The sequence below is a fragment of the Harmonia axyridis genome, chromosome 1, assembly GCF_914767665.1.
Source record: "Harmonia axyridis chromosome 1, icHarAxyr1.1, whole genome shotgun sequence".
NCBI lineage: Eukaryota > Metazoa > Arthropoda > Insecta > Coleoptera > Coccinellidae > Harmonia > Harmonia axyridis.
This window is the reverse complement of record NC_059501.1, coordinates 32,609,225-32,897,582: the sequence shown is the minus strand read 5'-3', so window position 1 is coordinate 32,897,582 and position 288,358 is coordinate 32,609,225. Positions and strand designations below refer to the sequence as shown.

The 288,358-nt window shown below is 34.3% G+C and overlaps 5 protein-coding genes across 7 annotated transcripts in view; 2 read left to right on the top strand and 3 right to left on the bottom strand.

Annotated features, from left to right (window-relative positions):
* LOC123685387 (ITG-like peptide) overlaps window positions 1–70,858 on the top strand; it is an 85,915-nt gene extending 15,057 nt beyond the window's left edge. Inside the window, exons 2-5 of one of the 2 annotated variants that reach the window (XM_045625052.1) lie at window positions 32,341–32,488; window positions 46,362–46,494; window positions 68,498–68,736; window positions 69,938–70,858. In XM_045625052.1, coding sequence (XP_045481008.1) covers window positions 32,351–32,488; window positions 46,362–46,494; window positions 68,498–68,736; window positions 69,938–70,078 — 651 coding nt within the window. In that variant the 5' untranslated portion in view covers window positions 32,341–32,350 and the 3' untranslated portion in view covers window positions 70,079–70,858. Of the gene's footprint in view, window positions 1–32,340; window positions 32,489–46,361; window positions 46,495–68,494; window positions 68,737–69,937 lie in introns of both variants that reach the window. The other variant, XM_045625046.1, reaches the window with a different exon arrangement.
* LOC123684919 lies at window positions 11,761–24,889 on the top strand. The gene is made up of 6 exons (XM_045624475.1): window positions 11,761–11,814; window positions 12,292–12,452; window positions 12,749–12,991; window positions 19,699–19,826; window positions 22,399–24,843; window positions 24,885–24,889. Exons 1-6 carry the CDS (start codon window positions 11,761–11,763, stop codon window positions 24,887–24,889), a joined length of 3,036 nt encoding a protein of 1,011 aa, XP_045480431.1.
* Window positions 70,859–73,469: 2,611 nt separating the features above from the next.
* On the bottom strand, window positions 73,470–75,542 carry LOC123681216 (THAP domain-containing protein 1-like). The gene is made up of 3 exons (XM_045619474.1): window positions 75,132–75,542; window positions 74,633–74,822; window positions 73,470–74,562 (listed from the first exon to the last, which is right to left on the bottom strand). The coding sequence occupies exons 1-3, from the start codon at window positions 75,200–75,202 to the stop codon at window positions 74,236–74,238; spliced, it is 588 nt and encodes a 195-aa protein (XP_045475430.1). The 5' UTR covers window positions 75,203–75,542; the 3' UTR covers window positions 73,470–74,235.
* A 1,195-nt stretch (window positions 75,543–76,737) lies between these two features.
* Window positions 76,738–82,579, bottom strand: LOC123681209. The gene is made up of 7 exons (XM_045619464.1): window positions 82,314–82,579; window positions 80,891–81,938; window positions 78,231–79,577; window positions 77,831–78,154; window positions 77,341–77,598; window positions 77,018–77,200; window positions 76,738–76,963 (listed from the first exon to the last, which is right to left on the bottom strand). The coding sequence occupies exons 1-7, from the start codon at window positions 82,442–82,444 to the stop codon at window positions 76,868–76,870; spliced, it is 3,387 nt and encodes a 1,128-aa protein (XP_045475420.1). The 5' UTR covers window positions 82,445–82,579; the 3' UTR covers window positions 76,738–76,867.
* An 8,184-nt stretch (window positions 82,580–90,763) lies between these two features.
* Window positions 90,764–264,594, bottom strand: LOC123670549 (protein jagged-1b). 2 transcript variants are annotated; one of them, XM_045604037.1, is made up of 17 exons: window positions 264,367–264,594; window positions 246,345–246,641; window positions 132,892–132,946; window positions 127,381–127,635; window positions 126,705–126,765; window positions 118,716–118,849; window positions 110,131–110,364; window positions 100,680–100,793; window positions 100,024–100,230; window positions 97,828–97,955; window positions 95,531–95,687; window positions 95,290–95,403; window positions 95,122–95,235; window positions 93,930–94,139; window positions 93,498–93,857; window positions 92,887–93,416; window positions 90,764–92,800 (listed from the first exon to the last, which is right to left on the bottom strand). In XM_045604037.1, exons 1-17 carry the CDS (start codon window positions 264,454–264,456, stop codon window positions 92,003–92,005), a joined length of 3,858 nt encoding a protein of 1,285 aa, XP_045459993.1. In that variant the 5' UTR covers window positions 264,457–264,594; the 3' UTR covers window positions 90,764–92,002. The 2 variants fall into 2 exon arrangements, with proteins under 2 accessions (XP_045459993.1, XP_045459994.1); XM_045604038.1 differs by having other exon boundaries at window positions 95,290–95,397.
* Window positions 264,595–288,358: the final 23,764 nt, after the last annotated feature.

Here is a 288,358-nt window from a genome sequence, read left to right as displayed (position 1 = left end):
CTGTTCAAAGAAATAATTCACAATTTGTGATTACAATCTGCAAACAGACCATTATTCTTTTTTTTATTATTATCAAAGGTAATCCACGAATCCATGGACTGTTAATGTCAAAAGCAGGTCACCCTATACTTTTTCAATTTACGCTCCACATTCTTCTACTGTTTTTTCAAATAGGAATTTATGGATTGTGATATATCAAATTCCCCTTCGATCATACGGTAACTTGAAACACCCTGTATATCTTATGATTTGTCTGTACAGTCTGCCCTTTTTACTAGTGAAAGAGATTCATCTGTAGTTTTCGCACTTTCGTTAGTCTCCTTTCTTATAGATTGAATGTATATGTGCTTCTTTCCATTCAATGGGCACTGGATTTCCATTGAGATAATGATTAACGACAGTTGTGATTATTCTGTAAAGTTTCTGGGTTCCATTCTTCAAAAGTTTCATATTTATTCCTTTGAGTTCACTTGCTTTCCAGATAGGTTCTGAAACACTACACTTCACAATACTCGAATTCAAATATTCAACAGCTCCAAAAACAAAACCTCTATCGAAATAAAATTGATGAATGGCTTCTGATATTTGGAACACAAAATTCGCCCATAATCATTCCCAGTTGAATTGAATCGAAATATTAACATTTGATGCGTCAAGCGCAAAATGAATTATGACCAAAAAGTCATATTCAATTCGAGGAAATTGCGTCTATCAATAAATGAATTTTCAGAGTTGAATTTTGGCAAACAGTAATTCAGCATAGAATTCCCAACTGCAATTCAATTTTCAATGCGAAAATTAAATACCTTTTATCAATAAACTTTGTACGTGAGGCAAATTTTCGAACTGAATTCAAATTCTGCCTATGCGTTGAAGGAATTGAGTGGTGCGAGGTCTGAATCAAGCATGCAAATCCCATTTCAGAGTAGTTATGAAATTTCTAATTCTCATTGAATAGAGGCGTAGAGATTTGATGAATAATTTATTGAAGCGTTATTCCATGAAATTATAAATGAATTGTTTTGTCACTCGGAGGGTAATAATAATTAAAGACCCCTTTCATTTTTTTCTTCGATGACATTTAATGTGTGTAAGTATTGTGCACAAAGCCTGAATATAATTTTACTGTACGAGGTTATTTTCTATTCTATCGATTTCTTCAGCTATCATTCCTTAGTTGTACAGGGTGGGCAAATTTCGATGTTTAAGCACTACAACTTTCAAACCAGGGGAGAACGACAAAATCTGATACCCCATTCTCGGTCTCTTTCTCTGAGAAACTAACAAGGGTAGTATTCATTTTTGTCCACCTTCTTTTGTTTTCGAGTTATAAGCGAAAATTGGAAAAATGGCGATATCGAAAAACATTTATATCTCTGTTAAAACTGATGATAGAGCTCTGAAATTAAAACATTATACAGGCACTTTTTTAAGTAGAATCCAGTGGCGTGCTCGTATTTTCAAAAGGGTTTTTAATTACGAAGCGATGACCCAAAGTTATGTTTTTTTAAATGGGAACAATAGATTTTTGTGTCATTTTTTCAAAGCTTAATTTTTCCCGATATCAAATATATATATATAACATCGTATGATTCGTTATAAACAATAGAAAATGGTCAAAAACCTTTGTTCACCTAAGAGTCTCAATATTTCTATGGTTTTAACTGTTGATGAACACAGAAAAATTGAGCTTTCTATAACAAGAGCAGTATCCTTCCGTCAATATGATTATTTCTATGCTTTTTACTAATTTCCACAGAATTCGAATCTAGATTTATTTTTCAAAAATAGTTTCGAAAATATAAATGAACTCGGAAAAAAATTCCTAGGTAGCTTGAACACAGTTTCAAATATTCATCTATTGAATTCAGTGCGAAATATCGAGAAGATGTGTCGACTGTGCAATTGTTGTCATTATTGGGTAAAATATTATTTCTTGTTTGTTCCCTTCGTAATTAAATCGTTGAGTTCAATCGTATATGCGTTGTTTCATATGCTATTTAATCATTCTGGAGACCTATGTAAATAATCTTCTGATACATCCATCTCATTAGAACTCTTTCGATTGAAACATACGATCTTGTGGATCTTTTCGTTGTTTCCATTTCAATTTTTAGATGAAAAATTTATAAAACATATAAATATTCGAATTTTGAAGAAATTAGTGAAAATACGAGCACGCCACTGGATTCTACGTAAAAAAGTGCCTGTATAATGTTTTAATTTCAGAGCTCTATCATCAGTATTAGCGGAGATATAAATGTTTTCGATATCGCCATTTTTCCAATTTTCGCTTATAACTCGAAAACAAAAGAAGGTGGACGAAAATGAATACTACCCTTGTTAGTTTCTCAGAAAAAGAGACCGAGAATGGGGTATCAGATTTTGTCTATCTCCTCTGGTTTAAAAGTTGTAGTGCTAAAACATCGAAATTTGCCCACCCTGTACAACCAACTTCTAGATAGTAAAAAATTGTTGATATTTCAGGATATAACGTACAAAAAGAACTCTTTTTCCTATTGTTTCTGGTTCCTATTATCTTTCTAGTCGTCGTCCTCGTGATCCTGCCGATTTTTGGGATATTTAGTCTCCTCCTAGGTATTTTCTCAACATCCTTGCTGTACAGGGTGGGCAAATTCCAATGTTTTAGCACTACAACTTTTGAAGCAGACGAGATAGATAAAATCTGATACCCCATTCTCATTCCCTTTTTCTGAGGAATCAACAAGAGTAGTATTCATTTTTGGCCACCTTCTTTTGTTTTCGAGATACATGCACAAATTGGAAGAATGGCGATACGCCTTCTATATTATATTGCATGTTCGTAGTTCCTTACTTTTGAGGTTTTCAATAGTCTATTCCCATTTGTTGCTTCTGTGGGGTTTTCTAATGTTTATTTACATGATGTTGTCTTGTTATTCTTGTTGTTATATTATGTGTGAATAAACGATGATGATGATGATGATGATGATGGTTGATATGATCATTGAGATATATCTTACTGAAAGCGTTCCTTCATTTTGATCTGAATTTCCTTATATTTTGGAATTCTCCCGACTTCATTTTGTTGTTTTTATTTCGCATTTCCACGTCAATGCTCATTCTGATGTTTATCGATTAATACTCGTAATTTATCAGGTCTCTTGTGAGGATCTGTTTTGACGGAGACATCCGCACGATCCTAGTATAGTTTATAGCGTTCATTTCACAGGATAGTTTTCGCTTAGTATTTGCAGTATGACATTTTTCAAAATTTACTATATTTTTGTTATCGTATAAGAAATAATCCTTATACAGCTAACAATTCTTGGTTATGTATCTTATAAGAGCTCAAGGATTCTCTGCGAAAAATTCTTCTCCTGATCACAATTTGCCTAGTAGCTATTAATATTCATTCTGAGAAATCCTTATAATCATGATTCAAATGTTGAGGTGAACTTTTAAAGCATGATCAAGCGTGAGAGCTCTAGGCAGAGCGGATAGATTTCAACGTTATGAGTGCTTCGAAGGCAATGCATCATAACTTCAATAACAATGCTGTGAATGAATATTTTAGATCAGTATAATGATCATGACAATAGTAATTGACAAGCTCATTCGATAGTTGATTTGATTAATACCTAATTTCGAAATAGCTCAAGGCTATCCCCCATCCGAAATGTTGAACTGATACGAGAAAATATCCAGAAAATTATATTTTGTACAATATTATACGTTCATGTTAGGGGTTGGGAAAAAAATCAAAGTGAAAATTTCGATTATGCACGTATGATGGTACTATGATGAAAAAACCAATAAATTTTCTTTTCAAATAATGAAATCCAATTCAATCAATCATCATACATTTATGATTGTTTTTAAACCTGGTGGTACTTGGCGGCCAGCTCCAGTTTGATTGAGCGCCAAACGGAAGTGATATTGGCATAGATGGTCTCGAAATCTCTTTGTATTATATAATTATAAATTCAATTGGAAATAGAAACGTGATACAAATGTGAAGGAATAAAAGCAGTAAAATTATATTTCTTATAAAAATTTTAAGTTAAAATAACCCGCTATATGAATAAAGAAGTTCAAAATGAACCATTCAAATAAGGAAAGAGCAAAAATACTAGCGAAGCTACATACAATAATACGTAATAAACCTTTTTATACCAGGGATACAAATACTTATTAATGAAATCCAAGCACTCTTTGGGCTTCAATCTTATGCCATAGTTTTGAAAATGCCTGTAGAATTTACCAAGGAACTTCTAAATAAAGTCACAGAAATACTTTCATTTCATGCAACCATGACTTTAGTTTTTGATAAACTGTCTTCGCTTCGACGATAAGTAATCTAGGGCTCATAGAAAATAAATAAATAAGCTTTCTGCTCTTCGAGATGTATTCGAGAGATCAACCAATAAAGTGTTAGCGCTATATGTATGTTCCTTCAGACAATATAACAATCGATGAAGAATTGGTTGCTTTCAAAGGCAGATACACTTTCAAAATATATATGTCTTCATTCGATAAATATGGGATCAAGAATATTATGACTCATGGTACTAGAACAGCATTCGCACTAGATACTGAAATTTATATAGGCAAAGGTTCAAGAACATTTAATATTCCAGTCGCGCAGTATCACTATGCTAGACTAACCAGTTCTATTCAGAGAACATACACATTGGATAATTGGTTTACTTGGGTGGAGACCAAATAAACATTTTTTCCAGAAAATACCCACCATTAAGGGTAATATGAAAACGAATCAAAGAAGAAAAGTCTCCTTCATTTTTATGATCAGAGACAGAAGAATAAATTCTGCTATGATTTGTGCTGACCCAACTTTCATATTGATTTCATTATTTTTGCTACAATTCAGAAAGAGGAGGATGAACCATTCAAGACCAATAAACCAGAAATTATTGAATTTCATAATTCTACGAAAGGAGGGGGAGACACTTTGGACTAACTGTGTCCCACCTACACCTACTGCTAGACATTTTGGGATGTAATTCAATGATTTTGTTGCTTGACTCTAACGAAGGTATAGATAAAAAATTATAAGCAGCAGGAGAGAATTTCTGAAGAAACCTGCTCAAGTTCTTGCCAGATTGCACCTGATGAGTCATTTGGAATCTCCAATTGCGTGAAACTATATGCTGGGTGCTCAAGATACCTGGTTCGGAAGAATATCCTTCAGCAACCCCAGGAAGGTTCACCTTCTCTTTGCCTTAGAGAAAAAACGTAAATTATTCTATTGAAGTACAGAGATTTCATTAGGAATAGCTCACTACCTCGGCTACTGTAATCTTATGACAATCGACAAGTAAAAACTACGCCCCAAAAACGCATTGAAATTCATTACAAAACTGTTAGAAATTTTGCAGTCTGTTCGCAAAACTGAAGCAAATTTGGGTCGTCGTGAAGCACCTTCTCAGCCGGCAATAAAGAAACTGGTGTTCGTCGCTCAACCAAAACTGAGCATATGGCTGTTGTCAGGCGCGGATCCAGGGGGGGGGGGAACTGGGGGAACGTTCCCCCCCCCAAATGGCCCGGGGACCTCTAAAATTTTGCCGGCACTCCTAGAATTTGACATACTAAGGCTCAAATAATTACAAGATCAGAAAAAATTTTACCTTCAATACATTTTGGGAAAACCCATATTAATGAACGGCAAAAAAATGACGTCCCAAAATGGCGGAAGCATTGTCAGTATTTTGAGAATCTGAAAGTTCCCCACCCAAAAGAGGGGCCTGGATCCGCGCTTGGCTGTTGTAGCCCATAGTGTTGACGAAAACTCAGTATCTTGGCTTTAAGGCTTTTTCAACAAGACATATCTACGTGCCACACAAGCAACGAAGTAATCCAAATTTGTCCAGAACAGTTGAGACTTTTTTTGCGAACCAACGAGGAAGATAAGGTCCATGACAATGCTCCACAATCGATTCAAGGTCTTACTGATGAAGTTCCTCAAATTGTCGAAGAATACAGCCGCAAATGTGCGAAATGATAGCGGAAATTATATGAAATAGAATTGGGACTGTAACCGTAGCCGTGGTAGTCATTTGGCTGTTATCGTTTTCCATTCGTGATGGCATACCTTCTTTTTCTCAATGAAATAAATTTCTCACAGAATATACTTCGTTCTTATATCAGAATGAATTAGGTATCCCATTGGAAAACCCTATATTTAAATAGATTTTGTTCCAGTTTTTTTTTGGTCAAAATGAACGAATTTTTTTATGATAACACAAGGTGTTAAATTTGTGGTAGGCCTTTACCCAACTGTACCAAATCTCAATAGTCAATTAGGTATAGCTTTCCACAGGGCTTAATGATGAATTATATCCAAAAGAATCGAGAAATATGTTCCACCTAGTGACAGGTATGTATATCATGTACCCAAAGGAAATAAATACGAACGTCAGTAGGAAGAGTAATAGATGATATTCAAAGCACATAAAATTGGGTTGGATCTGTTGCTTTCATACGTTTTAAATATAAAAGCTCTCCGTCACTTTTCATGAAGAAAACCCCCTTTCATGTCGACTAATCCTGAAATGAATCCATAACTTGTCCATTAATTCAGTAATAGGATTCCATCACGCAGGTATTTAATCATTTCATTCTATCTTTGGAAAATTAAATGGAAGAGTGAATAGATCCTTGTAGAACCTCATTTGAATAATTTTGAACATTCTTTGTCAAATGGTTAGAAGGAAGTATTTACAATTATAGGTGATTGTAACGTCGTAGTGGCCTTTGAAATATTTTTAATTTGGTCATCACGAAACAGAGCGTTCACAAAATGTTAATAAGAACTGATAGTGTTAAACTTATGATTGTCAATTTCGAAATGTTATCATAGAATGGTTTGTAGTAATAGCGAAAGGCAGTAAAATGTCATATGACATAACGATATTACAATATTTTTTGAAGATCCTTCATGAATCTTATGTTCGTCAGGTCGTTGTTTACCTACAAGTTAACTATACCGGAAACTAGAAACTCAAAATATCAATATCATGTTCATTTTATGGATAGAATCTGTTATATGGGTTATCCAATTATCGATAAAATACCCTACCAATAGAACTGAAATTTAAAAATTAGTTGCCACAGACTGTATGGAATGCTCATGCAATATGTCGTGAGAATCATAAATAAGGTGTGGTAAAAAGAAATCCATTATTTTTGCATGAAAAATAAAGACTTTAATTACCATAGTTAGAATAATCCGATTTAGGTGAAATATGCGCCGTTTCGTTCGATAACTTGTTGCCATTTTGAAGGTAATATCATTAGGCCTCTCTCATAGAAGCCCTCGTTTCTATTAGCAAAAAATTGGGACAGTCGGTTTTCACAGGCACTTGTTGAATTTTTGACCAGCAAAATTTTCCGCCATGGACAGGAACAGATGGTTATCACTTGGTGCCAGGTTCGGACTATGAGGTGGATACATAAGAACCTCCCAACCAATCTCCCGGAGCTTCTGTCGAGTCACTATCGATGTTTGTTGCCTGGCATTGGCCTGATGGAACACAATTCCTTTCCTATTAGCCAAAGCTGGCCGCTTCTGGGCGATTGCTTCTTTCAGACGTCGAATTGTTGCCATTACAGTTCCGAGTTAACAGTTGTGGTGTAGGAGAGCAGCTCATAGAAGATAATTCCTGGCCAATCCCGCCAAAAACACAGCAAAACCTAACTGTCCACCGTTTGCACCGTTACACCGCGTTTCGACCACGACAGTTTTGCTTGACGTTGTCGTAGCCTAATTGATCCACTTTTCATCACTAGTCACCAACTGATTTAAAAATGCGATTCTAAGATGGAAATTCGGACCAAGAGGTTTTTGTACGTTAACTCGTGGGTTACCCATACATCAAGCATCTTCTTGAAATCAGCTTTATGCAAATTCTTCAAACGGTTTTTGTGCAATCTTTAGGTGTTGGGCAAGCAAAACAGTACTCACATGACGATCGGACTCGTCCAAGATTTTATCAACATTTTCGACAATTGGCCTTTCAGTGCGTCTCAAGTCCATTCAGAACCAAACAATCGATCTTTCTAAGGACAACCACCCTGAAGACGGCAGGCGAATGCTTGTCGAAACGTCGGAAACATCCAACCGCACAGATGATGGAAATAGCCCAATAAACTATCTTACAAATATTCCATTGTCAATATCTAGACAACAATTATCTACAGGATGTACCCAAATTGGAGGTACAAATGAAAATGACAGATTTGTCGGATCATTTGAAAATGAGTTCTTCTCTCATAGCACCTTCCCTTCTCAAGATATTCAACTTGAATTAGCATAGATAGTTTTCATCATGTGATATGCTGATTTTGAATGCAAATCTACAGGGTGATTTTTTTCTGGAAGGTTGCCCGCTTCTTTCCTCCACTATTTTTTGATGAACTACTAGTAGTTTTAAATTTTAAAGAAACTCTAGTTCATTACTACAATTTGTTGTTTGTTGTTTGTTGTAGTTTTATCGTATCTGCTATCGATTTCGAGAAAAATTTCAAACAGCTCTTTATAGTAATCCAAAATTCCAAATTATTAGAAAGATCTAGCTAGGTAGCTGTGATAAATAAATAAATTATAAGTTTTGGTACTTATCTACTAACCCTGTAGGCCCTGTAGCTTATATTAATAAAGATTCGATACACTGGTTGAGCATCACAAAAAAGTAGGACTACAAGAAACATCTTGTATCTCGAAGACAAAGCGTTTGCTGGATCATATAAATTGGACATTTTATTCTTGAAATTATCGAAGGAATCTCATTTTCCTTCGTAACTCCAATTCAGGAACACCTAGTATAAGATAAAAGCAATCGAATTGATAATGAAAAATTATTTCCAGTAATTTGTTTCAAACTTCATTATCAAACCCCTTTTTCCCACATTACAAATTTGAGTAAATTTTTTTTCGATTTCCAAAATTTTTTTTCGGCCAAACCTGATAATTGATGAGATTATTCAATGATGCTAGACGTATATACTTGTATACGAAATTGATTCAAATCTCAATAAATAACTTTTATTATAATATCTGATGAATAGTTCCTTAGACAAAGGTCAGCATGATGCAGGTTATTTAGTTTTCTCAAATCCATATCCACCTTTCAATCATATTCGTCTAGTCTCAGTCTATTTCCGTGAAATTCCAAATGTAGCTGCTTATTTTGGAGTATATCGATTTACCCGTGCTATTTTTACTGAAGCACGATCGAATACGTCGCTGTAACGTAATTATCTGCATACTATAGGAATTCTACTACATGAAATGGAATATGATATGCAATTATCAACCTACCTCGAAGTAGAATGTAAATAAATATATTGTTGATCGCAAATATTGTTTGTTGTTTATTGCTGCAACATAATTTCAATCAGGGTGTTCGGAGTTCGCCAATGGATGAAGAAATTCAGTAATAATCGATTTAACGTTTTATTTCTAGAAGAATTCCAAATAAGGTAAATGAATTCAATAAAAATCAACATACCTAAAATAATGACCAGAATCCAACCTCAATAAAAAATTGATAATTGGTGATTCCCATTGGTTCGCTCTCAAGGAATATATCCTAGTTCCAGCAGGAGATCTTATAAAAAAAAACTTAAACAGCCTCCAGGTATCTGATAGTATAGGCCCTAGTGGTAGGCTACACAACTGATTGTATGGACTACAATTTTTTGAATTAATACACAGAGATCAACTTCTGAAATATTACTAGGACTTTGCCGGTTAAATAGGTGATTTTCAGCATCCTGATGAGCCGAAATCACTGCACAAGCATTATTAGGAAATGAATAGGCATTATTTGTTGATACATTCCCAAATATTTTTCTAGGAATCGGCTGATGATGTGAATTCAGAATGTGGATAGATTTCGGCGTAAGATTGTCAGGAAATATGTGCATTTTATGATTTCGGTGTTGAAATAACACCTCCATAAGCTACTATTTCAGCTCTTTCAGCACTTGCTTTTGCACATTTATCAGTGACTTTTGGAATGTGCCTACCTTCATAATGAGTGTTATCTTCCAAAATTAGTTTCAACCCATTTTCAGGAGATGTTTTCAACCTGTCTTTTATGACAACTTCATTGCTGCTGCTGGATCTTAAATTGTAATTTATTTCTTCCATTATTTAGCCCCACGTTGGGCGCCAAGTTGTAACGTTATTTCAATCAGGATTGTCGGAGTTTGCCAAATGGATAAGAGATCCAATAATAATTCGCTTTAACGATTAATTTCTGAAAAAATGACAAATAAGGTAAATAAATTCCTGAATTCAAATTTAGAAATTTATAAATAATATAAATAATAACAGTTGTGCCGTAGAGGAGCAGCTCATATATATAATTTCCTGCCAATCCCACTTGAAACACAGCAAAACTTTTCCTGGCCGTTTCGACCACGACCGTTTTCGCTAGGCGCTGTCGTAATTCATCCACTCTACATCATCAGTCACCAACCGTTTCATACACAAATAGAAATTCGATCCATGAGGTTTTTTGCGTTAACTCGTGTGGTACCCATACATCGAGCTTCTTCTTGATTCCAGCCTTATACAAATGGTTCCAATCGGTTTTTGTGCAATCTTTAAGAACGGAACGAAATATATCATGGGATAATAAAAACTATTTACATTTTCAGCCACCTGCCTTGCATTTTCGCCTTTATCGAAAGAAAATAGTTAGTACAATATAGCGTATTTTCTCTTTGATCACACAACTGCTAAGAAAATCTCAAAAGCCAATGTTAATTCATAGCGACTAACAAACTGAAAAAATTTTAGAGTATTGTAGTTACGCACCTAAATTCTCTGCATCAAACCCGAGGTCAAACCCCAACTCCCTACCACTAAGTCAAGCAGCCATCAAGTTATAATACGGTGATTTCATCGAAAAAAAGCTCAGGATGGTAGATGGTAGAAGGTTGATTTTTCCAAAGGATAAAGAGTGTCTACCATATGCCTTGTTTACTTGATTCCAACGATACATCATTGTGTGTATTCATCCGAAACTGAGGTTTCTCAGCCTGAATGGAGAAAATACTGCTGAAATGTATGAACAGGTTATTCAAAGACCGTCATGTTTGGGTTTCCTGTGTATCCAAAACGACAACTTCCGATTAAAGTGACCTTTTCAAACATCCTTTCCCATCTAATTGGATGGGCGTGGTTCAATAAAGCGATAATTCAGCTCAAAAAAAGACAGAAAACGGAATACACAGAGACACGCAATCAGATAATCTCAGGTAATTATTGGAGTGGAATATGAAATGCTGGAATACATCATCGTTACCAATTCCTTTCTGTGTTATATCGTATTATCCAGTCACGTACATGAAAATAAACGCAGGTGAAGCTTCTCGGTTGGAATTATCATCTAATGAGACTGTATTTTGCACCTCAAACGAATATATACGTTCTGCGCTTGTTCATGAAATGTTTGTTTTGAATGAGTGGAAACCTGAAGTGCTTTTCTATATAATTACTAAGGTTAGCTCTTAGTGAGATGCAGTCATTCCAATTTATGGCTTTAGCTCTCCGTACTATTTCAGAATTATAGCTGTTTGTGTGGAGATAACCGAGAATAATCTGATCACATCGTTTAGAATGCCGAACACGTCTTAAATTCAATTTAAGTTAGAACTCGTGCATATTTCATCGTTTGATGGCTCCTAGTGAAGTTGATTGGATTATATTCCGAAAACAGATTAATGATTATAAAGTTTCTCCTTGCTACAATGGTTCTTCATTACCCTAAACTTTCTTACTCCCCAATAGAGACTAGAGGTTCGGTTAGAATAATAAATAATTTGGATTGAGTAATTTTGGTTCGACCAACGGTTCTCAACCTATTGGGCACAGATTCTGATCGAAAGTCTGACTGAGATTTTCACAAAACTTGGATCAAATCTTCAAATTTCTAGAAACTTTCAGTTTGGGATGAATGTCAGGTTCAGAAATGAACTGCAACTAAACACTCTTCCAGAAGCTCCGATCTTGAAGAATTTAGTAAAACTGGCTATATTTCTTGGCCATCTTAGAGTACCTACTGATATACTGGCAGTCTTTCGATTTGATCTAATAATAAAAATCTGAATATGCATATACAAAACGAATGAACAATTCATTCTGAACAGAACTGAATGACCAATCGACCGATCCATTCTTGATGATTTTCAAAAGTAACCTTTATTCGCCATTATAAGTGAGATGTTCACTTTACAGCATCATTCAAATTTCCTACTAATATTATTGTAAGTGCTTTCCAGTCACCGTTTGGAGCTCCTCGATATAGCTCCGAACCGTACCAGTCCGTATTCTTCGTCAAGCCCTTGGTTAAGGGCGTAATAGAACCTCATTCCCTCGCTATGACTGGAACACGCCATAACCAAATTGTTAAATTAAACGTAAACAAACCAGCATTCAAGAGGTGTTTCGTACCATAAGTGCTTTCCAATCACCTCCTGGAGCTCCTCGGTACAGCTTCGAACCGCGCCAGACCTCATTTTTACGCTTCCAGTAAACAGAGCGTCAAGCCCTCGTGTTACTTTTCCCTTTCCCCTGACGATCCCCCGAATTTTCGGGGCTTCAAGCACTGACAGCTGTGAAAGGGAAAGAAAACGTGCTTTCCAGTCAGGTGCGTGTTTCTTCGGGGCTCGGCGCACTAGAGCCTGCTATAATTGGAACACGCCAAATTGACTATCAAATTGAACTTAAACAAACCAGCGTCCAACAGCTGTCTGGTACTTCATGCAAAGTAATGGTCTTCTTTCTCTCTCACACTTGTCAGGACACGACGCCCTACAAATTCGGTGAGTACATCAGGGGAAAGGAGAAAATAACAAGAGGGCTTGACGCTCTGTTTACTGGAAGAGTAAAAATGCAGACTGGTACGGTTCAAAGCTGTACCGAGGAGCTTCAGGAGTTGACTGGAAAGCATTTATGGTACGAGACAGCTCCTGATCACTGGTTTGTTTACGTTTAATTCGACAGCTTGGTCATGGCGTGTTCCAGTCATAGCGAGGGCTTGAGGTTCTATTACGCCAAGCCACGGAATGACAAACACCTGACTGGAAAGCACATTCTATTAGAGTGACAATTGTCCCTGTGTTCTCTTTCTATCCTATTGTTGATAGTGAAATAGGCAGAGCCGACCAGAGGGCATTGGGAACCTAACCCTTCACCTGGCTGTCAGCAAACTTATGACAAGGTTCTTGGCTGTTTCAATGATACTCCTCAAATGCTCAATATGATGCGAAAACGCAACCAGCAACATTGAACAGCTTGGACTGAGCTGCCTTTGAGCATGACTCATTTATCGAGATACGAAATGCTTGTCTCAAACAGTTTAACGTTCATGGCTCATAGCCAATGAAAATGCGCACTAACGTATTTTTATGTATGCACCTTATAGCTTATAGCCTTTTTTGTTGAAATTTTTGATTCAAGCAATGTGCTTGTCGGTAAAATGGTCATACTCAAAGCGTACTTTCACAAACATCAATTTTGGAAGGAAGGTATTTCATTGGTAGCAGGTACTTTCACACAAACTGTATTTTTACCGGTCAAACAAAAAGTTGCTTTGTAAACGTAACACAAGATTATTGAATATTAATAATAATATTGAATAATGAATCATATACAGTAGATCATTAAGGAATGATGATTAGATAAATCTTCCAGTTGAAAAAATGTCTGATCCAATTCGTGTTACTATTGCTTCTGGAAATCGGTAGAGGACTTTTACCGAACTTCTGGTTTCCTCAACTTTTTGCTGTTTTCTCTGAATAAGATCTGTACCGTTGAAAAAATCTCTCATATAAAAATATATGAGGTTAAATGCAAAATTGAGAGTGCGAGAAGTCTGCTTTCAAACGAAATTTTTAATATGTCTGCATCGCTGGTAAGATTAGTATCTTTAAATGTCTCTGAAGTTTTATCTCAGAAAATGGGTCTTGCCTACACCAAGGAAATAAGGACATCATTATCAATATCAATAATTGTTTTCGCGGTAACTATAAGCACGTACTGCCAAAACTGCAACTTCATCTAGCAATAAAATGATATGGTCAGCCGTCTAAAATTGGTGTGAGTGGAAGCGTGTATTTAGTCATGTACGCCACTATTGCACGGTAATGCTGGCGATCCAGTGACAGTGCCAGCAGCTCACCAGCATTTTACCGGTACCGATCAGCGGTCGGCTTGTGTGAAAGGTCCCTATCCCACATGTAATCCACTATTGGAATTTAGACGTCCGGTAAAATATCAGCCGTCCAATATCGGTGAGTGTGTGAGAAACTACCCAAAGGCGCTTCTCTTCGAGCCGATGGTTGTTTGAAGACAAGTTTTTGTTGAAATCTATGCGTTGTTTCTGATTATTCCTCAGCTCGATTTGAGCGTTCGTGGTTATTATCAAAGGTTATACCAAATGTTTTTCAAATATTATCAATAATTTTTTCTTTTCCACAAAAATTTGTTTATTTGGCAAAAACATGAAAACAAACCGATTGATAAAATCACGAGTCCGTTGGGAGGAGTGTGATTTTTTTATATTCGGTTTGTTTGAATGTTTTTGCCCCAAATGAACAAGTTTGAGTGATGAAAATAAAAAATTATGTGATAAAATTTGAAGAACAAGTTGTATTTGAGAGGATTATTTTTTCAACAATTTGAATGTTCAATATTTTATTGGGTGATGTCACTGAATCGGTTTTTGATCATTTCTCAATAATGCACTTTGAGCTGTCAATAATGAACAATTCAAAGTAAAATTTAGGGATTATAATAGGCATTCACGGCTTGGCTTGATTTTCAAGCTACTTAGCTTGAGCTTGATTTGATTTCAAGTCAAGTTCAAGCAAGTTGTAGTTTTTCAATCTCAAGTCAAGTATTTATTGATCAAGTACTTAAATCATATCAAGCTACTCAATTTTTAGCAGTTTTATTGTGTAGTAGTTTCACATCAATAAAAAAAATCATGAAATGAAAAGGAACCTTGCAAAAAACACTTATATTCATCAAACTTATTGATGAAAGAACCAAAAATATCAACTTTTTTGAAATAGAAACATAAATTGAATCACTATAAATCATAACGAAATATAAAAAAATAAAGTTCATTAATATTGACAAACCTCCAGGCTTTTTTTAATTTCAATCCAGGATCTAAGACACATGAGGCATCTTATAGATTTGTCGCCTAACCTCTTGCGGGTTTTTGTATAACTGTAAGAGCAGCTCTGGAAAATTGTCTTTCGACAGAAGCTAAAAAATCCTTGGAAAAATATTTCTGAAACTACCAAAATCTACCAATAGATTTCATAGGAATGTGAGAAAACTACTAATAAAGTCACTTGGCATGGCCATTCATGTGATTATTCATACATATACGAACTAAATTACATCCTATTCCGATGTTGTTAAGAAACTAGATCGTACGAGACTATTCAAGGAACAAAATTTCAAAATAAATAAGCAAAAGATATTGGATATTCTCCCAATTCATGATGAACAAAATTAGATTTACACTTAATATGTGCTATAAATAGATATTGTAAATACTAGCCATGGTTATCAGCTGAGCATTCATGCTCCGCCCACCTACGAAATTGCTAGAATTCCGATTGGTCGTGATAAAGTCCACAGAACGTGACGGTCGACGGAGTGTCCGAGTTCGAGGAAACCGTACCTTCGCGTGGCCTACCTTGGATGCAGCATCTGCAGCCTCCCACTATGTTCTCTGTTGCAATTTCATTGAATAGTGTCTAGACCATCGAGACCAAAAATGCTGAGCAAGCTATTGATCACACTTAAAATCAGATAATATATTGGTATTATTGTTTCTAATACAGGGCCGGATTAAACTCTTTTCCGCCCCTAGGCCAAAAACAATTTGCCGCCCCTATGAGTAAAGAGAATTTTAAAAATTCAAATTTTTTAAATACGTGATTTTCGCAGAAGTTGATAAAGACAATTTTCTATCTGGAAATAAAACAATCTAATGTTTCAGAGTTATATTTCATAGTAAAAAATAGGTTTTCCACGTTCTCTTTGATGCGCTTAACCGCCGACAGTGCCGACTGCTGTTCGGTTTTAGGGCGGCTCCTTTGATTTTCAGATTACCGAGGGGTGTGAAAAATGCAACAATATTTCTATCTTCCATTCAAAAGAATTATACATCGGTAATGAAAAAATGTGCGAAATTTTCGAAGATGGCTATTTCTACATTTTCGTAGAGGAGTTAAAGAATTTTTTTTTATTCACCGAAAAATTTGCCGCCCCTAAAATTGTGCCGCCCCTAGGCCATGGCCTATGTTGGCCTAGGCGGTAATAGGGCACTGTTCTAATATCCTTCTGTGGGGAGAGGCTAAAAAGACGCCAATTTGAAATTTGCTGAGGTGAGAGGTAGATAATTTTCCGGTTCAGATGACAAGAAGAATACTTATCTTGAGTCATTTCTTTATACATATATCAGACAAATGATTCGTTTTAAATGATTATTCGTCGAATTTGCTTCTGCTTAAGAAAACTGTTCATGAATAGAGTTCAATATAAGAGGATCGTGTTGAGAAGCATACAAAATACAAATGAACGCCTTCATTCCTTAATTAATATGGAACCTGCATAATCATACTTGAAGAGGCCGAATAGGATTGACTCTAGCGCTCAGCGCAATTCTCCCAAGAGGAATTTGGGATTACTTCTGAAGACCTTAACACTCTCTTCACTAAATCCTTAATGAATTCTTCACTAAATTCTTGCCTTCAATTGGCTGATTAGAGCTAGCAAATTCTGGATTGTGTAAATACGTGTTCTGATTTTAAGATTAACCTATAGTTTTTGTGGTTTGGGAAAAATAATTTTTTTTTTCTTTAACGACTTTATTCTTCAATTAGATAAAACAAGGCAACATTTAGCTTGAAGCTACTCTTACATGTAACCTCAATTGGCTGTTTTTGTAAAAATGCAACGCTTGAATGTTTCAATCTGCTTCCAATTTTGATGATACCATGCTCATAATAGTCGAAAACATCCCTTTTAAAAAAATGTTCATTCATATCTGCAGGTAATAATTTGTCCCAAAAAAATTTTAAATGATTAATACTCCTTAAAAATTTAACGAACCTAAACAATAAATGAAGAATAGCCCTTTTAGCTGCAAAGCAGTCAAAAAATATTCAATTAAGTTCTCTGACTCAAATGTTATGATAATATTACATTTGTGGCTTTCATCTCTAAATCTACTTTGAACATCCTATAGCTTGGGAACTGATCACACTATTCCAATCATCTTTTCGTAATAAGGGCATGAAGGTTTACAAAAACAATACTAACATTTCAATTAACCGGTAACCATTGAGTACCTTGTTTAACCTAACAGACTTTTGTCAACGTTTCATCCTACATTTTGTTTGTTATCATTCAAAGATCGCAAAATCGAAAAAAGATCGCAATCGACTAAGCACTCGCGCTCGCATCTACAACGGACTTTCAATGTTTCTGGCGAGATGTAGAATCCATTAAAACTGTACGGCTATTTGAGACATTTTTTATAGTGCTCCTAGTATCTTCTACTCAAACATTACCATGAATGTTCGATATTTTAGTGAACTGTTTTTTTTTTATTATTACCAAAAGTTTTCTAAATCTGCCTTTGGTCCAAAGAAACCCCTTCAAGGTCCGATTGATCATGCACTTGGAACAGCAACACTAATGTTGCAGTTGCATGAATATTCATTGAAATTTAACGCAGCATTCAAATTTTGATCCTCAATCAAACAGAGAAGGTATCCGGTAGGCTTCTCCTACTATAGAATCAAAATTTTAATGACGGCATTAAATTTGCATTAAAATTACCGTCCTTCAACTGGGACTAGGTTCCTCAATTCCTTACTTTCATAACTAATGAAAAATCCTTATTAATTATACAATATACAACCGTAGAAAGGACAAACCCTTGTCTCATAAAGCGGATGAAAATTACCTATAAGCGGGCATATGAGGTATGAGTTATAGGGTCTTAATTTCTTATTTCAATATACTTTTGTTCTGTCTGCAGATTTTGCGTGAAATTCTAATTTCGGGAATGAAATGAAGTTAACCCGCCAAGTAGGTTGTGGTTGATTCCAATTTCAATAGCTGTGACGTCATTTCATGCTTAAGTGAATAGACTATAACATGTCTTGTGTGATATCATATTGCTACCTTTCATATTCACACTTCTAAAGACAATATATGAATCCCTCTCTATTCCATCCCTTTAGAGATGAATATAGATTTTTTGTAGATTCAAACTATAAAATTTTTATATCGAATAATATTGTGCATTAACCCTGATAATTTCAGTGTTGAAAATGTTTCGGTCCTCATAACTGGCCTCTTCTATAAAAATTAATTGCATCAATGGATGTTAGCTGAGCCAATTCCAATAAATTGACCATGTCATTGTAACGATTAACTTGTTTCCATCGATTATTTGTATCCGTGTCCCAGGTTATTATGATGCAATGTAATTCAATTAAATGGAAAGGTATTGCTCCTTCTACTTGATTTAATCGGTAAAGTTGATGACTTTATTGTTTATTCTCTTCATGGGTGGATACTCTTCTGTAACTGATGATGATTGGAGTCATATATTGATATATTATTGGATAATAATATATCAATATCAATATCTTGATATATTATAGGATAATAATATAACAATATCTGATGCCAGTCATCATCAGTTCTGTAATGAATAATATTAAAAAAGTGTGGTTTCAATAGAAGTAGAACTAAAAAAATTGCCTGGATTTCATAGATGTTATTTGGCTAGTCTTTCTCGAGTCAAGTTACGAGGTGCGTCCTCTCCCAGGGGTTTGATGTTTCATCCTGAGACACACCCTCTCACACCATCGTGAGAGGTGACCCTGTTGCATTGCAACGACCCCATTAAATTGGCTGGGGCTGAAGTAGTGTGGCGCGAACTACCATAGCGCCATCTGTGGGCAGACCGAGTCACTACACTTTAAAAACTTTGCATTTTTGTTTGTTCTAACACAAAAAGTCAATTTATCATTTTTCTGCTATGGCAACTAGGAGGCTGTAAATTTTCAATGCCCTACCTGTGGGGTGTCATTGGACTCAAATTTATTTGAATCATATATTAGGTTCTCTAATAGAATTGGTCGGTTCAACGTGAATCCGTGCACTCAGATATTGTTATTCTGATTCATTTCTTCATAGGAAACAGATTTTTTCGAATTGATATTTCATCTAATGCAGAATATGATTGAATGTTTATATAAAAGAGATTGTCCAGGTGATAATAATTCGGGGCGATAATAATTCAATTACGTCTCTCACTCTTCCTAATTTTTTGCTACTATGTCGAATATTGAACAAAACAAAACCTGCGTGTTGGATGTTTTATGACCATGATTCATAAACTGTAAGTATCTATGAAATCAAGTCCTAAATATTCGATAGACTCAAAAAAATAACAAAATAAGTTAGTCCATCGTCAATCATCCTCAATCAAAAATGTCAACGAGTTCATTCATACATCTTCTTCCAAAGATACAAAATTAAATTTGACACCATCTTTCATCGCTCTCTGCTTTCATATATTCCCTTTCACTCTATGGAAACATTTTCATCTTTTATGCTACCAGGTATGAATCAAATCTTCGCAGGACCCATATCAGAAGCTCCCTCATACTTATGGCACACATAAATGGAAGATGTCGCACATGTCTGATGGAGCATTACGTGCTATTCAACTCCTCAGCTGCTGACAAATTACGTGCTTCGAGCCTTCCAGGTTAGATCTGTAGAACTGTTCCACTTGAACAATTCCATCTGAGCAATTTATGCTGACAGTTTCGGGAAATACGCGAGACCTATCTCAGGGTTGAATATATCGAATTTCCACCCTTCTGAAAATAGATCGCGATATATCTCTTGGATATTTTACTTGGTCACGAAATTGTTCTTACACTTCCCTGTTGTAATGGCAGAAAATTATACTAAATGCTTTGTTCATTTCTGGTCCAGAATCCAGTCTAACGACAGAATCTCGGGAACTACTGCAAAGAAGTATAACAGTGTGAAGCTTCATGCGACATTTAATGTTGAACTGATACCAGAATTGGGGTGAATTGAAGAAGGTCATCATAAAAAATACCCAATATCCCTGTGACAACAGATTGGATTGTGTACAGATTTTGTATATGAATATTATTGCAATTTCAAACTTCATTCGAAATTTTGTGTAGATCAGAACTGCCTATCGAAAATTCAGGTAGAATATTAAAAAAATAAACAGATATTTCATTGTCAGTGTTATTTTGGATACAAACTATTCGCAATTTCGCGAATGAATATAACAATACCTACAGTAAACCTTCGTTAAGATGCTTTCCCGCATAATACGATCTTTCTCGTAAAATTTTCCTATGCTAATACAGTGAAATACTCGGTAGGACACTCTTTCTGTTGGATAAGACGCTCATTTTTCATCGATGATAGGCTGTGAAAACAATTTCAAAAGTTGATCACATACGACCGTGTGGACAGTAGGAGAAAAGAAAATGACTCCGAAGAAGAGGACGCACCATCTACAGTTTCTACTTTCTTGAATTACGTGGGCAATCTCAGAAAAGCTATTACCACCCTGGAAAATGCAGGCTTACATTGTCTGAATTGACAACTTCCTCTCCACAAACTGACAAACAAAAGTACCCTCGACAGGTTTCACTCTACTCAGAGAGTAAGCAGTATACACATACATATTATTCATGTGTTTATTCATCACATTCCAGAACTAATTTTATGCATTTCAATAAATTTCACATTCAAATTTCGCAATCATTTTTTTTTTAAGCATTTTGAGTTTTTTTTTACTTTCCCGTGTAAGACCCTTTTTCTGCTGAGGATGTCTTTTGAAGAGCATCTTAACGAAGTATTGCTGTTCACAATTTCAAGTTTTTTCCAAAATTTCATATCAAAAAATTTGAAAGCAGAGTATCGAAACAATGCCCAATAATTCCATAACTACGGATCGGATTAGGTTGAAATTAAATTTACTTTTTATATGTATAAAATGTAAAATTATCACTAGAATATTTCATACCAAATGACAACAGGAGAACAACAATTACATCACATCAAATCACATCTCAAGTATTATATTCAAACAGTTCTGTAGTTTTCAATAGACGATTGAATGAACGAACAGATTCAGTACTTTTCTCGAATTTTTCTCTTACTTCTGTAATTTCGGAGACTTTATCATTAGATATCTTATGTGGACCACCCCTTGTAACAGTATCAATCGCTTTTTTCGTCCTCAACTGCTCTTTAATAATAAATAAAAATAAATAAACAAATAAACTATCAAGATGTTGGAGAGTGCGGATGTATGTAAGAAGTGCTCTGATAATTTTGTGGTTAATACCAAATTAGTAAAGTGTTCATTATGTGCGATGAAACTACATGTAGTGTGTGCATCTCTAAAGGATGCATGGTTGAGAATTTTCTCGGAAAATAAAAATGTAAAATGGTTTTGCGATTCATGTTGTGAAAAACTGAAAACATTGGATAAATCGTCTGTAATTCCACATGATGATAATGAAATACTTAAAAAGGAGATAATATGTTTAAACCGTGAAAAAGTATTAATGCAAAAGTCCAGAAATGATTTGGATTATACAATTAATTTGCAGAAATTGATAATAAATAAAAATGAAATACCGACACAACAAAAACAGATTTGTTTTCCGACTGCAACAACTTATAATACGGAAAAACAACCTATCAGTTCTACATCTGGGTCCAAGAACGTATCTAATCTGCAATTAATTAGCGAAGCATTTGTGTTAAACTCGAAGATAGGTAACGAAGGTGGCTATGTGAGGAATACCAGAAGTTCTAAAAATGTGGGAGCAACTATGAATAAAACTAATAAGGGTCAAGATAGTTCAAATGTCAAAACTGTAATCAATGAGGTTGACCATAGCCATGCTGAACAGCCATATTCTGACAAAAAGACAAATGAATGGAAAGTAGTACCTGGGAAACGAAAAGTCAAAACAGCAACAGTGTGTACTGGAATCAATGCCCCTGAACAAGATAACATTAAGGGTGCACCAAAAAAGCGGTGGATATATCTTGGAAGAATTGAAGGTGATATTTCAGAGGCAGCAGTTAAAAAGTATATGAGTAATTTAAAGACATCAGAAAATATTATAGTTAAGAAATTGAACACTGTAGGATCCAATTCTGCGTTCAGTATAGGCACTCCTAATGACGATACTCATAAATTGTTAAATAATAAAGATTTTTGGCCTAGTGGTGCAATTATAGGAGCTTTTAATTTTCAGAATTTTTTTCAGAAGGGGGGGAGAAGGGACAGCGTAGTCTAAGGCTGAGGCTTCTTCATATAAATGTCCAATGTCTTCGTAATAAGATTGAACAAATAGAGGCTTTATGTTTAGATCACGATATTGTTTTGTTCAGTGAACATTGGATGTGTGTGAGGGAGCTGGAGCAAGTAAAGTTGCATGATTTTACAGTTCTTTCTTCCTATTCTCGTAGGCATCGTGGTCATGGTGGTGTGGCGGCCGCACTTAGAAATTTTCATATTGATAAATTTGTACCCAGAAATGATATAAACTTAAAATCAGTTGAAGTGGAAAGTGAGGTTTGTGCAATCCAGTCCACTCAATTGAAGACCTTGATTATAGCTGTTTATCGATCTCCACTGGGTAACTTCAATGTTTTTCTGGATGTAATTGCAAGTATTCTAGAATTAATAAATTGTTGTGACTTTCATGTTTTCGTCCTGGGGGATTTTAACATTAATTTTCTCAGAGATAGCACTAATAAATCTGCGATCGTGGATCTTTTCTCTTCATATGGTCTCCATGGTATTGTGTCGTCTGCTACTAGAGGAAGTGCATGTTTGGATAACATTTTCACAAATGTTGATGATTGTAGGGGTTGCGTGATTGATCTGGGTTTCTCTGATCATTTGGGCATAGAGACTGAATTTGTTTGTGATGTAGGAACACGAGGAGTTGGTGAAGTGACTGTGTGTAGACCACTTACTAGGGTGGGAATGGATACTCTCAAATATCTGGTTAGGGATATTTGTTGGGATTTTATATGGGATACTAATATTGGTACAGAGAGCAAGTTTGATATGTTTGTGACATTTATAAAGAATTGTGTGGATTTATCATTTCCCCCAAAAACATATAAGCATTCTGTTAACTCCTTGCCTATTTCTTGGTTCAGTAATGATCTGAAAAATATGCGCGAGAGATTAATTTTTTATAGAGATCTTGTTGAAGTTTATAAGACACCCAATGCGAAGAAAATAGTAAGTGACTATCAAAAATTATATCGACGTGAAATTAAGATTGCAAAAAAGCAATATAATGACAACTATATCCGGAAACACAATTATAATCCAAGATCAGTATGGAACGTTATCAAAAGTAGTACCAATCTGTTGAAGAAAAAAATAACAAGTAAAAATAATATCACTGCTAATAGATTCAACCAATTTTTCGTTGATTCACCCAAAGAGATCATCATGAATATACCACCATCTAGAAGGACATCGGCGGAATTTATGAATAACTACGGTAGTTCGATAGGGTCCAGATTACATGATATTCGATTTAAGTTCTCTCTTGTATCTGAGGCTTCTGTTAGAGATATCATTATGAAACTAAATAATAAGAGTAGTCGAGACTATTATGGATTCAATATCAAAATACTCAAGAGTCTAGTAAATGAATTAATTGGTCCACTCACCAAATTGATGAATCTATGCTTAAAAGATAACATCTTCCCGAAAATACTTAAGGTAGCAAGAGTTGTTCCTGTTCATAAAAAAGGTTCAGTGCAATTGGTCAACAACTATAGACCAATATCGATTATACCATTGTTCTCAAAGGTCTTGGAAAGGGTTATGCAGCTACAGTTAACCTCCTATTTTGAGAGCAACTGCCTCTTTAATAGCTCCCAATTCGGATTCAGAAGCGGCCTCTCTACAACAGCTGCCATCACAGAGCTTATGAAAATTATTAATGAAGGATATAGTGATGGTTTATACGTGGGTGGACTTTTCTGTGACTTGGGCAAGGCTTTTGATTGCGTGTCTAGAGAGCATCTTCTTTATAAGTTAAAGAGGTATCAGTTCGATCAGGGTGCAATTGAACTTTTGGGCTCCTATTTGTCTGATAGGGTGCAGTGTGTTGATGTCGGGGGAGATCTGTCTGACTTGTCAAGTGTTGATTGCGGTGTGCCACAGGGATCGGTTCTCGGACCGCTTCTCTTCCTCATCTACGTCAACGATCTTGTGAGCTGCGACCCTGATGCGGACTTTGTTCTTTTTGCTGATGACACAACTGTGCTCAAAAAGGCTCAGTCTAGGGAGCTTATAGTTCACATTTTGGGAGAGTTGTCCTCCGTTGTTTCAGAATGGTTCAATAGCAACCAGCTCAGCTTGAATGAAACGAAGACAGAGTATATGTATTTTTCAATGAGAGATCTAGGAGGGATGAATTCACTTGAACCAATCAAATTTTTAGGTGTACATATGGAGGGTAATTTGTCTTGGAATGCTCACATCGATAAAGTCTGTAGTTCAATTACTTCAGGTGTTTTTGCATTGCGGTCATTAACTGATGTTGTGTCGGATTCTGTGTTATTGTCTGTGTATCGTGGATTCATAGAATCTAGGATAACATATGGTATTTTGTGCTGGGGTCATGATGCTGGTGTGAAACGACTCTTTGGATTGCAAAGAAAGGCTATCAGAGTTTTGGGTAGACTTAATTACAGAGATGAATGCAAACATGTCTTTCAGGATAAAAAAATACTTACTGTCCCGTGTCTGTTCATTTTTCAGTGTTTGTTGTTTGTAAAGTCGTATGAGGAGGAATATAGAACACACCAGGATATTCATGAATATAACACACGAAAAAGAGATCTAATTTATCCTGATTTCCACAGAATCAATAAGGTAAAGTGCGGTGTAACTTACTATGGGCCTAAGCTCTTCAACAGCCTGCCACCCACTGTGAGGGCGATGCCTACTAAACAATTCAAACTTTGTTTGAAAAAATACTTGTTGAATAAATGTTTTTTCTCATTGAATGAATACTATTTGAATAATTTTCAGGATTTTTCATGAGTATATATTTTCTTTTTGTATTTGACGTATGTAAACATTGTGAAATGTAATAGCATGAATAAATATTATTATTATTATTATTATTATTTAACTGGAATGAGATCATCGGATACGGTCAGTGAAATATCTTCCAACCCATTATTGAATGCCACTACGATTACGTTTCTTATCTTAATTTTATAGACGATAATCTAACCCGATTTTCTTAATCATCTAACTTCGTTCCGCATCTTTTTCAATGGTCTCATATCCTGCATACCTTCCAAAGCCACATTTATATAATTGAATGGTAGCAAAAAATGTGCCATTAACCAAACTGTATCCAGTTTTATTGATAGATTAACCTTCCAACACTGGGCTCTCAAAGGAAAACCTGAAAGTTCGGTATTAAAATGGTAAAGATACTATTAACTGGGTCACCGGTGAACTCTAAATTATGAATTTATCGATAATATTTTTCAGTTCAATCGAGAATCCATACCCGGATATTTTCAATCAGAAGAGTGGGAGATATAATTGTTAGCGTTTTTCGGTTTATAATTCACGTTGAAAACTTCTCCCTGGTACTTTATCTGAAATTTATTATCTGAAAACACCTTCTTTTGGAATCCTTTCAGCTTGTTAAATGTGGAATTTTCATACCCATTATTGTGAAGTACATGAGAAGGAACTTTATAAAACCTCTAAAATTCTAAGAAAAAATGTTCATGTCATGTTTTCCAGCGGTGAGTCTACAGTAAGACACAAAACTTTTTCCTTCCAATTATTTTGTTCCTCCTGTCATGAAATGCACTTAAATTCTATTCTGTCTATGCGGCCAACAATAAACCTGGCTGCATATTACCATGAAGCCAAATGCCAGATAGTGCACTTGAGCAGTGGACAACTCGGACAGTTTGTTCGCATATTGGAGGAGTAGTTTCGGTATTCTTTCTATTGAGGTACAGAATGGTGCATCAGTCGTTTCAGGTTTATGACCAGAACTAGATTTCATATCTGGATGGAAACTGGATAGGAGTTTAGTTGTTTTGAATCAATTTGTTTACTTGCGTTCTTGTGTTAAAATGTTGGAATACCTCAGCAAAGAGAAGAATAATTCAAGAACGAGACAGAAACATTGGTTCAGAAATCCGAATGGAAATTTCAACAATTTATATCGCAGAACTGTAAGAAACATTTGATACAGTATAATCGTAGAAATTCAGATACAAGGTGTAACATGAGTGGTTGGCCATAGCCTAGTAGTGAATTTAGGTCATCCAGGACTTTCAGAAAAGATGCTTGTTATGTATCTTGAGACTTTAAGTTTCGGAGATACAGGGTGAATCATCAAAATGGACCTAAATTTCTGGTATCGATAACTTGAAAATCAGTAGTCCGATTTTATTTAAATTTTGAGGGTTGTTCACGTCATACAACAATTCAAAGCGTATCGAGTAATTTTAATGGTTTCAGGGCAGTACCCAGATTATTGATTCGACTTCGAAATCTATATTTTTCACACGTTCTAGAGAAATGGCGTGATTGCCATGAAAAAATACATAATTCAGTCTAATGAATTCAATTTCACTTCGAATGGCACACTTCTTTCGAAAGAGTAGCAAACGAAAGCATTCATGTTTTATGTACAACTTTTTTAAAGTACGGTCCTGTTTTTATTTGTTTCTTTCGTGATAATACTTGATGTTATCAGCTTAGAGTTTGGATTTTTTAGCTTTCTATTCAACTTTTTTTTCATTCTAAAACCCTCAGCACCTACATGCTGCGTGAAATATCAATAAAAAAAAAGTATGCGTAAGTCATTTTTTTTCTCAAATGATAATGTATTCTTCCATATACATGTAGGATCCAGTTATTATTCCCTGTAACGAATTGAGATGGTCAACCACATGCTTGGAGACCTATTAGTTTCTTCAAGTGCCAAGGGCATGACAAATTCAATGAATTTACAGGGAACGAATTGTTATTGTACATAATGTAAAAAGGATGTGTAATTCTTCGGGGTGTCGAAGAATGTGTCATGTTGGTTGTAAAACTTAAGAGATTTACTGGGGTTGGAAAACAAGACGGTTGTACCAGATGTGTTACATATGTTTCTCAGGTTTTAGTCCTTCTTGAATATTCGATTTCCAGGAATCCGCGAAGATCTTTGGGGGCGGTACGGCAAAAGCCCTTATTGGACTAGGAGATGGTACTTTCCCCTAAGGGTGTGGCCAAAACGAAAAGAAGGGAGGTCGATGTTCGAGACACGGTTGTTCCAATTGGCAGAGAGTTCAAATCAAACCGAAGACGGGTACAGACGGTACAGTTTAACTTAAGTCGAAAACGAGTCAAGTTCGGGCGATCAACTTAAGACGTAAGACGAAAAGACGTTTCGCGGACTAAATTAAGACGAGTCGCGAACAAGTTAAAGACGAGACGACCGAAAACTTGAAGTACGACGAAGACGTGATAATCCAAGACGTTTCGAGTAATCGACAAACGAGTTAAAGACGAAATTGAGTACCGTAGTGAGAAACTTGTAATTAAGACGTAATTAAGATCTTCTCAATAACAAGTTTGTACTGTATAATTGTGGCTTTGTAGATGTAAATAATTCAAAAGAGTTTAATTATTACAAATCCAACAAAGTCACGGAGAAAAAGACGAAAGGCCAGGTAATCGAATCATACCTCTAGACGATCGATTAACCAAGCCTGCATACATATGATAAAATCGTTTTCCATAAGTTATACACATATCGAAAAAGAATCTAGGGATTTTGGTACCAAGTCATACAAGCCTCAAAAGGAACTTTTATATCGTTCTAACTGTACTTCTAACGTAGTGTTCAGTTCATTTGCTTCGTTCAAATACGCCTTTTGTTCGGGAAACATGTGAAAAATACAATGAAAAAAATTGACGAACGCGATAGATGGCAAACATTAATCCTATAAGTACTCAGTATTTAGATTTAACTCAGTCAAAAGTGTTCTTCAATAGTGGTTGCATTGAAAATATTGTGTTTCATGATGAAACAACGACATTTGTCTTTAGACGAGATGAATCGAGCAGTAGGCCTTCTTCAGTAGGCTGACTTGAGACAAATCAAAGTAGATGACCGGATTAGTGTTCCCAAAAGTGTTATAAGGTTTATGGAGGCGTTTCAAGGGAACTGGAAGTCCGGCTGAACAACACCTAGGGCGTGGACGGCAAGTCAGGACAAATTTTTATTGCTAAGTGTATGGAATTGCAGCGAATACATAACATAACCATTGGCCGAGAGACTGTGAGAAATCGTCTCCAAGAAGCCAATCTTCATAGTCGGCGGCTGCCAGATTAGACTGCTGCGAAAATTATCTGAATTAGAATGCAGATGAATAGGCAACAATTTTCTTCACTGGTGATTCCAGATTTGGATTTCATCTAAATTCTCGCAGATACGAGTATGAAGATGATCAAGGAATGTGGAACATTTAAAAAATGTTCAGAAAGTTGACGCATGCAGAGGCGGTACAATATTGGTATAGGGAGGAATAATTATAGTCGGCAGAACCTACCTCATTTTTCCAAATGGGTCAGCAGTTTGTGGACGATATTTTTCAACGCATTGTGACTCAGCTGGTGCTGTTAGTGCAAACTTTCGCCTAATAATGGTCGTGTCCATACCGCTGCCTTTATGACGAACTGGTAAGAAAACGAGGGAATTGAAGTATTGCCATGGCTCGCACAATCCCCCGACCTCAATCCGATTGAGCATGTATATATATAAACGTAGAATTACGCCCCTAATGGACAATATCCAAAGTGTTTTTCAATTACGAGAGCTTTTAACCACAGAATGGTTATGGTGACCTCAACCGGACATTGACAACGTCATTTTGACCATGAACAATAGGTGTAGAGCTGTGCTAAACCCACATGGGTGACATACTCTTTATCAGTAATTTTTTTGCATATATTATCATTTTTTGTATATCTCGAAAAATTCCTTCATTCTTTTTTTTTATTATTGTGTTCGTTTCAATTTATGATATATTAAAGATTTACTCAATAGATACACAATAAATCACTAATACACAATAGTTTTCACTAAATTTACTGAGAAAAATTAAGAACGCCAATTCCTAAAAAGAACCCTAGGCTTTTCCAATGTGTGTATTTGTGGTATTTTCCAAATATCTGTCAAGGTCGTTTTGTAGCAATTAAAAATTTGCGTAGCCTTACAACACGCTATCGTTTCATAATCGGTTGAAAAATCTAACTCCAACTCGTTGTCAAATAATAGCATCTGCGAATCGGTGAAGTGGGTTCGTTACCCCAAAATAACCACATTCCGTTGGAAAAAACACCATGTCGTCCTATGTTCGCTCTCGTAAAGATGTGGACGTAGATAATAAAAATAAACACTTAATAACTATATTCAGTTCCGATCGATCGTGTAATACGACTGCGAATGTTTGACGTAACACAAGAATGATTGTTGGCGAGGGGAAATGGGAAAATGTTTTGCTATCTCAGGAAATCATTATTTTCCATTTAGAAGGGAATTTCTTCGATTCCCTAGAGTTTCCAGAAGTGTAAAGGGGAGCGGGACAAAGTTCCTTCCGGAAAAAATGTGTGCACCTGTTTCCACCGGCTGAAATAGAACTGTTAGAATGGAAAGCGGAAACTGTAACTCGATTCAAGGGTTCATTCGTCAACTTCAGTATGAAAGCGCTTGGACTTGTTTTGCAGCGTTTCCTCTAAGAATTGAAAACTTTTGTTTCGCTCCTGGATTTCTTGAAGTAATCTTGAACAAACTTTTACTTGGCAACAGTCTATATTTTAATTACTTTCGAGCCCGATCCCATAATTTTCACTTAATTGAACCTCGTACAGAGCAAAGTTGAAATTCCTTCATCATAGAAATACGAGTAGAAATCCCAAAGGCGGAAAACCTAGCAATTTCGCTTGATGGCTTATTATATATATTATCATCCAACAAAATATCTCAGAACAGCTCAGAATATGTCAAATCATTTTTTCATCCTCCGAAAAAAATTATTTCCAAATCTAATAAGGCAAGACCATAATTGAAAATTTATCATGACCGTTAAATACTTTTGATAGAGAATTTTGTGCTCCTCCATATAAATGCTAGAAACTCAAAATACAACAGTTCCAATGTATTATTAATAAAGTATTAATGAGCCTACTTCATGAAGGATATTAAATTTAACTATCAAAAAATTGACAACTTTGTGTCTATTCCTTCACAAAAATATATCTTTATAATATAATTGGTTTATTTTTGTCTTGTAATATAATTCCAATTCTTCTTCTTCTTCAGGTGCCAATTCCAATTCTAAAAATGACAAAATTTATTACCAACCAGAAAAAAATTCAAAATAACTAAAACTGTACAAATTGAGTAAACTGTTAACAAATCGAATAACTAAATTTACATAAAGACAGACGTACTTTTCGGGATTTTTGTAGGCACTGATGAGGAGAAAAAAAAATGTTATTATTAAATACAAAAATTCCGAAACGTACGTCTGTCTTTATGTATTTCTGCGTAGATAAAACATATTAATAATAATAACGTTTATTCTATATGAAACCCTTATCTAGAAAACTTGATTTCATTGTATCCCTATCGCTACCATCCTATATAGCAATGCACCCTGTATTCGATTTAATATCAATGTAGAAGGATATGTTATTGGTCCCTCTTTTAAAAGAATAGAAGATACTCGAGGTAGAATTACTTGAGAAAATTACGTCACACAGTATGATCAAGTTCAAGTTGTTGGTGGTATTGGTTCTTAGAGATTCAGCTTTTTCCTTTTCAAGAACACATTGCAGAATTCATTTGGATAGAAAGAATTGCTATTTTATAAAATATCTGTGTAGCATTTATGCAGGATTAAATAGAAAATTTGATTTCAATTCAATAAAAAATTTGGGTTTGTAGGCATCGATAGAATTCTCAATATTTTACAGCTATATGATTAATCCTTACATTTTCGACAAAAAAACCTAAGAAAACTATGATAAAAAATTCTTCTGAAGTTTGTATGGGGTTAAGTTTTGAGATACGATAGTAAGTCAACAAGATTTCTCGTATAATCTTGTTTACTACAGAAATAATTTCACATACCTCGATTATGTCCAAACGAGAAAGGTCAAATGAAAAAACTGGGTTTACTCTAAATATAGTTTGGTCTGGGCACGCATTTTGATAAGGAAGTATATAATTATTTGCATGCTTTACAAAACTCTACGTGATAATTTCTAGTTTCTATTAACTATGTTATTTGATATTCAATGCATTCATTCAATTTGTTGAAGTCGAATTAAAAGTAAATTATCCAATAATATGGTTCTCAATTTACTCTAGATTTTCTTGCCTTCTAGTATGCATCGAGCGTATAAAAATGTCCTAGAAAGATGCGATTAGTAATTTTTCCATGTTCTGTCCTCTTCCGAATTGGCTCGAATAAATTTACTGACCAGCGTTTAATTAATCATTGATTCGATCGATTGTCACAATTATAGACAGTTATCACCATATTGCGTGATTCATGAACCCTTAACAATTAGAATCAATATGTAGTTGGTAGATGAATGAAAAAAATTCAACAATAACGCTTCCAATCAGTCAGATGAAGCTTCATAAACCTCATTCGTGCTGAAAATATCGACTTTTATCAAAAGTCGTTTCACAAGTGATTTAATCGCTTTTTTATGAACGATCATTACAATGTGAATTAAAATTCCCTTTTTCATTCAAACGAAAATTATCAGAACGTAAAACATCAGCACCAGAAAGAATGAAAAATTCAATTGAATCCCATGCAAACTCTGTACCTTAAGGATTTCCCCAATCCATCAGAATAATTTTCTCTTGACCTGCGACGATTTCATGGAGAATTGAGACAGCATGAACATTTTAACTTTTCATACTGTATATTTTCTTCATAGCGGTCCAATTTTAATTGATAATGTTTCATTATTGATATTGCTTTCAACGTATACATATATCTGAGAAAAAAATTTATACCTTCAGATATTGAAAACTGGAAGGAATTTTTCGATCATATTTTTTGTATTTATCGTATAATATTTTTGAGATGGTTTTTAATAATTTCATTTTTTATTTCAGGTTCAAAAGAATGAAATCCTTAATAACCCTACTGGCATTATGTCTAGTAGGGCAGCAAACAGCATATGCTTGGGGAGGTTTATTCAATAGGTTCTCTCCTGAAATGTTAGCAAACATGGGATATGGTGGACATGGAGGGTACATGCAGGTTCGTAGATAACAAATCTTGGAAGAATTTTCCATCATTACTCAATTTCATGATATATCTTGGATTGTTTGACTGTCCATAAGGCAGAAACATATCTACTTAGTCGACGCAGAGCAGACCGACGTTACGCACGAAAATCTGGAGCACTGGCTTCACTATAAGCGAACATACTAGCACGACTTGACTCTAGTTGACGGCGACCAACGGCTATCTATCTGAACGATCCAGATTTTATTCGATTCGTCAAGGTTATTCACACGTTGGTTTCGAAGCATGCACATGAAATACATGAAAAGCCTATCGGCATTCTGTATTTTGCGTAATAATATGACAAGAGTATGGGGGCCATGGCCTTCCCTTTAGATTTTGATTGTTCCATTTTTCAGCACAAGACCCTCGTCACCCTCAATATTATTTCCTCAATCCAAAGGGAAAAAAGGAAAGTAATGGATTGACAACAATTTTCCGGTTTTCAATGTAATTACATACTATACATATAACAATAATCGGCAGAGGTATTTTTTTAATCGAAAACTTTTTTGGGCGCGTTGAGCACTTTTTGGGTGAGGAAAAATCATGGAACCGAAAGCACTCCATGCGTGTCAATTTGTTTATATATTCATATTATATATATGCGTGTCGGCAATCGGCATTTTTTTTGAACGTCACCACATGATCGTTTTATGGGCGGCTTCTTTTTAGGCGCCTTCTTTTTAGGCGCCTTCTTTGATGTGGGATTCTTCATGCGGCTTCTCTCATATTTCAATAATAATTGTCCATTCTCCAATCAAGATATTTTTTTACTCGAGAAGAAGTAGGAATGAAGGGGATAAATATAGAATTTTTTCATTTGTATTCCTATTCTAGTCCAACCACGTTGAGAGTGTGTTTAGAGAGTATTTTTAATGTCTGTGACTTCATATTACGTTATTATAGATAAGTTCTATAAATAATTACAAAGCTGATTTTTCAGTTAGGCGCCTTTCGGCAGTGCCCAAAGACTGCTCTGTTCCTTTTTTTTCTTTTGTTTGTTGAGAGTAATTTTCACTTATGTTTATGTTTTTATGATAGATTTACCCTTGGAAATATGGATATTCGAAAATTTTTCGAAAGGAAATCAATTGCCGATGACGATTGCAATTAGTCTCCTAAAAATATTAAGCTTTATATACAAATGGCGGCTCATTCCTCCAGTACAAATAAAGAAGCAATACAAAAAAAAAGGAATATAGCGAAATTCAACATGCGGGCTTGAATTTTCCCAAATTTTGCGGTGGACTTTGGACAATCAACAGATATTGGAAATTTTATAGCTTTCTCATCTATTCAAAACAAACAAAAATATGATTTACTAAGAATGCCATACAAACCACCAGCAACTTCTTATTTTAGACAAGATGTTGGACCAAATGAAAGACCATTTATTTATAAATGGCTGGATCAATATGAATGGATGGTTTATTCCAGAGCCCTTAAAGGTGCACTGTGTAAATACTGTGTAATATTTCCATCATCTGTGATCCATGGTAGTACTTAAGGCACATTCATAAAAAGACCATACATAAAATACAAAGATTTACACATTCAGGCAAAAATTATGCTAGTTCCGCTTGGCATAAGGATTCAACTGTCCGTGCTAAAAATTTTATTGATGTGCTATCAAATGAAAAACCTGACATTATCTTCAATAGATGAAGGTAAGAAAAAAGGTATTGCAGAAAAAAGACAAAAAAATTTACCGATTATAAAAACAATAGTTTTTTGTGGAACTCACGATATACCTATACGAAAGAGCAACAAGAACTCTGGCAATTTAAGTGATCTTTTGAAATTCAGAATAGACGCTGGTGATAAATATAAATACAGAAATAGAAAGAAACGGAATACTGATGTCGCTTACGACAATCATGGACGCCTTATCGTTTTTCAATAATTTTCATTTTGCCCCCCCTGAGAAAAATTTCTGCGGGCGCCCATGCTTGTAGTCCTATCCATGAATTCATTCATCTTTATGAAGCATTGCTACAGATCGGGAAAGTAAGGACCAAAACTAATGGTTAATTCATTCGTCACTGCTTACTTACTGGATTTTACTTCAATTTGAAATTGCCTGAGAAATTCGGGAGTATTTGAATTTTTTTCTCGAAATCGGTAGCAGAAACGACAAAACCACAAGAATCCAAAATGTTATATATATATATATATATATATATATATATATTACCCTGTAGATTTACAATCATAACTTGCATACTTGCATATCATGTGATGTACACTCTAAAAGGGAATATCTATGCCAAATGGCAGTCCAATATTTTGTGAAGCGCATATGCTACGAGGAGGAATACGTTTATCCATTTTATGGATCATTTTTTGGAATATTGGTTTGTGGCTTGAGGACAGGCAAATCAAAAAAACTCTTGTTGAATTGTCAACGTTTCCACTCCAAGTTTGGGTTTTTTTCAAGACTTTTCAAATGGATTTCTGAAGTAGTAGTACACTATGAACATGAAATATACCTATAGGTCATTTTATATAAAAATCATCAATGTCATAATAAACTCCAAAACCGTAGTCACTGTTGAAAATCTGAATTTGAACAATTATGGCATTTTCGTTTTGGCCTCTAATTTAGGATCAATTATTTTATATTTTTAATTATTATTTTCACTCTCACTCAATCGACTCGTCCCCGTCGATTGAGTCTAGCCAGCTTTCCGTCGCTTCGACTGTACTTAGTATGTTCTGCCTAAATGCTATCCATGCGCATTCGCCAATTTGTACAATTCGTAGCTACTTGATTTATCAGTTGTCAACTATTTCGGGAAAATAAAAACGTTCAAGTATCAAAGAGAGGACTCTCAAAAAAAATTGAGTGAGGTCAATTTTGAGCTGAGTGTAAGAACTATCGAAGTCAATACTTTTTTTCAACACCTTTTGGAAACACTGTTATCTTTAAAATTTTTCGAGCAAATAATTTAACTAATTAATATAAAATCACAGCTTTCACGCCATAATTTTCACTATAAATTTCACAGCGGAAGTAGTTCACCATAATCGCAAGAGAAATTTATAATTTTTTTTTCATAAGTAAATCCAACACGTCCAACAACACGTATTGAACATTGCTGCAAAAAATAATGGCTTAAAACTGAACATATCGAAGACGAAGATATTGTTAACGGTGGAGAGACATCCTTTTAACAACTATACAATTAGTAGTATCTAGGACATACAATAAGGTTTGATAGAGATAATCAGATGGTGAATTAACCAGATGAATAAGACTGACACGGGCCGCTTGTAGAAAAATGAAATACGCATTCAAGTACGAGAACATCCTTATCAATTCGAAGAAATTGACACCTTTGTATTGCCAGGGGTAATATACGGTCTTGAAACAATGGCACCGAAGAAAATACACACTGGCGACCCAAGTAAACGAAACGTAGGTTAGGAAGACCACAAAGAAGATGGGTGACATCGAGAGGCACAGGGCAGATGAGAATGGAGGAATTTGAAGGAGGCTCATGTCCAGGTATGGAATAATTACGGCTGAGAAAGAGGAAGAAAATGGACTCCAATACCATCAATGAGGCCATAAAACGCAACATAATACCTCTATTTCGTATAATAGATAAAATCGAAAGAGTTGTTGAATGAATATTGAAACATAAAAATTTCTCAAAATGAGGAGGAATAATTTCATATTACTAGATAGTATTCTTCAATCGACAAAATAACTCAATATCTACCCTTGTGAAAAGGAATGTAGCGGCAATCTTCTTCCTTTGAATGGCAGCTTCTGCAAATCTAAATAGGTATTTCAATGTGGTCAATTTCAAATCAAACTTACAAAATAAATCATTCTAGTTTAGTGAACCGAATATTCCTACTTTCTTCAACTCAACCCAATCAAGAATCAAAATTTCTCTGAATATTCTATATGAATCTATATCTTTCGATTGAGTTATAAGGATCAGACGACCAATCAACCCTAAATCCAGGAAAAGTTTATTCAGGAGTTCTGTTTGATTATCAGTTCGGAGTCTATAACCTCGACAAATTCAACTGCAGAACATATTAATCTCGTTAGAAGTTTACCCAAATCGAGCATTCCGGTTGAAACAGCTGACATCATGACATCCTTGAATAAACAAGCTCAACTTAGTGCGGTTCATACTTCCGAGAGGCGAGCTAACGCTAAATGAGATTCGAATGGGAAGGCAAACCTGAACTAATATGGAATTATGCGGACCGAGATATTGGGCCAGATGTCCTTACATAATCTATATCTCCAAAGTAAACAAAACCAAGAGGAAAGGCGTTTTAGTATAATAAGTTAGAGCTAAATAAATGTCCACAAAATTATTTGCAGTTCACAGATCTTATAGGTGAATGCTTACTAAGTTTTTAACTTTTAAAAAGTTTCTATAACCATTATCGTCTAACGTTTTCTTCAAGTGACACTACAGCTTATTGTAGAGTTTTGCCTTCAAATTACTCTTTCAACATGTTCACTTCAAGATTTTGTGATAGTTTTTTTTCTAATATCAAATCCTTGTCCGCATGATCAATTCACGAAGACAAGTTTAATAATAAAATAAAACGGCTGATATTTGGATATAATTGATGAAAATAAAAATGAGTACAATATTTAGTACAATTTCCAAACGAGTAATATCATCATATGATATTAATTATTTATCTGGTTAATGTATCAGCAATAGGAAACTGCCATCAACACATGCATTCATTCATTGGGTTACTTTCGATTATGATTCCTACGTAATGGCATGGAGACCTTCTGTCTGACAATGGTTGTGTTGATGGCAGTTTCATATTGCTGATACATTAACCAGATAAATAATTAATATCATATGATGATATTACTCGTTTGGAAACTGTACTAAATATTGTACTCATTTTTATTTTCAAGTTTAATAATTTTATAATGTAGCTCATTTCATCAGTGCTATACCCTTTATTAAAATAGAAGTATCACTTTTCTGCCACTTCACCTTTTCAACTTCGAATTGCAGATAATCGTAATCAAAATGTTAAATTAAGATGTATAATAGCAATTGTGTGCTCTCTTACTCTTGAAAAATCATAAGATTAAATTGGCAACTTTTGAAGGGACCAGCCTTCTTGGATTCTAATGGAGTTGGTCCCTTTTCACTTGGCTTCCGCATCGTTTCTTATGGCGGCGCTCACGTCATCTTTCTATCAATATCGTTTTGAGGTTAAATGAATAATAAACTACTTTTGACAAAAAAAATGCAAATTTTGAAATGATACCAATGATTGGTTAATTCTTTGTATATCGCCACTTTATGAAAGAAAATATGAAATGGACACATGCCAAGCCAAGTCGCCAAAATTATCTCAAACAAAATCTAATCAGTGAACACACCAGTATTTTAGACATCTTAATCTTCAATTTCAAATTGACATTGAAAGAATCAACTGCTTTGTTTATTGTTTTGTTAACAGGAATAATAAGTGGAAAATTCTCGAAAAAACATAATATCTATAATATTATTTAAACAAGACGCCTTATATGAAGAAGAATGTTTCTGCAAATTTCAATGGTCAAATTTGTGCGTGATATATTATTTGCAAACAGTAACTGGCGTCATCTTGCGAATGTTAAGAATGTGCCAAAAAGAACTGCGAATATACATAGATGGATTAAGAATCAAGAACTACCAGAACATGAAGTAACAGTACGGAAGAAATAAAGGAGGTAATCATAGAGTTGAAATAACCGCCTAACACCATCAATTCATTCAACATTCAGTGGAAGAAAATCCAAGAATTGCCCTCAAACTAACTGAGAAAATACCAGAAGATTTTTCAATCAACGTGTCTAAACAATGTGTTCCACAACAAAATGAATGGACTTATACTAACTTTGAAGGGCGTTCGTAGAGATTCTGAAAAATTTGGTGAAATTGCGCTGAAAACTTCAGGCGCAAAATATACCTATAGTTTATATGGTTTCAGGGGGCCAGTTCTCGCTTTGCTGGGATCGTATTTGGAGGACAGATGTCAGGTTGTACAGCTGGACGATATGACATCTGAAAAAGAAAGCATAACGATCGGAGTACCCCAAGGATCTATTTTGGGACCGCTTCTTTTCATCTTGTATGTCGACGATCTTTTTGATGATGTTGGTTGTGATCTGAAGTGCCTGTATGCTGACGACTCCAGTTTTGGTGTGAGGGATTCGAGTTCGGAAAATACGAGGAATAGAGCAGAGTTATGCTTAGAACGGGCAAAAACATGGTTCCAGTCAAACGGACTGAAGTTGAATGTAGATAAATCCCAGAGGTTAATATTCACCACCAAAAAAAGTGCAGTTGACGAGACAGTGATTCTTTTGGGTGTTACCTTGGACAGTTCATTCTGCTGGAAGCCCCACATACACAAGCTGACGAAACGATTATCATAGGCAGTGTACAATGTGAGAACAATTAAAAATTGTTCAAATGAAGAAGCAGCATTACTCACCTACTTCACACTGTTCCACAGTGTGTTAACTTATGGCGTTATTCTATGGGGAGCTGCACCAGATGCTTCAGTAGTATTCCTGCAACAGAAGAAGGCGATAAGAGCAATTGCTGGAGTATCACAGAGAACAAGCTGCAGGGAGCTGTTCTCTCAGTATGGAATAATGACCTTACCAGCAATATACATACTTGCCTGTCTATGTTCCTTGTACAAGAGTGACAAAACCGAGTCATTTCATCATGATTATTCCACTAGAAACCGAAATAAATGGAACAACACCGTATAAAGAGAACCCAAGATAGCTTCAACTTTTTGGGTATCAATTTGCTGAACAAACTTCCTCAAGGCTGGTTGGAGCTAAGCAAAGTTTCCTTCAGACATCAAATGAAAAGGTTTTTGACAAAAAAGGTATTCTATTCCATAAAAGAATTTTTAGATTTTAAAGTTTAGATTTTGAATTTTATAATGCAGTTCACTTATTATCTGTAAGCCAGTTGCCATTCTGGTTTTTTTATTGTGGTTTTTTATTGAAGTTTTTATTGTGACTTATTATTGAAGTTTTTAATGTGACTTATTATTATTATGTATTGGATATCTATTGTATTAATTTTTTAAATATTTAACTTTGACGCACCTTGTAAATTATTGAAGGTTAATTTGATTTATTTGTGATGTTTAAGAGCAAATAAATTCTATTCTATTCTATTCTATGAGATAAACGAACTTTAATTTGTTCATATGGCAAACCCAGGGACATTCAGAAAAGGAAAGTTGTTGAACCAATATATTTGCAAAGTGGGAAATATTCACGTAATAGAATGCATTGGAACCAATTAACTGATTAATTCAGAATTTAGAAGGGGTTATATCAATAATCCAAAAGCCAACGAATTTGTAAGACAGTGCTTAAGGAGAGCGCAAAATATTTACCAAACTGGAATTGTGTTAGTCGTTGATAATGCTCCATGCCACTGCAGTATTGAAGAGGTTTTAGTAGAGGAGGAATTTCGGTTTTCGGCATCACAAACTTTTACGACTAGGTCCGTAAAGCTTAATCCAATTGAGCAGGCATGGTCTGTATTCAATGCTCGAGTAAAAGCAGACATGGCTGAAGAGCTAAATAACATTCAAAAAGCTGGAGCTGATCGGGATCGTCTGTCTCAAACAGAATATCTTCATTTGTGGAAATAGTGGCAAGATAAATGTTTCTGATTGTACGAAATTCCTTGCACATATCCGAAGATTTATTCCTGCTGCATTGGATATGCAAGATATACAGGGTGTTCTGATTTGTTTCCGACAAACTGAAATGGGTGATAGATCACATCATTTTAAGCAAAAATGTTCCTATGAACATGGGTCCGGAAATGCTTCTTTTCCGAGATACAGGGTGTTAAAGTTGAAAAAATAATTCGCGTTTTCTTTAATATGTTTTGACTGCTTCGAAATCCTTTCATGAAATTATTCCTATTCAAATATTAAATTTAAATTCCTTTTGAAAATTTCTAGGGCGAAATGCATGCGGATTTTCTATTGCCCACTAATAAGTAGAAGTGGTATGCTATGTAATTGTTGTTTTTAAGTGTTCTGAATATTCTGTTTCCTGAAATATTGCGTTGTTGGGATGCTTTACGAATACTGAGTTTTATTTTCTTCGGAGGGCTGTAATATCCTATTTCTCTGTAGATGATTTCTTCTTTGTATGCTTCGTTCGGGCCTTTGGTAACCAATACCATTTTCCTGTATTTGTTGATAAGCTATTAACTTAGTTAACTATAATTATAATTAATGACATCTGAACCTAACACACTTTGAATCTGTCATTGTGTATAGCCATTTTAAATCTATTGCCGCAACAATTGTTGAATGTAAAACATTCATCATTCGAAGATGTCATTTGTGCATTCAACAGAACGGTGGACATTTCGAACACCTTCCTTAAAAATTATCATGTTATTTTGTTTTGTTCTAAATTGTTACTTCTATAAAATATTTAATTCAAAATTATTACAAATTTGTTTCTACATGTTTTAGAGATTACAAAAATATGGATTTGGCTTTAAATGCGTTTTTCTCTGAAACGGTTTCCCCTAGCAACTTAAATGAGTTATACCTTTTTTAACTAGAAAAGTCAGGGAAATCGATTTTTTTAGTCCAGAATGACGTACAGGGTAGCACAGAAAAGTTGCTACGGTTTAAAGGGGACGAAATGATTGCCAGTGGCGCCCTATAGAAAATACAACCAAATCGACCACAAATTTGAAATTCTCACCTCAAAAAACCCTATGTGCCAACTTTCATGCAATTATTTGGAATCAGTCGAAAGATATTTAAGAAAACGCGAATTATTTTTTCAACTTCAACACCCTGTATCTCGGAAACGAAGCATTTCCGGACCCATGTTCATAGGAACTTTTTTGCTTAAAATGATGTGATCTATCACCCGTTTCAGTTTGTCGGAAACAAATCAGAACACCCTGTATATACATATCGGTTTAAAACGTGCGACGACGTTGTCCGATGCCTTGAATCCATTGCTTGCGATCTTCCCATTGCCCTGCTTGCAAGTTTCACTCATTGCAAGATACTATTTTTGATCAATGAATTAATGGTTTCAATGGTTATTATTTATTCCAGCTGCACAGAAAAATTGTGCAAAATATAAGTTTTCACGAAATTCTAAATTCAAACTGATTTCGTATTTGCATTTTACTCAATGCTTGCTTAAAATTAACAAGAGCTTATTTGATTTCGTTCAAAGTCAATTCGAAGTCGACTAATGCCAATGTGGTTTTCATAATTGTCAGTTTGCTTTGATTGATGCCAGTTCGAAATCGAAGTTACCAATTTGCTTTTCACTGATGTGATTTTGATTATGATTAGAGCCAATTCGAACTTGAAAAGGTATAGAAGATGTAGTACATAAAGCAGTTCTGCTACGCAGTAGTGTCAGCAAGACAACCGCTATAATATGTAGTAAATTAAATATAATTAAGGACTGATACAACATTGATGGTTTATTGCACGTGAAAGACCATCCTCAAATTACTTCAAGCTTTTTTCCTCTATTCTGATTTTAATGGAACCCATCCTACAAATAACCTATGGAATTTGGAACATAATCTGTTTAGTATTTTGAAAATTAGAGTATCGTATATACAGGGTGAATCTCAACATTTTTCTCATTGAAGAAAACACTTTTTCACCATTTTCCGAGATTAGACTCGTTGTTAACTTTCCTATTAAAATTTAATTTTTCTAATTAGCTTCGACATGATCATTCTGACTGAATTTTGGTGTGAAGTTTTCGATAACTACGAGACATTCATCAATTATTTTTTCACTTCTGATGGTTTACAAGTTATAACGTCACCGATCCATAAAACGAAATTAGCATAATGAGATAATCCATAGTCACTACTAAAATACTTACTCCTTCATTTATGAAAATGAAATTTACTCTTCATCAAATGAGCAATATCAAGATATTCAATGGATGAATCCACCGCTGAGCAATGAAATGCCTTGAACCCAGCTAACGATGTTGCCGCCCTTCATTTGTATAATTGCATTCCTAGATAATTTACTGCCTGAGAATGCAAAATAAGATTTTTTCTTCGACTTCAACTGAATAAATGCCACTCATTCGAAATTGTAATTTGAGCTTGTAATTTGTAGCATTCTATTACTCAATATAGAAATAAAACCTCAATTTGTATGCATTTTGACTTCTTTTCATTACATCAATATGGAATGAGATAACGACAATACTCACATAGTCTTCAACCTTATTAAAGCACGCATTCCAAGTCGCAAAGAGTAACTTTTCCGCACAGCGTGAGAAAAACCCATGCAAAGGCGTGCGGGTAAGAAATAACAGGGAATTTCCCCATACTCAAGTATTAAATAATAAATTAAATTATGTCAGGCCTCCATGCTCCGAACGCCCAATAAATGCCAATGATGAGATGAGTATGATAACGACAAGCAGAATAACATCATTTATGTGTATATATTATGAATAATTTCGATTTATTTCATACGTTTGTAGAAAAAATGTTGATCCTAATTCTTGAGGAAAGTTTTCCACACTTAACTGCATGAACAAACTCATGCCGAAAAATACCACTTTCCGCACTTATTAGGAAAATAACTATTACGTGATTAAAATCACTTGTCATAAATTCACGCAATTATCAGAAAAAAAATTTCATTTTGGAATAGTTTTTCTCACTATCTATGTATGAAAATTAATATATTAATCATTAATTTACATTGAGGCAAACGCTACAATAGAGGCTGACTTGCTGGAATATAACGTGATCACAGCCATTTCTGCATAAGAAGTTCATAATAATATGCTAAATGCGTTCTACTGCAAATACGACCTCATTTCACTTGGATCTGGCAACGTTAGTCCAAATGAATAATATAATTCATAGATTTTTTATGTTCGCATTGATTGAGGTCTTTGTTATCCCGGTGTTGTAAACATTGAAAGCACGGGATTGAATTAGACCATTGTGAAATGAAATGATGATAACTTCATATCTGAGCGGAATGTGAAAAAAATGGTTTTATTTTTTAAGAGGAATCTAGAGTTAAATTCAACATACAACTTCAAAACTCGCTTTGTTTATACAGTTTTTGGTTTCTGTTCCTTTACCAGTTTGAAACAAATTTGATCGATTCACAGATTTGTCAATTCAAAGACGAGTAATATCAAACCTTGACCAATTCTTAAAGCAAGAAACGAAGAAAATATTATTCAAAATCTCAAATAACACATCTTTAACCAATATTCCCAATAACTGATGAACGACGATTGGGTTAATTAAATACTAAAGTGTCCCGAATATCTATCTCAAGTAGTGAGTAGCTCCAGCTTTGGCAATTTCAAGGAAATAGAGCAAAGTACATACAAGATGTTTAAAAAATCTAGCCTGTTGTAAAGATGGTGGAATACTACAACAAAAGTTCGATTTTTTTTCAGTAAAAATTTTTATCATGACACCCGTTTTCAATATACATTTATTCCATGCTATCTGAAAATAAAAAACGAGGTGTCCCATAGGAGTTTGGTCATTTACACTTTTTTGGTACAATTTGTGTTTTTACAAAAATTTTGAGAATGTAGCACTAATGGAGCATTATAACACTGTATCGACAAAAAAATTCAAAAATTTCAACGCTAGAACTTAATGAAGCGTCGCGAGAATGGTGGAACACCCTGTATTAGTGACTATCGATCACACGCTTCGGAGTCTTCGGACAATAACAATAAATATACACTCAGCACTCCTGTTCCGATGTGGATTTACACCAAGCATTGCATTTCCTATTGCAGACTTTTTCATCAATTCATTGTCACCACTGGCTATACAGTGGTGCGATAATTGAGCAATAATTGTTAATAATTTCAAAGTATATGTCGAAAGCATCCTATCCTGTGAGAATAATATAATTTAAGTGTAGGTAAAATACTAGCTCACTAGTTACGAGTCATGCTTATATTTCGAAGGAAAGGAAATTCAAGAAAACGTATTGTACTTACATTGAATTTAGATGATGTCATTCTATTAAAACTTATTCATTTGTATATTATATTTCACAATGCTACCAAAAGTCGGGCGTTACAAAATGGCGAATGCGTTTATACCTAATTAAATTTTCGAGAAGTTTTTATTTTGATATTTCTCTACCTTCATAGTGTATTGAGTTCATAATAAGAAGATGCATCACTATGTTTCAAAATTGGTAACTTTCAAATAAAAGAGCGATTTCATCCATAATAGACAAATTTGAGAGCAGAATGTTGTTCTTCTAAGATATGGTCGTCATATACATATAACGTCATTTATTGAAAGCGGAAAAATTTAACCTTCCACTTTGAGGTTTTTATGGGTTTTCCCGTTTCATCGAAAGAATTGTCCCAGGAAAGTGACATAATGTTGAAAGTTTTATATAATTTTATGTTTTCATGATATGTCTCTTAAGAAATTATACAAAGTGCCTTTCAGTCGTTCGTAGAGAACTAGGTTCATTTGAATTCTGAAAATTGGGATAGAACCATTATTCGATATTCTCTACTAAGCTTAAAAATTTTTTGCAAACCTTATTACTCCCGTTTATGAAGATAACATTACCTGAAGGTATAATGAAAAATATGAAAATATGCGTAGTCAAAATTTTGTTGATCAGTCTTATTCCCAATACCAATGTCATGAACGAAAGCGTCTGCAGATTTTCGAAGAATGTGAAAATGTCATGCAACTTTTCAATTTGAAAAATATCATAATAGGATGTTTCAAATATTGACCACAAATTTTGTTTTTCAAATGAAGAATCCTATTTTTTAATAATTCCGCTCTATTCTGCGAGGAAAATTTATAATAGTATCATGTATAAAATGAGTTATTTGAGATTTTCTTTATTTAGGTTTTACGTTGATGATTTTTTTTTCATTATAGGTCAAGGCCCCTCAAGAGGGATTACCACTACGTGGTTTTTCGCGTATCAGTCAAACGTTGGTACACATTCAATCCCCCTCTGGCGCTCCTGCAATAACAAAACATTATAAAGTGTACGAAGTTGTACATTCACTTGATCTTCTTTTTTCGAAGCAAATAAGTAGAGGGCAGCACTGTACTACGACTTCCACAAAATTATATTTTCACGTCTTTTTTAATGATTTTCAGTTGGTTTTCTTCATGAATATTTCAAAAATATATCAGTGCTTTGTGAAAAATACATATCATCAATTTTTTGCGAAAAACAAAAAGTAACCAAGATTTTTTTTTATTCGCAAATTGAAAATATTTACTTTTTTCCATGTAGATTATTGATTAAGGAAATTATTCGAAAACCCCATCAAAACCGATTTTTTGTAAGAAGAAATATCTCCAATTTCGTTTTGTACTGAACAGTCACGTGTGGTGTCATAGATTAAAAAAAAAACAGATTTGATGAATTAACCCTGAATACCCTCACAACTTGAATCGAAAATGAATGCTGAATTTTAATTCTTATAAGAAATTATTGGATTTTGGAGCATGATTATGGTAGAACACTGCATGCAGAATCCAACACTCTGAAAATGTGACGGTTTATGTTTACGATGTTAAAACTAAGTCTAATTTTTTCAATTTTCATCATGAGTTGAAAAATCTTTTTAGCTCCTTTGATACAACATTCTCTGGAATAAGAGCTCAAAAACTAAATGTTTTTATTCATTGAAAATTGAAGATATATTGTTTCTTCATTCGATGTTTCATTCAATGCTTTCTCTTTTCACTCACTCAGGCAACTATGACATCTCTCAGAAGCTTAGATCTTGTACGAGAAATTTCATTTTCAGAGATCTGGAGAGGGTGATGAAGGAATCCTAGAAGAATACACTAACGACGTGGAAGACGAACCCTGTTACGGAAAAAGATGTACCGCTAATGAACACTGCTGTCCTGGTTCTGTTTGCGTAGATGTTGATGGAGGTAAGATTTTCAAGCCAGAATGTGTTGATGTTCAATGAATTGATAATTTATATTCAATTCTATTGATATGGTTTAATTAGTTTATTATTATACCCGACTTAAGCCCATACTTGTGGGAGAGAAAATCCCCCTTCGCCATCGGCTTTTCCACTCCCTCCCTCCCTTTCAAAATAGAATATAAATGAACTGTAGATGCAATGCCAAGAATTTGTTAACAGATCTTTTCATACACTGTGTCCGTAAAGTATGGAACAAATTCATTTTTAGCTAAACAAACCATTTTAAGAAATAATCCTGAATCATGTCGATTTTTCATTTTAATTTACTGTATTTCAAAATAATAATCTAATATACAGGGTGAATTACTTTCGAGTAATGACGTCACCGTCTTTTTTTTTAATGGAATACCCCCATTTTGTCCCAATTATCTGATTACTCTAGCTGAGCTGACTCCAAAAATGTATCACATGTTGTTTCCAATTGGTACAGGGTGGGCAAAAATACAATAGTTTTGTGTGTGCTCATAAAGTAACGCGTAACATTCTTTATTAGTTGAATTAACAATATTATCAAAAATACTTATTGTCTAGCGGCAATTGGTTTGAATGTAACACCCTGTAGTTTGTTACATTATTAGATTAATTAAAATGTATGAAAATAAGAAATATTTTTTTTCATATTCTGTCCGTTGGACCACAAGTACCAAACATGTTTGGAAACAGTTCATTTTTATTAATCTAAAAATGTAACAAACTACAGGGTTTTACATTCAAACCAATTGCCATATATATAATATATGTATATATAATAATAATATAATAATATATAATAAGTATTTTTGATAATATAGTTAATTTAACTAATAAATACTGTTACGCGTTACTTTATGAGCACACACAAAACTATTGTATTTTTGCCCACCCTGTACCAATTGGAATCAACATGTGATAACCTAACCTAACCTAACCTAACCTAACCTAACCCACCCTGTACCAATTGGAATCAACATGTGATACATTTTTGGAATCAACTCAGCTAGAGTAATCGGAAAATTGAGACAAAGTGGGGGTGTTCCATTTAAAAAAAAATTACGGTGACGTCATTACTCGAAAGTAATTCACCCTGTATATTAGATTATCATTTTAAAATACGGTAAATTAAAATCAACAATCGACGTGTTTCAGGATTATTTCTTAAAATGGTCTATTCAGCTAAAAATGAATTTGTTCCATACTTTACGGACACAGTGTATAGCTTGATATCATATAGCTTCGGTCAGCTTTATCAATAATAATATTACTTTTATCAACTGTTTTGAACTTACCAATTAATTTTATGTAATGTTGTCTTTGTTTGATAAAATCTACATGCTTTTAGGTCAAATGCTATCCAGACTAATATATGTAGGATCCAGTCCCTGTTCCCTGTAAATAATTGACATGGTCAACAGGATGCTTGCATAACTATTAGTTTCTTCAAGTGTCAAGGGTATGACAGGTTCAATGAATTTACAGGGAACGAATTGCTTCTTGTATATAACATAGAAAGGAAGTGTTAATTCTTCGAGGTGTCGAAGATGTGTCATGTCGGTTGTAAATCTGCGGAGATTTACTGGAGTTGGGAAAGCTTGAAAACGAGACGATGGTACCGGATGTGTCACATTGCGTATCATCTGCTGGTCCTTCGAGAATATTCCATGATCTATGGCTGATGAGATTTCCAGGAATCCGCGAAGAGCTTTGTGTGGGCGGTACGGTAAAACTCTTATTGGACTAGGGGTTGTACTTGGTACTTTCCCCCGATATCGGAGTGATGCTAAGGGTGTGGTCAAGCCGGAAGAAGGGAAGTCGATATTCAGGGGAGAACAGTAAGTTGCGTTCAGTAGACAGTTCAACTCAAGTCTAAGACGAGTTGAGAGCAAGTTCGGTCGGTCAACTTAAGACGTACGACGTAAAGACGGTTCGCGGACTAGATTAAAACGGGTCGCGAACGAATTAAAGACGAGACGACCGACACTCGAGTTAAAGACAAAGACGTGATATTCAAAGACGTTTCGAGTAATTAACACTCTAATTAAAGACGAAATTCAGTACCGTAGTGAGAAACTTGTAATTAAGACGTATCTAATTAGGATGTTCTCAATACTGAGTTTGTACCGTAGGTGTGGCTTTGTAAATGTATGCAAATGATTAAAAGAGTTGAATTATTACAAACCCGAACAAAATCACGGAGAAGAAGACAAAAGGCCAGGTAATCGAATCATACCTCTAGACGATCGAATAACCAACCTACATATATACTCCAGACTGATAATAATCCAGGTTGTAATGACTTGCCTTCTTCTTTTTTTTAACGGTACTAGGGAAAATGCTCAAATTAACTAATCAATGTGTGTTGAAAATTGATACAACTTCTTAGTTTCACAATTTCTTGAATCAAAACCAATAACACAAATAAATTGAACTAAATCTAACCTTTCGTCAATGATATTTCCAATACCAACCCGAATTCAGCAATTCCAAATATTACTGAATGAACCATTACCAACTTAATTTCGATATTCCACAGCCACCCGGGATGTCAATTATTCCTGAACGGACACTATAGTTAGTAACGGCACTCCGATAGCTGAGCATTTCTGAGCTGTTTCCTTTCAGATCAATATGGTTCGTGAAAAGTTTTGAACAGAAACGCTGAATTTCTAGGTTATGAGTATAATACCGAGAGTATAAACCCTCGAAGTTAGTAATAAGCAGCCATTATCATGACCGCCAATGTTAGCCATAATTTTCATGATATTACGAAACTCTCCACATGTTCCCTATTATAGTTAGCAGAAACAAGTAATAGCCAAGTGTAAAATATATCACATGATCTCCATAATGACAAATGTTATTTCGATATTCCGCAAGTCACGCAACGGTAACGACCAACAAAATTACTTCACGCTCAATAAGTCCTGGAAATATCTAATAGAATGAAATCGATTTTCATGAGCCATGTTTCAGAAACTTTCCATGTGGTACTCCTTATGTGAATAATGTCAGAGTGAATTTCATTTCATAACTCACTACATCAATTATTCGAAAAAATAGTATGTTGACTTTTGAAAATATCATTTGTGATTTTGTTTAGGTGCTGAAATCTACATACTTATAAAAAAAAGGATTTTATAGTCGAGAATTTCAACTCCTCATTTGTTACCTCTTTCAAGTTACGAGTTGTGAGGTAAATAATTTCAGCTAACAGTTAAATTCTCAAAGTAATTTCTACGATGTTATGATTGATCCCTAATAATACCCGAAATGAATGCTTAAAGCCCGCCACTCACGAAGCGTTTTTTCGAGACTTTGAACGCCAAGCGTCCAAGAGATTCCAGTCGGGCAGTCAAGTTCATTCTATGATTTACAGTCGTGCGGCCGTGTCCCGAGCTGCCCGACTGTAAAATTATCCGAACGCTCGAACATGGTAGCCTCGTGAGTGGCTGCCTTAAGTTTAATAGTAATAATCAGTTATATTACCACAAGAACATAGACAATATTCGATTATATACCGATTCACGAGACGTAGTTCGCGAAACATCACGAGAACGCAGCTCGAGTGGTGTTTCGCGAACTACGTCGACTGAAGAGGTTCCCATAATCGAAATATATTATCTATGCTCGAGTTGGTATTCGTTACGATTATATAACGAATAACTATAACCAAAGCACTGCATTTTGATTATTCATTAATTCAATGACATTTCACTGAGCTGGACTTTTATTTTTTTGGCTAAGATGCATAGAAAACCTGGTGTGCCTACTTATACCTATGAAACTTTCAGACAAAACGGGAAATTTTTCAGATTTATACCTACTTGATTTCTGGGGATCGCGTCTTTTTCAGATAGCGCATATATCGTTTATATAATAATAATAATAGTTTATTAAAGATAAACATTGATCGTAGAGGCAAGAGCCTGTACGCGATTAATAATTTACAATTCTTCAAAGATTTACAGTATATATATACAAAAAAAAAAGAACTCTTGCGAAGATAAAATAAACCGAAATTCCCTTATATTTCAACTTAAGAATGAAAGATAAAGCAAAAGTATGTAAGAACCGAGGTAAGAACCAACAAATCAAGGTACTAATATTTTTCTCCAGGAACATATGTAACTCATTGTCCAGAACCATCCATTATGGATTGATAAGCAAATGGAAAAATTGTCTGTCTTTCTCATTCACCCATGCCCTGATTCTGCCTTTGAGTTCCTTAGCATTCTGTATTTCTTTTATTTCCTTTGGAATCTCGTTATAAATGCGTGGGGCGAGATATTTGACATTTCTCTCGATTCTCGGCTCTCGTGATCTTTGAGTATAGAACAATAATATTTTATATTTTATGCTCGTAACAATCTTCTATACTTTGTCATTATATTCCATTCATTTCATTTAAAATTCGATAGGAACTGAATTGTAATTTATTGGAAAAGTTTGTAAAGTCCCAAATCAGTATGTCATTTTTAAGCGCCACCCTACAGAACTCTGGTGAAGCAGAAAACCAAAGCAACAGGTGGATATCTGAAAAAGTCTGAAACAAACGAACGTCCAAGAATATTACTATGGAAATGATCACAATATGACACGAGGCGAAAGACCAAAACGATTATACCAAGTCGTCAAGGGTATATTCAATTATCAATACGCCGTAACTATGGAAAATTTACGGATTCTATTGGTTCATCAAAACATGAGAAATATTGAATTTTATTAAAATTCAAGCAAAATGCATTGTATCAAAACATAAAGGTCTAAATCCCGAGGCCTTTGAAAAAAAATACAAATAATCTGAAATACAATGTTGAAGTTTTTAGCAAAATAATAGGAAAATTGAGGGGAGAAATATATCTAAAGACCACCTCCATAAAATATAAGGACTCACAGATTGAGACCAGCTGAATACCTTTTAAGATGAATACATTGAGAGCTCCCTTCGGACTGTTGGAACACGATTTCATAACTGTTGAAAGCTCACTAAAAAACAATAGTGCAATAGTGGCTAAAATTTGCGTAGATCAAAGATTGGCAAGCGCCTTGTTCGACGAACGTCGTCTACAAGAAGCCGCAGATTGCAATATAAATGCGTAGTTTCCCGCGATCCCAGAACCTTATATCCCAAGAGTGGCGTATTCTAAATGGGACGTTGTTTCACGGTTAACAAATTTAGGTCTGGCTTGAAGTGACTGACGTGATTAAATTTCCACGAATATCAGATGATCTTGATACCAGCATTCCACAATCGCTCAATCTTGTTCAACTGATTTATCGTAAGACCCTTAAAGGAACATCGTCGTAATTGAGTATGGGGAGTAAGAGTCAAAAATAAAGTTTTTTTCAGATAGGAATTGAAAAAAGCTCTTTAGGAAATGAAGGTGATCCCGTGCTTTTCAATGAAGTAATTTTCTACTCTAGGTGGCAAGGTATACCAAGAAAATGTTTCATTCATAAAAAGATCAAGATTCAGAAACTGGAATAATAGAATAAGAATAAATATAGAATAGAATATAAAAATATAGAATGAGAATAAATATAGAATAGAATATAAAAATATAGAATAAGAATGAAATATTGGATTCTCGAACCGGTTAAGGTAAGGGAGAAAATATGGCTCCACTATTTCTTGAAGGTATTATTATTATTATTATTATTATTTGAACTGGGGTCGCTTTGCTTCGGTGAGCCTTCCGGGAACTGCGACCATGCAGATCTTTTGTTCACTACCCTACTCATTCATAGAAACCCAGGGAGGTCGTCAACGACGTTAATAAAATTGACAACCTCCCTAGGGGCCTTGGCCATTACCTCTCTGGTATCCAGGACCGGCTTGCCCATGTGAATGGTTCTTAGGCCAGCCAGCTCTGGACACTTGCATATCAAGTGTTCAGCCGTTTCTACTTCCGATCCACAGAGCCTGCAAATCTCGTCTGCTGACTTACCCATACGGTACAAATGATGTTTGTACCGACAGTGCCCCGTCAGCAGTCCCACCATCACCCGAAGCTCTGCTCGCGACAGCTTCAGGAACTTTCTGGTGTAAGTAGGTGAAATCTTCACGAATTTCTTTGCCTGAGCAAGTCTAGGAGTGTTAGTCCAGTGGATTGTCCTACTGTTCAACTCTTGAAGGTAACGTAGCGCTGTTATGTTACCTCGAATGAAGACTAAAGGTGGCCTACTTGTATTTGCAATAGCACTCCATACCATCACGCCTACTGACCGGTGTACATGACGCTCAACATCAAACTGAGGTTCACGTCTTTCTCCCCGACGTCGTCTAACCCTTCTTCGGTCATCATGTGCACCTAAGGAGAATCGAGATTCATGAGAAAAGACGACCCAATGCCATTCCACATTCCAATGTTGACGTTCTCTGCACCACTGTAATCGTTGCAGGCAATGCTCAACCGTCAAAGGTAACACATTATGGAGTCGATAATGCTGCAGTCCAAAAGACCTTATCTGGCGGTTAACCGTTCGGAATGTCACAGGATGGCCTTGTTCTCCTAACCACTCATCAGCCAAAGATCAAGTTGTCGCAAATTGATCTCTAATGGCCATAAGTCTTAGATGTCGATCTTGAACTTCAATTGTGCCCCTTAGACGTCCGGTGCCTACTCTTCTTCGATTTTGGGCATTATCAAACAACGCTTGACAACATCTCATGACAGTAGTTGGATTTGTGTTTGTACGGTTAGCGATTTCTCGAAATGACAACCCCACCTCCCGTAGACCAATAATTCAACCTCTTTCAAATTCAGTCAAGTTTTTTGAAATATTGTCGAAATTAGGACAAGTCTTATCAGTGTACAAATACTAAAAAATCTGTAATGTACTCTCGTATACTATAGTATGCTTTTTTCATGAGTACATGCTTGATATTTTACCCAAACTTGACATTAGATCGTAACTTATTATACATCTTGATACATTGATAATAAGGACAGTTTTGATATTCAGAGGTTTCATGTATAAGGATGGATAAAACCTCTTGACTTCTAGTTGGATAGTTATAAAAACTACCCAAGCTTGCAAATTTATGTTGATTCTCTCTGGCATACTGAAAGCATCTATATATGTATAAAAAAAACTGTTTGGGAGCTCCTCAGGAGTCCGCGCTGCGATGACCAAAGAGGTATCATCAGCAAAAATTGTAATGAGATCTAGTGCAACATATGAGGGTAAATCATTCATTCACATGAATAACTATGATCCCAGCACAGCCCCCTGAGGAACCCCCAAACTAGTATCTATCTGTTGAGAGCATGAGTGCTGTACCTTAACCTTAATAAGTCTATCAGCTAATTACCTTCCAAACCACTTGAGGAATATGCCTTTAAATCCTAAGTTGCAAAATTTGCTTAGAATGAAATCGAATATAAGGCAGTCGAAAACACGGGATAAATCAAAGAAAAGTCCCACAACCAGCATACCCCCATCAATCTAGCGAACACACTCAACGTACATGAGCACAGCCGATTGGGTGGACCTCCACGAACTGAATTCATGCTGACAATCCGCTATCCTTTTGTACTTATTCAAATATTTAATCATCCTACTGAAAACAAAACTTTATATAATTTGGAGAAGGAGCTCAATATTGAGATTTGGTCTATAGTTCATCATCTCAAGTGGATCATTTCTCTTAAAGATGGGAACTACTGTTCAACCTTCAGTAATTCGGGAAAAACACCGCAAGAAACTAAAAAATTGACCAGGTTAGACAAAGGTTTGCTGAGAGCTTCAGGCATTACTTTTATCAATTTTACAGATATTTGATCAGCACCAGAACTTACTTCATTTTTGCAATGATCTAATAATATCCACTATCTCTACTTCTACTATTGGCATAAAGATGAAAGTATTAACCTCTATTTGAGATGAAGACAATGAGTCAGATATTGCATTGTGTTGCATCAAGTGAATTTCATGCAAACTTTACGGGCAGTTGAATATTCAGAGAGACGCATTTAGGTCGGAAAACCAACCCCAGCAGGTACAGCGAGGGCTAAAAATAGATCAAGAGCATCCTTGGCGCCACATTGGTGCTACATATGGTCATCCTGAAGTCACATCTAAGGGCAAGGAACGAGGACGTGGACCAATCAGGGACCTGGATTGCGCTTTGGTATGCAAAATCCAAAGCGACTATTAACATCCCCAGGAAATTGGGGTACCATATTCAGTACGCTCGTAGCTGTTACCTTGTAAACACATAACTTGTACAGCCAAATTCAAAATATTAGTTAAGAAATCCGGTGTTTCGTTATCCCAATTCAATAGAATTATAGTTGATCGATTCAACCAAAAACATATTGCCATAATGATTATGTATACTAATATTATTCAGAGTTGATGAAAAGTACTGAAATAGAGAAATTCTTTTCTATTTTATTCGTCAATTTTTTGGTACTTTCAGTTTATAAAAATACAAGGAAAACCCACTAGATTTCCATGAAAAAGGTAATTCCGTTCGGAAAGTTGCAGAAAATACGTGGATAATGTGAAACAAGAACTCCCATCACAAAACGTCATTCCCCCTGCTGAGGCGGTCGTAGGTAATGAACGTTATCTACCAAGTTTTCCCCATGCTATTCGCGTCGCCCCATAATGCGTTTTCCGGCCTCGTGCTGTGTTCTCGGAAAACTTGGGAAACTTCCCGGAACATTTCCGATATAACGTGTTGGGCTATTTGATTTTAATCAAAAAAGGAGATAAAAGGACGGAGCGGATGCTAAAGCTGTTGTTCGGATATTTCCACGATCGTAATTCTATTTTCATTGTTGAGTCTTTAGTGTTATGAGTTCACTGCAGTAAATTCACCAGGTTGTTCGTTCATTCTTATTACATTGTGAGAAGATGGAGGTTGGGATAATTTATTTCTGTTATTACTGAAATTCTAAATTCAATTCAGTATTTGTTTTCGCTATTACGACAATTCGTAATGTGGGTTCTTAAATTTCCATTTTCATTTTTGAAATATATGAAATCCGAAAACACTTCCACTATTGTATTGTATATCCAAAGTCACTTGGAGGAAGCGAGAATATTTCGTTTATACAAGGGTTATCCAAGTTTCCAGCAATTCATTTGCCCAACAGTACTTTCAAATAAACTCCGGTATTTAGCGTCGATTTAAAAAATGAAAATATTGCTGATTTTTTTCAATGCAAAACATCAATTATATTACTATAATAGCGGGAGACTTAAATGCAAAGCATCCTGACTGGAATAGTAGGAAGGAGAACGCATGCGGGAGAAATAGCAGGAAAAACCATTTAATGGTTGTAGGCCCTGAAGAACCAACACATATCCATGAACCGAACAAATCGATAGATTTACAAGACATAGCGATAATGAAGAATCTGACGATGAACTACGAAATAGAAACACAACTAGACTTAACTTCTGACCACTGTCCAGTGATTCTCACGCTAGAAGTTGAAGCTACCAGAACAGAAACCAGCCGTAAAGAAATAAACTGGAAGAAATGCAATGAAATTTCCGAAAGTAAAGAGGTGAAAATCAGGAACACCTATCAAATCGAAGAAGCGGTAAATAGCTTAAAAGAAAGAATTAGAAAGGCCCAAGTCAAAGCAACAAAAGAAAAACGTATTCCGAAACGAAACCCAATACCCGTCGACGTGAAAATCTCGATTGAAGAAAAAAAAAAGCGAAAAAAAAGACATACAGAAGAACTCTGTATCCGGATGACAAAACTATACTAAACAAGTTAACGAACGACGTTAAAAATAGAATTCAGGAGCTGTTCAACGAGCAATGGGATAGAACACTGGAAGAATTAGAAACAGAAAATCAATCGCTATGGAAAATGGCAGCAAGTTTAACAGGGAAGAAAAAACGGACCAAAATTCCAATACTCATGAAGGGAAGCCAAGTGGCCCAAACGATTGAAGAAAAAGTAGAATTGTTTGCGGATTCGCTGGAAGAACAGTTCAAGCCAAATCCCAAAAACAGTGATGAAGATTTCAACAATATGGTCAATAAAATGAAAATGATCGAACTTATCACCACACTGGAATCGAATACAACCAGTGAAAATAGCTTTGGAAGAAGTAAAGGAAATATTATCACAAATGAAGAAGAGAAAAGCCCCTAGGAGCAGATGGCATATGAATGCCATCTGATTATGAAATCAAGATCTCAAACACCTGCCAGAAGAAGCGCTAGAAGAAATCGCTGAAATAGCAAGAGCAATATTAGAAACAGGATATTTCCCAGAACTATGGAAAACTGCAGACACTATTCTCATATCGAAAAGAGGGAAGAATAAGAAGCATCCAACCAACTACAGACCATTAAGTTTTTTACCGGTCCTTAGCAAAGTGATAGAGAAACTGATATACCTAAGGCTTGACAGTTTCGTTGAAGAGAAAAGGATTATACCTGATCAACAGTTTGGATTCCAAAAAGAACACTCGACGATTCATTGATCAGAATAACAGAAGACATAAAGGAACAAATGAACTTGTCGACAAATACCGGAGCTGTATCCTTAGACATAGAACAGGCCTTTGATAAAATGTGGCAAGCAGCATTAATATACAAGATGAAATCCAGAAAATTTCCGAGTAAACTAATTCAGGTATTCCAATCATACCTGAACAATAAGAAGTTCAGGGTGAACATAGAGGAAACGAGATCAACAACGAGAAAAATAGAAGCATGCGTTCCTCAAGGATCGGTTTTAGGACCACTGCTTTTCAATATATTTTTGAGCGACATCCCTGATCTAGTAAATACAAAGACAGCACAATTTGCAGATGACACTGCTGTCTACCACTCAAATAGACAGAAAAAAGCTATAAGAAATAAACTAGAAAACGAGTTGGATCGATTATTAGTCTATTTCAAGAAATGGCGAATCAGAATAAATCCTAAGAAGACAGTCGCAGTATATTTTGATGCCAAGAATAGGAAAGATCCACCTGAAGAACTTAGCATTGAAGGACTAAAGATTGAGTGGAAAAAGGAAGCCAGATACCTGGGAATAATTTTGGACAAACAACTCAACTTCAATAAACAAATTGAAGAAAACAAGAACAAAGCGATACAATTCCACGGACATCTCTACCCTCTACTTAACCGAAATAGCAAGCTGTCACTGGAAAACAAAGAGAAAATAATTAAATCTGTGCTTCTCCAAAGTATAACATACGCAGGGCCGACCTGGTGCAACGAAGAAAGCACCATTAACAAAGTGATACGGTCATCCATAGGAGCTCCATAATACATGAGAAACGAGCAAATGAGGAAAGAACTCAAAATTGGAACAATTAAAGAAATAGTAAGGAAACAAACAGAGAATATTATATAAACGATAGAATACCACTCAAACAACGAGCTGAAAAGAGTTCTGAAAATACCAGTAAGGAAAACAGACAAGAGGGCTTTCCTAATAAAAACAGAAAACTAGGAGAAAATGAATCAACAACACAGAGGGTGTTGATTGACAGTCTCGGAACGCGGAGACAGTCGAAAGACGAAATCTAAACTATTATTGAAAATCAAAGCAAATTCATATGAACACTTGTAGAAGAACGGAAACTCGAGACATGAAGTCTCAAAGAATAAGTTCCGGCCCTCTTATTTAAAAACAAACGATCACAGAGAGAGCGTCGATTGGCTGCAGCTACGCAAATCTATCACTTCTTAATTATCTTTCTCATGATTCATGTAGAACAGTGTGGTTCTTAGAGGGATTAATGAAATGATCGTTTTTCTCGGTTTCAGTTGGTTGTGTGACTGAAGTTTCTTTTTATTTGTATGGCATATATTCAAATTCACTCAAAGTATGCCACACTATTTCTTATAAAGAACTTTTTTTAAGTTCACAACAATCGGATAGGGAGTAGGGAATTCATTGTCTGACCAGTCCTTTTAAATAAATATCAGTATGCTAGTTGATTGTCTATAGAAATGATATGTGTCGATTTGATCACTTTCATTGCTCGAAATAATATACGTGCGGCCGCGTGGCAATATGGTCGCTCTTATTGGTGAGAAGTACACTCATCTTCCATGTATCATCAATTGAACTGGTTTGGGCAGTTATAAAGATCCTCGTGGAACCTCCCTGCTCAGACAAAAAAAGGATACGAGAAACATTGGAAAACAACCTCGGAACACTGAATACATAAAAACTTCATTAATGTAGTGTATTATTTTGATAAACCATCAAAAAAAATCGTTCAACATAAAAGAAATTTGCAGGTTTAATATACTAAGGTAAAAACAAGGCATGGCCTCCTGGGACCTTCCTACTCAGTCATAAAAGGGATACGAGAAACATGGAAGAACTACCTCGGAGCACTGAATAAATTCATCCATATTGAATGAGGTTACTAGAAAGTTGTGAATTCGGTTTAAAAGTCAAGGATCGAACTAAATTGATTCAATTCAATAGAATTCTTTTATGAGTTAGTTATACAATGGTTCACACCCTCAATGGTTCGAGATATATATTCTTTCGAAAAAGAGCCAGGAATTAATCTTTTAATAATCTGTTCAACTATATTGTGCTCGTTTATTTAAGCACTTGCTTGTTACAGCTAGCCTTTCGAAATTATTTTTTTTATAAATAATTTATATTTGGCCTTTGAAGAGGTGTTTTCAGTCAAGCAATATATGTGACACACCTTTCGGTATTTCATACCGGAACCACTTATGGAATCATCAGCAGCTATTAAGTTGTCTCTGCTTTGTACACCTCAACTCTAGAGTAGAGAGAATGCTAAACCGTTGAGCTGTATCACGAACGGCACTGTTGTTAATGAAACTGCTTATCGTGTGGCGTCATTCTATGGGCTTGTCTAATAGTCATCACATAATAATATGCTGGTACTTTTTGACATTGCAGTATGCAGGAGAATACTAACATAAGGATAGTGACAATTCGAACTACATAAATTATGTTGTTTCTTATAGATAGTCTCAATTCTTAAGGATAACACATAACAATAACAATAAAATACAAATACAAAAATAGCACAGTTAAAATTAACAATAAAAAGAATAAAATTCCGCTATCAGTTTGGGATTAAATTCCAGGAAAGAAGGTAATTTGTTACTCACATTTAATACAACACAGATTCAATAACACAATACAAATACAAAATAAGTGAAGAAGGTAACAGAAGATGATCATAAAATGTCGACCAAAACTAAAAAAATTAAACTTTCAAAATCGATTTTAAAAATACATATTGTGTCTGGTGGAAATTTAGAGACTTTTGGCTTATCCGAGAGATGGCGACCCAACTGTGCTACTGCTGGCGCTATGGAGATGGAAGGTGTATTTCGCAGAGATCACTGAGTGCCACATTGTTGATTCCATCAGTGATCCCGGAATGAAAGACCGTAATCCCCTTAGAGGCTCAGAAAGCCTTGCATAAAAAAACAATGCTCCTCGAATTTGGCATGAATATTTGAATGTTCATTCAACATATAAAATAAACTCAATTCCAAACGAGTTGATTATGTTATGGAAATAAATATTGAGTATTTTTTCGATATTATGAATTTTCCTTGAATTTTGATGTTAGAAATCGCTATTTATCATCAGCTACACGCCAAATTTCAAGTATCCGTCGATAGTGATGATTTCAAGTTTTAAGGTCTTCTCGTCCGAAACTTATCGTGTTTACCACTGTCCGTTAAGACGACATAATTGATTCATCATATTATCTGTTATCGTTTGAAACCATACTCCGCTCAAAACTCTAAAAATAAAGACTACATCGAGACATTGCCCTCGTTTAAGTAGAACATGCGTCCAAAGTCCTGAACAAAACGCCTACCAGCTATTTTTTCGAAGACTAAATGTTCAATTCAGCTTATTAGCACATCCAAGATATGTTAACCATTACATTCTGAGGGAGACGAAGTGAAACATCTTCAAATAAAATTAAATTCTTATATTATATTCTCAAGGTAATATTAGTCATTCTTCTTCTTTTTCTTCAGTCTTTTTTCATCCAGTGTCGGATATAGGCCTCTTCCAGTTTTTTTCATGCTTCTCGGTCTTCTGCTGTTCTCATTATTATTAGCCATTAGCTCAATTTAATTAGAGTGCGCGTCAAAGATGTACAATAACAAAGAGAAAATACACTATATTTCACAATTTTTCTTCGATAAAATCGAAAATGCAAGGCAGACATCTGGAAATGTATATCGTTTTTATGGTTCTGATACTTTTACAGCCATAATCACGCCAATTTTGATTTCGTCGATTCCATTCCGATAATTTCGATGTCGAAGATGCATCGCTCACTGGAAAGCCAATTGTTGAGAATGTCGATAATATCATGGACATTACTGAGTCCGACCAACATGTAAGCACTGTTTCGATCGGCCAAGAGCTAAAGATTGCACAAAAAACCATTTGGCACCATTTCCATAAGGCTGGCCTCAAAAAGAAACTCGATGTATAAGTACTACACGAATTAACGCAAAAAACTCATGGGCCGAATTTACATCTGCGAATGGCTGTTGAATCGCAACAAAATCGACCTATTCTTAAAGCGGTTAATGACTGATGATGAAAAGTGGATCACTTACGACATCGTCAAGTGAAAACGGTCATGGTCGAAACGCGGTGAGCCGTCGGAAACGGTGGCCAAGCTAGGACTGAAGCCCAGGAAGGTTTTGCTGTGTGTTTGGTGGAACTGGCAGGGAATAATCTACCATGAGGTGCTTTTTTGTTAACTCGGAACTGTACTGTCTACAATTGGGCAGTCTGAAGGAAGCAATCGCCCAGAAGCGGCCAGTTTTGGCCAATAAGAGTTCCATCAGGACAACGCCAGACCAGACACATCGATAGTGACTCATAAAAAGCTCCGGGAGTTTGATTGGGAGGTACTGTTCGCATCCACCTCATAGTCCAGACTTGGCACCAAGTAATTACCATATATTCCTGGCCATGGTGAATGCTGGTGAAAAATTCATTTCAACAGAGGCTTTTGAAAATCATCTGCCGCAATTTTTTGCCAATAGGAACAAGGGCTTCTATGTTAGAACATTATGATATCATCCCTAAAATGGCTACAAGTTATTGAACAAAACGGCGCATATTTGGCCTAAATTAAATCATGCTAACTATGGTAATAAAAGCTTTTTTTCATTCAAAAATAATGGATTTCATTTTACTACACCTTAAAATAACTTAGAAATGAGGTTTGTTAATGGGTATTAACACTATTATTGTACGATCGAATGCTCGAAATGTGTAAATATTGCAAGAACACGAAACAACCATCACTAAAATTATGCAATGAATAAACGATCAAGTAGGCTTCAACTTTAACGTCTAGCCAAGGACTTCACCTGGACTATTTGTCTCTATCGAATTCGTATTTGGCAGATACTCAGTCAATTTGATCTTTTCATCTGCCGCACCGTTTCCTTGGTGATTGTCTTCAACAAACCCCTCCAAATTTCTGATCGACACACTTACTTGATTTAACTCAACGGAATGGTCCACCAAATCGCTTTCTTAATTGCTACTTCGCGATAACTCAATGATAACCGCCCTTCTGAGTTATTATCTGCCCTTTTAATGGCGAAAACATCTCAAACACAATCGTTTCCTGATTAGCCATTATTTCCGCTAAAATATCAGCTTTCTAGTGATCTATCATATAATTTGGTCGAAAAGATTTCTTATGTTGCCATTTAATTTAATTTGCCTCTTCATCTAACAAAATATTTTTAGGTTGTAGGTCTTGTAGCAAAATCAATTGAAGTCAACAATTGATTGTCAAATTACATAAAAATTCATAACAATTTTGAAAATAAACAAATTGTTGAGTTGATGATAAAATTTACCAGAGACTCAAACAATAAAATTTTTCACCAAAATTCTTTGTTTGAGTGTCTTTCAGAAATGTCCAATTAAATGCCATCTGATAGCGTTATAATACATTATCTACGTCAATTTTTGTACTTCCATTTATCAATAATGTGAAAAATTAATTTTTGTGGATAGTATTCGCTTTGTACTCGGTCATTTCGAAAATGGTACTAATTCAATAGCCTTTTTTTTTAGCTCTGTTAACTTCAGAAATGAAAAAATTTTCTCGAAAAAAGACATTGGTGTATATTTTCAATAAGAAAAGGATCAACGCTCGCCACTTGATGATTTTGGCAGGAGACACTTACCTAATTCGAAATATCACATGAACAAGACTTCAATACCTAAAAATTAAAATAATGAATGTAATAATATTGAATTTATAAGTAAAAACTGATTTTTTCAAATTTTAACATCCTGTACCTATCTCGAAAACGAGGCATGTTACGATATATGTTTATGGAATTTTTTTCGAAAAAGTGTTGTTCTATCCGACACCAAAGTTATTGCACTAAAATCTGGACCACCATGTATAAATAAATTTTTGTTGTGATTGCAATCGGAGATTGATATAACAAGCCTTTGTATAAACAATTATCAACAATCAATGAAGTAATCATATCTCATTTGAAATAATTTGAAGTTTATTTGATAAGAGTAGTTTTTCCTCCACGATTTCGTGCCAACACAAAATAAAAGATCATTATTCATAAGATGGTAATACTAGATTTTTCAAAATTCATTTGTAGATGAAACGAAACCAGTTAATTTTACACAATATTTTTTATTTCATTTTATCTCGAAATATTCAAAGTCTAAATATTTTACAATAAAAAACGTTTTTTGATGAAAATTAAATAAAAAATAAAACAAAGTAAATTCCACTAATCTTTCAATGTTTGTGACATTTGTTTCGGTAAAACTATGGTTTCTTCAGGTTACAATTTAATCGATCTTAATGCAAGATAATTGGAAAAGAAATACCCAATATTTCATAGACAACAAATTCGATCGGGTTGAGAATGTTTATATTTTGCTTGTGAATATGAAATAACAATCACTAGGTTCTGACAAAATTTTATGTACATCTCATAACCAGAACCATAGAAAATTCAAGGAGAACATCGGAAAAAAATTGACCGATATTACCTACAAGGTCGACAAAACCGAGTGTGTTGGGATTTCGAGTGTTTTTTATGAAAGAACAATGGAAAATTTTAGTTAATTACATCATGAGAAGAATGTGAAATTTGAAAAGATAGTTGAAAAGAAATCCGATGGGTTTGATATTTTGAATGTATGCATAGAATTACAATTTCTAGCTTCCTGCTAAATTTGTGGAAAGCTTGAGCAGAACCAGAAAAACTCATAAAGAATATTGAAAAAAAATGACCTAATATTATCGTGATCACAGAACCAATATACCTAGTTGAAACTTCATGTGCTCATATTATAGAATAATTAGATTTATTTGCGAAATTTGGAGCTCATTTCGAGTCATCAGGACCATAGAAAATTCAAAAAAATAATGGAAAAGAACTAACAAGTATTTTCGTGAATATTTCCCTCCTGTCAAAAATTCTATGTATATGGAGAGCAAGTATCGAAAATTACAGCGATAATTGCATTGTAGGAAGCGAAACTGCACTGCGATAATTGTTCTGTTCATAGATTCATAGTTTCTATGCATCTTACACAGTTCGAATCTATGGCACTTCCATTCTACATCAGTTTGACAAGTGATGTAACAGTTTATTCGGGAAATATTCCCCCGAATTACACTCGTGCATCAAAATGACCGGATAATTTCGCATTCCAGCGTGTTTTCTTTGAAAAACTGCATTCGGTCATTTTCATTTTTGGAGAAAGAGCCCTCCACCTTCGGTGTCGGGCTCTTTCTCCAAAAATGAAAATGAACTCATGCAGTTTTTATGACAACACGCTGTCATGCAAAATTATCGGTAATTTTGATGCACTTGTGCAATTACCTACGATAATGTTCCGATCAGTTTGGCATTTTAGGAATACCTATGTAGAATAAACATTCATGCAAAATTTCATGTTGACCGCGTAATCAGAATTATAAAATAGGGAAATTAAAATATCGAGAAAGAATTAAGAGAAATTCTCTGAGGATGCAATCGAGTCATGAATTAATGAGCGCTCGAAAGATCCTGACTTCACGACAGTAATTTTCTCTTAATTTAATGTGATTTTTAGATTTTACAATCCATAAATATTATTCTCGATTTAGAAAAATGAATGGGATACAGAAATCCAGGGCAGCCGCCAGGACCAGCAAACCTTAACATTTTGCCGGGGCGCCAAATTGTCGGGGCGCAAAGTCAGTTAATACAGAACAAGACAAAATTTTTGACACAAAAATATTTTCTTAGTGAAAATATCATTCTTTGTAGTCAAATATGAAAATTGCCAAGCACCAATTTCATTGAAGTCGAATAGGGGCTCTCTACTTGTATGAAAATACAAATAGGTACTTAAATGCACCCTCAAGAACAGGTTCGTTTCTTTATTATAGAGCGTCCTACTTTCGAATAATTAAGGGCGTTTTTTGATTGAATCGACAAGTTGTCCGTTGATATATTTGACAAAGTAATTTCAAGTTCAAATTACGATTTCAAATGAAATTGAAGACATGCCTCAGAGAAATAATTCGAATAAATCAATTAAAGAAGGGCGGCGAAATTGTTTTTTCCGAGGCGCCAAAATGCCTGACGGCGGCCCTTAAATATCATTTCTATCTAAGAATCGATCCTTATTTTATTCAAATATCTTCTATAGTTATAGTTCTCGAATAATATTCAAAACATTTAATATTTTTCATTTCTAAACATTAACTGTTGTAATTTCAATTCACAAAATGATTGTATTCCAGCAAAATGTTCGCACCCATTTTCAGAATCGAGTTATTTAGATAAATCGGTCCTACGTGTTTAATCCCCCTTTAATGGACTTGTGAACCATTTCATTTTGTACGAAATGAAAGTTTGCTATTGAAACCCTGTTGCAGCATTGTCAACAGAGCTGTGGGTTGGTTGAAATAATATTTGCCGAACCTGTTAGAGTTTCCATTTACTCTAAAACCATTTCGAATATTGATTGAAACTATAAGGGAATATGAAATAGCCGTTGATGTCGACTCAACACGTTATTTCTTATCTAACAGTTGGAGTAGGTATCATCCAAGGGCGTAGAAATGGAAGGGTACTGGGGGTAATTACCCTCCCCCCCCCCCCAAGATTCCCAAGATATTACATTTCATAACTCTCGAAAAGACGAAGAACGAAAATTTCTCCATAAAATGAACTAATAATCATTTTACTTTTCTTTGAAATCGACACGTCAGTAAAAAATCGGACCCTTTTACGAGTTTTATGAGTTTATTTTTATTATCGCTTTCAAGATGATTATTTTTATTGCACTACGGGCACATCTAGGTTCCGAGGTTCATTATTTTCCTTTATCTAGATCTACCCGTTTGTCGGCGTCAACATTGTTTTGCCATCTGTGAATTTTGCATTCATCATCGGTATACACTTACCCGTTGTTTTCGGTTTTTGTATCATTTTCGTCACAACATTTTATTTAATACTGCAGTTATCAAAGAACTGAACTCAGTTATTCGCATCGAAAATTGTCTACGCTGTGTTGTACAGGGTGGGCAAATAAGCGAAGTAAGCGGCTATATCTCAGGATCCACAAATCATAGACTTGCGGTAAAAAATTTTACCACTAAAGTGTACAAGAGAACACACTGGAAATTGTTTTGAAGTTCATACCTCAACCTCTAGGGGGCGTAATAGCTACCGTCGAGTAGAAAAATGAATTTTACTCGAAAATGTTTCATATGAAGAAAAAATATCATCTCTGTAATCCTTGGAAAATTCTCTATCTATTTGAATTGTCACTTTCGATTTTACGACATCAAATAAGAGAAGGGGAAAGGGAGAAAGGGAGAAATCTGACTGATTGAAATGCCTGTATCTTCATTTGGCTCAACATTTTTGAGCTGTACAATTTATTGTGTTCATTCAAATTGCAAATTATTAGTGAAGAAATCATTTTTAAATTGAATATATAGGGGTTCCTTAATTGGAGGTACAAAATAAAATGACAGATTCCTCGGATCATTTTAAGAAATAAAATCCTATACCAGTAACATGGGTCTGCAAACGATTTGTTTTATAGATGTTAAAGTTCAAGTTTTTTTCTTATAGTTCCTTCCCTTCACAAAATATTCAACTTAAATTTGCTAATTTTAAATGCAAATCTACAGGGTGATATTTTTCTGGAAGAGTGCCCGTTTCTTTACTCCTGAACTTTTTATGGTGAACCACTGGTAGTTTAAAAAAATGTAAAAAAAAAATTCTGGTCCACTACTACACTTTTTGGTTTCGTGTCGGTTCTTGTCAAACAATTCCTCAGTAATACTCAGGAAAATTCAAATTATTTCAAGATCCAGTAGCTGTGATGAATAAATACTGATTATAAGTTTTGGTACTTATTTACCCGATATATAGAGACGATTAATAAATATTCGATAAACTGTTATAAGCATCACAAAAAAGTACGACACTAGAAACACCCTGTATCTCGAAAACAAAGAGTTTAGGTGCCCTTGTATAAGACATTCTATTCCTAAAATTATTCGAAAAATTTCTCCCTTTTCTTCGTACCTCCAATTTAAAACCATCCTGTATAAGGTAAGAACAATCGAATCGGTAGTCAAAAAAATGCTATTATTTCGAGTAATTTTTGGTTCAAACTTCCATATTGAACCTTTCTTTCTCACATTACATAACGGGTGTTTTTTTTTCGAAGTATACAACTTTAAGTTGGCATTACTGTTCAAGATGGCGACCGATTGAACAGATGTCAAGTGATTAATTCTCAGTTTGGTTTGGCTATTCATCATGAATAGACTCACGCCTGAACAACGCTTGCAATTAGTGCAATTTTATTTCGAAAATAATGGTTCTGTGCGGAATACGTGTCATAAGCGAATTTTGTTTAGCGATGAAGCGCACTTCTGGTTGAATGGCTACGTCAACAAACAAAACTGCCGCATTTGGAGTGAAGCTAATCCTCAAGTGTATGTCGAAACACCATTACATCCAGAAAAACTGACTGTTTGGTGCGCTTTATGGGCTGGTGGAATCATTGGTCCGTACTTCTCCAAAAACGATGATGGCCAGAACGTTACAGTCAATGGTGATCGGTATAGAGCCATGATTACTATTTTTTTCATTCCTGAATTGAACAACATGATGTTCAGGAGCTGTGGTTCCAACAAGACGGCGCAACATGTCACACAGCTCGTGCCACAATCGATTTATTGAAAGACACGTTTGGTGAACGCCTAATTTCACGTTTTGGACCTGTGAATTGGCCTTCAAGATCTTGTGATTTAACACCGCTAGACCACTTTCTGTGGGGCTATGTAAAGTTATTGGTCTATGCGGATAAGCAACAAACCCTTGACCATTTGGAAGACAACATTCGCCGTGTTATTGCGGATATACGGCCACAGATGTTGGAAAAAGTCATCGAAAATTGGACGTCTAGATTGGACTACATCCGAGCCAGCCGTGGCGGTCATATACCAGAAATCATATTCAAAATGTAATGCCACAAGATTATCTTGCGGATAAATAAAATTCATATCAATCGAATAATCCATCGTTGTTTTATTGCAATTTAAAGTTCTATAGCTCTAAAAAAAACACCCTTTTTAAAGTTATCATCAAAAGTTTTTTTTGAATACACCCCCCTGGAAAAAAAGGTTTACGCCCTTGGTATCATCCAAAATTGTGGAGATATTACAGTTAGACATTTTAATTCATTATATGTATAACAAACTCTTGGAATGGTTGAGCAAGAAAAAATTTAAATTTTTGAAAAAACCACAAGGATGCATGCGTAAAATGACATATTTGTGTGTAACGTGTTTCTTTTTTTCGGAACGTATTTTCCAACTCGATCGTATAGAAAAAGATGTAGGGGCTTATTTTTAATTCGATTACATTACTTTTCAAACATAATTGCTCCTTTTCTATATTCTTTCCAGTAGTTGGTTCTTGCCTCTTCGCTTATGGCAGACGTGTTGGTGAACTTTGCCGAAGGGACACCGACTGTGAATCTGGACTAGTGTGTGCCGAAGCTGAACCAGGAACTATGACCAGGGTGTGCAGACCTCCTGTACATCAAGAGAAGCAGTATTCGGAGCTCTGTAACATGTCAAGTGAATGTGATATTTCAAGGGGTCTATGTTGTCAGTTGCAACGTAGACACAGGCAGGCACCGAGAAAGGTATGCATTGAATCTTTCGTAAATTCCAAGAATCTGTTTAAAAACAATTGCTGATAGTTATTCACAAAATTTCGTATTTTTCAATATACCAACCTTCTTAATTCAGTGTTCTCAACACCAATCTGAAATAAAAACTTACTGGTTTCAGGTTTTTTTTTTCAGAAATTCGAGTCTTTATTGTGAAAAACTGGTTATAAATTTATGATTCCAAGTATTGTCCATCGCTTATTCAAAAAAAAAAAAAAATCAAAATACTTCAATTTGCTGACGACTTCTGCTTTTATCTTTCCTATGGGGATTATGAAGAATGCCTAAGAGAGCTAGAGGGAGTACTGAGAATACTGAAAGAGTGACTATTCAAAATGGGATTTTAAATGTCAACCGAGAAAATCTGCATTCATGTGTTTTACCAGACACCGTCTGCCTACGATAACACATAAATATAGCAGATTTACAAATGCCCTTTGTCAGACAATATAAGTATCTTGGTATGATCCTCGACTCTAATGCCCGCCACTCACGAGGCGTTTTTTCGAGCATTTGCAATCCAGGCTTCCAAATGGCTTGCTTCCAAATGGCAGCCAGTTTACACTGACTGCCATCCCAGGCTGCCATCGAAACCTGCCAAGAGGTTGTTTTATTGAGTATCCGGGTCGGATTTCAGATGGTCACAGACAGCTGGCAATTTATCAGGTACCGCCGGAACTTCGTAGCGTAGCAAATTTTTGTGCAAAATGAAAGAATTTTTGATAGGTTTCATCGAAATATTTAGACAGAAAACCTGTCGATGGAAAATAAAAAGCTCCACAAAAAAAGTACCACATATTTTTGAGTTCGATGTGAATAAAAAGTTTTGATGCATAATTACCTCATATTGGTATCACAAATTCCTCTTTATGTACAGAAGACAAAGAAATTGTAGATCTAAACCATCTGATCCTTAGTTGTAGCAAAACCGGAGGCAAAGACGAACTGATTAGAAAATTATCAAAGATAAATATACAACTTCCAGTAAATCTTCAGACTCTTCTTGCCTCGGGGAACAAAAACGTATATGATATTTTGGAAGAACACGTTATTATAAATGGCACACTGATATAAAATACCTAGCGTGAATATTTTGAGTGGCTGAAGAACTTTGATCAGTGCCAACTCAAGGAGAAAAAAAAAATCATCCCATTCTAACGGTTTTTTTTTTCAGGTCTGTTCATATTTCAAGGATCCCCTGGTTTGCATCGGACCAGTTGCTACTGATCAGATCAAAAACTCCATCCAGCACACTGCAGGCGAAAAAAGATTGACCGGATTCACCAGTTTCAAACGACCGTTGCCAATGCATTAGGCAAATAAAATCTATGTTAAATGAGTACCTTTACAGTTATAAATCTGTAAATTTTCTGTAGTGTGACGATCAAAGAAATATTGCGTTGTACATTTCCACTGAACAAAACTGATTCAGCCAGAAGCAATCCCTAGGGCCAGTTCTCCTGAAATAGTTATTGTCAAATGAGCCCACCCCACCTTTTGTGCGAAGTTACATCCGAAATGTACAACTCAATATTTTCTGAAAATTATAATTTAATCAGATGCATTCATTGAAGTATGTTTTTATCATTCAAATTCTATTTGAATTCTGAAATTGGCTGAGGTTTTGATTGATTCTTTGGATATAGATAAGGTGTTTAAAGCACTTTTACTGGCCTAGTTAGTAACCTAGTTTGTAGTTTGTTGCGCATATTCAAATATAGGGGGCGCGCAAATATAGAATTCACCTGAAGGTCTCTCAATCGACTGCGAAAAGAATGAGAGATTTTCCTAATAGAAAATTTGAATTATTTGAAACTGTAAAACTTTTAAACGTCTAACTGTGATGATTACACATGACAGTACTTGCATAGTAATGTTTTGAAGCACTGCAATACCCATGCTAGACCTGACAAGTATTAAGTAGCTTGGGTAAGGTCAGTCGGCTCGGAATAGAGTACCGAACATTATACGCAATTATTCGTCTTAATCAGTGAAATATGAATACATATCATGTGAAACATATCATATTATAACTACTATATCGGTGTTATATTATAAAACTTAAAATATATTAATAAATGTATAATGCAATTGGTTTTATCGTATCTATTGTTATTTTTCACGTCCTCTCCTCAGTTTTAGATATTTCAACTCATCGTCTCATCAAGATCTATGAAAAGTTTAAATATATACAGCTAATCGATCATTTATGACATGCGCCATCGACTCGCTACAGCCTTTATCCTATAAAGTACGCTGCCCCGATAGTCGTAAACTCATGTTTGGCATGCGTGGCTGTGCTTTGAGTGCGTGGTATCCAAAATTCGAAAAGAGCGGTGAATGATCTAAAATTATTTCATTTTCCAAATGCTCGTATGCTTTTGTAAGTGATTGTTAATAATTTTCGACTTCGTGTGGTATTAACTACATGCTTGGGTACAAATTTAGAAGTCTCTAACGAAACATATTCTCGAAGTTAAATGGCGGTTGAATATATTATTGCATTACCGGGAATTTGGGGTGAATAGGACCATATGAATTGCAGTTATGGTCCTTATTAATGTGTCCATCAATAACAATTTATTGTTCATTTAGTTCGAACTGGCGATGCGGCCCCATGGACTTCTCAAGATATGGATACAGCTCTGCAAGCCATTACCTAATGCACATTCTTTATCAATAAGAAGAGCAAGTCAACAATTTCATATCCCAAAAACTTGCTTGCTTCGTCGGATTCACAATGTTGTCACTCACATGGGACCAAGAAATGATTTCTACTGACAAGTTTTTACTGCTGAACAAGAATAAGAACATTTGGTTGATCACATTCTCGACTTGGAAACCCGTTTTTATGGAATAACAACAATGGACTGCCGAAAATTGGCCTTTGATTCAGCATTGAAGCATACTTTCAATAAAGAAGCCAAACTAGCTGGTATCGACTGGTAAAGGGTAAATCCCTTGGAAGTTATCCAGAAATGGATATTAAAAATAATATATAAAAAAACGCACGTTTTCCAGCCAGCGGTTATTCAAAATCTCTGAAGTACAAGATGTTAGACAATTATATGCTCTGAAAATGCTCACAAACATTATGTCAAAGAAAATACACGTCAGTACGCATCATGAATATATAACCAGAGGAAAAGATCATATGAACTTGCTACCTAGATGCAAAAAAAGTATAGGACAAAGATCATAGGAAAGTTCAAAAAACGAATAAAAGCTTGGTTGACTAGTGAAACTGAAGAAATAATCAATAATACAATAAATAATAATTGAAAAACTACAGTAGCGACCCCTGGTGACTATTTCCTGGCCGTCAAACGGCGGTTGGCTTACTATCCTTTCTTTATAGTATGGTTGTACCAACCTCGTTCACTATTGATCGACAGTTCAGAACCAAGATCAGTTGAACGCTGATACCTTGTCGGTTCAAAGCCAGTTCAGTTGACTGTCTACTACCATAGTATAAGGAAAGGAAAGTAAGCCAGTGTAGTGCTTTTTTCGATTTTGTTGATGTTGAGCGCCATCTAGTTGTACTCACTTTTTACTCGAATTTTACTGTCAAAAATTGGTCCGCAAAGTGGAGCCCTCTAAAAAAATCGGTATTATTTTGAAGAACTAAAATATTTGAAATAGAGTGGTCAGAAGATTTCTATATTTTGATATTTTTTCTGCTCTGTAATAAGCATTTACGCCAGTGGCGTGTATTTGTGATAACTTAATAATAACATAAAAATTGTTAGCAATGTCATGCGACCCCTTTTCAACCACGCCACTGAATGAATTATCGTTTTATTCTGCGCCATCTATAGCTCATGATTCAGCGCTATCTATTATCGAGTTCTCCAAATCCAACTACAGTAGCGACCCCTGGTGACTATTTCCTTGCCGTCAAACGGCGGTTGGCTTACTATCCTTTCCTTATACTATGCTACTACTGTCCACTTGTCTATGTTGACTGTTCAAAGCTTGATCATTAATTTTATTGACATTTATATATTTTTTGACATTATTGGTATTTTACTCATAAGTTATTCATATTTATATAGAATGGATTTTTGGGAGAATTAACTGAAGATGAAGGTTTTTTGGAGCTAATTGATAACATACAAAATCCGAGATTGATACAGACATATAGAGAACGCTCAAATCATTTTACAAAGTGGAATCAACTTCAATGATCAGTTGAACTCATAGACCTAATATCACATTGATATTATGTCTAATAATGGTTGAACTAAAGTCAATATGAGTTGGAACAACGCCCGTTCTTTTGAACTGAGATCACCAATAACTAAGTTGTGTTGATCTACTGATGAACGTTGTTTTGTACAACTCGACCTTAAGTAATTGATATATCTGCTATCTATATATAAAATATTTGATATATGTAATGTATCGATACTTCCGAAATCACAGTCTGTTAGAGAAAAAAAAAATTTGAGATAATCAATTTGAATATAGAAAATTATTCGAGTTACAATTTTTTCAAAAAAAAAGGAAAAGACGATCTATCGAAAAACATATACAATATTAGATTTACAAATTTTAAAATCAACAGGTAAAATAGGAATTATTTTGTTTATTAGTGTAAAGCATTTCTATATAAAACAGAATAATTTGTTCCATTTGAAATATACTAGCAAAAAGTAACGAACTACTCCCGCCAATATTACTTTAATCAAAATGAAAAATTAAACAATGATAAATACTGGCTTTATTATTTTAGAAGTAACGATAAGGTTAGATAGTTTATACAATTATTACAAAACCAATATTTTTCTATTCCAGGTTTTCCCAACTCGTATGAGTTTTATGCTTTTGAGAGATCTCACAAAGGCCTAGGAGATTTGGTTAACAAAACAGATATCATACCTCCTACATTTCTAGTTCTCATATTATTGATATTATTAATCATCAATTTTCAGTTGTAGTCAACTTCTTGATAACATGGTTGTAAACTACAACCACTAGATTAATTATTATTAATTAAGAGAAATAAAATGTTTTAGGCATTGAAAGATCTCTACAAGGCAGGGCGTAAAAAAAGGCACTTTCAAACATCTTGCACTACAAAAAAAAATTCCTAATTCCAATTTTATCTTCATTTAATATCCTCATATTTCTTGTTGCATAAAATCTTCAAGTTGAAAAGAGTTTGTTCATAAGATCTATACAGCTTCTCCATAAACATTAAATTGATGCTACTATAAATATTTATATCAATCAAATGAAAATTTCTAAATTCTTATTGCCTGCTACTTGTAAACTCCAAATAAGCATTTTCAATGAAAAATTGTTGGTTTGTACATTGAAATCAATTAAAAAAATCATATGAGTTGATAAACAACTTGCTCATTGCATCCTAGTAAGAATCATATCATAATATATGAGATGTCATTCACTGATACTGGAGACTAGTTCAAAAATAATTTATATTTTGATATTGAACCAGCTAATACTTCTTCAAAAGCTTGCTTTATTGTTTTCAAAATGATCCAACATCACATCGCAATGTTCCTCTAGCAATAAATTTTCATTTTTCAAATCCATCATCTTTGTTTTGAGGGAAGATATTTCATTCTCCTGTTGCCAGATAGTTTTCTGCATTGTACGTATTTTGTTTCTTTGTAATTCATTTACTTTTTTTAAGTAGCTGATTGTCCTTTTTTCTCGAGGAGTTAATCGTTTTTCCTCCGAAATAGATATTTTTGGAGGAGAGGAAAACTTTATTTCAGAAGTTGATTCAGTTGTGGAGTCATGGATTATTTCTTCCTGGTTAAATGATCTCACCTAAAAAAATTTTTCTATAAATATATGGAAAAAAAATGTTTTCTCATCATCACCAATAATATTTACTTACCCATCTATGACGGTTCACTACTATTGTGGGAGAAGCATTAGGAATTAGTCTTACAGATGCCTTATATGATCTTTCAAAACAATCATCTCGAAAATGTCGGGAACATAATAGACTCCTTTTGTTAGGAATAAACCCAGGCTTTTTGACAAAACTAATCCATTTCAGCCTTCGATTTTCATCTTTAGGAAAACTAAAACAATAATTTTGACACATTTATCCATAAAAAGGAGAAAAATAATGAAAAATTTATTTTATATGTGTACAATATACTAATCAGTTCCAGAGAACGGATAAGAGAACTAATCATATAACAATTCCTGAATAACATTATGTTATTAATTTTCATAACGTCTTTTCCGAGGAATTCGACTAGTACTACTTTTCCAATCTTCACCCATGGTATTATATAGAATAACCTTCAAATGCATATACTTCAAAATTGAAATACGTTTTTTCCTTGAACAAAATAAGAAATTAATTGAATTTCGGAAGCTCCTACCTGTGAAATGTTACACCAGAATTTTTATTTGTTGGTGTAATTGAATAGCCACAAGCTGCACAACTAACCATTTTATGGTAATATTCAATAACACAAAACAGAGTAATCGCACTAATTCATGCAGGACAAGCATGAACTAATAAACTCTCTTTTATTATTAATACAAGAATAATAATTAGAATACAGTTCTACTATAAAAAATTTAAAATCACCCAACCATCAAATAAAAGTGCAACCACAGACATAATATCAAATTGATATTAGGTCAAAGAAAATAATAGTGAACTGAATAGTCAGATAAATGGAGTATCTACTCCATATCTCTGTGAATAGAGAAATGGAAAGGACTCGTGGGAATGGAGGATGAAAAGATGGAGAATTTGTAGAATAATCTTCCCGTTTTGAAAGGATTCCATTGAACTGACTACAGATAACAAAGTAGATTGAGCATGGTCGTCGCCAAAGGGGGGCAGGTGGTGCCGCAGCACCCTCCCTGATTATAAAAAATAAATATATTTATAATTGAAAGAAAAATAGAGCTGATAATATAATTTGTGTTGTTCTGATATTTAGATTTCATTGATTATTTGGATAACTAATCGATTCAGCTTTTTGGAGCTGAAAAAATAATTTTAATAATTCCAGTCCAGCAATACAAAAGTCTTGTTCATTAATACGTTGAGGCGAAGTCACAAATAGATCTTAATATATTCTTTAAATAATAAACAGACTGAAAACCTCAGATAGACTCTTGGGTTGCATTTAATTTCGAACATTACTACGACGAATAGGACACAAGAGCACTCACTGAAGTAAATATTGAAGAGGAAGATTATTGTAATTAGATGTAAAAAGAACGAAAAAAGTGGCAAACTAATAAAAGGTAGCCCAGAAACTCTTTGAGTCGTTGATATAATGTATTAAAGAATTTCTGAATGAACCCCCAATTTCAACACAATGAAAAGTCACTTATTTAATAAATCATCAATTCACTTCGTGACTTGGGTCCCAATAGAGCCAAAATACCAAGAGCAGGTAAAGGGAAAGCAGTCTGGAATTTGTGCCGGGGGAACTTGCAGAGATCTTATGCACTTATTAGAATTAGAACATACATTCAACCATTATTTTGAAATTCTAGTTACCTAAATAATAGTTATGGTGTAACATTCCTAGAATCTCAGAAGCTCTAAAAATAAATAAACACAATAAAATTGGAATATTATTGAACCAACAAGTGGAAGTCAACAACAGTAGCACACATATAACGATTGTTGTCATATATCTAATTTCTTTCCCACACGTTACCCTGTTTGGACAGCTGAGAACAACTTCATACTACTTATTTTGAATATCGTATTGAATATTGTCAGTTGATAATGCTTATGTGTAACATATTTGATGTTGATTAACTGGAAGACCTACTGACTTTCCAAATTCATTTTAAATCCTGTTTTCAAAAATTGGGTAATCAATTTGTATATGTAATCCAATATTATCTGAATTAGGAGCACTCATCTAAAAGAATTTAATAAAATTTGATTTTGAACTTGACATCAACAATTTACATTTGAAATGGCAAGCATAAAGGCTAAGGAAAAATTCTGCACAGAGATAAAACTTTAATCATATAAACAAAATGTACACCAAATGTTAAAATTATACAGTATTCTATTATACACAGGCTGTCTCATCAGAATAATTCAAAATTCACTAAAGAAGACCAGCATATTCACATATTATAGTTGAAATCTATTACTAGTTTGCATAATTCCTTTGAAGTTTACTGCTACATCAAGTAATTCGATTTTTTTCTCCCATGTTGTACAAAGTATCTGAAAATGAAAAGGTTTGAATTCTATTGAAACCAATTCCTTCAGATATTTTACCTGATGATTGAAGAAATTCAGTGTGGAGACATGAATATTATTTTGTAAACAATTTAAATATTTGTTAGTTCTCATATTAAATGCATATATTCCATCTGAATTTCCAAGCAACAACAAATTGCCCTTGAATTTCATCAAAGAAAATGACTTATTTGTCTCTTCTTTCGCCACAAATAATCCATCCTGAAAGAATTTATTTATCACTTCACAAGATGAGAAATATTAGACTAATGCCCGATAGGAATTTATTTCATATAGGTGGATTAGTTAAGTCATTTTGAAAAGCCTTCAAAAGTATATCTTTTTACTAAGTAAATACTCACACAACAATTATACACAACTATTTCCCCATCTCTAACTAAGTAGAGTGTAGAGTACCTCAGATCCATACAACTCACATTTGCCAAACGAACAATAGTTCTGATATGTAATGCTGTCATTGCATCTCGTACATGTACATGTGCTACTCCATCAGGATCTTCAAATAGAATTACTAGAATTTTCCTTGGGCCTTCCCTAGTAGCTTTTAAATCTTTGATCTTCATTTCAGATATACGATCTTCAAAAACAATTTTGTTACTCTGAAAAATTAATTCATCAAATAAATCAAAATGCCATAGTTTCATCATTTCATTAATCAAATTGAAAGAACACAGGAAAAAAAGTTTCACAAACTTTCATCAACTTGTATACATACTTGATCATAGTTGGAAATTTACTGTGAATCCAAGAATGAACCAAAATTGACACAGAAATGATTTATTGGTATCAATCGTCTTAATAAAGGTTTTGTGAAACTGAACTAATATCTACCTTCCAATCATATGTTGTTAGGTAACCTCTCCTTCCACCAATGAAAAAATACCCCCATTCATTAACGACTGCTTGAATAGAATCTTCCAAATATATCTTTTGTTCAATAACTCGTTTTTTGTACTTCAGAATCTTCAATTCCAACTCTGTGGTATTGCCTGTGCAAATGAAATTTCCATCATATATTTTCACATATTCCAAAAAACTTATGGCACTTTCACCAATATTAACAACCATAAAGGGGTGTTTTCCATATAATATATTGTAATATTGTATGTTCCCCTTGTCAGTACCAACTATCATTTCTGATTTATCATGCAGAATCTGAAAAAGAATTAGCAATTGTTATAGTACTTTTTTGGATATGATTTTTTTAATGTAACAGTAACAAGATACCTACTTTACAAAAGAGAACAACTTCATCAATAAACTTCAAATTCGAAAATGGTTTGATTTTTGAAGGTTTTTTTATTTCAATTTGTCCTCTTTTATCAGATGATTTGCCAGTTTTGATGCATTTATTTTTTATTGTAGCTGCATTATCAGAATCATTCAATTTTCTCTTAACACTCTCAGAAACTTTATTTTCTGATCTATTAACAATTTCACCCAATTCAATAAAGAGCTCTCTTCTCAATTTAGTTAATATTTCGATCTTTTGGTCAATAACATTCATGAAATTAATTGCATCATGAAGATTTTTAGGTTTATTGAAATTTTTGATGGTCAGAGATAAAAATTCATTTTCAGAGTTGTTAACAGTTACTGAATCGGTAATGCTATTGTTGCTTGTGAGATCTGACTGTATGCTTAATTGTGGCACATTAGGTATGTCTTTGTTTGTCATATCATAGGATTTATCTGATCTTGCAATTGCAGCCTTTTTAATTGTTTCACTTTTTTTTTTATTTGAATTCTCGGAAATATTTTCACTACTATTCTCTGAATTATTGTTCTTATTGCTAATGTCAATAACATGCTGAGAATTACCATGTGTTGTTGATGATAACGGGGAAGCAATATTTAACAAACTGTTTTCTTTGGCTCCTGTAGTTTCCACTATACAACTTGGTGAATCTGATCTATGAGAAATATCCAATGATAATTCTGGTCTTTTAATTGAATCCAGGTTCTCATCTATATCCTCCATATTTTTAGCTTCCACTGAAGGAAATGTGGTTTCTCCAAGAGAGGTTGAAAAATTTTTGAATATGGCATCAGAATCCTCCGTATGTGAACTTTCAACCTGAGATGCATCACAGAATTCGTCTGCTTTTTCCAAAATATCAGTTGTTATGAAGATATTTTTACTAACCCAAACAGAGCCCACTTTTGGCTGAGTGTTCAAATCTATTTTTTCCAATTGAATTGAAGATTCCATTTCATTATTTTCAAATTGGGATTCCAGCAAAGAAGAGTCTGTAGTTCCTAAATCGTTATTTATAATTTCACTGAAACCATCATCAACCTGTGGAGAATTAGTGTTTGAATTTATTGCATCGATAGAACTCTCATCAATTTCTGGTGGTGCAAAAACTGGTTCCTCAGTTTCAATATTGCTGGAATGTTCAAAATTTGAATGAACATTATCATTATTAATACTACTAAATGGAGCAATATTTGGTAAAGTATCACAAATTTTAGTGGAGATCGACATTTGCTCTGATGAAGAATCCAAATCCACTTCTATCACTTCAGATGATTCAAGTCTTTCTTCTATATTATCAGGTGATTGGCTATTATCTTGCTAAAATTCAAAAGTACAAATGAATCAATAGAGTAGGTATCAAAAATCAAAAATAAATGAATGAACTCATATAATAGAGACAGCTCAAACAAAACATAAATATGCCATTATTAAAATAACATGACAATATTTGTTTTTCAAATCATTTATTGCAGACATCAAATCAGTTGAATTAGAGTATAATAGATTAATTAAGTTTTGGTAGTCTTGGATGAGTCATGTATACAATTTCATATGTATAATATAATAGAGTAGTAGAAACAATGCATGTGCATTGGATAGATGAATAAAATTTAGTGTGAGCAATAAGAAAAGAGTAACAGAACAAAAAAAAGGATTTTCATTCAAATCGAGATGAAAGAAAAAAGTTATTGCCATTTCTTCAGGCCACCAAACAGACCAAACTACCACACAATAAAAGTGGAATACAAAGAAACTAGTTACTATCATATCAACACTAAAAAATCAAATTACAAACAAGCCTTCGCATAACCCACTACAATAATTGATTTGATAAGGCTCATTTCGTTAGGCATCACTTTTTTTTCTTCTGAAAATTTCCATTGCTAGCTTTTCAACATCCTTAGAAGAAGGATAGTATTGTAGATATTGCAAAACAATCAACTGAGCACCAGATAGCTGGTCCTTTTGTTCTATAAAAAATCTTCACAGTTCAAGAAGAAAATGCGAATGGTTGTTTGAATTTAAAACCCTTCACAGAATTCTCGTATTGCAAATCCAAGATAGAAGAATGTTAGCTGCTTCAGATGCAGCTACTCTTTCGAAGATATATTGATGAAGAAATTGGGGAAAAATAATTTTTATTTGGATTTTGTTTATAATGCTGATGAAAAAAGATTAAGCTGGAAATCATTAACATTAAAACGTTAAAATCCTTGTTGTTTATATATACATATTTCCTCTGCAATAATATGCAAGATAACCCCTTCGATTAACCAAATACCTAAAGACAACAATTAGTCCATATAATTGTATTTCTACTGCAGAAATTTAGAGAACTATCATTCTCATTTTTGTTAACAGAAAAAGTTTCCCTATTTTCAACCAGTGATCTCATACATACTTGCCAGGGTCTTCAAAATGTACCCTTTTAAGATCGTGTTAGAGGATCCTTTATTGAATGATCCTACAATAAAGTCAGTACTTATTCATCTCTAACAGATAACAGATGCAAATGATATTTGAGGAAAAAATAGAAGAATAGATAACTATTAGTTCATTCATATCATGTAATTGACAAACCGAATCATTAAATTAAAACTAGAAAAAAACTTGATAACAAAATAACTTACATTTAGAGGCAAACTTTCATCATCAGAATCTATAATTACAATTTGTTCAGCTGCTCCAAATGTTATCAAATTTTTGGGCAATTCCTCTTGTTTAATAGCTTTAATTTGTTCAAAGAATGTTTCATTAGATGTGTTAGGATTTTTGGTAATATTTTTTTCAACACAATCTGTCTGCATATATTTTAATGAATTATCATTTTTTTGCAACAAATTATGTTTTTCAAATAAATGCAGACTTTCACCAGATAAAGACGAATCATCAATATTCCTATGTAGTTCATCAAAAGTAGAACTCAGTTCTCTTATAATATCAATTGGCAATTCTTCAATTTTGATAGAGAAGTCTGGAATTATTGCATTGACAATTTCACATGCTGCTGGTTCTTGTTGACGGCTCAAATCTCTCAAAGCTTTGGTTAACTCAAAACTTTTTTCCTTACAAATATAGCTGAAAGCTTCTTCATAGCGAGAATTACCTGAATTCAGAAAATCCACTAACTTTGCATTATTCATTTTGGATATATGCTGAATAATTTTATCAGAAATTTCTTTTACATTATAAATTTCATTAGAATTTTGTTTTGAAATATTATCTTTCTTGAATTTTTCTCTCAACTCATTTTTTCTTTTCTCCTTCAATTGGAATCTAGCGACTTCTTCACATGATTTACTGGGTTTTCTTCTCACTTTTGTTTGGGAATATTCTTTATTGTCAGAAAATTTAGATGTTTCACCACTCAATCGATTTTGTTTACTTCTAACTTTAAGAGAGATATTATCTGATTGCATATTTGTTTCCTTTTCTCGAGTAATGGTCAAATTTTCAGGACTCATCAATTGTTGTTTTATCATATCACTAGTGTTTCGTATTCTTCTCAATGTGTATTCCTCATAACAGCCTATAGCAGAATATTCTTTCTCCCTTCCTATTGACTGTGAAGAAATATGTTTTAGGCGAGGTTTCAGGTAACCCAAGTTTGTTCTGTTAGTGTTAAGCCTTGTATTATATGATCTTGCATTTGAACTATGTAGAACATATTCTGAAAAACTGAAAGAAAAATATTTGTATTTTGGAAAAATCAGACCTATTCTAACTTTTTCTTATAAATATCGTTTTTTATAATGAAAAATTTATTTATTATTTATGACTTGGATAATTCATCATAATCAATAAAGTGGCCCAAAATATTTTTTGTTAGATCCATTTTCTTTAAATAAAAAAAGGTGTTCATTTAGTTGGTTTGAGGTATAGTTTTTCGTAATGGAAGCAATACCCAAAACGTTATAGGTATCTCCATTCTTTTCAAATTTTAGAATGGAAGCAATCATTTTCTCATCCTAAACTGCATCTATGAAAAATGCCAACGACAAAATTTTCTGTTTGGCGTTAAATACAGAGAAGCCTATTCCATTTCCTACGTACCCTATCGAATTTGATTGAAAACCAGTACTTCGGTTGTAGTTATGACTACTGTAAAAACATCCTTGACCTTTTTTAATTCGTTTATTTATTTTTTTTCGAGATTTTCTTGTTAAATCCTTATAAGAATTCATTATGAAAAGATGAATATCCTATTATTATTATTCATTAAGTTAGCTTCTTCAAAATTAAAAACAAAAACAATAGTCACTGTCAAATTGTTTCAAATTTGACATTTCAGATGGATCTTATCAGATCAGATGTGCAATTAAATCATAGAGTATGATATAATGGAAACCATAGAATTAGTTTAATGATTGAAACTGAATGAAATTATAATTACACTGTGATTGAAATTTCAATAAAATTAATTATAACGATTTTTCTGCGTTCTCCCAAATAACAAAACTTTGAACTATTTTCAATGAAAAAACTGATTAATTATTAGGTATTTCCAGACAGCAGATTTTGACAACACCGTTTGAAGAAAAGCATTCACCAGAATACGAATTTTATTTGAGCTATAAAGGAATATAGGCCATTAAATAAGTCGCCTAACATTTTTCAACAGAGTATTTGTAGAAATGTTTAAATAAATTTCCAAGAAGCCATATAGAAAACTTCAATAGGATGAATGAATAGCAATAAGTTCATTTTAGGTTACGGCTTCTCCAAACAGATGTTATCACTGTCATATATACGCAATCTTTTCTTAGTTACTAGTTATCCTTCTGCAGTGTGGAAGCATAGTATAAGGAAAGGAGGATAGTAAGCCAACCGCCGTTTGACGGCAAGGAAATAGCCACCAGGGGCCGCTACTGTAGTTGGATTTGGATTTGGAGAAGTAACTCGATAATAGATAGCGCTGAATCATAAGCTATAGATAGCGCTGAAATAATACGATAATTCATTCAGTGGCGAGGTTGAAAAGGGGTCGCATGACATTGCCAATAATTTTTATGTTATTATTAAGTTACCACTACATTTGAATATTCGAAAATTCATTGAATATTTATTCGAATAATTGCGTTTTACATTACGATAAAAGTATGAATGACTTAACTCTCTATTCAGGAATAATTAAAACAAATTGATAGATACAATTGAATTAAAATTATTCATATAATAGTAGAAAGGGGTTTTCATCCGAAGAAATATGAATAGAATTGGGATATTATCAATGAAAAAAATTAAAAATTGAATATAAGATTCCAACATATGAATTTAGCAATAAAGAGTTCTAATAATAATAATATAAGATTCTACATTGGAAAATATTCATTTCAATTTTAAATATAAAAATAAAACATGATTTTATTTATTTTCAACATAATTGAGATATTTCAATATAATTTGGTTGTTCAAGGTGTGCCTTTCTTCAAATATTCATAAAAACATGGGCTGATATTTGGGTCAGAAAAAATTATTACAGGTGAATAATAAAATACATAACTCGGAGAATCGTAAAAGGTTGGGAAAAAATGATCGAAACCAACTGTTAAAAGCTAAATATAGCTTTTGAGAAATTTCGTTGGAACTTACGACATTAGGAACTTAATGTTGATAGAAACTTTACCTATTCTCACTCAATCTATAACAAAATAATATCAATCGAATATTCTTCAAATACATTCAATTGCAATATCGATATTCCGGAAAATGCAGTTTATTCCATGAAAAAACCTAGAGATATCATTTCATGACGACTGGACGTGATTAGTGATTTCATGATAACTTGTAATACCCGCCACTGGCGTAAATGCTTATTACAGAGCTGAAAAAATATCAAAATATAGAAATCTTCTGACCACTCTATTTCAAATATTTTAGTTCTTCAAAATCACACCGATTTTTTCAGAGGGCTCCACTTTACGGACCAATTTTTGACAGTAAAATTTGAGTAAAACGTGAGTACAACTAGATGGCGCTCAACATCAACAAAATCGAAAAAAGCACTATACTGGCTTACTATCCTTTCCTCATACTATGGTAGAGCTAAGGATAATAATCTCTTATGGTAGAATTGTTGAGAAAGTGTCCAACGGAAAAAGATTAATAAGGGTTCAAAAATTCTGCACAATACGCTCTATTAGTGTGACGTCACACATCGCCATTTTTGGTTCTCCTGTCAGTGTTCGGAATCAGTATTAATTGATAGACAGAAGGAACGAGGTTAATACCAGTAAGTTTGAATCTTGTATCATTTCCCAGATTTTTTAAAAAGCCGTGTTTATTAGTTGAACTTCAAGTTCGAACTTCTGTCTATCAATTAATAGTAAACTCGTTCCTTAAATAATCTTATTTATCAAAATAATCCAATTTCTTCAACGACAACGTACTAATTTGAATGACAATTTGTTTGTTTGGATTCCGAATACTGACAGGCGAACTAAAATGGCGGTGTGTGACGTCATCGCTAATAGAGCGTATAGCGCTAGTATAGCCAACCCAAGAAGGCGAATACATTTGTTGTTTACTTCTTACTTTTTGTCTTTATCAGACATCAGTACTTTTTGACGTATCCTATGAAATTCACACTCTAGCTACACTTCTTCTTCTTTATGTACCGTCTCCATTTCGGAGGTTGGCAATCATCATTGCTACTTTAACCTTGGAAGCTACGGCTTTAAAGAGGTCCGCTGATTAAACCATTTTCGCAGGTTCGCAACCAGGATATTCTTCTTCTTCCAACAGATCTTCTTCCCACAATTTTTCCTTGGATTATGAGTTGTAGAAATTCATATTTTGAGCATCTCATGATGTGGCCGAAATATTGCAATTTCCTTTTTTTCACTTCCTGCAGGATCTCCACACCCTTCTGCATTTTTGTCAAAACACTTTTCGAATGCTTCAAGCTTTCGCTCGCAATATGCGTTGATGGTCCAAGCTTCAACACCATACAAAATATAACTGGGAATACATAACATTTGGGCATCCGAGTTCTCAGGTCCAGACTCAGATCGCGACTACAGAGCAGCTTCCTGATTCTCATAAAGGATGCACGGGCCCTCTTAATGCGAATCTTCACTTCTAAACAATAATCTACGGAGCAGTGGACACTTGTACCTAGATAGTCATACCTCTCGACTTTTTCCAAAATTTCGCCTTCCGCATATAGATGTTCATCAGGGACTTCAGCTTTGGTGACAATTATGTATTTGAGTGTCAGACCATATTCACGACTAGCTGTGATGACATTATTCAGCATGTTTTGTAGGTCATGTATGTTTTCGCCTTTCGGTGAGAAGTACCGTGTCATCCGCGTAACTCAAGTTGTTTAGTGGAATGCTGTTGACTCGTATTCCACCGGCAGCTCCTTCAAAAGCTATGTTGAAAATTTGCTCTGCGTAAACGTTGAAGAGGAGTGGCGAGAGAACGCATCCTTGTCTGACTCCTCGCTTGATTTTCACTGACTTTTCAGTTCAAATTGTACGCGAATAGATGCCCTTTGGTTTAAGTACATTTTTGCTATCACTCGGATATCCCTTGTGTCGAGATTTCTTTGCTCTAGTGCCTCGATTAGTTGCCCGTGTCTCACCTTATCAAATGCTTTATTATAATCGACAAAGCAGATGTACACGCTTTGGTTAACATCAAGACACCTCTGCATCAAGACCGTTTCTAAAGCCGAACTGAGTATCTGATATATCTTCTTCCAGCTTTTTGTAGATCCTACGGTAACTTCATTAGACTGAAGCCATTCATCCGCTATTATTCCTGTCTCATAGATCGTACTAAATAGAGATGTCATAGCATCTAAATGTTGTTCTTCAATCAACTTAAGCACATCTGCTGGTAGCTCATCAGGGCAAAGAGCTTTCCCATCTTTGGCCGATTTTATTGCTGCTTACATTTTTCTTTCAACATGGGTGGCCCAGTTTCATTGTTAGTGTTGACATTTATTTCTTCCCTATGATCATTGAAAAGGGTTTCGATATATATGTAGGATCCAGTTTATTGTTCCCTGTAAATAATTGAGATGGTCAACCGGATGCTTGGAGACCTATTAGTCTCTTCAAGTGCCAAGGGCATGACAAATTCAATGAATTTACAGGGAACGAATAGTTATTGTACATAATGCACAAAGGATGTGTTATTCTTCGGGGTGTCGAAGAAATGTGTCAGGTCGGTGGTAAAACTTAAGAGATTTATTGGGGGGTTGATAAGGTTCGAAGACAATATGGTTATACCAGATGTGTTTCATCTTTTTTCTCAGGCTCTAGTCCTTCTAGAATATTCGGTTTCCAGGAATCCGCGAAGATCTTTGGGGGCGATACGGCAAAAGCCCTGATTGGACTAGGGGGATGGTACTTTCTCCTAAGGGTGTGGTCGAACCGAGAGAGATCTATATTCGAGAGAGGGTAGTTCCAATGGACAGAGAGTTAAGATTAAACCGAAGACGGGTACAGACGGTACAGTTTAACTCAAATAAAAGACGAGACAAGTTCGGTCGGTCAACTTAAGACGTAAGACGAAAAGACGGTTCGCGGACTAGATTAAGACGAGTCGCGAACAAGTTAAAGACGAGACGACCGAAAACTTGAAGTACGACGAAGACGTTTCGGGTAATCAATTAAACGAGAGTTAAAGACGAAATTCAGTACCGTATACCGTATAGTAGTGAGAAACTTGTTATTAGGACGTTATTGGGATCTTCTCAATACTGAGTTTTCACTGTATAATTGTGGTTTTGTAAATAGATGTAAATAATTCAAAAGAGTTTCATTATTACAAATCCAACAAAGTCACGGAGAAAAAGACGAAAGGCCAGGTAATCGAATCATACCTCTAGACGATCGATTAACCAAGCCTACATATATTCCCAGAGAATGAGTTGCTCTTTAATATCTAACACAATGTTTCCTTTTTCATCTGTTAGTACATATGATGTTTGCTTTCGGGCAACTTCAGTGAACTCTTTTTTTTTTATGTACCGGGTTTTTCACCATAATTTGACCAGTCCTTTAACTTTGTTACTAAAAGAGGTACAAAAAAATGTTTTTTACAAGAGTTGTACGAAATCGACAAGTGTTTTTTAAAATTATTTCACAAAACGAAATATATACAGAGTGGGCAACATATTGATTGCAACTTCATTTTTTCAAAAGGAATACCCTGTATATTTTTCTATATTTGACTAGCTCTTTTTCCCCTGATTTAGAATATATTACATATATTTGGTCTATCTCTCTTATTTTGAGTACCACAGAGTTTCAAAGTTTAAGAACAACCTGGCATGCTCAGTAATCAGTTTTCAAGTGGTAGGCTGCGATAACTCAAAATGCCCTTTTTTGAGTTATCTCGTTGGCAACGATATGACATACGTTTTTCACTATAAATTGGAATTGGATGATTTGGATGCAACTCCATATATTCTCTCCTTGTAGCTTTCTTATTTTTGTTTTTCACATAAGGTGAAAATATTTCAAATTTTTCCGCTTCTGTGTAGTGCATATTCGATGAATAGTTTGATTCAATGACAAATGTATGTCATATATCGGTGCCAATGAGATCTCAATGAGACTCAAAAGTGGGCTGTTGAATTATGGCAGCCTTCCACTTGAAAACTGATTACTTAGCTTGCCAGGTGGTTATTAAAATTTGAAACTCTGTGTACTCAGAATAAGAGAGATAGGCCAAATATATGTTATATATTAGAAATCAGGGGAAAAAGAGCTAGTCAAATATAGAAAAATTACAGGGTGTTTCATTTGAAAAAATGAAGTTGCAATTTATATGTTGCCCACTCTGTAGATATTTCGTTTGGTGAAATCATTTTAAAAAACACTAGTCGATTTCGTGAAACTTTTGTAGAAAATATTTTTTGTACCTCTTTCAGTAACAAAGTTAAAGGGGGGATCAAATTATGGTGAAAAACCCGGTACATTTTGGGAGTTGTGCAGTCTTTGTAGATTTTTCATCTCGGTGCATTTCCCTTTTAGCCATACTTCCTTAGCTTGACGACATTTGTATTTGATCTCCTTCTGTACTTCTTTATAACTTTTTGTCAACATTTTTAAGGTTTCATCTTTCTTCAGTAAGCATCAATATCTCATCAGTCATCCAGTCTTTCCGATTTGTTCTTTTCTCAGGTTTCAGGTGCTTCTTACAAGGTTCCACAATAGCTGATTTTAAATTTTGCCACATGTCTTCAGGTTGACTCCGAGTTGACGAACGGTTATTCCCTAGTTTACGCAGGTTTTCGTTTATATCCTGACACACCTTCGCTCTTATGTTACTATTTCTTATTAGGGTGGTATCAATAGGTTTTTGGGTAGAAGGGACTTTTAGTTTCTTGAGTTTCACCCTAATTTCTGCTACAAGAAGGTTATGATCCGAGACCGCATCTGCCCCCGGGTATGTTACGGCACTTTTTACTGCATTCCTGTATCTCTGATTAAGGAGAATATAATCAATTTGATTACGGACTATACGTTCCTCTTCATCCTGTGGCGATTTACATGTGTACAGGCGGCGCACAGGAGCAGTACGCAGAAAAAGACGCGTGTCGAACGCAGCTAAAATGCGAGGGATCGTACAGTTGTTGTGATCGTTGAAACTCAATGAGAACGCGCAAATTGACGCACAGGGTAGTAAAGGGGCATTTTGGGTTTGGTGGATTCGACACGAAACTTGTGGAAGGAATGCAGTGGCCAGTGCAAGTTGAAGTTGCTAGCCGAAGGAAGAGCTATATTCTTTAGCAGCCATGGAAAAATATGATCGAGAGAGCTTAAGCAAGAACGGAAAAGAAATTGTTATCCATCTCTGTTTTTCCACTTTTTTAATTATTAAGTGTTCAACTTTGCTTCCGCCGTTTTGCAATAGATGGCTGTAGCGGTAAGTGGTAGTCGAAATACATAGATCGTGGGTGTCCTACAATATGCTTAGGTATATGTCAGCATAACGCCATCGAAATATTAGTCGATTTGTGTCTGTATCATAGAGTTATTTTCGATTAAACATGTCAGCTTACGAGCCAAATTGTCGTCATTTGTGGGAGATTATTATTTTCTGCTTCAATATAAAGAAATCTGCGGCTGAGACACATCGAATACTCTCAAATACCTACGGTGAGGCCGCTATTAGTGGTAGAACGTGCCGAGAGTGGTTTCAACGCTTCAAGAACGGTGATTTTGACGTCGAAGACCAGCATCGCGGTGGAAGCGAGAAGGTTTTCGAAGATGCAGAATTGGAGGCATTACTTGATCAAGACTCATATCGAACGCAACAAGATTTGGCAGGACCACTGGGGGTGACGCCACAAGCCATTTCAAAACATCTGATTCAGAAACAAGGATATTGGGTGATGGGTGCCGTACGAGTTGAAGCCGAGAGATTATGAACGGCGTTTGTGAACATCAGTTGCTTGCAAGGCAAAGACGGAAGGGATTGCATCCCTTCGCATTGTGACTGGAGATGAAAAATGGGTTCATCACGATAATCCCAAGCGCAGAAAATCATGAGGATATTCCGGCCATGCTTCCACGTCGACGGCCAAACCGAATATTCACGGTTCCAAGGTCCAGGTATTTGGTAGGACCAGCTCGGCGTAGTGTATTATGAGTTGTTAAAACCGACTGAAACAATTACAGGCAATCGTTATCGAACGCAATTAATTCGTCTGACCAGAGCATTGAGAGACAAATGGACACAATACAACGAGAGACATGATAAAGTGATTTTACAGCCTGACACAATGCTCGACCCCATGTCGCTAAAGTGGTCAAGACATATTTGGGTCTTGAGAACATTGAAATGGGAAGTCCTACCCCATTTGTGGAAAAATCTATTTGGGAAAACGCTAATGTCAATATAATCAGTTATAATATCACAAGAGCATAGCCAATATTGTCTGTTGGTATGCGTAACGATTATATAACGAATAATGTTAATAACTACTCCGAACTCCATCGGAGCCCTCCTGGCTACGGCCTTGTGAGTTACATAATCAATAAAATTGGGTTGTTCACTTGGAAATATTAAATTATGAAGTTAAATTCATTGTTACATAATATTATATTTATAACTAAATTGTTACTGAAATCTTTCAAATAATGTCACGTGATCATAAAGGAGAAGATAAAGGTGTTTGAATATCCACCAATAATAATGATAAGAGAAGCCATATCACGGTAATTTGAACCCCCCCTGGCCACGCCCTTCCACATATATTTCTCACTTAGATGTGGGTGAAACTTTGTTGAACAATCTGGCCATGAATTATAAACAATTAAGAAACCCTATTTTGCATACTGTTGTATATTTAGGAAGAGTCATGAAATTCAGAATATATCTCTTCTTGGCGTGCCCTATCCGTTCCGGACGTTGGCAATCAACATGGCAAGTTTTATCTTGTTCGCTGCGTTTCTAAAAAGTTGTATGGATGTCTGGCCAAACCTCAGAATATATAAGAGATTAATACTAGATTCCTTTATGAAGAAAAAAAAAACAAATTCAAACTATTCATTTATTTCTATTTATTTTCCAAGAAGCTTTTACTTTTTATTATATTCAATTACACAAGCATTTTGTGACAGTAAAAATTATTTATACAAAATTTACATTAATCTTTGAACAGAAATAAATAGTTACAATTATCTCTGGACTATTTTATTGAAGGCACTATTCCAACAATTTGTCTTAGATCATACAAACATATTTTGCACCTATAAGTACACTAAAATCAGAAAATTCTATTTGAGAAGTCTCAAATGGCAATATAATCAATCAAATTGGGACGTTTCCTTGGAAATGTTGAATAATCAAGGCAATTTCATAAGGAGAATAATCTGAACTAAATTGTCTTTGAAGCCTTTTAACATAAGTCTTAAAATGAGTATTATATTTAAAGAGTTTTGCAATACTGAATTTAATATAATTGCTATGATATTTACATATTTACAATAGTCATTTCCAGCAAAGCAACTCTCCCAAAACAACAAAACAATGCTATTGTGGCACCATGTATACAAAATATATTTATATGTTTATAAATTTCAAATGATAGTATTTCGAAGCAGAGAATAATTTTTATTGATATTAGGCACAATGACATTGTTTTGAAAGTTTGCTCTATTTCTAACATTTTAATTTACACTATGTACCTATTATTCTTAGAATTAAAGATGAAGTAATTAAAATATATAAAATCAGGAACAAATACGAAAAATATAAATAGACAAACACGAAATTAGTATTTACAATTTCATAAAATGAGATATTTGATTGCATTTAAATAAAAATAATTTCAAAATCTAACAATATTTATAAAAAAACAATTATTATTAATTAATATCACACTATAGGTTAATTACAGAGTGTTGTCACCATGTCTATTTTTTCAATCACGAGATCACTTATTTTTCCCAATTCTCACGGAAAGTTCACGAAGCTAAATGTCTCAGTTATTATCATCTCAATCTATCATATCGAGTTACGGTGATTTTTCTTCATTATAAGTATTATATTTGTGTGCACTTGGTCAATCATTCTTTTCAACATTTATATTCATCCTGAAAAATAAATGTCATTCTGCAAATTTTTACATAAAATTTTGTTATATTGAATTTTGAAGTTATCAAATTAAAACTAAATTGCACAAAATGAAAATAAATTACAATTATCACTGTAGAATTAATTTGAAGTGTTTTTTATGTTCAATATTTATTATAATTTCACTGGCCCACTACACATTAAACAAGCACTGTTAAAATGTCTGAACTGTTTTGTGAAGTATTTTGGGAAGTCCGTTGCTTGTTTACATTCATTATACTTTTACTAAAATCTTTATGACCGGAAGAATCATCAAACGCAGCTGTATTTTTTCGTACATCAGGATTTTGTGCCTTATACAGCATTATTTGACTACTTCGATGAGCTGGACTTAAGCCATCTCCTTTTATGTTCTCATTCATGTTGTATCCTTTGAGGCTGTTAGTATCTGAGCTCGTACCAGGCATAACAAGCATTGTTTTTCTAGACCCAGGACAATCTACTTCAGAGATCATTTCCAACATTTCACTGGAACTTTCCATTGGAATCATTGAGCTTAAAGGCCGCACTACACTTACTTTGGGCATGTCCATTCCACAAGCTCCATTTGAATTAATACTTCCCATACTACCAATGTCATCTTTCAGGGGATTTGTGTATCTTCTAAGGTTCTCTTCATTCTGAAGATTATTAGATTTTTCATCTTCGTGATTTCTATGGCATGAATCTACTGATGGAGATAAATTTACACCACTCATTCCCAAGGATCTCTTTTTATGCCTTAGGTATAAGACAGTTAACACTGCTGCTGCAATGACTGCAAGGAGGATGAAACAAATGAGGACTATGAAATATTTGTTACTTGACTTTTCCTCTGAAATTAATGCTGTTTCAAGTTTTACTTCTACTATAGATGTAAGAGATAGAAGGGAGGATTGTTTCCAAGATATGACTTCACCTATTACACGGATGCCATCAAGAACACCTCTTTCGCCATACTGTAAAATGAAAACAAAATTGTTAGAATTATTTAAGACACCTTTCAAAATAAAAATATTATTTGAAATAATGAATCAGTACTCACCAAAGTGACTTCAATAGTGTCATTGTAATCTAACTTCAGATCACATAAAAGTACCAACTCTTCTTGCAGTCCTGAAGCAGCTTGTTGGTTAGCTAATAATCTTCTGAGATCCTGGCAAAGCCCTTCAACTGTTATCCCAACAGGTAATTTCATTTTATCCACAAGTAAAGTTAATCGTGCACATGTGTTACTTAATGTTGCTTGATTTGGCCAGCAACTTGGCGGACTTGGAAACTGTGGTGGTTTTACCCTGCGACCTCCTTCCAAGTCTCTACATTCTCCGTTGGGTTGGCACGGTGGAGATAAACATGATTCCGCAGGAGAGGGTACACATACTTGATTTAAGTTGCAAATAGAGTTCGAGTGGCTGCTTCTGCAGTTACTGAGTCCACACCAAATTTTAGTGCATTGTACGATTCCATTATTACATATGCATGTGTTGCACTCGTTTTGCAAAGTGAAGTTGTTTTCTAAATTTTGGCCACCCCATAGACAACTGCCAGGAGATGGAAGGTATGAAGTGTTATCCACTGTAAAGAATGTTAATTATTTGTCATATCTGTATTACAAAAGGAAAAGAATAATCTTTTCTAGAATAAATATCAACTTACAATTGCATCTCTTGCCATGTCTTCCAGGAGTACAGATACACCGATAGTCTCCTATTTCATCTACACAAGTGCCACCATACTCGCAAGGGTTTGAAGCACATTCATTTATGTTGATTCTGCAATCAGGACCTGTGAAACCAGCAGCACATTCGCAGAGGAACCAATTCACACCGTCTATGCATTTCCCTCCATTATAGCATGGTTGAGGTTGACAATCATTGACATCATCTTGGCAATGATTACCTTGAAAACCATCCCGACATATGCACCTGTAGTAATCATCTGTATTAACACATGTGCCTCCATTGAGACAAGGACTAGATCTACAAGCAGCCTGCTTAGAAATATGGCACATTGTACCTGAAATAAATATTGTCGTATTAGAAAATTTCAATAAAAAATTAATCTAAAATTCATTCGAAAGATACCAACCTTCCCAATCTGGTAAGCAACGACAAACAAACGTGTTTCCAAGATCTTGACAAGTACCGCCATTTTTGCAGGTGTTATGATCGCAATGGCTGTCTTTAGAGCTGCAGGTTTTTCCTTTCCATCCATTTTTGCATTCGCATTTGAAATCAGCTATTCCGTCGATGCAAGTACCATTGTTTCGACATGCATTTGGATTGCACTCATCTGTGTCTGGAAATAAGAAGTTCAAAATATAAATAACATGGAAAATGATATACTGTAGGTACACTTTACTATTTTCATAATATTGATTATTAAATAGGGTTCACTATAGATTGGTGGTGTAGGATCAGAGAAACAGGAAAATGATACTCTGTTAGTTCGCCGACGTTTCGGAAAAATTTATTTCCATCCTCAGGGCTCTAAAAAATTTACGGAAAACATCATTTGCAACATTGATGAAGGTGTTTACAAAATAAAGGAAAGATGAGCATTACTAAAAGTTATTGACTAGAAAATATCACAGAAAAGATGGTCTGGTATAATTTAGATATACAAAGAAACATGATAAAATTCAAAACATTTTTAGTTTAAAATAAGAGTAAAAATAAAAAGTAATATACACACATATAGGTACAAACAAAGTACAGAAGATACATTTGTCTAGCTTGTAAGTACTCTGTTTGTACCTATATGTGTGTATATTACTTTTTATTTTTACTCTCATTTTAAACTAAAAATGTTTTGAATATTATAATGTTTCTTTGTATATCTAAATTATACCAGACCATCTTTTCTGTGATATTTTCTAGTCAATAACTTTTAGTAATGCTCATCTTTCCTTTATTTTGTAAACACCTTCATCAATGTTGCAAATGATGTTCTCCGTAAATTTTTTAGAGCCCTGAGGATGGAAATAAATTTTTCCGAAACGTCGGCGAACTAACAGAGTATCATTTTCCTGTTTCTCTGATCCTACACCACCAATCTATAGTGAAGTAAAATTTTTGGATCACCACTTCAGATCTTATTAAATAGGGTATCTATAATTTGTTCGCAATTGACAGTTTCTGTTTGTATGCTGAAGATATTTCTAAACATTTTGTTTACTTTAATAAATAACTTCAATTAATTCCTTCAGAATTCAGATATAGACAACTAAACATTATAACAAGTGTCCTATAATGAGAAATATGATTAAGAAAAAACTTACTTATGTTACAGAGTGCTCCCTCCCAACCCTCTTTACATATGCATTGGAAGGCATTCACTTTATCAACACAAGTTCCACCATTTTCGCAAGGGTTAATCTTGCAATCGTTAATATCTGAAAAGATAAACTTTAGCAAATAGCGAACAATAATAACAGGCGAAGACTTACTCTCATGGCAATATTTTCCCGTGTATCCTGGTTCACATTGGCAAGAATGTCCGATTCCAGTTAGGCTTACACACCTTCCATGTTCGCCACATATACCATCACAGTTTCCTAAAGCTGTAAAATTATAGCAAAATATATTCGGCATAAAAACTCACAAAAAATTTAGGTGTAATATTCTCTCAACATTACCGCACCCCAAATTTTCGAATTATTTGAATGATAAAAAATATACTGTACGTACCGATATCAGTGCATGGAGGGTTGTCGCACAATAATTTTGGTTGGCTGCAATTTTTTCCATGCCATCCTTCTGGACAGTGACAATAATAGTCTTGTTGGGTGTTGAAGCAAGATGCTCCGTTTTGACACGGATTTGGACTGCAATGGTCATAGTCATTCTGAAAATAACAACAAATAAATAATTACATTTCGAATTATGGAATGAATTGCGGCGAATAATACATATTTTCTATTTTATTACCAATTCTTGGTACAACGCAACGTAGCTAAAAAAAATTTCGGCCGGTCTGTTAACTTGAACTCTAGAAAGATATTGCATAGTTTGCGACCAATAATTGTACAATAATATAATTTGATTTGATAACATGATAAACTTTGTTAGTATAAACTTCAGATATATCATATTGAATAATCGGTATCAGCCATTATTTGACACTGCTTGCAGTAGAACTCGATTTATAGATAAAAGGAAGTTAGAAATTTGAATATTTGGAATCCGGTATTTTTCCTGATTTTCGAATTTATAATTTTCAGTATCTACCTTCTGAAATACAAGGTTTTGCAACTTTTGCTCTACTAGTGTCATCGGTTGTTTCACGTCGTTTAGAGCGCTTGAAGATTGTTTTCTGAATTTCTATCTTTAGGCATTCATTTCAATATGAGAAAACTCGTGAATTAAGTGAAATATCGTATCACTGATATGTTTTCATTTCCGCGCGCTTCATGTCAAATTTGATAGTTCATGTTGGGGACAAAATTTGAAAATGACATATGCTCTCTATATCTATGTTTATTACTCTAAGGTATATACGGACAGAGTATGAAACCAAATGAATAACAGATTCCATAAAATAGATCAGATTTTATAAGTTGCAATTTCTCATGAGTTATTTTTCCCAAAAATGATAAATAACTTGAGAAGATAAAGGAAATATACACCAAATGAACTTAATGAATTAAGAATATCTCCCATAAATTCCCATTCGATTTTTAAAAAATTTCTGAGTATTTTCGGTAAAATTAGTATCCAGTATTTCTGAAAAAATTTCGGGTGATTCAGACCCCATCGGCCCCCCTGGCCTTGCATAAAAGAAACTTTTCTGGCTGATATGATATGCTTGGTATCAATTCCAAGTTTAAACGTTTCTTTTGGACTAAATTACTTAATAACGCTGCGTTGAACGCATCAGGTTGCATGATAAATTGTGCTCCGTAATGATCCTGCATAAGGAATTGATATACCGAGTGTCCTCGGGCACAAATCCTCGCCATTACAACACGCCGCCGACATCTCAGTAGTCGAATGATCTAAGAAAACGCCCTGAGAAACAAATAAAACGTAGGTTGCAGATAAGCAACGCTAATGCGTTATTATTATCCACGATTTGCGAGTTGTTGCGAAGGCATTATTCTGAGCGCGCTAAATAAATATCATCGTTAAAATTAAGCTTACAATTATATGAATTATGTACATTTCAGTTGTCATTAATCCGGTTTTTGCAATTTGGTATTTAGCGAGTATTACGGGTGTTACATTTTCAATAATGCGATATACACAACACTTTTTAGATATAGTATGATATCAGTAAAATTCAAAATATACAGGGTGGGCTACGGTCGATTCGATGTTTCGATTCTATTGAAAATGTTGGTTTCTTAGGTAGGAACCACTGTTCTATCGATCTGAAATATTTTTATCGCTGCGGTGTTACCGCTTATATCAAAAAGTATTAACAATTTCGATATTTCAAATAGAACACCTTGTATTTTATCGCTTTTTTCAGTTTGCCGTAGCCTCTTGATTGTTTATGTATGTATTAACTTTCTTGTAGCTGTTTTCAATTGATTGATTTACTTCTTGTTTTTTGTGCAAAACATAACTTCAATCGAACAATCATCACCCCGCTATTTGGAATCCTAGAAAGCTGAAATTACCAATATCTCGTGTATCATTTACGTGTAAAAAACACGTCCCTAATTATACAGGGTTGTTCAAAATCATAGGCTTCAACGAGACCTATTAAAATGATTTTTTTTTAAATGCATTTTTTCTAATGGAATGATATTATACGATGTAGTTATTGAAGGTATGTTTTGTATAAAATAAAGCCAACATCGCCTTCACTTTTGATCGACTATTTCGGTTATTTAGTTTGCGAACACTTTCTTACATTCAAAATTATAAATCATACTTAAGAGGGATTAGTAAAAACTTGCCGACAAAAAAAATTAATTAATCTCAGATACTAGCAGTCTAACTCTAAACATTCAGATCAAACAGCAAATAAGGAAACTTACCTCGCACTCGTGTCCTGTGAATCCTACAGGACAAATACATCTGTAACCGTTTACCAGGTCGTCACATTCTCCTCCGTTTTTGCAAGGATTCGAAGCACAATCGTTTATATCAGTGGCGCAGTCCCGACCTGTAATAATAATAAGGAATAAGTTTTAATGAATTCAAATTATGCAAAACACATGAAAAAATAAGGAAAGCACGGATTAGAAGTCATTCATAAATCATGCGCCAATTGTTTGTTCGGAAACGATTGGCTTATAAATGAACGAGCGCTCAAAAACTCCTAACTTTTTTTTTTTATTTTCGGCTTGAATTTTCGATATTTCTGACTATCAACATGAAATTTTAGGAAAAGTTTGTTATTCTACACATACATCAGATCTTTTTCTGGCACTTAAATATTACGAGATTCTTCTTGAATTTTCTCCATAGTTAAATTTACACCACGATTTTCTGGCTTCAAAATGAAAATGAGGAAAATCGCTCGGACCCATCAATTTCTGATTCGAGTGGGAGCAACTTTTCCGCTTTTCGCATCCCCGTAACTGCAACCCCCTAACAGGGGTGAGTACAACTCCTTGATTTTGAATAGGACAGAGAGGGGTGTTGCAATACCTCATTTTGAAGATCTTATCTAGTACTATCTAATCCTGAAATTTCGCTACAAAATTTCCATCGATAACGAAATGACAAGTAAAATAGTAGATAGGTACTTACTACTAAATACCTTTGAAATGTGTCGGATACCAATAATATTCTAGAGATGAATTCTACATTGCCTTTTTCACTTTTTTCGCTTTATTTCATTATCGATGGATATTTTGAATCGAAAATTTAAGGTCAGATAGTACTCGATACGAACTTCAAAATTAGTTATCGCAACATTCGCAACACCTCTCATCCCTATTCAAAATCAGTTACGTGATGAAAAAAATTTAAAAGTTGTTCTCCCTCGAGTGACAAATTGACGGGTTCGAGCGATTTTCCACATTTTCATTTTAAAGTCAGAAAATCGAGGTGTTTTCGTTGGACCATCCTGTACTGTATGATTAGCTAGAAATTCTGCACGAAGCTTGAGAATGTTATTTTATATTTACATTCAAAATCTCAATTCCGTTGTTTTTTTAGTAACGAAAAGATTAGATAATATTTTTGATTTTTTATTTCAATATTCTATGATTCTAGAATCTAGTGACGCGCTCAACATTAAATTTAGTATGATGCTCGATATTGCCATTATACATCTAAATGCAATTTTTTATCTCGATCGAATCTGCAGTTTTGAAATTAACAACAAAACAAAATTTCGAACGGCCATATTCACGGAACTCAGATTTCGCCCATTAAAGAATTCAATCGTTTCATTAGAGATCTGAAAATTTCACGTTTTTCGTTTTTCTTTCTAAGGTTATTGTGTTTCAAATTTGATGATAGATTCGTCATAAGTGAGTGGAACCTAACCGTTTGAGACCATTTCTGACTCAAAATTCGAAAAGTACAGACATTGTGATATTATAGATTTATAGAATGAGTGCGCAAAAATGGACAATTGGAACAAAAAAATTGAAATTTCCATAATCTCTCTTCTCTAGAACCATTATAATTTTCGTGTTATGACAACTGACAGCTATTAATCTAAGAAGGTATATCATCGAATTGTTTGCATTTGTTGTGGTGTAACCGTGGTATCTTGTCATATCATCTTCTGAATCGTTACAGGATAACATAATTAAAATCCAACCGATGCGGATATCCTGGAATCAGTCGATTTGAATAATTCAAAACGAAACCACTCTTCCTCTTCTCTGACGAGTTCAACATCGACGATCAATTTTTCACCGTTATTAATCTTTCGAAGATCTTGTGGTGACAAAGCCGTCAATTGAGAAAACAATCAATCAAGAATTCGAATATGTGTATTCACATATCCGTAATTAGTAATTTATGGAGTCATTAAAATTGACGATTCTTCTTAGCAGGATATCGATAGTATTTTAATAGAGTTTTTAACAACTTTAGAACGACTGATGAAAATAAACTCCTTTGATGTTTTCGATTACTTCAGATGAAAAATGAATCGATGTAGGATATTAGAATTTCTGAGAATATAAATCCCATCATTTGAAACATATGCTTCGTTTTTATTTTTCAATATTGATTAATATCTATGATCTAAAAAAAACTGAATATCTCACCTGTATATCCTGGTTGGCAAGCACAGTGATAGTCGTTGACCAGATCAATGCAAGTTGCTCCGTGCTGACATTGTCCAACGCAGTCGTTGATGTTCTGATCGCAGTTTTTTCCCATCCATCCTACTCTGCACTTACAGACATAATCGCCCACCAAATTTGTACAAGAAAATGCGTTGATGCAAGGGTTGGCAAGACACTCATCAGCATCTGAAAGTGGTATATTTCAATTAACGTAATTCACGTAAGATGAACCTTCCACAGAAATATAAAATATTTGATTACCTTCAAAAAAGCTGAAAATCAACATCCATCAATATTTGTCCAAGATGTGTCAGCGTTCTTTGAACATCAACACAGTTTCTACTATTAATTCAATGACTCCATATTTTACTTGAGGGAAATTATGGAGACTTGTTTTTCGCAACAGTGAACACAACGTCGCAGTCAAGACTTTATGTGTGTTATAATGGAACTAACGACACTTGAACCCATTATTTTTGAATTATTTGAACTAACAATTTTTTTTTAGAAGCAATTACTTCTCGTGATGGTTAGGTTCTTTGTTCTACACTGTGTCTACATGGTCAATGGTGCAGACTTTTTTGACGACTCGACATAAAAATATTAAAACTGAGTAGTTGAATATTTGTACTCACCGAATTGACAGACATTTCCCTCCCAAGCAGGTGGACAATCACACTTGAAGGAATCTTCTAAATTGACACACGTTCCACCATTTTGGCAAGGAGCTGATGCACATTCATCGATATCTGAAAATAAAAAAAATTACATCGAAATTGTTTAATTGTAAAAGGCTATTAAAGTTACATAAGATCAAATTTATAGGTACAGATCAAATGTGTAGTATTTCTATCTAATCATACTTAATGTTAGTACAATCATTTTTACTCTAATCGTTTCGGAGTTATTCGTTTTCACAAGTGAAATTGGAAATCCATATATATTTTATTTGTTTCTCATTTGTAAACGTCAGTTTCCAAAAACACAATATTAATCAAGAAAGTTTATTTTATCAAGTCACTAACTTGTAAAACTGACAGTTAACTTGCAAAATTTTTACAAGTTAGTAGTATTATTTACATTAGAAAATTTTGTTTTATCGTCCTATAACGTATTTTCCCATATCTTCTACATCATTCATGTTTAAGGAGAAAATTTCGTCACATCGACAACATCCAAAAAAATCCCAAATATTGTTACAATTTTCGCCAGCAACCACTGGTCATCAGAAGCATGTAAAAGAAATTGTTCAGCCTCTTCTTTACTTAATACCTTGGCCTTTTTTGGCGTATTCTCATTTTTTCGTTTCAGAAACACTATTATCTTTTGAAATCTGCAAATGACAACTAAACGTCATAATTTTCAATAAATTTTTTAAGTAAAACAAACCTGCGAAGGGGCATTTTCTTTCATTTCCAAGCAGCTTTTCAGCATAGACCATTTTGCCCATAAAGTATTAGGGCTGAATCTAGCTGATAGTTGATTCAAGTAGACCAACAAAACATCTTCAGTTACCCCAATCACACTATTTTTGTTTTGCCACATTTTGAAGTCGTCGTATTCTCGCTCGTACCTTGAAGCTGATTTTGCAGGTAATAAACTTGAAGCTACACTACTGGCTGCCTCAATAATTTCTTTTGGTACATTCATTCTCGCTTTCGCCAAAACAAATGTAAAGAAAAATAAACATGTTCATGGCAACGCTTCCATAGCTTACATAGACTTATATAAATATATATCTATGATAGCTTACGACAATTGAGACAAATTATTGAGATTTTTTTGGAATTTATCTAACCTTTTTACAAATGAGAAACAAATAAAATATAAAACAATACACGCAAGGTAACGGGTTTTACTGGCTCAAGGAGGTAACTGACTCGCCTGCGGCTCGTCAATTATATCCTCCATTCGCCAGTAAAAACCGTCTTACCTGGCTAGTAATGTTATATACTATTATTGTTCGTGATTAAAATCAGCACGTGTTATTCTTTTATGACAATAATATTTTCAATATCTATATGTTGCAGTATTGCATTTTAATCATTCTATAATGAAAACCTCTTTTTCAAAGGTTAAGTATTGGAAATAATAAATTGAAACAAAGAAATATTTCAGCTTTATGAACGCGGACGTTGAATCTCGGTGTCTTCCGAGTGGTACTGCACGACAAATGTATCATGGGACAACAAATCTTCCATCTCTCATTTTTATCTCAATCTACGATCATGACCGCTGTCGCGAAAACGACCAACTCAAATTACTCATTTATGCTATTGTCTCTCGAGATATCTCATCTCTTCTTTGGACCGCGATCTACCAGACGTCGTCGAAGAGATTCCTTCTATTCATTTCTACAAACTCCGAACGGTATTGTTGGGATACCACCGAACAGAAAAGGAAGGTTGATTTGATATTTGACTAGTCGTGATCAGAGATGCTATCTATGCATGCAATAATTATGAGGTATGAAGTTGTATTGATGAAAATGGAGTGTTCTCTATACCAGCCATGATAGGACAGTGATAAAGCATAAGTTAACGACTTGAGGCAGCTTGAATGAGGATGACTAAAGGTCCATCAGCAACAATTGACGAGATCTGATCTCAAAGAAGTATTTGAGAGAATGTGTCACCACAGGAGGTAATTTATATTCAGTTTGCTTTGATAATCGTTATTTTTCGAAAAAGCAGCTTCATTCTCGAAGCTTCACATGCTTGATATTACTACAGTGACTTGATAAAACACAGTGGCGACATGAGTGGTCTCATTTTTGATTGGCTGCCGGTGTTTCAGCCAAAAAATGGCGGCTTTTTGTTTATATTTTCCATTAAGCTGATTTTTGGAATTCATTTAAAATTGGAGGCTCATTTTAGTGAAGAAAATTTCACTTTTTAGAAATGTACTACTTGTTATCTGTGGTAAAGCTTCCTGAAAAGAAGAATACCTAGTAGGTGAATCACTTGTTGGCAACTTGTAAAGCGCTCATTCATCAAATAGTCGACAGTAATTTTAATGTTCAGTTGAAGTTTAATTCAGCTCTTTGGGATGTGAATGTATCCTTTACTAGAAGCCTTCGAATTGTTTTTTTATTGTAATTTCTATCCATTCAACCGGAGAAAATAAACGTGAAATCCAAAAGATTCTTTTCATTATAAAACTGGAACTATTAATAAAAAATGTATGATCTGGTTATTCTGTTACGCCCTTGAAACGATTGGGCAGTGAGTGTTAGGAAAAAAATCATTTCATTTCATTATTATAGACTATAGCCTTTTTATTACGATTTTCGATTAAAACCATGGAGTAATAAACATAGATAGAGGGAGTATACGCAATTTTTATATGTCCCCAACATGGTTAGATTATGTTGTCAGATTGTGATATATTTTCAAATCCACAATTGTACTATATTGTTAAAAATGTATATAATATTGAATGCAATATATTTATCCGGGTGATTCTCAATTGAATATGCAAATTTTAATATTTGGAATCCGATGTTTTGTCTAATTGTCGAATTTATAGTATGCAGAATATTCATTATTTTCTGTAACTACTTGCTGAAATTCAAGGTTTGGCAATTATTGCACTTCTAGTGTCATCCGTTGTTTCACGTTATTTGGCGCGCCTGAAGTTTTTTTTTTTCTGAATTCATCTCAATATATTTTGAGTTGATATGAAACTTCTATTCACTATGGGATCAGTAGATTTATTATATACGTATGTTTGATCGGTCTGAATTGTTACATATATCTTCTCGGAGATTTTTAATCAAATTGAAGCCTTATAAATATTAGATCAGCGATTTATTGATGCTTCAAAATGATTATGTTCGCCTTTTTCTATCTAAATCTTTCATTTCTTTGTTGGATTCCCAGTTATGTATGCCGAAATAGCTCCGTACAAGATTAAACCATTTATCAAATATCCAGATTCAATTTACTGCGGTACAAAAAGCACCTAAATTTTTCAGCGAAGAACCCTCGGCAATACCTCGCACCTTTTTTGACTTATGGAAATGAAGAAACCGCGAACATATAATAAATAAAATCGAGCGAAAGAGGCTGTTACATTAACCATTTAGATCGGGTTAAACAACTCACACGCTCTAAATATGGAAGAAGATCCAATTAAACATTTGACCACTTTTCAGACTGACAATGAAACCACATAATTTGTCTCAGCTGTCGAAACGAGAAGAAAAGAGACGTCGTCGTGAATTGGCCAATATGTTGTTGCATCGGGCATCGGAAATTATGCAAATGCGGTGTGAGTCTGTTTGTGAAGCCGCAAATTGGAAAAAATCTACGACATAATAATTCTGTCCAACGAAGAGTGTTGAACCCGATACCGACACTGGGTAGTCCAGAGCAACAAACATGCGAAATATGAATGCCTATATAAAAATGAATTTGCTGAGACACTTACACCTGAACCACATTCCTTGCAAATTTGCAAGTATAATCTTAACGACTACTCACAAAATGATCAGCTAAATTCGAAATTATACAACTTTATTGCGATACAAAAGGACCTGGATGTTTGAAAATCAATTCAGTAGGTTGTTGCGAATGAGAGTACCAGATTTGAGTGAATTTAACATAATATCCCAAAAATGTTTCGAACCTTCCCCATCAATAGAAAATGTGTTTAAACTGATTCATTCTGGCAAGGAATATTTCGAATTATTGCTTTGGAGCCATCACTTATGACTCCCAAAAAGTCAAAATCCAGTAGAAATTTCTTACAGATTTTTGTTATTTATTATTATGGTTATAAGCATCCATCAAACTAAATTCTAGTTGGATTCGTTGTAAAGTAAATATTTTTTCAGCTTGAGTTTGATGACGCTATCAACACGAAATTTCTAGGGAAAGTTGGAATTCTACTTCTATATTTTCCAGATGGGAGTTGTTATTGGAGAAATATTGGGAAAACCTTATAGTTAATCTATAGTCATACCACTCTTAGAGCAACTTCATCTTCTCAAAGTACATGAAGAATGTATCTGATTTTTTGTTGTTGTTATATTCAACGTTCATCAGAACCCCTTCACTGAGACTCTCCCATGGACCAATTACCACAAACATGAATTCATCGTGTATCTATCGAAAAACCACAATAAAACGCCCTCTAGATCTGTCTGATATTGGAGATATTTTCTCTATACAGGAGGTAGTGGTAGCATCGTACGGTAACGAACCCAGTATGTGGGTGTAACTCAATATATTACCACTTGCCTAATTATAGGCCTCCGGTTCTATTCTTGCGCTATTCCGGTTGAGATTCTTTTGTGGTTTTGGGTAGGTCAAAAATCATCATGAGGCTGAAGTTAATTATTATGATGTGAATATTTTAAAAAGGGTATTATTCCTTAATCGAATCTGTGTTTCATTTTGAACTGATATAATCTGGGTGTAGATACACTCACTAAATAGATTAAGAAAATTATATTCGATTCTTTTATGAGTTAGTGAGAAAAAATCCAAATGCTGAGGAAAGATTTTAGATTTTTATGATGATTTACAAATATTTCTGAGGAAAATATAAGAAATCTTTCTTATCGTTTGTCCCAAAGTCTCTGCAAAACCAATAAGAATCGGTAGTTTTGTGTACTGTGGATTTCAAGATTTCAACTTCCATATAAGTGATATTTTTGGTCATTCCTACTAAACCTTAGAAGAAGAAAAATTATTGCAAATTTAGGGATATTTAAGTCAGTCTAAATGAACTTTTCAATTCCTTGCATAACTATTATGAATTAATCGAACATCTTCATGTTGATTTTGAAAATAATAGAGCTCTTTTCAAAATTGCGTTATTTATAAAATAGTAAATGGGAATTGGCCATGAAAATGCAGAATCGATCAAATCCATTATTTTAATTCATTTTATGGTTCCAGATTTTACCCTTTTAACATTATTTTTTCCAATCATTACATGTAGTAATCGCCAAGACATAATCTGGAAATAACACTAAAACACCCCAATTTCTAAATGCCAATTTCATCCTTTTAAGGCCAACCCCCAATTCCAGAGCTGTTTCGGCCATATTCCACCAGGATGAATGATTTAATAAACAGTAATTTGTAAAAACGGTAGACGGTCAGCATTTACTGAAGAAGTCAAGACGACCGCCGACCCAGCCGAAGGTAGAGGAAACCCATTATGGGTATACGCAGATAGAAACGCCCCTGAGTTCGCCGTAGAAAAAACTCAATTAATTTGGCTTTTCGGAGAAAATAACAGGGTTCAAAACCGAACGTAAGAGGGCGTGGTACGAAAAAATACAGAACGTATACAATATTATCATTATTTGGTCCTTCGAGTCGGATTCAGAAACACTGAATCGTGTGCTACCAGGGCGTGGAACATACAACTTTCACCAGTGGTCGAATGATACTTCAGAGTCAATTACTCAGGTGGTTTTCGTAATGTTTACGACTGAATTTCGTCCTGAAAGTTGATTGGGTGCTAATGGAGCGACCCATCTTGTAGGCTCATTGCAAATCACTCATCGGCAGCTCTGCTGTAATAAACAGATAAAAACAACGGCAGTTTTCGGATAATTACTTTCAGGATTGCTTCATGAATTAAAATTCCAGGTGGCCAAGAAAAAAATTGAAATGTCAAGACAAATGTTCCGATACGTCTTTTCAGTTAACAAGCATTTTCTGCCCAGAATTATTACGTTCAACATGTTTTCCACCAATCTACTCTTCAAGCCAGAGATCCCATTAAACCCAAAAGGGTTTTGTTTTGTAAATTTAAATTCCAGATTCCTCAACAAAAATTTGAAGACGAAAACCTTCAACTCTAATTGCGCCAATATCCTGTAGAGATTCTTTCTGAGGTGATTGATTATTACTATGAGTTCGAGTCCGTAGTTTTTGTGGTTGTTCTACCAATTAGCGGTAATGATTTAAAATCGATTTTATTACACATCGTAAACGAGCCGCAACATATAATAGATGGCTGCTACAACATGATAATTATTGATATTGGAAACGAACAAACGTGATTGTTCAGAAGCACATGCAAGGGTAGAGAAGAGTTTATAGTTGTAAGACTGAATAAATGTGTGGAAATTCAAAACCTATTAATTAAATTTAATCAAGAGATGTTTATTATGATTCGTGCGATTTTGACATCCAACATTATTATCAAATATTGCTTCTTTTGGATTCATCCTTCAATAAAGACAAAATATTGGAATTTCACTTGAGGCTTGATTAGGAGAAAAAGTTAAATTTATAAGATTTTATTAGCTAGAATGGTGACTTGAAGATGTCCTGTTTGAATTTGTTTTCTCTAAATTGGTAGCAGATAGGTAGCATCTACAGAAAACCAATAAGTGTATTACTGGACCAAAGATTTTTTTTCACATTTTTCTAAACTGCCAGAGGTGCACCAAAATCAATTCTGGAGGAAAGAAGAAGGCCCTATTCTATAAAAATTTAACCCTGTAGCATTTAAAATTAGCATTATCATATAATGAACTACTTTAAATTGGAATATTTATGTCACATTTAAGTTGAATATCTTGTGAAGGCAAGGAGCTATAAGAAAAAATAGAAAAAAAAATAAAACTTCAACAACCTGCACCTCGGAAACAAAGCGTTTTCGGCCCTATGTTTATAGGAATTTGTCATTTTCGTTTGTGAAACCAATTTAGGAACGCCCCATTTAGTAAACAGATTGGTAGTGATGCTTTTTTTCATCAACCGGAATCGATGTTTTTAAATTTGCAATAAATAAGTTTGTCTATTTCAATATCGTAATTGAGTTGATTGCAGTACTAAAAACAGTGCTTTAATGAACTAATTACAGCATTGTTTTCAGTTATATTTTTCGTTTTGTAGTTGTCTACACTGACTTCCGATCCTACCAAATTTCAACACACGTCAATTACCAATATAATATAATTTGGATAAAGTGAAATGAATTGCAACATCATTCGCAATTTCTCTTAATTCTGGTGGTGTCAAACCGATTTCGTCAGACATAATTCACGAATTTAATGCATAATTATAAATTATTTCAAAATTTCTCATAATAGTCACACCAACTGCCAAGATACAATACAAAAGTCACTAGGATGTATAATCTGAATTTTTCATTGAATTTCGACAATATTTCGCAAAACTTGACTGAAATAGAGAATATATCCTCTTAAACTCGTTGCAGAAGGCAATTCCAAATTTCCAACACTCATGCGTTCGAAAACTCGCTCCTTTGTCGCTCGTTTTCGAATTTCGCATTCGTGTTGGAATAGGAGCCAACTTGCAACTTGTTTTTTAGAATTCATAGCATTTTCATACAATTCAGGACCGATTTGAAAATTCAGAGGAGATCGAACTATGTCTTAGATCAGATGGAGAAAAATGAGTTGAAAGGCTTTGCGACCTCATTTCAGAAGAAGAAGAAGAAGAAAAAGAAGAAGAAGAAGAAAAAGAAGAAGAAGAAGACTTATCAGTAAAGGTACGTGTCTTATCAAAGAGGAGAATGTTCACGAGCAACTCGAAGACATTTTTCTCCATATGCACCGGAAAATAATCACTGCGATGAACACCGGCAAGAGGCCAGTATCATCTAATAGCCCATCATAAATCCATATTTCTGGCGAAAGAAGCGTCAATAATCGGGATTGACCGGCACCACCGAGTCGGGGGCAAAGATTCGCCGGCCGAGGCAGCAACGGACGGACCGTAGTTTGTCCGAGAGCCGAGCCATTGCCGTGTATAAATCAGCGGTTAGACCTGGATCGTCAATTACGGGGTCCCCCGCCCCATTATTATATCTATTACTTCCACGGCGATTTCGTGGATTGCGGCGGGGAGCGGGGACACCGGGGGGGAAAACTTAATTACGGCGATCGTTGTGCATCTCCACCTTTGACCTGCCGCATTCCTGACATCTCCTGCTGCCGCCCGGTTTCGGGATAGTGCCGCACAGCACCAGTGCTTTATGACTATTTCCTCATACGACGCTTTTTATCGGAACAGGACTCATTTGTTACGTACGTCACTGGTTTATTTCTGAGAGCGACGTACAGGTGGCGCTTTTAATGAGTTCTTGATATTATGATACTCAACATTACCAGATAATTTTGGAGGATTTTGCACCATGCGCTGGAGTTTCTATTTTCATAGAAAATAAAAATAAGATATGAAAATAGTCGAGAAACACCGCCCCAAAGAATCATCACATTGAGCGCTCTCATTAGACTGAACAGTTGTCAATATTCTATGAATTTTCTGCTGAACGCATTCTATTGGTTTTCGTTTCGTAGCATATGCTCCGTATAGCGGTCGCCATCTTTGGTAGCGAATTTATTTTATGCTACTTATTGGTAACATGTTGAGTAACTGACAAGTAACAGTTTTGACAGTTGTTTTGGGACGAAATTTAATAAAGTAATAATGAAAAATGAAACATATAAGTCTAATAACATTCTGAAATGTTACTCTGAATAAATCTTCCATATATTGTATTTTCATTAAAATTGGAATAAATACTCCATTTTCACATTCCAAATTAGGCGAGAGTTCAGCCGAAATCATGCAAACAGTAATAATACCGAAAGATAACTTGATAATTAAAATCAATATGACGTCCATAAGAAAAAAAATTCACTATCGCGTCTCAGAAACAACTGAAAAAAAATCTGACGACACCATTAGAATTTCAATATTGGATAATGGCTACGAACCGAATTTCGTGAAGTTATCTCCAGAAACAAATGAGTTATGCAGAAAAAAGGAAATATCGATTTTTAGTTTTTTCGAGATATCTCGGGAAACATTGGAGATATTTTGGATCTGTTCACACCAACACACACATCCCTAAATAACGCAACTTTTTTGTAATTTAAGCTACCTAGTATATCTAACGGTTTTCGATATCCCTGTAGTGCCCCTCTAAATAGATCTAACCCTGTATATTGAATCTTAAATAAATGATCAAAATTATTATTCTCTAAATTCGCACCATAATGCAAAACGAATTTTTCATTCAATTTTATATTCCTCTAAGTTATATCATTATAGTTATATCAAATAATGGACCAATATGAATCCTTACCTATATTGCAGGTTGGGCCTGTCCATCCAGGAGCGCACTCACAGCTAAAGGATCCGCCTTCCTCCAAACAGGTGCCGCCGTGTAGACAAGGAGCAGGAGCACATGGGTTGTCGACGGTTTCGCAGTTTACTCCCGAAAATCCGTCTGGGCAAGTGCACATGTATTTATCCGGCGCTGTGTTCTCACAAGTTCCTCCACTCATACAAGGTTCATGAGTTCCGCAGTAGTTCAGATCTGAAAAAAAAAATTAATATAAGTTTACTGCAATTTGAAAAAAAATATTCCAACAGAATAAGTACGTACTAAAATTCAATATGAATGAAAATATATAAGTGTATATCGAGTAAGACAATAAACAAGCAATAATAATAATAATTATAATGAAAACAGTGACTCTTTGTCAGAAGATTTTTAACGCTCGTTATTCATATGTCTAACTGCATAACTGTTGTGATATATTGGGTGTGAGTAGGGATTCATCAAGCCAAGTAACTTGACATTTTAACCAACTACTTGACTCGAAAATCAAGCTGGTGAAAAATTACATACTTGAGCTTGACTTGAATTGATTTCAGATATTTATTGCTTGACTTGATATCAAGCTACTTGATATTACTTGAGCTTGATATGCACACGTCGCACGGCATATATTTCTGCAATCTCGTGCGCGCTTAAACTACATAAGGGGATTCCTCGAGCACCGAGAGACTGAAGCATTCGCCAGTGTGACATTATTATTAGTTTTCTCACATTTCTATTAAATATATTGGTAGATTTTGGTAGTTTCAGATATATCTTTCTAAACTTGGCCAAAATTGCCAAGGCTTTATTATCAACACCAGCATCTTCAGCTCCTGTTGAAAGACAATTTTCCAGAGCTGCTCTTACAGTTACCAAAACCCGCAATAGGTTAGGCGACAAATCTATAAGATGCCTCGAGTGTCTTGGATCCTCGATGGAAAATTATGAAATCAAACAAAGCCTGGAGGTTTCTCAATATTAATATACTTTATATTTTTATTATTCTTTATTTGGTTATGATTTATAGAGATTTAATTTATGTTTCTATTTCAAAAAAGTTGATATTTACGGTTCTTTCATACAATAAGTTTAATGAATGAAAGTGCTTTTTGCAAGGTTCCTTCTCATTTCATCATTTTTTTATTGATGTGACACTACACAATAAAACTGCTAAAAATCAAGTAGCTTGATATGATTCAAGCACTTGATAAATAAATGCTTGACTTAACTCGAGACTGAGAAACTACGACTTGACTTGAAATCAAGTCAAGCTCAAGCCAAGTAGCTTGAAAATCAAGCCAAGCCGTGAATCCCTAGGTATGAGATGTGATTTATTATGTCAATGTGATTAGTTATTTCATTAGATTCCGCAGCATGTTCAATGTTTTCTATCCCTACTCTCCTAGACCTCTTGGGAACTCTCAGAAGTTTGGATCTTTTACAAGTGAGCAGAAGGGTCAGTATGCTGAACTTGGGAAGAAATGAGACAAATATCCGAAAATCTGTCGATATCCATATTGAAAAGAAACATACTCCAAAAGAAATCAATAAATGAATCGCCATAGGTATCAACCAAAATATAAGAGTATAATGCGAATTGAATAAATCGACACAGAACATAAATTCGAATTAATTCAGCTCTGATTTAATTAAAATACTAAACCTGGGAAAATATGCGAAAAATATCTAAATACTTGTAGTTGTCGATATCTATATTGAAACGAAACATACTTAAAAGAAATCAATAAATGAATCGCCATAGAGATCAACCAAAATATACGAGTATAATGCGAAATGAAGAAATACACACATCGAAAATAAATTCGAATTAATTCAGCTCTGATTCAATGAAAAAAACTCAATTGCAGATGAATAGCGCAGAGTGGCGATGCGATCCGTGCATATATTCTCGCCAACTACTTTAAACCTTCGCCTATTCCTTATCTCAAATGACGTCTACAAAGTACAGACTTATTTACTAACTGCCGTAAGTCTCAGTCCGATCTTTTCATGTCTGTGCAACCGTGGGATAAAACACAGGTGCTGGGTTCGACATGAATGCCTCCAGAGGTCGACTAATCCTTTACGGAAGTGTCTGTAAAAAAATCAATTCATATCAAGCACAAGCAGGAGAGCTCGGCGGAATTTACAGCAGTGTTTAGACACGTTACCGCTACGACGTTGGCCAGGAGTGATATAATGAACGTCACTTCTTTGTGATTAGCTGTTAACGATGTGTGTTCGACTTGAATTGGTGCCGCTTCAAACATTAGGGTTATTTCGATAATTGCAATTTCGAATTGAATTCGCCATATGAAAAATTTGAAGGACGCCGTAACGATTTATTATTACATATTCTCAAAATATGTCGATGAAAATTATCGGAAATTTATAGATCTGAAACTATGAGGCCTAAGACAACTCAGCAAAAATGCTAACTGACAAAGAAACTGCAACACCCCGAAGGAGCTGTTTAAATTTTTTTGATAAAGATAGTATAGCAAGGAGTGAATGATTGAATTTGGAGAAAAAAACGAAGGGTTTAAGAATTTTTTTTCAATAAAAAAATCATGTTACCTAAAATAAAGACTAAAGGTGACCTATTTGCATGTGCAATAGCACCTCAACGCCTACTTTCCGCTATACATGACGCTCAACATCAAACTGAGGTTCACGTCTTTCTCCCCGACGTCGATTAACCCTTCTTCGGCCATCATGTGCACCCAAGGAGAATCGAGATTCATTAGAAAAGACGACCTGATGCCATTTCACATTCCAATATTGACGTTCTCTGCACCACTGTAATAGTTGCCGGCCAAGCTCAACGTCAGAGGTAACACAAGATGGGGTCGATAATGCTGCAGTCCAAAAGACCTTATTGGGCAAACCGTTCAGACAGTTATAGGATATAGTTGTTCTCCTAACCACTCATCAGCCAAAGATTGAGGTGTCGCAAATCGCTCACTAATGGCCATAAGTCTTAGACGTCGATCTTGAACTTCATTTGTTCCCCTTCGACGTCCGGTGCCAACTCTTCTTCGATTTTGGAAATTATCAAACAACGCTTGACAACATCTCATAACAATAGTTGGATTTCTGTTTGTACGGTTAGCGATTTCTCGAAATGACAACCCCGCCTCTCGTAGATCAATACTTCGACCTCTTTCAAATTCACTTAGCTGACGATAAATTCCGCGTACACGTGCTCTAGGCATTTCAACAACAACTAAACATCGATTTTGCATCTCCTCGAATAGCTGGTTTGTTTTAAAATTTAAAAAACGACTACAATAGTTAAGTAACAAAAATTGTTCACATGAAAACACCTTCACGATTTTATTCTCCAAATTCAATTATTTACTTGCTATACTATCTTTACCAAAAAAATTTAAACAGCTCCTTCTGGGTGTTGCAGTTTCTTTGCCAGTTAGTACATAAGCATTTGTGTTTCAACAAGAATGATAGTAATGATTTTTTGAAAATTATCATAAAAAAATAGTGGCCGTGGTTTCAGCTGAGTTATCCATGAATCCACCCTAAATTTCGACTCCAACAAATGTTCCATCTCAAATGTGTGCTCTAATAGTTAAAAAGTTGACCCAAGGGACTCACTTCCGAGCATCTCTCACCCCACGATTATCCTACTACTTGATGACTTATGAATAGATTCTATTAGAGCGGACTGATCTACAATAGACCTGATACGTTTGCGTTACAACCTATTGTGAAGTGGCTGTACGTTGGCTATGAATCTCTAGGAGGAAACCGCTCGAATTCAATTGACCATTGAAAAACAAAATGATTAGGGGTTGGAAAATATGATTCATGGTTTTATCATATGGTGTTTGCAAGTGAAATATGTTGAGATTTTGTGACAACTATTTTCAATGGAACTGAGAGCAAATGAACAGAAGCGAGTCCATTGATTCCATTGTCCAATGGGCAATATTTTAAATTCAATATATAATTAATGAAGAAAATAAATTATTTGTGACACGTGCACATATGATAGAAAATAAATAGAAGGTAGTTATACAGATCATTCAAAAATTCTTCAGAAATGTTTACTTCAAATATAATATTCTTAGTAACTATTTCCCATTTGCTTGAAAAGCTAAAAAGTTGAAAAAATCCAAAGAACTATATAAAACGGACTGAAACGAGTTCAAAAATTGTCTAGGTTCAAATATGTTGAAGTTCTTTTAATATTTTACTATTTTTAACTATAACATTCATGGATATATTCTTTCGGTAAATATGTCATTGTGAACGTCCATCTCTCTCTATACATAGTGAGTTTTAAGTATGGAATGCCTCATTTATCTCGGTAAAGGATCAACGGATCAATATTTTGGTATATTTTTGTTTTTCGCAAGAAAATTGATGGTATGGTATCCTTAAAGAGCACTGATGTATTTCAAAATTCGTGAAAAAATCCTAAAAAAAAAATCATTATAATAGACACAGAAAACATATTTCGTAAAAATTTTTCAAAAGACTCGTAAAGTGCTTCCTTTCGAAGAAAGTTGGAACTATTGTAATATTCCTCACTTCTACTGATCATTCAATCGTTCTCTTAGCACCATATATTATTTTTGTCCCTACTCCTCTGGGCAAATATTGACAGATGAGTTGACGTTCGCTCTTTGGCTATAATTACAAAATTATGGCATTTAAGATATAAGTATAAGGAGCATTACAAGAAAAATATTGAAAATTTTTTAAGAATTTTAAGAGGCAAAAATTATACATTGTGATCCATCAGCAATAACAAATTTAATTATTATTCCGGAAAAGGGAGAGACAATAATGTAAATATGTACTACCATAATATCGGTTATATCACGAGAATCTTGCACACCAAAATCTATAAAAATCGTGCGATCTATTTTCGAGATAAATGAGACGTTCCATAATTAAAACTCTCTCTGTAGGTATGGATCCGTCCCTGGTGAGAATAAAACGTACATATTTTCCAAGAAAATTGTTATGACTTGGTGTTTTCTAATTCACCATTCAATCCCACAGAAAACAAATTGGAATAATTTGCCTCATAGAGAGAACATAACGGTAACCGAATAATTAGATTTAAATGTTTACTGAAACAGTTCCAGTTAAATAAATCATTTAATTATCAAGACTGATCTGCAAATCAGATTTCATTACACAGTTTTATATACATTCAGCGAAATGATATTCTCAATGTTAAGTAGCAATCTGTTGAAAATTGAAACGCTTACCCGCGGTCTCGGCTAGTACCTAAGCAATATCGGAGATGGGAATTTCTTCACGAGCAGTCGTATTTTTCGCTTCACAGCATGTATACACGGTCATTTGCAATAATACCAAAGATATGCATACGAAATGAGGCTCACGGCAATACGTAAGTAGATGAATGATGTCGGAAAAAATCAATTTATTTTTACCGATATAGCTTTCAGTCTGACATGCAGAACGTGATTTGATTGATATGCAAACAGCGTGAGATGAAATCTGAACTCCTCCATTTCTCGGCGAAAAATTATATGCAGTTAACAACAACATTAATTTCTGTAGGTCGAGACAGTCTCTGTATCGATTTTTAAGGGGGACATATTTATTTCTAATAGGTGCTTTGGTTTATTGTTCTCAATGAAGTACCTACTTTTGGAAATATTGAAAATACGTAATTGTATTTATCAATGGAAAAACGAAACTAATAAAAAATTTTCAATGGTCCTGCACATGAGGTTAGTATTATATTTTCATTTGAACCTTGTAACACCATTAAAAAAAATATCAGGGTATAGAACTTTATACTGAATTGAAATTCAATGCGAATTGTCTTATAGTTTTCGGGAAAAAAATCTATCATAATAAAATCTTTACATTTCTCCCAAATTAAAACGAAATCTGTTCGATCAATTAATTAAACATTTTTATTGACCACTTCGATACACTAGTAATTGTAAATACATGAATAAAATCCTATGTTTACAAGTTTACCTATCAATAATGGAAACTGTATAACGCCGACAAGAGGAAGTCATCATGAATGAATCATATGAATCAGAGTCATATACCGGGTGTCCCAAGTTATCGTATACAAGCAATATCTAGCTTATTTGCCAAGATAATAAAAAATTGCTTTGAATAACATCAAAGTACCTTTCCGTTCTTACATTTTACAGCCCTGTGGTAGCTACCCCTCACTTTTTATTTTCAAATAGCACCCCCTGTATGTTATCAGTGAAAATTGCATGTCATTCTATTTAGAATACTACGATAGTTGGTATTTTTTCAGTAATAACAAAAATATTGATATTTTGTGACTTCTTTTACGTTATTTAATTATCCTTATGAAAATGAAATGCCTCCACCCATGGTTGTACAAACTTCACATATGAGAAGTAGATGAATTAAAAAAAAAAAACAGATGTTTGTTATGACAAAAAACATGCTTTAAATGTTTCTTCGTTTTTTGAATTGTATAGTAGTAATTTTGGTTGCAATTCATACTTCACAAAAGGTTGATGTTTTTGTTGTTATTAATAAAAAAATAAGTATGTGCTATCGTTGTATTCCAAATAGAATGACACGCAATTTTCACTGACAATATACAGGGGGTGCCATTTGAAAATAAAGAGTGAGGGGCTGTCATATGTAAAAATATTTTTAATACATCATTGGAGAGGTACTTTGATGTTATTCAAAGCAATTTTTTTTTATTATCCTGTCAAATAAGCTAGATGTTGCCTGTATACGATAAGTTGAGGCACCAGGCACCCAGTTTAAGCTCTTTGAATTTTAACTTCATTTAAAGTTTCATGGATTCTCGTTTACCAATTTTTCAACTGAATTGAATCAATGCTGTAAAGAGTAGAGCAACATATATTTACGAGTATATAAAATTTCAATACACACCGGCAAAATAAGAGGAACGAACAAAATCTCAACAAAGTTTGTAGTTAATTTTTTCTTGGACACTTTGCCCGATTTTGCGGTTATATTCCCCTATTTTTATCGGTGTTTGAACGAAGAAAAAAGATGTATGCATTTTTTTCTTCGTTCAAACATTTTTCCGATCAATCAACTAAAAGTCAATAACTTTTTTTCATTCTGAAATTAATTTGCATCCTAGACATGACAAAGCTCATCATCAAGCAAAATCAAGTGTGCCATGTTGTTAAATTTACGTACTCATCTATCATCTCACGTATAATACAAAAAAGCCCCCCATCGTAATAAAAGTGACAACTTCATCAACACAATAACGAAAAAAAAAAACGAATCCCGAAATTCATGAGACTGCGCCAGATGCACGACACAGAAAAACACTCGGACAACTGTTGGGCAAAACATTGAAAAAATAGAGACACCCCAAAACGCAAAGCGAACCCCAATAGCGAGCTATTCATTAGATAACCGAAAAAACTGTATCGCGCTATTTAAATTGCTCTAGGGGATTACACTTGTAAAGGTCGATCGACACGGGTGGTGAACAAGGACAAGAGCGGTGATAATAGTGCACTTGATCGAACGATGTGCACTGCGCACCCCTGGCCCTACAGACAGATTCGTTAATGTGATTATTCGAGATTGCAACCCTTTAACATGATAGCAAACAAGTGTAAAGTGGGCGTGTGGGGGTTGTTTCTGCGGGAGTCATTGAACCACCCCTTGGGTTATTGCACTTGCCGTGGATGAAATCGAACAATTATCACTGGATTCTTTTGCTACTTCTTGTGCAGTGAAATATTTTTTATATTCATTTTCCTTTCATATAAATATAAAAAAATTGACAACTTTGTGTCCATTCCCCTCACAATAATATAGCTATATGATATATTTCATTTATTTTTGTTTTGGAATACAATCCCAATTATAAAAATAATAAAAATGACAAAATTAATAACCAACCAAAAAAAAATTCAAAATAACTAAAACTGTACAAATTGAGTAAACGGTTAACAAATTGAATGAAGAAATTTTCTTGTTAACAAGAGAGAAATCTATGACTACCTGATGTAATTGTTTTCTCTGTGAATCCTTACTAGAGAAAAAGTTACGTTTAGTTCCTTTGAAGTTGCTCAATTGCAACTTTTGTGAAGTAGGTATACAAGTGGTGAGTTGGTAAATTCAGTAATTTTCTTTGACACTGATGAGGAAAAGCTGTATTATTAAATACATAAATTCCGAAACGTACGTCTACCTTTATGTTAATTTAGTTTTTCAATTTGTTAACCGTTTACTCAATTTGTACAGTTTAAGTTAGTTTGAATTTTCTTTTGGTTGGTTATTAATTTTGTCATTTTTAGAATTGGAATTGTATTCTAAGACAAAAATAAACCAAATCATAAAGGTATATTATTCTGAGGGGAATGGACACAAGATATAATAATTTTACCGCAATGTTTTCCTCATAATAGATTCAGATTTTTTCATAAAAAATAAGAAAATTGGGAGAATTAGGAATTGTAACACTTTTTTCCCAAACATTTTATCATAATGCATTAAATTGTCTAAACTCAATGAAATTTGTTCAGCTTTGCACTGGAGATACTTCAATCATTTAGCATTCTCACCTTGATCACATAAGATTCCTCCCCAATTTGTGTCACAAATACATTGCCAAGAAGATCCGTTACAGTATCCATGTTTACATCCTGGATATGGCTCACACTGATCGCAGAAGTCTCCTCGCCATCCTGGTCGACAACTAAAAAGAGATTGTATAAAAAAATCATCCAATATTTTCCAATAATTTTATGAACACTCAATAAGACCAAGTAGAACTGAATAAAATAACATCAGCATAAGCTTCTTTAATGGCTTGAAAATGCCCGCCATTTATCCCTTATTTGACTCATTAACAAATATACAGGGTGTTCCTACATCGGAGGTACAAACATAAAACAGGGATTTCCTGGATAATTTTAAGAAAAAGCTGAAGAACATAAGGTCGATAGCTCCCGACTTTAAATCAATAAAGACATTTTCTCTCTCTTTAAGAAAAAAATTTCTATAAACATGGGCTCGGAAACACTCTGTTTTCGTTATACAGGACAGTAATTGTAAAGTAAGAATTTTTTCTCATAGCATCTGCACTCTACAAGATATTCAACTGGAATTTGGCATAGTTATTCCTATTTAGTGTTTGCATCACGTGATATGCTTATTTCGGTTGAAAATCTACAGAGTGACATTTTTTCTGCTAACTTTTTTTCACCAGAACTTTTTTTTATCATAGAAATCCAGTTAAAAAACAATGTTTCATAAAGATTTCATGAACTCGGATACTTATCATAAAAAAGTCTCTGATTATAGAGGAATAAGTAGATATACCAATTTTGCGGCTAAATCTGTTGAATAGGACTAGTATGGTGAGTTACTGCTTTGCGAAAGTATTAGCGATTGGAAACTGGAATTTTTTCGAAAGTCCCTATTCGCAAACAAACTTTATCACACCGCTTTTACGTCCGTGGATAACAGCCTGTTTCCGTTTTATTTCACAGCGCGTTTGCATTTCCGCCCTTTAAAAACTCCGATAATAACTCGGCTGGAAGCCCAAGGTGTGAATTTGTCACAGCCATACTGACAATGCTGCGATCTCGAGGCAAAAACGAGATATTTCATTATTATAATGTACACGGAAAATTAACCGGATTCTGAGAATTGCCTATTCATTTCAGAAAATATTTATGTGGAAGTTATTTCTCTCGGTACTCGCGTAGTGTGTAGTTATCCATTACCTCTCACGCTACTGGAATTATTATTCACTCCATTATCTCATTATAAATCATTTCGTGGATTTTTAATTGGGGAAAAATTCCTGAGAAGTCATATCACATGATTTGTTCCTTATAGAGGATAAGCTTCCGAGCTCGAACCTACACCTTTCTATTCAACTTGCAACGTTATGCAAAAAATCGTATGCATCTTGTGCAACAACGAGCTAGCTCTTTAGAAAGTTTATTTATAAACACTTCATTCAAGAACTGGTATAAGAACTGACCAACTGGAAATTTATGAGAACTGAGCAAAGGTATAACGTTCCAACAGTCAAAAAACACAGTTTCATTTTTTAGTCCCCATCACAATCAAAGAAAAAGTATTTTCCATAGAGTAATAAACATAGATAGAGAGAGTATACACAATTTTTACATGTCCCCAACATGGTTAGATTACGTTGTAGGATTGTGATTCTAATCCACAATTTTACTATATCGTTATGAATGTATATTTCATTTTATATTATATTGAAAGAAATATATTCATTTGAGTGATACCCGATTGAATATGAAAATTTGAATATTTGGAATCCGATACTTTTCCTAATTGTCGAATTTATAATAAGCAGAATATTTATTATTTTCTGTACCTACCTGCTGAAATCCAAGGTTTGGCAACTTTTGCTCTCCTAATTTCATCGGTTGTTTCACGTCGTTTGGTGCGCTTGAAGTTTGTTTTCTGAATTTCTGATATATTTAGGTATTTATTTCAATATATTTTGAGTTAATATCAAACGTTGATTCACTCTTGGACATGAGAAATGCGTTCTTTATAGAGAAACTCGCGAAATGAGCGAAGTATCTTCTCACTGATATGTTTTCATTTCCGCGCGCTTCATGTCAAATTTGATAGTTCATGGTGGGGAGAAAATTTGCTTACTGGAAATGACATATGCTCCCTCTATCTATGTTTATTACTCTGAGGGATTTTCCAATAGAAGGCTTCATTTGGAATAGACTGCTATCTGGGAAACTTTCACTTTTGAAGCTGTCATGTTTTGGCTTTTGACATTAAAAACAGTACCATTACTAAAAATGGAACGATAGACGTCTTAAATGTTCGATGTTATCTTACATTCGAAGGCAAAATTTCAACTCGATAGAATCCGTATTTTTCAAATCTGTTCGGGTATTAACCTCTTGAAATTATATATGTTATATACGTCTTGCTAGAGCTTTTCATGCATATAAGAACAGTAGAGAGAGATTATTGAGTAAGGTCCAGTAAAAGAATCTTCTGCTTTTCATTCAAACTTCGGAGAAAATAATTTATGCATTTAAGAATTAGGAGTTCTGAATCAAACCATAAAACTCATGCGTGAAGCTCACTACTCGAGCAAAAACGTTCTAAAGTGTCCTATAAAGAAAGGTATAAAAAACAATTTGAAGACGGAGTAATTGACATGATTCCTTCCTGTTGTTTTCTGGAGGACGATTTATCCGACTCAGCAATCGACGTTCAATTTATTCGACGTTAAGAGGCTGACAAAATGGAGCTGATTGCAGAAAAAAGAAAAAAAAGACGAGCTTGCTTTATTGATTTCCATTTATGAGTGACGGATAGAGTATTCAATATTGAAGACAAATCACTTTGGGATTTTCTCATTACCGATAGGAGGATCGTTTTCATCAGAATGTAACCGTAAAAGGAAGAAACCAGATTTCTTGGCGACAGTAATCAATCATAAGATTTTTACGATTTTTGTATGAAGACCCGAAAAAATTTCATTAATGCGGAGAGTTATATAGTCTTGTCATGATGAACCATTGAAATAAGGCAAAAGAAGCGAATGTCTAGACTTCAGAATGTGTAAAAAACAACGAGGTAATTGAAAAAAGCGCAAGGGACTATATCATTTTTGTTTCTTAGTTGATCTTCAGGAGATCTAGGAATTGATCAAATCTCTAAAAATATATACCTAATGGGGTATGAAGAGTATGGCAAAGATAATTCTCTCATTTCAAAAAGCAGTTAAAGCTGAATACATGAAAAAGTACAAGGATCATAAACTATGGGCCATTTGACTTTATCTAATTTTGAAAATTATGTTGTGAAACAGTGGCTTCCAATTTCATTACATTTATTGCCTTGTGATTTCTTTTTTGGTATTTTTGGTATCAGGACACATTACATTTAAAGCAGTAGTCACGTGAGTATAACATCAGAAGAACTTCAAAAAAAGACTTATACATCATTGATTTTGAATCTTTTCTATTCATAATAATTTATTTACCTCTTGAGCCGTGCAATATCACCCATTCCAGAAATGTAACAAGCCAAAACACTGATATGTAAAAATTATATATAATTATTTCATCAAATGTCTAAGTGATAGTTAACTAGAAGTTGTAACCCTGTCATTCTTTTTGTAATAACGAACACCTATGGGAACTGCAGAACAATTGCTTGTTACATCAGATAGATGAAATTCGGTTGTTTATGATGAAAGTGATCCTAACAGTGATTGAGACGTGCCCGCAACTAGAAATTTGTGTTGTAGAAACTGTAACAGATCCCTGGAATGACTAATTACGGGAATAATCAAAACAATACTCTCATTGTCTTCGGGTCACCATGCTTAATGATAGTGATTCATTCACGTGAACGATTAGAAAAACAACCTTAATTAGACGGTCATTAGCAGTAGAGCCATGAGAGATCGAGAAAGACCGAAACAGTAGTGGAAACTAGAAGGGATTATCATAATTCTCCACGAATGGAAAGAATTTAACGAATTAAATTGTACTGGAACGATTTGCGATGGTTAACAGTGGCGACTCGTCAAAGGAAATGGTTGTGAAATAAAAATGGACTTTTCCCAACAATACAGGGAGCTAAATTTACCAGTACAAACGACCACAAGATTCTATTAATATTTCCATAAAAAAATGTCCGTCAATATACATTTTTTCTCGACTTCTTTTTTTTGATTTTTTCGTGTTTTGGAAAACATAGTAACTATAAAATAAGATATAACTTTGATTGACCCCCTTATCATCATGATTCCAATGATGAATGTTTGAGTGGTTTCAATTTGGAAAAATTCACCATTCAAACATTTTGACAAAAAAATCGAATTTTTTATATGTCCACAGTGTCACTTTGCAAAAATGATTATACATTTGGATTTATGGATAAAAAACTGACAGTTATTTTAGTGAGGTAATATTAGGCCAATTGAAAAGTACCTGGTCTGATACACAGATGGCGGTGCTAGTATTAAATCCATAAGTTTAAAAGTGGTGAAATGAGCACCGTAGACGGCGAACGCAGTGGACTCCCAAAAGAGGCTGTCACCGACGAAAAAATAAAAAAAGATCACAAAATAATTTTGAATGACCTCGAAGTGAAGTTGATCGACATAGCAGACATTGTGAATATATCATCTGAAGGTGTACATCATATCATTCACGAATATTTTCACATGAGAAAACTGTGTGCAAAATGGGTGCCGCGCAAGCTTACAATCGATCAAGAGCAACAACGTTTTAATGATTCTGAACAGTGTTTGAAGCTGTTTAACTGGAATAAACCTAAATTTTTGCGTAAATATGTGACAATGGATGAAACATGGCTCCATCATTTCACTCCGGAATCCAATTGATAGTCAGCTGAGTGGACTGCAAACGATGAACCGAATCCAAACCGAGGAAAAACACAACAGTCAGCTGGCAAGGTTATGGCATCGGTATTCTGGGATGCGCAAGGTATAATATTTATTGATTACCTCCAAAAAGGCCAGACCATCAACAGCGATTATTATATATAATAGCGTTATTGGGTCGTTCAAAAGATGAAATCGTTAAAAAACGGCCCCATTTCAAGAAAAAGAACAATGACAAAATTGCATGAATTGGGCTTCGAATTGCTTCAGCATCAACTTTTTTCGCCAGATCTGGCCCCCAGCGACTTTTTCCTGTTCTTAGACCTCAAAAGAATGCTCGCTGGAAAGAAATTTAGCGCCAGTGAAGAAGTAATCGCCGAAACTAAGGCCTATTTTGAAGCGAAAGACAAATCGTATTACAAAATGGTATCGAAAAGTTGGAAGATCGCTATAATCGGTGTATCGCCCTGGAAGGGTTGATATGTTGAATAATAAAATCGAATTTTGCCAAAAAAATGTGTTTTACTATGGTAGATTGGGGAGATTTTCAATTGACCTGTTATTCTCATTTCGAAAATTATTGTGGTATCATAGATTGGAGGAGAAGAATTTACCGGTTTTTCAGAATAGCTTTTTTTAAATAAATAATAATGAGAGTAAGTGATGAACGGCGACATAAAAACCGACATAGAGGAAAAATATTAATTCGTAGTTTTGACAAATTATACTGAAAAATTATTAAAGAACAAGTCGTGATGAAAATAAGAAGAAAAAATGGAGTTGATCAAGATGGCCCAATGAGGAAGTGTGATTATATTAAAAAACAACAATATTAATGATTTTCAAAAAATCTAACTCTTTTTACAGAACAATTTTTTTTCGTGAAAAAACTGAAAAAATCCAACATTCCAAATTCTAGGCACCCATTTCAACGAGCCTTCTCTGATGATAATGCAATTCAGTAAATTGAATTGAAATTGAAGCACACAGCTGAAACCGCTAGAGGTAATCGTCTTGTAATTGCTTAGGTAGCTACCGTGGTCGGCGGTCGATTATACCCTAGCCTCAGGCATCGAGTTCTCAGTCGTTTTTACATTCGAAAAGCTTATTTTTTGCCTTATCATCTTCTGTCAGTCATTGTTGTCCGAAGTAGTTAAATGTGATTCATTTATTATGTCGACTGAATAACCTCGTGTTGGGGCTCAAGACTGAAACATTGTGGAAGATCTATCTAGACGGAAAGCCATTGTAGAAGTAGATTTCACGACGAAGAATTACTCTTTGCTTTCGTTGAACAGTTTTCAGTTGGAAATACCGAAATGATGTAAGAGGCAACATTCCAATTAGCAAATAAACTTATGTTATTGGAAGATTCGCTAGGCGTAGAAAGTGCTCTTTTCTGAAGCAGCGTACAAGTCCTCTATCTTCAAGTCTAATAAATACAACCAATAGATAAACTATGTCGTCGTATATTCTTCACTGAAATTTATGTGGCATTCAATCTTTGCTCCTTAATGAGGATTATTAGATGAGTATTTTACTTCTCTGGGTACAGAGTAATTTGCATTTAATGTGCATGAAATTCATGAAAGCGGTTTGTAACATAAACTCATCTATAACACACGAGTATTACGTCTGCAACAAATTTCGCTACATCATAAATTGTTAGGAATAAATTCCATAGAACTGACAAGTACCTCTCAAAATCTACATAGTTAATAATATTTTCTGAAATCCATAGTGTTCCATGCTGATCGAAATTTATCTTCCAAGTAAATTTCAAGCTTTGTGTTATTTATTCGAGTGTTCTGCGTGGCTTTCTGTTAGCAGATTCTTTTAATAGTCACAACATCTATAATTTTGTAATTTGCTTCTGCGATGATGGCTCTCAAGTTGTAACGTAGAAATTACAGAGAGGAAAGAATTAGGAAGCATAGTGCCATACCTTTTTGCAGAGTATTTTTCGTTTTTTTTTCCTGAGGACTACTATACAGTGTGTCAATTTGAAAAACTACCACTCTTTATATCGCAACCCCCATGCAAAAGTACGTATTAAACTTTGATCCATATGGGGACATTTTATAGGCTTGGTTTCAATCAATTTATATTAACCCTGTAGGCTAGATCACACAATCACTAAAATCTTAAATGGAAAAGGGAGTTTAGAGACACCTTGTTTTAAAGGTTTTTCAATTGCCTTTGCAAAACTTGCATTTGACTATTTCTGTCAATACTAATACGAAAAATAAAACAATCGTAGAAGAGTTAGTAACATTTTATAGCGAGATATTGAAGGTGATGCCTTCTTAAATTGTCATACTGTATAAATGTACATAGGAAATAAATATTGGTTCAGTCTTTTACAAAAGATGGTCATTATCTGAATGAACACCCACTTTTTTGTGAATATGGTACTAAAGAAGAACTTAGGGATTTGAAATAATCAAGGTTATTTTCTAATCATTTTCACATCAGTACTTTTCTCGATCAATTTATCATTTAGTGGACTGCAACTTCAAATAAGGACAAGTTTAAAATTAAAATACGATTGGTAAAACTTTACATGATAGTCGAAGTGTAAAGAATGTATGCTATTATATGTTGTTCTTGCATAACTTCTTGAGATTCCTCAGTTTCTCTTTGAACGTCGTCGGATGTAAAATTTTCGTGAAAGTCCAACCTCACTCTGACTTCCTCGTAATTCTATTCGACCTTATCATAGACAGATCATTTCTACGTATGTTTCGTATTTACTGTTAGGGAGCAATCAAGTCCGCAATGTTGGTATTAATTCGGTGCCCATTGGAGGTTAGGATAATTGGATTAATTGATGGGAGCCGATCACGACTTCGCCATTATAGATAAGTAGACGAATTGGGCCGTGATCGTCTAACTTTGTTTGTGTTATGATACGATTTGTTCGCGAGTTGTTCGGACCATGTTAACTGTTAATGCAGACGAATTAAGACACGATTATTGGCTAATGCTAGGTTTACCGAATTATAGAAGGCAAGGAATGTGAAATGATTCAATGTTATTAGGTGCTTTGTATCTTTCTCAGCATTTCGTATATATAGTTATCACCTTCGGATCTTGTGTTCAACACGCAAAACTGGAGCTCCAATTCAGAGCAATCTTGATAAGGATTTTTTTTTCGCGAAATCTGTGGGATACTTACTTGCATTCTTCTGGATTATCGCATTTACCATGGAGCGGATGACATCCTCGTTTGCATACAGCTGTAAGAAGAGAAAAACTTCGATAAACTTCTGCATTCTTTTTATTTCTCGGAAGTTGATATAGAGAGTAAAGAAACAAATGGTTGGTATCTATATTCGATACGTGAAAAATCTATTACCGAAGTGTGAATTTAGTCTTTAATGGAAATCCGAAAGAAATTTGTGATTTTGGAAGCAACCAGGATGACAAGCTAACGATATGAAATATTTCATATAGAATCAATATAATACAGAATCAAAATGGCTACAGTATAGTGAACTTCAGATGATGTAAAATTTATTCGAAAACTTTTAGACCTGATTATTAGTTTCCATAAAAATTAGTTATAATTATGAAGCAAACATTATTCTTTGAGGTTTTGATGTTTCCCTCGAGATTTTTGAATGAATAAATAAAAAAAAATCATTCGGTATATCGGAATTTGCTCATTTGCTGTTCTTAATTTTTGTGAAATTGAATGTAAGGAATTTTGGCGTTGGCAAACAACATCTTGGTAGCAGATACTGTAAATAATCCAGAAAACTGGATAATGCAAAACTTAAATTTTTTGTATTATGAAAAGAAATTACCTGAAATATATCCATAATAATTACTAGGAAAATGTTTTCACTTACCAACATCACAAGTGGTTCCTTTCCATCCATCTATGCATTCTTTATCTCCGTTGGCGTCACAGATATAATGGCCAAATTTATCGTCCCTTGGCCTACAGAATTTCGTGCAGGTTGCGTTGTAATAATGTGAATCGCATTTCACTCTCACCCTGTATGTGAGACTCGCTCGTGGTCCTTTATGGTTGAGGGTGTGCCATTCCGCACTGGGATCTATGATTCCTGAATAAGTTGCCTCGTCGATGATTTCTTGATTTCCTGTAGATGAAGAATAAACATTTTAAGTTTATTTACATCTGATTGGAATTTTACATGAATTTTGAAAAATTATGAAAAACAAGTGGAAAATATTTTAATATTCATATTTTGATTTCAATAAATGTATTATTTATTATTCAATTAACATCATTTTTTGTATTCGAAACATATTTTTCCATTTCCAAATCAATTCAAAGTTTCTGTAATTTTCTTTCTCCACAATTGTTTTTTTATCTTTGTGATGACTTTCGACAGAGTTTTATGATATGGGGACCTATCACACCTAACTACTATGCACCTGTTATTACTTTTCAATTTGCATTTTTTCATATTTTCAAAGTAAAAAATAATTATATTGAAACACAATATGTGTAGACTATAGATAAATCTTAGGGCCTCTTGCGCCAAACTACTTCGCAACTTTACTTGTCTTTCACTTCGCACATTCTTAATTTTGGGTAATTGTGCGCAACGTAATTCATCTGAAAAGTTAAAAAAAGCGAGCGAGAAGTTACTAAGTTGTTTGAAACAAAAAGCCCCAAATAGAAATATTATTAATCTGATGAAGACAGTATAATATGAATTGATTCTCATAACATGAATGCGGGAACGACAACCATTAAGAATCCATTTACACATCTCAAACGTACATTGAGCATTACTCTGATATTCATTAAGTGCCTTTCAATAAGTATTCGAAGCAACACTATTATGTGATTATGAATAAACCGGATAACTAGCTTCATTAAAGACTCGATATACAGCGAGACACATATTGAAATATTCGCATTCATGAAATGAATGAATGTAGAAAAATTGCTCTTTATGCAATCAGCAAAATTCTATTTGAGGTTGAGCACTTTGGAATCTATAAAAACATCCTCGAGATTGAATTCAGTTCTGGCCAATGACATACAGAATAAGTGAAGGAATGCGCATTTTTGAATTTTCGGAAAACTATGATAAGTACCTAAATCAACCAAACATAACTTAGAAAACAATGATATAAAATACACGGTGTTCCAAAATTGGAGGTACCAACTAAAATGGGAGATTCCTCAGATAACTTTAAGAAAAAGAGTTATATATACATGGGCCCACAAAGTCTTTTTTTGTGATAACATCTGCATATATTATATATAATATTATCTGCATAGATATTCAACCTAAATTCGGCATAGATAGTGCAGATTAGAGTTAATATCACGTGATATGCCAATTTCAAAAGTAAATCTACAGACTGAAGTTTTTTTTTTCTGGAGCAGTGCCCGCTTTTTTCCTCCAGAACTTTTTCATGGTGCACCAATGGTAGTGTGAAAACAATATGAAAAGAAACTTTGATTTGGTACTAAACTTTTTTGTTCATTATAATTTTGTCCTATCTGCAACCGATTTTAGAAAAACAACCAAACACTTACCTTCCTCAAGAAATTTTGATTTCCGGATTCAATATTTCAAAATATAAACTGTGACAATTTGAGGGGTGTAGTCATTTTCTTTCTCCAACGATTATGGAAGTTTATAACAAACGAGAAGATTTCTGAACGTCGATATTGATTTCTATCAAAGGAAGTGAGTGTACAATAAAATTTTTGTCCGTCCGATAGTGACAAAGATGGAGCTTTCTTTCCTTTCAACCTGAATCATCTACATTGTTTTCGTCGTCAACAATAGTTCATTACAATCTTTCATTGAATGAACCGATAGAAAACAGGCAAGTGTTTTGCCGCTCTTTGGAGATAACATCTCTTCCTCTTGAAGATTTCAGTCACATAACCATTGATGAAGTCCCCCGCGTACATACGTGCAATTTCCGTCCTGGCAAGATCAAAGACCATAAACGTAATCTATACCCCGCGTATTTCAGTTAACTCCTTTTGTTCCATTATTGCTTATCGTCAGTAGGTCAGTAGCATACTATTGTTCGTACAGACCCGCGCAAAAAAGGAAGAAGGATGAATCAGTCCTGTAGTAGTTGTTGTGTAGTGGGCCGAAAGAACCGAGTCCAACCTTTTAAATATGAATGAATGAACAACGAGTGAATGATAAACGTGCACGACTGTCCTAAGGGTGTGTATCAGGTGGGCTGATATTCCCAATTATGGGATTTCCTCAGGCAAGGACGGTTTTACGGAGGTAAAACGAAAGTGTCATGCTATCTATCTTCATTCAGAAACCAGAATATACGTAAACATGGAATACGGTATGGCTTGAATTGTTATTGACAGGAAACATATGTGTTAGATGTTTCCAGAAAACTTAACTTTCGTCACAAAAAACAACAAAAAGCATTATGAACTAATGAAATAATTACCATTCCACGAAAACGAAAAAAATGAAATATTCACAATTTTACATTCAATATTTTTATAATTAAGTTTCGTAGTTATTGGTAAAGTGACTTAATAAAACACAGTGGCGACACGAGTGGTCTCGTTTTTGATTGGCTGCCGGTTTCTGGGCCTAAATATGGCGGCTTTTTCTTTACATTCTCCGTTTACCTGATTTTTGGGATTCATTCGGAATTTAAGGCCCATTTTTTACTGTAGTAGCATAGTATAAGGAAAGGATAGTAAGCCAACCGCAGTTTGACGGCAAGGAAATAGTCACCAGGGGTCATTACTGTAGTTGGATTTGGATTTGGAGAAGTAACTCGATAATAGATGGCACTGAATCATGAGCTATAGATGGCGCAGAAACAATACGATAATTCATTCAGTGGCGTGGTTGAAAAGGGGTCGCATGACATTGCCAACAATTTTTATGTTATCACAAATACACGCCACTGGCGTAAATGCTTATTACAGAGTAGAAAAAATATCAAAATATAGAAATCTTCTGACCACTCTATTTCAAATATTTTAGTTCTTCAAAATAACACCGATTTTTCCAGAGGGCTCCACTTTACGGACCAATTTTTGACAGTAAAATTCGAGTAAAACGTGAGTACAACTAGATGGCGCTCAACATCAACAAAATGAAAAAAGCACTACACTGGCTTACTATCCTTTCCTTATACTATGGTAGTAGGTATTCTTCAGTTGAATAAATTTGTTCCATATGCAAATCTATCAGCCTCAATAATTTTAATTTTGACGAAGTTTAGTCAATCGTATTATTAAGTTCTATGGCTAAGCCTCGTTCCATTCGCCATTTTTAGGCTCAATTTGAACGTATTGTTGCTACTGTGTTTTATGAAGTCATTGTACTTATTGGGAATAAGAATTTGTTCTACAGTTACATTATTTTTGAGCACTTGTTTCCTCAACAGATCGATCTTACATTTCGTCGTAATCTCTCTAATTTTCGAATTAAATGAGGAATGTTCAAAAGCTCCTAATAAGTCAACGACTTCATCATTTTTTCATTAAATTTTCTTATAAGCTAATAGGATAATTAAAAAATTATAAAAGAAACTACTTTCATATTACATCTATGCTTGGTTTCCATCATTTCTCAGGAACGTCTAGAAGGCAAGGCGTAAAGCTGACAAACGAATTTTTTTGTAGATTTTTTTTTGAGCATCCCAAAATGTAAACTATGACATTATAAGGAAAATAATAGGTTTCATCTTGATATGAAACTTTATTCTAAGAGGAATCATTGAAATTGTAATCATACTTCAGTGTTCAAAGAAGGAACTAGTAATTTCTAAACATGAACAACTAAACAGAAAGTTAAAAACAGTTGAGTAACAATGAGGTACGATTACATGGAAATGAAAATAAAGTTATTCTATCTTATTATTCTTATTCGAATAACAGTACTGGGTTTTCCCTTGGAACGTTATAACGAACTACTAATGATTCATCAAAAATTAAATGAACCTCATTCGTTTTGATGGATCTATATTTATAACTGCATTTTTCTTAGGATATGTATCATTACCCCATTATATGTTCCTATGACTAGAACCCTACTTTGTTGTGACAAACAAATTAATCCCAGAAGCTCTGTAATTTTATCCAGGTAGAAAATGATACCTGCCAATATGTTCCTCAACAACCATCAGACGATATAGATGACTACTTTGAGATATTTCAATCGGAGAAACTAGTCACCCTATTCACAACAGAAAATCGAATATGATGAATCGATGTAGAAAAAGGAAATATTTTCTGATGAGAGGTATAATTCAAGAAATTAAGCATTAAAAAAATGATAAAATAATAATGGCACAATATTTTTTCTATGTTCATTAAAATTGTTATGTCAATCAAAAGTTTTATTTTATAGCAAAATAATTGATGAATAATTAGCACTGTCGATTTGCATCGAGAAGGAAAATTTCAACTTGAATTTTATATGCAGTTATAGTTCTTTGAAAAGCCATACAATCTCCCACGAATGACTTAATCAATGCAATTGAATGTTTATTATGTGCAATGTGCAATAAACAATCAGATCTCTCAAAACAAGATTGAACGATTTCAATCTTGTTTTGTTTTAGCATGGACGTAGAAAAATCTAGCATTGAAAAAATCTCCTATTAACTTTATAACTATCTCTAAATTTCCAAAATCATTCGTGTTTTCCACATAATTTTTAACTTATATTAGTCAAGTTACGTTTGGCGCATAATAAAAGAATATTTTTTTTCCAGATCCAGAGACTCCAAGGATAAGAATGAAAAATTCAGTGAGATAAATTTTATAAGGATTCCAGCTCACCAAGGAAAATTCTTTCGATGATCTAATTTGATGAAGATGTCACAGTTCCGAATAAATATGTATTCTAATGATGATGAGCTCCTAAACAGATGAATACATTTATGTTAATAGGTAACAAGAGTTTTTCTCTGTGTGAAGTGCTCAGAGGTGCTACTTTCTATCTGCCATGATGTATGTCTGTATAAATTGGGAGTGCTGTTATTTCAATGAATCCATTTCATAAACACACCAACATGGGATTTCTCAGTCGACCCACTCGAAAAATTGATTGCTAATAAGTCATTCGAAGAGGAGAATACTCAATCACGGCGTCTATAGAGAAACGAAAATGAAAAATTGTTCTGCTATGAATTGTAACTAGTACGCCCGGTGTTATGTTACATAAAATTTAACTCAAATTATCCCCGATCAATCATCTAATCAGAATTTATTTATCTGTAGTACTCAATCAAGACGGAGCGAAATGAAAAAATTGATTGATTAGATCGTGTACTTGGTTGATGTGTTCGGGACCACCAAAACGAATGTTCGACATTGCTTCCTTTCAGTTACTGCATAATGCTTGGGATGTATCATGATTTCTTACCTGGTGATGTGAAGTTGTTGTGGTCCACAGCCTGTAGGATGAGTGTGAAGGATCTCTGAAACAAAAAAAAAATTGTAAATATATTTGTTTCTCGCAAGTTCGTATTATAATCAAAAAATTGGGTTAGACCTGAATTTCGCATGGATTGACCGCAGTGCATCGAAAAAGATACATATTTTGGCTGATTGCTTAACAGGGATTTATACCACGTGACTGATCTGCCAAAGTTCAACTACTCCTGTCTCCTCAGTGTTTTTGAGATCTCACCACTTTTCAGATTGAGTAAAGCAATCTCAAACGTTCCTCTGATTTACCACATGCATGAATTCAAATACGTTTTTACGTCTTTATTTTCAATTCGAAAATAAACTCATTTTCAGCCTTCGGCAAGACACTGTATAATATTGTTTTATGAAAATTCATAAAAAAAAGTTTGTTGGGAAAGTTATTTCATGCATATATTTATTTTTCAAAAAAGAAGAAAAATCTTATTTTTCTTTTTTTATTCAAAACAATTATAAAAAAGGACTTTCCGCAATGACGAACTTTTCAAAATTAATAACAGTTAGAACCTCATATAAATCGATGGTTTTTAGCGTAAAATAAAGCGTACTAATTTTTGAACTGATCTCTGAAACGGTATAGACCCCTCTTAATGGTTAAATTTCAACAATAAAGCTTTAAAGTCAAATGGATATTTTTAACCCTGTCGAAATTATCCAGGTGTGCACAAGCCAAAAATCAAAAAATTACTAAGTGTATTCTACAGAGTGTTTATACATGATTGTATGGTTAGAAGGGTTACCAGTGTTAGAGAAAAACTGTTGCTCGGTAACAAAAACAAGTCCAACTTTTCATTTTGAGTTTCTTGTCGATTATTACCTTTTCCCATTCTCTCTAACACAATTTTTCTGCATTTGTTTCGTATTTTATTTATGTGTATTCATATTTTTTTATATTTTATTTTTTCATTGCACCTCATATCATAGTTCATATCATTATTTCAAAATGGTTGCGAATGAAGCAGACTCATTCGGAATTTCAAAGTAAGCCTTGCGGCTTACTTCTGGATTTTGATTTGAGTTTTAGATTTAGTTAGGCTTGATAAACTGTGTTGTGTAGGGTGGTTCAGTAAGCAACTGTAGTTAGGAAGTAGGTGCAGTTATGTTAGGAAAAATAATATTTCAGGAAAATAATATTTCCAATTCTTTGATTACACAAAAACGAATATTTGTATATTGAATTAGTGCGTCTCATTCTCTTCCGCTGCCTTGTGTGCGGTCCAACATTTTTCTATTCTCCCATTGTAGAAATTCAGTGGCACCGGGAACCGTACAACATCAAGAATCCAGTTCTTCTATCTAAGGGAATCGAACCCACTAATCACGATGCTATCTTCTTTGTTTTTTCATACGATTAATCGACAGACACGTAATGTTCTTAGAGAGGGTTTGAAGTGTTTATTAGGGGTCATTAATGATTGAAAGCTAGCGATGTAATAACATAAAACTTGGTTAGGAATAACTCGTTTAATAAGTGGGTTGGCTGATAAATACCTGACTCAAGATATGGAAAGAGCGAGTCTCATGCACTTGTTTTCGTAGACCGTTCTTCTTGGCTCCGACAGAGACGGCTGAAGAAATCATTTGGTACAGATCAGGAAATTTCATTTTGTTCATTTTTCCTCTACTCAGTTTCAGTGAAAGAAAAGTGATAGAAGAGAATATAAAAAACATTATTACCACTGAAGGAAATGAAAATGTAAGACCTTGCATAGTAATTGACAGTGATATTATTCAATACAGAGCTTAAATAGAGAAGATAGCTATAAGAATGATAAAACACTGCAAACTTCACACTATGCTTTATTATTTCCTCTTTCAACGCAAAATATCTCGATAAGTTAAAAAAATTAGTAACATCGATGTGAAAAAAAAATGTTGAAAATATCCATGTTGATTACGGGTTGTTTCGTTCCAAAATTTCATAAAATCTAAACAATTTAAATTAAAAGTTATAATTTTTTCTGTCTCGGGAATACAATGCATGACTTCATAAAGACGAAGTCATGCATTGTATTCTCGAGCCAGAAGGATCAATGTGGTATAGCAATATATTTCGACCAAATTTCAATGGAATAGCACTTTTAGTTTCCAAGAAGACATTTGGGCAGAGGACCGATGAATTTTTTATTCGAACTTTGAATTCTATACCTACACTCCAAAACGAAGAACTTATCAGAGTGAGGGGTTAATTTTTTTTTTTACTTGATCCATTTGAAAGGTTTATTATTAAGAATAATGAGGCCACAGAGAAAAGAAAAGTAGTTATATAGATAAGTATATAAATATACTTACAATCTTCTAATTTTATTCAAGAATCATAAGGTTTTGAGTATATATTATATAAAATACTTATTTATCAAATCTTATATGCCGTTAATAAGGGAAAAATATCAATGAAGTAAACAAAGAATAAACCCTTATAAAATGTATTTGGGGCAAACTGTTTTTTTGTCTTCTAAAAGTATCTGAGGAGAAAATTTGAGAAAGGGAGAGGAAGACCTCCCATCGAATCGTAATTTAGTATGTTTCTTTGTTGACAAAGTAAGGAAGATTCAAAATTGATCTGAAATATTTTGAATTCTCATTCATGAAATAATTGATCAAAATTTGAATGATACCTACGAAAGTCGAGAGTACGTATTGTTCTTTGAAAGTAGGTACTTGCCTTCTGGAGTAGTAGAGTAGTAGTTAAACTTGTATAAATTATAATTCGTTAATATTCAATCTCCGACATCTTGACAAGAATGACTCAGTAGATTTTGCAGATGGATATTCAGTAAAAGCGATATACTTAACTGGCAGGATATCAGATTTACCACGCCCACTATACATCCGTGATTTTTGATGAGGAACGATAAGAGACGTAGTTTATTACGGTGCAATTTCGAGTTTATTTTGATACGGTGTTAACGGTTTTCAAACGAAGCATAGATGGAGCATTCGCCATCACCTGTTAATTTGAATAATAAATCCCATTATTTAGAGCCCGTCATTCTTCTATTGCTATTAGAATACAAAAATGTGGTTGACAAAATATTTAGTATAAGTAGCGTATTCTTCATTGTTTACTCAATTTCAAAACCATGTATTGCTCATACTGTGAGAAATATTATTCCACACGGTAATTTGCCCACACCTCGCTTGATAGACCAATGAAATTGGGCTTTTGAGAAGCCGTTTCTATGGAAACGCAATTAATGAACCGATACTGTCAACGACTGTGAGAAAGTCCTTTTCTCACTCGTGAGAAACTTTCCGCACTTGTTGCAAAATATACTATTCCTCTGAAGGAACGATTCCAAATGTTTCTAATTGAATATAACTCAACAAAATCGAATGATTGAATCATTGAATGAATCTAAAGAAAAAACGTAATATAGAATTATGCAATGAAAACCAGAAACAGAATAGTTCCAGGATATTTATTCTGCGAGTTTTAGGGTTATATACTATTTCAGGGGTCAGTTTAAAGATAAATAAGCTATATTTCACGGTCGAGAACAACGAATTATATTTATAAGGTTTTTACTATTATTCATAACAGTTCATCATTGCGGAAAGTCCTTATTCATAAATTTTTTCGAAATAGAAAAAAAAAGATTACTGTTATCGAAAAGTAAAAACATGCATGACATTTTCCGAACCAACATTTATTTAATTATTAAATAAAGACGAAAAAAATAGCATTTGAGTTCTTGCATGCAGTAGAAAAGGACGGTAAATCAAAGGAACTTGCGGAATGGCCTTTTTCTGAAAAGTGGTGGTATTTCAAAAAAGCTAAGGGTGTGGAATAGGGGAGTAGGTAAACTTTATCACGTGGTATGAACCACTTTTAAGAATTATAGCGTATAATTCAGCATTTATGACCCTTGTTACAACTTTCAAGGAACGCTGTCAATAAAATAAAACTTGCCATGCTGATTGCCAACATCCTGAACGGATAAGGCAGCCCAAGAAAAAAAAAGAAGACCTTTGTTAGTTTCATTAATTTCTGAAATTCAATTTGATTCAATGCTCAATGGTAAAGGAGGTATTCGCATGAAATTTGGTACAAAAATTCATTGTTATCTGCATCGATTCTCATTGTTCGAGATAGATTTTGAAAGCAAAAACAAAGGAATCAAATATTTTAGCTGAAATATTTTCAGAGTTATAAACTTTTTCAACTGTCACTTCATGAATCTGAATTTGAGGTCGCTTTTTATCGAAAAATCATTGAATTTGGAATATTCTTCGAGATAGAATTAAATAATGAAGCCTTGGGTAAAATTTGCCGTATTTTTTATAATTCGACACATAGTGCTTTCTTTTTCCTTTGGTTAATTTAAGTTTTGTGCCTTTGAGTTCCAGAACACTGAGAATTACACAATCAAGAGCTGAATCACAGATGATGAGCTCCTTAACACGTACTAGTAGGAGTTTACACACCCTGTATGATGCCAGATTAGTATCCGTACAAGTTCGTGCAAACGGAAGAGATGAATAATGCGATATCTCACTGGATTCGTGTTGAGCAGAAGGATAATATTCGTGTGGGAGTAAAGCATGTTGTAACAACACACCCGGTACACAATTCTCGCCCAGTTCCATCTTCGGTACCACAACGCCGATGATCTTCACATTTCACATATCTTAGCATTATCTCCCGCTTCTCCTCGCAAGGAGGTACGAAAAGTTACGTGTTGCAAATTACGACCCGATGCTAAATTGTTAATGACTGCTGAAACATGACCTCTAAGTGCGTCTTCGCACGCAAGATCGGTGGGTCCGTCTGAGAAGACCAGATTCTCCGAAAGTGCTGAGCTACCAACAAGGTGATATCCGAATAAATTTCAAGATGAATTTTTTGGTACACAATGTTCATTCACATGTTTGGAATTATATCTACATGATTTATTGACTAGTTCTCTGCTCTATAATTGTTATTTTTCAATTAGCGAAATATGGTCAAATAATTGTCGAATTTATAGTATACAGAATATTTATTAATTTCTGTATATACCTGCTGAAATCCAAGGTTTGGCAACTATTGCTTTCCTAGTGTCATCCGTTGTTTCACGTCGTTTGGCGCGCTTGAAGTTTGTTTTCTGAATTTCTGATATATTTGGGTATTGTTCTCAATATATTTTGAGTTGATATGAAACATTGATTCACTATGGGATATAAGAAGTACTTTCTTTGTGGAGAAACTCGCGAATTGAGTGAAATATCGTGTCACTGGTATGTTTTCATTTCTGCGCGCTTCATTTCAAATTTTATAGTTCATGTTGGGGACAAAATTTGCGCACTGAAAATGACATATGCTCCCTCTTTCTATGTTTATTACTCTGAGCATGAAGCTTAAAGAAAACACCCGTTAGAAAGAAACTTCTATCATCAACATAGTCTATAAAAATATTTCAATATAAAGATGAATCTGTATAATTTCAAACTATTCGAATATTACTGGAATATTTCGTTAGTGCACGATTTTTATGTAAGCTAGTTATCAATACTTTCAAGCCCGATGAAAACAAATCCATTCCGATGAATCAGTATTAAATTCGTTGGACTAGGTGATATACGATAAGAGTTCATGTCATTTTATTCATTGCTCCAGTGTATGATGTTTTTAAAATGATCAACCCATAAACTCGACGGTACGTGAGATATTGTCCTTACCTCAGAGATATATGAGAGTCTGGAGGCTCGAAAGAATTCAATACTGCATATCCCATAACCAGTGTTATTATTATTATAACAGGTTTTTATCAAGTGTTGCTGAAATCGATACGGCTGATAAAAACATTGTGGCTATTCCCATCCTCTGATTTTACCGTATAATACGAGGTAGAGCATGGAACATACGACTTAAAAATTTGCTCTTTCAAAATGTTGATTGAATCATGACTATGGTTTGTCGCACATCTAATTGACAATGGTATGTTTGGCTGAGCAATTTATCAGAGTTCTTCTTCGGTTACCACCGTAGTGGCCTCAACTGATACATACGCGGAGTTCTAGAGAGCTTCGTAATTATAGCGTGAAAATTCCCAGGCCGGGCTGATGTATAATTTAGAGATCAACTCATGAAGTAGGCTATGCATTTGAAGATCATTTATTCATTATCATTAACTTCTCCTTCTTTCGGCCGGCCACTGGAGCCTGCGTTTAAAAAGAAAGGCAAGGTTGAAAAACAACTTCTGGTACTTGATTGCGATTTTGCAGAAATACCTATGGAGGCGCCTTCCATTTTAACTATACACGGAATCTTTGGCCTTTGGAAAGTCCTTCGGAGGTAAATTGGAATCGGACATCAGTAGGTATATAGGTAAGTATCTATGATCTTTCAGAAATAAGAATTGTAGTCTATAATGAAGTATTGAACAGTAAAAACCAGATGTTAGGACTAATACGTTCTTGACCGCTCGTTCCCTGAACAGATCGTTATATCATTTCGTCACAATGTAATTTTCGAATTCAGACCTAGAAAAAATCTAGAATCTTGAAATTTGCAAAATGGTTTGGTTCTTGAAAGTCGCGGATAAGTTTGTTAATGGGCAAAACACTATTTGGAGTTCCATAAATATAGTCTTTCGAAATTATGTTTCTTATTCATTTCAAAATAGCAGATTCGATAATAATTCCATATGTGAATCTTTGCAATTTATTGCAGATTCGTATTCTACGACAAGAATATAAAAGTTTTGTAGAAACAAGTTTTCACGAATTTTCCGTCTGAACGAACATAACGTATGCGTTCTATTAATCCATTCACATAAAATTCTGATCATTTCAGCTGAACTGTTCTTTTTCAGTAGTATTTTCATGTAGTAGAATTGATCATTTGGAAATTGAGAATTATTGGTTCTTGTTTTTGGTTCAAAATGCAGATTAATTGAAAAGGTTGTTTCAATTGAAAGAGAAAAAAATAATCGAAATGGATCTCTTTTATATCGAATCTAGTAGAAATCTTTTTCTATCTTCATGTGCAGAACGTTTTCCATCGTTTCAAGGAATAGTTGGACAATTTGTAACTTAAATTCCATGTGAATGGAAGGTATACATTAAGGTTAGAAAATACAAATTCAATTACAGAGCCATATGTGTCAAGCGTGAAAAATTTTGCTGCCCCCCCCTAAAAGATTAGCAGAACTATAATTTCGCTTATCTCTGGCACCCCCCAAAAAAAAATCCTGTTCGCTCTTGGCCACCCCTGTTTTTGAAAGCTGGCGTCGCCACTGAAAAGCATCTACATAAAATCAGGACGTTTTGAGCGTTCGTTCAGTCATGGACCAATTGCACCTTTGGATTTAACTTAGGGCCGGTATTATAAAGGATAACCGACGGTTCAACGTTGAGTCAACTATAACTACCAAATTCCTCACTAGAAATACGGAATTTGGTAGTTGACCCACGGTTCAACCGTGGGTTATCCTTTATTTATAAGCCTGTTATGTGGTTTCCAAGGGTTCAATGCTTCTATCATATTTTGCTGAAAATTGGAAAAATTGATATTGATTGAGTTGATTTTTCAGAAACTGCTGTATTTCCCTGCTGTTATTTAACAAATTTTCTTGGGTTCAAATTTCATAATATATTCGATCATATTTTTGTTTTGGAAAATAATGTCGATCCGTATTTCTTTCAGTCTTTTTTCAGCAAAATCATCGCAATTCGTCACAGTTGCTCCACTATTCGTACCATATGAACGTCTGGATGTGTAATACCTTTAGAAAGGAAAATCAGCTCTATCGCCTAGTAATTTGTAGTTTGTACTACCAGTATGAATTGGCCTCTGTAACTGGAGAATAATTACGTCTCGCACAATAACCTCGTACCTCCAGGAGCAACCCCCGAAACCATCGAACTCATTTTCACGGCCAACGTGACCACGAAGCGCCCGAGGAGGAGGAAGCGCCCAATGTTAATTTTAATGCCGTTTTGTTTTTGCGTGTAGCTTCTTCCGAGAATAACCAGTTTTGTGGGTCCGTTGGTTTGCAAATCGGCTACATCGGACGATAGGAAGAACAAAAAACGTAATTGCAATTTGTAAGCCTCTCTTTGATATCTTGACAAGGAAGATGAATGAACGTTTTTCGATTCTTGATGGCCGAACGGATAGCTTTTCACGGTTGGAATTCATTAAGTCGGCGTCGCTAATGTTTCAGATAACAGATCTGAAGCCGAAGCCAATTTGGGTCTTACATGAATCAACAGTATCCAGCGTTTGTATGGGTTCAATCTTCCCGAAAATCCTGACAGGAATCGTTCTAGAGTAACATTATCATTGAAATAACTTACAAACATTTTTTAAAGGCCAATAAACGTAAAATTCAACTTAACAGCTGTCAATTTTATGGTTAAGCGTCATTTGGGTTGCTGAAAGCAAGGTTAACTATTTTTATTTGAACATTCTCCCTAACACAGATATTACACGTAAATTGTACGTCAAGCGTCATTTTGGGCCCGCAAACACTTTGATTTTTTTTTCATAGTACCTTCTCTTCACAAGATATTCAACTTAAAGTTTCCATCATGTGATATGCTAATTTTGAATGCAAATCTACAGAGTGGTATTTTTTCTGAACTAGTGTCTGCTCCTTTCCTCCAGAACTATTTTTGGACCACTGCCCACTGGAACAGTTTAGAAAATGTAAAAAGAAACTCTCGTCCAGTATTACACTTTTTGGTTTCTTGTTGTTCTGTCGAATCTGCTACCAATTTCGAGAAAAATATTTCAAACAGTAATCCTCAAGAAAATCCAAACTATTATGAAGATCCAGAATAAATTATTAATGGTCTTAAGATTTGATAAACTGGTATAATCAACACAAAAAAGTAGAAATACAAGAAAACAAAGCGTTTGCGGACCCATGTTTATAGCACTTTTATTTTCAAATTATTCAACAAATCCCTCATTTTCCTTCGTAAGTCCAATCTAGAAACACCCTTTATAAACTCACAAAATCTTTATGCGGTCGGATATGTTGTCAAGAAATTCTTGGCTATTTTTCCCAATATTCTTCTTGAAATAATTACTTTGGTTCTGTTTCTTTAGTCAGCATGAAATCATTCTATATTTAAATGAGAAATTTCATCTGCATGGAATTAGTATCTAGTTTTTGAATTATCAGGAAAAAACATTTTTGAACGGATTTTGTCCATTAACCTCGTCAGGTCTGAAGCAAGCCTGAAAATTTCAAGTTTTTAAGTTCTTCCGTTCGTGAGTTATCGTGCAACGGAAACATTGAATTTGAGGACAGATTCATCATCTGTGAGAAAAACTTTATCGTTTGAGATCATTCGAGACTCAAAATTGGAATATTCAGATATTGTCACTTTCTGCAATAATAAAACTGACGAGAATAAAATTGAAAAAAGAGAAGATTACAAGGAAAATGTAATCAATGGGAGAAAACTGGAGAACATTGAGAAGGTATCTCACATGAGTGTTTGAGTCTAATAGCTTACAAAAATAAAAATGGGATATTTTCATTTCAACCGAAACTCGAAAATAAATGACAAAATTCATAAATCTAAGTGAAGGAATTTTTGGGAGAACTAGCTCAAGAAAATTAAATGAATAGTGAGCGTCATCTTCAGGATCAACTGATTATTCACCTTCACATTCACCGCACCTAAAAGAAATCCTGAATATAGTTCTAGGCTTGATTCAATTTCCCACATTTCATTCTGACATTTGAACGGCTACATTACAACGAAACTATTCAATTCCGACTTAATAAATGCAAAATTATGCATTCATTCCCCGATAACAATGTCTTATTAGAAATAAATATCGATTTCTATCGTCGCAGAGCTAATTAGAATTGCCGATCTGTATCTAAGATTTTGTCTTTCGTGGCCGGCTCTTTGGGTTGCTTCATTTACGCCAACTGATTCGCCTACGACAGTCTAGCAGATGACACATGTGAGAAGTAGGTTAGGTACTAAATGCATTCGCTGAAAGTTCTCCGAAGATGCGCTTATTATGCATTTTAAGGCGTGAAAGTGAAGTCTGGTAGTTGCTAGCATCTTCTCTTTCAATTCGAACATCTGTGGTAATAATGAGAAAATATCGTGAAATTTTGGATTTCACATCGTAATTGCAAATTTTACACTGTTTACAATTTGTTTTCCTTATTTTTGGAAACATTCAAGAAATAAATGTTATTTTATGATCAACTGAAAATACATTGAACATAATATAGATTCCAAAGATATCAGTAGTTTGGTTTGATTCGAAGAGATTAAATCAAGCACGATTGATAAAATATCTTACATAATATTCATATTTATGTGAGAAATAAAGTGAAATAGATTTACTGGAATTCGCAGTTCTTTTGCCATTCGTATTTCCTGAAGATACAATCACATTCTTTCGAGGCGTTGTACAACTGTTTTAATTCTTGATTTTCACGGAGATCCCAGATTGTCCTTTTATCTTTATTCCATCACTTCCTTCAAGAGTGACGTATGTGAGAAGCTCTCGACGTATTGCTCGTGTTACAAAATCAGCTAGGAAGAATCCCATATTATATTCTATACACACGTCAAACGCTCTTTAAAACGGTATTCATTAAAAATTTATTATAATATTCATTACATCAAGAGAACATTTCGAGATCTTTATCTAATGGGTTAACCTGAACGTCGTATTTATAATGTTACTTTTTTCGTACATACTAACTCGTACTGTCAGAGACGTATTAGTGGTCTCACTGAAAAAAAATTACTAATTAACCTGTATTTTGCATTAATTTTTCTCATTAACATAGAACTTTATTATGGTTTTCTGAAAGAGGCTTGGCGACTATTTGTTTTTGCTGATTCTATCATTATTGTGATACAATGTGATCGGTATGTTCATGACAACTCAACAGGTAGAAGGTTATAAAATCTTGAATATTTTTTTCCTTTCATTTATTACCTATCCATACCTACATAAAAACAGAAACTAAAGATTTATTACACCTTCATATTTCAATCTATTGGAAAATAATTGTTATTATTAAGTCTTGTGCATTCATACCGGGCTCAATCGTTTAGCACTTAGTATGAAACAAAATTTCTTGAGAATTACCGAGGGTTGAAGATTTAGAGAAAAAATATTATTTACCTATTATTCATTTACCACTAACGTTCTTTGTTTTCAATGATGTGATTATTATTTTTTAGGTATGGAGAGTAGCGTCAAACTAAAAATCGGATATATAGGCCCAAAAAAAACCCTCACTTTTTAGTTGAAACTAAGCTGAGTCCTACCCTGTAATTGTTTATATCATTCCCGAAAACAAATGTGCTCCTCATTTTGACGTGGAGAGGTCGAAGACTCTCTTAATTAAAAAGTGTAATGCGCACACCAAATGAATTTTTACATATATGAATTTAATTCACATTCAACTGTTCCACGAACTCATAAATATTAATCAACAAGGAAATTCGTGCCTCTTAGCGCAAATAGATATGCAGCTCGATTTTTTACAAGAGAATCACTTCATAATGGCAAGATTTATTGTATATATTATTTATTATATAAGATGTTAACAGTAGTGAATCTATTATAGGAACGAGAGCATGAAAATCAGGAGCAAATGAAGATTTTATACAATTCCCTTATCGATTCTATACTTCAATTTTTGAGATCTCGTTCCACGAACATAGCGTGGTGAATGCTTGAAACTATAATATATAATAGTTTTCGAGATATTTCGAAATTTCAAAAATTTCAAGGTCTTTGGAAAAGGTTCAAAAAGAGACGATTCATGATGACTTTTCGAACATTAATATCGGGTTTATTCAAATGGCACATACTTTACTTTATTTGGTAGAGAATCGTTACAAGAAAATACATAAAAGTGTGCCATTTGGCAAAAGCCCGATAATAACGTATAAAAAAATTAACAATGAAAGGTCTCATTTTTAACACTCAATAAATTTCTTAATGATAATTAAAAAGTCAGTACTTTCCACCGTTCTTCTAGTATCAATTTTCAAAATCTCATTCAAATTAATTCATTCATTTCGAAGTTATTAGGTTTTTTAAATACCCTTCAATTTTAATGAAAAATCGACATATCTCAAAAACGACAAGTTTTAAGGATATGAAACTTCGAACAAACTTGGGCTCATTTATTTCATGTAATCTATTTCAAAATTCAATTCTATTTTAAAATTCAATAAAAAAAAGTGTTCTCTAAGAAAGAACACCTTTCTGGTACACCATGTGTGTTTACAATTTGGGAAGATCTAATGAATCCTAATAATACTGTGTCGACTATTTTCATCGAACACTCAATTTTGAATTACAAATGGTTTCTACGTGGAAAAACTGTATCACAGCTCTGACCTGTCAGCAGTTTTCGAGTTTACCTGTTGTGATGACAAATTACAATATCTTAACTAGTAATTGTGGTCTCATGAAATAGACTTGTCGAATACCATTCGAGCATCTAATTTTTTCTGTGAAAACAATAAAAAAAGCCAAGACATAGTAATCCTTTTGTAACAAAAAGCATTTGTGCAGGTGCAAAAATCCTCGTCTTAAAATGGAATTTTTGTTGGCAAGGGAACTCATGCCTTTTGTTAAAATATTACTTAACAACGTGTTTTTTAGGTTTTTTTTTTGGGAAAAATTAGATGCCCTTATGATATTTTTTATTCACTGTAAAATTAAATATTTTGTTTAGTAAGGAATCGTTTACTTTTAAAGGTGCTCAATTATGTCCGAATTTGAACGGTTTTAGATATAGCTAAAACCTTATTATTTCTAAGAATATATGAATAATACCAAAATACAAGTCATAAATGAAACGGTCAGTAATATAGAGGATGCTAAAAAATTATAATCTTCCTCGCGTCATTTTTCGGTGATCCCAAAGGGTCGACCCTCAGTCTTAATGGGAGAGACCATCGTCACTGAGGAAATATCGAGATGAAATTAGAAACTGGAAAGACGAGTTGCTGATAATTCTTCTTCGGTCAACGGTCGACGGCCCCTTTTCTCTCTCGGCTACACACTCGCATGCACAGGTGCAAATGCCATGACCAGAGTGCATATCGTCTCGACCATCGCGCGTCTTCTACGCACTCTGCATGGTTTCATTCAAAAAATGCGCTTTGATAGAGCCAACCGCGGGCCATAACTTCGCCGAATTCCTGTTATGTTAATCGATTCGTTTACTACATCATCTTCTTTCAGACTGCATGTCTCCAGAAGATTTGCGGGGGTGGCCATTTATGGAAATTAATAAACTAACTGTATAGGCATCTGAAGGTGACGGTTGGCTTCGATACCGGACTGAATGTTGTGGATTCCTTTATATGTGCTTCTTCATATCTTCAACATATCGTTTGCATGTTGTAATTAACCAACTTTGAGCAAAATTGTCTCAAATAATTACGCAACATCGATGTTTTCTGGGAACTTTCGAGAGAGAAAATGAGCAAACTCTATTTAATCTAAGTTCAATAACTTTGGCGTCGAATAGAACAACTCTTTTCATGAAAAAAAGTTCATATACACATATATATGTGGGATCCAAATTCTTAACACCCGACTGAATGATACGCTACTGACTTTACGAAACGAGAACTACACGATCGACCCTAAAAGGTTGGACCATGCAGATTTATCGATATAGGGAGACGTAAGGGGAAGAGGTACTTGAGACTTAAGGACTGAGGTACGATACAGACGAACGAGGGTGGAATTCGACGTAAGATAGTAGACGGACATAGTTAGTATTCGACGTTAGAGATTAGACGGAAAAACGTAAAAGAGTAGACGCAGCGAGTTAGATAATTTGATAATTAGACTATTAACAATTAGACGGAATAAAATAGCTTCGATAGTTCGATAGACGAAAGTTCAGTGGCTGTACATTCAATTGAAGTTGAATTGTACATAGTGTAAATAAACAATAGTTAAGTTCCGGCGGCCTTTTTTTATAAACCCCTAGACAACGATATAAAAACCTTACATATATATCCTAACAAGCTTCGTTCTCGAGATACAGATTGTTGAAGTTTGAAATTAAAATCAGTTTTTTACTTATAACACTGGTATTATGCCATTCATTGTTTTAATTTTAAGGTATTGAGGTCTATATGATGAAATGTTGTGAATAAGGTAATTTAAATTTTCACCATTTTTGTAGTGAATTTTAACAATAGCAATAAGTTGTTGTAGCTTGTAGCATTCCATTTTAGTAATTGCGTAGTTTTTACTTGTAAAATAACGAAAGATAACAACTTCAAAATTGACAGATAAGCAGATAGTGGGTTATTCAAAATTCAAATATAAATAAATATAAAATATTTTATATAATGGATATCTTCAACCTATCTATCAATCAATTAAATAACAAATTGTGGTTAAATGAGTTCTAGTTCAAAGGAAGGCAGCATCTTGGTATGAAAAACATATGGGATTAGACTGAAAAAATTGAATGCTCTATCACTAATCCATACAGCTCAAATTTAAGAGGAATTTGCAATAGTTATCGATAATGGGCGCTATTCTTTAAGTCGAATAGAAATGAACGAATCGTAATCTGAGAAATCGGAATGTTTTACTTCTATCGTGTCCAACTTTGATATTCTGTATCCAATCTTCTTCTAATGCCAAATGCAATTCGTAATTGATATCTATATCAATTCTTCTTGAGTTACAGAATACAAATTCGAAACGGTTGCGCTGCATTTCTTTTCGATCCATACCATCTCTATTCGATTTGAAGTTACAGAATAGGACTGACTGAATGACCACTACCAGAGGTATTGGATGAAAAAGTTAAATTGAGTGATTTGTTCGATACTAAAGTTTTCTGTAAAAGACTAATCATAATAAGATACTTGTGAATTGTCTCATATACAGGGTGGCCATTTGAAAACGAAACAGACGAGATTACAGACGAAATAAAGTTTTTCGATAGAAATGCTCGGACAGGTCGATTTCTGTTTCGAGGGGGACAACTTAAGATGTAGGTTACGGACGCATAGCGCTTCAACCCTTGCTGCTACAACCCCCACCCCCAATTTTTGAATAGGGAAGATGGGGTGAGTGATACCTCAATTTAAAGGTATTTTTATACTGATTTCAGCACAGTAATTGTTTTTTCATTTTATGCATTAGTTCTCGAAATATTCATGCGTTAGTTAGTTAGGAAGGAAGCCACAGTCATGGTTGTTTTGTAGCTCAAAATGTCGATTTTTCACAAAACACTACAAGTGCCATGAAAACACTACTTCATTTTCAAATACTTAGTTAAGAATATTTCGAGAACTAATGCATAAAATGAAAAAACAATTACTGTGCTGAAATCAGTATAAAAATACCTTTCAAATGAGGTATCACTCACCCCATCTTCCTTATTCAAAATTTGGGGGTGAGGGTTGTAGTAGCAAGGGTTGAAGCGCTATGCGTCCGTAACCTACATCTTTAGTTGTCCCCCTCGAAACAGAAATCGACCTGTCCGAGCATTTCTATCGAAAAACTTTATTTCGTCTGTAATCTCGTCTGTTTCGTTTTCAAATGGCCACCCTGTATATCAGGTGGAATTATCTATAAAATTTTTAGATACGGCTTTTTGAGTTGTGAATATTTTAAAGAAAAAGAAGAAACAGTCAAGAGAGACAAGTCGCTATACTTTTTTCGTCTAGATTCTACCAAGAATAAATAAAAAACTTTTTGAATTCATGTGGATATTTGAATATTAAATGTTTGTTGATGCATATTTCGAAAAGTGTACTTCAGGAACACATTCATAGGATTAATGCCGATAATCTGAATTCAACGCTGATTCATTATCAAAGAATCAGGATGTTCGGGGATGACGCACTCCTAGTTTATGAATGAAAGCTCATTTACTTAGCGAAGATACCAACAAACCGAAAGTGAATAAAATAACAGAACCTGCTTCGTTTGTTATTCCTCATGTAGTGCTCTGGTATCTCGATCATAAATCTGCATAATATTTCGGGTGGAGTTCATTGTTTCGGGTCTTACTTCTTCCTCTTCAGTTCATTCATCGCCGTATCACTTCCTATTTCATCAGGTGGTGGCTCGTGGCCAATTCCATTGAAACAGTTTCATTTGGTAGTTAAATGTGGCGGATGAGTTGAACAAATGGAATTCAACCTCAATTAATTTTTTGAGGGGAAGTCATTGTTGTTGAATCGTTTGAATACACACTCATGGAAATTAATGAGACGTTTAAATGGCAAATAGTAATATTAGTTACATTAATCAACTATTAAAACCCTTTTCTTTTCTAAAAAAAATTCTTTGAATTCATCTTTGAATATTTGAGTTATAATAGTCATTGATTCATCTTTATGAATTCAATGAAATATTCCATTATAATAATAATCAATCTTTATTATACCCAACAGGAGAGTTCCCAAGAAGAGAGTACAAATAAATGAGCATTTCTTGAATAAGAAAAAGTAATTCCAGAAAACAAAACTCAAAATTTTCTACAACTATAAAAATTAACTACAATACTATAACTATAAAAACACATCAGAGTGCTTATTAGCACTTTCACAAAACCGATACACAGGTGCCCGTCGAAGTATGTTGGTCGGAGGAGTAGGCAGGCCAAACGTCAACACTCACTTTAGGAAACGCTCCTGAGAGACAAATCATCAAACTCCCTGAAGAGGAATCCCAATGACCTACGAGAAGAGGCACATATCTCTTCAACATGTGGGACAAAACTCAAATCTCGGTCAAATAGGACTCCCAGGTCACGAAAGCAGCTTCCAGTAGCAATCAGGTGGTCTCCAATATGATAACTAAAAGTGAGCGGCTGCATTTTTCTCGTATAACTAACTTCAAAGCATTTTTTCAAAATTAAAATAATCCCATTCCGCGAGCATCATCCGTAGACAAACTCCAGACTCGATTGAAGACGCAAAACATCAGCAGTTCGACATATTCTCAAATAAAGCCTCAAATCAGCCGCATAGGCAACAGCCTTCCAACTAAGAGAGCACAGAAGATTGTTTAAAAAGATGACAAACAATAATGGACCTAAATTAGATCCTTGAGGAACGCCAGTTTCGAGCTCATACTCATAAGATTTGAAGCCATTATAAAATACTATAATTATCTTTTAATTTACGAAAGCATACATATTATCGGAGAATTTGGAATGCCTTTAAAACCATTTATTTTGTTACCCGAATACTCATATCAAATTTCATTAAAGCAAGGCACACATCTTCAATTCTAATATTCATATCAAATTCACAACCTAAAGAGAACCATTCTGAATTTCACTAACATCAGATAAGAATTGTAGAAGCAAAGTCTGTTACAAGAATTTTCGGACCTACCGAACGATAGGTACACATACATGAGCAGAATTGTCTCAAGTGTATTTTGTTATGCAAACATTTAAAATCACAGATAATTCTTTTTTATTTTAAAATTGACCAGAAAGCTTTCGTCCAAACATAATTCTCAAGAATTATGTTCAGACGAAATGTCTGAATTCTTTGAACTCGAGATCTATCATAATCAATTATGATAGATCTCGAGTTCAAAGAATTCAGACATTTCGAACTCTAAGCGACTAAGATTTGAAAGTTCAATATATGACTGAGAATAATTCACTTCCCTCGACGCATTCTCCACACTAGATGCCAGATCACGACCTAGAGAGCCAGTTTTCATATGGATGGAAGTACTCAGTCATGAACAGGAGCCTTTCAGCTGGAGGTGTTGAATTTCGGTATAATAACTTGATATATTCGCCATTGTATTCTCTTATTGTCTACTTTCATGGCATTGTCGTGTGTGCCGTGCGCAAGGAATGCCTACAAGAGGATACCAATAAAAGACAGTTTTCCATAAGGTCGTAAATTGAGCTCCGCTACTCGAAGATAATAACAAGGCATGTTTTTATAGGTTATGTCGAGTTTACACGAGGAATTCTCTTGCAATTTAAGTGCGCATAAATATTTGTAGTAGTAAACGCCTACTTAGGACCCGATTCATACATATGCATGGTTGTAAGCAATAGAGGGATGCATTTATCTGTCTGTCGACCTTGGACATTGACGGAGCGACTCAAGAATGAAATCTTCATTTCGAAGTTCGTTGATTTGATGTGCCTACGATTCATGATAACAAAGTTTGAGACAAACAAAAAACTAGAGAGTATGTTGATGAAGTGCAGTTGGTTCTATGGAATTTATTATACTAAAAATTAGGGAATTCTATGTTTCAGATAAGCTCCAATCCGAAAATCCCTCAGAGTAATAAACATAGAGAGTGAGCAAACGTCATTTTCAGTAAGCAAATTCTGTCCCCAACATGAACTATCGAATATGACATGAAGCGCGCGGAAATGAAAACATATCAGTGAAACGCTATTTCACTCAATTCGCGAGTTTCTCCAAAGAACCGCACTTCTTATGTCCCATAGTGAATCAACGTTTCATAATAACTCAAAATATATTGAAATAAATACCTAAATATATCAGAAATTCCGAAAACAAACTTCAAGCGCGCCAAACGACGTGAAACAACCGATGACACTAGGAGAGCAAGAGTTGCCAAACCTTGGATTTCAGCAGGTAGATACAGAAAATAATAAATATTATGCTTATTATAAATTCGACGATAAGAAGAAATATTAGATTCCAAATATTCAAATTTGCATATTTAATTGGGAATCACTCAAATAAATATATTTCATTCAATATAATATACATTCATAACGATACAGTAAAATAGTGGATTTGCAAATATATCACAATCCGACAACCTAATCTAACCATGCTGGGGACATGTGAAAATTGCGTAATTTCCTATGTTTATGCAAAATCCATATGCATTATATAAAAGTTGACAGCTGAAATAACTAAGTTTTTTTTCAGTCATTGTTTTTACGAACCTGATTTGAAACATTACAACGAAAGAACTGTTGAGGAAGACAAGACCAAGTAGATTTCAGAAATGTTTTATTTGTCAAAATATTTTGGAGCACAACCTTTTTTGACTACATTGATCATCTGGCTGGTACACCTCCACACAGGAAGAGACAAGAAGGAATTATGCCACGAACACCCGGTATAACATCCCGACCCAGAGTGCCAGGGGCGGATCCAGGCGATGTCTGAGGGGGGGGCCATAAAAAGTAACGGCTCATATCGATTAGCAAAATAGCGGAATTTTTTTGTTGGTGGCTACAGGGTCAAGTATTTTTTTTAAAGAAAGATGTATTTATGTAATTCATATCATATTCAGTTTCCAAAATTGTTGTAGTACAAAAACAAGTTCAAACAATTTCATGAATACATGTAGATTTATTTCATGAGATAACTCAGGCACAGGAAAATATGAGGTATGGAAAAAAATCATTATTTTTGCATAAAATCAATACTTCAATTACCACAGTTAGAATGATCCAATTTAAGTCGAATATGCGCCGTTTTGTTCTATAACTTGTTGTCATATTGAAGGTTTTTTGTATGCCTCTCTCATAGAAACCCTTGTCGCTATTGGCAAAAAAAATGAAGACAGTCTATTTTCACAAGCCTCTGTTGAAACGAATTTTTCACCAGCAAAATTGTTTGCGATGGACAGCAAGAGATGCACTTGGGGCTAGTTCCGGACTATAAAGTGGATGCATAAGAACCTCTGGCAAGTCACTATCAATGTGTTTGGACTTACGTTGTCTCCATGGAACACAATTTCTCTCCTATTGGTCGCTTATGGGCAATTGCTTCCTTCAGAAGGTCCAAATGTTGACAGTACAGTTCAGAGTTAACATTTGTGCCTTAGGGGAGCAGCTTGTAGATAATTCCCTTCCAATCACTCTTAATACACAGCAAAACCTTCCTGACCGTTTCCGATGGCTCACCGCTTTTTTACCACGATTGTTTTCGCTTGATGTTGTTGTGAGTCGTCCACTTTTCATCACCAGCCACCAACCTTTTCAAAAACGGGGTGATTTTGTTGCGATTCGCAGATTATAATTCGGTCTAAGAAGTTTTTTGCGGTAACTCATGTGGTACCCATACATCTAGTTTCTTCTTGAGACCAGCCTTCTGCAAATGGTTCCAAACGGTTTTTTGTGCAATCTTCAACTCTTGAGCAATGGAAACAGGACTCGATAATGTCCATGATTCTGTCGATCTTTTCGACAATTGGTCTCAAGTGCGTGATGCATCTTTGACATAGAAATTACCAAGATGGAATCGACGAAACTAAAATTGCGCGTGATTGTCTATTACAGTATCAAAACCATAACCATTATTTAAATTTTCAGCCGCTTGGCTTGCATTTTCGACTTTATCGAAGAAAAACTATAATATAATGTATTTTTTCTTTAACGCGCGCTCAAACTAAACGAAGTAAACTAATCATAAAACTGTCGAAAAAGATTATGTAGTACGAAATCTCATCTTTCTAATGCCATTTAGTTGAACCCGATCGGACCTATAAAACATGAAATGCAGATAACTAAAGCTATCTATTGGAAAAAAAAATTAAAAACTAAATGAGTGAAGAGTCTTCGGTAATTCAGGATACACTTTTATATTTATAAGGTCCTCGAGGGGGGGGCCATGGCCCCCATGGCCCCCCCCCTGGATCCGCCCCTGCAGAGTGCCTGAATTTTAGAATTGAATTAAAGTTATAAAGACAAGATTTCTCATCAGAAAATAAACTAATAATCTAAATTTGACCATATTTCAAATTTTTTTTAACTTTTTGAGAGATCCTGAACATAATCGAAAATCAAAATGAATATTTTCATTATTCCATCTCTATTAGGTACGGAGGACAGGCCGTTCCGGCACATCCCCAGGATACCAGTTAATTTGTCAAGGCAAGACGAAATCGGCGATCATCAATAACACAGATCCTTTGTCACAAAGAAGATACCCATATCCCATAACCTCTGTGACATCTCCTGATAAAACGTTCGTTGTTCTGTGACCGAAGACCCATCGCGGAGTTATGCTCTTTCATTTTTGTTTTTGGCCTGAGCTGGTGACACTTCTCGTCTATCACTGTCAACTTCATGGTTGTTTGGAGACTGCAGATCTCCGCGATATCTGGTCCATCGGGGGACGCGACCAGTGTTCCCCTATCGGCATTTGTGATCAGGACAATAGCCGTTTAAATTCCCATTCAGGCTTGTATTGTGGTTTGTATAATTGGACGTTAACTAGTGGTAACACTGCTTTTGTTGTCTTCGAGTCTTTTGGTCAGTACCTGAGGTATGCGTCAAGTGAAACAGGCCTGGGGTTGCAGAATTATTCAGCAGCGATCTCATGAATTGATCATCATGCCTTCTTTGCGTTGATTTATTCGGCAAGATGGCGATGAAAACCGAATGTTTCTTTTACACCATACCCCTTTCAATATCATTCTTATAGTAGAACTTTGTTGATCCGCATGTCGAAATAAAAATATCATTGGTGTATATGCTGGATGCCTGTATTAAAAAACCCAAAAACTATTGGTCTCAAAGATGATATATGATTAGGTATTCTTGGCTTGGCTTGGTATTCAAGCTACCTGGCTCAAGCTCAAGTAGCTTGAGCTTGACTTGAACTTAACTCAAGTTCAAGTCAAGTAGTAGGTTTTCAAGGTTAAGTCAAGTATTAAATGAATAAATAATGAATAAGTCAAGTATTTAATGAATAAATACTTGACTTGATATTGAAAAACTAGTACTTGACTCGAATTTGAGGTGATTTCAAGTCAAGTGACTTGAGCTTGAGTCAAGCAACTTGAATATCAAGCCAAGCCGTGAATCCCTATATATGTTGAAAGGAGTCTAAAAAATGACTCTGTCATTAGTCATTGGAATTGATAAGATTCACAAGAAATGAAAGTATGAAATACCAATCATATAGTCTCACGAACTGTAACATTCTATTCTGTATAGGATATAATCCTACCTCTTGAAACTCTCAAGTTTTATTGCTATAAGTGCTAGCGTTCGATAAGTTTTCTTGACTTTCTTCGTTTAACATAGCCGCAAAAAGTACAAAGAAGAGTAATGGGAAAGGTTCACTTCGGCGCAACGTCGTAAGCGTTGTCTGAAATACATTTTTTTTTAAGAAATAGTAGACGTATTCTTACAACACAAAAATTTCTATATTCTGCTAATCATAATTGCAGCTCACTTCAAGGCTTTTGAATCAGGACCAATATCAGCATAAAGCCAAAGTGACAATGCCTACTTGAATGTAAAATAATATCGCAACTTCCATTCATTAGTTCAAACAACGCAAATGTCTGTAAAACCCGATGAAATCTATAGATACACCTTCAGATCACAGGTACCTACAAACAATTACTACAGACCTGACAAAATCTTATGTCACAATGGACCAACAATGTTACTCACACCAATTACAAGGTATAGCTGCAGTAAAACGGTGGAAATAAATCTTACAAATCATATTAGTGTCGTTTTAAATTGGACAAAGGGCCAATAAAATGATATCGTCTAGAGGAAGGAGTGATTTCAATGCGTGGGTAATTGGTGTCTTCCGACAAGTTGTATACATTGTGCCTTTCAATAAGCTGACTGCTCGTTAGAAACTACCATACGATCCTTTCTTTGCGATAAGGTGACTTGGCTAGGGCGTGAATTTAGCTCGATAATGAAGGTTCTGCAGGAATGGGTTGGGATTTATGCCGACAGCCACCCATTATGATTACTTAGCATTTTGTGATTGCTTCAACCAATAAGATTAATTTTCAACCAGTGTTCCCCACACTTTTCTTACCGATACATTGTGGAGGTGGCATCTCCCAGAGGAAATTTACCGTACATTTTTTTATTATTAAATACTTTCGAGAAGTTCTGAAGAAATCATTCGAATGATTTGCTATCGAGGTGAAATGAAATGATAAGACTTAGAGGGAAAGAAACGTCAACCAACGAATAATGACATGGTCTTCAACTAAGTTTTCCTGTTTGTTGATAAAACTTAGAGGGAAAGAACCGTCAACCAACAAACCATGGTATTGTGTGCAACTAAGTTTCCCTTGTTTGTCAATAAATAACTCCAGCAGTAAGTGCTGGTCGATTTTGATGTATCCAAAACGTTATGAACCAATCTATGATATATTGTAAACAAACTCTTTTAACACATTAGTGATTTCCTTTTGATAACATATACTTTTGGTTGTATGAATATGTGTTGCTATATGCAACATATGAAGTGTTGCTTTTCTTCTTTCGTTCGAAGAAAACGGTGGCTGAAGCGCATCGAGAGCTTTAAAAAGTTTACGGAGATGCTGCTCTTAAGGAAACAACATGCAGTGATTGGATTCGTCGTTTCAAAGACGGTTGATGTTGATGACTGTCTGCGTGAAAGAAGGCTAAAAATCTTCGAAGACGATGGATTGAAGGTTTAGCTCATTGAGAATCCCTGCTAAACGAAAAAAAAATTTCTTCAGCATTAGGAGTTATCCGCAAAGTCATTTCCAAGCGACTCCATGCGTTGGAAATGATACAAAAACAGGGAACTTGGGTATCTTATGAATTGAAACTTTCGGGCGTTGAAGGCTGTGAACAACTGCTTCAGCGGCAAAAACGGAAGAGTTTTCTTCAATGCACCGTGATGGATGATGAAAAATAGATCTATTACAGGCATTACAGTAACCCAAAGGAAAAAATTCATATGCACAGCTCGATCATGCTTCTACGTCGTCGCCTCGAACGAATATTCACGCTGCGAAGGTTATGCTGAGCATTTGGTGGGACCAGGTCGGTGTTATTTATTATGTGCTGTTGGAACTGAATGAAACCATTACTGGGGAATGGTAACGATTTCAATTGATGCGATTGAGCCAAACATCGCAAGAAAAACGTAAGCAGATATAAGTGATTCTACACCAAGACAACGCTCGGCCTCACGGAGCTAAACCCGTTAAAACCTATTTGGAAACGCTCAAATGGGACGTCCTATCCCACCCGCCGTATTCCCCAGATATTGCGCCGCCAGATTATCACTTGTTCCGGTCGATGACACATGATCTGGCTCATCAGTTGTTCGACTCATATGAAGACAAAAAACGGCTTGATTCGTGGATAGCCTCGAAAGATGGACAGGTATTCGAGCTCTACCAGGAAGAAGGGAAAAAGTTTTGCTAACAAAGGGCAATACTTCGAATAATACACTAGTAGCTATTCTTTCACAATAAAGTTCCATTTTTATCAAAAAACAGCAGGAACTCTCTAAGGAATCTTGATCAGTTTATATGTTCTCGAGAAGTTAAAAGGCTTGTTAGTAGGATAGTTGATTTGCCCGTCTTAAGGTTAATTCGGTTATCGATCAAATTTGATTAAACAGCGATAATTAAGATTGAAAGAAACTTTTATTCAAAGTCATATTCAATACTTCAGATGACCATGTGACCACTCAATCCAATTACCGATTCAATAAGTCACGCACTATTCAATTGGAACTGGCCGATCAAGAACATATGCTTCTTTTCCTCCTGTAAAGTAGCCATCTGCCTCTAACGACCCTAGCCACCCACCGAAGAAGACAAAGCCCTGGATGGAAGTGCTGGTTCTGATTTTCCAATTAATCAATCCCACTTATTACGATTGTCCGTTCGACGATCATTTGTTCATCGATCGTGTTCAATGCCGTAGAGAACGATCAGATAAATAATGAATTACTTCAATTGTGAACGGAGACGGAGAACAGGAGGACAGGCTGATCTCGACTTGGAGCACAGTTCAAAAGAAACAAAGAGTATGATGCGCCCGTATTCATTTCTGTGATTGATGGTGGAATGACGAGAGTCGTGTTCGATGATCGAGATCGAGACGTGAACAAGTAGCCTAATAAAGTTGTCGAAATCGTCCCATGGCCTAGCTGAAAGATAATACGCAACCATCTAGCTGAAAATCTTAGTAGCTTGAAGCTGTTGGTTGGGAAGTAATGGAATTATTATAATGAGGTGAATAAAATGGGCAGAAATATGATTTGATCACACAAAACTTCGTACATCGAAGTATCATTTACACGTAATCATTTGCAAAAAACATCTGAAATAAATGAATATTCAGGCATAGTTGGAGCAGGCGCACACTAGAAGATTTGAATGACACAAGAAAATGCGAAAAAACCACTGACTTGATGTCAGGAACTTTAGAGCACTCGTCACTCCGACTCCAATTGTGCCCTTAGGCTTAGAGACAACAGAGCTGTTGCTATAGAAAAGGGTATAAATAAATTGGAGCTGGAATCTTCGTAGATTCGAGACATCTACAGGTGTTCCTAAATTGGAGGTACAATTCATTTCAAGAGAAAAAGTCAAATGGATATAGGCCTGCAAACGCTTTGTTTTCGAGATACAAAGTGTTAAAGTTTGATTTATTTCAAGTTTTTCATCATAGCGCCTCTTAAAAAGTTTCTTGCGAAACAAGGTTGAGAAGTGGTTTTTTTCTCCCCGTAAGTAGATAGATTTACGGAATAAGGTCCTACTACAACTTCATTGAATTGTGGTTAGATATATTCTAAATGGGTCTGAGCAAAAACTAAGCATCAAAAAGGTAGATTTGCTGGCTTACTAGTCTGTTTCTGTACTACTTAATTAATTATTATGAAATTTGCATTGATGAATAGTAAATAGTTGTTTGCTAATATATGTATCGTTTTATTGATTGAGTCGATATTATCACAATATTACATTTTTTTCATCTCTGTCCTAATTGAAAGTTTCAAGTTGCAAATTCATCTAGTGTTTATATGATAACTATATGAATGCCGATGTTAAAATATTGACCTTAACACCATCTGCTCCGATAAACAGTTGCAGAACTATCCCAAACATGGTATTTGGAATAGTAGTAAATAAACCATCATATGGCAAGGTCAGGTAGAAATAGGAATAAAGGAACACCTTGCGACTGGTCCCACATTTGAGATTATGAATCGTGGGAATTCTTAAATGTGTCTTGAGAAAAACAAAACAGTTTGAACGAGGTGAGGGTGGACTAGCAGCTGGCAGAGAAAAAGAAGGTGCATATGTTCAAGAAATTTCCAAACGTGAGCTTTACTATAGAGTTAGAGTTTAACGAAAATGCAGACTCACTTTTTTGTTTAGAGGATACCTCTTCATATGAAAACATGTTCTTCTGTATAATATTTAGAACATATTAGTTTGAAATTGATACAGTGGAATGTAAATTAATTTGATCATCACTTTTGCACAAAATGAACTAAACTAGAGACTTTTTAAACAACAAAATAAGTAACGGTAAAACTACACAACTACGTTCCAGCTACTTATTCGAACTTAATAACTTAGATTTATAATAAGTTAAAAATGCTTAAATTTATATGCTTACATATATAAAATGAAATGGTAGCGTTAAAAATAAGCATTTCTCTCACAATTTCGGTATTGTACTACACTATGTTCACAATAAATGAAAACACTGCAAATTTTACACTATGGCTTATTATTTTCTCGTGTAATATCTCAAATCATTGGAAAGTACCGTAAATAAAATGAAAAAAGTTAAATTCGGTACGCGAACTATACAAAAATTATATTCGAAAATTTATAACCTCAAAACTCTAAGCACTAGGAATTTGCACTGAAAACTATTGCATTAGTATCATCGCACCAATACACGCTTTCAATATCATGTTTGTGTTGAGTTTTCAAAGAAATGATTTTTTAATTTTATTTTCTCGATTTTCTATTTCAAAAATTCCTTTTTGGACCAGGAGGATCTACGGTATAGCAATTGATTAGTGTATCGAATTGCCAGCAAAAAGCTACTTCTGTTCCCCGGAAAAGCTCTGGACAGCGAACGGACGGATTTTTTTTATTAAATTTTAGGATTAAACATATTGCGAATCGTAAACTCTGAAAATTTAAAGGGAGTTATTTTTTTTCCTCTAACGATTCTAAAGATTTATCATTGAAAAAACAAATGAAACAAATGAATAATATCAAGTGGACAGCTGGATGTTCGGACTGTGTGATAGACATTATGATAGAGATAAATGAAATAAAATGAATTATGAATATGTGGTATTTTCTTATCTTTTTTTATTATTTTTTTGTATTAAAAACTATTTTCGAAATTCATCACAATTGAACCATTTTTCTTTACCGAGTTCCTGAGTTGAAAGACCCCTAATATTCCCAAGTCATTTGAATGATTTAACACTCATTATTCTCTGGAGATCGTATCGCAGTAATCGGTGGATTCCCTTCGTTATTCTGAAAATTATAAAACCGTCCATCACGACGGAGCCCTGAGGGTCACCGGCACACTTTTCGTGGACCTTTGTGTGAACAGGTGTGAGAATCGGTCTCCCTTATGCAGACCTTCATCACGTTTCTCTATATGGTCTAAAGGTCGTGGCACAACACCTACTTCTGGGGATTTTGCTGCAGGGCGTTATTTGAAAAACCTACACTGAACGTTGTTATTGAAAATGAACGGATAGATGTTATAATTATATCGAATACATTTTTTTCATGACCATTCTTGACAAATGACCATTTCACAAATTTCACAAAAAATCTCAGAAGAATAGAAGATCTTTTAACGTCATATATATCGTTGTTTCAATATAATACAGCTATGTTGGCATTCTGAATTTGACAGTCATATGTCATTTAATTTGTTTTGAATTCTTTATTTTGTCAGTTCATATCTCAGAGTAATGAATATATATAGATAGAGGGAGCATATGTCATTTTCAGTAAGCAAATTTTGTCCCCAACATGAACTATCAAATTTGACATGAAGCGCGCGGAAATGAAAACATATCAGTGATACGATATTTCACTCAATTTGCGAGTTTCTCCACATAGAACGCACTTTTTATGTCCCAGGGTGAATCAACGTTTCATATTAACTCAAAATATATTGAAATAAAGACCGAAATATATCAGAAATTCAGAAAACAAACTTCAAGCGCGCCAAACGACGTGAAACAACCAATGACACTAGGAGAGCAAAAGTAGCCAAACCCTGGATTTCAGAAGGTAGATACATAAAATAATAAATATTCAGCTTATTATGAATTCGACAATTAGGAAAAATATCGGATTCCAAATATTCAAATTTGCATATTTAATCGGGAATCACTCAAATAAATATATTTCATTCAATATAATATACATTCATAAATCATAATGATATAGTAAAATTGTGGATTTGAAAATATATCACAATCCGACAATGTAATCTAACCATATTGGGGACCTGAAAAAATTGTGTATACTCCCTCTATCTATGAATTCTATGGTTCATATCAATTTTGCATTGATTTTCATGTGCTAAAGCCTTGAAAACATCATTTGTCGAAAGAGTGATTTGTGGATGATAAAAAATTTGCCAAAAATCAATAAAAAGTTATGAATATCAACATTTTTCATTTGAAGAAATATAGATAATCTTGAAAAAATGGTGAAAGTATTCAAGGCAACGAATTTTTAGTGAAGGAAAAGTTGATAAGGCTAGGGGAAGTTGGTAATCGACCTCTCACAAACAGAATTGCCACAACAGTTTACTGATGAATAAAAATAATCTTTTTCTAGAAAATATCCCTCTTCCCATCATCGCTAATGAGAAACAAAATGAGGAAATGTTCACCGCTAATTCCCTCAACATGCCTACAGAAATACCAACAGCTTGTCCCATCTCATTATTTTTTTAATGAGGTAAATCCCTATTTTGAAAAAATCGGAAATGTCGTATCCATTCAATTCAATCCATTTCGCAGTATTCCGAATAGAATGTGTGCAGTTCCATTCGAAGGAAGTGGAATTGGGATGTGTTTCCAGGTGTGCAACTAACACAGGAAGAGGACACAAATCTCGGATGGAACCTGCGGTGGGCACAAACACATCGCATCCTCACTCTTCAGCAGTCGTATCATGTAGAAGAGGAAGTGAAACCAGACCTTCCGTTCACCTTGTTCTTCAGAAGCGGAAGAATTGAGCCTATGAGGATATTTACGGAGCTCGAACTTGAAATCTGAGGAACTTGAAATACTAATCTTTACGAATGGTCAAATTTCTGAAAATGGATTTGAACATGTCTTGTATATTTTTTGTTCATCTGAATTATCCTTCATATTTGATTGAATTATGTTTTTAGAGCGATATTGAACCTGCTGAAGCATTTTAGTATTGATTTATTGATTATAATTAATTTTTTTCTAATTCTACAAATCCTTTCATTCTGCCATAGCTTGCGAGAATATCTTAGAATCATACAGATTTCATGGTAATATTTCATTTTTATATATACTCGGAACTCTCCTGCAACGTATATATTTATAATCTGTCGAATTTGTGATACAGAATACTGTTCTGTATTTTTTGTTTATGGAAATATTCCATTAATTTCAATAAAAATTAATTGAATTAAAAAAAATAATGTACTCGTACAGAATGCACATTAAAAAATGCCTCACTTCGTGGCTCGTTTTCAAATGTTGACCTCGTGGAAGAATGTCAATGCATTCTGCACTCGTATTATAAAAAACTATTTTCGCACTTGTATGAATTTCAATTTTTGTTCTAATTCTGATTAGACGAAATGCCGAAATATCTTCTTTATATTTCAAGTTTTTTCATCATGAAATTAGTATGTAGGAATTAAACAGGGTGTTAGCGAATAAGTGAGCAAACTTCAGGTGCATTGAAAATTGGGACAGTTTGATATACAATTTTTGATCGGAAAAGCTTCGTTTTATGAGACACAGGATGTTGAAGTTACTCACTATTTATTTATTGCTCTCATTTTTTTTTAAGAAAAAATGGTACGCCACTGAGATATTTCAACCTAAAAATCAGAGAAATATCATTCTGAAATGCTCGTTCAATTTGTTCCAAAAAAATCTCTCGTTTCTCGCAATTAAAGAAAAATTTAGTACCTATATTATCGAGAACTATCTAATAATATGTATTTTATAAAAAAAAGGAAAAATAAGGATGAAGATATATTTCATTTCCATACAAATGGCGCTCCATACGAAAAAGAAGCATAAGAAATTGAGCGAGGAATTGACTTTTAGCTTGAAATGTCTCAGTGGTGAATCCATCATTTTTTAGAAGATCATTATCTCAGTCCTTAATGCACGTCAATTTTTATTTTTTGTAAGTATCGCAATATAGCCTGACTGAATGAATCAAAATCTAAATAACAAATGACTGCAAACTTTGCAAGACAACAGTTAGACAACATTGCGAAAAAATATTTCCACATTTCTTCCAGTCGGTTTCTCTCAAACGTGTCTGGACAGAACTTCAAAAATTTATAGGAATAGCAGTCTATAAACATTTCTGGATTCAGAATTCCTAATCAACGTTCATGTTATAGAATTAATACGTCTCTGATTTGTTATTCCATACCAATTTCGAATTCAGAATTCCTTATTCCAGAAAAAACTAGTTTCTATGAAATTCAATGCAAAATTCCTAGTAGGAGGAGTTCCTTTGACAAGTCCCGACAATAAAAATGGCATCTAGTCAAAGTCCACCCCTGCTTTGACCTTGTTTTTTTCGAAGCGAACGCAAATTACAATGTAAATACAGTTCGAAATTATATTAGAAGGAGAATAAACGTTATCTGCTAAAGTGTTCTCGATACATTATAAGATCGTAAAACCAAAAACTGTGGAATTTCGAGGTAGGATACCAGAACTGTCAATTTGTTGGAAAATATTGATATCATTAATTGATTTTCTCAGACCTCGATAAATTACCCAAGAATATATTTTAATTAATTCCCGTATGGCTTTCACAGCTCCGATATCGCACAACTACAGATATACTGGACTGGAATCCGGAGAGAAGGTGAATTGGGCAATTAATATTCGGGCGACATAACTCAAAATATTCCTCTGGCTTGTACGGTGTCATTCCCCGTTGGTGGAACAGCGATAAGATCTACACAAATCAATATTAGTGGGCAAAGTGGAACGACAACTTACTCTATACTTTATGTCGAGTGTACCCTCATCTCGAAATCGTTTAGAGAAATCTTCAATCGGTTCCATTCAAAACGTATTGGTGTCCAGTTATGCTAATGCCAATAACAAATCTTATTATTTATAATCAACGGTACGCGAGACTGCATGACTGGCCGTAACATTACGTAGGAGGCTTGGATTGGGGAGACCCTGTTTGGACACACTAAATGCAATTAATGAGGTGATAATTCCCCATTTTATAGGAATATTATTTAAATTTTGATTCCCCGAGTTTTGCCTCCTCTGTCGGTAATAATATCTCGAACAATATTTTAATAACACCTCGAGGAATATTAATTGGAGGTGAATGAGCGAATTGAATTTTGATAGAAGAGCCAATTTTTCACAATTGTTTATTGAGCGCTCATTCCATAACTACATCGCTTTATCACTTCGTCACAACATCTGTGATAAACATAGATAGGGGGAGCATATGTCATTTTCAGTAAGCAAATTTTGTCCCCAATATGAACTGTCAAATTTGACATGAAGCGCGCGGAATTGAAAACATATCAGTCATAAGATATTCCACTCAATTCGCGAGTTTTTCAATAAATAGCTAACTTCTTATGTCCCAGAGTAAATCAACGTTTCATATTAACTGTCATGAACTGTCAAATTTGGCACGAAGCGCGCGAACATGAAGACATCAGTGATCCGATATTTCACTCAATTCGCGAGTTTCCCCACAAAGTGAATAAACGTATCATATTAACTCAAAATGTATTGAAGTAAATACCTAAATATATCAGAAATTCAGAAAACAAACTTCAAGCGCGCCAAACGACGTGAAACAACCGATGACACTAGGAGAGCAAAAGTTGCCAAATCTTGGATTTCAGCAGGTAGATCCAGAAAAAAAAATGAATATATACATATAAACTCGACAATTATGAAAAATATCGGACTCCAAATATTCGAATCATGCATATTTAATCGGGAATCACTAAAATAAATATATTTCATTCAATATAATATACATTCATCACGATATAGTAAAATTATGAATTTGAAAATATATCAAAATCCGACAACGTAATCTAACCATGTTGGGGACATGTAGAAATTGCGCTCTATATATGTTTATTACTCTATGGCTCGATCGAAGTTGATCGGTCAATCGAAGTTTATGAAACACGTCGCTAGAAATTTGAAATTTTCATGATCGGTTTTCATCTCGAATATAGCGGTTAAGTTTGTTAATAGGCGAAATCCTAGGATTCAGTAAACAGGATCGTCAAAAATTTGTTTTCCTGATCATTCATATTCATCAGTATACTTTTTGTTGAAAAAAGAAAAAAACAGAATATCGAAAAAAAATGAGGAAATAACTGATTTATAACTATAAACAGTTTTGTGGCATCCAAGAGCGCAATTAGTACATAAATAAACTAGCGCTGAAAACTTCCTGACTTCACGATAATACTTTTATTATTTTTTCTAAAATCTAGATCCGTTATATTCATCATATGATATTAACACAAAAAATGGAGATGTTCTTTAAAAAAGAAGGGAATAATATATACTTGATATTAATTTCATACTTGAATCTTCCTAAGCTGTGCAACTAAAACGTATCTACTAACAAAACGTATGAATTCGATGTTCGAGTGAAAATTACCACTCAGCGCCATCTGAGGACTACAACCCGAATTGAATATATTGTAGTATTGAGTGCAACCCGCAAATATTGTTTTAACCGTTATTTCCTTGAAAGAGACCCATCATTAATACAAAATATTCAATTTCACTTCTCAAAACTGCTTGGTGGTTAAAGTGCTCCCCGGCAATTTTCTAATGAAACCCTTCTCGAGCCATAATCGTTCCACACGCTTAAGTCCGAGCAAATCATATTTGGCTGTAATGCACCTTGTCATTAGTTAATTCGCTACTTTTCTTATCGTGATGTGTCATTAGCGTTACAACAAAGAGTACAGATTGCTTTATCGGCCCGTGGGAAAACTTATGATTAACCGTGGCAATGAAAGCAACATCTGCGAAATGCGGAGATCCTTATTGAACAGCAGAACGGTAGAGCCCGTTTCCGAGCCGTCAATATGGAAAATTTATGATAATGAACAATAATTTTGCATATTTTTTCGGTGGATACGAATGACCGACTATTAAGCTGGATGGAGAAATGTAGCAGTCGATGATGCAACGGAAGTTGCTCTGATCTGTGGGATCAGTCATGTGTTCCAAAATGTGGCGTTTCCGTTATTCGCAATCGTTTCGATAACGTTGAGAAGATAAATTGTATTTATTTCGAATTTCAGGAATTTCTCGTAATTTCCAGTCAGTCCGTGAACGACTGATCCTATCAATTTTTTTTTGATCCATTTGTGTTAGGTCTGAAGCCCACGATTTATTCCGCTGATAAAGAATAAGAATATCCCAAACGTCAATGTACTGGAATTATGACTTTTTGTCTAGTAAGCGTGAGAAACTGATGAAATCTTTTAATAAACTTTACGAGCTGGTACCGCCAAGTTTCTGCAATTAAATGCTTCGATTTATGTTGAAAGAAACAACCGTCTATGACTAATCGATAAATTGTTACAGACAAAAAAGTTATTCGTCGACGTATTCGTCATTAAGTCTGTAACTGTTTTCAGAGCGGCATTTCTTTATGTTTTTCTTCTGAAAGCGCCCGCCAGTTTGAATAAGAGGGAATTGCTAAGTTTTACCGAGAAACAAGTTTCTGTTGATCTAGATACGACAAACATATTTCAGAAAAATAATAGGATTTTGTTTCATTATCGGGATACAGTTACAAGTTTTGGATTGAAGACTCCAGTCAACCACTAACTTTACAACATTTTTAGGTCACATTTCAATCGTAATTTTCCAGGATAATTCTATTGCATATCATAATTCCAATAGAATAATTCTGAAAACTGTGGGTTTCAATGTCATTTCTCAGAGTTATTCGAATCATATAGATTATTATCCTTATTCCTCTTATTTTAAATAATTAATAATCATTTTTAAATATATTGAAATTTCTAGAAAATAAAATATTCCTTCTCTGAAGTTTTACTGACAAAATATGTTCTTAGGAATTAAAAAGGCTTTTTCTCAAACATACTGAAACTGTTGCTATATTTAGGACGTAAACTACAATTTCGTATATTACTATACACTATAGCAATTTGTCTGAATAAAAAGTGGAATTATAGAGCTGTAGTGAAACAAATGATTGTTCTCCATGTAGGCATTCGATAGGACATAATGATAGCTTCCTCTTGAGTTCAATGAAATAAAGTAGGTTTTTTGAATAGAATTAAAATGAAAAGACAATGGTCTTTCGAACAGCACACATTTCAAATCTATAATGATGAACATTCTGGATTCTCAAATTCTACTCTAATGAAAATTTCAGAAAAAATAACATATTTTTTTTAGATTTTCAAGATTCATTCTTGAAATGTTAAACTATAAATAATCAGATTTTAATACAAAAAGTTGAGCAAATTGAATGGACTCCATAATGAATCATAACTTGAATTGTATCATATCTCATGTTATAATTTCAACACATACATTATTTCGATAAATTCCAACATTTAAAGGAATTGGTACTTTTTCATTTTGTGCACTTTGAAATTCCAGAATTCCATTATATGCAGAGAAAATTAATTGACATAATAAAAAAGTATACCGAGTATTTTGATACGAAATTAGTGTATTTACATGACCAACGTAAACATTATGCAATGATATTCTCAATGAGTAGAAATTAGTTCTAATACTATACCATTAAATTTAAATAATGATGCTTAATAGCAGTAGGAAGAAACCGCTTTTGGGAATATGTAAGCGTCTATATCTCGATATAATTTCAGAATAATGAGTGTTTGAATTCACCTACCACTTGAGTGGATCAGAATTTCCTCATGAAGCTATGTATTTTATTGTACAATATTGAATTTCAAGAGAAGGTTTCATTCAATTTTGTTACAAATTCATATAATTAATTTTGAGTAAGACAGAATTATTTACTTTAAGAGAAATGAACGATTTATTACGGATTATCATTATATGTACTAAATTTCCTGAATGCACCTTATCTTTCCAACAAAACTCACAACCTTGAGAACATCACACAAACGATCTATTCAAAACTGAATTACCATATAGGAAGATTATTCTGCCTGGCATAAATCCTATTTTTGAAGTTTGGGCTTGGGACTTCTGTCGATCATTGTAGAGCACCGTATGGCGTCACAAGGGACCCAAGCACCAAACAATGCCACCATTATATACTTCGAGGAACAAGTAGCTCATTGGAACAAGGACCAGTTATGAAATATGGTTACGGCATACTCTTATTAATAAATCCCTTGTTAAGTTTACGAGAGGGGTGTGAAATGTTTATAGAAGATTTATTGCAGAGCCAATTGCGCCGTATGGTGGCAGCATGGTGACAGATTTTGAAGTGCGGTAGTTGGTACAGGGAGCGACAGAGAATATAAATAAGAATTATACACTATGGTTTATTATTTACTTTTTTATTAAAGAATATCTCAATGAATACCATACAGGGTGGCCACTTTTTCAATGGGATTGTATTGGTAACTTTTAAACCATAAGAGTTAGAAGGTCGGTCAAATGGAGAAAAAGTTGCATTCATAGAAGCATTATCAAGCAGTTCAAACAAATCGAGATTATCAGGGCCGGTTATTGAGATATCATAAGAAAAGTAAATTCCGTCATTTTGATTTTTCAAAACAAAAAATGTTACAAGAATTTTTTATTCGACAGTAAATTGTTCTCAATTTGACGTAATCAGATATCGTATTCAACGTTTCGTGCTCTCTGGGCCACCCTCAACCTCATTATTTTCAATACGGACCTGCATATTTTATGACATTTTTCGTAATAACTTTTAACGCTGAATTCAACGATATATCATACGATGTCATTCAAAATTGATTTTCAGGTGATTTTGACCCTTATCCAAATTTCTTCGGGTCGGATCTGTATTACATTTAGGTACCTTTAGTTTAATTAACAACCTGCAATACATTTCGATGAGAAAATCAACTTACTCATCTTGAACTAAATGGAACATATCAGAATCAAATCAAGAAACAAGTAATAATTATTTACATATTTCAATTCATAATAATTAAACGAATTATCATTTAATGAAAGAACAATCGAATGATTATTCGAAAGTAAATGAAAATGAATGAAGTAATTGTTCGAAATGTCCACCATTTTGTAAAATGCACTGAACGGTTCTGGAACCCATACTTCTTATACATTTGTTTATTTCGTCTTCTTGATTACCTTCCAATACATTCTCAATCTTCTCGCGAGAAATCACTATTGTTGGATTTGTCATTTGTTGCGTTGAAACAAATTACAGAATCGAACTTGATTTTGATATCATTACGATCTAATTTTTGCAAGGCTTGGTATTCAAATTTAAAATAATTGTATTCGCGTCTCTTGACTATTTTTTTAACAGCAGTTTTTGATAAATTGCATTCACTACAGATCCGACCCAAAGAAAATTGGATAGGGGTCAAAATCACCTAGAAATCAACTTTGAATGACATTGTATGATATATCGTTGAATTCAGCGTTAAAAGTTATTTCGAGAAGTGTCATAAAATATACAGGTCCGTATTGAAAAAAATGAGGTTGAGGGTGGCCCAGAGAGCACGAAACGTTGAATACGAAATCTGATTACGTCAAATTGAGAACAATTTACTGTCGAATAAAAAATTCCTGTAACATTTTTCGATAATATTTGAAATAAAGTGGGAAAAAAATCAAAATGACGGAATTTACTTTTTTTATGATATCTCATAAACCGGCAAAGATAATATCGATTTGTTTGAACTGCTTCTATGCATGCAACTTTTTCTCCATTAGACCTACCTTCTAACTCTTATGGTTTAAAAGTTACCAATACAATCCCATTGAAAAAGTGGCCACCCTGTATAATAAATAACACGCTACGGTGTTTGAAGCCGATTTTTGTTGTTCAACACTTACGACATCTAGATGACGATGTTTATACTGAATTTCATGAAAATATATTCATGTTTACGGACAGCTAGACGAACATTTCCAATTAATTTTCCTTCAGATATTATAAAAATATAGTTCAAAATATTATTCGCTTCGATTTCTATAGCATTATAACAAAATCAATAGATAATCTTAAACAGGACCTCATCACAAAGAACAACGAGAACTGATGTTGAGTGTTTCATAAAAAATTAAAGATTGCTTCGATCGAGAGTTCCCAAGCTACAAATGAAACTCGAAAGTCTGAAACCTCTCAGATCTCGATCAATCACAAGATAGCCAAAGGTGCAGTTGCCACGAGTCGAAGGTAATCAAAGATCTCCTCAGTGTAATAGAATATTAGTATGGTTCATCCTATTAAACATTATCAGTCAATATTTATGGTGCCCATAGGTGAATTGTTGAATGTTTTGTATAAGCCGCGGTAGTCTGTATCACCATCTCTGCCTTTGAGGCCTAGAAACATCGACACTATTTGATGTAATCTGTTTTAATCACGTGTTCTAAATGACTCTATTCCGTGAGACATGGGTTCCGAGAGTTTTTCACATCACATTGAAATGTAAAATGTCTTCAATTAAAACATGAATAATTACTTATCGATATTCATTTTAAATCAATTTTCGCTCGAAAAATCAGTTCCTTGAAACTCAATTGAAGGTATTATTTCTCTTTATACTGACGAGAGTGAATATTAACGTATTTCTCCTGATTTATAAAGTTCCAGAGAAAGTAATAATAATCTAGGTTCCACCTAGAAATTGTAAAAATCATATCTTCTAGAGATTTTTATGAATTATCCAGAATTTCATTTTCGAAAAAAAACTTATATGAATGAAATAGTAAGGATTCCTTACGTTTTAGTCTCGATAGTTTAGTTTTTACAATTTTCATTCCTCAGTCACAATAATACTGGTCTGATTTTTGGAAATGATAACACAGGCCAACAAAATGAAAAAAAAAATTTGGTGCCAGAAATCTAACATCTGATTTCAGATGTTTTTAATGTGCTGATTCCAAAAATGCCACCAGATTTTTTCTATCAGCTCTAGTTTTTGATATACACGTTACAGGTTAAATCTTATAAGAGACCTGAATCTCTCAAAGGAATCCGCTGAATTACTTGCATCCAGATTAAAAGAAAAAAATCCACTTTGTCGAGGTACTAATATTACATTTTATCGTAAAAGAGGTAAGGATCTGCTGCCTTTTTTCACTCAGGAAAATGACTTGATATTCTGTAACAATATAAAAGGGCTCTTAGAAAAAATGGGTTTGCCTGAATACACTCCAGATGATTGGCGCCTTTTTATTGACAGTTCAAAACGTAGTTTAAAATGTGTTCTTTTACATAACGGTAACAAATATGGCTCAATTCCTATTGGTCATTCTACTACCATGAAGGAAGAATATGAAACAATACCATTAGTTTTGAGAAAAATTAAATACGAAGAACATCAGTGGTCATTTTGTGTTGATTTAAAAATGGTTAACTTCCTCCTTGGACAGCAGAGTGGTTATACAAAATATCCTTGTTTTTTGTGCCTTTGGGACAGCAGAGCTAAAAATGAGCACTGGGTTAACAAAAATTGGCCTTCAAGAGATGTCATGATTCAAGGAATACAAAACGTGATCAACGAACCTTTGGTTTCAAGAGAAAAAATCCTACTTCCTTCCCTTGCATATCAAGCTAGGCCTAATGAAGCAATTTGTGAAGGCCTTAAATCGATATGGAAATTGTTTTGGGTATTTGTCACGTAAATTTAATGGCATTAGCACGGAAAAACTAAAAGCTGGTATATTTGATGGTCCTCAAATAAGGCAACTTATCAAAGATCCACAATTCACCACATCAATGAACGAGACTGAATCTAACGCTTGGAGTTCATTTGTTCAAGTAGTACAAAATTTTCTTGGCAATCATAAAGCAGAGAATTACGTAGAATTAGTGGAAACTATGCTTTCAAATTTTAATATTCTCGGCTGTAACATGAGTATAAAAGTTCACTACGTCCACAGCCACCTAGATCGTTTTCCAGAAAACTTAGGTGATTGTAGTGAAGAACAGGGGGAAAGATTCCACCAGGATATTAAAACTATGGAAGATCGTTATCAAGGACGATGGGATAGCCACATGATGGCGGACTACTACTGGAGCCTTCAGCGAGACTGCCCTAGTAAACTCCATTCTAGAAAATCGTATAAAAGAAAATTTTTATGTGATTAGTGACTAATGTAATTATGTAAATTAAGTTTTTGCAATAAATACTTAAATTCATGTGTCTTTGTTTTTTTTGAATGTCAATAGTAATATTATATATTATAACAGTTATAACGTAAATTATATACACAATTTTTTAAAAAATCTCAAAAACTAGATCTGATAGACAAAATCTGAGAACTTTTTTACATTCTGCATCCAAAAATTACTCAGGAACAGTTAAAAAATCGCAGGCACCAAAATTTGTGTTGGCCTGTGTAATGAATGCCTAATAAAAGTGAATTGATTTCTTAGTGAGTATTCCAAAAAGATTATAATCCTATTCGAGCATAATAGAATAACAAAAAAGTCAAACATACCATGAACATTTTAGAATGAACCAGGAAAGTGTTGAATCGAGGGTAATTCTCTAAATAAGGAGTAATATTGCATTCCAACCAAACTATCTTAGATCGCAGACCCTCTCCACTAATAAATCGAAAAGCGTTCGGACACATTCTATGACTTATCTTTAATTATATCTCACCATAGCCAGATCTATCTTATGAACGTTTGCTATAAAATAAGGCACAATTGTGAACACCTTTCTCCCCTCCACTGAACTCTGCCACTTGTAACTTAGACTCGGGAGAGTACCCCGGCCAAGATAATTCTTCACCAGGCATATAAAATAACCTTTGTTAGAACTAATCGAGCCATCTTCTCTGGTACATACCAATAGCGAAAGATGCGTTATTTCAAAACCGAAGATTCTTATCTGAAATTGGTTAGACCGCTTTCCTATCATTGTTTCTTTCTTCTGTGGGTCTATTATTTTTAATCGGACTATTAAGTTGATTCGAAATTCAACTCGAAAACGTTAGATGAAAATCTTGTCAGTCTTGTTAAAAAAACTGAAATAATTATTTTGTATTTGGTGCTCGCCCATTTTGTGTGATTCAACAGTTCCTATACTGAGGGATGTTGTATTTATTTTATAAATATAGGTAGTTTTATTCATAAATTATGCTTAATTCCTTTTAAAGCATTCATCAAAAAAGTTAGGCTTAGAACGCACTGTAGTTATAATTTCGAATTCATCGAGTACTGTTATTTTCCTGAGACAATCTGTACAGAAATTTTAAATCCACTGTAGAACTAAGCAATAAGTTCCATGAAATCTAAAAATATGACTGTTCGTGCTCAGGCAAAATCTTATAGGTTGGTCTTAGATACTTAATCTTCTCCTGCAACACAATATGCTATTATTGCTTCAAATTTACGATTTCCAATTATGATAATCTACCATCTCGAAATAGACATCAGCCGGACTGTCGAACCGTTCGACCAATCGGAAAAATAATAAAATTTTTTCAATGAGATACTGCTTTTCAATATCTTCGACATAATGGCAGATTTGTCATAATTAATGGCATTGCTCGGCAAAAAAAATCTGGTTTTACAATCCACCTTATTGGCTAATATATCGCATGGTTTCATCTGTAGGATACCATGTCTAAGAGAGACTCGATTTTCAACAGCAAACATCAGACATGAGTTAATACGGTTGTAACTCAATTCAATATTGGATTGTGAAATTTATCGATCTATAAATTATGAACGATCGCTAATAACGTCATCTGAGGATTATAGCAGTCTTATTGACGAAAAAACAGTAGAGTCGCAACGTAAGAACATAACGCTGCAATTAATTTTAATCAGTATTTTTAATTGGTAATAATATTGAAGTGAGCCTCATCAATTACTATGGATATGTAGCTTTCATTTGCACATATCTGAGGCTGTTGTAATTCCAAAGTCACCATCTGCTTCATGATGATAACACTTAAGGATGATGGGCCATAAAATTCAGTCAAAGACATTTAAATAGAATGGTATTTGGCACCTGGTAGATCACAATAATAGAGTTCTATGTCTTCAGTTCCAAAATATTTGTATTCACATGGCATGTATGAGTTCAGTACTTTTATAATGTCGTCATATCATATTATTGAAATGCTTCTGGAGTTACTTCAAAAATTGTGATTGCTTATTTAGATTTCTCCATGACGCCTTCATAGCTGCTGTTTATTACATCCTGAGTTTCTCAAGCACACCAGATCAATCATAGCTACCTAGGCGTCGATAATGAGATAAGAATTCAATTGCCAGAGGATGCCACTCTATAAACGATTCATAATAACACCTTGCCCAACTCACTAATATCCTACGTGGTTCTCTATCCTCTCCTCAAAACTACGAAGGTGTAAAACCTACCGCTTTGACTCCCATACATGGAAGGTGTCGAAACAATTTGGCTTACTTGAAAATCTATTGCTCGAAGATAAATATTTGTCGAAGCAAGGTACCGCACAAGTATTCTTGAACTCGTGTACATCGCAGAAAGTCGCAAATGTTCTGTTAGACTGCCCACGTCGTCTATTTTACAGGATGTCGCATGGATATTCCTTTGAGAGCGCCATGCTCTATGGCGAAATGCAACTCTCATAAATTATTCGGTTGGGCATGTCGTTGATTTTGGTCTATAATGGCGAAATATTAGCCTCTGAAATCGTTGCAAGCGACAATAGTTTCGGAAACAAAATTCTTTCGGTCAACTGAGTGGATGATTTATCGTACGTAATCACAAGGACTCTTCGTTATCTAATAAACTTTTTTAGTTTGAATTGAAAAATCAAAATTTATCCAAAAAAAAATAGATAAACTCACTAAGCCATATCGGTTCATTTTTCAATTATATAATTGCAAATTCGATAGCAATGTGTTGCTAGGTAAAATGTAGGAGTTATTCGAGTGAATTTATCAATGATAAAAACATCAGAACAAAATTTTTTTCAAATTCTACATTACAGATGGAATTTCTTGCACTGAAGTGTATACCATCAATAAATCACGAATTCAGATAATACTTCAACGATACTAAATATAACATTTTTAACTTACAAGCTTAATAGTTACAGAACGAAGAAGCTATAGAGTTCAAACTCTGCCTGCAATTTTTACAGCTGAAATGTGTACAATCCAAAATTCGACTAAAAAAATACGTTCGACTGTCGTCCAGTGCTTTTCTCGGAATTTTTTTTTAATGAAATTCAATTAAGTTTTCAAGTTGCATAATTTGATCAAAACATCGTTTATTTTGCTATACTGCATTAATCCTCCAACTTCGAAATCTCAGGTCTTCTTTTTGTATAAGGACTGGAATTTTATTCCCTACGCCTCTACTTTCATTTCCACTGTTGTCTAATTGGGAGACTTTTCTCCCTACTGCATGAAATTTTTTTCTGCCTTTTCGTTCTTTGAAAGAGGTATTTCTTCTTATCTGTCATTCTTATTTTGATTTGTAGTATCTTTCTTAATTCCTTATTCTCATGCTCCTTCAGCGTCTCTATTGTCTTCTTTTTTGGTTTGTTAACTATTTCTTCAATAGTTTTAATTTTCAATTCTTCTCTGATTTGTTGGTTGCTTATATACCATAGGATGCCAACACCTGTTCTGATTAGTGTATTTGGTGTACCTTCTTTGCAACTGATCTTTATTATTGTGTTTCGTATTATACCAGGTTACTCCTGCATATGTAACGCTTGGCATTAGAACTGTTTTTATTATCTTCATCTTGTTTTCTAAGGAAAGTTTACTTTTTTGGATTGATCAGCGGGTACAGTCTCCCTTGCAATTGCCTTGCTTTTTATCTGTTTTCTTCTATATTTTGCTTCCTTTTTTCAGTCTGATTTTCTATTTTGACGTTTCCTGCTTTCTCTTTCTTTACTGTTGTTCCTCCGATGGAAATTGCAACTGTTTTCGATGTATTCACTTTGAATCTCCATTTCTTGAAGTATTCCATCAGTTTGTCTAGTCTAGGTCTATCTGTAACTGCCTAGTAATTGCTTTCCGCATTCTTCTGTGATAGAAAATAGCGGTGTCATTTGCAAACTGTGCTAACTTGTACTTATTCATTTTTGGTATGTCTGCCATTTATAGGTTGAATAGCAGCGGTCCTAAAACCAAACCTTGAGGGAACTCCGGATTCAATTTATCTGATCGTCAACCTGGTACTATCGATATTTACTCTAAACTTTCTATTTGCGTACGATTGTATTAATCTCGTAAGTTTGGTTGGAAATTTCATCAATTTCATTTTGTATATTAGACCTTAATTGCACTTTTTTTTCAATTTCTTTTTCTTGATCCAAGAATATTGCACCAGTAGGTATCTGTAGAGAGGTTCGTTTGCTACTTAATATTTTCCGTTATTCGTACCAGTTTGTGGATCGTAGAATGCCCTTTGCGAAACCCAAACTGGTGATCTGGAATTATTTTCTTTTCTTCTACGAAATCTGTTAATCTTCTGTGGATTAATTTCTCTATCACTCCACTAATTTCCGATAATAGTTTTATGGGTCCATAATTAGTTAGGTCTTTTTTGTCTTTTCCTTTCTTCCAAGTAAAGTTCGAGAATAACATGTACGAATTCTTAAAGCACAAAATCAAAGAGTCAAAATTTAAAAAATCAATTTCTCGGAAGTTTGAGATCATATAATCGTGATAATGAAAAACATCCATTGCTGCGATCTTTACCACAAAGTCCTAGCACTTATAGTTCAGTGTTATGAATTCTCGAATATATCCCTTCCAACGCAATTACCAAAATTACACATGTTATATACACAAGGATATAAAACCATAACGTGAAATTTGAGTTTTTTTTTCAAGGTGAAAAACAATTCAGAAAGGCGATAGTATGGGAGTTTCTAAGAGAATATTTGAAAGTGCATCTTCCTTCATAGTTCAGAAGCTCAATCACTATCGACATCTTTCGTGAGAATCCCCGGAGGCGGCGATCTGATTCAAAACAGAAAACAAGTCCTGTTCATTCAGCAGTTAGGACGGGAAAAAATCGCAGTTAAACACCATAACGCCAGACATCGGAGAGATAAAGTTCGAAAATTAATAGAGCATTTGTGTGGTGAGTATACGTGTTATGAAATCGCTGTCGAGCCCCAAGGGCCCCCATAATTATTACTACCATGCTACTCGGATAAGGGTCAGGTAGCCACGTTAAGTAGTCTCGACGACTGTGGGGCCCCCAGAGGCATCACCGTTCTGTTTCATCTCGCACACATTCGGACTCACAAAACACACTTTTGACTATAAGGCATTCAATCAGAGCTGATGGCCGGTTGCGTGCCTCGGAATGTCTTTAGGGGATTATAAATTGCTCACTTCATAAAAGTTGAATCGGTAAATGATACGGCAATTTGGGCCATCAACCCCGGTTTGAGGCGATGGATTCGGTAGATGGTTTTTGGTAGATCGGAGCTTTATGCAACCCAGACGTTTTTCATCGTTTTTGATATGATGAAAAGTTGATTGACTATTTTATCTCTTAGAAGAACGTTCGAGATCAAACCTTAAGAGGGGTTGATACCACGTGACATTTACGGGATCTGCCAAAGTTTAACTAGTGCTTTTCCCTTAGCGTTTTTGAGATCTCACCACTTTTCAGGATGAGTGAAGCTATCTCAAACGTTCCTCTGATTTAACATTCCTTTTCTACAACAAGCAAGAATTAAAAAAAAATACAAAATACGTCTTCATTTTTAATTTTACAAAAATCGCATTTTTAGCCTTTGACAAAACTTTTTGTACATATATTATTTTTATGTGATAATTCATAAAAAGAAAATTTTTGTTCGGAAAGTTATATTACGCATATATTAATTCTTCAATGAATAATTCATCTAATTATTTTTTTTTCATTTCAAAAAAATAATATATGAGAACTTTCCACAATGAAGAACTCTTTAAAATGAATAAGACAGAAAACATCATAAATGAATCTATGATCTCTAGCGTAAAATAAAGTGTTTCCTTTTTTTAACTGACCACTAAAAAGGTAAAGACCCCTTTTAAATAAAAATCAATGAAGAGAAAGATTCGAGGGTTACAAAAGTGTAAAATATCCAAGAAAAATTCCACTTTCATCAATAAAATATGAGGAAAGCACTGATGTGAAGTCAGTGGCATAAATTTCACATGTAAAAGAACGCGAACTGATTAGAGTATTATGGATGATACATATTTTGAAGCGAAATTTTTGAATAGTCAAAATTCAATATTAAAACACCAATTTCTTAAATATATAAAACTGAAACGAGTTAATTGAAATTTCGAAATAATTGTAGGTAATTATTATTATTTTCATATGTCAAAATCTGACATTTTGGTGCATTATTGCAGTAAATCAATAGGGATTCTACTGATAAAAATTGCTATATCCATAATAATAATCTATCAAATCACGGGGGAACATCCTGTTCACAAGTTCTAAAATTGTCCAGGATTATCACAAATAGGTTAAATTACTTCATTAATCTCGCCATAACGGTTAAGTATTTACGGAAAAGCATCTCTGGCAAGGATATCGTGTAAAAAAAAATCCGACAACATTAAAAGTTACCACTATGTGAGCTCTTCCTTATAATTACATCCTTCATTTAAAGTCAATGGAGAAAATTATATATGTTCACGAAGTACGTGTAATTTCTTGACATATTCATAAACATTAATTCTTTCGATGTACACCAAAAGCCGTTAGGAAGAGACATAAAATTAATAGTAACCAACAAGGATATTTGCGGTTTCTGTTTGAATACAAAATAATTTGATTTTCAGGCATATAGCAGAACGAAATGTGAGAACCAGTTACTTTATTGATTATCACATTATTTGCGAATTGGGACTTTTTGTGCTGAACGTTTTTTCTAAACTGGAATTATTTACTGGTTCAGGTTTTAGATGATTCAGTTACATTTCTCGTGGTTTCAAAACCTATTTGTTTTATCTTAGGAATATGTCATTCCGTGATTAGACTTCTCACCAAATTTTACTAAACCCTGCACCTATAGGCACTTGTGAGGGAAGTTTTTTCACGAGTAAATTTCAATGAAATAAGAAAAATATTTAACACAGATTCTTCTGTGATTAGTTCATTATACTTTATATCTACTCACTTTCGAATACGATGTAGGTGTAGATTTGAAGAAGATTTTCTGATTATTCTTTATGCCTTATTTTGTGCTTGCCAAGATGACCATTATCCTGTTGGCATAACCTTCATAGCCAAAGCTCAAAGTGGTAAGATCGACTTTCTTACAAGACATGTTTCACTGTATGGCAAGTACTGCAGTTCTGCTATAGTGAACCATATCTACCAATTGGAGCAACGGAAACTGATTCACCGAAGCACAATTACACTAGTACATCACCAGACTTCATAGGATAGCAAAATAATGATTCCTTCAAGCCACAATGTATCTCATGTATATTTCGTTGATATTCTGCCGCTCAATGTGGCAGTTTTACCGAAACCATAGAGAGCCTCCACTGAAAATGCTTATGTATCAGCATAAACTTCCTGTTCTTCAGGGATACAATTGGTGGGTTTGTTCAATTGTGTAACAAATGATCATTATAACCTATCGATTTGTTATGACGAAATCAATTTACCAAATCCTGCACTCATTTTCATTCAACTGAATTTGGATGATATCGATTATTCCTGTAGTTATAAATGAAATACCTTAATTTGTTCATCAAGACCAAATGATGCAGATGACCAATTGCACCAAGGCCAATGCGATTTCCAAGAAACTGCATAGGGTCGAATATCGAAATTTCAGGAATCATTACGCCGATTTCCATGCCGCCCGTTGACATCCGAACAATTGAAATTCAAAGATGATTGTGTTTTCCAAATGGACAAGGCGAGATCTCGCGGATGGTCATTTTGTATTCAAAAGTCATGCCTTGGCTCGTCGGAGGCACAAAAGAATGCAGCCTGTCAAATAACAAGATGTAATTTTCGAATACGATTCTACTCCCAAGAGCTATGGACACGAATTTAACAGTTGAAATCATTTAATGACACGGTGAATTAGCTCGGAACCGGTGGTCGCATCGAGAAGGCTACGAGATGAAACACCTCGCCGCTGTACCATCGAAAAATAAACATCGAGGTGCCAGAAATACTGTTGCCTTTGGAGAGGCGTTAACGAACTCTGGGAGCAATGGTTTGAAATGGATTAGACCAACGTTTTTCGGATTTCGTCCGAAGGTGTAACGAATTACCTCAAATTACACCGCTGTGCGCTATCAATTGAGATGAGCGCTTTGAAATACTGGGAGCTTCAGATCGAAACTGGAGATATCGACCCTCAATTCGAGATAGTCGAATAAACAGAGTAATCTCGAACAAAGAATTACACTTCGATCTAACACCTGCAGGCGATATATAGTCTTGATTCGATACGATAACTTTTGAAATTTTCAATTGAAAATTGAGCTGGTATCCGCGAAGAACAATGGAAAAATCTTATTCCTATATTTGATCATTTCATATTTAGAAATTTATATATTATATATTTATATACAGGGTGTTTCCTAAACATGCGGCAAAAATTCAGGGGGTTGTTCCTTGGACTATTCTAAGAATATTTTGTCCTTTGATGATTTTTGAAAAACCTATTTGTTTCGAAGATATAGGGGAAACAAAATTTCAGATAACATTTTATTATGAAAAATTACATGAAAATTCAACTCAACCTACAAAAACTGTTGAAAATGACCACCTCTAGCCAGCATACAAGCATCCAATCTTCTCCTCATTGACTGCCGAACCCTTTCAAAAACACCAGGATCATTTCTTATTAAGTTACACCCAGCAATGATCAAATGAAAACCGTGTTTAATCTGTATTCCTTTACCATCTGCACTTATCAATTTTTAGTCAAAAAACTGGCCGTTTTTAGTAATTGGAATGTTGTTAAACAAATTTAAAAATAAATTGTACCTACTTAGTAAACACAGTGCGGTACGCATTTTTATTTAAACTATTATTAATTTTAAAAATATGAAAAATGTTGTTCGCCCTGTATCTTCGAAACAAAGAGGTTTTTCAAAAATCATCCAAGGACAGAACATGCTTAAAATAGTCCAAGGAACAACCCCCTGAATTTTTGCCGCATGTTTAGGAAACACCCTGTATATATTTATATCTCAATTGATATCAGGTTTACGAGAAAGTTTGTGAATACAAAATTGTAGAGAATTTAATGATCTACAACTTTGATAATGAACGTTTTGGTCGAAAAATACTTAGTTTGGAGGTTATGAGCAAAATACTGAAAAAAGGCCGGAAATGTTGAGGTTCTTCGGCCGCCCTCAAATTAACTCTCTCGTGTTGGATAACTTGACAGAGTAATCCCACAACAGAGTAATCTCGAACAACCTGCAGAAGTTTCATTAGGATCAGAATTTTTTCCAGCAGACCCACCTTTTTTGTATCTGTCTACTGGACTATAGGGCCAAGAAACAATATTCAATACAAGAAATCATCATCATGAAATTATCGATTTATTTTTTGGGTTCATATAGAATAATCCATTGTTTTTCTATGGATATTCTCACGAACAACCCTCCTATCGGAATTTGGATATATATTTTCCAACAATTATTATCAATCTGTGAAATCACCCTTTCTACGGATACAAAACTATGGTCAAGACGTTCCTTCCATTCTCATAATGAATCCGTGGCCACCTGGGGAATGTTAACCCTTTTTTGTCCTTTTTCATTCGATATCCACCTCGAAAATGCATATCGGTTCGTATAGATGGTCTCCGAATTTATGAATGTGTCCCCCTTATCAGATAGATTAAGTAATTAATGTTGCTGGTGGAGGCTTCAGTCGTGAGGTTGGGTATTCATTAGTGGTTATTTTATGGGGAAATTTTATCCCTTTCTTGAACGACCTTGAGATCTGTTCTTAACGTTTCGATTTCGAATTTAACACTTTTTGAATTTGGATTGTGAGTGTGTAGGTAGTTTGATAGACCATTTAACTTGTTGATATTTTTTTTTCTATGATAAAATATAATAATATGACTTAACTATCAAATATATGGTGACTCCAAAAATTAGTTGAATGGATAGATTGAAAGATATACTCATATAAACTGATATTCCATGTTGAATACCCTCAAACTAATTTCTCTCGGATAAGTTTGAAAAGTCATGAAGGCATGTTTTGTGGTTGAAGGCGAAATGTTATGAAGAAATCGGTGTGATCCATGTGGTCTCACATCTATGGTGGCCAATTCAAAAATTCCATAGACGCTATCAAAGGTTTTTTCTCGAAGAACAATCACGGTCATACCACTGAAGAAGTAGTTGGCGATTAACTTGTCGATAAAAATAATTTAGTAAATTCATTACCTACAGGGGATATACCGGGAAATAAATAATAATATCTACACGACAATATAAACTTACTACACGTACTTAGTGGACAAACTTAAAAACATTACAATACGGAATATTACCTGACATAAAAGGAATGTAATCACATTAAATAAAACGACCATTAAGTTGATTTACCAGTTATATTCCTACCAAGGCGCTCAACTACAGATTTATGGCAACATGGAGGAATTCAATAGCATATTATGTGAGGTATGAAGTTGGTCAGGTGTTTCGAATTTAGAATAGCGTCTTCTTCCCCGGTGCTTCCTTGAAATATTGACCCTTGATGGTAGTCCTTCCACTCGCTATGGAATTATTTATGGATTTAATTCAGCGGGCTGCGATCTTTTATTAACTATAGTTCGTTGAAAGGGAAATTGTCGAAGTAATTGACCTGAAGCATTTCAGTTGGTTTTCAAAAAACAATACTCGAAATTGATTCGTCACTTGGTAAAACTTAATTTTGATATTACTAGAAGAGTAGAAGAAAATAATAAATAAGACAAATTTCAATATTAATCAAAAAAAAAATGAATAAAAAAATTGTGAAACGTATTGCAAAGTGTCTCTTACATCTTTTCTTTCATTAATATAAAAAACAATACAACAATCCTTTTTCAGGCTATATGATGGTTGTCAATTTCGTAAAATCCAAGTTCCTATTTCCTTTAAAACTCTTGTTTAGGAGAAATTATTTTTAAGAAATAAAAATATGTTTTTTTGTTACGTGAGTGAAATCCATTGATTTCGAATGCTATATGAATATCTATAGGAATGAACAAAAAAAATTGGGAGGTTCTGTCGAATTGACAGACGAGAATGTTAACGGACACTCAGACTCATCTTTTCTTAACATTTGTTTAGTAACTGCGATATCTTAATTTTGATAAAAATTTCAGCACTTCCTATGGTATCGTTGTTGAACGAGAAATTAATGTTTTGAATCGCAAAGCTCTTGAAGTTAATTTCAATTGATACACTTACCTAAAAGTGTACATAAATTCCATGAAAAAGCTGATTGTATTGATGAACAGAAATGTTAATACAATACACGTTCATCAATCGATTGTATCAAGAAACAACTAATGAAACGTGCATTATTCTACAATGTTGGGTTCATTATTCGATCGGGTGTACTTTGTATCAATGAAATCAAGTTGATGATAGTTTTTCTTTGATACGATGAAAAAAATTTCTTCAGTACTGAAATCATTCAAAGTGCTACTAAAAAAAAGAAATGTTCAGGAAAAATGAGGCAAAACCGAAGTATCTATAAACATTTCTTGCTTGTCATAGTGTTCTGAATAAGAGCTTACTTTTCATTATTTTTGTTCACCTCCTATATATAACAAAAAACAAACTGAGGACGACATTTGATCAGTTATGTCCCCGAGGAATCAAGCTACAATTAAAAAAATAATTGCTGAAATAGGCCGAGGGGTTTGCAAAAAAAACTCCCTGGCTTATACAGCTATACAGTAGGAGATTTACCTAGCTGGTAGATACCGATTTGAGTCGTTTATAGTTCAATTGAGAATTACTATGAAGATTTTTAAATATTGAGCAGCGTAGATTCTCCAGAAAAACAGGAGCTTAACTGATGGAATGGGTGTATTTCATCTCAAATTATTCAGGGATGAGCAAAATCCCTGGAACAATCACTATGACTATTATTCAAATGTTCTTTCTAAACATTCGCAATGATTGTCGGTCTTCTAAAATAGAAGACTATTGTCACGCGCCACATACTTCTGTATGAAGTAATATACTGGCATGGTTTGCCTCGAGGTCTTGCCACTAAATAAAACCTGGAAGGATAAAATGCCTGATCATCACGACCACGTTGAGAATCTTGAGGCCGGGTTGAAGTTGAATTGAAGAAAGAATAAACCGCTCATATAGTATGTCATACGGAAACATACGGCATTTTCTGTACCAGGATCGGACTATCTTCGATCATTGATCATATCTGATTTGCTATGCCTTAGCCGTACTGAAACTGTTTTTATAAATCACTGGATGAGATTAGATATTGATCATATGGATATGGATGCATTCTGTTACATTCCAAGTTGGCAGTAAAATACAATTGATAAATTCTGAACTAACCTCCAAATATCAGACGAATATATAACATTAAACAGAATTAGAATTATTCAGAGGGGCTCTAGAGGGATATCGAAAACCGTTAGAAATACAGGGTGGCTTGAAGGACAAAAAAGTTGCGTTATTCAGGTATGAGTATGTTGGTATGAAAAGATCTGAAATATCTCCAGTGGTTCCCGAGATATCTCGAAAAAACTAAAATCGAGACTTTCTTTTTTCATGTTTAATTCATTTGTTTCTGGAGATAACTTAACAAAATTCGGTTTGTAGCCATCATTCAATATAGAGATTGTCAGATTTTTCTGTTTTCCATTGTTTCAGAGACGCGATAGTCAATTTTTTTTCTTATAGACGCCATGTTGGTTCTCCTTATGAAATGATAAAGAAAAAAATACGAATTTAACAATGTTTTACACTCTACGAAAATATCGACTCTAGGTACGTAAATTTGAACTTTTTATTTTTTGTTTAAGTAATAGGCTGGTGCCAGAATTGTTAAATAACTTGTTACTTCGTTCAGTTGTTATATGTAACCATCACTTAATTTTTGTAAAACCTTAATCCGGTATATTCCATTAGGGCATCAGATATGTGAAATTATGTTTTCTGTATTTGCTGGTTTTCTTAATATGAATCATCATAAAGTTTGCTTTTATAATTAGGACGTTTTGGAAAGGCGAAGTTGTCAATGAAGATTTGATGACTAATCCTTTGCTTAATTTTCATAGACAGATAAAATTGAATAAATAACTATTATGCCTCCATATTGCTGACTTTACCTTCCTAAAACGTCTTCTTTATTTGCTTTATTGCTTTAATCTGTTCTTGATGCTTAGAGTGAAAATTGCATTTTATGGTGCTTTTCAAGATGCTTCTGAGAAGGAGCAAAACAGAAAAATGGTTTAAAACGAAAAGCATTCATTACACTATAACGCATGTCAGAACATGAATATTCTATTGTTTCATTTTGAAATCAACTAAACTCTATATTCATTGAGAAATATTGTGTAGTACAGTCCTGCAAAGGAATACTCGGGCCTGCACTCGGGTCAGATGAACCAATATGGCGGAATTTATTCCACTTGTTGTTGTGGCTTTTGAATCGAACGATGAATTGACGAACATTATATATCTCTATTTTAAATCAAAGCTGCCAATAATGCCTGAGCGTAGATAATATCGACACACACTAGTTCTCTTGCACGAGATGAAACCGAGTTAGACTTTATTGTATCGCTTACTACGGGGCCATTACGGCATTACCGAGCTTCAATATTGAAATTCACGATACAATGCACAAGACCGCAAACAATTATTTTATCGAAGAGGTTGTTTATTTCCTGTCGCTTCGACGTGGCGCTTGAGTCTCACCTGGGAGAATTAGACAAGTGCAATGTGGTGGGACGAAGGAATTCGACCATTGGAATGGCCCCTCAAGACAACTTTGGGAAATGTTATCATTGAAATTTCCGGTTTCGAATTGTAATTTTATTGGGGAAAACCCAATGAACATAGATAGAGGAAGTATCTAAGCAATTTTTACATGTTCCCTACATGGTTAGATTACGTTGTCAGATTGTGATATATTTTCAAATCCACAATTTTACTATATCCTTATTAATGTATATTATATTGAATGAAATATATTTATTCGAGTGATTCCCGATTTAATATGCAAATCTGAATATTTGGAATCCGATATTTGTCGTAATTGTCGAATTCATAATAAGCAGAATATTTATTATCTTCTGTATCTACCTGCTGAAATCCAAGGTTTGGCAACTTTTGCTCTCCAAATGTCATCGGTCATTTTACGTTCTGATTTAGGTATTTATTTCAATAATATATTTTGAGTTGAAACGTTGATTCACTATGGGACATATAGAGTGTATTCTTTGTGGCGAACCTGGCGAATTGAGTGAAATATCGTATCACTGATATGTTTTCATTGACGCGCGCTTCATGTCAAATTTAATAGTTCATTTTGGGCAGAAAATTTTCCCACTGAAAATGACTCTGAGGGGAGAATCTACTCCTTGAATAATAATGAACCATGTTGGAATGAAATTTTGACTCCAAATTCAATAGGACCAGAATAAAATGCACTAAAACAAAAAAAATTGATATTACAATATGGATATGACAAAATTTGAAAACAAATCAAGGACAAGGATATATAGTTTTTTCATGGGACAATTCCAGATGTTTATAACTGGTAATAATGATCCAAATTTCACGCAAGAAGAACATTGATTCCTGAATTTTGAAGGCATCAAATATTATAGTTGACATAAAATTACTCAACATTGATTCATTGGTAGCATGAAATCAATCACATATTTTGTAGGTGAAATTTTCAATTCTTATAGAAGTTTGTAGCTTTGGAAATTTCGCGAATGACATTTTTTGAAAAAATAAAATCTTGACCCGTGCAGGCGAGTGAACAATTCATGAGTGCAAATGCCAAAAAGTAACTAACTTGAATTGCAGAAAATATTTCTCTCAGATGATATTCGACAAAACTATTTCACAAGATGAAATACATACATTACGATTATTTAACAAGGACTGTTACTTCATAAAATCGACACGAGGTAGAAAAAAGCTATTGCTATGGTATTCTGACAGTGTGAAGCAGTGAAAATAGTTAGTGGAAAGAACAAGCCCCCAAAATGATATTTTAGTTGGGATATTCGAAAGGAAATGGAAAAAGAAAAATTTGCTTTACTTTTATGAATTAAAAGTTTTTGAACATTAGATTTTAATGAATTTTAAATGGAATATCATTGTGTATGCGTTTAATAGCATGTTTCTGAGATTCACGTAGGTAGTTATTTCATATTACTGTTTTTCAGTATTTCTATTGTACCTACTGTATTTCTCCGATTAACCTGGCGAAATACTGATTGTAACTTTCTATAGAATAATTTGTTTTTCCAATCTTTATCTCTTTGGTTTATCTGACCTTTTATTTTGAGATTTTTAGATTAAAAATTCTGATGTTTAATCGTTAATCGTTGTTTATTCTGGATTTTCTGAGAAAAGATGCTAACTGCAAAAAGTTATTGGAATAAGATTCCTGATGCTTATCAGTTCAAATACTATATTCCCCATGTTTCAGAAGATGAAGCCTATGCATCTGTTTCAAAACTACTTCAAAGACTCGACAACACTTTCAATCGAATCCATTTTCCACTGACATGACGAAATGATTTGTAGGCAGTGTGAATGATTTGTTATCATTTCAAAATCCCCGGTACTAGAAAGTACAGTTAATTAAGTTTTCGGGATTCGTGACTGCCACTGTCAAAATTATTAGGTATCTAGGAGGAGAAAACGATATCTCCGCCTCGTTTCGAAAGAAAAAAAATATCGTGATCTAGACGATCTAATGCCAATCAATATATAAGCGTTCCGAAATAGAAGGCGCGTAACGAAGCACCGCGTGGAAAGTCTTTCGCTATCGCATTTCTGTGTTCCATAGATTGCCATAGAAGTTAAACGAACTGGACGTAACGCCGACTATCGATCACACTCATTAATAATGTCGGTACAAATTTTTATCAGCGAAAACAATATTTCTTGGACGATCAATAAACGCGGAGCCGCCAGCGCTCATTAGCCGGTACGTCCATTGATCATTCATCAAAGTCTTCTTGAAATGATTTCTATTTCAGAGTACTTACGGTATGCTAAATTGAATCTTGCTCGATCACGATCGGTGCGTGAGTGGTTGGAGTTGACTTACCTGAAAAGAAAAACAAGTGTTAAGGCTTATGTTAATAATGTAAAAAAAATCTATCAAGCTATAGTACAGGGTATCCCGAATTAGATGCTAATTGAAAGCATCTCGAGAACTTATAGAAAAAATTTTCAAGGACCCCTTATCTCCTTTTTCGAAAAAATTAGATGTCAGAAAGCAGATCATAAATATGTCGGTGTTCCTCAGAGTAATAAACATAGATAGATGGAGCATGATATGTCATTTTCAGTAAATCAATTTTGAAACTAACATGAACTATCAAATTTGACATGAAGCGCGCGGAAATGAAAACAAATCAGTGATACGATATTTCACTCAATTCGCGAGTTTCTCCACAAAGAACGCACCTCTTATGTCCCATAGTGAATCAACGTTTCATATTAACTCAAAATATGTTGAGATGAATACCTAAATATATCAGAAATTCGGAAAACAAACTTCAAGCGCGCCAAATGACGCGAAACAACGGATGACACTAGGAGAGCAATAGTTGCCAAACCTTGGATTTCAGCAGGTAGATAGAGAAAATAATAAATATTCTGCTTATTATAAATTCGACAATTAGGAGAAATATCGCATTCCAAATATTCCAATTATCTTATTTAATAGAAAATCACACAAGAAAATATATTTCATTCAATATAATATACATTCATAATGATTAGTAAAATTGTGGATTTGACAATATATCACAATCCGACAATGTAATCTAACCATGTTGGGGACATGTGAAAATTACGTATACTCCTATCTATGTTTATTACTGTATGAAGTGTTTTGGCCGTTTCAAATATTTCGCTATATCTTGGTCTCTGTTCGAAATATTCGAAAAATTCTGAAACGTTTTTGGTCAGTAAGTATCTGTCAAATGAAACACTTTTCTTCTTACCATTCTTTTCCGAATCGGCTCGGTTGAGAAGATACAGGCTGTTGAAAATGGGTCAAAAAAATTTAATATTCATTTATATTTCGGAAATGAGTTTGTCGGAGGAAATGATTTTAGGAATATAGGGATGAATCTTCTCCGAACACAAAATCCCATGCACAGTTTCTTCATTATAATCATTGCATTCCATAAAAATACCAGAACCCAACTGTCAAAAGTAAATTGAACGCTCATTGATATTTGACCATTTTGGAAAATGAATTCTTGAAAATACAAAACTATCTGTGAAATTCAAAAAATTTGATACTTCGGCTGAATGCAGCTCTGTTGAAAAGATCCACAGAAATGAATATTTGCTAAGTTGTCACTTCAAAAATTAAGAATTGGAGCACAAAATTTTTTAATTTGCAATGACATGCAAGGGCATTCTGTGTTTATCAACTCTTCGATGGTATTTCGAAAGTTTCTCGTTATTGTCTATACAAAATCCTTGAGTTCCATAAAATCTGCTCTCTTCTTACGTATCATGTGACATTTTTAGGGTTTTGGTACATCGGTACACGAAATTCATTTTCAATGAGAATTAAAAAACCTTGAAAATTGATTGTTCTATATTTTTATTCATTGTAAAAATCACAATATGTATATCTACACTTATGACAAAACGTGTTGATGTTGAATTGTGAACAGAACTGCGTGATTGATATTGGGGGAATTGAAAAAGATTAAGCGAATTAGGAATTGCGTAATTATTTTGTATTACATGATTTTTTTAAAATCATCATCAACTTCTCATTTCACATTGAAAGAATTAAGAAAAACGTAGGCTACGCTCAATAAGACAAACAAAAGGATTTCTTAGACAGCTTCATTCTGCGAAATATGATCGTGATCTTCTTCGCATAACATGAGAGCATTTCTTCCTGTAATATCTCAATCATTTCATTCCATAAAAGAACAAGGACTTCCATAACATAATGCAAAGCAAATGATGAAGGTGCTGTGGCTTCCAACAATGATACCAAAAAAGGAAGACCAATATGTAGCAATACGATATATTCCATATTATGAAATGTTTGTTATTGGTGTAGTCTTCTTGGGACGATCATCAGTTCCCAACAGATTGTTAGTTTTAATCGTCATCGATGGGATTATTCTGGGTTTTAAGGATCAAGTGGGGGAGATCCCCAGGGTTGATTCTTTTATTATAAAACGGATTAGGCAACAATATGGTCTTTGGGAACTAAAGTCTGTTCAAAACGATTTGTTGCAGAATTGCCAATTTCCCAATGAATTTATCTTGATGATAATGAGAGAATCCCATCGGTTTGTTTCCTGGTTCAACAGGGTCGAATTCAGCACTCGAAAGAGTGTTATGTTTTAGAATTTTGAATCCTTGAAGAAGTCTAACACAAATTATGAAACGCTGATGAATACAATTTTTATCTACCTGAATATTTGACGATAGTAAAAGTGAATTTTGAAAATTCGCATCAGCACTAAAATTTAATTTTCATCTCTCGAATTTATTTCTCTACTCATTATTGCATCACAAAAAATATAACAAAATCGACCATATGACAAACTTCCTAATCACCTATCATAAGATTGTGATGATAGAGGCTGCCCCATCAAACCAAGAAATAATGCGTGGAGAATAAGTCCTGATGACATCGAATACGGTCCTGCAAAACCGTATGCGAGGGAGGATTCGCATCACACGGTTACGTCCGGATGATTTAACAGATTTTCAAATTTGTCACAGTGCACTCGTGAAAGGGATTATTGTTTCGACAGAACAGAGGATCTAACAGAAAGAAAGAATCGGTCAAACCCCCTTGATCGAGTGACCGTTGCAAAAATGCATCTATTGAAGCAGGAAGTCGGCAATGTGGGTGACGGACATCTTTCTGATGAAACAATTTGTTAATGAACTTGCACATTTTCCCTGACCCCTACTCAACAATTTAGGGTGGATTTGGGGAATGGAATAGAGCCTGCGAAACCACTATTCTACAAAACTGAAACATCGCAAATATAAATTTTTTGCAAATCCAGTAGAAAAGTGACAAAAAAAGGCGAATTGAATGATTTGCTTCCTTGATTGTGCATTGAAACAGCATTCATAAGAGGCAAATTTTCGATATTCAAACTACTTCCGTCGTCTAGACTCTAGATGAATTGGCTCGTTAGTATAGTTAAGATTCTAATAAGGCATTCAACGATTATTACAAACATAAAAGGAATCATCCGTATCCACAAGCTAAATCTGAATAGCTGTATCAGCCGCTAACCGTAAGAACTTGTTTATTAATTCAAGCTATAATTCATCAGATGCAAAACTTACATGTAATGTTATTTTTTTATCGAATTTCAATTTGCGCATCAGTAGAATATCGAATATTAAGTATTTAACAGACACTTCATTTTATGAATGAGATGATTTCAATATATTATATTCCTGTCATCTTGTTTTTACATACGAGAGATAAAACAGTTATTTATGCAATGAATGTGTAAACTAAGTGAGGAGACTTCAGCATTTCATCATACACGATTTTGGAACGCCAGTTTTTTAATTTTGTAATTTAAATGTCTTTAACTGTAATTCAAATCTTGACGAATCTAGAAACGAACTTCGCAGAATGCTAAAATGAGACAATTTGATCTGCCACGATTAGAAAAAATAACTGCTGTTCCCACAAGCGTTAGATTCCGACCATAAAAAACGCAATCTCAGCAATCACGTCGAAAAAAGTTGAATAGAAATAAACCGTAGCTCGCAAGAAAATTGCCCTTGAAATCGGACAAATCGAAACAATTTCCTGTATAATAAATAATAAAATAGCACAAAAACATACTGAATACATTATTGCCGCCGACAATCTACTGTGTTCGTTCAAATAATGCAACGTAATAGACGAGACCAAAAAACAAGAAGAAGAACACGGAGGTATTCGTTGGCTCTATTGTAACAATTTACAAGAACGTTTTCACGGTTAATTATTGGATCTATTGTGGTGCTACTTTATTCGAGCAATTGAAGCGATCGCGGTGTTTTTGTTTGCTCAGAAAAACCTAACACAATTAACTGGGATTGATTGCCCGCGGCGTTGGTCCACGATGATTCGTGAAACAGGACTCGATGGTCTCGAATGCATAGAATCTGTCTCACTCGTAAAGAACATCGTATTCTCTATTCAAATTGCTGTATTTGAGAACAAAGGGGAAAAGCGTTGTAGGCCAAAAATAATATTTCAACGGGTTTAACTTGTGAGACATAATTTTCAGTGACTCTCCATATGTCAACCTCTCCAAGAGTTCATAATCCATTCAATATGTGTTCAAAAGTGCCTCTCATGGGGAAGTTTTGGGGTAGTTTTGGATATTATATGTTTTTGGAGTGTTGAATCCGAATCTGAGGTTTACCACCAAAATTTCTTGACGGAACGTTGAAAAATACAAAGAAAAGTAAAAATTTTATTTTTTGGCGCATTTTTTTCGCATATAACTCGGAAAATATCAATTTTCGTGAATGTCTTAGCAAGAATTTGAATTTGAGTACTTATTGTATAGATACTACGACGGTATTATTTCCCCAATATATTCATTGAAATCAATTTAAAGAAATAAACTATTTTCCAAAAAATGATTACAATTAATTACATTTCATGACATGTCAAATTTAGTTATCGAATGATGGTTTCTGTCTGTGTATTCCGGAAGTCATAGACTACTCCACACAGTTTTTCCTCATTTAAAGTTCTTCCTCGATAATTTTAGAAGTATTAATTTTGGATATGGGGTTTGTTTCAGTAATCCTCCATTTTTGTGTGTAGAACTGACTGAAACAATAAAAAATATAGGTTCTTAATTGAAAATCAATTATTTCCATGTTGGGCAGATATTGTTATTGAGAAATATATTTTCAAGTCATTTTGGTGACATACCAAAATAATTTGAAAATCTTGAGTTTTGACGAATTCGAGTTGTCCAAGTTCATGATCATGATCTTCTGATAAATACCATGTACATTTTGGTCAAAATCGCCAACAGTCTTATAATACAACGTATTTGCATCGAAAATGAAAAATGGTTTTCCAAGAAAAACATTTTCTGCAGAAATGTGGGATCTCGTCTTGGATTTCTTATAGTTCTGATGAAATTCTTATTACATATCAATACCCAAAACCTCTATCTATATTTTTTGATCATGAAAATATTCGGTAATTTTTTTTTGAGATAGTTAACTTGAATTTTGTATGGTTCTGGTTATACGATCGACCTTAAGTTTTGCACGATACTTCAAATTGTCATTCTATCTGCAAATACAAATTTTGAAATCAACAGGAAAACAAAATTTCGAATGGCCACATTTACTGAATCTCTTGTTGGATTTTTTCACTAACGAAGTCAAACGCGACATTTAAGATCCAAACCTACCCTGCAAGTTTCTAGCTCTTTCTGTTCGACGGACTGCTAGAATCGAGTTTAAGGACGAATTCGCCGAACCTTATCGTTTGAGACCATTGGTTATTCAAAATTACAGGCATTGTGACAAAAGATAGAGTGGATACTTTTTCTTATATTTTAAACTGTATGAATTGATCGTCAACAATGATATTTCCTGGTTTATTTTGTAACAATATCGAATTTCGTGTCCTCAACAATAGGTATAACATTTATCTGGAGCATTTCGACAAAGTCACGAAATAGAATACCCTCTGTCGTTTCATGATAATCGAACAATATATTTAAGACTGGCCGATAATGAAACAAAACTGAAATTATTACCGTGTGAACCAATTGGTTTATGACAACGCATCTCCGCTGAACAATTTCGTTTTACGACAAGTCATAAAAACAATCTGTTCGAATCCGATATTTCATGAAAATTGTTCATATTGAGTTGAGTTGGGTTACCTAACGTTTCTCATAATTAGAATTAAAGGCAATAATTCATATCATGCTTGATGGAACAAGATAGGCAAGAAGAGGAAGTATATAAGAATAATTTATAGAAGGACCATTATTAGGGACTTGTAAAACTGATAAACATTTTTATGGTAACCCGAACATAGCTTTGTTATGTGACCATTAAAGCCGAATTCACGTTAATTGATAGCAGGGATGTTTTAGCGCTTTGTATATTACTTGTAATTAGTTTACTTTTATTGACTCCGGTAGTGAAAGAGAAATCTTTCAAGAACAGAGGATACTAAACAAAAAATTCACTTCCATCTCTTTCTTCACTCCTATCTCTAAAAGCAGATTCATAACCTAATCTCCAGTCACCCGCAGGAATACCTTTTTTTTTCGATTCGTTTCGCGGTTATGTAACGGGAATCAGGGAAGTGGGTTACGAGAAGAACTCTGACCCTGTCTTAGCGAAGCATCCCGACCTGTCTCCTCTCGAGTTTTTCAGAATCGATGAGGTATCATCTGCTCAGCAAGCTTCGTAATGACGAAATTATCAATCTTCGGGAGTATTATAAGCGACCGTGATTTTGCTAACGGTTTTGTCTAGGAAATTGTACATGAGGTTAAATAACGTATCATTTTGTAATTAAAACTTCTCGGGTGTATGGAAGTTTTCGTGTTGAAGTACTCGTAGATCTAGTCGGTAGTGTCTTCTCGAGGCATAGCAACAGTTGATGAAAGACTATTTCAATTTGTTCGTATGTATTCAAAGGTTTCTCAACTTTCATCGAACCTCACACAATTTTCAAGTCCATTTCGATTCAAAATCGAATAAAATATCCTTTTCGTATATCAGAACTAATACCTATAAAAAATTAATTGATCAATCAGTTGACAAAGTAATTTGACAGTCTGAAAATTGGGTAACAAAATTGATGAAACAATCGCGACAGGCGCAAATCAAAAGGTAATTTTTTAGACTAGATACTCATAGAGAGTTATAAATTATTGTAAATGTATTCTGTATACAAGGTGAGTTATTGACTTGTACATATACTTCAACCGAAGTTTCCTGAGGTCAAAAGACACATTTTTCCTTAACCATTTTTAGGTAATTTTCGGCTATATCTCGTTTTATCGAAGGGAATGATTTTTGCAATTTATCTTTTCCTCTCGCTTTCCTCCATGTGATGCATCTTCTTCGAACACAAAATTCCATCCAGATCTTTCAGTTTCTTTATTATGAACATTAAATTCTATAAAAATACGAGAAATTTGAAAAACCCAACTCTTTAATATAACTTGAATGTTAATTCATAAATATTTGGCTAATTTGAGCAATAAAAGTATTCTTCATAATATCTCGTAAAAAGCGCCAATATCAAGTAATTTCATCTCAAAAAAAATTATCTGTGATTTTCAAAATTTTTGGAACTTTGTCTAAATGCAACTCTATTCTCTAGTGAAAAAAAAACCCACATAAATGAATATTTGCTATGATGTCATGTCTCAGATTTTAGAATTGAAACACAGGCAACTTAGTTTGAAAATGAAGTTATTTGAATAAGCTCATCTCAACTCTTCGATTTGATTACAAATTACTGAGCTTTGGCTCATTTCGGGTAATATAAAGATACTTCATTAAAATCAACATTCTTTTTTGAAGAATCCAGATCATTCTCGAAGCTCATAATTAAAAAGTTTCCACAAAATAGTCCCTTTATAATGAAAAAAATCAAGATCTGAAAATTCGACTAAAGACTGATGCTATCGAACATTAATGTACCTCTTCTTCTTCAGGTCATTCAAGCTTACATCGAAAAATATCACTAGGTACACACTAGACAAATTTTTATGTGTTTGAGATTGACATACTTTCAATAGAGCAACAATTGTTTTAATGTGAAAACAAATTAAGTGAGTTGAAAGAAACAGGATATTCAATTGTGGATATTTATATTGAATACTTCTAGTTTATTTTCAATGCCAAAATCAAGATGAATCAAGTAGTAGAGTTGACTATAATGCACATATTATAGAACAAATTTGATTACAAGTGGAGTCTAACTTATACAGGGTGTTTCCTAAACATGCGGCAAAAATTCAGGGGGTTGTTCCTTGGACTATTTTAAGCATGTTTTGTCCTTGGATGATTTTTGAAAAACCTCTTTGTTTCGAAGATACAGGGCGAACAACATTTTTCATATTTTTAAAATTAATAATAGTTTAAATAAAAATGCGTACCGCACTGTGTTTACTAAGTAGGTACAATTTATTTTTAAATTTGTTTAACAACATTCCAATTACTAAAAACCCTTAGATTATTTCCTATGGGGCCATCTAAAATCATTAGTTTATACCACTCCAGTAGAAAATGTGGAAGACTTGCGAAATCGGATCATTGCTGGGTGTAACTTAATAAGAAATGATCCTGGTGTTTTTGAAAGGGTTCGGCAGTCAATGAGGAGAAGATTGGATGCTTGTATGCTGGCTAGAGGTGGTCATTTTCAACAGTTTTTGTAGGTTGAGTTGAATTTTCATGTAATTTTTCATAATAAAATGTTATTATTTGAAATTTTGTTTCCCCTATATCTTCGAAACAAATAGGTTTTTCAAAAATCATCAAAGGACAAAATATTCTTAGAATAGTCCAAGGAACAACCCCCTGAATTGTTGCCGCATGTTTAGGAAACACCCTGTATATTTTTCGTTGAATAATATAATATAACTTAAGTTTCTTTAAATATGTACGGAACTTCAATATATTGGATAGAGTAATCTATTACGAAATAAGAATAATAGATAACACTAACTTAGTTTATCATCACAACTTTATACCTATGGTTACAGAACAGTGACCTGAATGTCATAGGTTTGCTACATTTTCAAATTCATGTGAAAATGTACCATATGACAAAGTTCTGAGAGTTAAAGAAGTTAGTATTATTATTCCTAAATCTAAGAATATATAAATTGATCTGAATTCTATTTTTATAGTTGAATTATTGACATATTCTTTTCAGATCACCCAGAGACTGACATGATGACTTCCTGTTAACCAGCCCACACAAAATCCTGATCTCACTCTCGTTCATTATCTCGAAGGAATATTAAAAAACGACGTCTATCTCCAACTAGCTTGTGTGGCAAACGCGGTGAACCCTGTATCGTTTAAATTTCGCATACATTTACCATTAGCAAAAAGCCCGACGTGAAGGAAAAAGTAAATGACGATTGAATCTCAGTCGTTGAATTAATTATCAGAAGAAAACATGGACTAGTTCTTAATCGTTGCCGAGATTCGGTCTAAAAGTCGCCTTCGAAGGAGACTAGCGGCCTGGATTCTAACCCAGTTTCATAACATAACTTAATGTCCTTTTCTCACGCACTTACGTAAGGATCGAAGAATAAAATCCATCCTGAAAAACACCCACGTTTTTAGAAGTAATCGTTTTGAGCGACTCTTAGTTTTTATGGGTGTGATATCTTCAATAGTCGGTTTACGAGATTGAATATTGATATTATACAGTTACAACATAGATTAGAAAACGGTTCGAAATGATTGACAAAAAACTGTTCTTTTGTGGGTTTATCGCAAAATAGTTGTCACATTAAACGAAGAGTCTTATGAATATGGTTTTGTTTTCAAGTCTAACATGTTAAAAACACACAAGTTTTTATTACCCACTCAATCTTTCATTGATTTATTTTGAAGTACGGTAGAGCGGTGTGACTTTGCCGAGGACTTTGCCAACGGAGGTGACTTTGCAGAACTGCCTAATATTTTAAGTTTCACCTTTTTTTCGTAAAGTTGGCAACAACTTACAGAAATCACGAACCTTTAACCACACTATATACCTACATGTTGCAGCCGTCGCAGTCGTCTGGCATACTTTGAATGGTGTGCTACGGTATGTTATGTGCGCGGGTAATTTTGTAACGTGGGTATATATGCGAAATACTAGGAGTTGTGCAGAAAATATGGCGAACGGTACATCGAAATATATTTAGCAGCTTATTAACATTCACTGAACGTCACGTTAAAAAAAACTGAAAACATTTGGTTGAGAGGATTTCGACATTTCGGGAAATTTTTCTATTGTGGCCCTTTCGACATTGCCACATACCAAATTTGTTTCACCTGTTTTATTTTGAGGTACAATTATGGGTCGTCGATACAAAAGGACTTGGATGCAAGGAAATAAAGTAATTATACGGAATAAACACTAATCCAAGCAATCAAAGCAGTTCGAAATGAAAACATTTCAATACAGACAGCTTCCGAAGTGTACAACATTCCCAGAAGAACTCATTGAAATAAAATTAACAAAAGATATATGGGCGAAACCGGAGGCATTAGTACACTGAAATATATGGCCAGCATTTCATTAAATTGCCAAAAAACGCAATTTTAAGGCGTTGGCAACTCGCATCGATTTGTCACTTTGCCAAATTTTTAAAATAAAAAAGAAAACAAGTGTGCACCTTTTCATCTGATTCTAACCACAGCAGTGGACAACTAAAATGTTCAAATTAAACATACTTTGCACAGGACTCATTTCACAAATAAACGAAAAAGTTACACCAAGAAAACTATAAAAAGTGGTGCAAAGTTACACCGCTCTATGGTACTGTTAGATTTCTATAAAGATAATATTCAGCTCTAAATAGTTTTTTTGATAATTTTCTGGAAAATTATTTAATATGAACGTCTGGCAATGTGAATTTTTAAATAACGACAAAATATTCGTAGTCGTCTTTAGAGAAATGGTTTTCATTCATTCGAAAAAAGAATATCCAAGAAATATTTTAAGATAGCAAGTAATCATAATATGAAATAATTAAAATTACCCCAATTCTTCAAACTCCTCATCACAATTTATTATTTCAAGAATAAATTAAGCTATCCATAGTTTTCATTGAAATTATATCTGAGGTCTGAGGAAACGACGTTTTTGTTTCCACCATTGGGATACAAATAGGTGGTTAGAGGTCAGAAATGTTATAAATATGCCATGAGCGTTTTAAAAATCTGATTGACATACATCGTGTTTACGAGCAGGATCAGGTTAGGAGGAAAAGGAAACATGGAGATGAGCACAAAGCATGGCATAGCAATGAGCTCCATAAGATTTCTATCGAATAGGTAGGTACTTACCATAAAGGAAAACAAACATTTAATCAACAGATCCAAACTCGGTACTTACAGGTACAAATCTGCTTTATTTATTCCGAGGAATTATAAACATTGAATTGGTTTTCGTCGAAGTCGTCTTTTCTGTGAAAAGAATGTATCATCCTATAGCTACGCTCTCAAGTATTCTAGCTGACGCTTCTATATTGGAAGAGCCAACTTTTTCATTCTAGATTGATTCGGTTTTACCCTCAGAACATCTCTCAATATGAATCACCCGTATATCAACTATACAGCGGAAACCTAAATATTGGGTGTTATCTCATGATCTTTAATATCTCCGATACTTAATTAAACTGCGACCATTCCTTGGCAACCTTCACATCGAGCAGGCCGGTTCCAGGAATCCACGTCTTAATTTTCAATAGAAATCACGATCGACTATCGATTTGTGCTTCTTAATTAAATTTTATTAAGAGATCATGCCATCCGATGTCTTGGATCAGAACGTGTACAATTAGCGAAAGCGATCGAGACAGACAGAGACGGGCTATCCGACCGAAATTTGACGTTTTGTGCAACAAACAAGGCACGAGAAACAAGGGAGGCCATCATAATTGGTATTACGCCGGCCAGATCAACAAAGAAATGTCGACTGTCGTGCCACGAAGAGCACAAAAGACTATTAAGTTTGTGTCACAAAAGCTCAGGATCTCACGCGCTACTTTCCGGAAAATATAAATTCTATGGCCGCAGAAATGTCAGGCACGTCACTTTTTACGGTTACTCTGTCAGTTTTCACATTGAAATATTTCAGTCGCTCAAGCTCGAAGGTTTCTTTCCTAACCTGTCGTTGAAGTCTCCCATCATCAGATGTGAAATATCATGTATAAATAAACGAATTCCGATTGAATAAAAATGAAAGGTTGAAAAGCAAGTACGTTCCGCTGAAACATGATTTTGTTTAAGGTCCTTCGGAACAGAAAATCTTTCATCCTAATATAGCGCGAAGAAAACAAGTGAAGGAATAACTATTTCTCTTTCTCAAATGAATCAAGAACTTATTTTAGCTTTAGAGTGAAGTATACATGAGACATGTGAATTTTATAGATTTTGTAGTTAAATGTAGTTGAATTCGAGTTTTTTCTTCAAATTTTTGAAATTCTGTAAATTCAAGAACAAAAAATTCAAAACTTCTGAATCTGATTTCTAAGTAATATTACCTAAAGCTGAATCCAAATTATCTGAAATTATAATTTCCAAGAATATGTTTATTTTGTTCAACAATAAGTAACTTTTACCTAGTATTATTTTACTTGATTTAAATTTTTAACACGCTAATCAGAATTTTAATACCTATATTAATATCTATTCCAATTTCAATACCCATATTATTAACATCCATTCCAACATTACTAATCGATTTACTATATTCCATCATATCAAATTTTCAACATCATGATTGATATTCCGATCATGTGAATTTGTTGGATGGTCAATACCCACTAGATGCTTATCATGGCGAATTTTGCAAGTTCGAAAAATTGAGAAGAATAATGAATTTAAAACGATTGAAATATGTGGGAAAATGATATCTATGTGGTTAGAGCTCGAAGAACAATTGAATTTTATGTGTCATCGTGATGAATACTGATCGAATTAGCAAGATTTATCGTTCGCTGAATTAGGATACGTTGTGGTTTTTAAAACGGACGAGATAACCGCAATGAGGCGCATCTGCGTTGCTTCCTTATTGCCGCATTAAGGCTTAAATGTTTTGGAAATGTCAACATTTTTGCATTCAATGGAATAGAGAAGACCTAAAGCTTAGATCATAATTTTGAAAAAAAAAGCGAATTGAAATGGTTGAGCATAATAATAAAAAAGAAATAAAATAAAATACTGAATAATCAATACTAAAACTAAAGGCATGTTATAAATAGATACTGAGTAGAGTGTTGTCCCATTGCAATATCTATTGCAGTATCGGCTTTGTTGATCTATTATTTTATTGGATCAAGTGATCTATCGATTATGTAAATTTACTAACTAGATTCAGATTTTAGAATGAACAGCGTTTTAGTACGTATAGTATTTATAGTTGTTTATTGAATTTGTGCGCAGATGTGATGCATTCCTCATATACTTAACATTAGGATTTCTTTTCGATTGATAACTTGCTAAATCTGTGGTCGAACAGAGAATTAATTCTTTTAATTTTTCTACTTTTTCCCAACTTTCTTGATTTATTTCTGCCCAATTAAGTGACCCAACGTGATGAATTCGACGAAATAACACCTCTCACTGCTTGGACGCCTATTTTTTCAAAGTTTTCCTGAAAAGACCACACCTGAAATAAATTCATTGTGCAATTCGTCCGGAGAATTTTTATGAGCTCCATTGATATGATCCGATATGATCGAAAATGCGCTCGGTCCCATTCATACGGACAAAAACGGAATGCTTCGTCGAACGCTGAATCGTCCCGGAGAAGAGAAAAAAAGGACAAAACGTACGCCGGTAGTTTTTAAAATTTAACACAACGGCTCTCAGAGATCGGCTCGAAATAATACCGTATTAATTCAGTACATTAGTAGTTCATTTAATACAGGACACAACAGGTTTCGACCATCAATCAATGAGGGCCAGATATTGGGTGCGGTATTTTTATTTACTCCGATAGGTTTTTGCAAGACGTATGGTTTTGAGTATTGTTGATCGTTCAAACTTAACGGGGGCATTCCTGGCCGACATTAACATTGTATGGGACCATTGATGATATGCGACGTTAAGTATTTTACAGGCTGATAAATGAGCTTATACACTCAGATCGGCGCCATTTCTGTTTTCAATGGGAAATTTAAAGTTTATACGTATATTTTCAAGCTTTTTAATGTAGCTCCAACCTCAGAGTAATGAACTTAGATAGAGGGAGCATATGTCATTTTCAGTAAGGAAATTTTGTCCCCAACATGAACTACCAAATTTGACATGAAGCGCGGAAATGAACACATATCAGTGATACGATATTTCACCTAATTCGAGAGTTTCTCCACAAAGAACGCACTTTCTATGTCTCAAAGTGAATCAATGTTTCATATTAACTCGAAATATATTGGAATAAATACCTAAATATATCAGAAATTCAGAAAACAAACTTCAAGCGCGCCAAACGACGTGAAACAACCGATGACACTAGGAGAGCAAAAGTTGTCAAACCTTGGATTTCAGCAGGTATATACAGAAAATAATAAATAACTATTCTGCTTATTATGAATTCGACAATGGACTACTTTAGTGATGTTGATAATACTATATTTGACACGATAGAATTAAAATATAGAGCAAAACTGATAAATCAGTGAAAACATTTTGAAAATCCATCAATAAATGACTGAGAAATAGATTATTTAAATTTACGTATTTTAGCGCGGAACGTCTTTGGTCTGTGACGTCACGGCTCTTGCCTATGATCGCTACACCATAAATTACGTTTGAATACTTAGCCGCGCCAAGGCTCTCGCTCCGTTTGTAGTTGTACAGTGTAGTTTTAACTCGAGTTTTGTTTTTATGTCACCATAATGGAAGAAGGCTTCGTGAAAGGACAAAGTGACAATTTGCCTAAAATAGATATTTTCGCAGTGATGGAGTTTTTTTCTTCAAATCCATCTTATGTCAGTGCAGAAATAAAAGGAGTTAAACTTTTCAAGTAAGTATATACTTTTGAGTTTGCTTCATCATGGTTCAACTTATAACGATGATTTATTTAAGAAACGTTTCATAAACAGTTTGTAGTTGAGTACTGGTTGTTGAAGTATATCAATGGCAAAATATATTTATGTGAGGAGTAAAAAGTAAAAAGAGAAAAAAGTAATTTATATGTATGTATATAGTAAGTTATTTCAGCCATCGTGTAACGAACAAAACACGACACGAACGGCACAAGTGATTGTACACCAATGAATTCGTAAGCACTCTGCGAATACCAGTCGTCTAGTGTGTGACGTCACGACACTTACACGTACTATGAAATTATTCTTCCAAGCGCAACTACAAAGTCCTATAACTTTTTCATTTCTAGAGATATTTCAATGATTCTTCCACATTTTTGTTTCATTTTACTTAAATTTTCAGAATTAATCCTTAACAAAAAAATGAAAACTAGCCCATTATGAAATATTCAAATTTGGATATTCAATCGAGAATTGCTCAAATAAATAAATTCCATTCAATATAATATACATTCATAATATTCAACTATGTAGTGGCAGAGAGGACAGGGGAAATAAAAATCCTTAATGAGATGCCGACGTTTCGACCTTTATTTCTGGTCTTTTTCAAAAAGTCAGGACACGAATACCAGTGATGAATGATACATTCATAATGATAAAGTAAAACTTTGGTTTTGAAAATATATCACAATCCGACAACGTAATCTAACCATATTGGGGACATGTAAAAATTGCGTATACTCCCTCTATCTATGTTTATTACTCTATGGAATCCACATAACAAAGAAGTGAATAATACAGTTATGTGATCTTTAATGACGCATGTAGGAAAGTACCCTCAAAAGTCCTCAATTTCCATTAAGTATACTTTCCCAATTTTTTTTATTTTACACTACCTAAATTTCAAATGAAAAATTCATTCAACTTGCTGTTAGGGATTTGAAATTGTATGATCAATGCAAAAATTACCCGAAAATGAAAAGAGGAATGATGCGATCGCCAATATAAAAGTTTTTTGAAACCCACTATTAAATTTTTTCCTTTCAATCGATCTCAAAGGATTTTTATCTGGTCAACACAGGTTACTGCAAAAAAGTTATAAACACTCGACTTAAATCCGTGCATCAATCAATTTTTGCGACGTGAAAATGAACCGAAACAAATCCGAATCGATCAGGCCGGAGATGCATGAGAAAATTTTAATCCGACCCGTTCGAATCTGGATCGCAGTCCCCTTCATTATTCCAAACTGCATTCTTATTTTGTTTCGTAGAGTTATCGACAAGCCGAAGTTAAGCTATTAATTAAGGTCGCATTGTATAAAAGACGACGTTGATTATATTGAGTCCCCCGATCGGCCCCAAATTCATTAGATAAAGGAGATTCCACTAATTATGAAGCGCCCCCCCTCGCCCTGTCCCGAAAGAGATACCCGTTTCGGACCTGAACACCTAAACCGATTATTCCGTCTTGACGAAGGTCGGCCCATTGACAGATGTCGACGATCTAAGGTGGAGATTTCGGACGTAAAAAAATCCTGTGCCACCGGGTTCTCGAAATACCGCGTCATCGTTATAAACGAAGAGTACCCACACTTCAACTAATTGGTAAATCGTCGACTTGAGGATTTCGGACGGTTGAGAATTTTTGGGCATCATCGTCATTATTTCCGCGGTATGCCTGCTGACGGTTCGTGGTATTTTGGTTTAGTATTTCTACTAATAAAGCTTAGGATCTGGTTGGGAAAAAATTTCAACCCTGCCTGTAGACGGGAGCAAATGGTAAAGAATATTGGGAATTTTGCAGTGTATTAGTTAACCCGAGAATAACTGGGTTCCCGGCCACTCGGGAATCAGAGGGTATGAGGAGGCCAACACACTTGCCAGAAAAGGAGCACAAACTCCTTTCATCGGCCCGGAACCTTTCTGTGGTGTAGACAAATGCACCTACAAGAAAGAGTTTCAGGTAAAAGAGGTAACCGAAAGAGAAAAACTCTAGCGGAATCTTCCTGGTCTGGATCACTCCAAAAAGTTTCTTTGAAACTTTGACTGTACAAGCTCTAAGAAGTATCTGGATTAGTAAGAAAATGCTACACCTCCTCACTGGATTCCTCACAGGGCATTGCCGCCTTAGGAAACACTTCATGAGAATGGGTCTAACAGAAAATGACGACTACAGATTCTGTGGGGAGGAGGAAGAAACTCCGGATCACCTGGTGACGGAATGCCTCGCCATCGCTAGCCAACGCAAAACCTGCCTTAGACACGAAACTTATAGAAGTAAGGAATTAGCCTCCTTGAAGCCATCCCAGATATTGGAGTTCATCAGAACTCTGGAACTGGAAGGCGAGCTGTAGATCACGTTATGGAGAGAATAGCTCTAATGGGGGGCACAATAGGTCGCAGTGAAATGTAACCTCCTCAATTAAATCTAAATCTACCCCGATCTACTGAGAACTCCCAAACAAAGCTAAAATGACTCGATATAGTCAGTTTTGAAGTATGTATGGCTATAATATTAAATAATTTTTTTTTCCTAATTCTCACTGACCCATCGTTACTTTTCAATAGTGATTTTAATTGAAAATTGAATAAGTTTGATTTGAAAAACAGGGGCTACCTAATTTTGAGCTGGATAGGTTTTTAACACAGATAAAATACGCTGCAACATTTTTATTGATGTCAAAGTAAGAAAACGACACTATATATTTGAAATTTTATTATTCAATTTATTTTATCTGAAAATAATTAGTCGATTGAAAATTTTGCCCTTAAGAGGAAACACCACATGGGATTTTCACATAATTTTTTTAAACAATTATATACATTGTAGAATGATAATATTTTTAATTCGCGAATGAAAAACGAATTTTTGGTGACTTTTCGTATCTTGGAAAAGACTTGATGATATGGTATCCCTATAAAGCACTGATGAATTAAGAAAATATTCATAAAAAAATCCCACAAAAATCAACACAAGAGGCAAAACTTTAATTTTGTTAAAATTTTCGCAAAGACTCGTGATGTACTTCCTTTCAACGTAAGTTGGAACTATTGTAATATTCCTAACTTCTTTTAATCGTACTGGCAACACCGCACATTATTTTTGCCTCTCCTCCACTGGGCAAATATTGACAGATCACGAAAAAGCCACGTGGCGGTGCTCCTTCTTAAGATTATTTTTTCACTGTATTTTTGGATTTTGGATTACAGTACCATCATGAATTTTTAGTCGAATATAAAAAAAGCATCGTTATCTGCTGAAATGACTTCAATTGAATTTTTGTTCCATATAATATCTAACTTTGTCATGCGTTCATGAAAATTTTTATATTTGGATTATATGTAAGTGTATCTTTCACTAGTCACTCAATTTTGAAGTTGAATTTCGAATTAAAATAAATAATATTGAATCCAGACTGAATATATCAACTAAAGAACTATCGAACACTTCTAGGAGCTCGAGGTTGATGGACTTCGTTTAACTTTCATTATTTAAATAATGCTGAACCCCAGGGTTCAGTTTTGCGCCAACATAACATAATTCATACTTCACATGAACGTATCTTCTTTCATCGTTCATTTTATGGTTCGCTCGTAACATTAGGTACTCAATCTTTCACTTCCAGTTGAGAGTTATCAAGAATATTTAATATAATCTCGTTGTATTCTTGTGTAAATTGAATAAAAATATGTTTTGTTGTATGTAGGATAAGTTAGTAATCAATAGAACATTTACAAAATGAAATAATATTCATCCTTAAATTCATTCTGATTTTTTCTATAGATCTTAATTTTTTTCGTTAAGTGGAAGCATATTTGAAAGGAGGTATATCGATTTAACAAAAATTTTAGCTATAATCTTAATATGCAAATTTTTTGTTAGCTTGTTCTAATACAACTCCAATTTGAAATTTCCAGTGATAAAATGGCTTCTTCATTTAAAAAATGATTTTTTTTCTCAGTAATCGAAATAAAAATAGCTCGTGGATTTCAAAATTTGTGTTCATATCTGATTTGAAAGAATAAGACATCATTTTTAATTAAGTCGTACAATCTTTTCATTCCACAAAACATGTTTGGGGATTAAGGAACTAGTGGTAGAATGAAATGATATATGTATCTGTCAGGTAGACAACGAAAAAAGATTATGTTGGAGACACTGAATTCCAGCGTTCAAAGGGAAACGATAGATCAAAACACTTTAAATCTTAGATGGTACTGGTAGAATTGAATCCGGCGTGTTATACCGCGTACTTCTGTAGTATATCAATATTAACTTGGTATAAAAAGTACTAGAGTTCGTTTGAGATAGCTAACTGTTATGGAATATTGCTATAATTATAATAACATATAAACACAACATAAATTAAGATATTGAGTTATCAAATCTCAAATTCAAATTGGGATAAACTCATTAAATTTATACTTGAGACATCGGAATGCTGATTTTCTTCACAGAAAAACCAAATGCACTGCTACGGTGAGATCATTGTATTTTATATTTTCACGCAGTAATAACTGCCAAGAACTCTTGCAATTTTTTCAGCAATCTGATCTCTCGGGTTTAAGTGGAACCACAGGGAGAGTTTTAGTGCTGACTTATGCTCTGCAGGGAGTTGGTCTTGAAGTTTATCGACCTAATAAAAATAAAAGAAAAAGAAGTTGTTGATATGTCTGGGATATTTTTATACTTCTGCACACCATTCCCGTCGAACTTTCAGAAGGAAGAACTAATTACGATGATTGTATTAATCTTGACGGTTATTTTACGACTTGGGCATCGGAGTTAAATCCGTGAGAGAATGAGAACAAGATTGTGTTAATGTTAAAGATATAATTTTCCACTTATTAGATTTTTGTCTATGTTTCTTATATGAAAGAAAAAGTTAAAAGCATTCAATTGTTGAACAGTTGATTTGAAGCATAGAGTAATAAAAGTAGATAGAGGGAGTATACCATATTTTTACATGTCCCCAACATGGTTAGATTACGTTGTCGGATTGTGATATATTTTCAAATCCACAATTTTACTATATCATTATGAATGTATATTATATTGAATGAAACATATTTATTTGAGTGATTCCTGATTAAATATGCAAATTTGAATATTTGGAATCAAATATATAATAAGCAGAATATTTATTATTTTCTGTATCTACCTGCTGAAATCCAAGGTATGGCAACTTTTGCTCTCCTAGTGTCATCCATTGTTTCGCGTCGTTTGGCGCGCTTGAAGTTTGTTTTCTGAATTTCTGATATGTTTAAGTATTAATCTCAAAATATTTTGAGTTGATAAGAACATTTTGAATCAACGTATGGGACATAATAAGTGTGTTCTTTGTGGAGAAACTCGCAAATTGAATGAAATATCGTATCACTGATCGCGCGCTTCATGTCAAATTTGATAGTTCATGTTGGGGACAAAATTTGCTTAATGAAAATGACTTATGCTTCCTCTGTCTATGTTTATCACACTGAGATTGGAGTCGTCTGTCATTATTGCGATTGAATAGTGTTTTGGCATAAATATCTTTCGTTGTTGTAGCCATTCCTTACTACTCTTTTAGATGTCATGAGGCATGTCATACATAATTTATCGTATTTTTAGATATACAAGCACCAAAAAAACTCTCAACATACATCTGCAATAATTCTAAATTGCAAGAAATTAAGTGTTACACTAAGAGCAAAATCTTGTTACAATCGAAAGAAGAATCCATGGCATCACTATCGAACTAGCTTAATGATTAAACAGAGTAAATATTGAAGTGTTTCATACCAGTATTTATCCAAGAAGAAAAGCCTGAAGAGGTCATAGAGGTACAGTTATGCATCTGACGCATCCAAACGATGTCTTTGTATAATGATGATGCTCTTACATTCCGCGCTTTGAACAAAGATAAATGTTTGCTATTTGAGGACATCATAGTTTTCACCGGGTACTTGTAAATGAAGTTCGTTCGGAGATACCTTAGCTGAGAGTGGTTGGGCGAGAATTGTGTTTAACGCTCTTTATTGTTCAAACAATCACGGGGTGAACAGAAGAATTGGAAGAATAAAAATCGAACTCAGTTTTTTATGGTAGCTATATTTTTTATGAGATGATTCTGTACAGTATTATGTCCTTTTTGTTGTTTAATACTTCAATCATTCTTCAGGTATAAAAAGAATTTGGTGAAAGTTTGAAGGTGAACATATTATCAAAAATGTATAGATATAATTGTTTTTTTTTTCAGATTCTATGATTATAATGTAATCATGAGTTTTTTGCATGACCCATATCTAAGCTTCATCAAAAGCCTAAGTTAAATGAGTAGAAAAACTAAATTCAGATTTTCTTATCATATTTATTTGATATTGATGGTTGTGCTCCTGCCAGAATGGCGTTTTATAACGCTAATATCATCCCACATATCGGCAAAAAAAGATGTTAATGATCTCCGAAAGTAAGTGGCCCATGTAGAAAGATAAATCGGGTATAACGAGGTATAAAAAAATTTATTTGGCAATACTCCAAAAGTGTTTTCACTAAGTGGCTACGTAAAACATTTTTGTCAGTTAGGAAAATCATGCATTTTATTATCTTGAATAATCTTTCAGAAAGATCAATGTCAACAATTTCAATATTAAGCCATTATTTTTTGAACCACAAAAGACGAAAACATGAAATTTAATTTTATTATTATATTTTACATTGATCAGCAAAAGGTTAATTTCATAAGAAAAATCAGAGAAGACAGGGTGAGTCAAAAATATGGACCGAGCTTTCTGGGGATGATAGTTCATTGAAAAATAACTGAAGTTTGATGAATAAACCTATGTCCAAAATCCATATTAAGGGAAATATATCCTTCCAAAGTTGATAAAATAAAAAAAAATTCTCCGCATAACGTAAAAGCGGTGAATGCCACCTGATTGAAATTTCGTGCATGAATTTATGTTGTGAAAATACATTTTTTTATTATACTTCTATATTTCTTATATTGTTATAAAGGTTTTATTTTAGAAAATGAGTTATGATTTTTTTGGGACAATTTCTCTCGTTGTAGCTGTTCAGGTGAATAAATAGAAGCATTCGATGGAGCAAAGTAAATTACATGAAAAAGGCACTCTTATCCAAATACAAAAAATTGAACCGTTTTCGAGATATTTGAGTTTTTGTAGGCACATGATATCAGCAGATTCATTCATCGAGAGATTCATCGATAACCATAGAAGTTGTTCCAAAAATATCATGACTAACTCTCTAAAAACACCCTTTATAACAATATTCAAAATATATACCCCTTAATATGCATTTTGAGGAATGAGTTCATTCATCAAACTAAACTTATTTTTCAATGTACTATCATCCTCAGAAACTCGGTACATATTTTCGACTCACCCTGTATGGAAGTCATCCTTCGAAATATGATATAAGTGTCGACCATAAAAGGAAAATGAAAAAAATAGGGGCAGATGTCTGGAATGATTTTTAGGAATTATCAACAGGAAAAGGTTAACGAGAAGAAGACAAAACCAGTGGGGTGTATCGAAGACAACAGCGTATCGGATGTAATTGGTTGATACAGTTCATTAATTTCAGAATTACACGGCTGCATGGAAATTTGGGGCAGGTGTATACTACCAGCAATTTTAACACTTGCCCCCAGAAGTGAACAAGCAAAAGACGATTTTTCAACTGATTTCAATTCATTCACATCAAGTTTCCTCAAATAAAACACATATACTCTTTTCTGTGAAGTATTAAAATACTGAAATATTACATTAATAAAAATTACTTCAGCTTCATCATTAGAACAGCGTTTATTCGAAGCAGTTGGAATTTCCGGACAGAAGAGATATTATAATTATAACTGTGTAAATCCAATCAGTGGGTACTTCCTAGCTTCCTACTCAAGAGAAAATCATCGTTCAGCAATTTTATACTGCAACAGTAGAATATCAATCAACCAAATGATATTAATCTGGATCAGAATGCTCATTTATATTCTTATCGCAGTAATTGTGTTTTTTCACAATAGAAATGAATAAACTTCCTAGCAGTGCAAGCACAATCGATTCAATCTTCGAGCTCCGAAAAACACAGAATCAGCAATTTGAGAGATTTTTCCAAAACCACCATAGTTGGAGCAATCAGTCAAAGAGATGAATGACTAACATGAGTGATCCCAACACTGAAACCAGCTCATATCATACATTATGCAAATTATTCAAATGTCAGACACCATGCGAGCTCCTTTAGATACCAGTTGCTGTTGTTATATTCTGCTAACTGCAAGTAATGCCACATATTAATCTTGATATTATCCATGTGAATAGCTGTGCCGACCCACGCTGTTCACTACCGTATTGTAAGACTATCAGACCTGCAATATAGTTGGTTATTATTCTATTGTAGGTTAGCTCTATAAGGAACCGAATGTTTATCACCTCAGTCGAGCTTCAACCATTCTCTAGCGAAGCTCCGATCTCGATCTGTAAGATCGTAGCTCAGATGTGTATTCTGATGGATTCGTCAGAAAACGTAGTAAACTGTACTTGGAATCAGTTAAGTAAGAAGTCGAACACCAGCGAGTAGATCTTCCTAGAAGTAGGATCTAGGTAAATGAATTTTACATCAGCTTTAAATTGACCACCCATTTCATCAATAACCAGAATTTAAGTCTTTGATTCGAGGTGACAAAGACAAACTAAGGAATTATTTTAATATCTAATCTACCTTCCCATTGAAGCAGAAGACTATAAATTTAGTAGGCTCGAAATTTGTCTCTCGTTACATATCGGTAAGATCCAACATTTCAATGGTGATGCAAAAACGAACGGCTCCAATTTGCGCAATCTGCATCTGCAAGTCCGAGAGCACTATTTTATCCATTGTAGACATCAAGAGGCCTACAAATCAATCTCCTTTCAAGCACCAACATCCTTGGACAAAGGTGGGTTGATGAAAATCATTGAAAGAGACTCGATTAGGTCTGATTTGTTAAAAAAACTCAATTGAAATTTACTCGATCATTCTTTGGGCTAAAAAGGAAGAATACTGTGCCTGGTTATTCTGTAAATTCTTTGTTTATTTAATTTTGTTCAGGTCATTATATTCATATTTCATTTGATTCTCTTGGAGAATGATGAATCAAAAATATTCAATTGTTCTCTCAAAAATGTCAATTCATATTTCTACACTGTGTCCGTAAAGTATTCTTTCATTCTTTTGTTTTTAGCTAAACCGACCATTTTAAGAAATAATCCTGAAACACGTCGATTTTTTTATTTTAATTTACCGTATTTCAAAATAATAATCTAATATACAGGGTGAATTACTTTCGAGTAAGGACGTCACCCCAATTTTATCTCAATTTTCCGATTACTCTAGCTGAACTGATTCCAAAAATGTATCACATGAATCACAAAAATAGTTTTGTGTTTGTAATGCGTAACATTCTTTATTAGTTAAATTAACAATATTATCAAAAATAATTATTGTCTAGCGGCAATTGGTTTGAATGTAACACCCTGTAGTTTGTTACATTTTCAGATTAATAAAAATGAGCTGTTTCCAAACATGTTTGGTGCTTGTGGTCTAGCAGACAGAATATGAAAAAAAAATATTTCTTATCAATTTAAAAAAAACTTAACGGAAAATTATAATAAAAAATCGACGTGTTTCACGATTATTTCTTAAAATAGTATGTTTAGCTAAAAATGAAATTGTTCCATACTTTACAGAGACAGTGTATTCATTCTGGTTTCGAGAAACCTTCGAACAAATCCATTTGAAAATTGCTGGCATATTATACTATTGATTAATTATTCTTAGGTAGACACATGTCAACAGACGTATGATGAGAATTCAATTGGTTGTTAAGAATGATAACGATCATTACCAAAAGTAGTATTTCCAATTGCACAGAAGCTGTTCAATTAAAGAACATAGCAATCGCCTGATCAGTAACGAGAAGCATCCATACTTTATTAATACCAATTGCTCATTGTCGTACTTGTTTCAATTATCGTGAAAGCCAAGGCAGGCATTACACCGGTACGTCAAATCGTAAAAATTACATTCTGCATTCACAATACCGATCTCTGTAGATAAAATCGCTAATTAAGCAATTAAGTTAGTCTTACGTCGAAACACATCTGCGAATATACATAATTCCTTGAATGGCACATTGTGTTACACTAAGTCCGAGCCAATTTACAATCGAGAAATGAAAAATGCAATGAATTTTATAAACATCTGAATGACATGGGCTGCACTTTTCGATTCAATGCAAAAACCGAATATAATGATGGAATTAATTTTATCTGTGAATTATGTTGCATGATTACGTACCATTCAATGCGAATTTCTGACATAAACTTGATAAATAGACTTGCAGTGGGTTTTTTCTTACGTCCGAAGACCGGACTGACCAATTTAAAAGCAATTATCTTTCCTCGAACTGCAAACCATTCAAAGAGGCAGACCATGATCAAATGAACACTTGCTTCTGAATATTCAATAGCACTGGAAGATTTAAGGCCTTCATAAAGAAAATCAGACTTGAAAGATTAATTCATTATTATTACATTAAAACTAACATAAAAACAATAGATAAAAAAGCTATGGGAAATAGGCGAAATAAATCAGTTCCTATAACGCATTGATACTTTTTTATGATGAGTTCAAATTTGTACCTTTACTGCTCAAAAACGGTTTTTTTAACGGTTCCGACGATCGAAAAAACCAATGATGACAGAGAACTTTTTTCGACGAAACAAATCAGAAGCACATCCAGTTCCCTCAAAGTGCCTTCTCTTTCATGCAGTAGGTGAATAGTTAATATACTGAAACCTATAATCAGCCTTATACTCGGAAATGTTTTATTTGTTAGGAAGATAAATCCTGGTGATTAATACCTTTCAGTCACGAAACTCAGACTGAGGAAATTCAAACGAAAACTCGTATTCTCACTGTTTGCATTCGACACTGATACCCCAGGAAATATTGACTTACTCGAGCTCTATCGGAACACAAAGCGCCAAGCAATATCAGATTTCTACAGCAATTTTTTCCGTTCTACTATTCTTATGATGGAATCACATATTTCAGTTGCCTGGAGATTCCAATTAGTATAGGTAAGATCACCTTTTATGTAACTCATTCTTCAGATGAGAAATCCAAAAAATTGAATTTTGAAAAACTTGGTAGGCACCTAGTTACTGAAGGTGGCCTGGCAGGTGATATTGGTGATTTGCATCTTCATAGGGATAACTGAATACCTCGAATATGCCAATATAACTAAATTGCAATGCAAATATTCTGCCCCCAGGGTCAAACAAAGAATCAAGACAAATTACGTTAATATTGATTGAAAATTGGACCACCTGAAAGCATGCCCACAAGGAGAACCCTGGCGGATGCCATTAAATTCCATACCAAAAATCGATCATATTTTTGAACTAATTTTACGCTATAATTCAAATGTATGGATTTTGAACTGTTTTAACCGATTTGTTTTGACAGAAATGAATTCTTTTCGTTTGGTAGTGGGTACTATCACTTTTGAAATGGAAATACCTTCTGATTAATTTCTAGAGCTTGATAAAGGACCATATAGTGATAAACATAGAAAGAGGGAGTATACGCAATTTTCACATGTCTCCAACATGGTTAGATGACATTGTCGGATTGTGATATATTGTCAAATCCACAATTTTACTATATCGTAATGAATATATATTATATTGAATGAAATATATTTATTTGAGTGATTCCCGATTAAATATGCAAATTTGAATTTGGAAACCGATATTTTTCCTGATTGTCGAATTTATAATAAGCAGAATATTTATTATTTTCTGTATCTACCTGCTGAAATCCAAAGTTTGGCAACTTTTGCGCTCCTACTGTCATCGGTTGTCTCACGTCGTTTGGCGCGCTTGAAGTTCATTTTCTGAATTTCTGATATATTTAGGTATTTATTCCAATACATTTTGAGTTAATGGCACATAGGATGAGCGTTCTTTGTGGAGAAACTAACGAATTTAGTGAAATATCGTATCACTGATATGTTTTCATTTCCGCGCGCTTCTAGTCAAATTTGATAGTTCATTTTGGGGACAAAATTTTCTTACTGAAAATGACATATGCTCCCTCTATCTATGTTTATTACTTTGAGGGTAAACTAAAGAAACTGCTGACAGGTGCTGTCATAAAGTTTTCCCATCTAGACACCATTTTTAATTCAAAATTGAGCGTTTGTTAATGGTGGAAATTGGTACGAGGGAAATAGTCAATTCAAAACCCATGCAGACGCAACTGTCAAAAATAATAAAATTGTTTGAACATAAAAAAATGTGTCTTTATGCAGTTAAAATGACTACCAAATTTCATAGGAATATCTGCAATAGCATGATTCTGGGTATAAAAAAAAGATTTTTTTTCGGGAAACTTTACCAACTGTATCTCAAAACTTTACAGCACACGTTCATATTAAGTTTATATCTTATAATAGCTCCAGCAATTGCCCCCTCAACTATTGGCATATTATTAAGGAACACCTTATTTATTTTCACGAAAAAGCACGTTTTTATTGAGATACCTTTCAGCAGGAACACAATAACCAAAATTCAATCGTACCTCCCTATGTCCAAGATTTCGACTATGCGTTTCCGAAAAGTAACGGCAGGAGCGTAGAGGAAATGCCTATACGAAAGGCATCGATGTGAGAAACCTGGCCCATCCATCGGAATGTACGCTGGTCGCACACACGATTCTATATTTCTTCATTGTTACTAGATTATGTGATTATGTTATTCAAGACGTTCTATTGTCAAACGTACCAACGACTTTATTCCAAGTAATGATGATTGATTATTCAAGAACGGGTGGAGGGTCGGACGAATGTCTCGCATCGTAATTTCGTATGAATGCGAAGATTGAAAGGAGAAATTAATGGATGAGGCTCATGAATGGACGAGGAGACGACACTATTGACTTGTCTTGGAACAATAACATTGCACTAATTGATAAGGCTTGTACGGTAGCTGTAGTTGAAGACAGATCTTTGGTTGTTGTTGACGCGGTTCTTTCATTTGAATAGAGATAGAAACTTATCACTTCGATAGAAACATTTAATTTAAAAAAGATTTCGCAGAAGAAAAGAAAATAGTTCCAGATCACCAGTTTGGATTTTGCAAAGAGCATCCAACGATTCACCAACGAATACGACTCACAGAAAACATTAAGGAGCAAATGAATCTATCTGGACAAAGAGAAGGCATTTGATAAAATGTGGCATCATGATCTGATATACAAAATGAAGTTGATAAAATTTCCAACCACAAACTTACGTGGTTAATACAATCGTATCTGGAAAATGGAAAATTTAGAGTGAATATCCATAGTATCAGGTTGACGATTAGAGAAATTGAAGCCGGAGTTCCCCAAGGATCGGTGATAGGACCGCTGTTGTTTAAATTATACATGGCGGACATACCGAAAATGAAAAGATGCTAGATAGCTTGCAGATGACGATGCTATTTACTATCATAGTAGAATGCGGAAATCTGATAAACTGATGGAATACTTCAAGAAGATTCAAAGTGAATACGACGAAAACAGTTGCAATCTACTCCGGAGGAACATCAGTAAAGAACGAAAAAGCAGGAAACGACAAAATAGAAAATCAGACGATAAAATGAAAACAGAGCAAAACATCTGAGAGTAATTCTAGATGAAAGAATGAATTTTAGCAAACAGATAGAAGAAAACATAAAAAAGCTGCTCAATCCAAAAAGAAACTTTTCTTAGAAAATAAGCTGAAGATAATAAATATAAATCTAATATAATAATAATAATCGATACGTATGGAGGAGTAACATGGTATAATACGAAAGACAATAAGAAAGATCACAAAGTATAAAACAATCAGAACAGAGGTTTTCGCCTCATGGTATATTAGCAACCAACAAATCGAAACTATTGAGGAAATAGTAAACAAACAAACAAACAGGAAAATAGAGACGCTAAAAGGGCACTAGAATAGAGAATTTTGAAATATTCTGAGAAAACGATTTGCTGAGTACATAAGGAGGCATTTTTAAATGTACATAGGTGGAGAAAATTTGTTCAAATACGAAGTTAATACTAGTGTTAGTACCCGATAGTGGAAATGTTTGAATCGTTTTTCTTTTACACCTAGATAATCAAAACATTGATCATATTTTTATAAGGGTTTGAAATGTCCTATAGGTTAGAAAATAATATTGACAAATACTCGATCCAAACTGAACATAGTGATTTATTATTTCAATAGTTTTATTTTCATCCTTGTATCTGAGATTTACCAAATTTTGATAGATGGATAATGAAATCTTGTGATTCGAACCCCTGAATGCTTATGAGTACCTCTTTTCCTCTTCAAGACTTCAACGCTTTATTGGAGTCATTTCAAATTCAAAGCTGGTAGAGGAGGCAAACTGACATCACTTCAACTATATCGCAACCAGCACCTAACAACCCAATCTCAATACCGCAATTAACAAAATTGCTTCCCTGCTGATTTAACAAATGCAATTATCTACAGATTTTTATTAGCAACCTCTAATGCCAAACCACTTCATGTTCTCATATTCCGATAATTATAACACCGCAACCAGCCAATTATCCAATAAAACGTCCTAATAAACTTTGAGATTACCAACAAATAGATCCGACTGAAGAGTTACAATGTTATTGGTACGATTTTTCCAAATATTGCTATATATTTTCCATACCGTTGATTATATTGATGAGCATTAAACTTGAGAGCCTATGGGATGTTGCTGGTATGAACGTCCTTAGAGGTTAATATAAGACTAATTAGCGAGTCAAGTAATGTCCTGTTTGTTGCTCCTAGGTTTTCAATTAGAATTTCTATTTACCTGTTCGATCTATCCATTGAATTTATACGTGATTTATTTCGAGTGGTTTTAATCGAGCTGGTTCATGTTAATAACACAAGCGTTTGCTTAACAAACTTCAATGGTTTATTCATGTCGTGTACTGCAATTAGTAGTTGTCAATGAAAATGACTAGGAGTTTCCGTCTGATCGATAGATTCTGCTCTATGGGTAATAAAGAATCTATGGTTATATGATAGATCAATAGGCGGCAAAGCAGATGGTTCCACCCAGGATCAATGTTTCACAGAACAATTCAAGCCGTTTAGTTACTCAATTCAGCACGAACCTTTGGATTCTAAATATCCTCCTAAAATGTTTTTTCACAAAAAAGTATTCAGCCATAAAGAGGAAAAAATCACTCTTACTCATCATAACCCGGAATATTATGACAATTGGAATGAGATCACATCATTGGATAACTAGATCGATCAAATGACTGTCCATTTATTGTAGTTGTGAATTTCAAAATTATGGTTGAGAATTTCATCATTGAGATTATTTTTATGTTTTCGGTATTCATAAAAACTCTATCAGTTAGAGTTATCTTAGTCATAAAGCTATAGCACTTGATTTCTGCACGAAAGCCAAAGAAAACAAATGAACAAAGTTTTACATAAGTAACACATTCGTTAAGTTATTAAAAAAATGTGCAATTCAAATATCCTTCCTGTAGATTATAAACTCGAATGGAAATGAAAATTGTAAGTAACGTTCTTCAAGTCAAAAAAGAAACTGTAGTACTTTAGCATAAGCACGATTTATTGCATTTCCCTGAGAGAATAAAAGATAACCTGATTCACTCGTTTGCATTTTTCTCACATTCTCTAGCTTGCATAACACAAATCGAGTCACCCGTAGCGAAGGTATGTTGAGCTTTTGACCTTTAATCAGTAATGAGAATAATTACTTCAGAAATATTTATCGAGTTTTTTCCTCGATCAATTTGTACCTTGTTAAGTCCAGTTGTTCACCGTTTCTTATTAAATAGCAGTAGTTATTTCTTTGTAAACTGGTAGGTGCTGTTATTATGAAATGAATACCATAGGAATTAATCGATAACTATCGTAGATTCACTGGAATTAACTGACTATATTTTTTATTGAGCTTGTAGGAAGTTATTAGATGTTATTATGATCGGATGAATAGGTTAATAATTTTGGACAAGTCATCGGCACAATTGGGAATCGAATACAAATTACGGAATAAAAATTAAGTCCTGAAAAAAGAGATGTGTTAACTCTTACAAGTACAGACGTGATACTTTCTAGAAATATTCAAAGACAAATAAGTTTCACGGGTAAAATTTTGGACGCCTTAATGTTGGCAATGAGAATTAATAATTATTCTTGTAATAAATTGAAAGTGAAACACGAGACATGTATAAAAAAACAGACCTCTGACTCAAAGTGAAGTGAGCTCAAAATTTTATGTACATATAATTTACAGAGACCACCATAAAGAAACTAACTACCAAAGGAGTAACATCTGCTCCAGTTCCACAGGTCAAAAAGTCAATACATAGTGAGCCACACTTCATTACGCTAATTGGGGAATTATTCACATGGAGGCAATTAATAATTAATGGAAGGATGCGTAACGACATTGTCTTTCAATACTACGAATTATGACTTTTGAATAATCACCTTGTTGTCATTTTATATGTGGAATGGACTGTGTTGGAAGAGACTCATCTTGAACATTTCAATTTTTTCTCAACAGTTCATTCGTCGATTCTATAGTTTTGATCGAGTGGGATGCCAATATTTAATGAAAAAGGTGAAAATTAGTTCTGAAAATTACTTCGTACTCCGTAACAAAAGCGACGTATAATACCAATCGTAACACTCATAATAAAAATTTAGAATAATGAAATTGAGGGATTTGATTCATATTTTATAAATAGAATCCTCAAAAAATTCAAAATAATTGGCGCTAGGACTTTGCAGTGAGGAATATCGTCTTCAATAAACCTACCATCGTTGCCTTGCCATCACAATTATTAAATGTTATAGTTGAATACGCACAAAATAATAACATTTAGCTAACTTTGTTGAAGTTGTTCTTAAAAACTGCCTATTTATTTATTACTCTGAAACTGGTTGAGATATTCAAATGAAATTTGATGAGATTCGGGAGTTAGATATTGCACATTGATTGACATGCAATCAAATATATTATTTTCATTTGTGATTTTTTTAGTTTTTTTTTTGAAGAAAAAAAATTGTAGGATACTGAGTTCTAATTGAAAAGCATTTTTCAATTTCTCGTTTAATTTTTGACAGAAAATCTCTAATGCTAAAGCTATGTGGCGCAAAAAAATTAAAAATATCGTAAGGCGTAATTTTCATCTCTTTAATATATTAGCTAGCGTCGCTTCTGGATGATGTATTAAAGAGATAAAAAATACGCATTAAGACGTTTTTTTTTTTGAGAAGCTAGTAGGTTTCTGTTAAAAGTGGCATTTCTCCATTTTCAAACTCCCAGTTTGGTACAAACAAAAAAATAAATTATAAAAAAAAAAAAATTATGAAAACTTTAACACCCCGTATCTCGGAATGAGAAGCATTTGCAAACACGAATTATAAAGCAATTTGTCATTATTTTTTCATGCAGAATAACCCCTTCAAGAGGGAATACCACAACGTGACATTCTCGTGATCTGTCAATATTTGCCCTGAGGAGGAGGGACAGAAATAACATGCGGTGTTGCCAGAACGATTGAATGATCAGTAAAAGTAAGGAATATTGAAATAATTCCAACTTTTATGTATTTTATGAAGTACTTTTTGAACTGCACAGTCTCACGTAGTGGTGTTCCCCCTGAATTTTGTCGGACTTATCCTTCAACAATGTATCCAGTGATATATGAGTAAATAATGGTAATTCCCCCCTTCAAGGTCACTCTGAACATTCCCAAGTTCACCTATCCAAAAACCGACCTCGAGATCCATTGTTTTCGTCTACTTTCGATCGGATTGCATTCCGGAAAGCAACCAACACAAATATTGCGCGATATAGTGAATGAATTATAGTAATGAAACATCAAGAAGGCTGCGTTGGCGGGTCGGTGCAATTCGCGGTCGACGAACATGGACAGTATGACGTCACACGTATGAGTCGTCCCTCTACAACCGTGGGAAAATCGCGACAGCGAGAGAGTGGAGTTCCATTGGAAACGGTCCTCATTCCGTATGCCGTGTGCCTCTTGCAACAATGCTATGTGCGACTATGTCGCGTCACTTGAACTGGACAAGGTCCTCTTGACGTCAGAAACTGATAACGCCAATCTTCGGAAGGAGTTTGAGTTGATACTATGTCGAATAATCTGTCGAAAAAATTACACGGAAATGATCCAAGTGTTCTTTTTTATTTGTCAGTTCGTGTCAAGTAATTTGTTGTTGTTACGATCTATAAATATAACGTTTTGTTTGAAATTTTGCATTGCCTTCGTATTTCCGTTTGGTAGAGCCATGATTTATCAATTATTAACTTTCGTAATAAGGTGAGACACTGAATAAAGATTTCAAAACGCCTGAATGTCATAGGAATGATTCAGAAACAAGGAAATTGGGTGCCGAGAGATGTTGAACGGCGCTTGTTTGCTTGTGAACAGCTGCTTGCAAGGTAAAGACGCATTGTATCGATTTGTGACTGGAGGCGAAAAATGATTTCATTACGATAGCCCAAGCGCAGAAAATCATAGGGATATCCCGGCCATGTTTCTACATTGACGGCCAATCTGAATATTCACGGTTCCAAGGTTACGCTCAGTAATTGGTAGGACCAGCTCGGCGTAGTGTATTATGAACTGTTAAAACCGACTGAAGCAATCACAGGCGATCGTTATCGAACGCATTTAATGCGCTTCAGTCGAGCAATAGAAATACAGACATGATAAAGTGATTTTACAGCATTATGATGCTTGACCCCATATTACGAAAGTGGTGGAGACATACTTGGAAACGTTGAAATGGGAAGTCCTACCCTATCCGCCGTATTCTCCAGACGCTGATCCCTCGGATTATCACTAGTTTCGATACTTGGCACACGGCTTGTCTGACCAGCACACGGTCTCATGAAGAAGTAAAAAATTGGATAGGTTCGTCGATCGCTTCAAAAGATGTCCAGTTTTTCCAACGAGGGATTCGTATGCTACTCGAAAGATGAGAGAAAGTAAAGGCCAGCGATGGGTAATAGTTTGAAGCATAAATGTATAAACAGTTTTTCACAATAAAGCCTCGAATTTCGAAAAAAAAACGGCGGAAGAAAAGTTGTACGCCTGTGTAATATAATATATATAATTATAAAGGGTTCTGTTTAGAGATGAATAATGGTCTGAATTCTGGAAAGGGTAAGAAGACTATAGTGTTTCTTCAGTTTTTCTTGGAAAATCATTTAATTACAATCGTTTACGAAATGCTACTTTGGGTGTTGTATGTTTACGGAAGTAAGTTCTGTTATTAAGTTTTTATATTACGATATTTGGGATTCCTATTCTTATTTCCTTTTTCATTTATTGTTGTTTATTTCTACGAGTTGAAATAAAACTTTGCAGTAATTCTTATTGGGGTCTCCAAAAAGTTTCGATGTTCTTTAAAATGAAATAATTCCTGTGCTTGATGTGAGTTTATTTTTTAGGTCCATAGTTCTCAAACCGAATTGAAGTTGATTGATCGACCAAAAGTGTCAAAATATTCGTAAATTCATAGAAATAATTAAAGAATATTAACCATTAAGAGAAGATGAATAATGTCAGAATTTCGTCGAATGCCTGAACACACAAAAGTTCAATTGTCGTTTGATAATCTTCTTGGAAAAATTACGAAATTCGCGGTATTCCAAGACATTTAAAATGTCGAATAAGAACCGGATACGCCATATTGACATTCAAAACCACAATTCATCATCACCTAAACTTTCCTCATCGTCAAATGTCTCACTCAACAAAACGAAGTTCGATTGGAACCGTACCGAAAGGTCAAATTAAGGTCTCTGACAACTATCGACGGCCTGCAGTCACCGTCGAAAAATGCCGAAGGTCTCTGCTATATAGCCCCCTTAATTCGAATTTCTATCTTTTCTGCCAATTAATAAAACTCTCGGTTTCATTAACGTTTTATTCCGTGGAATCCAGGGCTTGTTTCAGGGGCCCTTGTTATATTGCCCAATTAATTTTAATATAATTGACTGGAGAGGCTGTCAACGAAACTTCTTCACGTGGAAGATATCCGTGGAATTTCACAGAGTCGGACACCGCCTTTTGTTTGGTGACTTTCGGTTTCTTGGCGTCCGAAACATTTGAAAGGCTGATTCATAAGGATATGAATCAATAAGAATTTTGAGAAACCAAGAATTGAATTTTTACACATTCAGAAAGGTAGAATTAACCACTATACTTATTTCAATTAAATTTAAAATAAAACAGTATATTCTAACTCTAGTTGCAGAATTGGCTCCTATTCCAACACGAATGCGAAATTCGAAAACGAGTGACGAAGGAGCGAGTTTTCGAACGCATGAGTGTTGGAATTGCCTTCTGCAACGAGTATTAGACGATATTTTCTCTATTTCAGTCAATTTTTATGAAATATTGTCGAATTTCAATGAAAAATTCAGATGAAACATCCTAGTGACATTTGTATTGTATTTTGGCAGTTGGTGTGACTATTACGAAAATTGACAGATTACGGAATTGAAATTTGAATCGTACGTTAAGAATTTTGAAATAATTCATAATTACGCATTGAATTCGTCAATTAGTCTGACGAAATCGATTTAACATAAACATAATTAAGAGAAATTGCGAATAATAACGCGAACCATTTCAAGAAATCCAAATTATATCATATTGACAATTGACGTGTGTTGAATTTTGATAGGAATGTAAGTCTAGGTAGACAACCACAAAACGAAAAAAATAACTGAAAACAATGCTGGAATGAGTTCATTACAGCACTGTTTTTAGAACTGTAATGAACTCATTAAGATACTGAAATAGAGAAATAATTATAAAATACAGATATCAAGAAACTGAAACAGAATCCTTCACTAGACTATCACAAAATCGTCAACAGTGATTAAAGTGATGAACAACTTCATTTACTCCCATGAATACATTATGTCTCAAGTTACATTCAAACCTGAAGAAATATTTTGGAAGGTACTTTCTGATTTGCATAATTAAGTTTAGATATAAAAAGAAGTAACAACAAAGGAATAGATAGGAATTTCCTATGATTTCTCAATCTTTCAGCTAAATAGTAATAACTTTTAATACACATTATTTTTTATTTCAGTTCATTGAAAAAAAAAAAAGACGAAAACTGATTTTTATTCAGATATCTCGATCGTATAATATATAACAAGATAGTGTGACATTTAACGCAGTTGTTTAATCAAACATTCCAAACAGTAATTAAAGTTGACAAGGAAAAATTTAAAATGACATGATATTTGTGCGGCTAGATCATTAGCATCAATGTCGGACTAACTATTAGCATTAATTAAACATATATTCTAATGTTTTTTGGTTGGAATACTAAACACAATTCGCATATGTCGCAAAAATGAATGGGGACGATAATTATTATAAAGTCTATTTCTGGCACTCACGATGGCAATTGATTTGATTTTATTGGACACAAGATGTGAAAATATAATCTTAATATAGCGGAATTATTCATGCTAAGAACTTTTTACATGAAGTTTAATTGATAAAAAAGTGGTTTTGTATATATAAAAATGCTAAATTCAAATTCTGCGCCATATTGACCGTCGTAATAGCATATTGACCATGTCATAAGTGTCTATTCGTGAGAGTTAGTAGTAAACATGGAAAATAACAGAATAGTAGAACTCAACCAATTGGATCTTTGAACCAAAAGATGTGCAGACTGATTTCAAATTCAGTGATAAGGCCAATTTTGACCTAGATGGCTTTGTCAAAAGGAAAAACAATAGCACTTGAGGCTTAGAAAAACTTGTTGTAGTGCACTGCTGTTAGGATGAAACATTTGGCAGTTTTTCCTAGAACACGGGTTAAGTAGTGTATCAATAGTGAACGGTGAATGTTATGCTATAGTAAACTACTTTTTTGTATTTCAGTTGACGAAAATTGTTTTTGGTCTTAGCAGAATCTAAAATACAGGGTTTTCCTGAATTGGTACCAAGGAAAGCGAGTGATTTCTTAGGTAATTCAAAAAAAGTCCTATAAGTTAAGGCCCGAAAACGCTTTGTTTTCGAGATACATGGTGTTTCTTGTAGTCCTACTTTTATGTATTGATTATACCAGTTTATCGAATATCTATTATTCTTTGCTATAGCTTGGGTCATAAGTACCAAAACTTATTATTTATTTATTTATCAGATAACTAACAGTATCTTTATAATAATTTAGATTTTTCTGAGGATTACTAGAGAATTGTTTGAAATTTTTTTCTCGAAATCGGTAGCAGATACGACAAAACTACAAGTAACCAACGAGTGTGATATCAGACCAAAGTTTTATAATACATATTTCTAAACTACCAGTAGTTAATCAAAAAAAAATTCTGAAAGAAAGCAGCGGTTACTGTTTCAGAAAAAATATCACCTTGAAAATTTGCTTTCAAATTTAGCATACAACATGACAAAAACTTCAAATTGGAATATCTATGCCAAATTCAAGTTGATTATCCTGTGAAGGGAAGAGGCGATGAGAAAAAATTCGAAAAAATAAAAAACTTTAACACCATGTACCTCGAAAGCAAAGCATGTAACACAACTAGTAATCCAAACTCAAACAGCCTCGAAGCTGAACACAGTCGGGTGGAACACCAAATAATAGGTATATTAAATGTTGAAATCTTTGGAACTTGATTTCTTTCAGCTATTACCATTTGGTTGTTGATCATAATTGAAGATGACAAAATATTTATTTTATGTGATTTCGAACTTTCGTTCAGCTCTTTAGATTGGCGAAATTGTATACCTGTATACCTATTATCCATAATAAAATCCACAAAATTTAAGACTGAATGTTTTATTTTGAATTGATACCAATATACCAGGAACGTTTCCATTTAGTCTCTCGATTTTCAGGATTATCGGCAGAAATGATCATCAAGAATCGAATAAAATTCTTATGCCGAGCGATTGAAACCTTTCAATTTCGAGATCTAAGCAATCAGCAGTGACTTTTCATAATTATGTCATGTAGATCGGACGGAATGCGCAGATATCGTCGTAAAACCGAATGGAAAACGATTTTGAGAGATGAAGAAATCGAAATCGTCGAGTGGGCAGAGCGCTGCCTCTGCCGAAATCGGCTCTATTATCGACTGTTAATGATCTCACTCTCATTTTCGCGGTTGCCGAACACTGCAACCAAAAGGAATTATTCCGAAAATACCTGGATCCTCGGCGAATTCTTGAGGTGGGCATCAGATTGTGATCTGCTCAGATATTTTAATTAAAAGTTCGACCGCAACAAAAAGCAAAACTCGGCCGACCGGGCATATTCCGCGCGCTGGTTAAGTATGTGCGAGAGAGAGGCCGAATCACCGCTCTCGTAGTATTTTGCACCACCCGCAGCTCCGAGCGGGTTCCCATCCAATTAAGCCCGTCTGATATTTAGTTTATTGTCCAAACCTGATTTTATTCACTCCGACTCTCGGCCGATCCATGATTTTCTCGACTTTTTATGGGATTTGAGGTATCGAAGGCACTCGCTTTTCGGCGCACCAATCCGACAATAACAACAAAAAAAGTGATTTTTTAAATTGATCCCCCTTCGACACCGCTCAAGATCGTAACATACGGATTTCACGACTTGACAACCGTTTCCTCTCATCCTCAGGCAGTAGGCTTCATTCAAGTAGGAAATTGGACGCCTGAAATCATCATCAAGCGTTGCCCAAATTGTACAAGGATGCATTAATTACCCGTTTATTTCAAAATATTAAAAGAAAACCATTGAATCGAAATGAATATAAAAAATTCTTAACAAATATCTACTGTGATTATTCGTTTCATAATTTCCAGTCATAACCTCAAAACCATATTTAAAGGCATTTGAGAAAATTGTATTCAGTGCCAAGATAGCAAAACATTTTGTGTTTCTGTGCCTTTTAAATTAATGATTTGTGTTGTGATTTTGAGGTTCAGTTTTGAATACCACCACTACTGTAGGCCTCTGTATAAACTTTCTCATGATTTCTGTCTATGAGAGTTGGAGAACTAGTTGTGTTCATTTCAAGTTGTGCTACTGTATCTCAAAGATACTACAGGCATATTACCGAGCATATTACTTAGTTGTTTACCAACAGTAAAGTGCTAGAAAGGATAGCAAAATCAGAATAGTTATTTATAATACAAGTGCGGAAGGCATTGACATTCTTCCACGAGTTCAAAATTCCAGAACCAGCCACGAAGTGTTTTTAATGAAATAGTGCTAAAATGAGTCTTATGTAGGAGTGTTATAAATAATTCTCTTTAATTCACTGAATATTCATTGAAATCGAAGGAATATTGCCAGTGATTCGGTTAAGTGATGACAAATTGGACCGATAGCAGATAAATCCGAGTGCCAACACATAATAATAGGGTATAACCATGAAATCTGTGTGAGATATTCGTATAATTAATAAACACATATAAAGGAAACGTTGGCTTGGTCCAAATTGGTCGCCTCATTTCAATGGTGCTAACCAAAGAAAGATTCAAAGAAGAATGGTCCTAACCTAAGAGAAGAAATACGTAGAAAAAACTGTTATAATAAATAAACTGAAAAATGAAAACCAAGAGGGACTGAAAATGCTCAATAAGGATAAAATACGTTGTTGTCAAAAAGAAAAAATAAAAAATAAAAGAAATGCGTTCGCTTCCGTCTTCAAGCTATCACCATTAAATCAATCATTCATTCCACATTCATTCCCACGAATGCGTTTAGAGTTCTGACATATTCCTCCAACCTTTTCCATTTCGAAGGAAATCCAGATTCGTTTGTTGAAACTGTGGTCGTAAAATCGACGGTTGCATAATACGAAACGATTAGTTAGAATAAATCGTAGCGGTGTTATGTTATTTTCTTTATTAAAATTCATCGGAACCAGTGCGCCTTTAGAGACCTTGGTGCTACCATATAGGAATCGATGAATAACAGTTTCGAATCCGCGGAGATATTCCCACGCCCCTTCATTGTCTTTGTAGTTTAGAATTGAGGGGTTGAAGAGGATTTTGACTTACGCCTGAGGACAATTCCCAAACGCTGTGTGAGAAATTGATAGATAAAGGTTATTGGTTCTATGGAATTAACACATCACGACTTATTCAAAAAAGTGGCTTTATTCTCTTCAGATGAAACTCAACCTCAGGCACAACCTGTAGTGAAAGCCCTTCGAAATATTTTACCATGACATCGATTGAGATTATCAAGGAATTCAAGAGTTTCGTTTTTAAGAGAATTTTTCAATAAGTTCGAGATTCTTAAAAGAGTGCTGATTTTGATTGATGAGTAGCTTTTGCGCTATTGACACCAAAGCTTATAAGCAAGCGAAATAGCTAGTAGATAAATATTAGGAAACATTATTTCGAATGTATCGATTCATGGATAGAAAATCTCAGAAGGTTCTGACGAATATTTTTACGCCCTTCTCCATCTGAAAATTCAAAAGTGCTGACACCTGTACATGCTTTTGTATTATAGGTAGATGACACATGTTTACAGAATATGGTATGAGGATCAACACAAGAAATAAAAAAAACAATTCAGTTTTGAATTCATTTCATATTTTTCTGTGAATGAAACAGTTTGATATGAGAGAATTCCACTCTAAGCTTTTCATAGAATCATTTGGGCCATTTTCTGTCCCTTAGAGATTTTTAGAATACGAGTTGGATAAATAACTGGCTTTTGCTCTGGAAATTCTTGTTCTCTAAAATAAACCATCTGGTTTAACTCAGGATCAGGATCATTTTGAAATTCATTACGTTGCGCAGCTACGTTCGTTTGAAAAGAGGAATATCAATTTTTATTTGTTATTCTCAGAGCACGCTCCATGAAAAGTCACAATTTCAGGTGAATTCATAAATAAGATATCACTATCTTTTACTCTAGACTGAAATTTGTATTCATAAAGATACTTCAAACGTATCATACGTAAGTAATAAAATCTCGTATTTCGATAGATCCCTGATAAAATTTCGTTGAATACTTCAGATACTAGGAGATGTATGTTGAATATTATCCATAAATTAACATCCTGTATATAAATGAAACAATTCATAAAAAATCAAGAAGTTATACATTGGGCCAATTGAAAAGTCCCCGGTCTGATGCACAGATGGCGAAGTCTTTTAGTTAGTACCAACCTTCAAACGATACGTGTCAAAATTTGACAGCAATCCGACCATTAGCTTGAGAGATATTCCGTTGTTAGTGGAGCTACTTTTGTTATTTGAAAAAAGATGGAAAAAAAAGAATTTCGTGTGCTGACAAAATATTGCTTTTTGAAAGGAGAAAATACAGTTGAAGAAAAAGCTGTTTAAGTGCAATAAACCTGAATTTTTGCGTCGATATGTGACAATGGATGAAACATGGCTCCATCATTTCACTCCGGAGTCCAATAGAGCTGAGTTGACTACACACGATGAACCGAATCCAAAACGAGGAAAAACACAACAGTCAACTGGCAAGGTTATGGCATTAGTATTCTGGGATGCGCGAGGTATAATATTCAATGATTACCTCCAAAAGGGCCAGACCATCAACAGCGATTATTATATAGCGTTATTGGAACGTTTAAAGAATGAAATCGTTACAAAATGGCCCCATTTGAAAAAAAAAGGTGCTGCTTCATCAAGACAATGCGCCGTGTCACAATTCAATGAAAACAATGGCGAAATTGCATGAATTGGGCTTCGAATTGCTTCTGCATCCACCGTATTCGCTAGATCTGACCCCCAGCGATTTTTTCCTGTTCTCAGATCTCAAAAGAATGCTCGCTGGAAGGAAATTTAGCGCCAATGAGGAAGTATTCGCCGAAACTGAGGCCTATTTCGAACCGAAAGATAAATCGTACTTCAAAAATGGTATCGAAAAGTTGGAAGATAGCTATAATCGCTGTATCGCCTTCGAAGGCAACTATGTTGAATAAAAAAATCTAATTTTGCCAAAAAAATGTGTTTTACTATGGTAGACCGGGGACTTTTCAATTGGCCTGTTACCTACCGGTTGACCGAGCTGGTCAATCTATAGAAAGTTCATCTCATCAACCTCTTCCGAAAGCAAAAAGAGAATGGAAAAAGATTATTTCCACGTATTGATGTGTGCACCATATAATCTACCCCGCAAAGCTCAGGTAGATTTAATTAGATAACGTGGAGAGTTCGCAAACATAGTGTAGTAATTCCAAACAATTATTAATAAATCAGAAACCGAGACTGTGTCGAGACTACGGTTTCTAGATGGCTCCATAAAAGGAGATCTAGCCAATATTGAAGCGATCTGTACATTGATAGAATGCGTAACCTCAATGTTTTGTCGGAAATCTGTCAATAACGGCCTCTCAATGGAACTGATTGACGTGCACAACTCTGAGTATATGGTAATTGAATTAGATAGGCTAGATTTTGAGTGATTTTCAGTAGGTAGCTTACTACTTTCCTACCGAATTTGGCACTCTTCCTCTCTCCATATACCTGCACTCCATTCTCCGATCAACATTTCACTTATTCTATATGGAATCGTATATGGATGGTTGATAGAAATAGTGATTGTAACAGGCCAATTGAAAAATGCCCGGTCTACCATAGTAAAACACATTTTTTGGCAAAATTCGATTTTATTATTCAACATAGTTGCTTTCGAGGGCGATACAGCGATTATAGCGATCTTCCTACTTTTCGATACCATTTTTGTAGTACGATTTGTCTTTCGCTTCAAAATAGGCCTCAGTTTCGGCGATTACTTCTTCGTTGGCGCTAAATTTTTTTCCAGTGGGCATTTTTTTGAGGTCAGTAAACAGGAAAGGTCGCTGGGGACCAGATCTGGTGAATACGGTGGATGTAGAAGCAATTCGAAGCCCAATTCATGCAATTTTGTTATTGTTTTCATTGATTTGTGACACGGCGCATTGTTTTGATGAAACATCACCTTTTTTTTCTTCAAATGGGACCTTTTTTAACGATTTCATCCTATAAACGATCCAATAACGCTAAATAATAATCGCTGTTGATGGTCTGGCCCTTTTGGAGGTTAATCAATGAATATTATACCTTGCGCATCCCAGAATACTGATGCCATAACTTTGGTAGCTGACTGTTGTGTTTTTCCTAGCTTTGGATTCGGTTCATCGAGTGCAGTTCACTCAGCTGTCTGTCGATTAGACTCCGGAGTGAAATGATGAAGCCATGTTTCATCCATTGTCACATATCGATGCAAAAATTCAGGTTTATTGCACTTGAACAGCTTCAAACACTGCTCAGAATCAATTGGCCTAATACATGTTTACCAGAAGAAGAAATTTAGATCTTCTCAGGTATAAAATAATAAATTCATTCCCTACTCAACCACTCATCAACATGAAATTTGATTAAGCAAAATAGGCCATGTAAAAGTCCATAAAAAAAACATGAACGAAAAATGTATTCTGCAAAAACATACTTTTATGGAGAAATTCCATCAGGTCAAGAAGAACAAAATTGATAACCTGATCACGTTTTAACGGTGACTTAAAACCTCTGTTCTACCACACCCATTAGCAGAATAAATCCCTTGAAGTGACTAAAAATTGTACAAACATCTCAAGACTCTACAGCATCGTGGACATGCATTCTCAGTGAGTTGGTACTGAAGAATTTCTCTAGATCTTCTTCGGATCGGTGTAAATTTTAAATACCCCCGGTGGAATCAAGGCCGGCGAGATTATTTCATGATTCTCACCGCCTATAAATAAAAACCAGCTGAAACATGCCGGCAATATTTTATGAAGCATCCTTTAATGATACACTGTGCGCGGCTTTGTGTCCGTCCAATATACCTATCTCACATTATAAACTTCTTGGGGGAGTTTTATCGAAATTCGTTTCAATTGAATTTTTTTATCAATAGGTAAATGGAAAATGTCACAATATAATCATAACTTAGTTGTCGCTTTGGTACATAGTAGCTATATCCCAAGTGTTTGCCAAATGTTCGATAATTTGGCAAGCGCATGGGGTATATGAAAGACTTTCCCAAAAAAAATTATGTCCTCGATTATGTCATTTTTGTTAGATCTATTTTAGCAGGAATATTGGTAATTTTTGTTCGATAGTCTCTAGAATTTTTCATCAACAAGAAATTGATTCAATTCATGTTGATGAAATGAATTTCATCAACATGAAAAGGACTTCGAATAAGAGTTCTAATTTTGAATAGCCCGCTATCTATGGGCAGCTGTTACTTTTTAAGTTGTCATTTTTTGACATAATTGACAAGTGAATATTAGGCCATTTCTACAAATAGAACGACTCAAACCTCAACAACCCACTGAAATTGTTAAAATTCCCTACCAAAATGGTGAAAACTAGTTGTGACAGTTCGCAGAACTAAAGCACTTTGGGGTTGTCGTGAAGCATTTTCTCGGCCAGCAATAGTGGTAAAAATTTGAGCTGTTGAGACGAGTTAACATAGTGATGTGAATGATCTGAAGAATCGAAGTCAAAAACAACTAAGAACATTGCTGCTGTAGCCGGTAGTGTTGACGAAAACCCAGGATTGTCGATTCCTCATCGACTATGTAAATTAGGTTTTTTTATGCCGGGATCGGAAGACATTGATGTGGACGATATTTATTTTCAACAAGACGGCGCTACATGCCACACAAGCAAAGAAACAATCTCCATTTTTCAAAAAAGTTTCCTGGCTGTATAACTACTAGAAGAGATTATCAAAATTGGCCACCGAGATCATGTGATTTGACATCTTTAGACTTTTATCTTTGGGGCCACGTGGAAGACGAGGTTTATGCTCATGCAATACATTCGCTTCAAGATCTTCAAGATCGTATTCGTGAAGTTATCGAAGTCATAGAGCTATAAATGTACGAAGTGGTCACGGAAAATTTTATGAGAAGGAAACTTTCTTATTCGGTCGAGTCTGAAGATTTCAAGTTTTCATATTGTTCCGTTTGAGAGTTATCGTATTTACGGACGTAATACTGTCATCGTGAAGAAATGATGAAGCAATATTTTGAAGAAGAGCCCGAAAATAAGTCAAAGTAAGTATACTTCAACTGAAGTCTTGGTGAATATAATAAGTTAGAGCATTGTAATTTTAGCCATTCTAACCCGCTATCAGCTACCTCTTCTCAAACACTGGGATTTCGACTCAAACATATTATTTAATTTTCTTCAATACCTAAGCAGTGATGACTTATAAAACCATTGAGACTATGTTCCTGCTAATTTTATGGTTTCCATGGAAAGATTCATCTAAGGAAGCGTCAACCTATACAACAAGTAGACAAATCATCTCTAGAATACCCAATAAATGTCAGTTACATAATTAACGCTGCGACAGAATGTACTCCTCGATATACAAGTTTAAAGGAGCGTACATTTTATCCCACCGTTAAACATGCCAATCAACTAATTCGAACAGACTATCGTTTACTTGTAAGGTAATTCGACCCAACAGACCTCTTGGTTCAACTTATTATAATGCTTATGCCACTCATTAGCTGACAGTTATCAACGAACTTGATCGGATAGCTATTCCTGCTTGGTTCTCGGTACTTGGTGTGAGACAGGTTGAACAGATTTCTAGTCAATGCAAGCTGGCCATTTCAACGATTCGAAGAAAGAACCAGCAAGTCTCTGCTTAACAAGCATTTATTCAATGAGCGTCTTCTAGACCTCATGTATTCGAAGTGGCATTCTATCTATGCTTTATTTAAATATCACACTGAAAATAAATAAACTATAAACGTCTTGGAAATGATGGAATAATTGAAAGAAATTCAATGAAATATGAATAAATAATATACCAACCTACTTGGAAGGAAATATTCATTGAAGAAGTTATATCCCAAGAGAAGAGAAATTCAATGAGTGAATATTTTAAGGATGAAAGTCTGTTTTATTACACTTCATCGGAACGAACATTCTTTATTAGCGTTTTATTTTTATACAACAACAATGGTATATTCTTTGCTCCAGTTGTTATCGAGAAAGGGGAATTTTAATGAATAGTTTCTTGTTCTCACTTATGCAATAAGGAGAAATTCTTGGCAGGTCTTCGACTACCATTCAGTTCCACCAATCAAAGACATCAATATACTCATTACGCTAATGATGGATGATAGGAGATTGATATATTTCCTTTATTATTATAATTAACTCATTCGTTTTCTCTACACCTGCAATACATGAAGAATTCTCTTTATGTATTGGATAGAAAAAAAACTAATTATAGCTATGTATATGATTCTGGGTTTGTACAATATGTACGAATCTAATGATACCGAATTTGTCAAGTATGAGGCATCAAATGAAAAAGACGTCGACCTCGCCAACAGTAGCCGTAATAACAGACAGTGATTGCCGTAATCAAATAATACGACTTAAGCCTCGCTCAGAGAAAACGGAGCAGAAAATGGATATGGATCAAAAGAACGAGAATACTCCTAGCGTCTATTATAGGTATACGGATTCACACAGCGAAACACTATGATGTCAACGTACTAGCAAGAAACGGTTGGATTAACATGCATGAAACGGAAGAAAAAATAAAATTCATCAAACTTCTTGAGGTGAACTCGATGATAGTTCGATCAGAAACTCAAAATGTGTTCCAAAATAAAACAGAATGTACTGAGCCCAATTTGATATTCTCATGTAGGCAACAGTCTTCGCAAACAAGGGTTTTCTAATAAAATGTTTTTTGATATTTTGAATATTTTTTTAATTTTGATATTTCAAAAAAACAAGTATATTTCAAGAGAAATCAATGGATGTTTATTTCATTGTCAAGAGGAAAATACAACTTTGAAGATGGAAAACGATTCAATCCAAATTGACTCCTCAGCTACCATATCCTTTTCATGATTTTCCATGAACAATTCGAACATTTGCAACTATCTATATTTCCGCGATAACTTCACGAATTCCATATTTAAGGTTTTGAATCTTTCACGTGGCCCTAAAGAAATAAGTCTAAATATGTTAAATCACAAGATCTCGGTGGCCAGTTGTGATTAGCTCTTTGAGAAGTTAAAATTTCGTGCATATGAATGTGATTTCTTCAGCATTAAGTATAATAAGCAGTTCACGCGAAATATTTGATACATTGGATGTTCACACCCACCAAGACGAAATTCTATCACTTTAAAGATATAATAAAAAATGTCACAACTATTGAAAGAGTTGTTATCGAATCTAGTTTCTAGTGATGAGACGACTAGGTCAGTCCAACTGATTTTTCTCCTCGATACTCCGATACTTTATATCTGATTCCCAGGAAGATCTGGTTCCGTACATCACTGACGCAATAGAAGAAATAATGAAATTCATTCAACTGTTCTTGAGGACAACTTCTTTGCGATCTACTGCCAGTTTTTAACCCGATCCCGTAATTCAAAATTGTAATCGGATTCTGCAAATCTAGACGTCGTCGCCGATCCTCCGACAGGAATATCAAACATAAAAAAATCTATTTCTCCGGAGTAAATTTGATGGGTTACGTTTAGTTATTAACCATACTAGGAAATCTTGGTATATGTTAAAGAATATCAACTAGGCTCGCATAGCTATGCGGATCACGATTCAGCTCCTAACGATACGTTGATACCTACAAACAGAACGGACATAGCTTACAAAACTCCGATCTAACGAACGCCAACAACGTTATGTAATGAAAAATGAAGCCTTCAGAACTTCCGAGTATATCTAGTCTTTCGCAGCTTTCTAACGTATTTTCGGTTTATAATTCGAATCACAGATTTCAATTGGCCAAGAATAATAGACATGTCTCATCCTGAAGAAATGTATGGTCTAATTTTTAAGATAATATATCAATATTCGAGGTTATCCATTGTCTTGTGATCCTTTTTTCAAACCAACCAGATGAATCACAAGCTGGCTTCTCAATCATGAAGATTTCTTTTTAAAGCGAATGCTTCGAGAAATAATGTTTTCTCCCTCTCAATAAATATGTTTTTTGTTACCCACTTGATATACAGGTTTTTCTTCCCTCCCATAATCATTTTTCTGTCATCATCAAGTACCTACCTACTCTTTCAGAAGATCTGCAAGGAAGCCTATTCGCGCTCAGACAAGATTAAATTTTTTCTATTTTCGTCTATAGTTTAAGATATGTTTTTTGTTGGTCAAACCGCCTTTCTCATATCTTTTTTTGTTTATTCAATTTTTATGTGACTCACTATGTCTACCTTCATTTCACTTGAGTTTTGGAAATGAATTGTGCAAAAATAGGCGCACAGTTATTATCTCGAAAATTTTTTCATCGATTTTGATTGAACCCTAACTATTCAATCTTGATGATGTGAATTAATCATCACTTGAATGTGGGTACTTGAATTGTTGTTTTAAATCAATTTAGCTCTTCGTAAATCTACATGTTTCACGAACAATAAATCAATAAATCCAAGTCATTAATATTGGAAAAAAGTCAAGTTGAAATGTTGGATAAGCTAAAAAACAACTAGAGAATAGGCAAAAAGTTGAACTTTCTTCTAAGTCAGTGAAAGTACTACATAGTAGGTCTATAAATATCTACCACACCAATTCTGGTCTACCCTCGGGTCTACCTTAATAAGTGAGCTAGGTAAATAAATATTAAAAAGCAAGAAAGACGCTAGTTACAACACTTATTTATAGCATACAGTTCAGTAGGTGACAACAAATAAAAAGTCAATAAAATATGTAACGTTTATAAATGTCAACAAACTGTACCGGCTTAAGAAATATCCACTTATCTTATTCGAAAGCTGTTCTGCCTTATAAGGATATTATCTTTTATTATCTTCTGTTTACATGGTAGCCGATTTGAGTTTGATACTAGGTAAAATCGCCATAGATCTAGATGAATTTATATCAATGTAGACTCGATTTCTGATACGATAAAGACATAAAAACAGTACGAACTGTCTCTACAAATTTGTTCAGTATAGCCAACGCTCCATAGATTTTCACTAAGATGGCGTAGAATATTAGGACTTAGTTCTATTTTTCCATGAATGAAATTTTAGAGAGTAAAGTAGAGAGAGTAAGATAAGTCACAAATATGTACGACTGTTCTAACCTTACAACGCAATAAGTTCGAATGATAATTTTTTTATTTTGATCTGGTGATGGATTCAAATGATAAGGTTCTGTTCTTCCGCCCAGCCTCAATTACGATAACTCCCTAACAAAAATAGAGACTTGAATTTTTTCGAAGAGGATGTAATTGATTGGAAAAGTTTCTGTCTTTATAATGCCAATAAGCACGTTCTATGAAGAATCACGTCAGATTACCAAAAGTAAAGGCAGAGTAAGTAATTTAGAGAAAAAAATGCTATGGACTGTTCATTTATGACGTTCAATCATACCATAAAGAGCGTAATTACTTTTAGATCCTCGGAACACAACCAGCCTGCTTCAAATCACGGAAGCAACGTCCCGAACCCTCATAAAAAATTAACAGTAATCTCGCTTAGAATGCGATTTGTAATTTCTATGATTCCCTACTCTTCTATGTTCATAAAAGAAGCGGGCAGAATTGAACAGAAATCAATTACCGACAGATTGTTTAATTACGATGGAAATTCCTCGGACCTATTTGTACAGAACCAGGTAAAGTAATGCGCAATTAACTCAGAACTGGAAGTTTAGATAGGAACAGATTCAATTAGCAGGTATTGTACAATGTCCGGAATCACCTGTTCTGACCAAACACAGAGAAGAAGTGATTGGGAAAACTATGCGAATGGTGTGATAAGAGAGATAGTGACTCGTGGTTTTTATGGTTTCTTGAAAAGGGTTATGTGCTTCCAAGTTTCTTTCGATTATTAGGAAAAATGGGACCACACGCATGCTTTCCCAGGCCTCTATATACAAGGTGTTTTTAAATTAACCGTGAACCTTAGAGGACATGTTACTATGACTCATTTGCTGTCGTTTGAGCCATGTTTAGTGATAACCAAAAATCAACACTTTACGATATTTGAGTTCTTGTGATTTCTAAAAGTTTACTCACCTTACTTCATTATTTTTTTTTACGTTGACCAAATTTGATTATAATTTCGGATTATTTTCGTGGTCAGCGAAAAGTCCGGATCTAACACCGTTAGAATAGACGAAGCAGTGATAAGATTGAGAGTAAATTTCTTGCTGAAAATAACAACTGAAGAAATAAGAAAGATGGCACCTGCTTGTATAAGGAATGATTTATGAATACATTTTGTACTTAAATTTTGAGTTTAATTGCAATAAAAAAATATTTGATTCATTACTTTCTTTCCTTAGCTTTTTTCTCCTTTCAAATCAGAATCTGCTGACACAAAACTAGGGCCTGCAATCTAACGAAAACTTTTTGTGATATAAAAAAGGAATTTGGTAAATTTTCAAAATAATTTTTGTCATACATAAATTGTGGAATTCGAAAGTTGCAGGCAAATTTATTTTAGGAATATACTATTCTTTTCTTCATATACCAACTTTCAAATCATACTTATTCTTATTCAAAATCTAATAGCATAGTTTTGCTTTTTTCATACATATCATATACTTTTCTGATGAAAATAATCAAAAATTTCAATCAAACTTGATCAACGTAGAAAAAATTGAAGAAAAATGAAATAAGGTGAGAAATTTTTCAAAAAACACAAGAACTCGAATATGTGGGAAACTGTTGCTTTTCCGTTATCAATAAATATGGCTCAATCAACAGCAAATTAGTGATACTAATACATCCTAAAGGGTTCACGTCTAATTTGGAAACACCCTATTTTAGTAATTGAATTGTATAATTCTTCAAAATTAAATGATTTCAAACGGAATTTATGCATGAAGTAAGGTGAAAGGAACGACTAGGATTCTTGAAAGTTGCAGGTAAGGGTATAGGTTTGAATAGTTAAGCTTGAAGAAGTTAAGATATGACGGAACAATTATCGAGGAATATAGAATTGCGTATAAACCTGCTTGGTAGTTTTATGAAATGAGGCGTCTGTTTTGTTTAGACTTATGTGAGAAGAGTCTGAATTTTATTTACTTTTTTAGAAATTCTCAAAAAAAGTCAAGTTTTCTGTTTCTTAATGAATTAACGACAAAAAACTATAAAGCATTGTCATTTTCTTACCTCCGCTTATTATTATTACATCCCCTTTTATAACTACTGTCCTAGTAGGGATATTGAAAAAACTCTTGATTTTGAATCAAATAAATGGTTCGAGACGAAAATTATTAATTTTCGATGAGAAATCTCATCTTGACTTCTATTTGGAAATGATGAAAAATGAAAAATTTTGAGTTTTTACTTCGAATATACGATCACAACTTCTTGAAATAAATATTTTCAGGAACCAACTTGCTTGAGGTGATATCTGGAAATGCTGCCTATACTTTATTGTTATATCTATAATTCTGAAGCCATAACCCGATGATATGTATCATTTCCAAACAAGTTAGGACTTGTTCGAAATCGACATTCTGCGAATACTCTTTTTCCTGCACTCCCACGCTCCTGCTTCATTCCATTGTCAATGTCATCGACATACACATCCTAATTTATCTGAGGAAAAACAAAACGCTCAGTTATGATGTTCGCGGTAACGATCATCCAGCGTGCTGTTTACGACCAACAATTTGAGGTCGAGTTTGTTATCGAACGGAAGACGACATTAACACCTGATATGCCGAATTTCTTTTTTCCCATAGATCTACATCGGGATCTTGTTACGAAAATTGAAGGTTTGGATGAAATTATGTAGATGAATAGGCCATTTCTCTATTATTAAATCTCGTATTATCAATTTACCCAAATTACTCATTGAAAAACTTGCGGTATCTTCGATGGATTTCTGAATATATTAACGTAAGCAGGAGTGAATTGAATAATTTTACGGTAAATATTATTAATAAGGACTCCAGCGATTTTCAAGGTTCTTCAATAGATCCTATAGTTAATAAACTGATAATTTTTTAAGATCGAACGATCTTCATAGTCGAAAATATAGAAAAATGTTATTTTGTTATTTCGATATCCCCAGAAATTTCGTATTTTTGAAATAAAATCAGTATCAACCTGTTACTTATTGCATATGACATATTTATACGACTCAAAATAACGAAAATAATAATTATATTTTAGACCCAGAAATATAGATAATAATAATTTGGGAAAAAGTTATTTTTCAAATATGAAACGAAAACATTGCAGAAAATTCTTTTGAAATGAGACAAGGTCAAATAAAATACTTTTGGATGGTTAGGAGAAAATATATCCTTTAAAAGGTATCAGTTCGCAGCAATTCAAATTCCTACAAGAAAGTTCCCAATAAAACCAAAAGAAAAACTTTTATCTCTTCATTTATTTTATCGTTTCTGTCAATTGGATCCACTCTATAGTTCATGGGATCGGTTCTATAAAATCGAATATTTTTGAGTCATTTGATGAAAGCTAATTGTTATTGTGACTATAAAGAGAAGGTTGAGGTGATGTTTCTAGGTAAAGACAATAGTCGTGAAGCTTCATGATTGTACGGGGTACAAAAAACTACATTCCGTGGAATGAGAGTTTTTGCGATTGTCATTCGCGATGACATTTCGATGCAAGATAATCCTGAACTACATGAGCATACTGAAGTTCTGTTAATACCTTGTAGGTTAGTATGGGTTCTCAATACACATGATAGGTTCTTCTAAAATGGCATCAAATCGTCCTTTTCCGATGATTGAATCTTTGAAATACCTCAATGAGTTCGAATTACAATGTCGAAATTTTATAGCTTGTTCTTTATTGGAATGGTACAATAAAATTTTAATTGCTTTAAGCTGTTACATGTTCTGCCACATTGATTTGTGATCATCCAGTTATAAACTTTAAAATCAACACAACTTTCACATATTTCTGTTTGGTTCCTGACAATTGACTATATTTTATTATTTTCAAGTTTATGCTTAAAAAAATTAAGGGAAATTATGATTCCCCTTTGAATACCGTCTAATAATCATATAGATTTTCGATCTTCCACAAAGCTAGTTGGGCTAGATTCTGTATTTAGATACTTCGAAAATTTCATTAGTGCTTTCAACAAAATAGTATATTCTAAAACAAGCAGAATTGGCTCTTATTCCAACACGAAAGCAAGAGTGTTGGAATTGCCTTCTGCAACGAGAATTAGACGATATTTACTCTATTTCAGTTAAGTTTTGTGAAATATTGAAGAAATTCAATGAAAAATTCAGATTATATATTTTAGTGACTTTTGTATTGTATCTTGGCAGTTGGTGTGACTGTTACGAAAATTGACAGATTACGGAATTTGAATATGAATCGTTCGTTTCGAATTATGAAATAATTTACAATTACACTTTAAATTCGTGAATTGTGTCTGACGAAATCGATTTAACACCACCAGAATTAAGAGAAATTGCGAATAATTGCAAATCATTACAATATATCCAAATTATATTATATTGACAATTATTGACGTTTGTTGAAATTTGATAGGATTGGAAGTCAGTTTAGACAACCACAAAATGAAAAATATAACTAAAAACGATGTTGTAATGAGTTCATTACAGCACTGTTTTTAGAACTGTAATAAACTCATTACGATACTGAAATAAAGAATAGTAATTTACGTAACAAGTCCGGAAAATAGGGTTTTTTGGACGAATAGATAAAATTCCAGGACGAGCGTAAGCGAGTCATGGAAGTCTGTAAGTCCAAAATAGTAATTTTCGTAACAAGTCCGGAAAATAGGTTTTTTTTGGACGAATAGACAAAATTCCAGGACGAGCGTAAGCGAGTCCTGGAAGTCTGTGAGTCCAAAAAAACCATTTTCGGACGTGTTGCGTACAATATTTTTTGGGCAACCATGAAAAATAACACTATCGCTGCTGCTTTCCATATTTTATTGCGATTGCGATCAAAAAACATGCAAATTTTTGACAACTAATTTCATATGAATTGTCAGCCGTTATCTCGGTTGCTATGGATTCTATGATTCTTTTCCGGCCTAGTCCGGGAAGTACGTACTTTCCGGACTAGGCCGGGAAATGCTCACTTCCTGGATGCTTTTTTTCTGAGAAAGTAGCATTTCCCGGCCTAGTCCGGAAAGTACGTACTACAATATTTTTTGGGCAACCATGTAAAATAACACTATCGCTGCTGCTTTCCATATTTTATTGCGATTGCGATCAAAAAACATGAAAATTTTTGACAACTAATTTCATATGAATTGTCAGCCGTTATCTCGGTTGCTATGGATTCTATGATTCTTTTCCGGCCTAGTCCGGGAAGTACGTACTTTCCGGACTAGGCCGGGAAATGCTACTTTCTCAGAAAAAAAGCATCCGGGAAGTGAGTACTTCCCGGACGGTTGCCGAAAAACACTTTTTATTTTTAGTATTTCTCATTAAGGGGTCAAAAATGATTTTACGATAACGAGATAAAGTAGCTCAGAATTGTGGGAGCATTCAATGCATAACAGCAAAATTCTTCTCAGTCTCAAGGCTGACTAGGAATTCGATACTCATGACGATAAGACGATTCAAAGGAATTGAGCGAAGTTACGAAGTGTAAATTTTTTTGTTGCGTACTCACGCACATAACTCATCACAGGAAACCCTTTGATTCGCGGCAGATACCGATATTTTCATTCGATAATCGATAATTTCGCTGTCATCCCGACTCGTTATTAGTTTTTCAACAACGGCGAATTCAGCCGGATCGTCCTGCTCCTGGTTAGCGAAGAATTCAGCGGGTTTTTGCTTTCTTGCCCTTTGTTTTCGTCAGGTTCATTAACAATACGAGATCACGGATGCCAAGAAGGCCGAAGCACAAATTAAACGCCATTATTTTGTCGTTTTTAATTGATCCTGCTGACGTTTGACGGTCCAATTATCCATCGGCGAAATCGCGGCATCCGTCGATAGTCGATGCTACAGGTTACTGCTAAACGATGAGAACAAGTTGCTATTCTCGACAGTTTTTCAGTTATTCCATTCATTTCCGTCGGTACTTGTGGAAACGGACTTATTTCGGCAGATTTGCTCCAATGTTGTAATAAATATAAGGAAATATTTGGTATATCGGGTGTCCCAAGGTGAGTGGCCTATTAGATTATTATGGAAACTATTGATGGTAAAAATTTCAAATTTTGAGGATAGATATTTGGCCATATAAGGTACATTTTTTGAATAATTTCACATTTCCAGTGTTGCCGGATGTACGACAATTTGGCAACAACTTTGTTATTTTGAATAGGACATCCGGTATTTCTATTTTTTTTATGATACTCCATAAAATATTAAATCTATTCACTCTTACTTTTCCATCCCTATCTTCAACGGTTTTTGAGTTATTAATTATTTTTCGAAATTTTAGATCAAATTGGCGTATTACGAAAATGACTCTAGTTCGCTCAATTTTTGAGATTTAAGTCAGAAATTTTGCAAGTCGTTAGATATTGATCTGATCTGTGTCACTGCATTTGAATTATGGTCGTCAATAATACAGGACGGACCAAAAAAATTCATCATTTGCCAAGTTACAAAATTGTGAAAAAGTCTATTTTTTCAAATTAGACACCTAGTATATTTTTCAATTTTTGGAATCAGTACAACACACTCTACAATTTTTCTATTCACGTCCCTATACCAATCACAACTGGATTCCGAGTTATATGCGTTTATTAGATTTCACATTGATTCAATAAGTGTTAATTTCTTTTGTATTGTTATTTTCTCTTTGTCGTTCATAGATCGATATATCAATGAATCAGTTCAATCCATAAATGTCAAAATAAACAATTATTGCCTAACAGGTGTTTTGTTCCGAGGTTTTTCTATAAATAATGGCTCAAGAAAGATATACACATATAACGCACATAACTCGGAATCCAGTTGAGATAGGTATAGGGACGTGAATAGAAAAATTGTAGAGTGTGTTGTACTGATTCCAAGAATTGAAAAATATACTAGGTGTCTAATTTGAAAAAATAGACCTTTTTACAATTTTGTAACTTGGCAAATGATGATTTTTTTTGTCCTGTATTATTGACAACCATAATTCAAAAGCAGTGACACAGATCAGATCAATATCTAACGACTTGTAAAATTTCTGACTTAAATCTCAAATATTGAGCGAACTAGAGTCATTTTCGTAATACGCCAATTTGATCTAAAATTTCGAAAAATAATTAATAACTCAAAAACCGTTGAAGATAGGGATGGAAAAGTAAGAGTGAATAGATTTAATATTTTATGGAGTATCATAAAAAAAATAGAAATACCGGATGTCCTATTCAAAATAACAAAGTTGTTGCCAAATTGTCGTACATCCGGCAACACTGGAAATGTGAAATTATTTTAAAAATGTACTTTACATGGCCAAATATCTATCCTCAAAATTTGAAATTTTTACCATCAATAGTTTCCATAATAATCTAATAGGCCACTCACCTTGGGACACCCGATATATGATGAAGATAACTGCAAAATTGATTTAATAATGATAATAATTCCTGTACTGTATCGATTTGGCAATTTTGAGGGCAATTTGCTATTCACCTGAGGTATTTTTTATAAAGGTTCAATGAGTCTACTTGATGAAGGATATTCAATATAATATCAGAAAATTTACAACTTTGTATCTATTCCTTCACAATAATATATCTTTATGATATATTTGATTTATTTTTGTCTTGGAATACTCAATTTGTACAGTTTTAAGTTATTTTAAATTTTCTTTTGATCGATTATTAATTTTGTCATTTTGAGAATTGGAATTATATTCCAAGACAAAAATAAACCAAATATACCACAAAGATATATTATTGTGAAAGAATAGAACCAAAGTTGTCAATTCTTTACATTAGATATTTTACCTACCTTCATAACTGATTAAATTCAATGGGAAATAAAGAAAATTATTTTGGTTTGAAAGTATATCTTGATGAAAGTCTTGTTGATCTTTAATTATTTTGATTAGTTACTACATTGTGCTTCTTGTGGATATAGAATATTTCAATTATGTTAAAGTGATTCATCAGGTCATCTAGATATTTTATTTTGTTGAAGAATCTTCTTTTGAAGGCATTGTCTTTGTTTATTTCATTTTAATTTTTGAAATATCAATGTGCACTAAATATCGAGTCACTTGATTTGAAACTAAGGTTCAAGAATTATTTTTTTTTAATATTCGTCGATTTTCATCTTGAATGAACACCAGCTCAAACAATATACTGTTGACTAATTGTTTCACCAGAATTTTTTGAAAGTAGCATTAACATAGAGATTAAATAGAGCTGATGAAAGTTGGGTGGTAGGGTAATATACCCAATAGAATATATTCCAACGTGTTCTCTACCGACTCTCCTTTGCTTCTATAAGACCTCTCAGGAGCTTTATTTACTAGAAGTAGTTGTGAGAAAAACAGAAGCATTATGTGAATCTAATTAAAATATAATAGTGTTATTGTAGAAATAATTCCAGCTTTGATCACTTCATTGCAATTGAAATATTTTTCAAACGAAGTAACGTCGTTTCAAAGGAAATTTCTTCATCCCAAGCACTGAAAATGTTCCCTATTTACCTATATTTCTAAACATTGAGGCAACTTTTTTTGGCCAATTCATTACTGGAAAAAATTAATTCGGAATCATTCATTTTTGAAGATCATCCCTTTAAATGAATAATAAATATTTTTCATTGCTCGATTTCTGAAACTTTTATGAAATAATAATTTATTTGGCTGTAGGTATATTATGGAATATTGACACACTAGGAAAACCTCCCTTTTGATTCTAAAATAATTAAATGAGCTTTCCATCAGTCTTCTGATCTATATATACTTGGTTAATCAAATATGGAGTCTACATTGTCACTGCATTAAGCTTCTGCGTCCTTTATTACCCACAATAACATATTGTTACTGTTATTTGTTTCTCTAATTTCTCAACTTGATATACTTTCGAAGATAATTTATGGATGATTTTGTCTTCCAATTACGCACAGGTAAATATTTCGTGAAATAAATACCTCTGTAATTTTTTTATGTTTATAGTAAATAAACATTATATTATAATTGGGCTCAAAATCAAAATCTAAAAAGGGTACACAAACGAAACAGAAAAAAAGGAAATCTTATAAAAGTTCAAAAACTCACCGTCCATCTGAATGAAAATGGCAGCACCAGCTTCCCTCTTTCAGGATCAGCTAAAGTGAACGAACTTTGTCCCAAGACACTGCTCGAGGTGTTCCCGAAGGAACAAGTACCGGTGCTTGTCACGTTGCTCTGGTATTCTTTAAGACACAGCCGGAAAAAAGTGTTACATGGGGTTGTACAACGCGCGGTGAGGGGGTTGCGAGACGCACCCCCGCAGCACTCCCCTGTCGTGAGTTCGGACCGGGGGTTGGCCATCTCGAGTACTTGGAGTTCAAAGAATCCCGATCCATTCGCGCACTGAAAAAAAAATTAGGAAATTAGGAATTGGTTGATAAAATTTTTCCTGAAATTAACGAAATTAAGAAAAGAAAAAATGATTGGCATGATGATATCGATTACCTACAATATTTTCTCTATTTCAGTATCGTAATGAGTTCATTACAGTACTAAAAACAGTGCTGTAATGAACTCATTACATCATTGTTTTCAGTTATATTTTCGTTTCGCGGTTGTCTGCACTGACTTCCGATCGTATCAAATTTCAACACACTTCAATTGTCAATATAATATAATTCAAATATAGTAAAATGTTTTGCAACATCATTCGCAATTTCTCTTAATTCTGGTGGTGTTAAATCGATTTCATCAGACATAATTCACGAATTTAATGCGTAATTATAATTTATTTCAAAATTCGAAACGAAAGATTAAAATTCAACTTCCGTAATCTGTCAATTCTCGTAACAGTCACACCAACTGCCGAAATGCAATACAAAAGTCACTAGGATTTATAATCTGAATTTTCCATTGAATTTCGACAATATTCCACAAAACTTGACCGAAATAGAGGAAATATCGTCTAATACTCGTTGCAGATGGCAATTTCAACACTCATGGTTCGAGTAAATTCCCAGAGTAAGAATATTACAATAATTTCTACTTTCGTCGAAGGGAAATACTTTTTTTATGAATTATCACAAAATTAGGATTTTGCCGCTTCTATAATAATTTTTTTTTAGATTTATTTACGAATATTTTTGAAATACATCAGTGCTAGGAATACCTAGGGTATCATTAATTATTTTGCGAAAAACGGAAAGTATTGCTTTTTCAGAATATCGTTAGTAGTTCGAAGCTCAAATTTATTGGATATCATGTCAGTTATCAATGCCTTTATTTTCTGAGTAGAAGTGGTGGATTGAACCAACATTCACAAATACCTATACACATTTCAAAAATACCCTTCAAGTACTTCCTTAACGGTTGTAGCGGCTACTAGTAAAGAACCATAAATCCACCGACTAGCAACCAAAAAGGAAGAAAAGTCAGTATGTGTAAATTGAAAACAATTAGATTCGACAGAGTTGTCGGATCGCCGTCAGCCACAGGAGTTCTTGGGCTAGTTCAAGTTTGTTACGGTGCGTTTGCAGTAGTTTTATGGTGCACAGGAATCATCCTATAAACTGTGCTGTGTTTTTTACACCCTCCTGATAAATAATTCATCTGGAGCAGTGCTCAAAGATCTCCGAATTGATATCGACATGACTGGTGTAAGAGAAACAGCGTCTGGGTCGCCTATTAACATAATGCCAACTATAACATTCTGTAGATGTTATCCAAGATATACCCACTTCGGTTCTGCGAATACGCTCTATCGATGGAATATATAATATTATTAAATGCAGACAATCACATTGGCCACGATATAGCGCTTTTTGTCCACCGTTTCACACTGGATAAACTGCGAACTGGATTCATTTCAACTTTTTCTGGAATTTATTGGAATCCTCGATATGCATGACAATGTTCCAGATCCAGTTCAGGGCAACTTCGGCCACCGTTGTGAATTTCATCTTCATGTGCTATATTTTTAATGAGAGAAGAATTCGAGTTTTTTAGATTCGAAATGGGTTTTTCCTAACTGTTATTCGATGTCAGTCTATTTCTTAAGATATGCGAGGCGATAAACCATTGATTTGTAGCATATCGATGTTTTGTCGCTAATTAAAACACACGATTGATGGTATCTCATTCATTTTATAGATGAACTGTAACTTATTAATTTCAGATTAGTCGAGTTCTCTCGAGACATTCTTCTATTTATTAAATTTTAAATTTATTCGCAAACACCTCGGCAAACACATTATGAGAAAAAAAGAGACCTATTATTCAAACCTTTGAGAAAAAGGATATAAACATAGGTTAACAGGAGTCTATACCGTTTCATAGATCAGTTAATTAATAAGCAGGCTTTATTTTACGATATAAACTATCGATTTATATGAAGCTCGATATGAAGTTTTCACTATTATTAATTTTAGAGAGTTCGTCATAGCGGAAAGTCCTTATTCATTATTTTTTTTTAAATGAAAATAAAAGAATGAACTATTGAAGTATAAGTATATACATGACATAACTTTCCGAATAAACACTTTTTTTACAAATTTTCCTCGGAATTTTCGCATAAAAATATTAAACAAAAAGTCTTGAAAGAGGCTGAAAATGCGCTTATTTTAAAATTAAAAATTAATGAGTGAAAACGCATTTTGAATTCTTGCATGTGGTAGAAAAGGACGGTTAATCAGAGGAACGTTTGAGATTGCTCCACTCCTGAAAATTGGTATGATCTCAAAAATGTTGATGATAGAGGAGTAGTTAAACTTAGACAGATCACGAAAATGCCTCTTAATAGACCAAATCATTTGAAATTTTTACAATATTTTGCTGTTACAATTTTCTGAAGAGATATTCAGAAAAATGTTTCACTAGACGAATTACTGCTAAAATTCATTTGCAGATTTAAGGAACTCAAACTGGAAGGACCTCATGTTTTGCTATCAAGTGTTGTTTCACACTGATTGCGGTTAAACTCAAAAATACCCCTGAAAAAGCCTTTTTTTAATTTTATAAGTGATCCAAACAATTTTCAATGAATCATTTCTTGAAATGATTGATCCAAATTTTAGTATGATATAAAGTTAAGCGGCCAATATCCATCAAAAAAACAAAATGTAATTGGTTAACCAAGTTAAATTGTGCAGTAAAACAATCCTGTTCAGATTTGTACTCCCTCGATCCAAAGAAAGTAACTGATCATAGCCTCATGTTATACTCATTATGTTATTAATGAATATTCTACGCGTACCTAATCCTATACGTGACAGACCCAGGATATTGAATTCTTGTCACTAGACCATTCATTAGTTACAACGGACAATGGTTTCCAATGCCTTAGGAATGAAAGAAGTTTAGAGTGAAATGAAATATACGTAGATATATATGATATTACAATTCAAGTTCCACTGCAGCCTTTTTAATCCTTTCGAAACTTTTTAATATATCATCAAACCGTATTATTGGAATAGATTGCAGTTGCTTTCAGATAATTAGGAAACCTGTCTGAAGTGTGACTCATCCTCCATTCTTTCAGTGTTACTAACAAAAGGCAATATTAGATATCAAACCGCAAAACTAAGCCACCTGTATATCAACTTACAGTCGAAGTTGTATGGAATCTTCTTACAAAGATAGATTTCCAAAGTGCGAACACTTTCTAGTGCTCCGTTTTCAATCCAATAGAAGAATACTCGGAAGAATGACAGATTTAATTTTGATAGACCTACCTAGATATTGGTTACTATATTGTGTTATAATAATCACTGGAGGTTAATTACAATTAGAATCATATGTATCAAAATAGTCGGTTCACTTAGATGCGACATTAATAAAATAATAATTCTTTCTATATGTGAAAGATGTTCATAACATAATATTCTATATAGATCTTATCCACTCCAATGCGTTGGAAGGCTGGCTTGTAATTGAATTATTCAAATGATCAATAACTCACAATGAAGCTTTGATACAAACAAATCATTGGAGCTTCTCTATCATACCTAGCTGCCGTAACAAGTCCACCACTAGATCGATAGAAATTTCATTCAGTTTGTGAATAATTAATGAGTTAATTAAAGCACTATGATCATAAATCGATTGGAATGAAACTGTCGAATGCCTGGAGGAAAAATTATTGACTGACCCTTTTATTTATCGGTTATGTAAGTGATATAAAAGTGCATGGGAAATGCATTCGTATTGAACAGAAAAATTCCACGACAGAACAAATATTTGCATAACTATTGCATGAGTGTTGTAAGACGGAATTTGACGGAAAGCAAATTTAATATTGCAAGGAACTGATAAGGAAACAAACTTATTTCCTGTTATTTTCATTCGATTAGATTTGTATAGGAAATGTATGTCAGTAAAACGTGTGTCAATAAGAATGAGGTAATGAGATGAAATGGCACTCTAAAAAGAAAACTACAACAATTTTTTTTTTATTTGATTTGGAAATTGGACTTTCAACTTGTAGAAAATTGAAAGCCGAGGACCCGACTACTCACAACACGAACAATAAGTAATTCTACATTTATGAGAATGTTCGATGAGGAAGATCCATCTTTTTAATATATCGAGGATAAAACAGAAAGGTATAAAGATAATGTTTATGACTCTTTCACGCTCTTGTTAAGGGCCAGTATTATAAAGGATAACCGACGGTTCAACCGTCGCTTCAACTACCAAATTCCTTTCTAGAAATACGGAATTTAGTAGGCTCAACCGTCGGTTATCTTTTTATAATACCGAACCTAAGTGAATCAATTAAGGGATCTAGAAAATGTGAACCATTCAATTGAATATCTACTTTTTGTATCCATTTTATTTGTATATATCCAACAGAAAATTTCGAATCAGAGTTCACACCAAGTATTTCTATCAATTTTCGAAAGGAAATACTCAATCGTCCACACCCTTCTGAATGAATTTCTTTATACGTTTTCATTTCAATCGATAAACTAGAATCCAACAGCATCATCCTTCAGTACATTATTCGTTAGAATCGATGAAATGGCTTTGGTACCTCAACATGCACATCGCCGAGGTATGTGTAAGAAGGTCATATTGAGTTTTAATATTTATTCAAAATCCAGTTTGTTAGTCTGGCACAAACACAGCTGGATAGAGATTGCGTGCCGGACCGTACGAGCGAGGAAGACAGAGATACAAGTGAAATAGTCGGTCTTCGGTGCCGTCATCCAAGACCGCGGTCTCATCTAGTGGTAAAAAAGACCAAAAACAATCTCCGAGCTCTCCGCGTATTATTATTCTCGAGAATCGTTTCATTTGAGCACCTAAAAACTTAAATGACCTCTTAGGCATTGTTAAGTTAATAAGTTTTACAGGTTGAGTTTTTATTACTCAGAAAATAGCTCTACGGTTAGTTCACCTATTAATTAGATGTGTTTTTGTCAGGTCGAGAAAAGATTTTACACTAATTGAGGAACACTCAACATGTGTAGTGAAATTGACTTTTGTTTTCTTGTGGGGTTTTTGGCAATGAAGAAACGTTCACGTTAAAAACTAGGGCGTTGTTCGTGTGTTTCCACCTACTGACTTTATGGACCACCGGGACGAATTGCCTTGTTAATAAAGATCATTGCATTTCCCAGGAAAGGTAGCTCCGCGTGTTGGGTACAAATTCAAAAAAATGTCATAAATGAAGACTTCACTTTTTACCGTTGATGATCGCTAGAGTTCCTGATCTAAATATTCGTTCACAATTAAGGTTATCATCTCGATATTTGACATATTTGATGTTATGAAAATATACCCTCAGATATCTATCGACTTGACATTTCTGGTTAATCTTGTCACGTTTATGTTTACTTCAAAGAGTCTAGGTCTCGTCTTTGGTTCAATTTGTTTCTGAAACTTCAGCTCGTGTATGAATTAACATATTTGAAAGTATTCTTTATCGGATTCGTTTTTTGTTCAACTTCCGAAATATGTGGATTTTTTTTAATAATTCTTTTACTTCGCCTTCAAGAGAGAAATCAACAAATTAGAGTTTTCGTGAAAATTCAAAATTTTCAGTTATTCTTCAGTGACGCAAACGATTTCAATTATTTACATCACTAACTTGGCCCAACAGCTCAAACTTTTCCAACAGTTCCAGAATTGCCAGACGAGTACTTTAATTTTGCGATCTGTGATTGCAAAGTGTTCACCATTTTTTTGGTGAAATTCCACAAATTCAATGCGTTGTTGAAGCGTGTATCGTTCCATTTTCAGTAATTTCGTAGTTTTTACTTGTCAACTGTCAAATGATGGAAGCTTTAAAAGTGACAGCTGCCCAGATAGCGTCCTATTCAAAATGGAACCTCCTCGGAAACCTCTAATTGGAAAACATTGTACAAATGTATAATTGATGCAAATTTATTGTATAGCGACATATTGTATTCAAAATAATATACCAACTAACACCAACGAATAATTCTATCATTAAAACATTTCTTAATGCATTTTCACGAACTCACCGTATATTCTATTGCATGTCTTCCTCAACTGAAAACGTGGTCATAACAAAGGAGTACGGTAAATTTGGTGAAATTTTTAGTTTTTATCTGGTCTTTTACAACAAATTTCTGAAACGTCATAGCTCTGGTAGAAAAAATTTCAGTTGTAGTAGAAAATTTAAGATATATACTGCCATATTTTCAACATTTTCAACAAAGTAAAGGACAGAGCACGCTCAAACTCAGCTTGAGTAGCCATTTGAAGACAGTTATGCCAACTCAAAAAAAAATTTCGGCAATCGCCCTTGGCGGGTGCTTAACTAATGGATATTCTCTATTTATTTTTTATGATAGTTTTGTTTTGAGTTTATCTACAATTTTCTGTTTACTTCTCTTCTGTTTTTAAGGAGTTTTCGATTGATATTTTTTTAAGATGTACACGAGGAGTTCTCCAACTACCAGATACCTACATATTTGCATATTTGCACCTAACAGTGTTCAAAATTCTACAACAAAATAGATCTGCAAGACTGCGGCGATGAAGCGATTGAAGTCAACATCATTCCAGTAAGTCCAATCGCATCAAATGTGTTTTCCCCTAATTAATATAATTCTAAAGCACGTTAGATGGCGTCCATTGAACGATAAATCGTCATCGTATGGCGTAAAACCGAAGTATCTATCGGCGGTAATAATTATTTTCCCACATCACCTGCATTGTTTTACCGATTGGAAATCGTAAATTGATTGTAATAAACGGTTTTATTACCGCAGCATTATGCCAACGCGCTAATGGAGACCCAGTTAGATATCTTACCCGAGGATACATTTCGTATCAGATATCGCACTATCGACCTCTTGGAGCTAAACGGATGGCATTTACACTCCAAATCGTAATTGCCGTATAATTCAATTATCATTTTCATTTACATACAATTAAGCCGGGGGCAACGGGAAACATGATTTTCCAGCCGATCGTGAAGCGAATGCCCCATTGTTTCAATTCTGGAACAAGCTTTACGTGGTTTAGCGGAGCTTGTCTTGTACTTTTGTATTTTATGAATTTGGTAAAAGTGGACGGGACACGAGATCGCCTTGTAACTAACTGTCCTTGCGGTTCATCCAGGACGATTTATGATGCACTCGTCATGCAGTTGTCAATTGTAAAGAGTTTTTATCGATTGTTTCGGAGATGCTTCGGAATTTCTTCTATGGAAACAAGACATCTCCAGGTCACGAAGGAGGATATCGAATAGAACACATATTTATTGAAAATTATGGAGACTTGAACTATTCAAATTAGGTTTGAAGTCGTCGTAACATCGGTGATTGTCAGTGGCGACGCCAGCTTTAAAGAATAGGGACTAGGGAGCCAAGGAGGGAACCTGAATTTTGAGAAGTATCAAGATATACAGCGAGATATACAGGTCCATCTTGTTGACGTTTAATTCATATTGTATTTTTTGCTCATGCGATACTTCATGGGGAGAGGCAGCAAAAATTTGAGGTCCACCCTGGCCTCCCTCTAGCGACGCCACTGTTGATTGCAAAGCCAGAATCCGCAACTGATCCACGGAATGACGTTCTCAAATGTAAAATTTTATTTTTGAAGAATCAAACATTGGACTTACCTATCATGAAATTTAAAACTAAATGGTATAAATCGAGGTATAAATATATTTTATTTTTATTTTATTTATAGTAAGATACTGGAAACAAATCAATATTCATTTTCGAAATTCATGCATTGCGATATTCTGAGATATATAGACAATAATGAGCCATTGTGTTCAATTCGCAGTTGTTATTTCAAATTAAGGTTACATGGATACATTTATTTATAACCCTTAATACCATTGACCCTCGCATTGGCTCTATCTCTTTTGAACTTGTCATGAACACCATTTTTTGGAAAAGTGTGCAATTTTCTCTGTTTGACAATTTTTTGTTGTATACCTACTTATGATTATACAACTCATGTTTTGATGAACCAATAGAATCCGTAAATTTCCCACTCGTGACTCGAGATGTGCTCTCGTCGAGGCTCTCGTGCTGTTTCGCGAACTACGACTCGAGAATCGGTGTATAATCGAATATTGTCTATGCTCTTGTGATATTATAAATCAAAAGTAGTTCGGTAACTATATAGTTCGATCATAAACCGAAAATAAAACTATCATCAGATGATTTTAGGATTTCACGAGGTCTATCACAGAACATGATATGAAACTTTCTATTCCCATCGAGCATCATGAACTCCTTCATTAATCAGAACAGGCGTTTTCTCCTATAAACCTCCCTTAAAAACTTTTGCGAAAAATTTACCTACAGAAATCACTTTTAAGAAATTTACAGAATGAGAAAAGAACACGTGCATTCAGAAGCTTAGTATTCAACATTTCAGTTGATCACAGAATTCTCACGTGAGTCTGTTAATTATGGATCTCGGTTTAATTAGCTAAATTAGCGGATTAGTGATCTCGAATTCGGATTGGTTTGTCTGATATTAATTTATATGACCTCGGCTTTAATATAAGTACGGATAAACTGGATATATAAACTCTGTTTAGAAGAGTATGTACGCCATTCTCGACGCCATTAGTCATACATTATTAATAATTAAGTCTGATTATTTGCAGAGAAAGACAGTCGTTTCCAGCGGAAGATCAAAATTTTGCACGATTCTTGAAATGTAGGTACCTATAATCATCGGTATATTCTATAGATGCAGACGAAATATCAAGCCAATCGGATCTGTAGTCACGGGACCGGTGTGAATTTGGCAGACCGTTTCCAGCAGACTGTTTGACGGAAACACCCGAAGGCGGTGACCAGTGGCGTGCGGCAAAAAAACGATTTATTATGGAACTATTCTCTAGATCGGATAGATATTTAGGAAGTGGATTCCGTATAGTATTCAGAGTATCCGTTGGAGGAAATATTGATTTTTTATAGATCTCGGGATATTTTAGCAACGTTTTTATTCAAATTATCATCAGTCTAACTTGAAAAATTATTATCTACGGAAGTACGCGTCAGAGCATAACCATATTTGGAATGTAGATTACTATTAGCGATGTGAATGAACTGTGAAAAAATGATTGACTTCCCTAGGGATCCAGGGTTAGTTTTTCCAACCCTTATATTTCGAAAATTCGTAATTTCGGAAATACGCGTCGGAGCATAACTATATTTGGAATGTAGATTACTATTAACGATGTGAATAAACTGTGAGAAGATGATTGACTTCCCTTGGGATCCAGGGGTAGTTTTTCCAACCCTTAAACTTTGAAAATTCGTAACTCAGAAAGTACGCGTCGGAGCATAACCATATTTGGAATGTAGATTACTATTAGCGATGTGAATAAACTGTGAAAAAATGATTGACTTCCCTTGGGATCCAGGGGTAGTTTTTCCAACCCTTATATTTCGAAAATTCGTAACTTCGGAAATACTCGTCGGAGCATAACTATATTTGGAATGTAGATTACTATTAACGATGTGAATAAACTGTGCAAAAATGATTGACTTCCCTAGGGATCCAGGGGTAGTTTTTCCAACCCTTATATTTCGAAAATTCGTAACTTCGTAACAAATACGCGTCGGAGCATAACCATATTTGGAATGTAGATTACTATTGGCGATATAAATAAACCGTGAAAAGATGATTGACTTCCCTAGGGATCCAGGGGTAGTTTTTCCAACCCTTATATTTCGAAAATTCGTAACTTCGGAAACACGCGTCGGAGCATAACCATATTTGGAATGTAGGTTACTATTGGCGATATGAATAAACTGTGAAAAGACGATGGACTTCCCTTGGGATCCAGGGGTAGTTTTTCCAACCCTTAAACTTCGAAAATTCGTAACTCGGAAAGTACGCGTCGGAGCATAACCATATTTGGAATGTTGATTACTATTAGCGATGTGAATAAACTGTGAAAAAATGATTGACTTCCCTTGGGATCCAGGGGTAGTTTTTCCAACCCTTATATTTCGAAAATTCGTAACTTCGGAAATACTCGTCGGAGCATAACTATATTTGGAATGTAGATTACTATTAACGATGTGAATAAACTGTGCAAAAATGATTGACTTCCCTAAGGATCCAGGGGTAGTTTTTCCAACCCTTATATTTCGAAAATTCGTAACTTCGGAAATACGCGTCGGAGCATAACCATATTTGGAATGTAGATTACTATTGGCGATATAAATAAACCGTGAAAAGATGATTGACTTCCCTAGGGATCCAGGGGTAGTTTTTCCAACCCTTATATTTCGAAAATTCGTAACTTCGGAAACACGCGTCGGAGCATAACCATATTTGGAATGTAGGTTACTATTGGTGATATGAATAAACTGTGAAAAGACGATGGACTTCCCTTGGGATCCAGGGGTAGTTTTTCCAACCCTTATATTTCGAAAATCCGTATCTCGGAAAGTACGCGTCGGAGCATAACTATATTTGGAATGTAGATTACTATTAACGATCTGAAAAAACTGTGAAAAGATGATTGACTTCCCTTGGGATCCAGGGGTAGTTTTTCCAACCCTCATATTTCGAAATTCCGTAACTTCGGAAATACGCGACGGAGCATAAACATATTCGGAATGTAGATTACTACTAGCGATGTGAATAAACTATGAAAAGATGATTGACTTCCCTAGGGATCCAGGGGTAGTTTCTCCAACCCTTTAACTTCGAAAATTCGTATCTTCGGAAATACGCGCCGGAGCATAACCATATTTGAAATGAGGATTACTTTAAGCGATAAGAATAAACTGTGAAAAGATGATTGACTTCCCTTGGGATCCAGCGTACCACGATTCGTTTATCGCGCAATTTCAACTCACACAGGATTCAGCCTGTTGTAACCAATTGGTATGGCCACAACCCAAATATAATCGATAATCTGTAAAAACACCGATTGTGTGATCATCTCTGCGGAGATAATCGTAGTGAAAAAGAATTGGTCTAGGATATGACTGAAACTGTTTCTTACACTGAGTTTATTTTATTGTTTTTCAGATTGATAACAAGAACTTGTTACAGGTTTATACACTGTTAAGTATATAAAAAGTGAATATGACCTTTTTTGTTTAAAGGGATTACCCTCTCCAACTAGAAGTACGCACATTAACTAGTGAACATATAATAAATCTAACAGTGATTGCAGCAGACTTAAATATCTACAAATGTTCATTGTATCATCCCTTAATTCGTAAAGTGGGAAATATGGGTTTTCTATTTGTTATCATATTTTACAGGTAGAAGTGGGATGGACCTATGTGGGTGGAAGGAGAAAACAGGGACAAAACTATTACGTAGAGCACCCTATGGAGTATATCTACATAGTAAATTGCTAATTTCAACAAGTGCAACAATCAATTCCACTCAAACCACTATTTCGAATTTTCGAGATATAAGGGTTGAAAAAACTACCCCTGGATCCCAAGGGAAGTCAATCATCTTTTCATAGTTTATTCACATCGTTAATAGTAATCTACATTCCAAATATAGTTATGCTCCGACGAGTATTTCCGAAGTTACGAATTTTCGAAATATAAGGGTTGGAAAAACTACCCCTGGATCCCAAGGGAAGTCAATCATCTTTTTACAGTTTATTCACATCGTTAATAGTAATCTACATTCCAAATATAGTTATGCTCCGACGAGTATTTCCGAAGTTACGAATTTTCGAAATATAAGGGTTGGAAAAACTACCCCTGGATCCCAAGGGAAGTCAATCATCTTTTCACAGTTTATTCACATCGTTAATAGTAATCTACATTCCAAATATAGTTATGCTCCGACGGATATTTCCGAAGTTACGAATTTTCGAAATATAAGGGTTAGAAAAACTACCCCTGGATCCCTAGGGAAGTCAATCATTTTTGCACCGTTTATTCACATCGTTAATAGTAATCTACATTCCAAATATAGTTATGCTCCGACGAGTATTTCCGAAGTTACGAATTTTCGAAATATAAGGGTTGAAAAAACTACCCCTGGATCCCAAGGGAAGTCAATCATCTTTTCACAGTTTATTCACATCGTTAATAGTAATCTACATTCCAAATATAGTTATGCTCCGACGAGTATTTCCGAAGTTACGAATTTTCGAAATATAAGGGTTGGAAAAACTACCCCTGGATCCCAAGGGAAGTCAATCATCTTTTTACAGTTTATTCACATCGTTAATAGTAATCTACATTCCAAATATAGTTATGCTCCGACGAGTATTTCCGAAGTTACGAATTTTCGAAATATAAGGGTTGGAAAAACTACCCCTGGATCCCTAGGGAAGTCAATCATTTTTGCACCGTTTATTCACATCGTTAATAGTAATCTACATTCCAAATATAGTTATGCTCCGACGAGTATTTCCGAAGTTACGAATTTTCGAAATATAAGGGTTAAAAAAACTACCCCTGGATCCCAAGGGAAGTCAATCATCTTTTCACAGTTTATTCACATCGTTAATAGTAATCTACATTCCAAATATAGTTATGCTCCGACGAGTATTTCCGAAGTTACGAATTTTCGAAATATAAGGGTTGGAAAAACTACCCCTGGATCCCTAGGGAAGTCAATCATTTTTGCACAGTTTATTCACATCGTTAATAGTAATCTACATTCCAAATATAGTTATGATCCGAGGAGTATTTCCGAAGTTACGAATTTTCGAAATATAAGGGTTGGAAAAACTACCCCTGGATCCCTAGGGAAGTCAATCATTTTTTCACAGTTTATTCACATCGCTAATAGTAATCTACATTCCAAATATGGTTATGCTCCGACGCGTACTTCCGTAGATATTAATTTTTCAAGTTAGACTGATGATAATTTGAATAAAAACGTTGCTAAAATATCCCGAGATCTATACAAAATCAATATTTCCTCCAACGGATACTTTGAATACTATACGGAATCCACTTCCTAAATTTCTATCCGATCTAGTGAATAGTTCCATAATAAATCGTTTTTTTGCCGCACGCCACTGGTCACCGCCTTCGGGTATTTCCGTCAAACAGTCTGCTGGAAACGGTCTGCCAAATTCACACCGGTAGTCACGGGAATATTGGGAATTTCTTTATCAATATTCTTCTTCAATTTTTTATTGTTCTGATTATGCGATCAAAAATTTCGCACGAGGCTTTAAATTAACTTTCTACATCTACGAACAAATCTCATCTCGATCGAATCTGCAGTTTTGAAATTAATAAGAACACAAAATTTTGAACGGATATATATTTACGGAACCCCTAATCGGATTTTGCACATCAACGAACGCACGACATTCGAAATTCGATAGTATAACCTGAAAATTTCAAGCTTCTAGATCCTTCCGTCCGGTGGTTATTGTTTTTACGGCCGGCCGAACAATATCGAATTTGAGAAGAGTTTCGTCATCAGTAAATATAACCTCATCGTTTGTTACCTCAGAATGATAAACATAGATAGGGAGAGCATATGTCATTTTCAGTTAGCAAATTTTATCCCTAACATGAATTATCAAATTTGACATGAAGCGCGCGGAAATAAAAAAATATCAGTGATACGCTATTTTACTCAATTCACGAGTTTCTCCACAAATAACGCACTTCTTATGTCCCGAAGTGAATCAACGTTTCGTATCAAATCAAAATATATTGAAGTAAATACCTGAATATATCAGAAATTCAGTAAACAAACTTCAAGCGCACCAAACGATGTGAAACAACTGATGACACTAGGAGAGCAAAGTGGCCAAACCTTGGATATCAGCAGATAGATACAGAAAATTCTGCTAACTATAAATTCGACAATTAGGAATAATATCGGATTCCAAATATACAAATTTAATCGGAAATTACTCAAATAAATATATTTCATTCACTATAATATACAATAATAACGATAGGTATAGTAAAATGGTGGATTTGGAAATATATCACAATCCGACAACGTAATCTAACCATGTGGGTAACATGCGAGGTAACATGTAAAAATTGCGTATACTCCCTCTATCTCTGTTTATTATTTTTTTGTTACCAATCTCGGCTCAAAATTCGAAAAATATAGACATTGTTACGAAATTAATAAGTTATCGATTCGGAAAAAGAGTGCTCAAAGATGTAAAATATTAAATCGAAGAATTTCTGTATCAAACCTCATACAAAAAAAAAACTGTTTCCAAAGTTCGGCTGCATATTGCTTCCGAGATCGCTTCGCAGTTGTGCAAATTTTGAAACACAGGAAAGGAGCCGTAATTCGACACTTCCAATGATGGATTGGATGTTGGTTTACCTGCTCACATAATAGTCTGTTACTTTAAAAGCTAGGTATCTATCACACTTCCATTGTAAGGGCTGTTGAACGTCGCAACCACGTGCTGATTTCAGAACTGCGACAATAGACTCGCATAATTTGGTATTCTTTTCGATAGTATAAGCCATTTCGGAACCTCTGAACCTCGGCTATGGTGTTATATTCTCGGTATTACCTATATCAATATTCGAAATAATGAACTCTCGAAATCAAAAAAATAGGAGAAAAAGTAAAGACTCAGATATTTTCAAAATTTTGTATTTGATCAAGTTATAAAACATTTTCCAGCATCGTTGCCAGAGTGGAGACTCTTCATCCTAGTTTTACCATTTAATCAAAATCAACAGTTGGTTGTCAAAATATTCTCGTACATCGAATTTTTGAATCTTATGTTTGATTTCGAAAAACTATGGAATTTGCATGGTATTGCAGAAACAAATCAGAATAACATATCGGCAACATAGTGAATAGATGACATTGCATAAGTAACACAAGGGAAAGCAAATATCCCCAAATTTGAGAAAGCTCCAAGTCTCGCTCCAAGTAGTATAGCAGTAAGTATTTGGTTGGAACCAACATATCTCTAGGACTCTAGGTGTGACGCCATATCATACTTAAAGTGAATAGACTATCTATAAGAGATCATTTCCTAAACAGAGAATGTCAATTCTTCCTCCTGTTAAAAATAATTGAATGGTTCTTAATTCGGTTCTGATGACTTTTAGCTAGACTTTTAGACTCAGTCGATTCGGTGCAATCTGTTATCAAAAATTCAGAAATTTTCTTATCGACAAAAACGTGAAAATTTCAGAAATCAGAATTCTTCTAAAATTCAGAAGCAGTTCTTATTTCAAATGCTGTATCAGTCAATTGAATAATAAACATCGAATACCAATCCAAATATTACATAATAATCGAACAACGGCAACATTCACCAGTGGAATGTGCCCACAGTAAACAATATTCAGTGATTTTCACACTTCATCCCAATAGGCGGTTCCTCTAGCATTAGGTGCATAAGGATTTCAAAATGCAGTGTCGAATTTTAAAGCGCGAAGCGTGACATGTTCGCAGTATATTCTGTGGCCGTAAAAAGTAAAAGAGTTGCAAATTCATCGCTCGGCTATTTATAGGAGACGTTTTTCAGGGGCTGCTCCAAATACAGCCTAAATCGTGTCTGCGGAATTGCTCTGTCTGCACAAACAACGTGAAATAACTCAGTTCAAATTTATTCGATCTGACGAATTTTCGCAGAATTTGAACATTATAACGGAAACCTAGAACAAAATGATCCCGAGTGGAAATAATACACTTTTTCAACCTATCTTTGGAATCATGGTAGGTTAAGAACCTTAAGATTAATCGAGTGTAAATGGAAACAAACAGTTTTTCAAAAATACAATATTCATCATAATAGGTATAACTTATTCAACTATAAAGTGTATGACATTGTTATTTTGCTTATCAATCTTCTCCCAGTTGCTATTTGTACGTTCTGCCTGTAAAGCACTGAAAATAAATATCTCAAAAATCCCTTTTGGGAAGAAATTATTCGCCTCTATTAGTTTGATAATTATTATGCCATATTATTCATATAAATATATAGAGGCCTGATTAGAAATAGACAATATATTTCGTTAAATACTATCAGGGACTATCAGAATAAGATGCTGGCCTCAAGAGTGTATATATATATCTTTAGATGTTAGCATTATGAAATGTTCCTATAAAACTATTTTTTGAATCTCTTGGCTTTTCAGTTGAAATTAAAGTTGAAAAAAAATTTTTTTTTGATAACTTTGATAACTTCATAGATAGGTATTTTCAGGAGATGTGTTATTCAATAAATATCGTTTAATGTTACAAACTCGATTACAAGGACCATGTCGATGTGTATATTCAATGTTTCCCACGAAGTTTCTAATTTTTTTTTATCGGAAACCGTTCGTCGAACGGAAAAATATAAAAATTCAGAATCAACTGTTAAATGAATGAAGATTTCAAGAAATTTTTTTTTTTAGAAAAACCGAAAGCAAATTGCAATTGCGTGCATAATATTCTCGATGATATTATTTCAAAAATGTATTTAATATCCTGTAGAGAATGTAGAGATGCCACAGTTTGAAGAATTTAAATTTTTGTTTTGAAAGCATAACAACCTTTAGATCAAATTTTAAGGTTTGTGAAAGTTTTTCTTCTCAGAATAACCCTCGGAATTACCTAACGATTGACACTCTTACTCTTAACAACCCGTACTTATATTGTGTCGGTGTTTCATTCATTTATTTCTGATACTTTTCCATCTTAATATCGAGATTATTTTACTGGTTCTCTCCACCCAATACATTTTCAGCCTATGTAAGAAGACATTACAAAAAGATTAAAAAATGATGTGACTCTTGCCATATTCAGCAAGACAAACAAACTCAATTAGTTACATACTCGTTTACATTAATAAAGTAAAGAATTAAATAAGTTGAAAGACTCCTAGAATTATTAGGTACATACCTTCTGCGGTAGGCGAGGCGGTAGGTACCAACTAGATATGGCTTTTGACAAATTAATCGAGAAACGACTTAAATTTTTGCTTATGAATTATTAGAAATTGAAGAATTTGTAGAAAAACATAAAATTATGCGGTACTCAAAATGACTCAAAAACTTCAACGATTCATCGACATTCAAAAATTGCATTGATTTTTTCAAGAAATACTTAATTTGGGCTCTGTAAATATAAAGGCGTGCAGTCTCCTTTTCATATACCTCAATTTCATATTCAAATGAATTCGAAAAATTATTTCTATTCTTTCAATATCTAGACTCTACAGAGAAGACACTGACAGCACCTCCGAAATATGATACCTACTAGCAACCTGAGTGGTTTATTCTATACAGCAGCCACTCTTCTGAAGTGGTTGTTCAAGTGTTGATAAACATACGACAGGCAGTTTCATACCTTGCAAGAATTTTGTTGTAAATATTTGAAAAACCCACTAACCACTCAAGATAAAAATGATAGTAGGAGGCATATTACAAGACGTTCGAGACTACCAAGACACAAATCATTCTGAAAAAAAAACCTTCGAAGACCCTTCAAGGAAAGAGATGAAGTGACAATAATTTATAGATAAAGAAATATTTGGATAGTATAGCCAGAACAGAATTGACATAGAAAAACGCAAATTTTAAAATTCACGAAATATTTCGAATCGTGTGAACCTTCCATGTATATTGAAGGGTTATTTGGAAATTAAAGCTGTAGAGTTAAAAAATGATATTATTGCGCGACCAACAGGTATTCAGCAATGACCAAGAGCCGAAGACATGCACCAAGAACCGGCGGCAACAATTACCTGTAAGAGTAGCAAAAACAGCAAGAAGAAATGTAATAAATATCCATGAGTCAAGCATCTACATAATAGGCGCCACATAACCCCGCACATGGTCACTGTCACTTTCGTAAGGGATGCGCAACAGCGTCATGGACGCAAAACCACTTTACATCACACGTCAAACTAAAGCACGACGCGCACTCTATGACTGCCCGTCGACTACTAACTGGGGGCCAGCGGCGAGTGCCCCCTTCAGCATCAGTGGACCAATCCCGTGAGTCGATGAGCTTCTTTGTGTGTCTAGATGTGAAAGAGGGCCTCCGGATCCACTTGTTACCTACAAAGATATTGTCTAATACATTCGGCATTATTGGAAGGAAAGGGTGCTGAAGAATTGGTCCTTCGAGTCGGATTTGATCAACATTGTGACATGTGTGATTTTCTTCCAATTCACGTTTCTTCTTGGAAAAAGAATTGGTTCAACTTGTTCGACAGTCATTCCTCGAATGGGTCAAGAAGATTGTACAAAATATTCATTTATTCCGAATGTTTGTAAAATTTTTTCAGTCTATACTAGATACTATAGAGAAAGGATTTTCGGTAGCAAATGTTATATTCAGCACCATTAAGTTTATACAGGGTGAGTCTTAGAATTTAATTAAACCATAGGTTGCTTTCATTGAATACAATACTGTCTTTCATTAACCATTTTTCCAGATTCGGCTCAGGTAAAAAGTTATAAGCGTTTAATGGTTCTTTGATGTGTTAATGGTCTCCAAGCTTTTGGAGTTCACACCATAAACTATACACATCGATATAACGCAGAACTCTATCAATGTGAACATTGGAGTTCTATGAAATACCTATATTATTTAATGTTGGCAGATCCATGAAAATTATGGTTGAATTTGCAGTAGATCACATTTTGCATATTAAATTCTCAAAAGATGTGCACTTGTTTGAAAGGCTGAGACCACGTTATATTCAAATCAGTCAACCTTTATTTTTCGTCATAAAGTAAAATAGTAATGAAGTTTATAATTTTCATTAAAGAACAGTAGATGAAACATTTCGAGAATGACGTTTAAAATAAAGGTATAAAATTTTGAATAACTAGTAATTCAAAATAAGAGATATCTGATGAAGCTACCGTATAGCGAAACAATTATTATTCACATAATTATTAATTCGAATCAAAATTAGAGAAACTTGTATTTGATATCAATAATAATTCTCCCTTTCAATATTTTTCCTTTTAACTACAGCTTTGAGCCAGATTTCATTACGATACTTTAAACATACCTCCTAAGGTTTGCATTTTTGGAAATTATTCAACAAAACAACAATTATATTCATTTTTTCGATGAATTTCAAGAAATATTAAAGCACGAAAATACTAAGGGGACAAAATCCTATGCTTCCTTTAACAAATATTACAAAACCTAACCTCACATCGTGTGACTTCAATTCCTGCTATTTGAGTACCTACTCAAGCATCTTTTCTGAATACAAATATTCTATTGCTATAAAAACTTTGAACATTACTAAAAATATCATAATGTGAAAATTGTTGAATCTCTATTACTTTTCGCATAGATTCCTCTGAAACTCTCCTTCAAACTAGTTTCAACCAAAAATCAACCACATTATCAATTCATTTCTTACCCCGTCATTATCAGCGAGTTTCATCTATTCTTCAATAGAAAAATATGCTAGTCCGATATATCCAACAGGAAGCTGAATACAGATTGGAATTATTGGAATCCCACATACATCTTCATTGTCACTGTCATTTATGCCGGAGATACAAGATTACACTCTCTTTACGTAGCCAGCACTGCAGCATCCATAGTTCCCGATAAGTTTATCGCACAGAGGATATGCGTGGATGGAAGATTGTGTATTTCGGCTATTTGTGCCATATCTTCATGCTGATTTTGGGGGCGAGTATTGACCAATTACTAAAGATACATATGCTCTTAACAACTTCGCTAACTGCTTTCATTACAGTTGAGATGAAATCGTGAGTTAGTTTGTTGAAAAATTATTATTCAACATTAAGTCCAGCTGTTATTTCAAAATGCTCTCGTTTTGATATAATTTGATGATTGTATCTTTGAGATATTTATGGCGATGAAAAAGCCTGATAACTATCAGTGAATCTCAGCTCATACTTAGGTACGTTTGACAAATGAATTTTTGATTAGTACCATCACTTATTCATTCATCAAAGATTACTTACTCGATTTTTATAATAATTTGATTTTGAATTTTCCTGAGGATTAATAGAGAATGGTTTTTTTCGAACTCGTTAGCCGATACGACAAAACTACAAGAAACCAAAAAATCTAGTAGTGGACCAAAGCTTTTTTTTGCATTTCGTTTTAATACATCAAAAAAAGTTCTGGAAGAAAAAAAATAACACCTATTTGCATTCAAAATTATAATGAAAACTTTGAATGGGAATATTTATCCAAATTTAATTGAAATATTTTGTGGAGGGAAGATGCAATCAGAAAAAAAAAATTAACATCTCTCCGAGAAATCTGTCCTATTCGTTTGTACTTCCAATTTAGGAACGCCATGTACATAACATTTATTCATTGGCTCAGGATTTAAGAATAAGATATAAGGCATATCAATAACCGAATAAATATCATTTATCACTTCAAAAAAAAAGTCATTATCGACTAATTATGATTTAAAGGAGGATCAATCAACTTTGAACCAACTGATGGAACAGATTATAAAATTTCAATAATTTTTGTTTGTCAATCATTAAATAAACTGATTCTATCTGAAAAATATTCGAATCAAACTATTATCTATTAAGGAACATTTCAAATAACTCTTTTCTAAAAGCTGTTTGAGTTGGAAGACATATTATTAGGAACTGTAGTTGGCGGAACCTGAGATATTCTCTTTGACGTCTTCAGCGGCAATACATCGTTTACCACAAAATAAATCGAGATAACCACTTTTTCGTGTGGTATATGATTGCCTTTTATGGTTGAATTATTCGGTTGAGAGAATGATCTTTTTGCAATAGTGAATAGAATCCTAATGCTTTTTTCGATATCTTGGAAAAAAGACAATATCGTTTGAAAAAAAACTTATTCTCAATGAATGCTCAGGGTTATTCTTTTTCTTTATGAGAAAACCGTCAGTATTAGGTATTGATAAGATCATAGATGGACAATGGTAGAAAATCATAAAAGCCTTCCTTACGTTTGAAGGTTTCTAACATTAGTTTCACAAATATTGCAATATCAAAAGCTCATTCAAGATTTATGAATATCCAAATCACAACAATTTGGTAACACCTATATTGTCAGATTATGGTCCATGTGATTTACAATACAACAATATAAATTATTAATAGCACATTATTTATAGGGCGCAATATATGGGCATTATGAATGTCCTTCGCGCAGGAAAATATAGCAAATTATGTTCTTTCTATCAGAATATCTATGATCGCTGACGAATCACGAAAAAACTGTCGGATAAACCATGTTTTAGAGTAGATAAAGGGAAAAAAGATGAATTCTTGGAAATTTTTATTTTGGAAATATCTACTGTCATTTTTCGAAGTTTTTCACGTCCTTGGAAAACTTCATTGATAGGTCATTGGCTTAACCGATAAAACTCATTCTTTCTTACAAATTCGACTGTATTCGTATGCATGTCTTCAACGCTCCTTTCACTTTTCAATAAGTTTTTTGCTTTTTACATAAGCTACAACCTCGGCAATCACTTCTTCATTAGATTTTGTATCCTAGGAGCATCTATCAACCGTTGTTGTCGATGGAGCAGTCTGAATAACACTTAGGGCCCCCGCAGACTGCAGACTTTTTATCGGCCGATAGTTTGGTCGGCTTCTTAATCAGTATGGAGAGGAATGCATATGCGCACACTACAGCGATTCAGTATCGGCCGATAAAAAAGTTTGATGGCCTACCCGATTACATTCAAACTAATCTGTCGGCCAACTATCGGCCGACTGTTTAATCAGTATTGGCGCATACGCTCCTGAGCATACATGACGATTGTTTAGTAGACCGATAGTTCAGTTCGCTCTGTGATTTGGCGTCGTGTGCGTGTATTTTGAATATGGCGTCGCCCAAATCTCAATTGTTGATTGTAGAAAGTTCGGCCGGCTGTTGGATAATCTGCGCCCTGTTCACCAACCAAACTGTTTAGTTGGGTCGGTGTGCGCACTTTCAGCCCAACCCGACCAAACTATCGGCCGATAAAAAGTCTGCAGTCTGCGGAGGCCCTTATCAAGCCACTGCTTACATAGTATATTCTTCCCATTCCAAAAACAGTGTTAATCTATACAAGAAACTCGTTTTTATTCATTTTTCAAGAGAAAACAAATGTAGCATAACCTAATCATTAATATCTCAATCCGAACTTAACTCTATGACACTTATTTTTTAAAGCTTGGTACTAACGAAAATTGAAAGTGATATAATGCTGGCGGTGCCATCTATGCTCCAGGCCCGGGACGAGGTGAAGTGCTACACAATAATCAGATTCTCCTGCAAATTGAAGCGTGAAAGCACGATAAAAGTGTGAGAATGAACTTTTTCCATAACATTAATGCCATTTCGATATTTTTTTTTGTCCTCGAATCTGCTAACATATCGGCATCTGCAACAATGTGGAAAAGGATATTATCAGAAATACAATAATAGATTATATCGAGCCGCATGAATGAGTGTTATAGATATGTTATCCAGAAACCACAACGTAAAAACCGCAGCGGAAGTTTTGAATTAGATGCTATTCATAAAGTTATTAATGAAATCCTCTGGCCGCAGAGAAATAACATAGCAGTTACGTCTGAAATGGTAGACTGGGTTTCTGGGAAAAATTGTAACTGGACTGCATTCAACAGGGGATACCTTCATTCAGTAGCGTTGATATAATATTTGGATTATATAACTGATATTTGGATGAACCCATTTTCCATAGTTACGACGTATTGATAAGTGGATGTTCCTTCGACGATGTGGCATAATCATTTTGATGTTCCGCCTCCTGCCATATTGGGACCATATCCATAGTAACATTCTTGGCGATTTTTAAAAAAAAATAAATGTCAAGCTCAGTGAAATGTCATTGAATTATGAATTATCAATATGCAGTGTATTGATTATGGTTATTGAAATTATTCGTTATATAATCGTAACGAATACCAACTCGAGCATTGACAATATATTTCGATTATATGAACCTCTTCACTAGATGTAGTACGCGAAACACCACTCGAGCTGCTCGAGCTTGAAATAGTATGTTCTAAAACAAGTTGCAGAATGGGATCCTATTCCAACACGAATGCGAAATATTGCCTTCTGCAACGAGTATTAGACGATATTTTCTCTATTTTAGTCAAGCTTTGTGGAATATTGTCGAAATTCAATGAACAATTCAGATTATACATCCTAGTGTCATTTGTATTGTATCTTGGCAGTTGGTGTGACTGTTACGAAAATTGACAGATTACGGAATTTCAGTTTGAATCGTACGTTTCGAATTTTGAAATAATTTATAATAACGCATGAAACTCGTCAATTATGTCTGAAGAAATCGATTTAACACCAACAGAATTAAGAGAAATTGCGAATATAATGTCGAAAATCATTTCACTAAATCCAAATTATATTATATTGACAATTTGATGTGTGTTGAATTTTGATAGGATTGGAAGTCATAGATAGACAACCACAAAACGAAAAATATAACGGAATACAATGCTGTAATGAGTTCATTAGAGGACTGTTTTTAGAACTGTAATGAACTCATTACGGAACTGAAATAGAGAAACATATGTATTGCTACAATCATACTGAATACAATATTTCACCGCAAACTCCAAGCCTTCAGTTTCGGAGTTGTTAATTTTTGATTTTATCATTATTCAAGGAGTTTCGAAGGAAAATTTATATGTAAAATCTCGATTGAACAAAATAAACTGTTTGACGAAGAAATTATTATAAATTATGAAAATAACCATTTGGCAATATTTTTCTTGAAAATAATTTCGTCTAAATGTTTACCCTCGCGTTTGCGACAACTCCAAGATTAAAATTCCTGATGACGGCTTTGCAAATATGATGCGTGATGAGTCCCATTTCATGGCTGATATTTGTAAACTTCAGATTCAAGGAAACCCCACAGGTAAAAATCGATAGGCGTTGAATCGAGACTACGGGGGGGCAATGAATATCACCTCTCTTGGAGATTAAAATGCCTGAAAAAATTTCACGAACCCCTGTCAGAGAAACTTCGGACTTAGGTGAAGTTGCTTCATCCTGCTGGAACAATATTCTCTGGTTATATCCAGGAAAGTTATACAATTCAACTCATCTAAAATTTCGCATAATGTTTTGAATTCATGATAAGTATACCCTCTTTTTGTCTTCAGAAAAATAAAGAAGTTCTACATTTCAGGAATCATAAACTCATCTAACAACTTCAAATAACGTCTTGAATTCACAGTAGTACACGCTTCTTTTATCTTAAAAAAAAAATAAGGAAAGTTTTACAGTTCAGTTTCACACTACTCTAACATCCCCACATAACATTCTCACAGTAATGCACGCCCCTTTTGCCCTCTCATCTTCAATGAAGGACCGATAATTCATAGCGATGACATTGCACTCATTGCAGCCCATACGGTCACATTTGGCGAATGAAGGGGTTCTGATCAGAGATATCACCGAGGCTTCAGTATATAACCAATACACATTGCCCAAACTTTATGCCAAGTTGCACTACTGTGTGTCTTACGCCATCCACAGCAAAGTAGTAAGAAATAGGTCTAAGAAAGATAGGAGGATCAGAACACCCCCACAGAGGAACTTCCCTGGTAGAGACCAGAGGACCCAACCTCAGAGGAAATGATGCTTGCGTTTCGCCTTGGTTGCATTCCAATAGCAGCAGTTCTACTCCATTCGAAATGAAGGTATTGGTAAAAGTTTGTAAGCGCTCAATTGCCTGATTTATGAATTCTAACCACTGAATGGCATCTTTAGGTTTCAATTCTTGCACCAATTGACTTTTATAGGGGTACAGCTTCAGATCTTTGAGCGAAAGGCGTGTAAGCAGGCGCGGATCCAGGCCCCACTTTTGGGGGGGAAACTTTTAGATACTCAAAATACTGAAAATGTGGAACCCAGACACTTCCGCCATTTTGGTCATTTTTTTTTTAGTCATTTTTTGCCATTCATTAATATTCATTTCACCAAATGTATTGAAGGTGAAATTTTTGCGGATCTTGTAATTATTTGAGCCTTAGTATGTCAAATTCTAGGAAGGGTGGCAAAATTTAAGAGGTGCCCAGGCTATTTGGGGGGAAACGTTCCCCCCGTTTCCCATTCCCTGGATCCGCGCCTGCGTGTAAGTGATGATCTATGTACATTCAAAGCATTTGTACGCTTTCGAATGGAATGGTCGGGATCATCACGAACAGACGTACTCTTCCGTTCTCAAAAACCTTGGGCAATCAGGTTTTGGTTTATCTAGTTTTTAAAGTCTCCTCAAAGAGCTCATTTCCGAATGAGAGGAATACGTTGAACATCGTTTAACTAAACTCGAATTGTCATTTCTGTAAAATTCGATTACGCACAACGCGCGATCAACTCCCGAGGAATGTTTCATTGCCACTACATTCCCAAGAGCTATGCTACCGATTGTAGCGCCCCTTCAAATGCTTGTTTTCACGCAGTTCACATATATAAACTTTCTTTTGAGACACCTTGTATTATATTATAATATGATCATCATAATCACACCCCTACCAACAAATAGAGATAGCTTTTGGGTAAGCTAAAGTACCTTTAAAGCGGAAAAGCTCGAAACAACCATCCTCTCGTATTCATTGGTCTAAACGCTCTTTTAAGCTTTTTGAGATATTTGACCAGGAAATATTAAACCCTTGCGTCAACTTTGCTCTGGAGGCGAATTTGGAGGTTGAATTCAAGGATGAATCGTAATTGCTACCGATCTTCAATAATATTATGCATTGGTTATCGTCTTACCGAAAGGCATCACTTCTTCAGATTAAATTCACCGTCATATCATCAATTACCTCTCGAACCAGAGATGTCCAACTCCTATAGCTAAATACTCCTCATTAGATAGAACTCAATTCGATCCTGTTTCCTGCATCATACCACAATAAGAAACAAACCATATTAGGTACACACCACCTATGAGCTAGACAATGTTTGTACCGAAGGAAACATATCATTTTCTAATTGAAAACCATTCGATAATTGGCCAATTGATCTTGTGGCACCCCTCGGTGCCTTTTGCTCCCATTCGTGTACATGTTTATTACAAATAAGGCATGTTTACTATAAATCGACGCATCATTAAAAATAACAAATGAGCGTTGGTGGCGTGCCTAACAGTTGTAAGTCACGGCCTCCTGCTATCAGGGCATCGTCTACCTGGCTATCCGATAGGAAGGACCATAGTGTCGAAACAAGAGCTGCTTTGATAATAGACTATCGGAAAGATATATGGAAGTGTGAAATATGGGCAGACCTGTGGAATTTCCTTCACATGCATAATATGTTTTCTCTAATTCTGTGGTTATTCCGTTCATTCTTCCACATCTTGTAGAACAAAATCGTGCGAGAATATATCAGAAACACACAGTTTTCATGGTTATATTTTATTATTCTATGTTGGCACTCCGAACTTTCCGCCACGGATTTATCTGTCAATTCATCAATTTGCCTTAAAGAAATCAGTTCTGCCAACCAACATTTTTCAATGCAAAAATCACTAAATTATATTTATGGAAATATTTCATTAATTTCAATGAAAATGCAATGAATTAGAGAAAATAATATATAATACTCGTACAGAAGGCTCATTCTACCACTCGTTCATTCCAAAACTCGCCACTTCGTGGCTCGTTTTTGAATTTTGATCTCATGGAAGAATATCAATGCCTTCTGCACTTGTATTATAAATAACTATAACATTACCGACAAATTAACTTGAATCATTGTTAATATTGAGTCGAGTGGAACTACGTGATTTTGCGGATCTACAGGGTGTGGCGTAATTAATGGATAATCCTGTACTGGCGAATAGGGGAGGTCATGGCCGACCAGAAAATGTAAAGTTATGTTTAGTAAAAATATCATAGTTTTCGAGATATCGGACAATTTCATATTTTTCTAAAAAGTGCAAACATGACGATTATCCTACTTTTTTTTTATAAATTAAGAAAGATGGTAGGAATTTGGTAGTTTATCTCATAGTACAGCTATTTGAGAGTAAAATAAAAAACAATGCCCAAAGAAATAACAAGATTTGTGATCACAGCATTGAAATTAGTGAGTAAAGGTGCAGTTTTTCGAAAAAAATGAAATTGTCCGATATCTCGAAAACTATGATATTTTTACTGAACATAACTTTACATTTTCTGTTCGGCCATGACCTCCCCTATTCGCCAGTACAGGATTATCCATTAATTACGCCACATCCTGTATGTATTTGCTCCTAAATGAAAATTATTTTTTTATAAGACAAATATTCTGCGTCCATTGGACTGTTATCCATCTTATTGAAGAGGTGCAACTATGCTAATAATATGGTTCTCATTCATGCTTTCCGTGATTTCATGTTACCTACCAGTTAAAGGTTATGCAAGGATATCTTTATAACTATGTTTCAATTTGACATTTGTATGGCCATCCTTGAAGGATAATCTTGCGATTGTTATAATCCTTATTGAAGAATAAGATGGAATTAAAACTCTCGCTATGTCACTGATATTGATCACTTAACATAACCATATAAGTAATTTGTTTACTTGAATTGAATTTTGCAAAAAAAAATTGATTTTATATTTTCTGTTGAAGCTAGGAAGTCATGTTGAATTAGGTATTACACATGATGATCAAATCGAAAAGTAGCGACAGTAACAAGTGTTACCCCCAAGTATAGCCGAGGAAAATTCTAAGTGTTCTTCATTTATACTATCAGATATATTTTCCCAATCAAAAAAAAAATTTCAAGGGGTTTGAACCCGGTGTTGTTTATTGATTATCATGAATTGAAATTTGCTAATGAAGTAGAAACGATATTGGTAGAGAAGAGACGTTTTAAATGACGCAGCGAAAATGACGCGTTCAAGTCGCGAGAAATATTACGCATTATTCCTAATTAAAACACAAAAGTAAATGGTAACAAAATGTACTTGCTACAATACTATGCTAGTAATCATATCTGAATTCATTTCGCTTTGTAAAAAAATTGATTAGATGCAACATCGACATCCTTTCATTCCTTTCCCTATTTAGATATTGGTATAGGCCATAAGGCCTATATCAATACCATATCTAAGTTATTTCGATTTCATTGTTGTAGATTTCTCGAAATAAGTATAATTTTGACTCCTGGATTAAAGTGAAATTTACAAGCCTCAGGCTTAACATAATATAAAGGAGAAGAGTTTATTATTTAGATGAAATTTAGTTATTGAAATTTTTATAAATAGATCGTTCAATTTGAAGACAGCGCTCTGATAGACGCATATTCTTCAATTGATAAGTAAACTATAAAATATTTCAGGACACAGGTGATATATGGAAACTATATAGTAAATGAACTTTTGATTGATAAAAAATGGACTTGGATTAATAAGGATGTTCCAAAAAATCCAGATAATATGCAGGGTGTTCGGTGACTAGGAGCGAAAAACTTCAGGAGGAGATTCTGCATGAAAAATAATTACAGTTTGCTATACCGGGTGTCCCAAGTTATGGTATACAGGCAATATCTCGCTTATTTGACAAGATAATAAAAGAATAATAAAATTGCTTTGAATAACATCAAAGTACCTTTCCAATGATGAATAAAAAAGATTCTTACATTGACAGCCCTGTGGTAGCTATACCCCTCACTTTTTATATTCAAATGGCACTCCCTGTATATTGTCAATGAACATTCTATTTGGAATAAAACGATAGCACATACTTGGTATTTTTTCAGTAATAACAACAAAAGCATTAATATTTTGTGACTTCTTTTATGTTATTTAATTATCCTTATGAGAATGAAATGACTCCACCTATATTTGTACGAACTTTACTTATAAGAATTTTTTGTTTTGAAAAACCGATGTTTTTATTACAAAAAGCTTGGTTAAAATGTTTCTTCATTTTTTAAACTGCAGAGTAGGTATTTTGGCTGCAATTCATACTTCACAATAAACAGGAGGTCCATTTGAAAATAAAAAGTGAGAGGTAGCTACCACAGGGCTGTCAAATGTAAAAACCTTTTTTATACATCATTGGGAAGGTACTTTGATGTTATTCAAAGCAATTTTTTATTATTTCGTCAAATAAGATAGATATTGCCTGTATACAATAACTTGGGACTCCCGGTATATATTTTTTTCGAAATGCTATATATTCACCGATACGCGTTCATAGAGTTTTTTTAAAACTGAATCTTTACCGACTTATTGCTCTGAAACCGATCGAATATTCTATTCGAGGAGAGACGGGTTGTTAAACTTTGACAGATGACGAGTTCTACTCTGTTATCTGTGATGGCGAGACTGCCACGTGGCATAATATTATAGTATTTTTCATTTCTTCAATGAATTGACTATTATTCGCTAGTTTTTCTTTTATTTTAAAGTAAGGATGTTTAATTTGTTTGCATAAAAATGACATCTCTCAAAAAAAATACAAGAAATATTTTTTGTCATAAATTGAATGAGAGATTCGAAAATGATTTTCAATTTGAAATATCTCATTGGCGTATAATTTTTTTTATTTTACAACCTACATCCAAAGTATTCGAAATAAAAAAAACTATTCAAAGAATTAAGATAGCGAATAGAAATTTATATTTTGGTTTCAATCTTTGAATTCTGTAAAAAGTATGAAATGATTTTGAATTTCTAGATGATTTCAAATGGCGAATTCGATAGGGGAATGCTTTTCCAATCTAATGACTGTAATCAAGACAATCCCGAAACATTGTGGGACGTCTCAATCCTGTTGCGGTTAGTCGGCATCCTACATTATTCCCTTCCGTATAGACCCAGCTGATTTGACAATCGATAGCCTAATAATATGATATCTCTTTTATTGTTTCTTGGTTTCCGGTACATTGCTCATCGGGTCTTCAATATCAAAACTTTCGGTAGGGTTATATTGACGGAAATATCGTTTTTATTGGGTATTACAGGAAATAAATTCTCGAGTATCTCAGGTGTTACCTCTTTGGCTGAATTATTTCTGAATAGTTAAGGCCGCAATCTGTCCTAAATCACAATAAATTTTTGCACTCTTGCTCCAGGGGAATAGTGGGGTATCACTGCAAATACAGGGTGTCTGGTGAGGAATGGGACAACGTTTAGGTGGTGATGAGGGATGTCTAAAGGAGTGAGAAAATGCCATTTGAAATCATCTGCGGTACATGGTTCCTGATATACAGGGGGTTTTAGAAAAAATGTGGAAATTTCAAATGACCACAATTCAGGAAATGTGAGAGCTAATCTGATGATTTTTCGTATGAACAAGGATAGAGTCAGTACGAATCTGTTTGAACGAAAAATTTGAAATAAAATCAGATCCGGACTCAGAAATTTCAGTTTATCTGAAATTAGGTAAAAACAACACCCTGTATGCGGTTTTCAATTTTTTTGACTTCAGATTCTGAGAGAGCAGGAAAAATACTTTTGAACTCAACTGTCATCCCGAATGGCACAAATTTTTCCTGCTTTCTATGACCCTTCGAATGTCAATCTTCCGATTTTCGCTCCTTACATATTATTATTTTCTCGACATTTCAGAATAATGAGATCTCAGATAGTTACTCATAAAAAAAAAGGGTCATAAACGAATCAAAAATTTCATAAAAATGATCAAAAAAGCGAAAAACAGTTAACATTTGGAAAATTTACGAACTATTTCTGAAGTACTAATTGATGATTCAGTAGGAACAAGATTAATGATTAATTCTTCAAATATTGTTCAAAATGAAAACCGTCAACTTCTTTTCTCTTAGTCGATCTTTCAGATGAGTTTGGATCATTATTCCTGTTATATCCAAAGTTTCATTTGTCATGTACATATTTCTATCATTAGTCTTGAATCTAGTTGCCAGTTATGTCAATTCTATGGTGTGTTATCATTTATGATGAGAAAAGATAGAGCATTTAGTTATCTGTCAAACTAGTGATTTAATTGTTGATACAATCTTACTTCAATTTGTTGAAAATCATGCCGCACACATTTTTTAATGAAGAGTATGTTGACATGCTTTTGGTGTATGGTAAATGTGATATGAACGGAAGAGCAGCTGAAAGGGAGTATCGTAGACGTTTTCCCAATCGTCGGGTTCCAAATCACAAAATTTTTGCCCGCCTTGTTGCGCATACGAAACAACATGGTACTTTTCCCAGCAAAACAGTTTCTGAAAGACCACATACAATAGAAGAGAATATCCGTGAAAATATTTTAGAAACTGTGCAAAACGATCCGGGAGTAAGTATCAGACGATTGGCTTCAATTCATGAAGTATCGAAATGGTACGTTTGGAATACTCTGAAGAGTGAAAAATATCACCCATATCACCCTCAAGTTGTCCAGCAGTTGGAACCTGGCGATGAGATCGCACGGCTTCAATTTTCCAGGTGGATAAGAAGTCATAGAAGAAATGTCGAAAGAATATTATTCACAGATGAAGCTCAATTTACTCGCGATGGAATAAACAATGCTCGAAATAATCACCTTTGGCATCAACAGAATCCTTTAGCTGTCGTACAAAGACAATCACAGAGACGTTTCAGTGTTAATGTGTGGTGCGCAGTTTATGATAATAATTTAATAGGTCCTCATTTTTTCGAAGAAAGACTCACCGGAGAAATTTATAGAGATTTCCTCATGAATGTTCTTCCTAATTTATTAGGGAATATTAATCAGAGAGGACTTATCTTCCAGCATGATGGAGCACCCCCACATTTCTCAATTTTAGTGAGAAATCATTTGAACGAGGTATATCCAAATAGATGGATAGGTCGTGGTGGTCCAAGAGCATGGCCACCTCGGTCCCCCGACATGACACCATTAGATTATTTCCTTTGGGGACATCTTAAAACTATGGTGTACGGGCGAGAAATAAATACAAGGGAACAATTAATTCAGCGAATAATAGACGCATGTGACGAGATACGAAACAACCCGAATGTGATAAGGAAAGCAGTTTTGAACTTAATGAAAAGAGCAGATAAATGTGTAGAAGTTGGCGGTTTTCATTTCGAACAATATTTGAAGACTTAGTCATTAATTTTCCAAATGTTAACTGTTTTTCGCATTTTTGATAGTTTTTATAAAAGTTTTGATTCATTTATGATCTTTTTTTTTACTAATGAGTAACTATCTAAGATCTCATGTTTCTGAAATGTCGAGAAAATAATATGTAAGGAGCGAAAATCGGAAGATTGACATTCGAAGGGTCATAGAAAGGAGGAAAAATTTGTGCCATTCGGGATGACAGTTGAGTTCGAAAGTATTTTTCCTGCTCTCTCAGAATCTGAAGTCAAAAAAATTGAAAACCGCATACAGGGTGTTGTTTTTACCTAATTTCAGAAAAACTAGAATTTCTGAGTCCGGATCTGATTTTATTTCGAATTTTTCGTTCAAACAGATTCGTACTCACTCTATCATTGTTCATACGAAAAATCATCGGATTAGCTCTCATATTTCCTGAATTATGGTCATTTGAAATTTTCTCATTTTTTCTAAAACCCCCTGTATATCAGGAACCATATACCTCAGATGATTTCAAATGGCATTTTCTCACTCCTTGAGACATCCCTCATCACCACCTAAACGTTGTCCCATTCCTCACCAGACACCCTGTATATGCAATTTTCAAATTTCAGCAGAGTAGTGTCAAATGACTGTAAAGACTCACTGATGAAAGAATTCGAACCGAAAATTAATTCTATCCCTAATGCAACAGTGCAATAATTCTCGAATAATGTGCTAGTGATGTCTCTGATAATATAATAAAATAATAAACAGGGTGTCCGGAAACAATGGTGTCTAATTGAAACAGAACATTCTCCTTGAAAAATAAATACAATTTTCTTAATATTTCTTTTTTCAAATGTTGTTCGTTTTAGAGATATGGAATATGGAAAATTAAGTTATTTTTATTCGTAACATCCACAGTTTTCAAAATTTTTCATTTAAATTTGAAAGAATGTTTGCATTCAAAAGGTGCTTTAGTCCGAAAAACGAATCACATTTTTAGTTGCCACCAGTAGTGTACGAAAAGAGTATCTCTTTTCTCCCCTATTTTCAGGTCACGTATAAAATCAGAAGAATCATGCATTTTTCGCATTCCACATTCTATTTTGAGTAGAAAATGTACCTGTTTGAATCCGGAGAAACTAATCGTTTTTTTATGAATATAAACATATAAGAGTAATGAAAAATTTTCTCGGCAAAAATTAGTTTTCTCTCTTTTAGTATCGAAATGAGTTACATTACAGTACAAAAAACAGTGCTGTATTCAGTGCTGTATATTAACTCATTACAGCATTGTTTTCAGTTTTATTTTCCGATCGTATCAATTTTCAACACACGTTAATTGTCGATATATATTATTTTGATATGGTGAAATGATTTGCAACATTATTCGCAATTAATATTAATTCTCCAGTTTCAACTTCGAATTGCGATTTGCGAACCATAAATCTAACTTAAAAATTTCAAGTTTCGAAAATTCTCAAGTTAACTTCAGGGTTTGCGAATCTCGGTTGATTTTTGGCTCAAATCCTTCATCACTGAGTCGATCTCAATTTTTTGAAATTATTTTTGGTACAAAATTTGAAAATTAAATGAATTTCGGTACAATGTTAGTCTCCGCAAAATGTATCTAATATTTTTTATAATGTAACATTTGATTCCTTTTCACTATACCTACTTAGGGATTCATGAAGTTGAGTAGCTAGATATTTTAACCAACTACTCGACTTGAAAATCAAGTTTGTGATGTTTTCCAAACTTGGCTGAAATGCTAAAGATGTTTTATTAACGCCAGCATCTTCAGTTCAGCTCTTGTTGAAAGACAATTTTCCAGAGCTGCTCTAACTCTCACAAAAACCCACAATAGATTAAGCGAAAAATCCATAAGATAGGTCATATTGTGTCAAGATGCTGGATGGAATATGATGTAGACGAATAGTGCTTGGAGGTTTCTCAATATGTACCGGGTTTTTCACCATAATTTGACCCCCCCCCCCTTTAACTTTGTTTAAGAAGAGGTACAAAAAAATGTTTTTTACAAAAGTTTCACGAAATCGACTAGTGTTTTTTAAAATGATTTCACAAAACGAAATATATACAGAGTGGGCAACATATTGGTTGCAACTTCATTTTTTCAAATGGAACACCCTGTATATTTTTCTATATTTGACTAGCTTCTTTTTTCCCTGATTTCGAATATATAACATATGTTTGGTCTATCTCTCTCATTCTGAGTACTACAGAGTTTCAAATTTTAAGAACCACCTGGCAAAAGTAATCAATGTGGAAGGCTGCGATAACTCAAAATGCCCTTTTTTGAGTTATCTCGTTGGCAACGATATGTTGGAATTGGATCATTTGGATGCAACTTCATATATTCTCTCCTTGTAGCTTTCTTATTTTTATTGGTCTCTACATAAAGCGAAAATATTTCAAATTTTTCCGTTTCTCTGTAGTGCATATTCGGTGAATAGTTTTATTCAATGACAAACGTATGTTATATATCATTGCCAACGAGATAACTCAAAAAAGGGCATTCTGAATATCGCAGCCTTCCAATTGAAATTACTTAGCTTGCCAGGTGGTTCTTAAACTTTGAAACTCTGTGGTACTCAGAATAAGAGAGATAGGCCAAACATATGTTATATATTCGAAATCAGGGGAGAAAGAGCTAGTCAAATATATAAAAATATACAGGGTGTTCCATTTGAAAAAATGAAGTTGCTATCAATATGTTGCCCACTCTGTATATATTTCGTTTTGTGGAATCATTTTAAGAAACACTAGTTGATTTCGTGAAACTTTTGTAGAACACCTTTTTTCTGTACCTCTCCTAGTAACAAAGTTAAAGGGGGGGTCAAATTATGGTGAGAAACCCGGTACCTATTAAAAACAATATGTATATTTTTCAATATTTTATAATTTGTAGTGATTTTTCTCCATTAAATAGAAGTGTTTGTGCAAGGTTCCTCCCCTTTTAATCATTTTTTATTGTTGTGCATATATTTTCTTTTTCCTCCGACCGCGCGAACAATCATAGAGTGTAATTTGAAAATTCGAAGGATGTATTTTGAGTTGCCTGACAAAACGTGCGAAGCCAAGGCGTGCAGCTAGTTATACAACAAAACTACTAATAATAGTTAAAATCAAGAAGTTTGATAAAATTTACTCGATTTTCCAAGTGCCCAATAAATAAATATTTGACTTGAATTGACATTGAAAAACTACGACTTGACTACAAGCCATGTCAAATAGCCTGAATATCTTGTCAAGCCATGAATATCTATACCCATTGAAAAATGATTCCCAGTACTGAGTGAAGAAAAATTTTCGAGTGGAAATAGAAATATCCCAAAAACGCAAGGGTGACAATTTCCGAACTGAGTATAAAAACGTGGAAAAAAAATCTTCGATGCATGAAAGACATAAAAGTCGTGAAAATGCGGACGTTCCACATGCCGGAGCCTTCCTGATACGGTAGTTGGTGGCGCTCGCACTCCGCTCTTGTTTTGACCAAATACAGAAAACATTTATTGGTCTCCAGTTAGTTAATTGCCTAATAATTCAGTAAGTGGAAAGAAAATCTAATGACGGACTTTCTGTGCGCTTCGGGCCCATCGGGGAAATCTGGTACAATTCATTATCTAGCCAGCCAGTGACTTACGGATGTCTCAATTCAGCCGTTAACTTTTTTAATGAGTACTTCAGAAGATGAAAGGTAGGTGAAAAAATTGCGACCTGGCACGAAAAGATGTGTTTGTGCTGATTAGGCTTTATATGGTTAACCTGAGACTTGTTACGGTGCAGTTATGGCCTCTTCCAATGGATAATTAAAGTGTTGGCCTACCTTTCTGATTTTTTCGAAAATGTTGATTTCACAACATATAACATGCAAGTGAGGCAGCCAATAAAAGTGACGTTTTCCAGCGCAAAAACAGGTTATAAGTGAGAGAAGGGTCTTTTGTCTTGAATAATGTTATGAAATTTCAGGCCAGGCTAATATTTCGTCGAAATTGTACAATTTTATTGATAGTATTCAGCAATACTGCTTCAATTTTAAAGTTTCAATCAAAGATCCAAGTGCCGGAAAAGTTTTATTGCTATAATAATTAATTAATGGGTATATTTTTACCGCTTATTTCTAAACATGATATTTTCACAGTTTTCAATTTTTGAAAAGTTCATTGAAAGCATAAAATAAGGTTATTCACCGCGATAGCCTATTAGACGTTTATTGAAAATTAATCATAATTCTGAGCTGAAAATTTGCATATTGGGGCTTGAGACAATGATCTTTCTCCCCAAAATATTTTCAGATCTCTACAATTTCCGGTTATACTGGAAACATACTACATTTTCCTTATTTCAAATGGCACACCCAGTATATTTTAACCTCATCAGATAGCTTTTTTGACGACAATTTCGACGATATGCCATACCTTGAGTGAAAACTCTACGGTTCATGAGTTTTATGAAAAAAATGGAGACGATGAGAACTCAGGTTTTTTTGAATTTTTCGGCAGAAAAACTTCTTTCGAAAAACTTTTTCATTTTCGATTCTACGAATATGTAGTAATATAAGACTGTTTGAGGTTTGGATTAAAAACGTACAGGGTATATTAATATGAAGATCAAGAACTTGGACAACTCAAATTCATTATATCTAACTCAAGATTTTCAAATCAGTTGGGTATGTCACCAAAATGACTTGAATAGTAATTTACGTAACAAGTCCGGAAAATAGGGTTTTTTTGGACGAATAGACAAAATTCCAGGACGAGCGTAAGCGAGTCCTGGAAGTCTGTGAGTCCAAAAAAACCATTTTCGGGCGTGTTGCGTACAATATTTTTTCGGCAACCATGTAAAATAAGACTATCGCTGCTGCTTTCCATATTTTATTGCGATTGCGATCAAAAAACATGCAAATTTTTAACAACTAATTTCATATGAACTGTCAGCCGTTATCTCGGTTGCTATGGATTCTATGATTCTTTTCCGGCCTAGTCCGGGAAGTACGTACTTTCCGGACTAGGCCGGGAAATGCTACTTTCTCAGAGAAAAAGCGTCCAGGAAGTGCTCACTTCCCGGACGGTTGCCGAAAAAATATATTTCTGAATAACAATATCTGCCCAACATGGAAATGATTGAAGGGATATTCTGCATAAGCAAAAATCAAATGAAAACACATTTCCAAAAGGCATAATATGCAAGATGATAATAACTCAACATAACATAACAAAACTAATGAAAGCAAGTAAAAAAATTCCCGTATTTCACAATCATTGACAAAATCAGTAGGACAACTTTATAGTGATTAAAGCCACGCAAACTTTTATTAATACCTTGAAAGTGACTAGGAAAATTGGCGGTCGGAATGGAGTCCTTGTAATGTCTTAAACAAAAGTCTTATCGTTGATCCTTCAGAGAAAGTTTCAGGTTTTAATCTTCTTAGGAGAATTTGGTGTATTTCAAATCGACTTAGGACTGGTCATGTTCCTTGCAATAGTATGCTCTTCAAATGGAATTAGATTGAAATATTGAAATAATCCGAGAGGATAGTTCCTAACTCTACTTCTCTTTTAAATTTTGAAGACATAAATCTGAAATATTCTGAAAGAGGTGAAATAAACAGTATCTGTAACACGACCAGGGGTTTGTAAATTGTCTTCAAATCCTCCATTATGAATCACTCAAAATAAATAAACCTGAACAATTTTCCGCGATATCGTAAAATTTCGATGGAGCTGTTATTGATCACATCATCAACGAAACAGAAACTTCCAAAACGGCTTTCCGTTAAAACCTGAACTAGTTCACTCGAATGACACTTATGAGTCGAGCTATATGTATACTGCTCATGAATGATGAAGTTGTTTTTCCCCTACTTTTTCGATTTCGGTAAATCAGGTAATTTGGAGTTGAGTCGAGTAGGGAACGGAATATTCAAATCAGTTTTTTTCAGATCGTTGTCTACAAATGGCCAAAGGCACCTGTTCGACATCTAAAATAGTCTAATTGGATTTAGATGGCCACCAGTTTGTTCCCGCCCGGCCAGCTTCGAATTTATATTCCGGTTCTGTTTATTTGGTGCTCTGTTTTCATGAAATGCTAAGTGTTTTTATCGTTCAGTGGTTTTGGATATAGGTGGGTGGAAATCTGAATATGAATTAAGGATGATAGAGACGTTCAACTGTTTAGACGGATTGGGTCAGTCACATCTCACGCATCGATGGTATCTATTTAGGATGAGGTTTTATCGATTGAGATGAACCCTCTTTTCTTGAAATGAAAAAGAGAGAAGTGATTGCTTGGAGTGAGAGGAATGAAGGAAAATTACCATTTCACGGGAATTCCATTCGAAATATACACTGCGAATTTTATAGTATAATTAAGTAATAGTTTCTCATGAAATATCCGCAAATCCTCGAAAAAACCCTCTTTTAAATAAAAAAAGTCTTTTTCGTCTTGATATTCGAGTTCCATCTATCCGCTATACAGATCTTACCTTTATACTTGACCTTTGGAAGAGTTTTGATTATTGCACGCAGAAGGGTCTGAACAAAATATGAATACAATATACGTTTTGAATTTCGAGATTTTCTGCAGTCAACATTCGAATGTGTCAGCTTCCTAAATTCCATAATAATAATAATAATAATGTTTATGTTCATTGTGTGAAGCAAACAAACCAATATCTTCAGAACTTCATAGGGAGCAATTTTCATTTAACCACCAGAGAATCCTAGAGAAACTGCAAAGATGGAGAGAGAAGCCCCTGCATGGACGATATTTCAACAAGCTGAACCAGAATCATGTAGAGGTAGACATTGAAGCGTCGAACTATTGGCTCACACCAGGTGCAATGCATCCAGAAATGGGAGTTTTTCTTGTGGTCATCCCACATAAAGTGAACTCAACGAGAAATTACTACAAAGTCTGCAAGCATATCATCAAGGATCGAACTATCACTGACGATCGATGTCGTATGGATGTCCAACGAATGAATCAATCCAACATATCATGGGTGAATGTCCAATGTTTGCATGCAATGAATATATAGAGAGACACGACGCAGTAGAATAGTAGAATATATCCACCAAGAATTGGTAACCATATTAGAACTAATTCACTCTGAAAAAGTGCCATACTACAAGTAGGACCATCCAGGAAAACGAACGCTATAAACTGTACTGGAATCGTACGCTTTTGACTGTTCCTCTCAACAGACTAGATATATTACTAATCGATAAACATCAGTTTGCAGCAATGGGTACTCATTGACGTAACATTGGTATAACAACATGCGTCAAAAAGAGGTCGACAAAACTTCATAATATAGGGACCTCGAGTTTCAGATAAAGTGCCAGTGGGGAATGATATCAACAAGAACTATTTCAAGTATTATCTCAACAACTGGAAGAGTACACAAAAATCTCAACGCTTGGACAAGTTAATTTTTTAAAATCTACCCCATTTTTTATTATTTATTAGACTTACCTAATTGATGGCGTAATAAAGGATAACAATTTTAAAGAGAAAAAAGGCAATAACTGTGAGAGTTTAAAATGAAACTCTCATGGAAGAAAATTTTCATTCATCCAAGGAAACAAACAAATTTAGCGCAAATATTGAAAAGTGCTCCGTTAATCGTTCTACACTGACCGATACGAGTGTGATCACTTTAAAAAAGTCTAAGGGGTCAAGTCTGGGGAACGCGGTGGCTGCTCAACGACGAATTTTGTTTGGTTTTTGGGTAAAAGGAAGATTTTCTCTCATGAAAGTATCATTTAACACTCATGTGTTATTTTCTCAAAAAAAAAAATATCTCTTGACGCCAAACGAAAGTAGTTTTCTCGAACTTTCAATATAAGACTACCTATCGGTGTCAAAATCTCAAAAGAGCTAAAACTTGGATAAAACAACATTCGCATCGAATAAAACTAAAATGAATTATATGTTTATCCATAAAATTTCAAGGAATTCACCAGCAAGCTATTTTCGTTCGAATAGGCATATTGAAAGGTGTAGAAGTGTTGGTTTAGTCAAATGTTAAATAATATCTGATTGATATCAAGACGCAATAAATATTTCCAGTTGAGCACCGACAGTCCAGCATCCTTCGTATTGTTTCAGAAATGTTTCAGGGATCTACATATATCTCATTCTGCAATGGTCAATCATATTCTACCTCTTCCTATTATTAGCAGTGTTAGTGTGTTCATTGGAAAAATTATTTATCAATGTCCTCAGTATTCAAATTCTTCGAAATACAGATGCAATCTTGATAGGAACATTATTGAAGATAAGTGTAGAAAGGCATTCTATAATTTATGCATTTTCGGTTTATTTATCGATTAAGGATATCCGTTCACATTATCTGGTCGTTTTTTCGATAGTTTCATAATTTGAATTCATGTCCATTCAATAGATGTGACCTTTGTGAGAGCTCGTTCTGCTAACAATCGCTGTATCATTTCGTGACAATCTCTATATTTGACTCTTAAAGACTGAGTAGGGTAATAGAAAAAATTATTCAGAACGCCTCTATGTCTAGCTTGATGTACATATCATCAGCGAATCTTCCAAGTGACGAAATGGTCAAGAAAGTGAGAACCGAAGAGAACTCTACTAGGACGATGAAGGGAAATACTGGGAAAAAGAATGCTACACCCAAACATTCAAAAGAAATAACATATCAAATACATTGGAGGAATACAAAGTCCACAACAAGAGCCGGCATTATAGTATCTAGGGCTGGTACCAAGTGCTCGCTATCGTAAGGTTACTGCTCAAGTGTCTTCCAGGCAAAAATACTTGCAACCTAAAGATGCATATCGAAAATGTGACATCTGCATTCATATAGTCAAGGTGCTATTGAAGCACAAGGTCCTATGTCATGGATTCAATGTTGATAATCAGATCTTTTTCGTCTGGTTTCCTAGTCACACGGCAATCATATAAAATAAAGATACCTATAAACTTGACAGAAAGAGAGCACAAATGCCTATTACTGGCCCGAAACCTTTCTCTGGTTTAGGAAGAAGCAACTATGAAAAATAGTTTCCATAGAATGAGGGAACCGAAAGAGAAATACTGTGGCGGAATCTTCCAGTGATTGAACATGCTACAACTTTTCGCTGAATTTTCTAACAGGGCAGTGCCACCTCAGGAAGCAACTACTGAGAATAAGGTATTCATTTAGTGATAATCATTGAGATTGCCTTATCTTTGGAAGCCTCAAATAAACTTCAGATGAAAAACTTGTAGGAGTGAAGATGTAACCTCCTTGAAGCAATATACTGGAGTTCAAGGGAACTCTGAAACTGGGCGGCGAGCTGCAGATGATGCAGTGATTAGAACAAGTTAATTTTTTAGACTTCGAAATTTGAAAAATTATTCAGTCGATTAGTTAAAGATTTATCGAACTGTGAACTTTTACTAATAAAAAAAAGGAAGGCAATCAGGCGATTGAAAGCTCTTGATACGAGTTCTCCATGATGATCTTCATTCATGGTATTCGTTTGTCGCATTCTTCCCGGGACACCCTGTAGGTAGTTACCTAAGCCAAAATGCGAAAACAGATTAAGAATCATGCATTGAACGATTGCATGAATGTTGATATTCAAGCGCACGCATTTTAAGATTCAAAAAGTTATTTTTTCGGCAACTGTCCGGGAAGTGCTCACTTCCCGGACGCTTTTTCTCTGAGA

Bases quoted from the DNA above. Each gene is read 5' to 3' on its own strand.
- LOC123670549 (XM_045604037.1), bottom strand. From the start codon at position 264,456: ATGTGCGGGGTTATGTGGCGCCTATTATGTAGATGCTTGACTCATGGA. The intron at 118,850-126,704 runs GTAAGTATCCCA...ATCTCTTTTTAG, and splicing joins GATAATCCAGAAGAATGCAA to TTGTCGACCAGGATGGCGAG. The intron at 97,956-100,023 runs GTGAGATATTCA...TTATTATTACAG, and splicing joins TTGCCAACCAGGATATACAG to GTCGGGACTGCGCCACTGAT.
- LOC123681216 (XM_045619474.1), bottom strand. From the start codon at position 75,202: ATGGTTAGTTGTGCAGCTTGTGGCTATTCAATTACACCAACAAATAAA. The intron at 74,823-75,131 runs GTAGGAGCTTCC...TTATTGTTTTAG, and splicing joins TCTGGTGTAACATTTCACAG to TTTTCCTAAAGATGAAAATC. The intron at 74,563-74,632 runs GTAAGTAAATAT...AAATTTTTTTAG, and splicing joins TAGTGAACCGTCATAGATGG to GTGAGATCATTTAACCAGGA.
- LOC123684919 (XM_045624475.1), top strand. From the start codon at position 11,761: ATGGTTCTTCATTACCCTAAACTTTCTTACTCCCCAATAGAGACTAGA. The intron at 12,453-12,748 runs GTGTTTCGTACC...TAAACAAACCAG, and splicing joins AACAAACCAGCATTCAAGAG to CGTCCAACAGCTGTCTGGTA. The intron at 19,827-22,398 runs GTTAGATCTGTA...AATTTTTTTCAG, and splicing joins ACGTGCTTCGAGCCTTCCAG to AAGGGGGGGAGAAGGGACAG.
- LOC123681209 (XM_045619464.1), bottom strand. From the start codon at position 82,444: ATGAATTCTTATAAGGATTTAACAAGAAAATCTCGAAAAAAAATAAAT. The intron at 77,599-77,830 runs GTAGATATTAGT...TTAATTTTTCAG, and splicing joins TAACAACATATGATTGGAAG to AGTAACAAAATTGTTTTTGA. The intron at 76,964-77,017 runs GTAAAATATCTG...TTTCATTTTCAG, and splicing joins TGAATTTCTTCAATCATCAG to ATACTTTGTACAACATGGGA.